This window comes from Calonectris borealis, chromosome 11, assembly GCF_964195595.1.
Source record: "Calonectris borealis chromosome 11, bCalBor7.hap1.2, whole genome shotgun sequence".
Taxonomy (NCBI): Eukaryota; Metazoa; Chordata; class Aves; order Procellariiformes; family Procellariidae; genus Calonectris; species Calonectris borealis.
This window is the reverse complement of record NC_134322.1, coordinates 9,882,840-10,171,197: the sequence shown is the minus strand read 5'-3', so window position 1 is coordinate 10,171,197 and position 288,358 is coordinate 9,882,840. Positions and strand designations below refer to the sequence as shown.

Sequence of the window (288,358 nt, the reverse complement as noted above, 5' to 3'; positions counted from 1 at the left end):
TTTTCCTGTACCACAAACAGAAATGTAAAACCTCAGACTTTCCTTTTGGACTTTTACTGACTTGTGTCTGTTGTAAGAAAGCAAAACACAACTAGTCCAAGGGCTAATATATGGAAAATGTGTTAAAATGTTTTAGGTCATCTCATTGCTTCTCATTCCTGCAATTCATTGGTTAACTGGCTCGTTCTGTGTTTATGTAGTTCCATGGTACAAATACAACACCTAAACTTCTTGCCCAAAGTTGAAATGATTCATTTATTACTTTTTACACACACACACACACACCCCAAAAAAAAGAAGAAAGAAAACACACAGTGCTCATTTAACCCAAGTGAGTGAAAACGCCTTTCATAAGGTCTGCAAGGGTTGCGAGGTTTTTCTCTGGTGAATAAAGTCTGTGTAGTGGAGGGAAGAGTTTTGTCTGAGGATGGCAGAAATCAAGCTAAAGCAAACAGACACAAACTAGGATCCTTTTGCTGTGTGAAAATAAGATAATAGTAAAGGAGGTGCAAATGTTATTCATATCAGATCACTTGAGAGGGATTCATTGTTTTGGGGAAGTGAGTGGAGGAGAGAGGAGGTATTTTTGTGAGGGTTTGTAAGACTCTGCTAGTGCTTTGCTCTCTGAAATTACATCATTGGTCAACGTTTATTTATGTCTTTTTGTGAGGTAATTACTCACCCTAAATAGATAATATGTAGGCTTTTCATCTTCTGGGTACTTATAAATATTAGTTAATTAAATGTTATAGCCACAGTGGAGAAAGCACAAGAGAAATCATGAGTGAGTGCCATACTAAGAAGTAGAAAACAGGACTGAGTAAAGACATTTCCCCTGCTCCTTTTTCTATACTGGAGAGAAGAGGGCTATGTGATAAGTCACTATTCCGTAGGATGTACCACCCTGATTTCTGACACTGGCTGTGGATCCAGTCACTGTCAGAAAGAGGGGACTACAATAGGCAACCCTTGTTCTCCTGTCTGTGTCCCAGCCATAATATAAGTACCTCTAGCACAGCTCTGATGGGACAGTGTTATTCTGCCTTTGTTCATCATCCTCTCCAGATGGGTATTAGACTTAATCAAATACTAGCCCTAACAGCTTGTTTCAGGACCACAGCTGGAATCAGCATGTCTAGACTAGCACTGATTTATTCCTGGCTCTCAGACCTGTGTGCATGCTACTATTCCATATGCTTCCTGTTAGAGAGGTAATAATGCCATTTCACAGCACAACTTTAATTTTTCTTTTTTCGTACCCTTTTTATTGTAATTAGAATTTATTTTGCTTATGTGGGAAAGTGTCCTGCCCCTGCTCTGGACAAGACTACTGCCAGTTCTGCTGGAACAGAGCAAACTTCCAGACAAACAAAATAAAGTTCACAAAGGAAACAGTTAAATTTTCTGACTGCCTTCACTGTCACAGAAAATGCTAAACACATTTCTAAGTTATATAAAACTGCATTGGTTCATATTTTCCCCTCCTGGTTTCACAGCCCAGAACAGCAATAGGACCTTGTGACATCTCTAGGCTCTCAAGAGTTTAGTAATAAAAATAAAAATCCTCAGCAGAAAACAACACTCCACACCCTCCCACTGCTGGGCAAATGAGTTTCCCATTTTCCTCACTTATCCTCAGACTAAACAATGTTAAATTTACAAATCTGACATCTACTTATAGCAAGCACACTATCCTAGGAACCACAGAGGTTGGTGTATATCATTGTCCGTAATCCACAGGACCGCTTTCAACCTGGCATGTCAAGTAATTAGGAGAAAAACCTCCTGCCTTAATTAATATCTAAGCAATATATGCACTGAGGCATGCTATAGCCCTAAGCTGGGTGGTGTGCGGGGGTGTTCCTCTGCTGTAAATTAACCTCTGATTTTAGTTTTTCTCGTTTACTGTGAATAGTAATTGATAGTGTCAACAGCATGATGCGCTTCTATCAGTGGTCTGCAGAACATGGGGAAGTGGCCTGCTGAGTAGGTACTGCAGGGGAGGCAAATTAATGGATGTCCAACAGCGCTGATAATCCTGACAGCAGACACTGAAGGAACTAAGCTGGTGAGCTGAGCCTGCCGTGAGGGAAAAGTGGGCTAAAAAGCCATGTGGGGAGCAGTGGGGTAACTGGTGTGAGACTGTGGAAGCAGCAGAGGGTAGTTCAGATATGTAAGTGCAGGGCGTGAGGGAAAGGAAGGGATTAAAGGAGGAAAGGTCTCAAGTTAGGGTACTAGGCTGGATTCAAGGAAGTGGGTAAAGATTGAATAGAAGGTGCTGTGTACAGGCATCAGCTGAGCCTAAGCTGGATAAGACGTGGTGCTGGATTGGGCCCTGCAGAGAGCAGAGAAGAGGTTCGATGAGGAACTGATCCTTTCCCTTTTTCTCTGGAGCAGCAGGGAAATGACATTCAGGCCTTGTGCTTGAAAAAATCTTATCCACAGTTTGTATGCCACTTTTCATCCATTCATCTCCCGCTATCCTTGTTTACAAACTGAAGAACTGAGGAGCAGAGAAGTTGTTTAGAGAAAAAAAAACTTAATTTGAAGGATGTCACAATTCTGACACCCTTTAAAAATCTTTCACTTTATAGAAGTTTATCTATGCCCCTAAATCCCTTTTAATTCCCTTTTCCAGGTGATTCCTATTTCTTTTCAGATAATGAAAGCAAAATAAGCTAATCTTAAAATGAATAATACTTTATTGATGTATTTGATGGTATTGTTATTATTTCCATATTATTCTCCAATCCATCTTTAATATAGCCTGACATCTTGTTTGCTTTTTTGACCACTACTGTGCACTGAGTAGAAGTTTCCGTTAAGCTGTCCACAGTAACGCCTAGATCTTTTTCTTGAGTGATTTTGCAAACCAGCCATGTATATGAATAGTTCAAATTGTTCCTTTCAGTACACATTACCTCACACTTACCTACACTAAATTTCAGCTGCCATCTTGTCCTGTCCCTTCCTTTAGGGTTGGGTTTTTTTTAAAAGTCGTGGCTTTTCTAAAAAATCACATATAATTTCCCAATTATGCTGTCTCTGCTATTGCATGCTTGCTTTCCAGATGAGTAGTAAATATATTAAATTACCCCCAGTTTTGGTGTAGGTCTAGGGATCTCCCCTTGTTAATAACCTTCCCAGCTGAAAATAACCATTAACTTGTATTTTTTATTCGGTCTTCACTACTTTCTGAGTCATAATATTTTTCTTAGTCCTCAGCTATTCTTTACCTTTAAACACCTTATGCCATTTAAAATATACAGCTAGGTTATACCTCTAAAATTACACTTTTATCCATTATTCTAATGTCTTTATTAAATAATTTAATGGCAATTGGCTGTTAAAACTCTGTACGGACAAGTACAGCCAGAGTAGCTATAGACAAAGCTAGCATTTACCTACAGCAGCAGAATGGTGGGAGAGAGAAAAATCATAATCTCAATGCACAAGAGTCCCTTCCAGTCTCCCAAGAGCAGCATGGAGTAATTAACTAACAGCTGAATTCAGGAAAGCAGCTCCCAGGTGTTCTCAGCCTAACTACTGAGCCCAAGCACGTTCTTTTGTGCATCCAATCTCACTTCTCCATCTTCCCCTCTCTGCTTTCTTGACTCTGGGGGAACAGCTTGTGCTGGTCTCAGAGTGCTCAGGCAAAGAGAAATGAGAATAGGAGGGGGGTTGGAGGACGCAACTCTTTTCTCCAGCTAGCCCCAGGCCACCCACCTTCACTGTGGCCTTGGAAGGAGCCTTGAAAATGGATGCATGTGCCAAAAAGCATCAAGGAGGAACAGCATCCTTACTACTGAATAAAGCATTAAATGAGCCACTCTATGTCCAATTCTGGCATCCACTCTTTTTAGCACAGATGTTAACAAGGTGGGAAGAGAAAACAATTATAAGAAGTCTGAGGAGCATGTTTTGCAGTAAGAGACTGCAAAGAGTAAGAGACACTTTTATTTTCTTCCAGCAGATTGTTCCAACATGATTTCTTTGCTGTCTGTGTACATGCCTTCATGAGACAGAATTCAGAGGACTGGGATGTGAAGGCAGATGCATTTGAATCAGAAATTTGGGTAAATGAAAGTTCATCATTAAGGTAATTAGAACTTCCTGGAATGTTTATTCTGCTCTATGCAATTTACTACAGCAGCGGTGTGTTGTTTTGGGTATAGTGGCTAATCTCATTTCAACAGTTAATACTCTCATAACCAATTTTGGGAACTGTTTCTGTTTGCTTCTTTTTTCAAAAGCCTGTCCAGCCATTCATATTTTGCATTAATGTTCTTCTGGATTGGAAGAATGTAATGTAGTAATTGGCAAAATCAGGTAAAACAGATTCACCTCACTAATGGTTTGTTTTCTTTACCTATTAATTATGACTTATTAGGTGTTGCCCTGATTGTAGTCAACATGCAAACATTACATAGACTAATGAATTTTGAGATGTAAACCTAATACACTTTTTATTCCATAACCAGAGGCTTTATCATACCAGGATCTTTTTGCAGTAACAGGAACTGTATGAGGCAAACTATTTTTAACTGTAGCAAGGGTTTTTTTTTTTGGTCTCTAAAACACTCTCAAGTGAACTTTTTAAACTTCAATCAACAAGGGAGAAAAGTATCAAAACAAAACTTTATAGACTGTTATCAAAGAATATAACTATGGCTATATTTGGCTACTAAATTGGAAAGATGATCATTGTTTATTTCTGTGGGGAAAATAACCTATGTTCACCTGCAGAAGCTTAATATCATATTGGATTCTCCCCAGGGACAGATAGCTCTGCAAGTTTAAATATATTTTGAACAGCTTTAGTTTGTGTTCTTCTTTTTCTCTGTAATTTTGTTTTCACGGATGTGTTTTCCTTTCATTGCCTATCAGTTCAGTTTCAACTTCGTTGTCCCACCCTCAGGAAGCCTGTCTTAGCCAACGATGCTGTTGTGTTGCAGGCATAAGAACTCTAGGTAATGAATACTCTCTTCATGACAGTTACACAGGACAATTGTGCTCACTTAATTACACTGTTCATTTGGAAAAATTGTTGTCCTACCCCAGCATGGGGGTATAATGCCCTACCCCAGCATGGGGGTAATAAATTCTCTTCCATAGAATAGCTTCAAATACGTTTGAAAAATCATTATTGTGCATTTATACCAATTCTGACAACATCTTTCTTTACAATATGAACCTTGTGTTATTGCAGAAAACCTAAAATTGCTATAGATTACATAGGCTGACCAAAAAAACTTCACCATTTGCTGGCATATATGTAACACTTAACTTCTAAAACCAAACAGCGAATGATTGTGTCGTGTAACAGGCCAAATATGTGGTATAAATCAACGTTGCCTCAATTCTTTCTGTGATGAATGAATGTTCTGTTCTCAGAAATAATTGCTTAGATGAAAAGGTTGCACACATCAACCGTATAGTGTAAATGGTTACTCCCCAAATCCTTGTTAAGCTAATTTCATAGGAAGCAGGAATTTGTGTTGGTGTTTCTGAATGCTGTATAAAGCCTAGTGTTCAGTAGAAACCATTCACTACTCCCGAAGTGTGATACTGTTTAAAATCAGTTAGCACTTTAGAACAAAATTCCATAACCGCCTAACATGGCACAATCAGTTGATATATAGTTAGATATTAATTAGCATGGGACAGAGGAAAATGTTGAGTTACAAGTACTTCTGGAAGCATCAAAATTTTCAATAAGCAGTGAGAACACTAAGCTATGTTGTATGAAAGGTCGTACATTGTAATTATTGAGATAGCTACATGGATCCCTTTTAAACAAATTGTCATTTGTGTCTGAAAAAGAAATGTGGGGAAAAGAGAATAGATCTACAGAATTTTTGTCTGCATAAATTGATAACTTAATCATGAAAGTGCATAAAAGTGATAACTTTATTAATTCAGCCTGTGAAATTTGGTGCCATTTGAGACCAAATACATGCAGACAAATTTTATTGTAAATTTTAGAATGCCAAGATACTTAAGAACAATAATAACATTTTCTTTGTAATATTTCTGTGTTGTTCTTATGAGCATATAATAAACATCCACCATCCACTAAAATACCTTACTATCTTCCTTTAGGAAAGAGTTATGCCCATTTAACAGGGAGGGATGCTGATGCACAAATATGGTAAATGAGGGATGAAAAGGCACATGATACATGTATGACAAAGCGCAGAATTACCATTACCATTATCTGTATTAGCTAGGGAAATGGAAGGAGTTTTGTCTTTGTTTGAAACAGTGAACGGAGATACAAAGCTCAAACATAGGGGATTTTTGGCCTGGGTAGTCTCTTTGCTCTTTACCTCTATCTACTGTGATCACCGATCTACAATGTTGCCATAAAAACAAAAGACAGAGTTAGTTACTGCCCCTCACCTGAGCTGCATCAGTTTACCATGTATCTAAGAAATTAGTCCACCCCCATTTTTGTCATTATGATCTATTATGTCTTTTACTTCACAATAGGAATAAGCATGAATTTGTAATGGCATGCAGCTATGTGACCACCTAATCGCTGGGTGACTGCGTCTTCCTCTGATACTTGTCTCAGTGCTTACCATAGCTGACCACTTTCTTCAAGAGCTTGCTAGGCCAGAGTTAACTGCACTAAGTCTATAAGGCCTGCAGTTTCATACTCAGACCTTCTCCTTTATCCTGTCTGGCTTCCCCTCTCTAGGCAATAAGGCGGGAGGCACTCTTTAGTTACTTTTCAAGCTTCCCATTCTGTTAAAGAGTTTGAATGCTGATGGATTCAAGTATGCCTGCTTGGGACTCCCAAAAAACGTTTTATCAATACCACAGCATCCTGCTCCAATTATTGTTTGTTCGATTTAAGGTCTAAAAATGTTTTATCAATCATAAATATTTCTGTACAATATGGTGACTTCTGCCAGAATTCCTGGTTTGATCCAAAGCTGGTGTTTCAATAAGAAAGTTTTGAAGAGCAAATTTCAACTGCCTTTTTGGCAGCAAATTCAGAAAACACAGTAAAATAAATTAGGACCTTATCACAGAACTTATGCCACCAAGGTTAAAAGTTGCTTTTGTTGTAATTATGAATTATAGACTACACAGGAAAGTGATCTAGGTCCTCTACTCAACATGTTTTAGAAAGAATTATCATACTGACTGATATGAATGACATACTGATCATTCCTCTTTTGTTCAGGAGGAACAAAGAGCACGGCTTTTAAGTTGGCCCATCTCTAGGCAACTTTTCAGTTTCTCTGTGAGACTACAAGTAGAACCTGAGGTCAGCTGGATTTGAGGACACAACTGTGCAGCAAGCAGAAAGGGGAATGATGATAAATAAGAAAGAAAGGGGCATGGTGAAGCAGTAAGTGTAGCTAGAGTGTTATTCTGGATTACGACGTGATGCCTTGGAGCCATTTATAATCAGACCAGAATATGTCCCCGACCACTTAAGATTACACTGGAAGAATTAATTAGTTCAGGGAGTTTCAAAAGAAACCAATTAATATTTTTAGATGAGGAAAGATTGTTCTCCTGCATACACTGAACTACATGTTATTTCTGTGTCAGCATTAAAGTACTTAGTGTCTGTATGTGTATATAGTGCCAATTCATTTTTATTTTTATTTCTATATATATGCATATACATACATATATATGTATGGCAAAATATGCCTCTTTTCATGGTCAGTTAAATTCACTGGTTATTTGCGAGACTATAATACATCTTGGGTGTTCTGGCTAAACTAATGCTGCCAAAATTGTCAGCAAAAAGACCGGAAAAGCTGATGAACCTTAAACTTTTCCCCAAACAACTGCTCAGTTGTTTCTTCAGGATATAGAAAAGACAGAAAGCCCAAGCAAGAGGAGTGGTAGGAAACCAGGGAGGAAGGATAGAAATTGCTGGCTGATGTGGATTTCACAGACTGCTGTGTTTAATCTTTTAGAGACCCGATAACAATAATCCACGGTAATTAGCATTTTAGGAGTTTTAAGAGGTTTTGCCCATAAAGAAAAGATAACTCACACTTTAATTCAGTGTTTTGCTTATTCACTAGTTTCTTGCTTTCATTTTGCTTAGGGATTTAATGTTTTTGTAAATTCTACAGGTACAGAAACAGCTAAGTGCCATTTTTGAAAGTGATTTTCTTAGTCACACTAAGATCTCCAAAGGTATGTACAACCTAATTCCTAACAGTTTTAATGTGAATAAGCTGCAGAAACAGCTCTTCAATTTCTCAGGACCGGTGTCACTTTTGCAAATGGCACTTACGCTAACAGTTGGTTAGGTATTTTTAACTAGTATGCCATATAATTAAATAACTAAATATATATATAAAAATAAATACTGCCATGTATAATTCTTATTCCCCTCTGTGGGCTTGTCAGACCCACAGGGACAACTCTGTGGTTTGTGGGCTCTTCTCCTAGCAACTCCTATTAACGTCAGAATTACTTGGGCAGCTGCATCTTCATACCCCACACCAAGAGTTTACTATTTGGCACTGTTTTATGTGTAGATTTCATATGCCTGTATCTCTGGTTATTTGCACCAGGCCTGCTTCAATTTGTTGTCATCTCACTTTTAATAACAGTTTTATGCTATTACTTACTGAACTTCTCTGCTGTATTTGTTCATATTTTGAAAAAAAGATGAAGATATGGTCCCTGCCCCAAGGAGCCTATAATTAAAACAAGACCAGCATTATAGAAACATATATACTAAGTGGCTTGTAACTGGATGGTCTGTTTAGTTTTGTTTTGACGTACTGTACAAAGCAGCATTTAACAGATGTTGGGAAATTAGCTCTCTGAGCTTCTCATATAAACATACAGCAGAGATGCATGTGTATGAATTAATTTCATCATCGAATGTGGGTATTAATGTCATCAGGCATTTTTTAATGTTTATGCCTATTCTACTGCACTTTGAGTCCTCCTTGCCAAAAAATATAAACTTCTTGAGAGAAAGGTAAGTGACTCTGTTGTGGCAATGCTTTCTAGTGCAGTACTGATGATTCTGTTCTCTTGCATAAAAGACGTTGCCTTGTACAAGTCCAACAGTGAAAAAAAATGAAAAGTATCAATTGTTTCATTACATACTCTCCATACACAGTGTTGACAAAAAACCCAAAACCAAACAAACCAAAACAGGTGGGTCTCCCTTGGTCTTTATGGCAAGTTGTCCGTCTCATTGTAATTAATGCTAACCTATCCTGCAAATCATGGAGTTGACATTATTATGGATGCTCATATCCCTGCTGAAATAGCACACATCCAGCAAAGTGACAGGTCTTTCCACTCCTTCTCTTACCCAGGGGAATGCAGTACTGAGGATTAGATTCCCTTTTATGGCTTCCAGGATGAAGTCAAACCAGGATGAAGAGGGGAGCTAGCAAACTGTGGCTTGCCCCTCTCTATACTGTATACAGGCAGGGAAATAAGGCAGGTCAGGCAGAGAATGGAGGCAAGACCTGGGACAAAGCCTAAACCAGAACAGAATTAGAAGAGAGGTGTAGCTGACAAAATGACATAGAGATTTCCTAATTTCCACTTGTATTTAATGTATTTTGCATTTCACATTTGTATTTTTATTTTGTGGCCCCCTTAGTTTAGTTTTCATGCATTAAAAAGTCTTAAGTGTTTATAAAGCAACAACTATGTTTTTAAAGGAACATTCCCCCTCTCCCCTCCCAAATCACAACAGACATGCAACATTAATTTAGGGTGAGTGGGCACAGATGTTATCAAAATCACCCTCTTACCTGCCAACTCCACCAAATTTTCCAGTGCTTGGATATTTTCTTCCACTGCAGTGGAATTTCTTATTGTAATGTTCTTTGTGCTTTTTTTTTTTTGCCTTTTTTTTTTCTCCTCAGATGTTTTATCCAGTTACTAAACCTGTATAGGCCCTCCTCCTCTGATCAGCTGTCTGAGCTAAAACAATACTTCATGACAATCACTGAAAAGAAAAGTAGCCTCTGAAGATACTGATGTGATTAGGGTGAGAGGCCAGGGACTTGTTCTGAGTGCTAGAAGAGCACTTTATAACCACGGCAAATCAGTAAGTTTGGGCTAGATGACGTGGCAGAGGAGAAGTGATGTGATGTGAAATACGAGTTGGGGAAGCATGCAAAAGAGAGGGAAAGTGAAAAGGGAGGTTTAAAACTGGATTTTCATTTTCCAGTGTTACCAATGTGTGAGTTTACTAGGAGGATGACGCTTTTCTTTGCTGACTCTTTGAATTCTCTGTACCTCTTCTTTACTTCAATATTGTGCTGCTAACACACATCTGCACAGCAGAACGTGTGCAAATGTGAGCTCTCTCTGTGCCTATGAAAAGCTATATTAGCACAACACTAAATCTGAACTAATGCATCCTGTCCCTCAGCAAGGACTAATAGCTCAGGAGCAGCTTCATGCTAACAGCTTTTGAGCTGCCTGGAATGGAGGCAAAGTGAGTTTTATCTTCCCACAACGTACTTTGTAGAGCTATCCATATTGGGTCTAATTTGGAAGAAGCATTAAAAGCTTTCTCAATACATGATTTTGCTTTTCATTGGTATATGTCAAAGTGCTTTGCAAACGAGGCAAGCATCACTGTCCATATTTCATGATATGCAATACTAGGACAAGCAAAATACAGTGCCTGCCCTTAGCTACACAATGGTCAGGTCTGGAGCATGGTTCAGATCTCCATTACCCTATCCACTAGACCATATTGTGTCTCTGACTGGCAGTTGCAGGATTGTTCAGATTCTGCGCTAATATTCAATCCCATAATTCTTTATATTAATCCTGTGTTTATCAATAAATGTCCACAATGGCCAAATTAGAAACACTGCAGCCTAAATTTTTCTAGTTTAATACCTACAAAATCAAAGCAGAATTATGTCAATCTATTGTGAAAACGTGCAGAATGTTATTCTCTATAAACTGGAGTAAGTAATAACAGTGCCCCTAGAAAAACATGCACGGGAGGTCACACGTCAGGTTTCATATCTTTACATAGAAAGTGAAAGAAAAAGCTCCTAAAGATAATTTCCTCTAAGTATGTTTTGGTTACAAATTAATTAATATTCCAATTAGCTTTAAGAAGTTGATTGTATGCAATACACAATGTTCTACGTTCTTCTATCTACCTTTGTTGCTTAACTTTATTTTCCAAAAACATGATAAAACATTAATGACATCTCCTAGCCCAGAATTCAAGCCTGATTTAACTGGGTTAGCTTTTGTGGCATTGTATCAGGGACTCATTTGGATTTAAACATTTCAGGTTGTTTTACATATATAGCAATAACTGTGCTGTTTAGAAATATGTGGTGCCATCATGTGGACAGTATTAGGAAGTGTAAAAAACAGCTTTTAAAAGAAAAAGTAGGTAACAGATAAATATCTGTATTCAGTATCACAAATCAGCTGAATTATAAATATGTATTATATGATATAAGAAGCTATGCACAAATCTGTGGTTTTAAAACTGTATTAGGCAAGAAGAAAAACTGATAATGGAATCAGGAATTGTTGATTCAATCCTGTTTATTTTCCAACAGCTCGGGAAGTCCTTTCCCATGAGCACAGACTGATCAAAATACACACAAGAGTCTCCAAGCCACTTTTAATCAGCACCTAATTCCAACATTACCTACTTCTGTACTCATTTCTGTGTCTGTTTATCTCTTTGGTTTTCCTCTAAGACCTTACAAAACTTGTTTTTGTACAGCCTGCGTTGCTTCTCTCCCACACAAATGCACACACATTCACACAAACACTCCTATCCATAACATTAGTTGGCCAAGGCACTCTGCCCACACAGTTCTCATTCCTGCATGAGTTCACACGAACCTTTGTTTCACCAATGGTTTTGGCTTAAGGCCTCTTCTTGTTTCTTACATTTAACCAAGAGGAAAGAAACTTTCTCAGATTCAAAATAGCTGTCCCTAATACCAATAAATGTCCACAATGGTCAAACCAGAAATACTGCAGTGCACTCACACAGTCTAAGTTCTTCTAGTTTAATACCTATAAAATCAAAGCAGAATTATGTCAACCTATCGTGAAATTGTGCAGAATTTTCATCTCTGTAAGTTGGAGTAATAACAGTGCCTCTATAAAAACATGCATCATTTGCCACATGTCAGGTTTCATATCTTTACATAGAAAGTGAAAGAAAAAGTGAAAGAAAAAGTTCCTAAAGATAATTTCCTCTATGATACCCCATCTATAACAGACCTGTGAAGGTTTGCACACGAGGAGTGTGATTCAAAAACTGTCCTCTGTGATGCACTCCCCCAGAACAAACCTGCAAGTCACGGAACCGTAATCTGTCTCCTGCTCTGAGACCCTGTATACCAAGTGCTAGTTAGCCTATTCTGCAGTCTGCTGATTTAATTTATATTGAATAAAGGCAAGAACTTTTAAAGCCTTGTCAGTGGGTTTGATATAGATAGTTTATCTGGGATAGAGCTTGAAGACATAAGATGTTTGGATCAGTTCCTTCTTCTGTGAAAGTTTAGTGGGTTTGTTTTGGTAAAACTTAAAAAGTTTTATTTGACCTTTCTGTATATTGAAGATCTTTGGAATCCTCTTTGAGAATGGAGATTTATGTAGTATTTTACTCAGAAATTCACTTACTTTGTGCAGAAAGAGCCCACTCTTGTGGTACAGTAAGAAATGGAATATGCATACCTGTAGCTTTACTAAACGGATAGAACGGAATGTCATACATTAAGAAGATTCTCTGTAGTGCTGTTTCAGCTTCCCTATAAAGACAGGTAACTCTATGAAGTAATGACATCTGTTTTCCATGTCTTTGCATTTCATGCTTGGTTGATTTTGTTGTATAAGAAAATGTGAGTTCCAGCTGAAATGTCTACCATTCTTGGACCATTTTTTTCATGCGGGTTGTCTGGTGTCTAATTAGGTATGAAGATAGACTACAATCTTTTTCTTGTTGGATAAACTTACAGTGTCTTTTATTCTTTTTCTACTTTGGCATTTATTTTCATGAAATTTGTGGGGCTTAATTTTCTTTGACAATTTTACCTTGCTGTCAAACTTGGTAGAGATGATTATGGATTGAAAAATTCTGAGAGTAGGAGGCAAATGGAAAATAGTGGCGCATGGATAAGGCTGTCGGAGGTCTCTAGTCTGTATCACTGTGATCAAGTTCTTGATTACTTGGCATTTAAATGTTTAGAATACATGGACAAAGGTAAAAAAATCAATTTATACCTTTTAAAATTAATTCGCATAAATCTGAAGCCAATGTCTAGGTAAAGAGACCTCTCATGATTTTTTTAATAATTGGCAACATTGTGCTAGACAGAGCATGGAACAAGCTCAACAACCAACTTTCTTTCAGATGAACTTTAAATGTCAAAGTATCCCATGATAGCTTGCATGAGTTTGGTTTTCAGTGTTTTGGAAACTGTACGCTCATTCTTTTTAAAAGTGTGACACTTTTGGTTTTGGAAGAATTGGTTAAATATACTCTGAAGGCCAGTAAGGTAGTGAAAATATATTAGATTTCCTGGATTCTGACATCTTTTGCCATCAGTGAACAATGAAAATGGGAAAATGAACCCTTCCTGATTCATGAATTTTTCATGTGCATCACTGATATGCATGGTTCATCAAATTTTATTAGTTTTTGCCCACTGTATAACCTTGATGAGTTAATGAGATTATGCAATATTACTAATGGTAGAATTTCATTTCCGTTTTTAAAACAAACATCTCTAAAACTAAAATCTGAACAGAAAAAACAAGAATCAGAATCTCATCAACCTCTGTGGGCTATAGTCTGGGATTTTTATATTCTATGTCTTTTCACGAAACTCATTCTTTCTGATCCCACCTGGGTGAGGGTTGGGCCTATCAATCATTGTACCGTCCTCATCGCTGGGATTTCCTGTAACAATTACCCAGTAATTCTTTTCTTCTTCAGCTTTATGGGAGTCTAGATAAGTGTGACAAATTACTTCATATTCTTTTCCAAAATAAGACCTGCAAAGTCAAAGAAAAGGGGATGGGCAGGGGGGATTAATATATACACAAATTCAGCAAATCTGCATTATCTGTAAATTGTTCAAGGTTTTCTCATGTTTTTCTTGGCTTATTCAGAAATATCACCATGTGCTTTCAAATATCAGACCCTTACAAGAAACACAATAGCCCACTTTGTTTCCTATGAATAATTTAGTAATTTGAAATCAAAGGGAAATGCCACCTTTCTAGCTTCAGAGCTAAAGCAGCCCCATCAGTATAAGACACTGATGCACCGATTCAGTATGTACAAGCTGGTTAGGTTCTCATCACCATTTCTCTCTGACTGAGGAAGACTCTGGCTACTTAATAACTGTTTCAGCCTCAAACTTTCAGACCTTGTTTCATCCTCAAAAACCTGATACAGAGTCTCAGTCAGATCTTGCTCAGAATTTAATGGGAAACAATTGGTATACTCCCTAACAATGCTTAATCAATATTAATTTAATGCATGCATAGTAACTTGAATTGTTGGATTAACTTCAATTTGTTGAGAGATTGATTCATATGGACATAAGCAATATACAGTTTTATGCAGTGTGTTTTTATTTAGTTCTCTTACTCCTTACGTTTCTTAGTATACTATTTTTTTCTTCAAAAAAAACCCAAACAACTGTAATTGCTCAAGATATTCAAAGGGAGAACGACCAAGAAACTAGAGAAGGCTAGAAGCATGATATGATATGAGTTACAGAGAAAAAAAAACAAATAAGACTGAACCGATTGCAGCAACACAATGGCACACATTACAGCCCAGAAATAAAACAAGGGAAAGGAGAATGTGCATTCTGTGTTCTTTTCCATTTCATCAGTGCGTTCCTAAAGCAACTATCTTGCTTCTTACAGTAATTCTTGATGTTGGCACACCATTGTGCACATCCCTGCCAGTATTCTTACCTTGTCCAAAAGTTCCTTGGAACAGCTAAGCTCCGATTAGTATGGCAATGAGTAATAATCATTTTAGAGTTTGCCTGGAAAAAAACACGGGAAGACACTTGACAAACATTTTTACATTAATTTTAAGTATTCTTATTCAAATTAAATGCTTTGATTTACTGCTTAGTGTAAGCCTGCATTGCTCTGTATCACTCTGAGACTGCTGTACATTGATAGTGAGATATTTCACAACCTATCAGTTCTCAACACAATTGTCTTAACAGCTCAGACCAGCCAAATGCTTAGCCCTCAGGTCAGACACACTCTCCTGTCCAATACATTCCATTTCACTCCCTTGTGCTGGGTACTTCGGGGGGGGGGGGGGGGGGGGGGGGGGGGGGCGGGAAAAGTCAAGCAACTAGTAGAGAGTCATTCCAGTGGCCTGTACCATCAGGGTAATTCCACTTACAGATGGTTTGAAGGCACAGCCTAGAAATGGACCTTTATATTTTACAAATTTGCAACTTTTTAAATATGGCAGAATTAATTTTTAGTCACCCCCATTTACCAATACTGTGAAGAAAGAATGTTGTCTTTGACAATTACATAATTTTGACTGTGTTTATTAGTGAGCTGATTCATGTAAATGAGTCACAGTTCAAGGCTGTAGAGGAACAGTTACATTTATGATATTTTGCTATACACCCAGCACTTCAGGAAACCTAGCAGTTATGTGGAACACGAAAATACTGCATCTGTTTTATGTATTTACAAAAGGTTAAAAACCACATTTGGAAAAGCATCCACTTATTCAGATGCCTTAGGGTTTTTTTTAATGCTTTTTAAATTTAAGGTACAGGAGTTCTTAATTAATCACAGCTCCTAATATTGGAAATGGAATTTAGTGCTCGGAAGTCCTGAAAAGCAGATTCCAAGTACTGCATCCTCACAACATGATAGTGTCAACCTTTAAAAAATTCTGATGAGAAAAACTGAGCAAGTCAACCTCAAAATGAACACCAGAACCTAGTTAGTTGTATATGCAGATTCCCTGGTTAGAGAGAGTGTTTCTTCCCTGTCCCCCTTCCTAAAATTACAGGTCAGAACTTACATAAGGAAAATATATGAATAAAGTGGACATAACTTTTTTCTAAGTACTCCATCTACTGTTTCAATTAAATCTTCATAACATTTTCTACAGTTTTAATTTCTTACAGGAACTGGAAATCCTTCATATTCAAGACGCAGCTGTGGATCCAAGAAGGTAGCTTGCCAGCAAGTCAAATAGGAAAGCTCATCTGTCAAAAATACTTGCTGAAGGTAAGATTTTTTAGCAAATCTTATAAATGATTTATGGTCACTTGCTAGATATAACTGTAAATAAAAATATATATTAAGGACAGTATAAATATAAAAGAAACAAGATATGTAATTTTAAAAAAATATTTTTCAACAGAAAAAATTTTCTCTCAGCTCCTGAAAAATCAGTCTGCCAAGCTAAAGCTACACATACAAAACCCATAACATAGATTCTATATTGTTGATAAACTCATTAAGTAGCTGTTCTATATGCAGACCGGTGAATACTCATTTAAAATTGAATTTACATTCGAAAGATTCTCTCTCACCAAAGTAGTTGTCAAGAGGAAAAATTTTTCCAAAGTTGTGGTGATTTATTTTGAGTGCATATGTAACATGTAATGTCTTATTTGCTTCTAACTTGCAGAGGGAAACAACACTAACATTTAATACAAATCTGCTCCCTCAGAATAATAAATAGTGTGTTACTTCATATACTCACTGTAGATTTATCTTCACAAGGAATGAAATCTTCTCATTTTGGATTTATTTAAAGAAGAAGTAAAAAAAAATCTCCCTCTAATGATGAATTCTTTCATGATTCACAAGCTAATTTTAATTTCCTTTTTTCTTTTCTTTTTTAAAATCTCTTTTATCCAGTCATTCTGGCTGACAGCCCCCTTGGCCTACACACCTGATCTCAGGCAAGTTACATAAACTTTCTAAATAGGTATTGCTTATCTTGATTTATGTATGATTCTGAATCTGTTCTGTAAAGTTAAGATGTTGAACTACTGTACAGCTTTTAATATATACATAGAGTAATTAAATGCACACAATCAGTATACGCTACCATTGCCATTTGCAACTCTATTGCCTTACCATTTGGTTAGAAAAACCTCCTGTTGTCCCAAGACCAAAGTTTTGCCCAAATCTAATCGGTTCATCCACTGCACTTCCATCAACACTGTTAAAATTTTAAAAAGGAAGAGAGAGACATTCAAATAAACAGCTTCACTATTATTTTTTGCTTTGGTTTTAACTGAAAAGACATTTCATACTTGACTTACTGGTTAAAATATTTAACAGAATAGAAACAGGCTGTATCGATTACTTCTTATGATGTATTCATTAACATGCAAGGTGGAAAGATAACATCCAATGAAAAACCAATGGGAATTCAGCACTGAGGCCCCCTTTAAAATATACTTAATACAAGCATCTGAAAAAGCACAGACTAAAAGCGGAACAGTGTGTGTTTGTGTTTGTCTGTAACTTAACATAATATATGTAACTGCTAATAATATATGTAACTGCTAGTCAATAATTACATCAATATACATGCTGGTATATCCCTATTTCCAGAATGATTTCTGTATTTTACATGGAAGAATCACTAAATCAAGTGCTAGGCTTTCTAAGTATATTCAGTGTGAAAAACTTATATAGCTGATGAACTTAGTAGTCAGTGAGGGGCTTCATAGCATTCAGTGCCAACAACTCTAAGATCAGACAGCAGCTAAGCAAAAATATTTTAGTTGCAGTTCTAGAAGGCCTAAATTATGCTCTTGGCATCAGAATGCTTTCTTAGGTCTAACCTGAAGTGTTTTGCTCTATCAGGATTATATGGGTTAATTTGTACTCTTATGCACTATTATTACGGTTAAATACATGCACTCAGGCAGAGCCTTCCACTATTGAGTGGGACCCTGCTCTTCTGTTTCTTCTCCCACAAACAGCTGGAATTAAATGTCTTTGAGAGAGAGGATATGCTGTTTGGTTAGGGGTTTTTTTAGGACAACAGAAACACTGTCCACTTCATGTACAGCAAAAGCATTGACCCAAATTTCTGCTTCAGAGACCTTATTTGCAGGAGAATGAATAATAAAACTAAGTGCTTTTTGGACATGTTTTGTATGCTACAGCTGAAATATGACCACATTAAAAACAGCTGCAGAGTTTACCAAATGATACAGTGAACTCGATTCTGTTTTCACACTAGTTCTAAGCTGATTTAAACTTCCTTGGAATTATTCACAGTAATATGCGGAGCAGAATCAAGCTTAATGCATGACCGAAGTTAGAGACTCTTTCTTAAATAAATTAACCTTACACAAATTCATTTGCATATTAGCAAACTTAATTGCATATTTCTCAAAACAAGATACTGAAAGCTAACATAATAATTGAAAACAACTCAGAATATAAGTACCAAACCTTAAAATACAAAAAGTATTTCGACCCACAGGGTCCACGCTCTCGACTGCGCTAACTCCACAAGGGGCTTGCAGTGATTCGGCCAAATACATGGATATTTCATCCAGATTAATTGCCAAAGTCAGACTGCTGCACACTCCAGGGTAATTCTCCACTGAGGATCTGTTGTCTGGGTTCAAAAGCATCACAGTGTCTCCAAAACGAACAAATCCATCCTTAGATACCGACAGCTGTATCTAAATTAAAATATACATACTTTTTACAGAATTATCTGAACCTAATATCAGAATTATTTTAGCATACAAAAATGTTAATCCATATCATTCTTAAGGCATAAAGAACACTAATAGCAGCTATGCCATTCTATGTGGAGTCATAGAGGATTGACATAATCTGCTTAAAAAATTACCTTCTTTAAAAGATTATCTTGAAGTTTGTTTATTTTCTGTATTAAAAGTTCACCTCGTTCTCTTTTATGCATAAAATCCCTCATGCGGTCCTGCTTGCAAAGGAGAGAGGGGGCAGACGTTATCCAGCACTCACAACCTCAGTTTAAACGGAATTCAAAGAATTAGGGGGAAACACCGCGAGGTGAAGAGACAGGCGAGGCTCCCCGGGAGCCAGAGAGGAGGGAAGGGCCCGGCTCCACCACTACCTCCTCCAAACACGCGTCCTCCTTCCAGTTGCCGATGAGCACCCCGCGTCTGTAGGCGGCCATGGCTGGCGCCTAGGCCGCACGGCGTTCATGTCGCCATGGCGATCATTCTAGCTAGCGATTGGGCGCTGGAGAGGCAGAGCCCACCAATGAGCGGGAGCGAGCGTGAGGGAGGGGGCGGGCTCTTTCTGCCCAGCGGCGGCGCGGCCCAAAAACGGAGGGAGGGAGCGCGGCGGGGCGTGGGGGGGAGGAGGTGTCTTCGGGGGATCCCGAGCCGGGGGGGAAAATGCAATAAATGTTAAAACCGGTTCAGATAAGCCGACTGCCCCTCCTTGGGCGTGCTCAGCGCGGGTGGGGTTAGTGCAAATGGTACACTGCCAGACAGGGGTAAGCCTCTCGAATTTGTGCCCTCTTAGGAGTACCCGCCAGACCATGATCTAGCAGGGAAAGGCCTCGGCAAGTAAAAAAAAAAAAAAAAAAATTTGGATTCCCTTGTGTTTTTGCCCAGTCTGACAGGAGCTCTGAAAGCAGGAGGCCTGCATTCCCCTGGAGTGGTTTGGCTGAGCCCCTTGTCTTCCTGCAGGGATGTGCTGAGAGGGCAGCGATGCTGCTGGGCCCGAAGCGGCTTTTCATCTCCTCACGCCTGCCTGAGGGGTTTCTGATCGCCTGCCTTAATGCTTACACCTTTTCAGGCGTCATTGTACATGAAAGTACTTCTGTTCCTGGTTCAGTCGTGTGATGGTATAGTTGCACAAATGGAAGATGCTGAAATTCAGGAATTTGAGCTGAGCTATAGTCTTTACAATCAAGTAGCCTTTTACACTCTGTATTGGTCAAGGAGGTGCATCAGCTTAACACAACAAACAAGTTTATGACTTTAACACTACAGTATTGGTGAATATTGTGAATGCATTAGGTGAATATTTTGATTACAAATGTTCCAGTTTGTACTTATTTTAGTTTTGAAATCTACTATAGCAAGATAGGCTAAGTGAATATGCTATGTGTTTACTTTCCAGATAGTTTAAGGCAGTGATTTTCAATGATGGTGTAGATCCTTGCGCAGGACATTTAATCCCTTTACAACTGTCATGGGTTTCTTGCAAGCTTACTATTGTAAGGTTTCAATGCTGGACAACTTACAGAAGCTTAAAAGAAAACGGTTTTTTGTATGGACAGCTGGGCTACATGTTATGATCAGCCAGTTTTGACAACAAGCCACATGGAACCCGGCTTTTCTGTGGGTTGTTTTTTAAACCAAAGGTTATTACACAAAAAGTATTCAGCACAACCCAAACCTTTTAAGGATGAAATAAAATCCATTTTTATTCAAATAGCACCACTGTGTGGCCAGGTTTGGTAAATTACGCTTTCCTACATCTAGCTGTGTTAAGAAGCAATGCTGAAATTGTTTAATTGAAATAGGGAGGAAACTTTGTTCATCTTGGCCGAATATAAAATACTTTTGGAAGTATCAGATGTGATTTGAAATCTGAAGTGTTTTCAGAAAAAGAGATTTAATTAATTTCCTGTGTTGCTAGTAATTTCTACTTAGCACTTAAAATTACATTGATGCTTTTCACAGAGCTAAGCTTTTGATTAGGGTGACTGGTTAATCACACTGGTAAGCAAACGGTGAAGTGGATTTATCACACTTTTGTTCAAAGCTGCATAATATATTTGAACTTAATATACTTTTGTTTATCTCAATGTGCAATGTCTAAGAAGTTTCAAATCTTTTTGATTTTTTTGTTTCAGAATTAAGCCACTTTTAAATCAATATTTAGTAATAAATCATTGTTATAAAACTATGTATTATACTTAGCTGTATTATTAAGAAGAACACATGCACTCTGTGTCGCTGTGTGTGTAGCTGATACAGAGAGTCCACAGAAAACTTCCATAGTTTTGTAGCCTTATACACCATCTGTGCTTAGTTACTTATAGATGCAAATATTACATAGAAAGAGGTGATTGTACTCAAAATGTAATTGTGTACAGAAATATCTCAATGCATCTCTTAATAGCATTATGCTGTGACTGTCCTTGTCACCTGGAAGACTTTCATTTCTGATTGCATAGTGTTCCATGAAAACAAACAAAAAGAGCTCTTTATAAACGTGTTTGTAAATTGAACATCTTTTCTGCAGGAAAGAATACAGGTCTATTCAACTCATCTCAGTTTCCTTTTAAGCAGATAAAATCTATGTTTACTCCTAACAGTGGTTTGCATTATTAAATGGTGTGAAGAAAAGCTGTACTTGTGAAAGAATTGGTCCATGTTTTGTGTGTTAACTTATGCCAGCATACAATTTGACCAGACTTAAAGGTATATTTGGTTTATTGGAAGCATTAGTATTTCCCTTTTTTTCTTTAAGTCTTTGTTAAATAAAATTATAGTTAGCGTACTTTCAGAGACTCTTCCCCTACTGTTCTAGAGTTACAGATCTTTTCCCCTTTCTCTTTTCTTTTTTTCTTTTTTTAATGAAAGAGAACTAGATGGTTGAGAAGACCCAAAATAGCATATACAGCTGTTTAAGCCATTAATTTACATAAAAGGCTGGGCTTATTAGGCTTTTAATTGCCTTAAGATTGTCAGTAATGTGTGAGATAGAGCATGTTTTAAATATTTTAATATATAAATGCATTGGTATGTATCAGTAGTACAAATTATCATCGTTTAGTCAAATCTGGCAAAAAGAGCAAGGTCTGAATGGATATGAACATAAATTAAGTCCAAGAAAGAGGTATGCCATCTTTATTCAGAGGAAGTAGCAGAGCATTAAGTTTTTCTGTGAGCTCTTCCACTCATATACCTTCATATTTCATTGTGGAAAACAGGATTTTTTACTTGTATCTGCTGTTTGGCAATTTATTTATTATTCTATTCATACTGAAAAAATACTAAACCAATGTTTAATCATATGCAGGTTGGATGAGAATATTTTTAATACCTGCCTTTGCTGCCTTGGGAGAGTATCTATGCTTTTTTCCTCTTTTCCTTTGTTTTTCCTGTTGAAAATTATGAATGTGCCAAATTTGATTAACAACACAGACTAAATAATACTGCACAGGAGTAAAACATATGTTCTTCGGGATGATTTGTCTCCTTTCATTTTATTATTTCACACTAGCATTATTCTGACACGTGCTATGAATCAGAGCACAGCTATCATTTTTCTTTGCTGTTATTAGGTTTCTGGCTATTAAAATGATTAATCTGCTTGTTAATAGTATAAATCCAGTTTCTTATTCTAAGCTATTCCCCAAACACTCATCTGTTCACAGCACAAAAAGAATTAATTAGTTTATGTGATAGGATTTAAGGATTGTTGTTTTGCCAGACGGTTGTACTGATGTCTCCCATTTTGGCTGTGAATTTCATTGTGGAGTTTTCCTGTAATGCTTGTTGCTGAGGAGCAATCAACCTGTTCATGGTATAGTAATTTCTGAAATGTACTAATCCATTAAACAGGCCTCTCAGTTACCTTTTACAAGAAAGAGGAGCAGGATGCTTGTGTGTTGTATTGGCAGTAAGTTTGCTAATGCAGGTACACAAGTGGAAAGTTTCCCAATATTAGATCTGGTTGAAGACATGCAAACCTGCTATGATTTCTCATTTGGTGTTTTATAACCAAAAGATTCTGCTAGAGAGAGAGGGAAGGGGGAAGGAATCATTTGCAATGCATCTAAGACCGCCAAACACTTGCCAATTAAAGTTTGGATTGAGTTATCCACATCTCCATGGTATTTTCATTCTACTGGTCTCTAATTTAGACTTGTACAGAGCATGCCCTTTTGAGAAATTGTTGTATAATGGAATATTTTCTCTTCAAATTGAGCTGTTTCATCATGACGGATCATGCTAGCTATTTGAAGATTTTCTCCTCTGCCTGGCTGAATCTTATTCAGGAGGTGGGCTTGAAAAACCACTAGAGCTCGAATCTCTCAGAAAAATATTGTCATTTCAGGAGCAGTAACTTATGAAAAGAATGTCGAAATATTAAAGTATGTGTCCAAGGAATAACATTGTATTTTGCAAAGAGATCTGTATTAACTCTGAAGAAGCTAGAATACTTTCATCAGCAAGAAATAGCTCAGCTGAGAACTACTGTGTGTATTAGCACAAGCAGAAACACCATTAACAAAGCTATATTGTTTGTTATGTTTATCTCTTCACAGGACTGTGGACTATGTATGTCTACCCTCAGGCAATTTAAAAAATCTTATTTTTCAAGCTATGGAGTATTTTTCCAAGGTATCATGACCAGAACAATGAGACTGGCCATGTCATTGGCTAGGCAAAAGGTTTATATTTAATTTGCAGTATTTAATGTACATGATATGATCTCATCTGACTTCTTTAAGTACTACTTGCCAGGGACCTACTTGAAGAGACTTTTGTTAAGTGATGTTCCACCCTACTTCCAATATATTGAGTGCATTGCATTTAGTGAACTACAAAGTTCTGTCATCACCCACAGGCACTGACACAAAATCATTGTGGGTGAGGCGTGGTCCTATTTATAACGGGTGGAAATCAGGTCATTGTCTCTCTTGTTTACTGATCTGTTTAAACTTTGGTTTCCATGAATACTCATACTTGAGATTTTGAAATTTGCTTTTTGTTAGCAATTTTTGCATATAAAAAGTAATAGCATGATTGTCTGTAGGGAAAAAAAGCCCTAAACTCCATGACTTTAGCTAACTTTGACTATGGGGGTTGTTCAAGCATGCAGTCTTGCCAATGTGAACCTACTGCTCCTGAAACTGAAAAGCAACATTTTGGCATGACCTCTTGTGAACCCAGATCACTGTTTCTTCCCACTTTAGGGCTAACTATAGATAGTGCTTAGGGCTGCCTTTGCTTCCCTGTTTAGCCTTGCCTGCAGCACGATCCTTATCTTCCATTGAGAATTGCCTACGTGCATCAATCATGGCCCGGTTATGTCACTTCTCTCCTTTTGGATTTTACTTCCCTGTGATGATAGTGTTAAGATAGAAAACAGTCTGTTCCCTTAGTTTTCCGTAGTGGAAATATCTGCTTCAGACTCTTGAAGCAAAGTAATGATGTTTACAAATAACAGGAGAGATGCATGTCAGTCCATCTTCAAACCTTTGCTAAATTTGCTTGTTAGAAGCTATATTCCACTGAGCCCACATCAGAAGTTTATTTTTGGTAGTCAAGGTTTAGAGATAAAGAAATGTTAGAGATCAGAATACTTTACTTTGGTATGTTACATAAAATGAACTGTTAAGAAAGAGGAACAGAAACTGACTTATGTATTTATACCACAAAACATGAATCAGTTAAATATTTCTGGCATAACAAAAAGGAACATGATGAGAATCTTTTGTCCTAAGGGGAAAAGAACATGTGTATTGTAATTGTTTTTAATATTTTCTGCCACCATTCCGCTATTTATGGTTTTGATTTGGATGACCTTACTCTGGCAGTGTATTTATGTCAGACATCACGGCCTACAGAAAATATTTTATATGTCTGAAGACCCTGGCAACTGTTCTAATTTGAAACTCTGAACATTTTGGTATTTCTTTGTCGCTATTGGTTAGTAAATTAGCACTTCTTAGTTGGTAGCTTTTCTTTGAGCTGTGGGAGAGAAATGGTATTTCAATATAATGCTGAGGACTCAAGGAACAGACAGCACAAATAATGTAATAAATAACAAAATTACTAAAATGGTCATTTTAGTATGTACAGTGTATTTGCTAGTCTAAAATGAAAAGCTAGACCATTCATTCTTTGAACACCTCTTCTGGGCATAAATAACTTGCTGAAATAACTTTTAAGTATTTGTAAGTGTCCTCCTGTTTGCTCTTTTCAGTGGAATGGAATGATACAGAATTGGCCATTTTTCTCCAAGTTTTACCTGAATCCCTCTGAAAAAAAGGGGATTAGTATAAAAGCAAGGGTTGGGGCTCTTTAGAAAGGAGGCAGAATATGTGTCGGCAGGAATAATGTTTTATGCTCCGAGATGAGAGTGCTGCTTTATTGCTCACATGGAACACTGGGCAGCTTCCACAAGAGGGTGTCTGTACTCCCTTCTTAGTAAAGGGAGCCCCTGAAAGCGCCACTGAATTTCATTTCTGTTTCATTAGATATAGGCAACTCTTGACTAAGGTTCACTTCAGAATAAAAGATGTTTAAAATGTGTTATTTATGTTCATTGAGAAAATTAAAGCGCAGCTTTCCTGCTTCCTTCAACAATGTCTTCTATAGCAGAAAGCTATTTTCATTAATATATGCAGAACTAATTAGAAGGATACATTATGAAGATCACCAGGCCATATGCATTGCCATTATTTAAACTTTTGGGAATCCATCTAGGAGAGAGGAAGCGGAAATACAAAAGAATGCACAGAGTCATCCTAATCCATAGTCTGTTCATATCTTACATGGTCCCTAAGAGAATTTGTTTAATCTTGGTAGGAGTTACTGAGGAGTAGGTAATATCAAATAAATGCAGAAGTTTCAAGGCTATTTAGCTTTTTAACTAGTACTTTCACATGGAAAGTGAAACCACCCCAATTATTTTTGAGTAACCTTAAGCAGTAGTAGCTATAGGAAACAAGAAATGAAAGAACAAAATTAATGATATAAAAACTAATGGACCATATTCAATAAGAGAAAAGCTGATAGATTTTTCTTCTTGTTGCAAGGTACACCACTGATGTAAATGGACTTATATTTGCATAAGATGATAATCAAAGAGGGAATACATTTGCATTTAGCTCCATTTTACGTAGTCTTTTAACATTAAAAACTGTTTTTTCTTTTACAGAAGTCATGTGAGGATGGAGTTCTCTATGGAGAACAATCACTAAATCCACAAAGCACTTTTAGTCTCTGTTGATCCTGGCAGCAGTCTTTGGCAAAACTTAAAGCAGCAATGGTGTCTCACAGAAGACTGGCATGATTTCCCATGATGTAACAAGGTACGTAAATAATTCAGTAAAGTCAACGTCGAGATAAAAAATTTCTGAATAGAGATGGTCATGCAGGAATGCAAATTCCAAGGCTTAAGAGTACAAATATGCAATTAGGGTGACGATGCAGGTTTTTATGTCAAAATATTAGCGAATGTGCAAAATAAGAAGCATCAAAGAACTGGTTAAGTTAACGAAAAAGTTTCATGTGGTAATCTAGGCCACTTGCATATGATATGACTTTGGGAAACTGGGAATAAATTCAGAAAGGAGAAAGGTGAATTAATCTTGGGAGACCAGCTGGCAGTAAGGAGAGAGAAAAGTTTGCCTCTTAGTGGCTGGATGGAGGAATAAGTGGCATTCTTCTGATTCTTTCAGACTCAGGGCATGAAGGAAAAATCAAATCTGACCATGTGGTTCTGGCTGATAAGGAATGCAATAGTGTTATCATGGCAGAGAAGGAAGCTTTAGAATAAACATTTCCCCCCCCCTCCTGTTCTCTTTTCTTCTATTGTTCTGCTCCTCTCAAATTCCATTTTATTTACTTTTGCTATCTCTCAAGTTGTTTTCTTCATTCATTTTGTTTCTTTTTCCTAATCCTCTATGTCATAGAATCTATCAAGGCTGCTTAGTCCCTTGAGAGTTATAGGCACTTCAGATGAGACTCTACTATGACAGGTATTTTTGCTGATATGAATTCCTGCAGGTAGTTACTGAGTATCATACATATTCTCATTATTTTATCCTTTTTTTTTGTAACCACTACTCTCTTTTCCTCTCCTCTTGTGCTTATTTGTTATACCCTGTCTGAAATGTAGACCACAATAAAATTCAAGGGCAGTGCCTTAATCTGTTCTGAAAGGTATATTGAAAATCCTGTGGTTTCTTACATTTTTATAAATATATCTCATTTGGGAGTGTATTTATAACATTATTTCTGTAGCAAGTGTCTTCTGCTGGCTGCATCTTACATATTATGAAGTATGAAAGTGACTAAAAGTGACAATGAGCTGTGGAAATTAGGTGTGGCCTTTCACAAGTTGCAGGTACATCCTATGGTCGGGTGAAGTTTGGCTAGTTTTTTTCATAACAAGATTACATACTTTCCTACTTTCAGTAAGTGTCTTTCTATTATACAGTCTGCACTGACTTATAATAATGATTTTTAAATCTATTTTTCTTCCCCAAAAATGTTTGTGAAGTCTTGCCAAAAAAAAAGAAGAAAGCAAACAAACCAAATAAACATGTCTCTGAAAGAAGAAATGGTTGCAACATAGAATGTGTCTGATTCTTCTTTCTGTTTATACCTAGGAAATACAAAACCAACACCTGCAAAAGAAGTTGTTAGGAATAGCCCTGGCCATTGTAAGCTTCTAGCAGAAGCTGATCAAAGTAATGAGCTTCAGTCTGTAAAATCATGAGGGATGATTCTGTTCCCATCAGCAGGAAAATATTCTGGAAGCCTGGCAGCATCTGTTACTTCTTAATTTTTTTTGCATGTCGTATTTTGTGTTGTTAGGAATCCTGCACGATTCTAGTTAAACTAGGAAAGCTGGGGGACAGCTTTGTTGCTTTAATAACTTCTGCTGCTCCTGTAAAAGGTTTATATTTGCATGTAACTTGGCATGCTTAATTTACTACTAAGGTTCACTATTCTCATTTTTTCACGTATCCTGGTATGGACCAGTCACTCATTTATTTATTCCTTTGTTAGCCTATGTCCAGCTGGTGAACTGGTAATCCTAGAAAAGGCTATCAAATGTGCCAAAAATTAAACTAGATTTTTCTTCAAGAAGTAGTAAAGAAGATATTTAACTACTTTATAATATCATTTAATGACAGATAAATCTAATAATAATCTGCTTATAGTGCATAGCTGTGTTTACTTGAAAGCATGCTCAAGATAAGCTAGAGGACCTTCAACAGCTCAGGAAGGCAGCTATTTGTCTCTGTTCTTTACAGGTAAAGAAACTGAAAATAGGGCGTCTGTGCTTTATAGGTAGAGAAATTGAGGTAGGGTGAGCAGCTACCTGATATAAGTTGATCATGAACTTTGAACTTCTATGCTCAAGAATACAGAGTACTAATAAGTTTTGAAGGGTCTCCAGCTAATAGAAATTCTCTACCTTCCCAGTATGTTAAGTGATAAGAGCAGTCAATAATAACTCTCCAGCAATGCCTCACATCATTCTATTACACTTAGCTGCAGTTATAAACAAATTTTCAGTTGCCTATGGAAATATAAGTATGTAAATAATATTTTAATCATTCCCTCATTCCCATTCCTTTCTCACTAATAAATACTTCACTTTAGTTCTGTGCTCACTGTTCTTTTCCTTTTCCATCTCTACCCAACCTTTTCCCCTACGTATTTTATAATATGTCCTCCTTTATTGTGTCTTCCTCTAACAATAGCATACCAGTGAGTTGTGTAATCTTTCAGAGTGGGGAAATAGTTTTTATAGCCCAAAAATTACAAGTTGGAAAATAGGGAGGAAATGTTATGCATATTGAAAACTCCAGGAGTTTGGGGACCACAGACCAAGCTAACAAACTCCAGTGAGTGTTCTCTTAGCATTCATCCACTTTGATGTTTTCAAACTGAGGTCATCGGGCAGCATAGAGGACCAACTCTGAATTGTCATCTTTACATTATTAGGTCAGCTCTTATAGCTGTAAAAACTTCCAGCTGGAGCTTCAGCCTTGCTCACATCTGAGACAAAACCAGGGTATTGGGTACACTGGATAATACATATTATCCCTGGGAGGCACGTGAAAACATGGATTTTGCTGATTTTGTTAGCAATTATTACAATGATTGTTGAGACAGGCTGAAAAATTTTGCATTTTTTGGTCAGGTATAATAACTTGAATTAACTTCTTCTATGTTACCATTTTCATTGTTAAGATTACTTGCAGGCTTGGAAAAAGAAGTGAAGTTCTGAGAAAAAAGGTTTTAAGGGCAGTTTTCTTCCAGTATAGTTCATAATTGCTTAATGACTTAAGATAGGCATTTCAGTACAGGATGGCTAAGAGGTACCTGGAGCTGTCCAGATTTTTTGTGTTATAGCTGGAGTAACATTGCTTATATGCTTATACTAGTCATTACTGCAAAAAGGAAAAAAGGCAATTCAAAGCATTGAAATTTAAAAAAATTTTTAAAAAAACCATCATCCTTACAGTAATTTTTGTTGTCCAAACTGTTATCCCTAGAGTTTTCATGCTTGTTGCTAGAAGCAGCTTGCTGGTCTGGTAGCAGATGGAATCTTGTAGTGGTCTTACCATTCTTTTCAGCAACATGTTATTCTCATGTATTCCTAATCCCCAGGCTTTGACATGGTAGTATCCTGAATAATGTATTTGTATATTTTCTGAAAAAAGTACTGAGGTGCATTTTTTACCTCAGCTGTCTAGACAGCACAAAGGTCTAGAGACAAAGCAGGCACTGGAGGCAATGACAGAGATGTTGTACGGACATGAAGGGTAAAGACAGGAAGTTTGGAAAGGGGAGTTGAAACCTGTGAATGAAATTCAAAGAGGAGATGAAATATGATGAGTGTGAGGCAAAGCAAATGATAATTCCAGCAACCTTGTGGACGCACTGGAGAACAAGGGAAGGATTTCAGGAAGGAAGAGGAGGCAGTGAGACAGAATGATTTTTCTCAATGTGGTCAAGAGCAAATAATCCCTCGGTGCTTTTTTATAACAGTAGATATTCCAAAGCACACTGCTCCTTGGAAATTGATTTTTGCTGCAGGTTACACTGATTATTTCTAGAGATTTTCTGAAGGTAGGAGTAGGAAAATATTTTTTAGTGGCAGTCACCGCAAATAAGTGTTATAGCACCACTATGTAATTAATGCCAAATGTGTCATCATGCCTTAGTCACTGAAAGGAATTTAGGATGGATGCCTGTTTTCTCAGTGAATAAAATACCATTTCACCCTAATTAGACTCATTTTTACTGAGGACAGCGGTGAAATTATATTAACAATACCTCCCCCTTCAATATTGTGACAAAGGGAACAGAACATATAATAAATTCTACACAAAAAAGAGGAAGCATCCATCTGCGGTGGTTTTAATTCTTTGTTGTATGGTCAAATGAAAAACAAGTTCTGTTGAGTAGCTAGCATTGTCTTCAATGGATAACTGGTAGTTTTGTTCAGCGATCGTTACAGGCAAATGTTTCCCATCATTGTTAATACCACGGCAGTTCCCGGTAGGAGGTCCACTGTAGATAAAGCTTCTCTGCCTGTGAATATTTTTACTCTGTCTTTTAGATCCCCTGTAAGCTAGTGAAGCATGTGCAGTTGCACTATCTCCTCTCAGTTTGCACCAGCTTTGGCTTCATTGAGGTTGGCAAGGCGGGTAATGAAAAAGGTCTGAGGTATGTGGAAGTTTTTGTTTCATATCTGAAATCAGTCTGATGTGGTAACACCTTCTTTAGAATAAAAAAGTAAGCCTATTTATTAATCCTGCATCCCTCCACCTTTTTCTCCCTCAAAAGTGATAACTCATTCATTGCATTCAATGATTCTTAGAAATTGGGGCTATGGGTAATCAATATGTTATGTTTTCTTTATTGTGTACATTGCTTTAAATGTGACTTTTTATTTTGTGAAAGTACCTAGAGTCTTAGGCTGTGTTGAAGTAGTCAGTAAGCTCACAAGCAGTGAAGGTATACTAGCCAAATAAGAAGTGAGCATAAATATCTTTAAAGCTTTTAGCCTTGCAAATTTATGGAACAAACATTTGTTTCAAGTCTCCAAAAAGCAGAACTGAGCTCGTTCATGCAATTTCTATGTGTACTTTTCAGTTCATTCATTTATCTTTATATCTGGTGACAATGAATTCATATATTACTGTTACATTAAGTCAATTTTTATGTAGAGTTTGGTTTCTTGTACTCACAGTACTCAGTGAGACCTGAGTAGACCTGAGCATTCAGAAAAGAACAAAAACAGAAGACTTGCAGACTCTGAATTATATTACGCCTTTCTGTTTTTCTATTTGAATTTTCACTTGTAATGTCAAAATCATACATTCTCAAAGTTGCAGAGGAAGGGAATATAAATAATTTCATTTGCTTGTTTTTTAAATTCGTTTGAAAATGCTGTCAGTGACCCTTTGATATGCATGAGCACTGAACAAACTAAGATTTTTAAAACTCATGATCTTGTTAAGTTTTGGTAAAACTTCTGTAAGCCGCTGAGCTTTCCCGGGAGTGATTCACTAACAGGCCTCTCCATTTTGCAGATCATTTTACTCTTGAGCATTCTCAGTTGTTTTTAGTGATAATAAACTAAGTTTAGTGCAAGCAATATCTTCTGTTAAATCCTCCAGATACATTATTGTAGGTATTTTGTCCATTGCTTTTTTCATATAGGGGAATGAAATATAGTTCCTCCGCTAGTTGTATATCTATCAACCAGTTCCAGTCCTACGTGTACATTCTGTATTTTTCTTACAGCTTTTGAAATAAAGTTGCTGTACACTAAGTAATTTATGAGCTAGACAGTAGGCCTATTATCCTGCTAGTGTTTGTAATTGCACAAGATCCAGTTGACACAGGTGTAAGGGTGATAGTTGGGCCAGCAAATTGTACTATGCGGCCATATCTAAAACCAAAGTGATATATAGGATTGACAGCAGACTACATGGTTCAAATATCAATTCCATGTGCCATTCAGTTCCTTGTGATTGTTTCGTAGTCTTTGCATGGTCATTAGTTTAGATTTGGGACCAGTTGAAAGATAGTATTCATGCTGATAGCATGTTAACTTCTGCGCTTTGTAAAACAAGTTGCTGTGAACAGTCCACAGAAGAACATTGCAACAAACACTATCCGTTCCTGCATTCTTGATGATAATCTCAGTGAAGAGGGAGAGAATGGATTGGGAGGTACAATCCCATCAGGCTAGGACAGGAGTCTCATGGAACAATGTTGTTGAAGAAACTTTCATTGCTTTTTCTGCTTGTGTTAAAAGAGGACTTGGCTTCTAATGTAACAGTGCCATGGACTTAAAGCAGCTGCTAATTCATTTGGAAAGGTGAAACCACAGACAGTTCTGAATAAACGAATTTAAAGAAATGACTGTTTACCTTCTGTCTTCCATCATATTATAAGGGCACAGATTTGATAAAGCTGCACAGCAATTTATTTTTTATATTTAAAAAAATGAATGCTAGTTTAGATTGAAAAAGTACAAGCAAGTGCTCATCCTCTGACCTGGAACTCTTGAAGGGAGCCTCTTGCAAGGGTTGGGAAGGTCTAGCCAATTTATAACAGGAGACCTGTCAAGCAAGAACGCCCATTCCTGGGGTTTTCTGCTGCCCAGGAGGAGGGTTACTGGAGAAGATGGAGGTGCCAGCTGTGAGAGTGCCTTGTGGGAGAGGATGTGATAAGAGATGAACTGATACAGGTTTTTGAATGAAAATCAAATGTCTGGAAATGGCCATTAGATGATGATACAGTGTGTGAGAACAAAGTGGTCTAAGAAGAGAGTTATCTACATTAGCATTTTGGTTTGAAGACATAGCATTTTGGGGGGCAAATTCCAGTGTATTGGATTGGTTTGCAGAATAGTTTGGCGCATGTGAGCTAATCTGTTCTTGGAGAAAATTAAACAAGAAACTTCACTCTAGGCTTGCACCTCATTTGCTCCAAGACCTGATGGGGACATTGCAGTCTGTAGCAATGACTGATCCTTTGGCTGATGTAAAACCATATGTGTGGGAGACATTTAATCTGGAGACCAGACTAAATCTAGTCCAAAGTGAAACCCTAGAAAAGTAGATTGTGTAAGTGTAAAGGCCTGAGAACAAATTGTTTTGGTGTACTGATCCATTCCTGTTGTGCCCAAATTACTTGCTAATGTAGACATAACGTATGTTGATGAACTGGCAATTATTCAATTCTATTTTTATCTTTTATTCTGAGAATTACTCCAAATCTCTGCTTTAGTGTTTACTGGTAGAAAAGCAACAGCTACATCTGTTTCTGCAAACCGGTTTGGCCGTGCATTTCGTCTTTAACAGAAAGTCTGCAATAGAAAGATTTCTGAGTCTTCCACCCAATCATAGGTTCAGGAAAGGACATACCGAACCTGCCCTAAAATCCTGGACTTAAGTGTTCTGTAATTTTACAGCTGGAAAGATTAACACTGCAAAAACACAATGGAACTGTGTCATCCTCAAGATTCCCATACATATCACTCATTCCCCTACTCATCATTCCATTTTCTCTCACATTTTATGGTGTAAAGGTGATTCGTTTAAACAGGCAGAAGAGAACAAAATACCACTACGCAGAAATCAATCTGTCTGCACAGAAGCTATTTTTAAAGCTGTTTAGAATAGCACACACTTTTTCCTGAAATGTGTTCAAAGATCATCATTCATATGACAGACTGGTGTATGCGCTCATGTAATTTCTGTTGAATATTTTGGATTTCAAAGAAAACAGGAGCTGCTTGAGAGCTAAGAATTGTTAAAATGATCAACATGCTGTCATTTGAACTCTTGAAAATGCCCATAAAAATGACATGTCAGTAGTGGATTAACATTAAAACTCTGGTATATAACAGGAAATTATGCTTAAATCTGGGAAAAACAATAGGCAGTAAGAGCTTTTGTATCTGAGAAGGATTTCCTCATTTTATATTTGCTTGTAAACATGGCATGAATTCTGCTGAAATATGTGGGGCAGTTTTAGTGATTTACATGTCTGAGAACTTTCCCTGGTAACAAGAATAGCAGGAATTTTATTTTTAAAAGTTAAATAAAATGTTACCTAATCTGATTGCAGGGGCTACAGAAACTTCTGTTTTACCCACTGCATTCAGATCTATTAAACAGTAATATTCCCCAATCAGATGTGTAACAATGCTTCTGGTTTTCAAAGCCAAGTGAATCATACAGAGATGGCATACCAACCAGGTCCAAGGGCATTCTTTCTTACTTCTAAAGAAAATTAATGATTATTTTAAATCTTATTCCCAAAATTAATCTGGGTGTGTAATCTGTTTGTGTCAGAACAGCAGCAGTGGCGTGAGCAGAAGTTCTAATTGTTAAATCTTAATTCCCTCTGTCTATGGGTACTAATTGAAATATTTAGGATATGCCATCTATTTTCGTTAAAATTATTAATCTGAAATCTGCTTACAGTTCTTTTCTAGTATAGCCTTGAATTCACCGTTCATGACTATTTCCTGGCAGTGCTATATTGTTATTAACACTCTGCCTTTTCTGTTTGGCTACTGCAGAAATAACTGAACTGGCCAAACCCCTCTGGGTGACAGATGACAGCAACACGAAAAAAAAAACCAAAATTCTGAAATTAATATCCTGGAATGGGGAAATCAACAGATTGCCCAGAATCACACCTGAGCCATGCATGGGTCAACCAAAGGTCTGAAAACTCCAGTGTGATTGAGTTTTACTTGGGGGATCATTTTTAAAAATTCAGTTTTCACATACATATTGTTATAAATTTATGTTAATGAGAATTACTGTGGAGAAACCAAGGCCTCCAGGACTCTCTGTATTTTTCTGTTTGCCATCTTTGTAAAAAAGAAAATTGAACTTATCTTTTTAATTTTTCAGAATTCATGTTTTGTTACCCAGTGGCACAAGTACTTCTAGCCTTTTAAACCTGCTTTGGGGTTTTAACTTAGTTTCAAGAAGAAACTGATTTATTTATTAATGATTGAAGACATTTAATAATGCAGGATGTCTTTGAGTTTTGCTAGCTTGGATCCTACCACGTCATATAGCAAGATGTTATATCATCTGAAAAATAATGCTTGCAACAAGTACTGGAAGTGAATTAGTAATCTGAATTTCAGGGTCAATAGTACTTTTTGTGCCTAGACACCTATTGGTGCTTGGCACTGCTGCTCTCTGCAGGCCAGAAGATGGGTTTAAAAAGACAGCAAGCTAAGAAACCTAACTGTTACTTAATGGTCACACATGATGACTGAAGACATGGTGCTACTGGGAAATTAATCAATTCTTTTAGTCCTCTCATAATTAGGTTTGCAGCCTTCAGGGAAGAGCTATGGTTAGGAAGATAGAGAACAAGTGCTTCTAGAAGGAGGGAAAAAAAACCAACCTTGAAACTCTTTCAAAAATATGGACAAAGGGAAAATAGCTATTAATTTATCAGCTTAATTAATATCTAAATAAAAATGCCAACCTGGCCTCTCTCTGCAGTCTAAATACACACTTTACTGTATTTGGTCTGCTGATAAGAACTGGAGGCCATTTAGGCAGCTGCTCGACAGGCATTTTCATGCCACTATTTCCTAGTGAGTGCTAGCTTGCCTAATGGAACCTGAAAGCTCCAAAAAATGCTACGCCCACTTCCATGTTATACTTTCACATGGAAGCAAAAAAAATCTCAGAAAAAAGTCACGTCAGAACGTCCAATGTGTATGCCTAAAGCTGGGCATAGAATGAGAAGATGCGGTGGATATGTTACACAGGTTCCTCTTCACACAGACCAGTTTCAAAGGATTTGTGCGAGCTAAGAAAAGACCAATTAGCTCAGGATGCAGTGCAGAGCAGTATGATTTGCGTTGTTCCAGCAGACCAGAGTCAGCAGCCTTTCAGGCTTGCCAGACTGTATTTTCTTTTCCCAAATTAGAAGTTGAATATGCCAACAGTAGGTTTCCTGGTTAATTCTGAACTGTAAATTGAGGGAGAGCCAGGTGCCCTGGCCTCATCCAGAGTCAAGATAGAGCTAGTCAGTGAGTTCATAGTATCTCACTGCCGTCAAATTCAGCAGGAGCTGCAAACCCCTGGTTGCCATAGAAAGGGTATGTCGGCCAGTCATTGGTGAGAGTACCCTAGAAGTCAACCCCTCTATTACGGCATCTGAGTTTAAAAAGAAAGCTTTGCTTTTCAAAAATCTATCTGGATTAAAAAAAAAAAAAAAAAAAAAGGAAAAAACGCCCGCACTGTGGGTGTGTGCAATATCAAGAAGGGAAAATATATGCCATAGTTCAAAGTACTTTCTTACTTTGAGACCTCCTTCAATTATGAAAAAAGAAGCAAATTAATTCTGATACTCCTCTACTATTGGATTGAAACATCAGCAAAGTTTCTTTTTCAGTTCTTAGTAGTCCTTGAGTACTCATGTGACAGATTTCCTCAGCCCAATCACTATCAGACACTTGTTTGTTTTGTATGTGCATAAAATGATGGCTCACGACGTTTGGGTGTATGGAATGAATATTACATGTTGCATTGCTGTAGTCTGCTGCTAATATTAGAACAGAATGAACAGCTCACTTCCTGGAGGCATCAGCAAGCTTTATTTGCAAATTTTTTCAGTGGTATCAGACATGTGGAATAAATTATCATAAATTGCTTGTGATTAAATGTAAAGTACCAGGAGGATTTGCAATAGTTAATCTCTTTAATTCTGGGGTCTGTGAAGAACAAATTAAGCTGAAGACTGATACATAACTGGTTTTCATTAAAACTAATGCTCTTATATTATGGTATTGTTTTGTTTAATTATGGAACATAATTTTAGAAATTATAAGCTTTAGGAATAAAGCAGTTATTTGTGTGCTGGCCTATAATTGCTGTTATTCTGTATAAACTGCAAGTAGCAAAAGTGATATTAGAAACATTAAGACTTCCTCCAACTTTTCATAATAAACTAAATCTTTCTTTGTACTAATAAATTACATGGCTATGGCCAAAAGCAGAATTTCCTCCTAAATTCTGCTGAAAGGTAATCTTCTATTTCCATATATTTTGATTTCAATAAAGTTTTGAGAGACAGTTTTGCTTTCCATTTAACTAAAATAGATTAATTTCTGACATCTGAAAGGATTTCCTGAGGTAAATGTGAGTCTATGTTAAAAAAAAACACTCAAACAAAACAAAGTGAGATTTTGTTAGCATGCAAAAGAAATTACTCTCTTTTCTGGGAAGCTGTGCTCCTTAATACTTTTTAAAGGCACATTTGTTTGGAAATCAGTCCTTCTGCAATGTTATATACTACACATTAACATGACTTTATCTGAAAATGGCTCACTGGAATTACTATGGGTTGTGTGCCTAGCGTATGGCATAGAGTGAGACAAACATGAAAGAGACCAACAGAACGAGTATAGTGTGGAGATTATGTGCTATGGTGTTCTTGGGTGTGCACTGATTCACCCAGATGTCAGGAGAACATCTATTTCCTGATTTTTAATTATGACTTCAGCTATTATTTAGTTCCAAAGATCATGAAATAGCAATAGTTTCGCTATGGCCATCTCTGTATATTTTAGTTATTGCCTGTTTTGAGGAGAGACAGTTGAATGGAGTGGGAGAACCAGAGAATAGCTATTCAGCGATGTATTACTCTAAACTGGCCCTGTTTTACAAAATAGGGCTATTTTTTGTTTTGTTCTTGCTATTCAGAAGTGAAATCCTGAAGTAATCCTTTCACAATTTATTTAAAGTAAATTTGCTTCATTGTTACCACTTACAATGCTGAAATGTGAATTAAAGATGAACAAACAGAGAAAGCAAGCAGAGAGAAGTAGATACACTTAGTTTCTCATTTGGTTCCTTCTTTCTTTCTACGTCTTCTCCTTTTAGGTATCTACCAAAGGAGCAGTCCCCTCTGATGTTTGGAATGTAAATGCAGCCATGTCTCGAGATCTGGACAAGAAGTGCTATCAAGATGTTGTTCTCCTCCTTCAGTGGCAGAGAAGGGAGTTCTGAATTGCTGCTAAGTTCTCTGAGTCCATACAGCAGTCCGATCCTGTTGGCTAAGCATGTTCTTTCCCCGTAGTCCCTGTAAAGATGCTGGGTTAAGTGGATTATCTACATGGCCACGAGAGTTTAGAGGTAAACCTTTAAGCTTGCGGTTCCATGAGGCAAGGTGAGCTGATCTAGTAGTTTACCACTGCTGAAAGGATAATCTTGTTCCTTTGCTCTCAGCTAACCGCACCCAGCCCTTACTCTGTGTCTGGTCTAGCCCTTGACAGACTCCTCTGTGAGCCACTTCAACCTGTTCACCCAACAAGAAAAGGTCAGGATTTTCTTGAGTTGATAAGCTGAATTGTTCCATGCAAATATTTGATTAGTGCCATGGTTGGTGCAAGGGGCAAGGGTGGGACCACGGCAGAGAAGGGAGGAATGGCATAAGAGAGAATGGAAACAGAATCTTTCCCCTTTTTTTTGTTTTGCTCAGATTCTTGTGAAACTGCACCAGGAGATACAGCTCTTATTTATTTGTTTTTTTTGATTGAGGAGGAAAATAGAAGGGTTAATTTAGATAACTGGAAAATGCTCTGTTGTTAAAGGGAAAGCAAAAGGTAGTGGAAGAGCCCACATCCTTCTTGAAAAAGGAGAGCACTGGGATTGCGAGGAATCTCTGAATTAGGGTCCGATTGGTTTGATTTTCCTGTGTATGTCTTCTTTTTCCATCTGAAAATTTGTTTGCTGGAGGAATTTGAGCCTTTTCTACATTTGTCCAGGATTTATGGGTGTTCAGTAGATTAGGCAGAGACACTGTGCAGCTTGGAGATTCCAGATACGTTCATGTTACATGTTCAGAACAAACACAGAGCGCATTTGCAGTAAGTCAGATGGCTTTGGGGCAGCTGTGGAGCTAATATGAGTATTCTCAATAATTCCAACATGATCCAGAAGCACTGGGCTTAAGTATTTTATAATAAGCTTGTAGTTTTCACTGTCCGTGAAATCTTGTGAAGTATGACAGCCAAATTCTGCTGTAGAGAATTGTAGGAGTGTGGCACACAGGAATATGAGAGAGTGGAAACAAAACTCATGGTGATTAGATGTGCAGTGAGCCTGGCCAAAACACAGAACATGCCACTTTTTGTAAATAGAACTTGCCAGGGGTATGTTGAAGGCTGTGAAAATCAATTCAACAGAAAGCAACTTTTCCTGGAAGGTAGGATTTTTTTCTGCTTTTCCACAAATTTTGCCCAATTGGCTGTCCCTCCTTTTCAGCAGGTGCACCACACTCTCAAGCACTGGTACGCGGTTCAGTGTGTCCAAACTCCAGGGAACAATATTACGTAAAGTTTTTGCCGCACAGTTTCTGTTCCATGGCACTTCACACATCCTTCCCCCCAGGACCCACCCTGTCTTACTGTTGAAGGTGGTACATAATCAGTAGCAGTCTCCTTCAGTCAGATGGGTGTGCTAATAAGCTAAAGACAACAGGCAAAGGAAATACTATTCAGAGGCCTTGAGGTCCCTAGGGCTATGACTCAGATTTGGGACAGGGTGCAAGGAATTGCTTTATTTGGTATCTGTTGCCTTCTCAAGTGCAGTGTCATTGTTAAAAGTGCAAGACTGATGTACTCAATCCTTTTCTCCTTGTTTTTAAGGGTGAGTTATGTGGATCATACTCCTGTTAAACACACAGTCATACAAGGTTTTCCATGTTCTAGATGTAACTTGGCAAAGGCTGAGGAATTCAGAGTTAAGACTGCTGTTGCACACATAATTAACTCCAGTGCCATTATGTGTAATACAGCTACACAGTTCCATATGGGTTACCCAGTTCTGTGTAACGGGTTCAGAATACTAGTTCAAGTGTCCTGATTTAGCATGGGGCTATATAAATACCTCATGACATCTGAAAAATTTCTAAGAATGTGACGTTTACAACATAGCAAAGTAGAAGTGCGTGCCCTAACTGCAACTGTAGCAGAAATTACCAGTGTAGTGTGGCATGCGAAGAATAATCATAGTAAAATGATAATTATAATCCTCTGACCTGGCACTGATTTGCAGAAGTATTGTGGCTGTTGTTTCTGAATTCTTGGCAGAGAATTCTGTGCATCCTAAAACCATTCTTTCAATCAGATACCACATGCTTTGGGTTTTAGGTTATTTAAAACACTTCTTTATTTGATTCAGTCTTGGGTTAATTTTGTAATGAAGGAGAAAAGAGCTCATTAACAAACAAAGCAATGTTTTTATACTCTGTGGTTTTCCAGCTAGTGGCTCTTATGAGAGGTAAATCACTTACATGAATGCACTAATATCCACTGTAGAGCTTGTAACCCACAGCGAGTTTTTGCAATAAATAAATTTTAGCTTTCTTCCGACTACAGTCAGGACTGAGGTTTGCTAGTATCAGCACACCACATGTGTTGCTGTACTGTTATTAATTGTGAGCAGGAGTTACTGAACAAACTCAAGGCAGGGACTGTGCATTCATTTTCTTATACTGCTCGCCTGCAATAATGATCAAAATGGAATACTGGGAATGCTGCATTTAAACCGAGTCTGACAGGAAGGATTGACAGGACAAGTGGGGCAAGCACTGAATTGCACTTGACCTTGAATGTTTCTGAAATATACAAGTAAGAGAAGGTAAATATTGAACGTGGGGGACATCCTGATCCTTTTATCTGAGCCCACTATATCGCAGGAAGGGGGGGAAGTTACTTTTACTTTTTGTGAATGCCTAAGGATCTGAGCATGCTCTGTCGAGCAGGATACAGAGCAGACTGCAGCTCTGTTCTGTGTCTGTTAAGGAAATGAGCCCCACCTCAGCTAAAATGGGCAAAACATCCTTGGTAAACAGAGCATTGGGCAGAGCTTACACAATTAGCAATTACTCCATGAAACCCAGGCTGGCCACTGGCCAACTTTAACTGAACTTTTATCCTCCCACAACATTTTGTTTAGAAACTATTTTTATTTTTAAACAATAATACGCACTAGCAACACCCATCCTGGAGGACATCAACTGCTCTGACAGCCATCCCAACTCCTGCTTAAATTGGCAACAGCAGATACCATCTCTTCTAACAGAAACGATGAAAAGTCAGTGACTAGTACTTAATGTCCTATACATCTTCATTAATGAAAGGGAAACAAATTGCTCCTATAATGCTGTATTGTTAAACTCACTCCTGCACAAAGAGTTCCTTACAGTCGTTGTGACAATACGTTCTTCATGATGGAAAGTGAATATGTTGGAAAGCTGTCAATCAGGCAACAGGCTGAAGCCCCTAAAATCGTCTCTGTCCTCAGATTGGATTCAAACTGTGTGCCAGAGACAAAAAGTATTTTGCTGATTCCAGTTTATGTGAGCAAGATTATGCCTTAATTTCCTTTCAACAATCAATCTCATTTTGTAGTTTGACAAAAAAATTTAACCTTTAGTCCTCTGCTACTTCCAATAATGGCTTAGAGCAGCTCCTGGGGGTGGCCAGTGAGTGTTAGCAAAATAACTGTGTAACAGTTCTGGAGTTCAGAGCAGCTAGGTACTTGCCCAGAGTTACTTGAAAGAATATTAACCACTGATGGTTCCCCAAATCAAGTACCTCCTACCTTTCGTACCAGCATATTCAGCTCTTCACAGTCCACAGGCTTCCCAGCACTATTATACTGGTTACACTCTAAGTCTAGTTATATTGCAGCCATGGCCTCCTCTTTTTGAAAATAGAATCAAAAGCACCACATATCAATAGGAAGTGATGTAGAGAAAACATGAGGATAGAGTTTACTTTTGTTTCATAATCCAATTACTTTGGATACATTGAATCAATGGGGCTATTCCAGGTCTGAGAATAAGGCCTGCTCATGTGAATACGTGCTTGGAATCCCAAGTTCTGCCAATTCATGCTGGCATGACTAAAGAGATTCCTGCTTCCAGCTCTCTGCCTATTCTCCTGCTAGATGCTATCGGGCCAGTGGGAGGGTGGCGAGCTAGAGAATGTTCCTGTCCTGAGAAGACGCAGTCTGGTGTAGCAGAGCAAGCTGCCATAAAGTTCAGTTTTTGCTTTCCTGTGAGCGGCAGTTGCTGAGGGCTCTAATTCACAGTCCTTGATGGATTTTTACTTCAGCAGCTGAAAAGGTTACTATCCCATTATCACTCATAACTCCAACAAAAATTGTAATCAGAGCCTCCAATCTAATCACAGGGGGTTAAACTCTGTTCTTCAAAGCTGTGAGCAGTATGGATCTGTCAAAATCATTGCTTATGTCCAAGGTCAGTAAAGTCAACTAGCCAATGTGTATTTATATGCATATATACACATGCTCTTAAATACACTGCTGCCAGATAACTATGATCTCCCAGTGAGTGTTTGATGGTTCTAAAATCAAGTTGGTTTTGTCAGCAGTTTGTCAAATCATATACTGACAGTTTTTCACACCAAGAGGAGTAGTAGCAGAGCAGCATTGTGGGAAAAGTGATTTATTGCACACATGTTATAAAGGAAGTTACTCTGAAGCATATTTTTATTTATGATTTAAATGAGATTATCTGATTTTTTTTTTCTCAGGAATGGAATAATAAAATTTTGAATGGATGCAGTTCTGTGTTGGTGTGAGGAGAGATCTTGATTTTTTTTGTGGGAATGTATAAAAAAAATTAACTATTGGTCTGATTGAGAAAAATAATTTAAGAGCTATTTTGGGAGTATAGTCTCCAAATTCCTACCCTTTGAGTGTAAAGCAGGCAAATGTCTGGATTTGCTAAATAAAAAATGATGCCAGTAGATAACTGTTTGGAATTATTTTGACTGCAGCCAGCAAATATATCTCATCACTATGGCTGCAAAAACAAACACCCACCAAAGAACTGTATCTGACACAGAGAAAATAATGAAGGGAAATGGAACAATTTGCAACCTGTATTAAATTCTTCACATTCCCTCACACAAATCAGTAGTTAGAGGGGTGAACTCTGACCTTGATGTGGATATTCTGTTTGAGTTCTTGCCACCCTGACAGTAGCCAGTAGGGTGAACATTACTTAAAAATAGAAAGGAACTTGAGATGTATCTTCCTACTCAGAACCATTCCATCCCACATTTTTGATGATGGATGAGAGGAGATTAGAATCACAGCTCTGAATTTGAATTCAAGAGTATCGTTTTGCTTTTGAGTCCAAATTGAAAATAATTTGGTTTTTACCTCTGGTTTGGATGCGATTAAAAATAACAGAACTTCCCAAAAGTGCCTTACTCTTAAGAGTTCTGCCAGTTCAAGGTGAATGGGATCAATCCATAGTTAAGCAAGTAATGCAGTTCTATACCACTAACATAAATAATTTCCTATAAAATGTATTCATATGTTTTTAACCCCAAATATTTTTAATTAAAAATAACAACATTAAAAGGAAGAAAAGAAAGGATTATATATCCAGGGCTAGATATCCATAAAAGAAACATAAAAGTCAGCACAGGTTTTAGTATGAACGGCACAGCTCATATTGGAATGGCTGCTGTCCTTCCTTGTTGATGTGTGGGGCAGCTGCTGAACCATCAGCAATTAGAGCCAGACTGAACATGAAATTGATGCTACTTTTTCTGAGTATGGTTGGTTGTAAATAGCCATTCAGCATCATCTCTTCCAGGACCTGAGGTGACCCTTCTTAGCAGGGCAATCTTGGAGAGAGAAGCCAGAGTTAAGAAATAGTGCAGCTGCCCAAAATAAGACACTAGCTTTCATAGAATCCAAGCTCTAAGATGAAGATGACCCCCCTCTGCCCCCCAAAAAAACCCAACAAACAAACAAACAAACCCCAAACACATCCAAATAAACAGCTCTGTGGATAAGAACCTCAATCCCCCAATCTCTAATCTATAATTTTCTGCTCAAGACTGAGCTCAGTGAATCGTTGTTCACTTTGCCATGAGTGAGTCTATGAAGACAAGCTATAGCAGCAATTGTAATGTCCTTCCTCCTCCTCCTCCTCTCCCTCTAGAAGGATCCAGTTTCTCTTAATAGTTCTGAAAGATGGTGCACATCCATGGGACATGCATCCCATTCTCTGCTAAGAAGATGCAATGATGAAATAATACATATAAAAATTCAAAATACTGTATAAATTCTTCCTTCAGAAAAATGTGAGTATTCCTTCCCCACACCCCATCATTTATTTGGAGAAATTGAATCAGGAAGGCTGAAAGACATGTGAATCCATATCAGTAGAAGAGTTGACTGTAATAAATTCCTGATAATATACTTATTATTCCAGACTATTCCATCCAAAGAAAAACACTATCTTACTTAACAGAGCTTATGCTGAAACCAAATGATATCTGCATACTTACAAAGGTACTGTAGAATTAGGTAATACAATGATGCACTTCCAAAATCTTTTTGGCATCAGCTTATTTAAAATTAAAGGTAGAGTTCCATATTTAAATTGCAGTTCAGGGATAGCCACAAACTTTACAGCAAACATTTCCTAGCTGGGAAAGGAGTGAGGATGTAGTTCTACCTTACCTCTTCTAATGTATTTTGCACCAGAAAATATGTTGAAATATACTGAAATTAACAATTTTCAAGTAGTTTCTGTACTTTGCCTATATTTTAGAAAAGTAAATCATATAAATGCATTTCCCCCACAGTCAGCAGTAAGAGTGACATCATATAAAGGGAATGTACACAATGCCGAAAGTGTCCTGCTGGTTTGTATTAGCTTCCCTGGTCAGGCACATCCTGTGTAGCACTAGTTAAGCTTTACCAGTTTGAAAATAGACAGATAGTCTATTTGAACAAAGAGTTCACTGTGGAGAGAAGCTTCCCTGCACCCAGCAAAGAGAAAGCGAAGCTGTTAGGAACATTTCAAAGGTGAATGCATAGTCATTCCTCTTCAGACGCAAATTGGTCAGTGCTCTTTTGGTACAAATTTAACCCCTCCTCCTCCTCCAAAGTAGTAACACAGTAAAGAGCAGAATGAGAGATAAAAGAGGTGAAAGTTATTACAAATAGTCTTTCTAAATGAACTCACTTCATCCAGACAAATGTTGACATATTTCCCAAAACAGATGGAGAAACTGACCTGGGAACTAAGGAGAAAGTGGGTCCTTAGGCAATGAGGGGAAAATAAATGCTATTGTGTGTTTAGAACAAATGGTGGGCCATGTTCAAGCCTGATAACGGAGACTTCTCACAAGGTTTGTTTCTGTGGGACTTTGCTGGGGGTTCTGTGCAGCTGCTGTTCTCTGCAGCAATAAAAACACGTATTTTTTGTTATTAGCTGGAAAAAGTTCATTTTGTGAGGATGGATTTGAAAACTTCTGTGCTGAGAAGGGAGCATGGGGTGGCATTTCTTCCCTGGGTACAAATTCAGCTTCTTGTTAGTAACAGCTGCATGTGTAACCGTGGAGCTGCTTTAGATGAGATGAAAGGCAACTTCAACATGTTTTCCTTTCCCTTCTTGAAATCCAGCAGCTATACAATCCCTCCTGAGATATATGTATGCTACAATAGTAGCTAACCTACTTTTATTTTCATTTCATGAGGTACTCTTTGACTTAATGCTGGACACAGCCAAAAGAGCTTTCTATTAAGTACCTTACAGAATCCCTTCTTGAATCCTTTGAAAGATTAACTTTTTGAAAACATAATCTTATCCTAAATTTCAAATTCTTTTGGCAAAAGTTCGAGCAACACAGTGTTTGTGCATCTATGGGTGATGAATGTGACAGCAGTTTAATGGTAACTTATTTAGTGTGTGTGTTACTTATATCTCTACAGTAGCCAATTAAAATTGAGCTGATGTCCAGCTGCTGGTGATAATAAATGTAGTAGTATCATTGTAGTTAATCAGTGGGTGCTTTGAAAATTGAGGTCCTAAGGAAGATTAGAGAACAAGGAAAAAGAAACCAATCTTGTATTTGAACTGTATTTACTGAAAGATCTCAACCCCCTAGTAGGAGGTATATTAAGCAGATGGGTTGGCAGAGACACATAGACAGCTGGTTTTGTCTGGCATACAGGTGTTTAACTTGGCTGCTTGCAGATTAGCTACTAGATGCCAGGTTTTTTGAGGGGATCACCTTGTTTAAGAAAAAGTGGCTCTTGTCCATTCCTATAGCAAGTTCAGTGAATGAGCCAGAGCAGCTATTTTCACTTCCTCCTTACTCACCTCTTTGACACAGTCCAAAAACCCCATTCACCTTCTGCCAGAGTTGGATTTAGATGGGAGAGAAAACAGTATTTGCTGTTATGGTAGTGTGGTTTTGCCTTTTCTTGTGGTAGAAACAAAGATGGAACAAAACCAGACGTTGCTGGCATTCAATATTCTAACTACTAATGTTTTGTCATTCTTCAGAGAATTCGTTTTGGTTTGTTTTTGATAGACTGACAAACATTAGCTGAGCTATTTGAAAGAATGTTTTTCACTAGTTCCAAGATGAGTTAGTACTTGATTGTAAGTATATTGGGATTCAGTGCTGTGAAATTTTTGGGGTTTGTCCAGAAGTTAGACTGTAGAAATAGCTGTATAACATCAGTGAAGCCAGTTTGCTGTTTTCCAAGTTGTAGTGAGCCATAAAGTAAATTCAGTACTTCATGCACTGGTGATAGCTGTCATCTCAGAATCTTCAACGATGGTGTCAGATACACATGATTAATGACATGCTGTCTACTAGAACGCTGAGTGTCAAATGCAGACTTGGTATAAGTGGGTTAAATAAATTTGCCCTGAGCATGATATTGTCATTGGTGTACTTTTCTTCTGATGCTAAGTGTGATTGCAGCTAGAATGATCTGAGACTGCTGTTGAAGCCAAAGTTCTCCTGTTGCATTTTTGTCTGATATTCCAACCTGACTGCCCTGTCAAAAGCAATCACTTGATTCCCTTTGCAATATCTGTCTTTCCTGTATGGAATCAGATCTGTAAGAGGCTGGGCAACCTGTTAAATTCAGACATAAATTTCTGACTATTGTAAAAGGACAGTAGTCAAATGTTAATCTGACTTTGTTATCTTTAATCAAGAAATATGAATATATGTAGGATGTAATATTTTGTTCTTGCGCCACAACAAAGGCTTTCATTAAGGGTTTCATTAAGTTATAAACACTCAAAATGCTATTAAAATGCTCTTTCTAATACTGTGCTTTATGAATGCAAGTTGTGCAGTCAACTTCCTGAACAGTGCATTGAAGATGTAATTCCTATCATCAGGATGCACTTGGTCTGAAGATCTTGTGGCAAGCATCTGTATTTAGCATTAAAGAAACCCGTGTGAAGACTCTGAGCTTGTCAACTTAATTTTTTAGCAATAATTTTTGTTGGCACGAGATTGTAGCAGCAGCTATATTCAGTGAACAGGTAGCTCCTAATACATATGTGTGTGTTTGTGTGTGTATATGATTAAATAAACAAACACATAAATGAACATTCAGTATATACATAGAAAGTTAATTCTGCAGTAAATGTCTGCAGTCTGTCAGACATTACAATTTAAAATAAAGCTACTGGACCACAGTGACAGCCACTCTTAAGAATTCTATTTCTATGTGTATGCTTGGTTTTTTTTTAGAAGGAATTCTTATTTTTTTAGAAAAGAGGAGGTGTCAGATAACTGTATAAAAACGAATGGGCTTTTATTTGGGATGAGCAATCCTGTTATGCTATTTCCAAGTCTGCTTTAATGCAGCATGTTTTCATTGTATTTCAGAGAGATGGCAAAAAAAGGAAAAAAAAATCAATGAAAGCGCAGAGAGCCAAGTAAGAGTGAAATAAAAAATGAATCAAGAGAAGCCTGTGTGTAAAGAATCAAAGTGGGAAAATGAAAATTTTAATGCAAATAAGTATCTGTGCCAGTCTACTTTGTAGAGACTGCTCTGTTTCAATGGAAGTTCAGTTAGTAGAAAACCAGGGTTATTAAAGCTAAGAAAAGGGAGTCATTCTTTGAAAGTAATATGACTTTAACTGATGGAAGAAACAGGTCCATGAACTGTAGCAAGTTTTATGAACACTAAATAGAGTTTAAGAAGTTTGAACTGCTCTTTTAACTCTTAAATGGTTGGTTTCTACTGTACACTTGTAAATCATGACAGTTCTCCAGTTATGAAATGTGTAACTTAGTGGATTTCTCCTAAAACTGCAATGCTGATTTTTTTTAAAGTGTTCTCCATATTCATATTCCTTCCCATGTGATATGATTGATTAAAACTTTACCACTCAATGATGTGTCTCAAGAAATGTTGTGGCATCTCTTGACCTATTATGCAACAGTCCAGTAGTGTTAACATATTTAGCTATGACATATCTGAGGTATTTCAGCATCTGCCTTTAGAACAGGCACATAGCTGTAAACGAAATATGGTGTTTGGGTTGCATTTTGAACATCCACAGTGCTTTGTCTGAATTAATCAACCTGCTTATATGACATGCTTAGTTATAGCCATGTTACTGTTTTTTATAGGTGTAGTAGGCATGAAGCTATTAAGTAGTAGCCAGACCAGTCATTGGAATACCATATGGAATCTGGATGGAGTGGTAAAGGTATTATATAAATATATTGGGTATTTTTGTGTGGATGTATTGATTTTTGTTTAGTGGGTGGCTATTAGAAATAAAATTTGGAAAATAATACTGTGGGTCTGGACAAATGATCTTCCGAGTGAGCAGTGCTGTTGTTAGGACAATGGCCTGCCTCCAGCCTGAATCTGTACGGGTGCCAGGATTCAGCAAGCCAGGGGCTCAAGAGAATCAAAGGGTAATTGTCATTTGAAAGGCAAAATGTAAAACGATTGGCACCTTCTTTTCATAGCTGGCCCTGGAGACTTATGCCAGTGAAGTGCCTCAGAAGACCAGCATGCTGGAAAATGTACAGCTCTGGGAGAGGGTAGGGAGAAACAGCTTCTCACCACAGTCCAGCTCCTTGGAGGAGTTTGCAAGAGTCTTTCACAGCCCGAGGTTGTACTCTTAGCCTGAGGTAAATCATGAAAGTTTGCTCCTGAACAGTCATTTTGCTAAGTGCCTCTAAATCAGTTTTTGCAGTCATTCCAGTTGACAAGTTGACAGTCAGTCAGCTTAACTTAAAACAGAGAGTGCAATCTTCACTGTCCTCAATCCTGTGAGGCTGTTCTGGAAGAGATGCTGTCTGCCCCACCCTCCCTCCCTGGGGTACTGTAGCTCCCCATAGACCCCTAACTGATGGCTGAACGCCACAAGTTACACTTCTGAATGTGTTCATTACTGCTGTTTTACTGCAGTGACTGATTTATTATGCAAGTCTGTGGTTGCACTGTAATCAAAAATCCATATGGCTTGAGGGAGACAGAATAGGGTAACCAACATTAGGGTGGATTTGAACCCTTAGGTGTTGAGTTGTCACTAAAAATATTTGGCTTCCCTTTAATATACTACACAGTAGATTGCCTTCTTATTCTAAGCAAAAAACTGATATTGAATTAAAAGACCTTGTTGTATATTAAAGAAACTCAAATGACTTAAAAGAGGGGAACAAAAGGGCAGTCATATAGAATGTGATATCTGAAACAAGAGCCAAATCAAAAAATGATTAGCTGTTTACTGGCCAAAGAAAACAAGTCTCTGTTAGACCTAACCTGCCTACTCCTCTCCTAACGCTCATATACCAACACATGGGAGCTCTATGGTGGAAATTTACATTTAATTCTGTTTTGGTTTACTTGGTGATTGTATTCCTCCAAACTTATTGATTTCAGCATTCAATATTTTAATGCTGCATCTCAATAAGACATACCTAAGAGCACAGTCAATCAGTCCTGCAAAATAATACTAAGAGCACTTCCACTTAATGACATGTGGCATTATTCCTAGTAATTGGACCAGAAGAAAAGGTCCCTTTGCAATATACTTGACCCATGAAGATCTAATTTCATGTCTCCACAATAGACACATCAAAAGTATACCAAATATCAGTCATTAACTGTCTGTTACAACTATAATCTTAATTCTTGATTTGGAATCCATTCAGTAATGAACTCGTGCTAATACAGCATTTTTGTGTTTGTACTTTTTTTGGGTAAAGTGACACATGATTTAGTTTTCTTAGAAATGGTCCATGGGTCCATCTGTTCCAACATCCTGTCTCCAAAAGTGGAGCATTACAGACAAATCTGTCATGATTCCTGGATGTGTAAAACAGCAATATCAAAAGCTGGTATAAAATCATTTTGCCATCCAAGGTTGTGGGCCAATGTTAGACACATATGGTACTGAGGAAAAAAGATTGACCTTACCAAGAGGGCAGGGGAGCTGACAGAGGATAAGGAGGGGCATGTTTTCACCAGTAGGCAGAACTCCCAGCAGCACAGGATCCCTAGTTTGTGCCTCCTTAGGCAGAAGGATGGCAAGGATGGCAGAAACAGCAAGATCATGGCCAATGGGGTAGACAATAAATTGCATGAAGAGTTGAAGGAGCTGGAGAAAATCCAGGAGTGTTGAGAACATTACTACTTCATATCACTGAACATCAGTGTGTCCACTGTTGGCAACAGAGACCTGTTGGAAAAAAGTATCGGGGAAGAATAAGAACAGAGCAAGAATATATGATACTTCTGCCATGTACTCTCCTGTGTTTCACCTATTTTTAGTTCAGGGGATTTCCTGAACCTGTGGTGGTTTTTCTTTAAAGAAACCCTAAAGGATTTATTTTCCATGATATCCTTTAAAAATGAGTTTCACTATTGCCTGTTGCATGAAGAAAATCTACAGTTTTGAACCTGGCTCTTTGTATCTTCATTTGTTTATGCCTGGTTCTTGTGTTGAAAGAGACAGCAAACAGTCATTCTTTATCTAACTCCTTTATGCCATTAATGATTTTGCAGCCTTCTCCTCTTTATCCATTCTGAAGATTCCCAGCCTGCCTAGTAATTTTTTATATGAAAGCTCTTACAAATCTTTAATCATCCTTGTTACCTTTCTCAGAATATTTGCCAGTTCTAGCATATCTTTCTTCAGATGGGGGGACCAGAACTGCACATAGTATTTAGCCTGTGGATGAGTCATGTATTTATATGGTGGCAAAAAGATATTTCTTGTTTTGTTCTCTGTTCATTCCTGATTTCTCTTTCTTAGGCTTTTCTATGCGAATTTCTTCTAAAAGATATGTTATTTGAGTTATTTGCAAAGAAAAAAATGAGAAAACTGGTGATTATTTTGGGCCTACTTTGAAAAGCTTGGTGCATAATAAGACTTAGATACCCTTATTATCCATGTATTTTTCAGAAACCTCATAGCTTTCTTTCTGGAGTATATAATTTACTTGGAATCGTAGGTCCAATTTTCAAACAGGCATCTGTACTTGAATATGTCTATTTCCAAGGTCTGTTCATTGATACATACAAACCTTTTAACAAAATGCTTTTCATGGAATCATAGAATAGTTTGGGTTGGAAGAGACCTTTAAAGGCCATCTAGTCCAACCCCCCCTGCCACAGGCAGGGACATCTTCAACTCGATCAGGTTGCTCAGAGCCCCGTCCAGCCTGACCTTGAATGTTTCCAGGGATGGGGCATCTACAACATCTCTGGGCAACCCGTTCCAGTGTTTCACCACCCTCATCGTAAAAAATTTCTTCCATATCTAGTCTAAATCTACCCTTTTCTCATTTAGAATCATCCCCCCTTGTCGCAACAGACCCTGCTAAAAAGTTTGTCCTCATCTTTCTTATAAGCCCTCTTTAAGTACTGGTAGGCCACAATAAGGTCTCCCTGAAGCCTTCTCTTCTCCAGGCTGAATAACCCCAACTCTCTCAGCCTTTCTTCGTAGGGAGACATGTTCCATCCCACGAGCATTTTTGTGGCCCTCCTCTGGACCTGTTCCAAGAGGTCCGTGTCTTTCTTGTGCTGAGGGTTCCAGAGCTGGATGCAGTACTGCAGGTGAGGTCTCACCAGAGCAGAGTAGAGGGGCAGAATCACCTCCCTCCACCTGCTGGCCACGCTTCTTTTGATGCAGCCTAGGATATGGTTGGCCTTCTGGGCTGTGAGCACATGTTGTTGGCTCATGTCCAGCTTTTCATCCACCAGTACCCCCAAGTCCTTCTCGGCAGGGCTTCTCTCAGTCCTTTCATCCCCCAGCCTGTATTGATACCAGGGATTGCCCTGACCCAGCTGCAGGACACTGCACTTGGCCTTGCGGGCCCATTTCTTGAGCTTGTCCAGGCCCCTCTGGATGGCATCCCGTCCCTCAGGCTTGTCGACCACACCACTCAGCTTGGTGTCATCTGCAAACTTGCTGAGGGTGCACTCGATCCCACTGTCTGTGTCATTGATGAAGATATCAAACAGTACCGGTCCCAATACAGACCCCTGTGGGACACCACTCGTCACCGATCTCCATCTGGAAATTGAGCCGTTGACCACTACCCTCTGGATGCGTCCATCCAACCAATTCCTCATCCACTGGACAGTCCACCTATCAAATCCATACCTCTCCAGTTTAGAGAGAAGGATGTTGTGGGGGACCACGTCAAAGGCCTTACAGAGGTCCAGATAGATGACATCTGTAGCCCTTCCCATGTTCACTAATGTAGTCAGTCCATCATAGAAGGCCACTAGGTTGGTCAGGCAGGACTTGCCCTTGGTGAAGCCATGCTGGCTGTCTCGAATCACCTCCCTGTCCTCCTTTTCACTTTCAGCTTAATTGGTTTCTCCCTTAAAGAAATGTCATATACGTTTTAAACCTCTAGCATTAAATAGAAATGTAATGTAGACTGTAGACATTGTGCTTGGGAAATCTGTGTACTTAATATCGGCTAATGTGTGGCTTATGCAGCTCTTTTAACTCCTTCATGTAATGGAAAAAAAAAAAAAGGTAAAATTTTCTTTTAACATGTTCATTACATTCCACAGGATGTTTGGGAATAGGAAAACAATATATTATTCTAATCAATTCTATAGGTTTTAGTGCATAATCTCTTTGCCGCTACTGGGCCCTCTTGGTGAAATCATGTCTATTACCACTTCCCATGCTTTTTATGTTCTTTATTCTTGTCCCTGTTTCTCTCAGACAAACCTAATTTTATCATGTTATTTGCTTAAATTAGATTATGTTCACTGCAGTCATTTCTTCAGAGCATAAACATTCAAGCTAGGTTTACCTAGTTAGCTTATTCAAGAGTAATAGTTTAGAGATGGAGTAAGGAGTTTATCAGGCTAATTTAGAATCATTAAGGTTGGAAAAGACCTCTAAGATCATCGAGTCCAATTTCCACAGCAAATCACAGCTTTGACTAGACCTTGACCAACCCTTAGCAAGCGAATTTAGGGCTGGTTTGGGGTATGTCTACATTACGGTATGAATGTATACTTGGATAGATTTTCTGTAGGTCTTTGAAAGTCTGGCCTCTGTTTTATAGAGTACACGTTTTTTCAGTTGTGAAAACAGAAGAAAATGATCTAGTATTTACCTTGCTCCTTCACATGCCAAACTTCTCAAATTGAAATAATTTCTATATTGTAGTGACTCAGTCAGAGAAACTTAATGTACTTTACTCACATGAATGTTTTAACCATCATAATACTTTTGTGAACTAGTTAAGTGTTATTAACCCCATTTTACAGCTGAAAAACACAGAGATAAAAGAAACTAGAAAACCACGCTTTCAAAAATAACCTTTAAAAAATTCACAAGCCACTTTTCGAATTTGGATGTTAGTCATTTTGCCAGTGTCACCTAGGAAATTTAGTAATTTTGGCAACGCATCTTCTGAATCTTGCTTTTCAATTCTATTTGCACCTTAAACATATTGTTTCAAAATGAAAATAAATGTATACTTTACTTCACTAACAGTCAGATCTACCAAGAATAAATAATACAATACTGACTTCATCGTGCTAGTAAGTGCTATGCTCCAGCCGTTTATTTAATAATGATGTTATTTATAGAAAGTTCCTTCATGTGATGTTATTGCCAGTAACACAGATGTCCCTTGAATGCACTCTATTTTAAATAAAGGTGAAAGGCTAAGGAAAATATAAAAGAACCCACCTTTAATATTTGAATTCAACAATAACAAGCAGGGTGTGGCCACTCTGAAACCGTGGCTTGTCAGATGCTTGGGAGAAGGGAAGGGTGGGAAAGCTCTCTGCTTACCAGTTCCACAGTCTCGTTAGTAAAAACACATCTGACACCAGCGATTGTGGCCTGAAAGATACAGTGAGAATGGGTGGTGTTTCAGTTACTGCAATGAATAAAGTGTCTTGCTAGTACTTGGAATGCAGCCATGAATAAGCAGTTTTACAGGCGTTAATGTACTTAATGTTTGAGAAGTTGTGAATGAAAACTCAAGAATTGTTGCCCGCATGTTTTTAAAAAAAAAAGGAAAAAAAAAAAAGGTTCCCTTCCTTAGACTGCTTTTTTCCCCCCGAGAAGCCTGTGAGGCTCTTCACATAAAGCTTATCCTGAAAGCTTCTTCTTAATGTTCAATTTGCTGTACTTAAACCGGACACTGTGATATTTTCAGTGTTTGAAATGAGATTTACAGGCTGCTATTTACAGAAAATGCTGTCTCTCCCATTTGACAGTGGTTTGATAGTAAATGAAATTCACTGGAATGTGGGTAAGTCAGAGACAGAAAAATGTACATTTTACACATGGATAATCCTCCCTGGAATAACATGATGTTCTTGTGGTTTGTTTTTTGTTTTTGTTGTTTTGGGGTTTTGTTTGTTTAATTGTTTTGGTTTGGTTTTTGGGGGTTTTTTTGTGTTGTGGTTTTTTTTTTTAAATTAGAAAGTAACAATCTGAAGTTTCTGTGAACAGAAACTTTAAAGCTTAAATAATATGTATTTACCTGAAATCAATTTAGTAGAAGCTATAGGCATCCTAGCCCTGGAAAAAAAATCACATATACTTCCACCCAGAATAGATTTCCAGTAACCCACAATCACCCAGAACTCGCTTTCCAACATATGAGGTCACCTGGAACACGCACTTGATTTATTGAATTCTCTTTTTATTGGGGTTTATTCATTTAGTTCTGATTCAGGAGGAGTTAGAACCTAAGAAAAAAATATGAGTGCTGCATAAAATCACAGCCAATGTGCTTTGCTATTCTAGAAGACTGTACCAAGTAACTTCCACTCTGTCTTATCTAGCTATGAAGAATTTTATTCTGAGAAAAGGGAGTATTTTTCAGTGTGTGTAGCATGGTTCAGTGTCTGCCATAAACAGACTGTTCACTCCTCCAAAAATGAGGTTGTAGTGAGGCTAGTATCTAGACAGACTTTGTCTGGGCTCATTCAGCACATGGAAAAAATATTTCGTCTCATTTCTTCACAAGCTGACACCACAAAGCTATTTCATTTATTTTTCCTGATGTGTTGTTGTGTTGTTCGATACTGCAGGTAGTCTCCCCTGACTTTGGAACAAGCTGGTAGGATTGAGCAAAACTCTTTCATTTTCACAGTTACAAGGAAAAATGAGATCATAAAAGAGAAAGTTAACTACCAAATAATGATTGGGCTCCCTGTACAGCAACATCAAGCACACCTGAACTAAATGACTTTGTTAAGGCTTGCTGGCCAGATACTATGCAGCTATTTCTGTGGCTTTCTATACCTTGCACAGGTACTATAAAAAAAAAAAAAGGCCTCCTACAATAAATTCTCACCTAGTCTTGGGCTGTCAACTTGAGAAAATTAGCAATGCTGCTAATGGCACAAATAACACTACTTCCTCATCTGTGTTGTCTTCTAATCAAAGCAGGAAAAGATCAAGCCCCTTTCCAGAGATAAGCAACACTAAGAAATTTACAGGGAAACTAAATATTACAGCTTTTTTTGTTCCTGCAGCTCCCAATAAGGTAAAAAAAATCTCTGCAGCCAGCTTAGAAAAGTTTATAGCAGTTCTGGACTGAATGGTAAGTGCAGGGGTATAAAACCTATGGAGCATATTGCCATCTTAGACTGGAGCCAGGCTTTACTTGAACAAGAAGAGCCCTGTTTCAGAGTTCGATATTAGTTGAACTACGAAGGTGAAAGGAGAACAAGTTGCATTTTGAAGACGTTCAAAAAGTGCAAAAAGCTTGATTTACCACTATTTTTTTGTCTCTGTGGTTGTCTTCAATCTGGCACCCATGTTAGCAGCTAGGAATCAAGCAAACCTTTTTTTACACTGATCCAGCAAATGTTTGCTTATCAGTTTGTTCAAATTGCTGCATAAGCAGCACCGGAGAAGAGAAGTAGAGACGCATCTGAACAAAAAAGTAAATCAATGATAGGAAAGTTCAGGAAATGCGATGATGACAGAGGATCCTAATAAAATGAGAGCAGAAAACCTGCAAGCAGAAGTGAGTCTGTCATAAATGTGGGACCAGCGGGGTTCCGCCTTCCAATGCAGTCTACTTTGAAGGTGTTAGCAAATAATTTATTTTAAGACCATAGGTCTTATTCTTGTCAAGGACTAACTGCACAGTTCCCCTGAATTTACAGCTACAAAATCAAAGGTCTTTTCAGATGTATCTTATCAGAACTGGGATTGCTGCTTGCCTATGACTGACTCAGATGAGTGGCATGGAATTACAGATTTTCTCTTATGTCTTTATCATCTTTTGTGAACCCAGATGTCTGCAGATGCTTAGGTATCTGGGCCTCAAAATTAATTTCTACAAACAAGAGTGCCAGTAAAATGTGACCACTTAAATGATCCTAGAAACTTAATGCAAAGGGGAGAGGAGATGGGTAATCTCTGATGACTAAAATCTGAACTATTGTTAATCAACAATGAGTTAGCTGTGAGTCACAGCATATCAGGAGTGCAACCATGGGCCTCAGGAGATCTGAGCTTAGTTTCCTGCTCTACCACAGGTTTCGCTCTCTCTGAAGCTGGGCAAGTAATTTAATCACTTTTGGCCATCTCCAACGTGGGGTTGATAATCTCTGACCTTTTGCTTCTGTTGTCTCTCCAAACTAAAGGCTCCTAAAAGGTGGCAGTCTGTCACTATAATCCCTAAGCTCCGTACAGCCTGATTAGACATGGGGCCCCTTGCACGCTGTCATCTGGCAAAGACCATAACACAGTTCATAAATAATTATGTTTTACAATAGCCCTTTTCTTCAGTTCCCAAGGAGAGGACATAACAGGTTGTGTTAAAGGAACAACTCTCATCTGGTAATATTAAAAATGTTCTGAACTGCTCTCTAGTCACCCCAGAAGTCAGACAAAGTTGTAAAATCCCTTTCAGCAAGTTCGTGTGATTTTAACATGAGTTCAGGTCTGAGCTTGGAAACGCTTCCTCTGAAGAGAGTTCATTTGAACAACTATGGTGTGAAATGAGCTTCTCAAAATGATTGTGGGTCTTTAAGGGTTTCAGGTTTTGTTCCAGTATTTATCAATGCCTTTTGGCTTGCTAGAGCCTTTCTAGCTTGAATTCGTAACTTAGGAGGGGAGAAAAAATTCTTCTATTGCAAGTACATTAATGCGAGGTGATTTATTGCATATGCACTGCAAAATGACAGCAATGACTCTGAGCTGTCCAAGCACGGGGAGCTGTTTCTGTCCAACACTTATGGTATGACTGGACACATGCTCAAACTAAGATCTTTGTTTAGTAAATATTGAATATTCCCTAGTCCTTTATATCCTGTCGTCATTTCCTTTGTACAGCTTGCAGCTGTAGTTTCAAGCCAATGTACAAAGGTTGTTAGTTAGGCAGAGTTTCATAAGTGTGTTTAGCCATGTAACAGAGATATTTTCTGATAGTTTTTCCTCTCAACAAAGTTCTTGGAGTTTTGTAGCCTGCATCCAAACTAACCTACACCAATATCTTCTGTGTGTAAGCCGTAATCAGTAGATTCATTCATTATCCATTTAAGATGTATGAATATACTGCAATACACATATAAATTTATAAATATAAATATAGACATATATGTATAAATACATACAAAAAAAGTAGGCAACTTGGCTGCCATGTAGTCAGTTTGTGGTTTTGGAAAACAAAAGGCTCTAGGGTGGAGATTGTTGTATTACATTAGCTATTTTCTCACAGTTCAAGATGCAGCAGCTCAAAACACTGTGGTCCAGACAGCAAAATACCCAACAGTAAAGTAGTTCCTCCATGTAGGCCCATGTGTCTCACCAGGCCTCTGAAAAGAGGTGGGTGGAAGGGGATGTTGGCCAGTTCATGAGTGGTCACAGGCCCTGTGTGTTGGGCAGAAATGGGAATGGGAAAAGGGGGAAATGGTGTAGTGGTGAAGCCTTGTGATAAGGGACGTACACTGAGCTGTGTGAAACAAGTGGAGGGTAGGAGGATTGTTTACCCTGGGTCTTCACAGTAATGCTCCACGGTGATGCCTAAGTATGTGTTGGTTTTCAGTGGAAAGAGGGAAACCAGTAATATTGCAGAGTGTTTTTGTCAGTTTTGAGTTGTGGGCAGAACACACAGGTTTTGGATTGAAATTTTTCTTTTTTTTTTTGTCCCAATTAATATTGAAATGGATTTTTTTGGGGTGGATTTTTTTCTGTTATATTGTTTCTGCTCTCTGAGTTGAATGTGCAAGTGAATAACACCAAGCCAGAGTTAATTAATTGAATAGTAAACATCTGTGTTAGGGCTGCTGCCCCTCTCAATTCTCACTCTCTTTTTAAGCTCTGCTAGAGGGCTTTGGCTGTGTAGGGCTAGACAGGAGAGGAGTTTGGATGTTAAAGTCTCTAAGTTAGGAAATGCATTGAAACTTGGAGCACCACTCAAGTATGCCACTGAACAACTCTTACAAGGTAGCATGATTCAGGTCAGTGGCCTAGAGGTGGAAGGCAAGCCATTTTTTTTCACTTTTTCTGCCTTGTAGAATTTATATGTGCTTCAAAGTCACAGGGTGAAACCTGCAAATTTTGGAAATATTCAAACTCAGCACTTCCCGGGAGTTGTTCTATAAATGATGCCAGAAAGGCCACAGAAAAAAAAAAAAAACAACACCAACAAAACCCCCAAAACTTAGATGAGGTAGAATTCATGCTCGATTCTCTGGAAAGACTCCCAGCCTAAGCGTAGCAATCCTTAACGGGTAATGTTCAGCAGGAAGCATCCTATTTTCCACCCTTACCAACTCAGACTGTTGTGACCCTTCCAGAGATGGTTTTTCCAGTGCTAAGACAGTGGAGCAGGACAAGCTTTCACAAATATGGAAGTCTGAAATTGAAATGATTCTTTTGACAGGCTAGCAGAAGAAAGTTGATAAATAACATTATCACACTAAGGGAAGCAATACATTTGCAGCGTCCAGGGTATCAAACCAATGATTAGCTCATTCAGTTTCAAATTAACCTCATTAGATTTTGTAAATGTAAAACCTCTTTTGAAAAATGAATTCAAAACTGCACCTTACTCTAGAGAAATGGCTGGAATTTGACCTCTTTCTAATAGCTTTAATTTTTTCCCTTTTACTTTAATTCATTACGATGTCGCCAATAAATACAATAATCTGTGTCTTTTGCCAAAATACTTCACAAAATGTTATCTATCTTCCAGGGAGAGTGGGGAGGTGAGTTCTGTTTGCTTAAAAATGAAGTGAATTAAAAAATAAAATAAAGATTATATAGAATATGTATTTTATGATTAGACAATCTTAGAGGCCATGTTAAGAATTAAGAATTGTTTTATTGGTCTTTCATGCAAAATGGTTCTTGCCAATTCATTTACACTGCTAATTATCTTGCAGAACTAAAACTATTTCGTGAAGTCTCAGATCCTGGATCACAGCCTGCAGCTTCACAGTCATATGTGCTCGTGGGAATTTTAGCACGATATTCCCCCAGGTGCTAGAATTGGGCCAGCAGCTCTCCTGGGAGCTCGAGCAAAGACGTGGCTCTCTGGGAGTTGGACAGCTTTAGCACTGCTCACAGCAGACGCCATCCAGGGTACAGGAAGGGAATATCTATTTATTTTCTCCAGGCAGATTATGGAGTAGGAGCAGATCCATATAATGGCTTTTCTGCTCCGTAGTTCCCCAAGGCTGTTGCTTAGCTGGAAGCAAGGGCATGTGAGTCAGCAATCTGTCTCTGTCCTTAAGGTGTCAGTATCCTGTACACTATTTGGGCAATAAAACTGTAAGATTTTTGCATTCAGCTTCATGATATGTGGTGGTGAACATACTTCACTGGCATTTCCAGAATAAAATGTCGTCAGTGTAGCCAGAAGGGTAGCTCTAACAGCACAGATTTTGGGGAGTATTTTTTTCTTTCATTTCTTAAGATGCTGTAGATTGAGCTCTTTCTGTGTTATCTGACTTTCCCACCTGTCCCAGCTGCATTAGCAGGGCTGTATTTACTTTCCAAGATTCAAGGTTAGCCTGAGGTTGGGCTCAGACCGTGATCAAGAAATGTAAACATGTAAAACGCATGTGATATGAACACACTTGGGAAATGCCATATGGTGTTCTTCCCCCACCCCATCCTTGCTAGTGAAAGCCCACTGATATCTTTGCAGTGAATCCTCTAGGAGAGAACAGATAAGCACCTAGACAAAACTGCATTATAGCAAGGCTCAAGCTCGGATGAGAGTTTATGCCTCATCTGAAAGCCTTAACTGGGCAAAGCTTACATGGGACGGGTGTTTGCAGACTTATTGTTTCTGCTTGTCTTATGTGAGTCATGAAAAGAAACATCATCTCGTTTCCCTCAGAGGTGCATCCAGGCTGCTTTAACCTGTTTATAGTGGCTTTGGGGGTATGTCTGCATTGCATAGTAGAGATACCTGTTCTGGCTCCAAGCAAGCTTTCTCCAGAGCCAGAAGCAATACAGCTGTGTCAGTGGTGCTTTGCATAAGACTAATTATCATGTGCTGATATGTCTGTATGGCCATGCTCTGGGCTGCACAGCCCTACTGCCTTGTTCAGGCACATGGGGGTAACTCTCAAACAGTTTGCCTTGTGGAGCACAAAGCTTTGCTGTCCTCATGCATTCTTAGGATTTCTCCTAACTTCAGTTTCTGCAAATGCTTCAGCTAATTGATGCCTTTCATTTCAACAGGAGACAAACTCACACCCTTCCCACCAGAGAAATCAGCCCTCACTGTTGAACTATTGCTGAACTATGGTCACGCAGTAGAAGAGTTGGGGATCTCCCAATAACTGAGTTTCCAAAAAAAGAGGCTGACGTCAGGTATGGTGCAATGCTCATGTTCTTGCTCTAGAGGTCCTATTCCAAAAGCCCAAAAAGCCCAGCATCATGCAGGATTGCCCCAGCATTTACTGGGAATGGCTGCTCTCAGTCTTTTTCTCCCCAGGTACCCAACTAACCCAGAACTTTCTCCTTTCTACCTTACCACTCTCCAGACAGCACCTGCTCTCTGCCAAGAGTGTGTTGCAGGGGCTCTAAAAAGGGCAAGAGATAGAAGTTTCAAACCTAATAGAAGTACAAATTCATAGAAGGCCTTTTTTTTTTGTACATTTTCCACTGAATTCAGCTAGAGTTGTATTGCAGTGCCCTATTTCCATAGCTGATTGGCTTATTTAAGTGACGCAGTTCCACAACCAGGTCTCCTATGCAGTATGTGACTGGCTGGAAGGTACCCCACACATATAAATTATCCTTTGAAGAACTGGGCACCCATCTGTAAATTCTAAAAGTTTAAATTTAGTTTGCTATTTTTGATTTGGTTTCCCTTGCCTGAAAATTCCCCTGGTAAAAACAGTGCTTGCTCTTATCTCCTTTCCTGCTTCCTCAAGTGTAGTGGGAACACACAGGCCATTCATTGCTCCTAGCTTTCCCCAGTCCATTTGTGTTGTACCTCTTGCCACCCTGGTGCACGTGGGTAAGTCGCAGAGATGACCTATAGCCACCTAAGTCAAGGTTAAAATTTCTGTTTGTAGTTAGACAGTGTCCAGACAGCTCACCTATCTTTTTTCCTTCATTCCTCTCCCTGGTTCTTTTCTTTTCACACTTTCCGGTACAGCTCTGTGAGAAGCTGGTTTCAGTGTTGATGTAGATTTAAACAGTCGCATTTGGTCTCACTCCCACTCTGCATTTCTCTGTTTCCTTAACTGTGATCATACAACTGTGCGTTAGAAACTGAATCACTGACATGATGCACAGCTATACAGGTGGGGATGGGGGAAGGAAGAGGGCAGAAAATTGTTAAGTTGGCTTCACCGAGTTCTTTTGGAGGATACACCTTTCTTCTCTCTATGCATGGCTTCCTCTCCCTCTTTCTCTATCTTTGCCTACCTGAGCAGTCCCACTTGTCACTTGTACGTCACGTTTCTTGTAATCAGCTCTTCACATCCCGTGTGTACAGATATATGTCGTATTAACAGAGTAAACTCTTCAGTCTTTGTCTTGTACACCTTTTCACCAGTACAGAGAAAAGAAAAGTGCACTTGTACTGTTGGAGCATGCTGGACACAGAAAATGAGCAGCACATCAGGTTAAACCAATTACAGTTCTGAGTTGTCAGGATGATGTGTTAATGGGGCTTTTCAGGCAAGTGACTTGGCCTCTGACTGCTCATGGGGATGCTGGGTGGTATAATGATAGAATTTTCACATGGCCACAATTTCATTACATCATTTGTTAGTATATAGAATATCACAAGGGAGTTCTACTTTATTTAACATAGTAACAATGAACAGCTGGCTGCATTACAGTCCTCTGTGTCAGTAAGGATAGAGTCAAAATATATTAGTCTAGTTTTAAAACATTCAAATTACATTTTTGTAGGTTGGCCAGTATGCACGGTGAATGAGCAAAACAATTCAAAAGTGGAAAAGACAATTCAATAGTGGAAATAAAATGTCAAACATAATGACAGCCTGAGCACTATGCAGAAGAAATGTTGGCATGAAAGGTGTTAGAGGGATTTAACCTATTTAAGGGGCATAGTTTATAAAGGTATCTAGTTTCTAAGACTGCTCTGTTGCCTAACAGGACTCTAAGCCAAGAGTTATATATGATACAATGTTTATATCACTATTCTGATAAAATTATTATTCTACTTGCCTGAAAATTCCAGTGTTAAAAATGTCAGCTATTAGCTCCTTTTGTGCCTCTGTGATTTTAATAGGGTCATTTGATCATTCTCAGCTACTGTTATTGCCTGGTCTATTAGGGTTGTTCTCTACCACCTCTCCTCCTTTCCCCTCCAGCCGTATCAGAGAGCATCATTGCTGCTGCAGTGAGGACACTAGACTTCTCTGCCACTTTTGATATGTATAACATGGAGAAGTCTAGAACCATCTACACAGTAGCACTGTGTGATCTGTCACAGAAGCTGGTACGTGCAGTTACGGCATCTGTCATGGGTAACAGACTATGCTACGTTAGCCTCTCTTTCTCATTCATTCCTGTGTGGTCTTCATCAAGTTTCCTAACTTTTCTGAGTCTCAGTTCCCCAACTAGAGAATTGTGTTTAAGCATGATTTATTCGTGTGTTTTGACAGATGGACAGAGTTCTCTGTTCTATTCCATAGCAAAATATAAATACTCTGCACAAACTCCCATTTTCATGGGATTTCTAGTGAAGTTTACTGAAGTATATACAGTGTTATACAAGTTAACAATAGGAAGAAGGGGACTTACATGTCACTTCTTGCCAGTTTGTGGTATTACCCACAGACCTTTTTGGAGTGCTTTACAAATGTAGTTTTACAAGCTGAAAAGGACATTGTGTTCCCACATATGCTATAAAACATCTTTCTGTGATATTAAAACATGGGATCGACAGGAAGCTTTCTCTGATGATTGGCCTGATTTTTTTTTTCTTAAGCATGCATGTTTATACCTTGGCATTTTGATTTGTCTAATAGCCAATAGAGTAACACTGTCATTAGCTTTTCTTGCCGTTAGGCACAACTAGACGTATTCAGCGTGTCCAGTCTTACAGTAGATTATTTCTTTGGGCATCAGCTGTTTGCATTGCTTTTCTCAGAGCATCCTCCAGCTCACCTGTTATTCTGCTTTGGAGACAGATGGCCAGAACGAAGTAAGGGTTTCCAGATTTGGCTTACAAACTATTGAATGAACAACCAGTTGGGGTTTTGTAAGACAATTAAATGTAGCTTAGCCATACTCAAATGCCCAGATGAAAGGGGGTTCAAAATTGGGAAGGGAAAAAAAGAAAAGCAAGATGCAACAATAGCCTTGGGGTATCGCCTTCAAAGAAGCTTTTCAACAAGATGTCCCAGTTTAAGGTTGAACAATTAGAAAAAGGACTGAATGATATTTTACAGATTTTTTTTTCTTCAGAAACAGTTTTTTGATCTGTGAAAGACACTGAGGGGGAAACGCTCTCTTCAGCCCCAACTGAAGTGAAACAAAATTCATTTTTCCAGTTTCTCTGAAACAAATATAAAGAGACTGACATTGTCTGACAGTCATTGATGGGGAAAGTGAGGACTGAAGGTGGTAAGGGTGGGTGAAATCTGCCTAGTGCAGAGACTCTGCTGCTTGGTTCCATAACTGACAAATGGACTTCTGGAAATGGACTGGAAAACACAAAATCCAAAGGTCCTGCTGACTTTCAGCAAGAAAACCACATTCCTGCCTTTCAAGCATGAGATGTTGAAACACAAAGCTACTATTCTTAAACACAGCTCCTAGTGGAGAGGTGTTAAAATGGTTTATTTAGCTAGCACAAACCTGACTAGAGCCTGTGTGAAGGAAGGTGCCTACTACCTGCGGCATCCCAGCTGAGGAGGCAGACAGCAGGAAATGCACGCGATGCCTGTTATAGGAGGGAAGAGAATGCTAAGTTGACTCTGCTGGGCCTCTTGATTGGAACAAATGAATTAAATAAGAGATGTAGTATTTCATGTTGGCTCGAACATTTCAAATTACAAACACACAGAGGACACAAATGTAATAACAATTTTATTGTCTTCAGAATAATGGAGAGAGAGATTTATTATGGTTTTTGTGTGACAGCAAATGATGTAATTAAGACTGCACTATAACAACAATTGTGACAAGAGCTATTTTTAAGGTCCTCAAACTCTTTGACAAATTCTCCTTTTAAGCTTTCTTGCTTCCTGCAACAGATGATTAAAAAACAAACATATTCACAAGCTTCATTAAGCTTGTTAAAAAAAAAATGTAGAAAATTAAATAAAACACATATCCTGATTCCAGGTTGCATCATTTAACAAAAATAGGTTAAGAAACATCACAGTAGGGTTCAATGGAAAAAAGTAGCTCATACGTAGCAATTTCTATGCCTACTTTGTTTGGATAAAGGATAGCTTAACAAATTTTTTGCCTAAAATTATGCATCCTAACTATCCCTAAATATTCCAGCACTGAAGAGCTAACATATGCATTGCTTGCTAATTCCCTTTTTAACAATTTAGCATTGCCATTATATTAAGGCTTTGATGTAGCATATCACTTTAAAAAGTCAGTCACTCTTCAGTATTTGCTTAAGTGAATGTTTTGCTCTGGAGGGATGAAGTTAAGCATGTGCTTAATTGATGTGTTGAGTCACGGGCCTGAGTGTATCTATCTGCAGTACTCCTGTAAAATGCAGTGCCACAATGGACATTTCAGTCTGGGGCATTCTGGTGCTCAGCAAGAGTTGATACCAGGTAGGCTCTCATATCTGCTGGGAGGATATGCAGTGGTTAGAGCTGTAGTGCTAAATAGCCTGCAAGTAAAACATTTAATAAACCAGACTGCCTTTAGCCTTCATGTTTTCACTGTAGTTATTTTCCAGACACCAAAAGTTTAGTTTATTTTTTTGAAAGAGACACCACAAGTATAAACTACAGCATAACTTTTTATTATTTGTAAATGTTACATGTTTCATTGCTGAAGAGCAGTATCAAAGCTTTACACAGGGTATCGAATTTAGTGCTGTTAAGGGAAAATGATCCATCTTCCCTATGCAGAAAGCATTACGTCATGAAGGGATGGAAACAAAGAGCTCTGAGGGACTGGGATAGGCAAACTTCCCTCCTTTCACAGGAAATGGGTGAAGCCTTGCTTGAAATTATTATTCAGACGTTTTGTGCTGTGAAGGAAACGTCTCCTGATAGCACAAGCTATTGGTTTCCTGTTGTGAACTAACAGTTTTGGCATAACCAAGAATGGACAGGAAGAGCAAATGATTGGGGGTCATTTGAAGAACTTGTTTTAATGAAAAGACCAGCCCAAGTAAGCGGGAAGAAATTTGGCCTGAAAAAAAAATGAAATTAAAAGGGGGAGGGAGGAAGAAAGGGGATCAGTTGCTGATTGCTACAGTATCTTTGTAGAAATAAATAACAACAAAAAAAATCCCACATCAAACTTTAGCAGGGTTAGCAGAAATCGGGGGGGGACTGTTGTTGAGCAGGAAGTATCGTGGGGGGAGAAAGCCCTTTGTATCCTACCTAATTAAGAGCCTGATTCAACAAATATATATCCGGCTTCTACACTGAGGAAAGCCATTTTTGGAAGTTTTCACAGATGCAGAATTGTTTTTTATCAACCAGGACCTTAAAACAGAGGCACTTTCAAGTGCTATTTTTCAACCACGGTGTATAAATAGCACTGCCAGCAGGTCCCTGAAACTGCCTTAGCGTTGGGCCATCTGACTGCTTGCTTCTATTCGAAGCAAAAGAAGCAAAGGGAAAGGCACACAGGACATTTTCCTACCTCAGGCCTTCTTCCCAGCCTATTGTCAGAGCAGAAAGGAGGGGGCTTCCCCTCGTCTTTTCCTGAGGTCTCTGGGGATCTGTGCCACCTTCACGGGCTTGCTAACGCAGTGCCAGGACTGCCCTCACATTTGCATCGTTGTCTCAGTCATTTTGGCTCTTGCTCTTGAGGCGACTGTGCCTTATGCCTGGTTATAGCTCCAGAGGCCATTTGGACCCTTTCTCCTGAACCGTGTGACGATGGCTGCATTGCAGGGGCCTGTGCCCTCCTTTGCTGGAGGTTGGCGAGGCATGGCAGGGAGCACTCGCTGAAGCTATCTGTCCTGCTGCAATGCAGGTGCAGAGCTTCTTGCAGGATTTCATTTTCAGGAGGAAAAAAGTAAATTTAAAAATCTCTCTTTAGTGTTGCAGACTTCTTTTTAAGATGGCAGTGTAAGTTTCATTTTAAGCATTCAAAATGTTTAGAGGCTATTTCTAAAATAAATGAAACCTGCTTGGATTTTTGTGTTATGTTCTTTTGGCAGCAACCATTTTCACCCTTGCAAAGATTATTTTGGTTGTATGGAAATTCAAGTTGTAGAAAATGGCTGCCTATTTCAGAAAACAAAACATGAAAGGAGTCACTTCTTACAAGGCCTTCCTTAAAGTGTTTTTTATGATGCCAAACCCACAACAGTTTGTAAAAATGTGCCTGAATTTATCTTTGGATTTAATTTTGATAGAATTTTTAAAACCATATACAACAATATTTCTGCTTTCTACTCTTAAAAAAATACACCCTTCAGTCACATTTGAATCACGCTTTTTTTTAACATCTCCTTTTAAATATTTTTGTTTCCATTTAGGACTGCCAACATTACCATGGAAACCCCCAAAAATAAAGACTTTCCCAGCCTTGCGAGAGCACACCTGCAAGAGCAAGAATTGCCTGTCAAAAGCGACTTTCCTTCATTATTGGTGTTACCTAAGGACATTTTTTGTGGTCAGTATGATTTGTTATCTCAACATTTATTGAAACTATATTCTTAAAATTGATACAATTTGGAATCTTGCCATGGACCCGTAACAAACGTCTGTTGCTGTCCAATGGTGCTCTCTTTAATATACTATCTCAGTTTCAAGAAAAAAACCAACTCTTTACAGACAGTATTGTTGAGATTGGAAGCCCTGAAATAACAAGATGAAATAAGCACTCATCTCAGTGAGACAAACACATGTAAAATGAAGTCCTAATAAACTGATTTAATAGAAATCTTTCCACTGGCTTCAGAAGGTCTTGGATCAGAAATACAGAGAGAATTGCAAGAATTCATCTGCTGCTTCCTAGTAGAGAGGTGGAGCATATTTACTAGTAAGCATGAAAACTAATCTGTTTAGACTTTTCAACATTGCTAATTTTATACATATATATTTTTAGTTACAGAATTAAATTTTAAGCAGTTTGATCTGAAATTTCATAACTGCAACCAATTCTGTGCAGTTTTCCAATTAAAAAAAAAAAGTTTAAATAATAACAATGGTTTAACATGTATTTTTTCCAAGCAGAAGGCAGCTATGGTGGTAGTACTGAATTCAGATAATCTGGCAGTATATAAGAATAATATTCAAGACAGTGTTCTTAAATTTCTTCAATTATATTAAAAAAACTCAAACTGACAAAGTATTTCCTTTTTTTTTGTGCTTACTCTCTGTTCTTAGCTATATGAATTGTATATTCTGCTTGCTAAATTGTTAAATTTCCAGTATATGAAGGCTTTTGATTTGTATATCTTCCTGCAGTGTAGCGGCAATTTGACAGCAAGTCTGCATCAGTAATGATCACCACTGGGAAAACAGATATTGTTTGTTTGTTTGTTTGTTTGTTTTTACTAAGGAAAGACTTTCCATAGATCCCAAACCCAATGAAAAACAGAACTTTAAATAATGTTAGAAATACACCTTTGTGCTATTAACAATAGTACAGGAAAATCTTCTACTTCTAAGTACCAAAAAACTTATTCATTCAGGTCTCCCCTAGATTTGCTTTTCACAGCTGTTTTAATGAGCAAACTCCTTGGCAGAATTGTTTGTCAGCACAGACAAACCTCAGAAATGCTAACTGTAACATCTGCACGGTATGTGTAATACCAAATGATCCTCTTCGAATCAATAGGCCATTTTGGGAAATTAGATGCTATTCCACATGAACAGGAGTATCAGACCTCACCTCTTCAGGAATATTAAAGAACAAAAGGAAAGAACAAATTCAACAAAGTATTTGCACTACAGACCTGAGTCTAAAGAGAGAGAGAGATTCATTCAGGCAGAACACAGAAACTGTATGTGACAAATTAGTGTCGTGACTGTTGCAGCATCCCAGACTACAATCTCATCAGAATATATATGTTTTGCAGGACCAGAGCTTCCTGTTGTACACATGAAAAATTTTCACAGAGAAGTAGTCTGGTGTTTATGAGAAAAAATCTTCCCAGAAGTGCACTGGGAACTTCCCAGCAGGAACAACGGCCATTCTCATGTGGCCAGCTCACTCCAGCTATTAACAAAATCTCTGTCCTAATCACAGTGTTGAAGTACTTCTTGCTGAATTTACCAGCTTTAAGTACGGTACTATCAAAGTTCTGGATATTTGCAGTCCATAATGTTTCTATGTCACAAGAGAAACGTTTTCCTAACAAAAACTGATTCAAATGTTGTACATTCCCACTGCTTCAATTTTTGCTTTAAGTAGATGATTATTTAGTGTTGCCACAAGCTGTCATATTACTTATGCTGCTCACCAAAGAGGTGGTTGTGTTTCAGCGTTAGGTGGAGAGTATTCCTATGCATGCCTTTGTGCTCCAAATGACCGTTTAAAAAGTTTTGTTGCATATATTCATTGATACCCTTTAAGATGGATTGGTGTTGCGGATGAGAATGAAAGTTGAATTTCCCTGTGAAGGTGGGTAGGAGCCCTAGTGGCAATCAGATTAAACTGGAGAAGGGTTATACATGTTTTGAGTCCTTTAGTGGCAAATACCGTGGAAACTGCAGATAGATGAAATGCATGGGGGTTATCATGTGGGGTTAATTTTTCAGGAATGAAGTGGAGAAATGAAATTAATTGTAGTGGAAGTTGTAAACTGGCATAGATTTGAGCTCACTGATTGTAAAATTATTTCTTTGGCTGGATGCTCTGTGCAAGCTGCAGTTCCCCCTCCTAAAGTGTTAAAATCACCTCTTTTCATTTGTGCGTGCTTTCTGGAACTAGTGAGATTAAAACAGCATAATACCACTTCAACTCAATAGGGAGTGATTGCAACTCAAAAGCCTGTATTTATTTGGTGTGAATCATTCTGTAGTACATTTCAGTTCCATACTGAAGGGGAGGTTTGTTTGTCTTTTAAAGGTTTACTTAAATAGGAGAGGAAGTGAGAACTAGTCCCTGGCACCTTTACTTTGCTAATGCAGCTGACACACACCTCACTTTATAGTGCTGATGTATTGCAAAAGGACATCTAGGACAGTTTTGATTATTCCAGTATTTATTGTTACCACATCAAGGTTTTGTCATTGGTTATCAGGATGCTGGTCAGTGTGAATAAGAAATAATATTGCAGTATTAGTATCATAGAAAAGGTTACAAATAAAGAAAAATAGTAGGTTTTGCTGTAATGTCAGTGTCTATTGGGTCTACCTTGCTAGTAGGTTTTTTAAATGAGCTAGACACTGAATAGCCACAGTTTTGTCTAAAAATAAAGCAGATGCTTTATGGAGAAAGTTGTCTCTTTAAGAGGACTGGTGAATTGTGGAGAGCATAACTTAATATTATGGTAACCACCTGGATTTGACTTTTAACTGTATTAATAAATAGTGCCACATTAATGGCAACTTTCAGAAAAAGAACTCAAAAATTGTAGTTGTTACAAAAGTAAAAAAAAAAATTAACAGGAGCAACATTTTCACTATTAATTTCCATCTCTGCCTTTTTAAGCTTAAACTCTGCTTCTTAATCTCAACCTAAAAAGACACATTGCGAAGTAGAAGCTTCATTTTTCTATGTTTATTGCACTTCTTTCGCCTGCTTCTTACTCTGAATTTCCTCCATCAAACTGGCTTATGTCAGCGTGAACTAGTGATAACCTGCGATCCCATAACAAACAGCTGCTTCTAGTGTTTTTAGTATTAAGAGTCAGGACCACTTTCAATCTCTTTGAGTTCTACCTGGAAAGTTGGTTGTTTCCATGTCAGCTGGGAAGAGTCTCCTCACCCAGGTTTGCTTTCACCCCACAGGAGTCAGGCACTGTTCCTAATGCTGGTCTGAGGAGCAGAGCTGGTCACAAAAAGCTGCAAATTCCATTACAGTTGTAGCCATGGATTGACCTATGAGAAAGGATTCGTGCTCTGTGTGCTCCCATATCCTCTGCGTGACAGTGACTTCAGGCTCTCAACCCTAATGCTCAGTTATGGGGAGAGGGTGTCTTCCTCAGTCAACTGGCTAAGGGCACTTAGGCTAATGTGCAAGCAGCTTTGGCTTTTTTTTTAAACTTAGTTAACAGTTCAGGTCAGATCCCTTTATTCCAATTTACATACATGCCAATCATTCCCGGATGGAACTAATAACTGTATTGTAGCAAGAGAGAAGCAGAGTTTGTAGGAAGAGAACATGCACAAAATTTTTATTAGGCCAATTAACATAATTGGAAAGAACAGGCAGGCTTTCGGGCTCAAAGTCCTTTCTCTGGGTCTGAAAAGGGGTGGCAAAATCCAAGCTAGAGACAAGGTTAGGCCCAATTCCTCTTAGTTTAATCTAATTATGTTAGTCAGGCCACTTGAGAGATAAGGATACTTAGCATGTGTAGAGCAAAGCTCCCTTCCATATTATAGCAATCATATTCTGCTGGGAAAAGTTATGTTGCAAGGCAAGCTACACAAGCCTGTACATCAGTTTTCAGAGAGACCTCCTGGGGTCCTTAATTGCTGACATGCATTTAGCCATACTGGCAGCATACATAGCGCTTAAGCCCAGCCACATGGAATACAGGATCTGCAGTGTTCAAAAATAACCTGTTTTAACATCACAATGCGATGTTTGCACATAGGGCTCCACTGAGCCTGTGGCTTCATTGGTGGTTGTCTAACTGCTGAGGAGGCTGAGTCCTTCTCAGAGACCAAGAGGAGCTCAGTGCCTGTGATTTTGTGAGCCCCTTTGGGACTACTCTGGAGTCTCTCCCTGAGCTAGTGGGTGGACGAGATTCCAATCAGGCAAATGGATGGATTACCAATAAGTCTTGTTTGGCCATCTGGATGTACTGCTGCTGCCAGGCTCATTTTTCAGCTTGATGACCGTAATGATTTTGGCAATGGCTGTGGCTGCTCCCATTCATTCTTTTAACAATTTCCATTACCCTGGCCAATTATTTTCAGGGTCCTGGCCTTTTCTTTCAGAGCTATGTGTTTTTATGTTTCAAGATCTCTGAATAGTGATTTGTACGAGTATGTCCCTTTGTGGCTGCTCCTCATCTTCTTGGAGCAGTTTTACATAAAGCATATGCGTTTTGAACTAGCTTGTGACAAAGTGACTCAGACAACGCTGCTCTAAATAACCTTCCCACAGACAGTGAATAAAAAGGAGACAAGTCTCAGCTCTCCATTTTGCTGGACAGGGCATGCACACTAAGCATATAGTCAGACGGAAAAAACTGTGGGTTTAGTAGTGTTGTCAGTAGCAGATCCCAGCTGTTCCCTCTTATATAGCACACATAGGGACTCCCTGTACAGGACTGGTTTCAGCTGCATTTTATTCTATGATTTTGTCTATCTTTAGTATTTTGTCAGCCCCAACAGGCCGAAACAGGCATCTTCTTGTGTATTTTAAGCTGAAAGAAAAGTCAGCAAACAAATACTGAGAGTGTCTATACAGGCACCCAGAAACAAAGCTAACTTTATAGGATATGCAATTACTTTTTCTGAAGCATTGTTAAGTCTTATTCTCTTAGATCCATACATGTCCAGCTAAGATCTTAGCCCAAGCTCACTGGGGGGAAAAAAAAAGTTCCCAAACGTGCTTGAAATACTAAACTAGTCCCACGAGGGAAAACCTAAACAAACACTATCCCTCTCGCTGAACACACACCCGATCCTTCCCTAATCTAAACAGCCACTGACACTCTTATCACTTTCTGCCAGCAACTCTGTATTGTTAGGAAGGAAGGCTTATACTGCTTGTATAGGTTTTTGCCACATCTGTACATTGCATGCCTCAGATACTCCCCCAGCTGTGTGCTGCTGATTCTTCGAAGGGCGCTCACACACAGAAAGGGATTCTGTATAAAAACGCTGCTGCACTAAGACCAGGTGGTGACTAGTGGTGACTGGTCATTAGGTCACCACCGGTGACTTGTGGTGACTGGTGCCATCCGTCACATAATGGGCCAAACAGCAGACAGATTTTGACAGAATGGCTTCTGAATGACATGCTTCCTATTATTTACGTATACTGGTGGTGTACGTATGTATCACAATAAAATAGACCAGGCATCTCTAATTACCATTGCTAACTCACAAAAGTAGAGTTGGCTAGTCTTAGACTCTTGATACAGGAGTCTATAATAAGAATCAAAGCTGTACTTGGTGAAAATCACCAGTTACCACCAGAAATAAAAGCATTTCAGATGCTGTTTCCTTGAATATATGCTTAATAGTTTCAAATCTTTGAAAGCATGTACCGGCTCCTCCCCATCACACAGCTGCACTGACTCCACAGTCTTTGGATTCAGCTCAAATCTTGTTTTCAGTATGACAAGAACTTTTGTCGACACTGTAGTTAAGCAACAAAAAGCATGCCAGTAACAAGACAGACAAACAGAAATACCTTAGCAACTAGGTAAGGATCTAAAGCGTTAGGAAAGGCTGGGTAAGTTTTCAGCGCAAACAGCCCCATAGCTATAGCCCTGGAGGTTTGCTTAAATTGTACCTGAGACAGCCACTCCTCGAAACAGGTTTTGTGACACAACCCAACATCTCCTTTCCAGGTGGCCCTTGCAGACAACCTGAATCCGGACTATCTAAAATGCTATGTCAGCCTTTATCAGAAAGGCCACAGGATGTCTTGTCTGTCTAGCCTCAAACATATGGTCTCATCACAAGGGCAGATGGGACGTAGGGAGGTGACAGGAACAGGTCATGCTCAGAGCCTGCTAGCGCTGCAGGATAAGGGTCAGATGCTTGGACCAAACTGGAGTTTTCTCTGAGTATGCCAGATAGCTCAGCAGTCCCAAATTTGATCCTGGGACCTGATTGGGAGTTTAGTTCAAAGCAGTCATGAAGTTGTTCTTTAGGCTGTACTCATCTCACCGAGCTTCCCTATCCACTGGATCATGGAAACTCCAAAAAAATTACACATCAGGTATGCACAATTTCATAGCAAAGGCAAATACACACTTTAAATGTCATGCCAATACAGTGGATTGCATTCATAGCATGCTGGTGGCCTACTTAAATACTAGCATTTTCTTTTCTTAAATGCATATGTAATTTATAATGGCCAGCTTTACTTCATTAAGTTTTTCATGCTCCAAGGCTGAAACACTTGTATGTACATCACTACCCCCAAAGACTAATAGTAAAAGAAAATAGGAAAATCCACTCCCTATAGAGAAGACTCCTCTAGACTTTAAGGACATATAACTTCCAGTTAAAGCTTTACAAAAGGGCTGATACGTGCAATGTGACTAAGGCTCAGTACTACCACAATGTATGTCTGTCTGATGAGGTGCCTACGGCACTGCTGTAGCATTACAAACATCTATCAGTAAATCCACCTCTGAATGCAGTTCATCTGTCTTGGGAATGAAGTTCATCTTTCACAGTACAACACGGTCTTCTAGACAGAAGGAGAAAGAAAAAAACATTTCTCATTCCTGTGCCAGGCAGATTCAACTTGAAAGAAACCGGATGAAATGTGTATCATTCATCTAAGGAACAAATCCACACTACAGATTTGTCTGAGAAACAAGTGAATGCAATCCAAAAAAGCTATCCATTTCAGAATGGGAGGCTTGAATTCAGTCCAACCAGAAAATGCGTGCTGAGTAGCATCCATTTATTCAGGGTAGGAATGGCTTCTTTTAAAGCACGTTGCCTTGATCATTTGTGTTAAACATGGCATACATACCAACAAAAATTCCCATCTTTGAGAATGCAGGCTATCTGCCAGCTCCACAAAGGGAATTTTTTTTTTAAATAGCTACTGCACTAGGGCTGTTGCCTGCAGAGCAGGTTTTATATGTTCAGCCTACTGCGATCATCAGGTCTGAGTGCACAGTAAATGGAATTCACAAGCGTTTCCAAGTCACCTCCTGTGTAAAGCCCTGAACAGACAGTCCCAGAAGTGAAGTAAGGAACAACTTCTCTCTCCGCCCCTTTGGGCAGCTCACATACATGCTTTTAGCAGTACTTAAAACAAGAAAAACACCTAGATCCGCTTCACTGGGATTGACGGAAACAGAACGGAAACGAGAAACTGATTAAGTGGTGAGCCAGCTTCACATGCAGAGAAACTTCCAACTTTCTTTCCTAATGACTTTTTTTAAAGCGCTTCATTTTTTCTTGTATTCCATTTAAAAAAAAAGAAAAAAAAAATCTTGGCTCATGGGTTCTCAGTGCCTACACAGATGAAAGCTGTGAGAGGCCTTAAATGACTTCAGCAGGAAACTACTGGGAAGGGGAGTGGTCTGTTTTCTGACAGTCCCATTACACATTTCTAGGAAAAAATCTTTTCAAGTTCTGCATACGAAAATGAAACAGGATTACAGCACTGCCTCTCTCTTGGAGACAATCGCAACAACGCTTTTCCTGCTCCCATGCTGGAGTGGTGCAAAGTAACTCTGTTCTTTTTCCTCTCGCCTATCTTTCTCAGGATCTTGGGCTCAGGAATAGCACTTTAGATTGAAAAAATTTTTAGAATCAATGCATTTAAAGTCTGCTCAAATAGGACCCATGTTTATTTCAGGTAACCTTGACGAGTACTTTGTTCTGCAGTTGCATTCATAAATCCATCCGCCATTACCCAAACCCCTCACAAACTGTTTAGTGAGCTCAGGAGTTTTCCACTTAGTAGCGATGACAAAGCACTAGACTACTGCAAAACCCATGACGGAGAAGCTGAGCAATAACAGACGCCAGCCAAATAGATCACTGGGGTGGAAGGTCACCCTTGAACTGTATTTCCATTTTTCCCCTCTTGGTAAATTGCTCTGGGAATAATCCTCTTTTCTAGCATAATGTAATCAAGAATTAGAAAGTCACCACCACTTACACAGAGCTGCAATTCCTGGCCTGACTGGCTGTGTTGGGAATTTTAACTGATGTCTCCACCCAAGCATCATGTGGAACCAATGTAATGGCTAACACAATTCAGTGCTTAAAATGGAGTGATGTTGCAGTTCCAGCTGTTTTTGTAAGTCAGTACAAGAGATTTTTGGAAGCATTAGAGGAGAAATAGAAACAGAGGTGAGGAATGACTCCTAGTCTGATGATGTACACTAAGGAAAATGTGAGTGACAATGCAAAAAGCAAGACAAAAGTAAGGCATCACTAGACAGTATTACATAGCACCATGCTCAGGACCAAAACAGCAACAAGAAAGTGATGACTGGCAGGACATACTTTATGGGAAAAAGGTGGATTATTTTTTATCTGTTTTTAGAAAAGGCACAGCCCTCTACATAACAGCCTAGGGGTAGACAATAAAGCTTTCATTCTGAAGAAGAAGAAAGGGTCACTGTAACTAGACTTGGCTCAAGTGCCCTTAACAGGTACTGTGACTCACGATGCTCTACAAACCCCTTAATTATCAGTGAGCTGCATCTCCCCGTGTATCAGCTTCATCCAAGCTAACTCTGGAAGGGCCTTTTTCTTTCCTGAGACCTGATCTATACTTTTTGACCAAACAAGTTTCCACATTCTTCCCTAGTCCTAACATGCAGAGACCCAAAACCACTGGCAAGGCATGATGACGACAAGCATTTACCTTATTACCAAATATATTTGCATGTAGGTCCCTGCTTATAAGCAGAAGTTCTCTGCTAACTGCTAATCCTGATGCAGATTTTTAGCAATTTAGTAAGTACTTAGTATTTGATAAGTATTTAGTAGTAATTTGGTAGATCTGCTGCCTATCCAGGGCCCCTGTTTAATGGTTAACTGCCTTACCAGCAGACTCTGTCTTCCCAACAGTACTTAGTATTCTTTGAAGGCAAGAAACACACTATTTTGTAGAGAAGCGTGTGGGGAAGAAAGGTCAAGTCTTGGGAAGGAGTCCCCTTTGTGTGTGTGTGTTTATACCTGTATACCTCATACCTGCATCTACCACACCTGATCCTTACCTGTCTGAAAGAATCCCTATGGCTACACCATTTATTGAGGTCAAGGCAAAGTTCATTGTTTTCAGAGTTCATCTATCAAGACTAACAGTAGAGGTAGGATGCTAGAGACAAAGAATTTATCCAGTGAAGAGAACCATGATATAAACTCTATCCCCACTGAAAACAGGAGCTGATTTGCTACCAACATCAATGGGTCATATTTGCACAGGGCACTTGCTGTGTATTTAGAAAATACAAAAAAAAAAAAAGTAATGGAAGTATTTGAGAAGAACTAAAGAGAGGCGAGATCACCATAAAAAGCTTCTGGGGCTTTCACCCACAAAAACAAATTTAAAAGGCCACTTATAAAAAATAACTGAAAAAACCCAGATACCCCAACCTCAGGTAATGCAGTTCTTAACTAGCATTACAACAACCCCCCTTACAACATGCTAAACCTGTACATCCCAGTTTCATATCTGCAGGTAGGACTCACCCTGCAAACTAGATCTAACTGGGATCACTTTTTTTAAGCGTATTCTAAAAGGCTTTAATTCCCAAATAACCTGGTCTGGAAGAGATGATTCTGTACTCTCTGGAATGGTGATAAAATTAAACAGTTTGAAAATAATAGGCTTCAGGCTTGCAAGAGTCTTCAAACACACTACTACAAATGCAACAGCCTTTAAAATTACTAGGTTGAACTTATCATTAATCTGACTTATGCAAAGCGCTAGCTTTTCCCCTTATAAAGAAATCTAATATTGTTTCACTCTATCATTAACCAGGATTATTTAGTTCCGAGGAAGAATTTATATACAGTCGATATGACTGAAGCACATAAACAAGCTGAGGGCTTTTCAGAAATAAAACTGTAGGATGTCAATGCAAATCAACAGTAAAAAGGTATTTTAGAGTGCAATAAGCAGTGGAATAACTTAGTTACACAGCATTTAATGAGCAAAAGGGATATGGATTGTTTTGCAGTCCACTTCTGAAAACCAAAACAGAGACTTTCACTTTGTTTTCTGCCCACTGATAAAAAAAAACCTGCTATGTTTTGGCATAAAAATACATTTGAACTGTTGGATAGGTAGACTATGAACAGAACCAAAACATGAAGGAAGGCTTTCACGCATCATGTAGATTATCAATTTTTTTGGCAGCTGAAATTCTTTAAATACTCTTATTAATTTTAAATTAATATTCTTGAGGAAGAGGGGCTAGTTCCAACAGGGAGTTACTGAGAGTTGTCCATCTTACAAAATTTTCCTATAGATGTGCTCTGAACATCCTTTATGCTTTACTCTCTTGACAGGAGTGATTTTCCCTGGACATTAGTGATTCGTGTGAACTCCAGATCACTTCAGTGAAACGCAGTCTTACAAGGAAGGACATGCAACATCTCATAGATCACAGCCTTAAAAAGGATCCAAAACCAGTCAGCAACTGCATCTTCCATAAGTGAAATCAGTTCATCTTATAAAATCATCTCACAGGGGAAGAAATGTCCAACAGTAATATTAAATGAATGTAACAACAAAACCAGGTAAAACTAAGGCTAAAACAAGACTTTGGGGAAAAGGTTTGAAAAAGTACTTTGACTTTTTTTTATCATGTTTCTATCAGATAGATTTACTAGTTTTTAAAAGTGTGTTTTACTCAAGCTTCTGAGCACCACTGTACATTTGCAAAGCATATTTATCATCCAGGGAAAGTCTTCTATGGCCCACCATTATTTTCAAAGGAAAAGGGGAAAATACAGCAAAGGCTTCAAAGATGTGAGTGAATTATTTCATCCCCTTACAAGTGCACCATGTGCTCTCTCTTCTGTAATGACACAGTACAGAAAACAGATTTAATTAATGCAATTCCTTTGCCAAATGAGTAGGATCTTATAAAGATTTGGCACATAATTCTGATTTGAGCTTTCTTGTCTTAAACAAAACCGAACTAATTCAGAACGTTACAATGTACTAACAGGGTCCTTCAACAGATTTTTTTTTTTTCCAATACAAGTGACTGCAAAGTGCTGGGCCTGTAATCAAAAGGATACTTAGTGTCCAAAACAGCAATATTGATGCAGCCAGGCATTTTTGTGTACTGTGGTACAATCATGTAAGTGAACCAAAGAAGAACATTTGGCCTTTTGTTATTTTATGTACCAAGACAGAAAAGTATGCCTTTTCCTCTGTTCTACCCCAGTGAACAGATGTGGTTTTAATCACATACAAAACAAAACGCTCACAAGTTTCAGACTATGACTTTGAAATTTAGGAGTAAAATTGTTTTTCGAAGAAAGTGATTTTCATCTAATTATCTTGAAACTGTCCATAAAAGGCAGATAGGCAGGGAATTGGATAAATAGACCAGGTAGGGTTTTGGTTTTTTGTTTGTTTTTCTTTTCCCAGTTGGAGAGAAGATTAAGGTAATTTTGATAAACAAAAAACCTGTGGCAAGACAAGACATTTTAAAAGGAGCCTCAGGGTCCAGTATAGAAAAGTTATAGGAGATTCATCAATAAATAGATTTTACAGAGCAGTGTAAATCCAGATGCTACCTCTCTGTTACTGAACTCAAAGTTGCAGATTAACTCAATACGCAATGTTACCAGAACAGTATAACTAAAAGACAGACAGAAAATGCCACACAAAGCCCAAATGCTACTCTCTTGGGAAACTGGCACCCAGAGCTGCTACAACTTTAAGCTAGCCACTAACCTACATCTCGTGGTATCCAGCTCACCCGCCACACCACAACTAAAAAACACCTCATAAATACCTGAAGTCAGATTACCCTTTCTTCTGAATAGTATTACAGCTCTTTGACAAACTGTGTGTGAAACACTGTTCCAGGGAATATGGATTACAGGCAACTCTTCAAAACCTATTTTTAAAGGATGTATGTGGTATTGAGGAGGTTGGAATTTGCATACAGAGAGAACAGGTATGTTTCTAATGCAATCTGGACCTCAATTAGGATGAACTATCTTTAAGCATATGGCCTGTATGAGGATAACATGCACAGAGTACAAAGGGATCTCTGTTCCACATCTGGGTGTTGTACCAGGAGCAGAGGGTGGAGGGAGGGAGGTGAAATCTGTGATTCTGATGCGAAGGTAAGATGCACGATGCTGGCATCTGGCAACCATAAGAAACAAATGAGGTAGAGTTAGGTCTCTGGCTGCTTGCCAGCCAGGGCGTACGCAAGGATAACAAGAGCTTTTAACCGACACGGAAAGGTCAGGATGGTAGGAACAGAATTATGGCCCGTGTTTATACTTCAACTGCAAATTTCGTAGCTTTATAGAGTTTTGGTAGAACTCTACCACAACATCCTATAATTAATTTTAAAACCACATGCAATCAAACTTCATCACAAATGACCAGGTCCGCAAAACATCTAGACATATAGCTCCCACTGAAAATCAATGGGAGTTAAGCCCCTAAATACTCTCACAGTTCTGACCAAATATTTTAATTTTTTTTTTCCTTAAAAACTATAAATTGCGCCCTCACTTTGAAACAAATCTCTCTTGCTCATAGCTTTTTTCAGCCCTATATTTCACTGTAACTCTTCATGAGTATTACAACCTGCAGTGCCCTAGCCAGCAGCACGTATCTCTGAAGTTTCAAAGATAGTATTCGTGTCTCTGGAGCTTGTACCACTCACTTCAACAACTGCTCTTCAGCCTGTTCAGATGCTATCAGCTCCATTTACAGGCTGTTGGGACAAACTCCTCTAATATGACAGTCACAAGAGAGAAGACAAGATTACCGATTCTGAATGCCTTCATGCCTGAAGTCAGTATTAAGGAAATTTCATGCAGATAGTTTTGCTCACAGATTTTCTCGCAATGCCTAGGACCAATCTGAGTTTCTAAAAAGCGAGTTTTTAATTATAAGCAGAGAAACAATAGCTTACTTCAACATGAAAAAGAATACACCCACTGTTTTTCCATGCTCTGTAATTTAAAAATAGCTCGACCCATTAGCTTTAAAGCTTTTAAAAATATTAAAACTGAAATATAGGGCTCAATTTCCTTTTTGTTTTTTAAACCAGACCCAGAGATTGAAAAGTTTCAGACTAATGGCTACTTTAAGATGATAAAAGGTGGTAAAGTTTTTGAACTATGAATCTAACATTGCCAGAACAGATTGATTCCATAGTAAATATTTAAACAGAAAGTAAATTTTTAAACATCGACTAAATTTGAAGCATTTAAATAAGACCAGAGCATTAACTGCATGCCAATTCAGAAGTGCTACAGGGCAGATAATTTGTCACATTGCACATATAGAACTACCTGACTTTTCTCACTTTTTTCCATAGTGTGCATGTTCAGAATGCTAACAGGGGCCAAAATACACCTGACCAGCATGCCTACCAATTCAAGAGACCTCCTATAATTAATGTGAACCGGACAGAATCAATACATACTGACAAAATTGACTTGGAAATGGCATTTTTTTTTACTCTGTACTTTAAAAACATAATCCTGGAGGCCAAAATTACTGTCTTGACTGTTTGGCAATTGATGACAACAGAATTATGATTAGTGGGACATTGACTCTCAGTGTTTCCCAAGCAAGGGAACTTGCTTGAACTGGAGGAACACCTCATATACATTGAGTATGAAACAGAAGGTCCCTCAGTTCATCAACGCCACCGTGCCCAACAGGCACTGCTCTTTTGAGAAACATTCCTAGACTCAGCAGTTTGCCTGAATTTCAACCAAATGAAGCCTCACAATTACTAAAATCCAGACAAAGGCCAACCAGACCTGGCCTGGCTCTGCTGCTGATGCTCTGCGCACTAATGCAGACCTGTGAACTCAACTACCTGAATGGGCTGAAGAGTGAAGCACCCCAAAGGTCAGGGGAATAAAATCAGTTTCAAACCACCCCGTTATGAGTCCACTCTGGCATCTGAAGGGGCTCCTGGTGCCAATGGAACGATTTGTAAACAACCTCAAGGCTCCATGCTGGCGATCGAGAACCTGATGGCAAATCTTTCCTCCCCAGTGGCTCCCCTAAATGTTCAGAGCAGGGAGGCAAGATACCACAGAGACTCTCGGTCATCCGAAGGCTGGTTAAACTAATTCAGGGATACAAGCGGCTCGCAGCAGCCTAGCATACCACTGAACCACACCCTTCGAGTTATTTCCAGCAATCCTAACAGCCACTGCAGCCTAAGACCATCTTGGGGTTTCCATCTGAAGTCCAGATCCTGTAAGAAACGCCTCTGCAGGATTCAGGGCCGTGTTCTATGCTTTTCAGGATTCCCTATCCTTAGACTAAAGTTCAGGTTCCTGCTGCCCAAACAACCCTGGAAAAAAACTGTTGGCCTAAAATCTTGGTAGGTAAGTCAAACCCCGCCAAAACCTGACCACTCTGAGGTATCTCATACTTGCCGTCACTTCACCTCAAACTAATTTGATTTTAAAACTGAAGTTAAGCAACTTGTTAGTAATCACTTTTCAAGTATTTATTTATTTTGTTGGGGGAGGAAGGGAGGGAGGAGAGAAAAATCAAGCTATTTAGCTTTCCAAGTATTTAACATAAAACCCAAAAGAGCTCCATCTGGCAACCAGCAGGATTTCTAAATAATCTAAATAGTATCTACATAAGAACCAGGCTGTCTATGGAGTAAGACAACTTCAACTTTTACAGCCACAAGAAGCCTTTATTAACATAAAAGGAAATTTAAAAAATTAAGTTAGAACAGGAACAAGAGTCTGGCAAGCGGACAAAAGACCCCAGGAATCTCTCCATTAATCTTGAAATGCTGCCTTTGACTTTGTCGGAATATAGCATCATACACTGTGTGGTTTTAAAAAAAAACAAAACAAAACAAAAAACCCCTTAGGTTCAAAAGACTTCAGTACAATAAAACCAGTTCTAGGAAAAGATTCAGATTAATGAAAATCAATATATAATTCCTTGCTTTGCAACACAAAATAACCCCTAACACTTTAACATAGTTTGTAGAAAATATTAATATTTAATTACACAGACTTCGTTGAGCCATGGGTGAGGCCCTTCATGTCCATAGATGTCCGTCTTCATTAAGAAAATGGTTCAGAATACTGCTGCTAATTATGTTAATTAAATATACCTTTGAACTACTCTTATATAAAAATGTTGATCATTCATAATTCCCAAGTAAATAAACACCTCTCAGAGTACACAGTATTTAATTTTCCAAGTTACTCATATTAAGGATCTGGCCTTGCACGTCATACCTAGCCTGTGTATTTTTTGGCCCGTTTGTGAATGATCCAAACCTGGTGGTGGTTTAGTGTCCTATGTGAAATATTTTAATGGTCTTGACGCCCCTGTCAAGTTGCCACTGGGATTTTCTGTCAGCTTCTTGGCAAGAAGTCAAAGAGTGAAACCAGTGGGCCCAAAAAAACTATGTTACGGTGATCCTGTGAGGATAGGGCAGCCATGAAGCTCTGCATTTTCGCTATCCCTACAGGGCTACAGGAAGAGAATTTCTATCTTTATGATTGCCCATCTGGCACCTTTCACAGGCAGCAAGAACAAAGAAGTAAAATGTACTGGTCCCTACCATCTGCTTCTGCTTGTAAAGTCTAGAGAGAGCCTGATAGGGAAGACAGGGGAAAAAAACCCAAACCAAAACAAAACAAAAAAACCCAACCCCTTCATTTCCCACCAAACTGTTCTGGCAGGTACACATTTTTGCCTGTACTTCTTACATATCTTAGGGCAACCCCAGAGGCCCTTGGTTCCCTACAGCAATGCAGCTGCTCGACGCAGAGCATCCCGAACGCTCCTAGCCCCACGTCTTCATTCACAAGCATCTAACAGCCTGGAAAGAAAGGTTGCGTTGTTTGAGATTTGCTTTATTGGATCAGCCTCTGTTTTATCTAGAATAGGAAAATTCCTGTGGGTTTAATAGGAGGTATTACCCTACAGATTTTCTCTGGTTCCACCTCCTTTCCCATCAGCCACATCCCCTCTTGCTGCAAGGCTGCATACACCATGTGTTGGCTCGACCCCTTCTGTCTCTGACAGAAGTTTGGCCAAAAAGAGCAGATTTTCTGCTACTTTGATCATTTCCTGTGGTAAAAAGTGAAGGGAATTATCTGACCCATGGTCTTTTTTTTTTTTCTTAGTTTTGAAAAATAACATGAATTTACATTTGCAAGTTCCCTTAAATAGTGTACTTGCTTTTCAATAGCATTTTGCTGCTAGTATACTGGTTGTCTTACAGAACTTATTTTTTTTTTAGAATCGGAAAACACATTGCTCCAATCTCAAATTCTGAGACTCAGCTGCTGTATTAAATCAATAATGAACTTCACTGTGATGAAGCAGCAACCAAAAGGTAACCAAATTCACAGACAATACAAAAGTGACGACTTCTTCCCTGTTAAAAAATTCTTACACTTAAAAAATAAGCTTAATTCTCTTTTGGTGGGGATAGTGTTATTTTTGGCTACAAATGCGCATTGCATAATGTGTTTAGAAATAAGTTAACCCTTTTATTAAATGCACTATTAGAGTAAATCTATGACATATGTGATATAAGCACCCTGAAATACTAAGTTTTCTTCTGTCAAAATCACCAAGGTTCCAGATCAGAAATCACATCTCATGCTTGTCTAAGCCTATGTTGAAATAGTGATGCTACCTGTTGACCTAAATGGTGTAAGCACTTGGGCAACAAGGGCCTAAAGTATGACGCCAAGAGATAATCAGTGACCTCGATATGGCCTGCAATCGCACCCTGAAAACTAGTCCATTATGTGTTTTTTCGTCCCAGAGAGTACAAAGTAAACGAACAACATGAATATACCTACTGAAATAATGTCTTATATCAGAATTAATATTCTATAGGAATACATTCCAAATAAATTATCACAATATACATTAAGTCTTCACAAATGTGGCACTACAGCATTTAAAATATATGTATGTTCGTGCTTAGTAGTGGAACCACACTTTCAGCTTAGAAAATGCCACAATGTGCATATGTATATATAGACTTTTCCCTGTTAATCATTTACTCAGAGTGCATAAAAACAGTTGTACTTGTTTGCATAAAAAGCCTTTTTTTTAAAAAAAAAACAAACAACTTTGCTGTGCTAATTATATGAATAGCACAGATTTTGACAGATACTGTCTGGAGCTGAGGCCAGGGGGCACATGGCTCCCTTTGTGCGAGTTCTACTCTGGAAAGAAATGATTGAACGTTTTGAGTGTTAAAATTACTGTTATTTTAAAATGTTACAGTAAGTTACTTTGGTGAATTTACTATTTGTGTTGTTTTTTTTTTTTAATCAGCCTATTAACTAAAATCACAGCCTGGCTACATTTCATGTTTTATTTTATAAACCTGAATCCCCCCAAAACCCACAAACCTTAAAAGCAAAGGGAGATCTAGAGCAGTTTGTTCTTCTTCAGTGTTAAAAAAGAAAAAAGAAGGTACGAACTTAATTATATATGTATGCAAGTACTTCACTTCAAAATATAATCAGAAAGGGGGAAAGAATCTGCAGTATCGTTGTTAAAACAAAAATTGCACTAAATCACTTAAAACAGAATCTTACCACAACAAAAATCAGCACTGTCATCATTAATAATATATTGCCTTTCATATGCAGAGGTAATAAGGAGGCTACACTGTGATCCGTATAACCTCAATAATGTATAAATGAATCAAAAAGAATCTAATTAGTTCAGCAGCACCCAAAATTATTAAGTAGAAACATCAAAAGAGCCAGTGGGACATTACTTTTTTTTTGTCAGACATGCTGCAGAGCTGCCCTTCAGAATCCTCTGGTTTGTATCTGGAAGCAGGCCTCACAAATGTAGGTCACGGAAACTTAAAAGAACGGGAGCTGAAGGATGCCGCTCTAGGGCCTGTACCCTTCCCCAGCCGCGCTGCCCTGCAGCCTCTCTGCACCATCCCCGCACGTCCCACACCAAGTTCTGCACCACCTAGGATCTATGCAAAGGAAGGGTGGAGCCAGTTCCTCACCTCCTGTCTGCAGCCACAGAAGATAGTACATCCTGAAAGCATTGCGTTTGCTACAATCCCTTTTTCCTCCTTCCCCTCAGCAACTGCGGAAAAGAAGGAAGGGTAGATTGGGACGGTATCTCGGCTTCCACGGAGACATGCTACAAGGGAGGGAGATACAAAGGATAGTTGAGCAGACAACTCAACACTACAGAGGCACAGGACCTCCCTGTAGATGGCCTTGGCCTCCTATGAATCCCTCTGGAGTCCTACAGCTGTTCCTGCCATCCAGATGGGAAAACGTGTGTGCATGCACATGCGAGAGAGCCTCCGAGGAAATACCTGTGGAGGCGTGTAAGTCAAAGTTAGAACAGCGTGCGTATATATTTATTTATTTATGAAAAAATAGTGAGAGAACTTTTATACTATACCGCATAGATGCAGACATCCATGCCTCTGCAGCGTGTACTGCTAGGGTTATATTGCATCTGAGGTACCGTTGTGAGAAAATCATACCCCAGAGGAATGCAGCTTGGACTGATTTTTCACAAAGAAAAGTCCTAATCATACAATTCACTGAAGTCAGAAAAGTTTCATTTAAAAATAAACAAAACCTAATACTGGTGTCCACTGTACTTAAGTCAAGGAATTATTTTTTTCTAACCCTGAAGATGTGAATATCTAAGCTTAGCTTGTATCTCCTTTGACAGGATGTATTTGTCCACTACCCAGTAATGTTTCACTCCCCTTTGAAATTAAGTAAAAGCATCACGTGCAAGAGAAACAATAATGCTATAAAAGGAAGACCTTTCACCACTCCAGGACTGTTCCATATCCAAACCCAATAGGTTTACTTCTTCAAAGGAATAAATAGGACAGTACTTGTACAGTAAAGGTTTAAACCATGGTAACAACATTTTTAAGGTACATTCTCCAATAGCTTTCAACATTGTTCAATTTGCAGACCTATAAAAAAAAAAAAAAAACAAAACGGTTATGCAATGGAGCTGGGCAGACAAACAAAGCCTCCTTGCCAGAAGTCCTGCTCTTCTATTTACCTCTCATGGAATATATAGGAGGCAACAGACTCCACAGGTCCACAAAGACCAAGCTGAAAATCATCATCATTGCAACGATGATACCCTCCGGTCCACTCACAGTTCCCAAGGAATTCAACTGGAGGTGGACTGGGCCTCAAAAGTTAGCGACTCTTCCCGTTATCTGCAACATCACACTAGAACTACCTTCTTTGACAGACATCTGTACTGAAGAGCTCCGACACAAACCTCCGAGGGATCAAAGGGCCCACTCCGGCAAACTTCCACACTCCTAAGCAGACACACGGAACAAGCAGGGCTATCCAGCAGGGTAAAGTTTTTCAAGAAATCCTTAATAAATGAATATGGAAACTCACAAATTTAACACAGATGGCCCACAACATCTGCAAGAGTTAAAATACACAAACATCTCAAAGATAACACAGAATGCTGATAAAGACAAACAAAGCCAGCCTATGCCGCTGCAGCAACCGCCAGCACCCTGCATCTAGAGCAATCCCAACGCACGCAGCACTGTCCAGCTTTCCATAAATACAACTACAGAGTATCTCTGTCAGAGGCGTCCTGAGGAGGAGGGGTGGTATTGCGGGAGGGACAGTATTTACGAAAATAAAAGAACTGAATTGCAGCCTGTATGCTGCTGTCTAGAACTACAGTTACATTTGTACCACCCATTCCCTGGGGAAAATGACATACAATGCAAACAGGCCTAGTTGTTCAATTATTCAAGTATTAAGAGATTCACAGAAAGACATCTGAGAAACATAACATTTTAATAGATGAAATAAATACTCCAGTACATGCAAGATAAAAACTGACATTGGAAAAAAAATTAAAAATCACTTTTGTTATAGTGTAATTTTTTGTTTGTTTGTTTAAACACTCACAGTAGCTTTTCCCCCAGTTTGGAAATCAACACATGGAAAACATAATCACAACCTCCAGTCCTTCCACTCCTACACACCAAATGCACTTCTAACCTAACACTTGATGCAAAATAAAAAAAAGTCATACAAAACAAAAACAAACAAAATAGTAGCTACATCCATCATCTATGTGTTGTTGGGTTTTTTTTCATTTTTTTAAATGAGTGAGAACTGAGGTAACCTTTTTCCTGCACAACCGAACAGTAAAATTTAGAAGGGAAATTTCGGAAGACAAGACAAGACAAACTTTAAAAACCGCACCCAGCGCGATTAAAGCTTTTTTTTTTCCTTTTTTTTTTTAAGATACCCCCACCTCCCCAAATATAAAAAACTTTTGAACAGTTGTTATTACCATTTGTGTGAAGACCTTGCTGAATAAAGGAAAATTTATCTACAGATAACTTTCTTGACTTTAAAGTAAAATAAAAAGAAGCCAAAACTGGCTACCTTTATTAGTACGTATAGTTTGAAAATGCTGTTCTGCTTCTTCACCACATGAAATCAAAGGATTGGGCTCATCCAAGCAAATTCTTTGGTATACAAAAAAGGGGTGAGGAGGTGGGATATTATTTTCCTTTAGCAATGACTGGGATCTAAACAGAAGATGTGGGGGTTAATTCACAGAATTGGAGTTCACTGGCGGTAAAGTCCTGGGTGAAGATCTTTCTCTTAGTGCCTGAGATAACAGGTTGCAACCATCCGAGACGGCGCAAGCTGAGTTCCTCAACCTTTCCCTGTAATCGCTCATTTTGGTGCTACTTTCGGGGTGTTGGGCTATATCCCTGAGGCATTGAGTCAGGAGCACACAAGCAGATACCACACTCATGGCTCCTCCTAGGATGGCAGTTTGCACAGCTTTGCCCTCTGGATTAATGGTGGCAGCTTTACCCAAAAACTGGGGCTCAGTGGCAAAGCCCACCAGAGCATAGACAGACTGCACCAAAGGTCCACTGAACAAGACGCATCGGTTCCTGGTCAGCTCGCTGGGTGAAGTCTTGACCTCCTTGACACACGCCAAGAGGGCAGAGGCGCTGGTGCTCATACATTTGACACTGAGTTTGAACTGCTCCTTAGCAAATTTATCCTTGGATTTCTCACTGGCCAACACGCAGGCATCTGTCAGGAATTTCAAGTTCTTGGACATGTTCTGAGAAACCTCCAGCAGGAGCTGAGGGCTCATATCTGCCAAAGGGGTGGTCTTCAAGACCCCGCAGCCGTGCTCCACCTCATGCCTACATCGGGTCACCTTGTAGCGATCCACCAAGCCAGGCATAGCAGGCTGGGCCCCCGGAGTCTCCACTGCAGCCAGGTAGGCAGCGTGGGCAGAGCATTCGGTCAGGGAGACCACCAGCTCCCCCATCTCCATCAGGCTTTCCCCCACCTCCCCAAAGCGTCCCATATTGAGCTGGCTCTGGACGTCATGGGTCAAGATGGAGAGTCCTTTGGTCCTGGCAATGATCGTGTCCCTGCACTTCTCAAAGGACTCACCAAAGACAGACAGGCTCTCAGTGTTCACCGGCCTGGTCTCGCTCGACAGCAGAAGCAGATCAGCCACCAGTTGCATCTTGATCTTGCAGTGGTCGCAGATAGAGATGAGCTTCTTCCTCTGCAGGGAACTGCTGCTGGGGATGCCGCCGCCAGACACCTCGCTGCTGGACTTGCCAGAGCCACCGCTAGCCATAGCGCCGGGGGGGCACTCGCATGCCGCTCGCTACCCCGCTGCCACCGCCTCTGCCACCGCCGCCCGAGCAGTCCCGACTGAGCCCGGCAGGATCGCTCTGCCTTTTCCGCAACATCATTCCATTAATCGCCGGGAGGCAAGAAAAGGTTCTGGGCGCCGGGGCTGCCGCTGCTGCGGGGAGCGAGCTCCGCCGGGGCGCCCGCCCCGCTCCGGCGCCAGGCTTCGCTCCTACGGCGCTCCCGCGGCGGGTCGGCGCTCGCCGGGAGCCCCCGGGCCCCGCTCCGGCATCGTTTAGCTAAAAATATATTTCTTTTTTTTTTTCTTTTTTTTTTTTTTTCCTTTTCGCACGTTGGCTTCCCTCCCTTCCACCACCTCCTCCGGCTTCCCGGCTGCGGGATCCTGCGCAAAGTTCCCTTTACGAGACGGAATACCTCAGGGACGCCCAGCAGTCGCACGGAGTTGGGGCAGGGGCGCAGCCCTCCGAGTTGCTACCGTGCCCCCGGCTCCTCCGGTCGGCGAGCGCCAGCCGGGCGCAGCTCGCAAGGGCCGGAGGGGCGGCGGCTGCGCACCATGTGCCGCCCCCGGCGCGCCCGCCGCGGCCCCGCGCCGCCGGCTCGCAGGAAGCGCCGCGGAGGGTGTGGCCCGCCCGCCGCCCCAGCCCCGCCGCGCACCCGCCGCCGGGCCGGGGAGGGGAGAGGGGGCACCGCGGGGAACCGGGACGGGGGGGACCGCGGGAGGGGAAGGGAGGAAAAAAAAAGAAAGCGGGTGGGGGGGAAAAAAAAAGATCCACCGGATCCGGGTGCTGGGGGCGGGCGGGCGGGATCCGTTCCCCTTCCTTCTGCCGCTGCCTCACTCCTTCCTGCCTCGATCATTCACGCGGCCGCTGCGAGCTCGCTCCCCGCCGCCGCGGTCCATGCCCCTTCGCCCAGGGCCCCGCAGACTGGGCGCCGCCGGCCCCTCCTCGCCCGGCTCCCGCTGTGGCCGCCGCCGCACCAACTTAGGCTCTTCCCGCAAACAAGGGTGGTGGCTCCGGGCTACAGCCGCGGATGCTGCGACCCGCCCGGCCTTGCGCTCCTCCTGCCATGTTTTCTGGCTGAGTCGCCAACTCCCAGGGAAAAAAAAAAAAAAAAAAAAAGGAAAAAAAAAAAGAAGGGGGGAGGAAATCTTCTTTTAAATTCCCTTTCTCAGGCTTTCAGACAAACTATTGGGAAGAGGCGGCTGCGGCGGATCTGCCAGCCAGACGCTGCATGGCTCTGAGGGAGGCTCCCCCCTCCCCGTTGCCTTTGCTGTAACCTCACTTAAGCCTATCGAAATCTTTTGTGCGGTGTCACCGCCCTTCGTTTAAATCCTGCCCTCCCCCCGCCGCCCCGCTCCACGCCCGCCGCCTCACGCTCCTCCCAGGCGGAGGGGGCAGCAGCGCCGTGCCGCGGCCGGCACCGCCCGACCGACCGACCCACAGCCCGACCGGCGGCCGCGGGCCCGCACCGGGCACCGGCCAACGGCACCAACAACGGCACCAGCGGCCGCCGCGCCCCCTCACAGGCGCGCTGCCCCGCCGGCGTGAGGCGAACCCCGTCCCCGCCGGGCGGGGGATTAAAGAGGGCCGAATGAATAAATAAATGACGGCGCGGGGGTGAGCGCGGGGAGGGCTGGAGGGAGGAAAGTGAAACGGAGCCGGAGAGCGGCAGCCGGATGAGCTCAGCCCGGTGGGCTGGTGCGGCCGCCGATTGGGCGGGAGCGCGTCGTGCAGTCGGATATCGGAGGCGGAGGAGATGCCGAGGGGGGAACCGAGAAGCCGCCCTCCGCCCCAGCCCGCCGCGGCACGGGCGTCCCGGGTGCGGCGCTCGGCCCGCCAGGCCTGCTGCCCCGGGCAGCCCGCCAGGTAAGTTTGACGCTCCGGTGAAAACTCCCGTCCCTGTCACCGCTCGGCGGGGTCCGAGGGAAGCGCGGCGGCGGCTGGCAGCGCCGGGGCTGCGGCACCGAGCGCCCTTGGCGGGGTGCCGGGCTGCAGGTGGGTGAACCCGCTCCCAATTTCAGCCGGTGCGGCAGCGCATCAAAGGCAGTTTCACTGTGGTGAAGCCAGCGGGCTTTCCTTACATCAGCGCGGGCTTGGGCTGGCTTTGCTTTGAGTTAGTTAAAAATCTCTTGCTAGCCAGAATTGGTGCTGTAAATATGGTATGGGGTATTACTACCTCTTTATTTACATAGAAATATTTTCCTCAGCACTGGTCTTGACCCATTTTTTAAACCAGTGAAAATTTGGTGTGTTTCACTCGTGTTTCTGTCAATGTTTTTGAAGACCGGTTGCCATTGGTTAGACTTTAGCAGGGAAAATGTAAACCTACTGACACTGACTTTGTGTTCGGAAAGCCTCTGCAAAGAAGACTTTCTCCTCTGGCCTGTTTCCATTCTGCAGCACGCCAAGAACTTTATTAGACGATTCTTGTCAAAAGCAAGATGTTACGCTCAGTAAATCTGAGGCATTCAAGTAAATGCCATTAAATAATAATACAATTAAAATTAGTAATTGGGCTGGAACAAGTTATACGAGGATGGGTTTAATGCTGCCTGGGATGCTTCCAAAGGGACTATATAGTTTGGTAAATGGTGGTGATGAGAATATCGATGTCCTGCACATCAGATTCACTGCTGTTACGCAGTATCTCCATCAACATAATCCTAAATAATGAGAGTCCATGTTGAAACCACATCTTACATTTGTTACATATTTTGCTGCAGCTTAAGCTGCAGCTAAATAATAACATTCTTTTGCTCCCTTCAACCAGACTTTCCTTTTTAAGTTAGCCTCTTCATTCTAGGCATTTACAGTGCGTTTAGCAGGCTACAGAAATCAGAAATACATTTGTCCCAATTCACAGTTAACGTCCTGCTACATTCACACTACTGCAGGGCTGTAAGTGACCTTGATATAAATGAAAATTGGACCAGGCCGCTCACTTGCAGGCCAGCTCCGACAATGTCCTGGCACAAACAGAGCCCATCTAATGGACTGCATACATTTAAAGAGCTTCAGATAAGTTTATTTGTACATATTCTCACCCATTAGCTAGAGGAACTTTTGGCCTTCTTTACTGACTTGTAGGGGGGGACGTGAGCTGGATGAATACAGATGTGAAAGTGGAGGGTTAAGAGGATCTTGGGGGGCAGGGGGAAACGCTTGCTGCAGAGCCAGGCTTGAGGACAGGGGCAGATACTGGTCTTTGGGTGTGTCAAAAATAATAGCAGTTCTCCACCCATCCCTTCTCACAGAAACAGTGTGAGGGAAATTCTGTTTCCTTGAGTCAGATTATAGCAGTTTAAAGGAAGTTCATGATTTGGGCCTAAACAATTTTGGCTTACTGCCAGCAACTCGTTTTCAAAACTATAAATAGGAATGATTTCAGAATACTCTGAAAAATAAAAAACAATGGGCAACAGAAGCCAGCTGAATTGTATTTCAAAATATTTCCAGGTATGTCCTTAAATGAGGCAGTGAGATATTATGTAGCACGAGGAATGCCTCTCATAAATATTAACCTAGTTTATTTTTAATGAGGATTGACTACATTTAATTAGGATTTGAAAGATTTCATTTCAGAAAACGTTGGTCTCACCCCTGGCTAGAAGAGGTGTTACATGACCTAATAATCTTTTCCATTTTTAGATGCTGCTGCCATGATGCTCCATATGATTTGTGCCATTCCCCAAGGACAATGCAGAGAGATCCTTTGTTTGGACAGTTCCTGCTGTGGCTCCTCCACCACCCTTCCTCCCAGCTGCCCACACCAGGAACACAGCGAAGCCGTCACCCACGGCAGTTCCTGGCAGCTGACAGGGCCACCAAAGCTCTTAGTAACTGCTATAATATAAAGCAAATATTCACTCCGTTAACCCATCCACAAGACTGTTCCAGCGCTTATCAGTCTCAGTATTAGCAAGGGGCAAAACCCGTAATTGTTGCCATGTAGTAGGTGTTGCCTGCGGACAGCCTGTCTCCGAGGCAGTCATTGCCAAATGTCATTTTCCTCCAGCAGGAGCCCTGGGTGTTCAGTGCTTCTACATATGACATGTGTGATAAAGAGTGACCTGACCATCACTTTTGGTTTGCTGTTTGGAAAACAAAAAAAAGTAGAACATACCACCTGAATTGGTCGTTTTCACCATTGAAGAGGCATTTCTTGGAGCAGCAGCCTGTTAGATCCTTCCCACACACTGCGTTGTTGCTTCCTAAGTACACCTGGCCTGGCTAGGTTCAAGATCACTCACAGTCTGGGTTTACCGTGGTTATTATTTGACCATCAACGCATGGTCTTGCTGTAAAAGGGAGCCTTGATGACAGATTCTCTTGGGTCCGGTAACTTGAGTAGAATTGAGGATGAGCTAGTTACATGCTTTAAAGGTCCAGTAGATGTATCTGTCTCATTTAGGAGGAAACTTGGTGATATTTGGGGTGGGTATTTCTGTCCCGAGTCTTTTGCACGTCTCTTTCAAGGAGAATGTGTGCATACCCATTTATTTCATGGCTGCTGAGTCCAAAGGTGACCCGCAGGACTCGGGCAGCTCTGTGAATTGGTGTACAGACTTAGAAGACATGAAAATCAGGTGGCCATGCTTGGCTTTAAAAAGATTTCACTGACAGAGTCTGAATGAAATAACTCTCTGGGGCTCAAAACAGCAGGCATTGTCAGATAGAAGGGATTAAAAGGCTTTTTAGTGTGGCTTAGTAGTGTACAGAAGATTGGCTTACTTGTATGAGCTCTTCTTTTGTCACATTGATCTTTATTTTGCATTGTGCTTAGTACAACAGAAACGGGAGGCTGAAGTCTTCTTTCCCGAATCATCTGACAGGACTTGCCCCTTTTATTGCTTAGTAAAATCTTTTTTTGTGAAGGAGGAATTGATTTTTGCCAGTGTAGCCAGTGTTGAGTAATAGCTGAAGAACACTAAGTTGTAATAATTTTATGAACGCTGTATGTGGCCAGGTTGGTGAAAGGAAGTTACTATACAACGGTTTATACTACTTTATATTACTTTCCTGTATAGATGTATCAATCTAACCTAATAGGAAGCTAGCTGATGAAGGAATAAAAGGCAGTTCAGTGGTTCCCCTGTCAGCTGTATGTGACTAAACCCATGACGTGGTACTTAGAAGACGATAGCTCCAATTCCGAGGGATGCAGCTGCATTGTCAGGCTGAGAACTAAAAATCAGAGGAGGATAAAGCTGGCAGAGACTGATGGAAGAAATAATTTAACGCAGAGGCAGACTTTGCAGAAGAGGCTGGAAGAAGCTGGGCCTTCCTCTCCGCAGCAATGGGCTGGTAAGTCATACAGAAGGAAAGGCAAGTGTGTTGACTGGTTTATTGTTTTTAAGATCTATTTGGTCTTAAATGGTTTGGTGCTAAGTAAGTGTTTTGTGGTCAGTACTTAGAGTCATTTACTTCATGAGAGACTAAAACTGCGAGGTCTGGGTCTGTCTCAGGTCTGCAGAGGTAATCATGGTTGGTACGCTGGGGATGCAACCTGAGAACTGGTCTGTGTGTAGCAAAAAAAGACAGCTAGAGATCTGGAGGAACAGTTAACTCGTCACTTGCGACAGCAAAGTGCAAACGCAGGCACAAGTTTTGTTTTTTCTTCTTTGAAAATGATTTTGTGTATAAATAATTAGCTTTTAGAATAATAGGTGGGCTTTTGCAGACAGGCTTAACCTTGGTGTTTTGATACAGGGTTTTTTTATTAAATATGGCATAGTTAAAAACACAATATCAAAGGTAAGAGAAATTTATTACATAGATACATGTAAATATCTCAGTTATGTCTAAAATACTGGTTAGCTCCTGTTGCTCAACTGAAAGATAATACAGCAAAAGTGGGTTTTATTTTGTTGTCCTTTTATTCACAATGTATTGTACTGTTGTTTTTACCACTTACCATGTATAATCGATTGGTTGTCCCCTGCTGTTACCATGGATATTTAATACACTGACATGGAAAAGAGACATTTTTATGAAAAGGAAAATGCAGCTACAAAACTCCTCTTGCATGGAATGGAAGGCTGTGCCCTATTTTAAGTTGATATAGCCAATAATGGCTTTCTGCTCCATGTTCATACCTGCCATCTACACATACGGATACCCATGCCGCACCTCGTGTTTTATGAGGCTGGCGCCCAGGAGAGCGTTAGGTGCAACGTAGCTCCTTGTGCCCGTTGTCCCTCCCTGGAGCAGGCAAGAAGGGCCAGGCTTGTAGGTCGGTTGGCTTGAAACTCGGAAGCACTTCATGGAAGAGTGATAAGAATGGTCCATCATAAACAGGAATCCAAGACCCTCTCTTCAGACTCTTTCATTTGGTTTTGTTTTGGGGTTTTTTTTTTAAGATCAAAGGAGAACACAGTATTTTGAACAAAATGTGCAAGGGCCCACCCTTCCTGAATTGCACTTTTGATAGTGTGTTCTGTCCTGCAGCTGTAAAACTCTACAGAAGGTTTTGGGTTCCCCCCACCCCGCCCTTTTTTAATTCATATCATGACAGAAATTTAATAGATGTTTTCATAGGAGTCTCTGATCCGGCACTTTTCTCAGTGTGCCTGTGTGTTCTATGAGGAGAGCTGTTGATCATTACGGGTTTAAGTCTAGCACCTTTAATTCATCAGAAATTCATGTAATGTATTACTTACATTAGATGTAGGTGCCAAAACTGACCTGTAAACCTAGAATTAAATTGGGGCTACAAAACTAATTTCACTTAGATTGTGGAAATTAGACTATAAATGGAATTCCTGTGGGAACTGTGTAAACCTTCTTTGACATTGATTGAATATAATTCTTTTCTTAATAGGGAACTTTAAATTGTGTAACCAGTACATAGTTTTAACCAGCACAGATTTGTAGCAAATTTTGCAGTAAGATGAGTATTAACAGGAACATTCTATGGTGTTGCTGAATTTAAGGATAGCTGTGTATAGCTTTACGGCAGCTGAGCAGACAGTCAGGCGTCATACCCCCTCGCCAAACCTGATCAGATAGGTTATGATACAAAGCTAACATGTCATTTGTCAAACATTTCCATTCAGTCAATAAGTTTTAATTTATAAAATGCACAGGCACAGGATAACATAAATTTGGGATAAAGATTTATTTTGTGGTCGAAACTGAATTCAGAATCTGAATTTCAAGGTTAGTACCTGAATCGGTATTTCATGTCCAAATCACAATAATTAACCCCTAATTTGGGAGAATTTTTAATTAAAGACTTAATTTTTCAAATTGGACCCAGGAATTGAAGGTCTGACTAGCTCTGTAACAAAAATCTGCATTCTCTTAATAGATGGCAAGTGAGTGTGCTCGTTTTATGCATGAAATTAATTTGAGGACTGAAATTATTCTGAAACATTCAAATGTTTATGCTTTAGATGACAGCATATTTTGCTTGCTTTGCTGCTAGTAACAATATTAAAAAGCATATTTTGCTTCTTGAGATTTAGAAATATTCTTGGTTTTAAAGATAACATGTTCAGGTCTGATTCTTTAAGTTTTTCTCTGAATGTGACTGCATTCAGAGGTCTGAATTAACACATGCACTGTCTTTGCATGAGAGCTCATGCATTAGATTAGATTGTCTCTGCAGGGGAACATTTAGGGTACTTAAGATAATTTGACCAATGAAAACATTAATTTTGAACGTTTTACTGAAAGTAACTCAGAATATTCTGACATTCTGTAAAATGTATGACAATGCTTTTAAACAGGGTAAGAATACTCTGAATGCTGGGGCATCTCAAAACTTCCTTCAAGTTTTTCTGGGATCTGTTACTCAGCAAGTCTTCTGTATTATTTAACACCATATTGTCCTGGCCCTTTACTAAGCTGGTAGGTGCAAAACCAGTTCTCATGCCTATCAGGCTGTAGCACAGCTGTACACCAGACCTCAATCATTGTAGATATTCAGAGTAATCACTAAAAGGCTGCCTTCTGCAACACTTCATTCATCTGAGCCAGTATTAAACATTCTTTTGTATTAGTGGAGTTCTTAAAATGAATTAATTCTTCCAGACACGGCATGTGTTGATAGCAGGTAGCCCTTGTATGTTCCTTCTCCCTTCTGCATGCTTAGGGCTGATCTTCTGATCCTGTTAGTTTAATCTCTTAATTGTCTATATGTCCTTCCAAGAAAGCGCTGCCCGTTCCTTGACGAAGTCAAGTTCTTTGTTCTTTCCAAGGTTTCATTCCAAGGAATGTCAAGGGACAGGCTTTAAGACCCTACTGTACTGTATTTGCAAAGAAAAGTAAAATGTGACGAATGAGAATCCACTTTAAAATAGAAAACTGCACACAAAAACCCACCACCAGCAAAGACTTCAGAGAGCGTTTGGCAGCTAAAAATACATGCACATTCTTCTCCTAACTCCTAAGAAATTATGGTATGGGGAGCGTGTTTTGCACAAATATAGTTCCAAAAATGCAGGTTATATTTAAAAAAACAATAGAGAATCCCAAACTTCTTTAACAGAAATTTAGAACACCCTGAATCCTCTCATATTACAGCTTGACCCAACCCTACTCAATGATGAAAAGTTTACATCAACAGGGGGAGGCAGATTTGCCTTTCTGATAAGGCGTAACTTTGTAATTGAATGTACTACTAATAAAATTTGCATGTTGCAGAAGGAAAAATGACAGCCTCAGCTTGAGACATCCCCTGGCACGACTAGATGGGACTTTAAGCTACAAGATAAAGCCTTAAACACCTTACTTTTGCAATCTATAATGAAAGTAGCCATGTATTATCGGATATGTTCTGTGTTGTAATCATAATAGTGTTAGCTGCTAGGACTATAAAAACTGTTAGGGGATATGAAAATGCTTAAGCTATAAAAGCATATTTGTATGATTCTGTAGATAGTCTGAACAAAACACAGTGTACTTCAATAAAAAGAAAATGCAATTTAATGTGTCCCTGTCAGTGATATGTATTTCTAGCCGCATTGCTTTTGTTTCTTGCATGGGAAAGAAGAACAGCAGAGTACAGATTGAGGCTGAATAGGTGTTTGTCCTGCAGCTGATTCCACGAAGAGCACACTTTGAACACATTCTTCCTGGACACAGAATTCTCCCTGAACAGAGATAGTTGCAAGGCCAGAGCCAAGCATGAAAAAGCTCTCCCTTTCAAATTAAAGCTTTTATATGGATGACAAGGAAATGCATAGTGCTGTTTGGTGCAGTGCTGGATATACTGAACGACTTGTTCACTTACCAAAGGGAATTGGATTACTTTTGAGATCCACATCTGAATGTAGCACCAGATATTAAAGAAAGTCAAAGTTGGCTTGGTTTGTTCTAAGAAGAGAAAACAGAATTGAAGGAAATATTTCCCAGTAGAAATTCAGTGAAAATATTTTATGCTGCAAGTCCAGCCTTCCAAAATTGAATCTTTAGTCTTTATTTTTTTTTCCAGTGAATGTACGCATGATCCAGTAATAACAAAAGTTACCAGAAACATATTTTAGTAAAACCTCATTAATCAGAGCAATCTGATATAGTATACCTGATGTTCATTATATTTAATGAGAAATCACTGAGCAAATGTGCTCATTAGTGACTTATTGGACAGCTTTGTGAAAGGACTTGACTAAAACCCCGTTTCAGTTACTGTACGTTTAACAAGCTCCATGAATAGCCATGAATAGCTATGGTCTAACTGCTTCCGTTTCTCGGGCGCACTGGCAGTATGTCTGAAATGTTATAAAACGATAACCCTCAGCATGGAGGTTGCAGACCAGGCTGGTTGTTTATCAGGGTGCTGAAATCTTGGATCCCACATCCTCCTCTGCTGTTTCTCATGCTGTGCGTGCACTTGGCAAGCTGCTGCTTCATGTGGCACGTCTCCCTGGCATTCACAAGCTACGCAGCCCTTCAGTGTCTTATCATTTCAAGGGTTAGTCTGGGCTTCGGAAAGCCTCCCGAGCCCACCGGCTGCTTTTGGTTTGTATTTGCACGCTGTGCCTGTAAGGGCAGTGGGCTCCTGGTTCATTATAGGACTATATACAGTAACAGAATTGGGGTTGAAGTGTTCACTGTATAGAATTAGTTCCTCTGCTTTGAACCTGCTCTCCCTTCAGTGCTTTCACTAGAATGGAAAAGCACCCTGTTCACTCATCAGCCCGACCACAATTAGTATCCACCAGCAGCAGCTACTGTGATGCTTCCTTGAAGTCCCAAGTTTAAACTTCTTGGTGCCCAAGTCCAAAAGGCAAAAGAGAAGACAGTGCTATTTATAATTAAAACGGCTTCCATGAGGAAAAAAATGAAGACTGAGGAGTGAAATAAGGCTATGCAGACATCAGTCTGTATAATTTGGTTTGTTTTGGGTAACAGAAGAGTAGTCTGTACAAAGAAAAAGCCATCTCTCTCAATTTTTTGTGGTGTTCAGATGTTCTGGAGCTGTATTTTAGTAACAAAACAGCTTTACTTTTAAAAGTCTTCTTTTAAAAACCTAGTATTGCTGAGATACTAGTTAAAATCAGAAGACGCAGTGCAGTGGGCCCAGTTCCTATCACCTAGGTTGGTGAACGCAGATACTTGTCATCCTGCTTTAAAAAAAGGCAACAAAAAGAAATCGCGTGGCTTGTATCCCAGGAGCGGGTCCATCATAGGTTTTTTAAAAAAAAAAACCACCATGTCCATCTTTCATTCAATAAACTGGGCCAAGCGCTGCAGGGACTACACCCAGAGCGGCCCCCGACCGCAGGCCAGGCTGGGCGGGAGCCTCCTGAAACGGCCCATTGTGTGGGGACAGCGTCACACGCCGGGGCGCGACATCGCGGAGGAGGAGGAGGAGGAGGAGGAGGGTGCCCGCGCCCCCTGCTCGCTCCCGCCGCTCGGGCTCGCTCCGGGCAGCAGCACGACCTCCCCTCGGCCCCGAGCAGCCGCACACGGGCCGAGCCGGCGGGTGTTGCCCTTCTCCCCCCCCGCCATCCCCTAGTCCCTGCCCCCAGCGACGCCCAGCCCGCCTCGCCGCCTCCGTCGCTGCCCTCTCGCCCCTTTCCCCCTCCAGCTCCTCCTCCCCGCGGCCCGAGCCGCCGCTGCCTCCGCCCCTAAAGGCGGCCGGGGCCGCCTTCCCGCGGCGGCGAGGTCCGGGGGAAGATGGCGGCGGCCGCTGGCTGGGCCCTGCTGGGCCTGGCGCTGTGGCTGTGCGCGGCAGCCGGGGCCGGCGAGCCGGAGGGGAAGCGGCGGGCGGGGCCGGCCAAGAAGAAGGACATTCGGGACTACAACGACGCGGACATGGCTCGGCTGCTGGAGCAGTGGGAGGTGCGGGGAGGGGCCGGGGACCCGCGGCGGGGCTGCGCTTCCCAGAGCCCGCAGAGGGGACCCCGCGGCTGCCGCCGGCGCGGGGAGCGGGCGGGCCGCGCTCCCGGCTCGGAGCAGCCCTGCCCGCCGGGCGGCCGCTGTGCCCGGCCCCGCGGCGCCTCCGCCGGGGGAAGGCGGGAGGTTTGTCGCCCGCGGCCCGGCCGTCCTTCCCGCGGGCCTAGCTGGGGCCCTGGGCTGGCGCGGGCGGGAGGGATCCCTGAGGCCAGGTGGCGTTAGGGTGCCTGGTGCCGGTTTCCTTCCTCTGAGGCTCCGGCTGCGTTTGGGGGGTGGTGACAAAATCGGGGCGAGCGGGCACAGAAGGGGCTCCTGGGGGAGCTGCCCTCACCCCCGGTGCCCCCAGCCTGCCCTGCTGCCCCCCTCCCTCCTCCCAGCGCAGGAGCCCCAAACAGGTGCTGTGGATGCGTGCCAACAGCCTGGTTTGACTTAAATGTCTGCAGTTTTGGGGTATTAAGGACTATACGTTTTGTGGCGGAAGGATGGATAGCAGGAGAAATACTCATTTCACGTTTGCAGAGTAGATATGTAGTTGTTTTTTTGGTTCAGAGTGTCCTTCCTTGCCACTCCTCGTGGTAATGACTTCTTCTAATTCCAGCTCGCTCTCGTCCCCCTTCGTCCCCATCAACCTGCTGCCCAAACTTTCTTTTGACAGTTCCCCATCACTGTTTTCTCCATGTGATTGTCGTGCCACTGTTAGTTCTTTTCACTATTTTTGTCTTCCATCATTTTCTGATAAATGCCAGAGCACTCATCAGTGTTTCTTACGCTTTCCCATGAGGCAGTTCCCCAGAATGTTTTTCACAAAAACTGGAGGAAATAATAGGGTGAAAACTTCTGTCTCCTGTAACACCAGTTACAGCTGTAAGTCAAGGTGGAGGAGTAGGTTTTGTATGTGTGTAATATAGATAAAGTAACTTCTGTGAGAAGTAGAGATGTCTGCCTTGGACCTGGTTGGCACTTGTTCATCCCATGGACTGTTACAGAGTCTCTCCCTTTAGGAAGGGAGATTCTTAGAAAATTGAGTTAAAATTTTAAATAAAATTACTTAAAAAGCTCAAAGTTCACCTTTCTATTAGTGATATCAGCCAAGGACCAGGTAGTCCCAGCTGCTAAAAAATCAAGGCTTAAATTATAATATTGGCCGACTTCAACCAAATTTGGCATTGTAGGAAAAATCTTAAAGGTGAGCATCTCTGAGTTTGTGAATTAGATGCCTGGATGAAAGGGAGACTCAAGTTAATGCTGTCCTGACTCTTTGGCTGTATGTTCTGTTCCGGCCCTGTGGCGGGCAGGGTCAGGATGCTGTTCAGGTTTTTCCTCTTTAGCTGGAGCAGGTCTCTGATCCAGTTCACCATGTGCTGCGCAAATGCTTGTAGCCACGTTGCCTGCAGATGTGGCTGAGCAGCTGGGGAGTTGCTCGGGTTGGCATTGCCACTGAGGAAATGCGCATACAGCCAGAGCCCTAGAAGAAAAAAGTTACTGAAGCAGGGGCTTAACAATTAACAGTTGTTTGGTCTTCGGGATGGTCAGCTGTATGGCATTGTGCCTGATGGTAGTTAGGACACATATAAGGAGCATGAAAGACTTGAGGGGGTGGTGGCTGGAGGATAGAGGAGAAGAAAGGGCATGAGTGGACTTGATGGGGTGGGATGAGAAACAAAGGGGCCATTATGAATTTGGATAAGAGCAGGAATTATGCTTGGGAGTGAGGGGCACGGGGCACAGATCTGTACAGAATCAAGCATCATTACTTTCAACTGAGTGAGATGACTCCTAGTATTTTTTATGTCCCTGGCAGCTAGCCAAAAAGCATTAGAGGATGGTGTCTATAACATCCTCGGGTTCAGTCACAGGCCTGGCGAGGCTGAGGCTGTGGCTCCAGCAGCCTTCCCAGAACGAGCAGCCACCTCTGTTCAGGCTCCTGTGCTGCCCCTTGCACCGTGCTGGTGCAACCGTGTGCATGACTGCCCGGTGAACTGGGAGAGTGATCTAGTGGAAAATGAGGGTGGGGAACGGGGGGAAGAGATAGAGGTTGCTTCAGCAGCTCAGTTGCACAACGAGAGCTTGAAGGAAGCTGCTTAGGGATTTCCCCCGTGGAAAGGGACTCTCCAGCAGCCTTGAGTCCAGAGGAGCTGGAAACAGAACTGAGAATCTGGTCTGGAGGTCTTTCTGTTACTGAAATGTCATATTCTTTAAATAGTTCATTATTGTTACAAGCTCAGAGATTCTCAGGCTTGACTCTGAGCCAAGATTATTGAATAGGCTAAGGAATTAGGTGACATATGTTGCTAATATTTTTAAAACTAAAAAACCAGGGCATTGATGAGAAATGCATGAGAATGGGAGCTGAGAGGAGGAGAAAGAGAAGGAATATATAGTTATTACTGTGTCTATGTAATGCTTTCCCTCTGAAGTCCAATGTTCCTGTTTAAATGAATGAATCTGCTAGACATTTCAAAGCAAAAGCTTACACTTCCAGTCTTTGACTTTGTAGATAGCTTTATAAATGCAAAACTGCATGATAGTTTGTACATGATCAAGAAAAGAAGTGTTGTGTAGGGGAGCTTTTGACTGCTTCTTATGATATTTCTATTTAAACTGTAACAATACAGCTTTATGAACATTTAGTTGAATAGTTAAGGGAAGACTAGGTAATATATGTTACTAGATTGTGTTGTCACTAAATCCAAAGTCAATTTCTGTATTGTGTAAGGCGTATTTGGAAACATTTGTTTCTGCCCTTCTCTTTCAAAACTGTGAAATAAGTTGGTTTTGCGCTAGCCAAACTGGTCTAAAATTAGAATTGATTTGCTTTTACTTCTGAAGAATGTTTTTCATTCAATCATGTAAGATCGTGTATTTTCACAGTACTTCACCAATATAAGCATTTTCGAGCTTCCTCTAAAATAAGTATTGTTCCCACTTAGTGAAGGCAGTGGGACTTTCCTGGGGCTCTCCTTTGTTCCCAGTTCCCTTAATGTGGAGTTTTCAAATGTGAACTATTTGGAAAGCATGCTTCAAACTTGCAAAATTGAAACAGATATGTAATTAGTAAGGGAAGAAAGGATCAAATCTAAGGCTTCTACAACTTTTGTTCTGCGGTAACTAAATTTTAAACTCCCTTGTCAGAAAGACAGCAAGTTCTACATAATTGAGATGTGAAAAGAAGGTCACTTGTATGAAACCTTAACCTTTAAAGGGTGTGGGATGATCCTGTAGTGGGATGTTGTAAGAGGATGTTGTTGAGTTTGTATATATGCATGTGCAGAGATGAGAAGGTAATGCATACTTAGATCTAAAAATCAAGCTTGGCTCCTGAAGGGAATATCTTTAGATATTGCTACAGCTGATGTTCCTAATGGAGTGATGCATATTTTCGCTAAATGTTTGAAGTGAAAACAACACCTAAAATAGCTGCCTTAATTCCTGCTGATTTACTAGTGCTTGGGTGGATGCCAGTATAAGACTTCTGTGTTTTTCTGTTCTTTTTTTTTTCCTTTTTAATTCTGTAATACAAATACTGTTTAAGAAATCAAGTTCTAGCTCAATGTAAGTTGTCACTGTATTCTCTCCTCTCTGTCGGGAGCTGTTTTAAGGGGCAGCAGTTTGAATTCTGCCTTTCCAAATATTTAAATGCCTGTCAACCTCAGCAGAGGCATCGAGTGTTTTTTCTGTTTTCTAACAGCGATTTACTCTTGGTAATTACATTGTCAGAATGTGAGCTACTCTTCAGCTCTGCATTAGAAAAGTCATGAAACCCTTAATAAAAGTTTTCCCGTGGCATGAGCATTGAAATACTGAATTCTTGCCTTTTTATTTATTTAATTAATTAAATAAATAAAAATAAAATAAATTATTTTCTCAAGTGATCGTGTGATTCCCAGAAGTGAGTTTTGACCTCTGAAAGCAATATGCAGATGGACAACTTTTTTATTTATGTGTGTAAGAGGCTTTTTAGTGCAACTTTGTCAGTCCCTCTTGTATACTTAATAAATTTCTGTGAAACTGTGAAGAAAAAAAAGTGTTATTTTATGAAGTGCCTAGATGGAGTTGTATTGAATTAGCCTTGTGGCTGAAATATTTCTCAGTACATGGTAAAATGAGATTCTACCTGTTGGTATCATTTTGAGGGGAGGGTTATAAATGGGAAGAGCACTCTTGGTGAAGTATCTTGAGACAAAACTCACTATTTCTTTTGATTTGAGAATCTCCATCATTAAACTACACAATGCTTTTGCTTTATCAGAGCAGAGTTATTCTCTAAACAATGGGAAGTTTGAAAAAAGAACAGCTTTGTGGAACAGTTGAGTTTAAAGCCTCCTTTTCCTTTTCAAAACAGAAAGATGATGACATTGAAGAGGGGGATCTTCCCGAACACAAGAGGCCTCCAGCACCAATAGATTTCTCAAAAATTGATCCAGGCAAGCCTGAAAGTATCCTGAAGCTGACGAAAAAGGGGAAGACCTTGATGATGTTTGTCACAGTGTCGGGAAATCCCACAGAAAAGGAGACGGAAGAAATTACTAGCTTGTGGCAGGGCAGTCTCTTCAATGCAAACTATGATGTGCAAAGGTAAACTGTTGTACACAAGGGTAAAGTTCTTGCTTTTACAGAACCCTTGTTTCTTTCTTCCTGAAAATCTTTTCAATTGTTCATCCTGTGCCCTTCCCCACCTCCATTGTCTGCCACTATTCCTTTGTTTCTGTATCAGTTTGAATACCAATTTGTTTTAAGTCACGCTACAAAAATTCTGGTGTGGTGCAAAACTCTTTTTAACACTTATGCATGATGTCTGTATAGCCTAGTTTCTTTTTATCTCATTACGTTTCAGCTATTTATCAGTTTTAGCTGCAGTAGTTTGCCTTTATGTGCTTGATGGAAAACATCACACTTGGAAGACTTGTCACCACAAAAGGCTTTTTGTTCCCCTCGCTAAAAAATGGTTTTTCTCTCAGAGAGAGAGGATTATTTTGAAACAGAGGAATGTTGCGCTCTTGAATCGAGGCTGAGATGGGCTGCAGCAAGTGTATAAAGCAAATTTAATGCCCATTAGTGGATTTTACATAGTGCTGAATTAGTTCTTAAGTTTTCTTCGTATTCTTACTCCTCCTTGGTTATTTGTAAACTTACAACATTTTATTATTATTTGTGCTAGAAAACTGTGCTCTTGTCCCCATCCCCAGGCAACAACAAGAAGAGCAACTTCTTGCTCTTAAATGTATCCCTCAGTTGTGGAGGTGCTCTGAATTAAGCAAAATGTTGTAGCGCTTAAAAGGCATGGAGCTAACTGAAAAAATACATATCTTTCTTCTAGGTTTATTGTTGGCTCAAATCGTGCCATCTTCATGCTACGTGATGGTGGTTATGCCTGGGAGATCAAAGACTTTCTGATAAACCAAGAAAGGTGTGCGGATGTTACTCTGGAAGGTCAGGTTTATCCTGGCAAAGGAGCAGAAGAAAGTGAGAAAGTGAAAAACAAAACAAAACCTGAAAAAGCAAAGAAGAAAAAAGACGGAGACAAGAAATCTAATAGCATCAAAGAGGACAACCGAGCAACCAAACAGAGAGAGGATCTATGACGGACGTGTTAACCAGACTGAATACTGCTCTGCTGTTCCTTGAGGGGAAACTAAATTTCCACACAATTCCTGACTTTACTGGGGGGGAAGGAAGGAAGGAAGCAGAGATTACTGAGGTTAAAAGACTTCTGTGTTGAAATTCACCAGTTTACTTATTAATGTTGGCCATTTGTTTAGTTACAGGAAAGGTAATGTTTAATACCAGCGATTGACTAGTTTGTAATTTTTTATGCTTTTGTTGTTGTTTAAAATTAACATACAAATCTGTGTGTCTAACATCGCAAACTTAATTAAAGTGGAAGAGAAGAAATACAGTCTCAGAATACACCGATGTTCATCTGTAGTAGCTGTGTCCATCTTGGGTACGCAAGTTGGTCATTGATTCATAGCTGCTGTTAGATACCAGAGTACAGTGCTGAAAGATTCTTTTGGAAGCCAGTTTGCTAGACTTAGTTGGCAAAACTGCCTAAAATTGCAAAGAATAGTGTTACAGTGGCCAAAGATGCCTGAAATTACAAGGTTTAGGACATGTCTGGTTAGACTGCCTGTTTCTTTAAAATAAATAAAACCCCAGATGTATTGTTTATTTCTGTATGTCCCAGAAATCCATGGAAGTGTTTAGAAGCATGATAGAAGCTAGGCAGATATTTGGCTAATGCACTCCAAATCAGTGCAGGAAGGAGATTCTGTACCCATCAGAAGTGGTGCTGGGATGTTAATGGAGTTACAGTACCTGCATGAGCAGTGTCGGGGTGGAAGGAGAAGTCAGATTCATGGCATTCAGGTTGCTACTGCTGCCAAAGAACTGTGCCTGTGGAAGCAGATGTTATGTATACCCCGTTATCTAGACAGTGAGCTACAAGAAATAGCTGAAATTAATTTGTTTTACTGGTTTAAGGGTTTGTTTAAATCTTTGAAAAAGCACTAGCTGCAGCACAGAGTTAAACTTGGAGTTAGACATATCACTTGCTGATGTTAAATAACCAGATTATATTTTTTTTTTGGGTACAGATTCCTGACTGACGTGGTTGATTGTAAATGAACATTTGATTTAAATACTATGAAGCTTGATGTATGGGAGCAAATTTGATTTCTGCTTGAAAGACTTTGTAAAATTAGGAAGGTTTTATTATTATTCAGATTGTATTCAGTCAAATGCATCGCTTAGCATTGTTTCCCTTCTGCCTTACTATGTGTTAAGGACTAAATGCACCCAGTATGTATGGTCCGCATCATTTTCCAGAGGATGAGCACAGTATTAACTGTCTTCATTCGATACTACTAAGGTGTTAGTCTGACTCTTTATTTAAGGTGCTAAAATCCAATTGGTTTGGATAAAAGATCCTAGTTGAACCATAATGGTTGATCTTGTGGAATACTTCCGTATCAAAAGTGGGAAACTGTGGGACTTACTGAGTGCTTGTTCTAAAATAAAAGTTGTCACTAAACTTACTGTTTCACTGAGTAGTAAAACCTTTTAAATAATTATCCATTTAGTTAGGTATTCGGGAGACAGACTAACTCGTCTTTGGTTTCTGTACATAAGGATTGAATGATGTTGATGAAGGTTTTCTAGGTGATCGGTTTTATTTAATTTTAATTATATTTGTATGAATTTAGGATTAAAGAAACCTTTCCGGCCACACTTCATTAAACAGGTCTGTGCCTGTTTGAGTGGAAAAACAAAAATCATGTATTTCTTCAGGTTTAGCTGTATTACTTTTATATTTTACTTTTAATCCAAATGTGTAGCGGAGTTGAGAAGAGTCTCTGTAGATACTTGGATATCGCATTGCATTGAGGAGAGATGTGCAGTCCATTTCTTGTTCATAACTAATTTATCATTTTGCCAAGTGTTCTGGGTTTGCATCTCCCTTTTTTTAAAGAATATTGCTTCTCGTCTTAAGAGATGAACAGAAGTCAGATGAAACTATAAATCTAAAATATTAAGGAGTTTTTTCTTTTTACGACTTAAATCTATGGTATAGAGATGACAAGTCAGATTATGATCAGAAATGTGTGGAAATGCAGTTTCTGTAGTTTTCCTAATGTTATGAAACACAAATATGATTTCTTTTTTGATCAATTTGGGTTCTTCCTGAGCTAAATAATCAAGCAATGCAAAACAGTATACAAATAATACAAAAGCGAATTAGCCAAGGAGGGGAGACAATTACTACACTATAGCTATAGCCCAACTTCTGAGAACAGATAGTTGGTTTAGTCATTCATAAATCTACATTTACAGTAGGCTGGGTCTTCTCCCTGTATAGTTAAAAGGAGGGGGCAGCTTTGTTGAAATTCATCCAGCTGATTGACTGGGTTTTTTGTTTGGTTGGTTTGAGTCACCAAGTTGCCTATGCCAAATGCAGGCATGTTTTGTGCCACAAGGCGTATTTAAATTTTAAAGTGTTTGGGGTTTTTTTTAGGTTTTTAATAGGAGTAATGACTTGAGGGTTGCTTTTTGATATAAAATACAAAATCCTGCCTTCAAGTAGCTTTTTCGTCTTCCATTTTTCTTCTCCCTTTTTCATGCTTTACACTCAACAAATAATTAAACATGCTAGTAAGTATAATGTGGCAGTCTGGCAGGAACTTCTTTACCAGCCAGTCTTTCTCTGGTATCGCAGTTCATAACTCTACTTCAAAACCACTTCACTTACGTTCCTTTTTAAAGCTAGTAAATCCTTGAGACCCTAGCACTTGTCCTGGTGCAGTGTTACACAAGCAGGTGTTATTTTGTAATGATTTAAGAGGCCCAAACACAATATCACTTCGTTTATATATATACATAAATAGCTTCAAAAAGTTACTTAAGGTCATGAATGTTCTGTAAGTACCCCGGCAGATGTTGGATTCCACTTTCTAGGTGTTGCGCATTTGAGTCTCATCAGATTTCCAATAACAGATTTTTGGGCTCAACATACAAGCAATTCAGATACAGTTTTTAAAAGTAATTTCAACAAGTAGGGTGGTGATTATATCTCTTACTATTTCCTTATTTTTTCAGTACTACACAGAGGTACGTGGAAAAACATCTGCTTTCATGACAGCTAAATGTCTGCTGCCTGTCTCCACTCAGCTTAGTGGTTTCTCTGTTCTAGTGCCATAACTAAGTTTTCTAAGTTACCATAAATTTTTAACCCAGCTGTCCTTCCCAGAAAAAACAGTTTGTCAAGGATACTACAGAAGATGTGGTTGCACTTTGCGAAAAATTTCCAATGACAATCAACTTTTATGTAATAAAATACTGGAACAAGTATCTTGGGTTGTTTTGTTTGGTTTTTTTAAAGACAATCCTAATGTATACTGTGTGCCTTATCCATTTTACTGAAAAAAAAAAAAAATCAGTTGAAATTCCTACGTAGAAGCGTACAAGTGCATCCCCTGCTCTTGAGGGCTTAACTTCATCAAGCAAACAAGTAGGAGAGTTGACAAATTGCTAGGACCGGGGCTCAGAAAACCTGAGAGAAGTACCATGTGCAATAAATGAATGAATTCTGGCGGTTGAATTTGTAACAAAACATCCTCACCAACTACTAAATCTCACTAATTAGAGATGCAAGCAGTCCATATTAATTTAAAAAAGATGAGGATTGCAGGTGCCGTCATTATTACATTGCTAAGATTTATACGTGATGGTGCAATGAAGTTTCCTGTAACACCACGCCTATTACCAGTTTCTCTTTGCCTGCTGCATGGTCTTTCTCTTCGTACGCATCATTTGCTAGCAGGGAAGTTCATGGTTCCCATTTCTTTTGCACCTTCTCTTAGTTTGTCTTTAGTTTTGTTGCTGCACTTACTACTAGGTGAAGTATCCATTTTTTAAATTCTATCTTTTAAGTCTGTTACGACACACAAACTACAACAGGGTTTCTGATCTTTACTTGGGTGGTCAAAGCATTTCTCTTCTCTGAACAGTCAGGTCGCTCTTGACTTCAGAAAGACTCTTCGTTCCTGTCATTGTTTCTGAACTCTTTCAATTTGCTTGCGAAAAGGAAATAGTAAATTAAAATACCATTTTGTTAAGATACAGAACAGCCTACTTTTGTCTGATATTTGGCCACTGTTCTCGTGGGGTTTATGGTAAGGCTTGGAAATTATTTCCAGTCTTTATCTGTGGTTCATTTCCTTTTCTATTCAGGGAGTAACAGTGTTTGCCTTTTCCAGAGGTTTTTTTTTATTTTAATTGTATTGGACGTTTATAGAAATTCAAAGAGCCCGTGCCTGAATAATGGGCATGTCCCTGTTTTTACAAATGCCTGTTTCACTGGTACTCTCAGGTTTCTCATTCTTAAGATTGCCATCCTACTATGTTGATGATACACTTTTATTTGATAATTCTTACTCTGGGATAAAATTAACTATTTTTGCATATCACTATTTTCTGTCTTTCATACTATGCCATTTTAACAGGGACAAAACCCACTGGATCCAGGTAATATTAAACTGCCAAAAGGTTAGAGCTGCTTGGATTTATGAAGGAAAAACACTCCACTTGAATTTTGTGGTGGTGGTGTTTCTTCTCCTCCAAGTAGAGAAGTCAGGTAGTGTGAGGGGCTTGGACACACCATCCAGCTCCAGCAGAAGAGGTCTGTGCAGGGTAGTTTCTGATGAGTATTTAAAGGTTGATGTAACACATCGCAATCAGGCATTATATGGCACACCAGCCTTTATCCAAAGACAGCTGGTAAATGCTTTGTTTCTTTCCTGTGTGATGCCACTTAATAGACCAGGATTTTCACTGTTGATACTGGTGTCAGCTGGGGATCAGTTATCAGTGGCATTGTATCAATGGATTTCTGTAATACCAAAAGCAGATCTGTTAACCATCACTGAAATTAACAGTAATTACTGTAATAAAGATTTTTTTTTTAAAATTGGGGATTTTATTTTTTTTTAATTATTACACAGACATTGGTATTTTGGGAGGGAGAAATGGACAGCTAAAGGAGCTTCAGCCTCTTCCCCATCTTACTGACAAAGCCCAGCAAATACGTGTTCCTGCAGCACATGGTCTTACTATGCAGCCTCTCTGTTAAGAGGAGGACAGTGCTAATAGCAGTGTCTTCCCATCTTGTCAGGAGCTATAATGCATCCCGCTAGGATGCCTTCGGATACCGCCACTCTGAAACAGCAGCACAGAGGTGACCTGTGTTAGGTTCAGGTGACTCGGTGCCTGCTGAGGCTGCAATAACAATCCTATTGGCAACGTCCTTGGCCTGAGCATGGAATGAAATGGGGAAAGAGAGTGCATTACTTTTTGGTAATTCTCGGAAACAGGAACTTTTGTTCTTTCCAAAATCGTTGTGCCTCTGCTGTGTTGCAGCTGGACAGAATAGACCCTAATTTTTACAGAACAGGCACTAGAATGCTCTAATCCATGAGGTTTATAACCGAAACCTGTTGTTTTTTTTTTTTTAGCTTACAATTTCTTTTGTAATTTAGTTGTACTTCCAAAAAAAGTGGAAGTGGGCTTGTCTCTACTGCCTATAACAACTAACTTTTAAAGATAATTTTCAGTATTGTCTGCAATTGGCTGGATTTCTGTGTTGGTGAAAGGCCAACTAATTCTGTGGAAACCAGTGACCAGAGCACTGAGCACTCATGAAATCATTAATACTTAAATCGGTGCAGGTGCCTTCGTTGACGGCAGTGTTACTTGTCGGCAGGCCTCCGTGTGCTTTGGAAAGAGCTGAGCAGCAAGGACCCAGCATTTGCTTGCAAGGTGCAAGGCCATTAGCAATGAGACGTAGCTGTTTCCTGAACAGCACCACGAAGTAACCTGGATCTTGCTGTAAGGTAAATTCTTCTTTGTAATGAGAAAGGCTCAGTTATACATGAATAATTGTATTGCAAGGTTGTATGGAAAAAAAAAATCATGGTTGAGCACTTGCTGAGTCAATAAACAAATAAATAAAATAAAGGTTTAATATGTATTCATGTGACCATTGCTTATTATTTCCCAGACTCATGGCTGCAATCCATCCTGTATGTGTTTTTTTTTTTTAACTTGTCCTCAGTGCAGTTTTATTTCACTCAACTTCTTCTGCAAAAAATAAGTCAGTTTTCATCCCTTCACCTAAAATGAAATCTCACGAGTATCCAAAATAGTGCATACTTTAAATTACACAAGACTTTTGTATGGATATTTTATTATTCATCCTGCCAAATGTATCCACAGCCATACCCTACGACTTCTCAACCCTTGATAGTCAGCTGTTGTCTTTCTGGTGCTGTAAAACATGTTAATAACTGTGTGAACTTTAGATAATTGCAGTTATAATAGGATGGAGTTGCCAGGGAGCTTAATGGAAGCATAGACATATAAGTGTTTTGGCACTTAAGACAGCAGTTGAGTAGAAGATTTTGAAAAAACTGACTTTCATTTTATCTATAAGCATTTAATGTGGGAGCCAGGTATTTTGTTGTGATCTAACGAGCTGTGTAACCTAACCCAGGGAACGGACACTTTCCATCCTAGCACCACTCCTCCCCACCCCCTGTTCCCACCATTTAAGCCATATCATTGCTCCATTCTCAGATAACCCTATTAAGGCCTGAAATGTTTCAGCCATATTATTATTTCCGTCAGTAGCAATAAGCCAAGACAGTCTCACTTCCTGGGATGAGAAAATCAACTTTAGATTTGTAACAGGGAAGACCATGCCCAAGAAATACCCAAATTACATAGCAGTACCAGTTGAATACTGGAGATGGAATACAGAAAAGCAGAAATAAAAGTCAAATCAGCTGCATTAATTTCCTAAGTGTCGCTATCAACTGACAGACCCTTGGGTTTTAGGTGAGGCATCTGTGCTTCAAGAAACATTATCCTGTACTGCTCACTCAACACTAACACGATAGAAGATGAGATGAGGTAACGGTTGTGCTGGGAATTTCGTCACGATCTCACATTACACTCTTTGCCAAAGGAGGGAAGACACTTATTTGTAAGGGGCTTTCTCCAGAACAATTTCCTGTTGAGCCCTGTCGCTCCTTCCTTATCGCGGGCCCCTTACCGTGTCCTGGCACTGCTCCTGACTGCTGAGGTACTCCAGCTGAGAAATCACAAATTATCCTGTTTCCAAAGTGGTGGAGCTCTCCCTTGGGTTTTGTTTTTAAAGAGAGCTTACACGCTGCATTCAGCTCCATGGCTAAGGGATCACCGCAGGGAGGAGCTTCCGAAGGTGTGTTTTGTGAAGAAGACATGCAAGAGGAAGGAAGGGTGTAGCTGCAGTGGTGGTTTCTACACATCCCTCCTCCATCCTTTGGTCAGAAAGAAGATGAGGTGACAAAACAGCCTCTGAGCCAGCTGCTGGAGTGGCCCTTTGGAGCTGAAAAAGCCTGGAGACATCACAGCAGCTTCAGCTTCTGGTGGAGGTGACCAACTGGCTGGTCTGAAGATCTGCAAGGGTTGCATAAAAAGCACTTCATTTGGGGAATGGGACAAACAGTGTTTTTTACTGTCCAGCAGATTTGGGAGCATCGAAGCTCTGTGAAGCAGAGGAGGGAGCATCCCTACATCTTGTAGCTCTGAGCAGAAGCTGTGACAGCTCAGTTACTTGCTTGCTGCTCAGAAGAAACTAAATATGAGTGTGACACTCAGCTGGGAATATTGCTGTCATGCTGGGATAAGAAGGCGTTTATGTAAGAGCCAAACTCTCTGGGTTTTTCTTGGTTTGTGATTCAACCCATACCCTCTTTTTCCATTGTCCAAAGCAGCATATAAAAGAAAAGAAAAAAAACCACACAACCAACACCAAAAACCAACAAAACCCTGCCCGAAAGCTCTCGCAGCACTTCCCTTTAAAAGGCAGAAGCTGCAGCTAGAAGTGCAAGACTACTTTCTAAAATTTTACCAGGTAATACACCGACTCATGTATTTGCAATTAAGTTTTGCCAAAAGTGTTTGATGTATAAAAAGCTGCACTAAATGGGGCTGAAGCCCTGCTGGCTGGTGGAATGCTGCGAGGCCGCCCGCGCCCCGTTTCCCCAGCAGCATCGCTGGAGGTTCCCTCTGTCACCTTCGGGTGCTGGCGATGCCCTGGTGAAGGTAGCAGGGGCAGACGGGCGCTGTGTGACCAGCCCGACCTTTCACAGCTTCGTGGAGGCACGGGAACAAAACCGCCCGTTCGCCAAGGCCTCTGCGCTGGGCAGAGCCTCGAGAGGACGCCCTGCAAGGAAGCCGAGAGTCCTCCTACCCGCGGGGCCACCGCGGGCCTTCACAGGCGGCCGCCCAGGCCTGAGGGGAGCGGGGGCGCTGCGCCCGGCGCGGCCACTAGAGGGCGGGCGCGGACCGGCAACGGCCGCTCCCGCCCTGAGGGCGGCTTACCCTTACCTCGCGGAGTGGCGTGGCGCGCCGATTAAAATACAGAAACACTTCATTTTGGTATATTTTTAATGCTTTTAATCTTTAGTAACAAATTAAGCATATTGTCGTACAGAAGATAATACATTTAATGTACAGCGTATTCTATATACTCATGGATAGAATGTACCAGGGCTATATTTAAATATATACATATAACTAAAAATTATGTGGTAATTTCAGAACTAATGTAATGAATTGTATATAGTATGTATAGTTTGTCGTTAAGTTGGTTCTAATGGCTGTATGTACATAGACATTGTATATGGTATGTATAGTTTGTCGTTAAGTTGGTTCTAATGGCTGTATGTACATAGACATTGTATATGGTATGTATAGTTTGTCGTTAAGTTGGTTCTAATGGCTGTATGTACATAGACATCTGCACACACCGTCACACACAAATACACGCGCACACACACACATACATATCCACACACATCTTACACACACACACACACGCACACAAATATTTATACAGGCACACACAAAAACACTCACATAAATATCCACACACAGACACACACACAAATACATATCCACACACACATCCATACAGACACATACACAAACCCTTTATACACACACACACAGAGAAATACACAAGCATAAATATCCACACACACAGAACCCCCCTTATACATGCACATACACATGCGTACATATCCACACACACCCTCCTTATACCAAATATACATACACACACGCGAATACACACGCACGTGCGCGCACAGAGCAACACCGGCGCAGGGGCAACGTCTTCCTGTGGGCTGGGGGGGGGGGTGAGGGGGACCCTCTTCACACCTCCCTTTGACTCCCTCAAAAAAAAATCAATAATGTAATAATGTAAAAGAGTGTGTGTATAAGGGGCGTGTGTAAGGTATGTGTGTGGGGGGGTCTGTGTGTGTGTATTTATATATACACACACATATATGAGAGGTGTGTGTGCGCATGTACGTGCATGTGTATATATGTGTACACGTGTATAATAAAAGAATGTGTGTGTGTGTATAAGATGTGTGTGTGTGTATATGCGTATGTGTGCACATACATAAAAGCTGTGTGTACGTGTGTATGAGCTGTGTGTACGTGTGTATGTAAGGTATGCGTATGAATGTGTGTGCCATGACTCCCGGCCTGCCCACCCCGGCGGCCCCTGCGGAGCCTGCCCGGTGAGCAGGCCCTGCACGCTGTGATCGGCCTTTCGGAGGTGCCCGGGACCTCCCGGTGCCACCCCCCACGTCACCGTTTGCAATCAGAGGCTAAAGCCCAGCCCTGCCCGGCGCCCCGGGACAGCCTCTCTAGCTCTCAACATGGAAGGCTTTGATCTTATCACACTATTAAATAGATGTTTCATTTTTTTCACTATGCTGGTATTGTGGAGTGAGATTTCTGCCTTGACTTTCAGCTTTTTTCTTTTTTTTTTCCCCATGGAATTAATCTGCACAAGTCCAATCTATCAGTAATTTCAATCTGACACGACTAGGCAGGGTGCGTTTTTGGTTTCCTGGCCCGGAGGCATTACGTGGGCGATCTCCTCTAACGCACTAACTACTATTTTGATTCTTGATTAAAAAATACGTGCTTGGATGTTAGAAATACTGATTGCTGCCACCAAAAAAATCCCATTCCAGTTTTGGAGCCTCCAAGAAGTTTTATAGCAAAGTCTGCCCAGCTGGCACCATCCCAGAGTGGAAAATTTACAGTCAAAGTCATACTTGACCCGATAGTGAGATTCTCATAAGCCTTAATAGCTGCCCACTACAAAAACTTTATACGTTTTACATATTATTTCCATATATATTTTTATTCCATGTTCACCCTATTCAATGAAAAAAAGTTTTGTGAACAGGGGAACAAGATTTTTCTTTTAATCTACTAATAGTCCCCCACCTGCCCCAAATATGGCCCTTTCCCATGTCTGCCCCCTGTAATACCCCCTTTCCCGCTCCCGTCTCCTTCCCTTCCCCTCTCCCTGTCTCAGCCCCTGCACGTGTGGCTGGGCAGGCAGTGAAACCTGCAGCCGTCTGTGCAGACCGGCCAGCAAATGCACCCAGGGGTGGTTCGGCCCCTTGGGTTTTGTCTTTTGAAATAAGCAGGGAGCTGGGTGCCTTTCTCGCAGATGATGTGTTACAGAGAGACACTGAAGAGCCAAGAGACAAAAATAAAATAAGAAATTTGCATGGAATATTTATTTTGATAAACATTGTGTACTCCAAACAACTACATGTTATTTCAGTTGTAAGCCACAATCTGTTGGAACCAACGTCCCAAGAGCTCTTGTCATCATAAACCAGACAGTCAATGCATTACCACGGTCTGCGGACATAGAGACCTTTCAAGTGCAAAGCAGATTATCAGAAAAGACATATTGCTGACCTCCTTAACAACCTGGACAATGCTAAACTCCAGTAAAAATGCTTCATGTGTCTGCAATTTAGTTGTCTTAGTGCCATTGTAATAAATTAATAGAAAATATATCTTTTTTCATTGGAAAGTCTATAAGAAAATGTACAAACATCTAACTCCGAAAAAGGACCAGCTATTTCGGCGACAGGTAAAACAAGCATTTGAACAGAGGCAAAAAACCCAAACATCCAAACAAACAAAGAGACAAACAAACAAAATGCAATCAAAAAACCCCACTCTACCAATGGCAGCTGCGTAGGCAAACATGGAAACATTTGCAGTAATAAAACCTTACAAAGAGGATAACTGCAGCTTGTGCAGGGACTGTTAAAAGGATGTACAAAGAACAAGCAGTCAGGTAATTCACTAGTCAAAATGTGCACGTGCAATTTCTAGAACAGTCAAAGATTAAAAAGTAATCATATGGCACAAAACTATTGCTGACTGGCGATGGTATTAGGCTTCCTCCTGTCTGCAGAGCAACACACCGGCTTCATCCCGTAAAGGTCCGTGGGAGCCCTCGCATTTCCCAGGCGTGTCTGCCCTGCTACGCTCTGCTGCGATGCTCTCTTATCCCTCAGGCTTACAGACTGCAGTGATCCCGTACTCCGTATTCACAGCGTGAGACCCACCCTAGCTCCAAACAGGCCCCATGTGACAAGCTTTGCATGAGAGAACAAGCTACTTAAAAGTTTTCTTCTCTTCATAAGATGAGATTTTTTAGGAAAGAAAAAAAAGTTTTTCCTAGAGCCTTATGATTTCACCCTGAGAATTCCCAAAATAGTAAAATCAGAAGCTACACTTTAGCACAAAGGCAGCGTGCTCGTAGAAGCTGAACGAACCAGTCTAGAGGATGGACCCACCTGGCATGGTCCTCCCGGGCGTTTGCAGAGAGCAGGAGAAGGGAAATCACTGGTGACCCAATGACTCAGTGCACTCAGAGGGCAACCCCCGTCCCGGGGGGTCATACAAAGCCAAATCCCAAACCAGGTACCCTCTGAGCCCGGCTTTCCTGCCCACCGTTTGTCAAGTGCTCATGAAAGAAATACTCCTGCTTTGGTCCATCTCTTGGAAGCAAGTGTGTTCCACTAACACCAGTGCAATGATATCAACAGAATTGCCTCAGGACAGTGAAGTGGTTTAGATAACCCAGACTACGGTACTCAAGGGACTTTTTTTTTTAGTCTGGGATCTGGCTCTGGTTTGGCTATCAGAGAACGTCAGATAAATGACTTTTGGATAACCATGGTTGAACCACAAGTGAGACTGACTTTTTCAAGGAATAGTTTGTGAAATCCCCAAACCATCATAAGCTATTGGGGGAAAAAACAGCCCACCTTACTTGCCTTTTACAAGTGTTGCCCATTTGATCTGGAAACGGCACAAATGCCTAAAGAGCATTCATTAACAGACTCCTGGTGAGAAGCACGGGAGGGAAAGCTTGGCTCTTCTCTTTTCTTTTCTTTTTTTAAATACAATACACATGACATTCAGCAAGTTCAAAACAACTATATAGTAAGACTGAAAAGAACATTTCCAGTTTCAAAACCCAGGAGAGGCTTGAGGGGAATGAAACCTACACTACTATCTAAATTTTGCTCATGGTTGCTTTGACTTTCAGAGCAATTGATCTAAACTAGGCTTATGGAGAGGAACACCTGCCCAGCCTTTGGAATGACACACAAAATGGTTTTTCTTTCATTCTAGTTGCAAGATAGCATTTCGGATACTGTGGGAAAAAGCAACTTAATTACATGAGCTTTAATTAAAACAGATCAAAACGAAGTACCCATCAGCAACTAGAATAATTTCTGTAGCAATGGGGGCAGGCAGAGACAAAGTGGGGAAACAAACCCAGATATTATTGGCAAAACTGACATCCTATGTGCTTTGAGAAGCTCTATCTTTCATCCTATCTTTTATCCCCTCTTAGATTTCTTAGAACAGCCACAGGCTCCGGAGGCGCCTTCATGGCATTTCTGAGCAACAGACAGAAATATCACTGAACACTGGAAGTGCTTACAGTGTTTTACAAGATAATGTTTAATTTCCCAGCTTCAAGAGATGTCCCCACAGGAGTCCTGATTCACACCAATCTGCCTTCATTACCCAGATATTGCTTTGAAGAAGGGGGAAAGGAGGTACAAGACATCCAACTAGCGTATGGGGAGTCCTACTCTAATTCTTCGACTACCTGGTATGACCTCTGTCACCTTCTATCCAGGTCTCATGTAACTCTCCCAGGAGGACCAAGACATCCATGCTCTTAAGCCTGAGGTCACGATCAGAAAGCAACACACAGCAGAGCAGTCTGATCCCGTTCCCTCTGACCTCCCTGGAAAGGCAAGGGCTGTTCATCCTATCTGAGGCTGAATAAGGTGAGTCCCAGTATTCCCAGTTAAAAACTGGAAGCCTTGAACAGGATGCTGTCTTTGACTGGCTACCATAAATCCTCCAGACTGATCCTGAAGGTTATTATACGGAGGGACGGTACGGGAAGGGCTGAGAAAATATATGTGCTGATTGACATTGCTTTCCTTCTAGCCTGCAGCTGCTTGTTGAAGGAAAACTTCCTTTTGAACAACCACTATTAAAAAACCTTGATCCATAGGAGAAAGGCAGTTTTCTGAGCAAGCAGAAAGATGTGGTTTCATCAGTCTCTGTTTTATCTTCTCCTTCTCTCATCTCTTCCCCAACTATGTGCCACGGGTTAGCATGTACAACACAGATCCCAAAAAGCTTGATCAAATGCCATGGAAGCGTTAGGATAAATTCTTACTGTCCAGTTATGTTTCCCAGCATCTAGGTAATCATTCAAATATACTCTATCTTAGATTTTCAGCCAGCCTTTGAATTGGCATTCCATGTTTATGTGAGCAGCTAGTTACACTATGGAAAAAAAAAGTGTTTGGACAACTTAGAGGCTGGTTAAACCAATAATCCTCGATGGCCTTCAGATCTAGAACTCTCCCTTGGAGAGGCAGCAGACAAGTTAGTCTGTCACAGGGGTGCTGATAAAACCAGCACCTTGTAAAACAGGTCAAACCTTGCTTAGTAACACGAGAGTCAACATGGCATCAGTGAGCAGGTCAACCGGTGCGGGGCTGGTGATCACAGAACACGCTGATCACAGAGGAAGGCTTTTCTGTCACATGTGGCCACTCTAGCTACTTACAGTAAGATTTCTTTTTGAACAACAACAACAACAACAAAATGCTACACTTCTGGAGCTGGCGAGGTGCCTGCGGTGAGCAGTCAGTAGTCCGTCCCACAGGGGCAGTGCTGGCAGCCAGAAGGCAGAGCAGTGTGTCCTCATAATTTCATTTTCTTCACCACAGGAATTGGCAGTGCTTGATAGATTTTAGCTGAGTCCTCATTAGTGATCAGCTTCACCCAGACAGGGTGGAAGCTGCCTTTGAAGCCGACAAAAGCCATTTTTTCTGCAAATCAGAGCAAATATATGAATGTGTTGGGGCTGCACCAGGAAAACACCCATGTGCAGAGCTACACCCGATGGCTGGATGGATGCAGGTGGGCAAGAGCACACACACAAGAGCACAAATTTTGCCAACTATGCATTCTCCATGCATTAAAGAAATACTTTCCTAATGAAGCTTAATTAAAATTTTATTTACATGTTGTCTGCTTCCATTAATCAACAATGCGTGATACATAGCAGAGGAGAAAGAGAGAAGGAAAAACCCTTCCTAGCAGGCAGGTTCAGCTATCTGTTGAAGCTGTCATTATTTGCATGGTGGTTATACTCAAAACCCTTTCCTGCTTGGGGAAGGTGGGGGGGATGATGAGGGACAGGACAACAGACAAGACCTACGTTAGCAAGTATAACGCACGCACAAAAGAGGAAAGTATGCCAAAAGCTCACAGTTAGAGCTGATCAGAGCAACGCGCACAATAGAGCAATATTCTAGTGCAATATGTGATACTTTGAAATCGATACGCTTTGTGCCATCAAGTCGGAATTTTGTTTCAAGAGAAAACCTGCTAAAAATAAGTTCAGACAAGTAAACAATCCTGTTTTGGGGCATTTAGTGGGAAAAAAGTCCAACATTCCTATTGTTAAAATGCTTTTTTTATTTAAAATGAATATGGAAAATCAAACCCCCTGAATTCTTTACTTCTAAGAACAACTGCCAGAGCACTTTTTCCATCTACAGTATTAAACTGAGTGCTGTTATCCAAAGCTGCAGCGGATACAACCTCACTGAATAAATAAATGACTGGTCCCAGGATGTTTGAGCATATGCTGATAGAAACAAGCAAGGCAAAGTTTAGAAGAAGGAAAAAAGGTCCCTTTACTGGAACCACGGCAGGGGAATAGATCAAAGGGATTTAGAATTGCATTTTTAAAAAGTGGTTACCTTTTAACCTAAACCCCTCTTCTGCTCCAAGTTTCTCCAGTACTTTAGTCCATGGACCTCTTGAAATGAATCTTCCTTTAGATGTCACCAGCACTATGGAGCTGACGGAAACAAAACCATTTATGAACAGATGAAGAGTCAGAACACGTTCCTTGCTTGTCTGTCTTGAGCAATGGTAACTCCTGCCAGTGTGACTCAAAGACACCCATGAACTACAGTGGTTTCTGCTTTAATGGCTTTTGTCAATGCTTTCCAACAGCTTAGTCATATATTCACTTTTCCAATCATGCAAAACCCATTAGGAAGCTGACAGAAGTTGGGGTTTTTTTTAAACACTGTTTTCTAGAATGATTTAAATGTTTCCAACCAGCAGTTCCATCCTGCTTTGCTCAGAAAGGAACATGCTCTCCCTGGGATGCTCTGAGCAAGTCTCAAATAATTTATAGTTCTTACATCATTAGCAGGATAAAGACTGAAGAAATTCACTTTGAGATTTTTGCTGGCCTGATGCTTTTCCTTCATCTTCAGTGTGCTTTTGCTTAAAAAGTGTGGTGGTGGTGGTGGTGGTATTATTATTATTATTATTATTATTATTAATTATTATTATTATTATTACTACTACTACTATTATTATTATTGACTTACTTGCATGTATTGTATTTCACCTCAAAATTCTCAGGGTCTTCTACAAATGCCAAGCGATAAACAAAAGACGTGAGGTAAGTGCATTAAGCTATTGCAAATCTGTAAATGCTTAGGTAAAAGTTGGTAACTGCCTAGGCTTAATTCTAAAAGGGTAGAATAAAAATGCAAATTAAACGTGAGGGGATAATCTTATAGTGAGAATTGTCCATAGAGAAGCACGGGCCACTCAGTGACATCAGCCTCCTCACTTCCTACCAGCTGCACAAACACCTCCATGGTTATCTCAAAGCGTATGGAGGAAGAGCTATGCTCCAGTGAGTGCAATGGAAGTCTTACTATTAAGCTCAGTGGGGCTGGGATATCATCCTCGTTCAGCTCCTAATTAAAGCTGCATCACAGAGTAATTGAGCAAATGCTTACTTGAAATTATTTCGTTCCACCTTGCAGGGTTTCCCTGCCTCAAATGGCATTTTCACTCTTGCAGAATGAGTGCCTTACTGGGTCTGCTTTCCTGCAGCACGGGGGACACAAGTCGCTAAAATTAATTAGGCAAAGCTCCTGCAGAGCTCAAGCCCTGAGCTACTGAGTGCAGCAGTTACATCTTAACACCTCAGCTGGAACTGGAACTGTTCAGGGGAAAATAGCAACGGGTGGTGGCAGAGGAACAAGAGAAGCAAAAGAGTTAAGAGTCATCAGGACTTTCCCTAGAATAAACCTGAGGTGTTAAAATACTCCAGTGCTTACGAGAGTGGATTGAGCTGGCAGGCTGGTTTTGAGTACTTTGCGAATGCTGAATCACCTCTTTTTTCTTTCTTCAGTTCACTAAAATCATTACTTTCTATTAAGCCTTTCCTGCTATGGAAGTTTAAAATAAATTCACCAGATGTTTTGTTTTCTTATCCCTGGGAAACTCATCAGAAAAGTGGATTTATTTTAAAAAAAAGGAATTTGGCCTGAAGAGAGTTGCTTAAATGAACAAAGAGGCTTGTCCTTGCTAGAAACACCTCTTCTCGCATCCCCAAATCCATAAACTTAAAAGCTTTTCCAGCAGTCTCTTCACGAGAGGCTGGCGAGGCTGGCGGGGCCCCTTCCCCCCCGTTAGCACCATACCTCGGTACAGCCCGTGCTCTGCATCGCGGCGGGGAGAGGTGACAAGAAGCTGCTGGCTGCACAGCCCCACCGCCTGCATGGTGTCCACATCTGAATCTGAACAACGCTTTCATCCAGCAAATGGATGAAAGATGTCTCATGGCGATAGCTGAAGCCCTTGCCTGATCAGATTGGAAAGGCTTGCAGGGGATGGGCTGGGAAAGCTTTTGGTGAAAGAGGGACAATGATTTGGGGGTTCAATCCTTGCAAAGACACAGCTGAGTGAGACCTGAGAGGTGCTGACCACGTTGGGTCAACTTCCAGTCCTAATCCTAATCCTAAACCTAATCTGGTTCCAACACTAATCCAGAGAAGATAGTGAGGCTCAGAAAGACTTAAATACACCTAAAGTCTAATTACGATTCAATCCTCTGAAGTAAGAAAGACTCCAGGAGCTGGATTTAACCAGGATTGAGATTGGATTTTTTGCAAAGGAGGATGATGGCCGCTCTGAAAAGCTCTGGGTTTTTTTTATGAAAGAAAAGTGAGCAACTACCATGCTTCTCTGCAGTAACTACTCGATGTACTTTTTGCAGCCTTCAGAATTATTTAAGACAGTAGAAACACATCTGTGTCCACCTGCATGGCACCCTGCTGAAACTTCCCCCAAGTCTCTAGAATAAATGCCAGAACAATATCCTGTTGATCTGCCCACAGTTATTTCAGATGATTCATCAACAAAGCAATCATATTTGTATGAAATGTTACATACCAGATTTCAAATCAAAACAGATTTAATAACAATGCAATATGTTCATTTCCCAATAGCACTCTACAAACTAATATGAGAACAACCCCTTTGGTTAAAGGGTTTCTGATGTTGTTCCCAATCCTATTCCAGCAGATGAATCCACTGTCCTCCAGGATGCAGGAACACGTGTTGGCTACTTACCACCCACTTGCAAAACTCCGCTTTTCTGGCTGCCCATACTTAAAAAATAAAAGCATCCAGCCTTTAGGTCTGGGCAGTGAACGTGTGCAAAGAAGAATGTGTTTTATTAGTGGAATTTTCTGCGATTTGAGAGATTATGCAGGCAATAGAAAAATGTAAACTGTGCACATCTGTACCGATAAGTGCTGAGAGTTTATTTGTGAATTTAAGTCTGCAGTTTGTCTGTAACCCACATAACATAAATGTAGATCTGCAGTTTATTAATCAAATGTAGCTCTGCAGTTTATCTGGGACTCGATCAGTTCCTAAATCACAGAGCCTGCATCCTTCTGCTGCCTGCACAATCTGCTCACATTTGGACTCTATCGGAGTCGGCAGGTACAAAAGCACATTGTTAGCAGGGTCATGGCCCATGCTGGGTGACAAAAACCAGGAAAAAGATGAGTGTTGTACAGCATTTTTGTACATTGCACCTTAGTAACACCAGATTATTTACTCACTGATCTTTGATGTTGTTGACATAATTTTCTATCTGTGCTGGGATTCCTTGTAGAATTGAGTTTTTGAATGTTACTCGATCAACAACTTTTCCATGATGTCCATCAATCACAACCAGTTGGATGCCCTCATCAGTGAGGAAAAACCTGACACCGTCAACCTGTGCATGGAGAAAAACATTCCTGACCTATCACAGTCACACAATTGCAAACAACCACCTGTAAGAAGCAGTGATAGTGCTGAGTCACGGGACTATTCTTTCTATCAAAGGGCAGAATTCCAGATCTCTGAGGTCAAGCTGTCCTGCATTTTTGCTCATATGGGGAAGTTACAGCCTTTTTTTTTTTTTTGCAAAATACAAAGCAAAAGTGACCTGAATCTAACTATCCATCGTAATTTTGTAAGCAAGTTTTCCATAAAAATGAAGCAAGTATCTTAGAATTTTGTCCCATAAAGTTCACTGAGAAGAGCTGCTCACCTCAATGTATGCAAAGTCATCCTTTAGGTGGAAGTACTGTTTCTTATAAGTTTCTATTTTCACTTCTAGCAGGTGGTCCTTAGTCTTCTGTTTACAAAACAACAAACAAAAAAAGGAGAGAAAGATTTTTTCCAGTGAGGATGTCCATTACCTGAACCCTGCTTTTTCAGAAAGCATTTTAAACCTTGAAATTCAATCAACAAGGAAGCTACATAATAAGCACTGACTTGCCAAATTACATTGCTAATGAGACCGGGCACAATGGTAACCTCTCTGCTCATCCTGTCAGCATTTAAATTGTTTCACCGAATGGCAGAGTATACGTGATTCTCACTTTGCAGAGCTGACACATAATTCTCTGAGGCTTTGCTTTTGCTGTGCATTCCTGCTTCAAGGGTGATGAGTGAAAAAAACCCAAAACCAGATAAATATCCCCCTCCCTCCCCCAGAACCAGACTGGATTGGATACAGGAGACAGTGTTGTACAAAAATCCCTTATATGAATGAGACACTCAGCTATGCAGTCCCTTCTCTGCCACTGCTGTTCTTATAGCCTGGAGGAGCTGGAGGCCAGGCAAGAAACCCTGTGTCTCTCCGGAATCACGTTCCCTGGACCAACCTGTCTTCCAGCTCATCACTTTTCACCCTGTGCTTTTAAGCACAGCACTTCACACCAGAGCCCCAAAAGACTAAGTATCCAACTTCAGCCAAAGTCTTGGGTGGCTCTGTCCTTCGAGGTCCTGTGCTCTCTACACGTGCAAGAATCTGTTTCATACTGTTTCACATGCCTGGACCGCTTCAGAAAATCAGGCACAGGATATACTGAACCTGGTACAAAGTCTTTCTCTGTGCGTGGGCACAGTATGTGCCAGAACTACAGATTTACACTGGAAATAATTCTGATAAGAAATCAACTACTTTACCAGTTGTGCACTAGAGAGCTTCTTAGGCATTGGCACTTCTACTATCGGCGTCTCGATGTACTTGGGATAGGCCATGGCTTCACAGTCGCTGACGCCAGCCGTCTTTGGGATCACAGCTTTGATCCTTATTCGTTCACAGCCTTTGACAGAGCAGAAAGCAAATTTCTCCTTCTCATTTTGAGCTTTGAGTTTCAGAAACAGCAGCCTGCAGGTGGGAGAAGAGTGAACAGCATCCTTGAGACTTCTGTGCAAAAGATGGCTAACTCCCAGTTTCGGTGGACTCCTCCCTAATGCTTTGCAATAATGTGCGTTGCAAACCCTCCGTGCCGACGTCTCCCTTTTATAGAGCTCAACATACCCCGTGTAAATAAAAGGGGACACACATCTCGGAAATGGTTTGGGGAGGTCAGGGAACTTAAGGCAGAAAAATTAGATGACACCTGAACTCCCTTTGAGTTCTGTTTTATAATGATACATTTATGTAGAAATACATGGTTTGTATTTTAGGTCTCTCTTTCTTTCCCATTATTTTAATTCTTTAAAAGAAAATAACAGGTTTTACACTCTTAGTTCCCGTGCATCCCTCTCGTGGTGTTGCTGTTCAAAACAAAAAAGGTTGGGTGTGTCTCCGGTTCAGTTTCATGGCCTGCACTTTGCTTTTGTCTTTTTTTTCTAATTTGTATTCACTTGGCAAAGCATTTCCCAGAGTAATTGGCAGTGCAGAAGAGGCTATGAATGACTGGCAGCCGTGGGAGTCCCAGGAAAATTAAACGCTGGTCACATTCCCAGAAAGACTTTCTGGTTTTGTTGTGATCCCCGCTAATGGCATTAGCCAAACAGCTCACGACTCCAGCAGCTTTCTCAAAGCCATGTCCAAATAGGCGAGGCCTGCTTCCTTACCCAGTGTGCTCATCCCAGTAGTAATATCCTTTGCTAGGATATCTGTGCTCCAATTTCTCCATCTGAGAGGTTCTATAGAAGGTTCCAGTTTTGTACGTTTTCTTCAAGAGACGATTGTGGATGTCTGAGAGAATGGAAAATGTCGTCCCTTTAGGATAGCAAAACCCTACTTGGATCCAGTCGTTCCTAAAAATAGCAAAGACCCACATTATAACAAGTCAATACATGACTATTATTTTCCTGGGCATGCTAGAAGCCAAACTAAATAATTCACTCTGAAATGTAACTTAATTTTTTCCTGGCCGGTTAAAATTTTAACGGTTTGGGATGAATCAGTGCAACGTAAATTAGACATAACAACCATAGGTTAGTTAAGCAATGTGGGTCAGATCTGCTCCTGACTTCTACACCTGTGACCTCCATGCACCAGGAATGAACTAGCTCTAGGCTTCTAAAAATGAACTGCGTTATCTTGCAGGGCTTCCCGCGGGAGGAAACAGGAACCTGAGATGTCAAATGGAAAGATGGTGAACTCGATGGACTTCCTGGAACAAGCATGTTCATTCTGGAAGAGCTCACGGGGTAATGACCTCACCCATTAAAAATGTGCAGTTACATTATTGGGTTGGAATGTTGGAATTCTGTTGGATCACTCACTTGTTGAAGTTGATGAGCCATATGGCCAGCTCTTCAGGGGCTGTCTTGTCCCAGTGGATGGTGTAGCCTTTCCTCAGAGTTATAACTGGCTGATACTGCTGGTAATGAGTGCTTTTGCTCAAAGCCCCTTCCAAGTAGAGTGGGTGATTGTGGTAGTCATTTTTTATTATTTTCATTTTCAGGTTGGCTGGCTTGTAGGCTTGTATGTATATCTAGATGAAAAAAAAGACCACCAAGGGTTTAATGAATGACAGTAAAACATTAAAGGTGCAGCTATTCAATAGATGTGAACTGGTGCGAGGCCTGTGACTTCAGCAGTGACCTGTATGCCGTACACTTATATTTAATTTCTGAGGCTTCCTTTTCAGCAAAGTAAACTGTTTCCAAAAAAAAGAAGGATCATTTCCTCATCCACTGAGTTCAAGAGTATGTGCCAGTCAAGGCTTCAAACAGGCTTGCAGTAGGGCTGAAGTATTTCACAGTGTTAGTGGCAACCCTCAGCAGTGGAACAGTATCTACCTCAGACATCTGACTTCTACTGAACAAGGATCCTTCTGTCTGGATTTCAGAAGCATGAAAACCAGCTCAGCGGTTAGAAATTGGCATTAGTGGCACTACAGAGAAAAAACCCAACAGTTGCAACACCCAAGACAAAAACAGGCGCTACTCATCAAAGGAAAGTGAGGACTCTCTTAAGGCAGCAGCACTCGGAGCTCGTGTGGTAGGAAGAATGGTTTGGTGGTTACACAACAGGATGAAAGATCATGAGAACCGAAGTCTAATTTCGACTGCTCAGCACATTTCCCATAACACTGTGGGCAACACTTCCCTCCATAAATCAAGGAAAAATAACTAGCCGACAGCCTGTAGATTTATGAATATTAATCTGTTAATGCTCATGGAGCTTTTAGGGGACTTCAGGCAGAAGTTGGTAGAGCCGTTTGCAGTTAAGGCCAAAGTTTCTGAAGATGTACCACAGTATCCTCATGTTCAAAACGACCTGTGCAGACATGCAGATAAATAAACCCTGAGCACCCTGAAGAAAGTCCATTTCTAAAGGTCAAGCTTTACAGTGCCAAGAAATTTAAAATAAAATAAAACGATAACGATCCTGCAAGGTAAGCAGCTTTACCTGTGCAAAGTGTCCACTGCAGATGGAACCTCTCCAGTCGGGCACATCAATGCAGTCAGGGTGCTTGATTAACCAGTTATCTTCTTTTATCAGGTATGAGCCTGGATATTCTGACACAGAACCATCTACATCATGAAAAACTGATGTTTTATCACCATCCATATCCAGATCATTGAACCAGGGGCCAGGTTCTCCAAAGAAGACCCTTGAGGTAATCTAAACAAAACAGTGAAACACATTTACATCTCCAGAAAAGAGTTCACCACTTAGAGTACAGAGCAAAGGATGACTATGATCACTAGAGTGGCTCAAAGACCCATTTTCTGACTTTATTTGGCATTGGGAAGTAGCTTGGACAAGAAATAGTGTTGGGTTTGTGGGTCGACTTGTGCGTGAAGAAATCTGTTATGCACTAACACCACCATTCTTTAAATGGCCACAGATTTTGGCTGCTCAGCTTGAGACATTGCAGGCTTGATGTTCAACAGCTCTGAGGCCCCATGACTCCAGATGAAGTCTGGGGTTGCAGGTCCTCTGAGATAGCACTGATGTGGTAATAAAACTATGAGCTTCTGAAACTGACCATCCAAAGATGGAAGCATCAAAATAATTTTCAGCTGAGCTGGTCTTGTTAGTCGGCAGGAACATCAGTGCCATTTGGTACAGGTATATTAGGATTGTCTCTGCCTCTTTGTTAAGCCTGAAGTCAGTGTAGAGCTGGGTCACGCACTTAAAAAGTGTGTTTGATTTGTCAGACAGAGCAGACACAGATTTCCCTGCTGACCATGGGGGAAAGGCTAAAACAACCAGAATTTCAGCGTCAGCTGTGAGAAGGTTTGTTTTAAAATTCTGGAGGAAGGTTCAGGAGACAGGGCGATTCCACTAGAGCCACTTCACTCATTGTCTGCTAATATATTTTTAAGGTTCCAAAGCCACATAAAGTCAGACTGATGCTGGGAATAATCAGTGACCTCCCCTGGGAAACGGCTGCTCGGGCAACTTCTGACTGATATTTTCATCCAGCATAAATAAACGTCGTGTCACCAGCCTGCCTGGTGCAATGTGAGAGAGTGACCGACCAAAACTTTTAGGGGAATTTTGCCTTTCCCATCCCATTTGGTGCAAAGATCACTAGTCAGCACTTTTCCTGACATTACGAGCAAGTCTGTTAATTTTTTGAAAGTTAAACAGCCCAAATAATTTCAGTCCCAACCACTTTATTTATTTGCTTGTTTGTAATGTTCAGCTGTTGGATTTAACAGCCGCTAGAGGCGAACCTCAGCAAACCAGTTAGCACATAGTTGTGCAAGCAAATACAAAAATAACTCAAAAGCATGGACCCCAGTATGGGTTCAGACTAGCACCCAAAAGTTCATACTGTAATTCAAAGTTTGGCAGACCCTTTTTGGCTGGGCTCTGCTCTCATTTACGTCTGCAGAACTGGAGTCCATGGAATTACCCTGTTGGGCAGGGCTGCAGAATTACCCTGCATCGGCTCAGTTTCACTGGCTGTTTCCCAAAATCAGTATTTTCTGCTTCTAGGTGAGTTAGACCTTCCACACCAGACTTCCTTCTACTGTTGCTTTAATATTATACCGCTGTTAAAAATGAAGGGGTGGATTCTTCTCCCTATTTCACAGTTTCTGAGCATACAGAAATGGAAATTATTTTCACTTGAACGTCACTATTTTTGTTTGAAACTGATGCCTGCTTCTGATTTGCTGCAAACCTGTCAGAGAATTGGATTTTCTTGTTATTTCACCCATCCAATTTTCTCTTTCTTAGCTGCCGCCCTCTTTGTTAAACTTTTGGCAAAGAAAATGGGCAACCTCCTGAAGATCTCATGTTTTCTCCTAACGGCTGCTACACCCTTTTTGCCCACAACCCCATTTCCAAGCCAACTGGAAAAGCCCTTTCTGAGAAGGACAACTCACAGGGACATCTTCAAAATGAATGTCGGTGACGTTGTTGTTGGGGCAGCTCTGCCAGGCGTTATTGAGCCGGAAGGCCAGGGCACTCGTGTGCCGGCCGTCCAGGGCGGCGAATTTGCGGAAGGTGCAGTTCTGGACGTTGATCGGTCCGTCGTAGAACTGAATCCCTCGAATGGGAAAATCCCTAAAACACATTTGGACGAGACAGAGAGACTTGGTCATGACACATTAGCATGCGGATGAGAATGTATTCTAGACATGTACAGTCCCACAGCGCTTGTTTCTCAGCTGCTTTCATTTTTCACAGCCCTTAGGATGACTCCTGAGTTCATGTTTTGGAAGAGAAGGGATTTCCCTCCTTTTTAGTTCTGCGAAGTCCTCTTATCCTTGCAAGTTCAGCTCAAGTTCTCTCATGTCTGAACAGATCATCTTTATTTGGTCTGTGCTCCTCCAGGGAAGGAACTTACAGCAATGCCAAAGCACTGACCTAAAAATGAATAAATCCGCATTTGCCATCAAAAATGAGTTCTGCAGCAGTGAAACCTGAAACTCATCAGAGCCGTGCAGACTCCTTGGGCTGAGTAACAGCAGGGCTAAAAGAAGTCCCACCACATCTTTCAAAGGAACTTGGAGAGAAACGGTGCAACTCAACTGCAATAAAAAATGGATTTGAAAACAAGGAGAGGTCTTACAATCTGTAGGGTTGAAAAGAGCTGAAGGGGCAGACTAATGAACCTTTGTTAACAGCCTTTTCTGATATCATCTGCAGGGTAAAGACAACACCATTTTTCACACTGATTAAGTGAACAAGATGCTTAAACTCCTTAAGAGGCTAAGATAAGATGTTTCAAATTTCACTTACGATAAATAAATTCGATCCCTTCCTCATATGAATAGTTTCCCTTAGACAAGACTTGCCTGTTCCTGTGCATTTGTTCTGCCCCTCTGAGTTTCTGCACACAACACCCAAGATGAGATAGCCCACATATATACACAAAAAGGATATTAGAAGGAGAGTGGTAGCAGATTGGGTTTTCATTATGACTATAGTTAATAATAAGCCTCCTGTATTGCTACCAACAAGCAAAGTTGAGGCGTATAATATGGCAGAAAAAAAACAGCTGAGCTGTTTGTTCACTGTAGGGCTACTGTTAGGATAACTATGTTTTTAGGAATAACAACAAAACGTTATTGCACTTGCAAACCAATCTGTAGGACTAAGGTCTAGGAAGAGGCCACACATGAAGTTCACTGGTTCAAAGCTTTTAACAAAGGCATCGAATTCCTGTAGCACAGCAGCAATAGTAACAGCCGCTCTGAGGACATCTACGACCACATCTGGGCCTGTTCAAGCCCAGGGAAGGGCTTCTAAGAGCTTTCCTGGCAGTTGACCTGGATGGAGACTGCCACATTGCTCAACCCCTGCTGACCACATATAGAGAAGTGCCCAGCCAGCACACAGTCCTCTTGCTGTCTTCTCAACTCTGCAAAGGGGAGGGGGGAGGAAAGAGGAGTTTGATGCTGTCTTGGCAGCCTGCAAGTACGTACCTGCCAGCAGCAGCTGCACAGTGAGGACTTGGGATCAGAAGACATGAAACCAAATCCTTTCTGTGTAATGGTTATTAAACTGAACAGCGCTGAAGAAACCACTCTGGGCTGGAGTTTGCACTGAGTGGGAACAGTGAGTGCTTTGATGTGCGGAGCTGAACTTACGGGCCGATGGGCAGGGTCCTTCCTCTGTGATCCAGACCTCCGGGTCCCCAGATCTCGTTGTCCATCGTCTCGGTGCCCAGGTTTCCACTCTCGCCAACAAACAGGCTGTTCTTGATTTCTTGCTTTGAGCCGTCATCGTGAGGGAACGTCCCGCCACTAGGAGGGAAGGGCGGGAGGTGAAGGGGTGCTCACAGCCGTCCCCCCAGCTGCGCCCAGGCTGCAGCACAACCTGCGCCACACTCACCTTGCCAAGGTCAGGCCAATGCCGTTGTCAGCAAACCTGCAAAGAGGAGAGAGATGCTTCAGAAGAGCTTTGGTGTTGCTTTGTTTTACCACGTCAAACTAAAATAGCCAAACCCATGAAGTGGAGGGCAGCAGGGCTTAATTACTGAACAGTGCTCATGGGGAGGCTCAGGCTTTTCCAGGTTTGTTCCCTGTCCAGTTGTGGAAGATGTTTTTGGGCACGTCTTGCAGCATATGCAGTTCATATGAAGCAGCAGACATGCACCTGATTGCTCCAAGCTGAGCTTAAGCTGGTGGTTACTGGGCATGGTTTACTTTGATAAAGCTTTTTCTCTGTGTCTAATGACCACGCTCTTTTCACTGTTAGGTAAAAAGTTCATGCTTTTATTATCTAATAATAATCTAATTATATCTAATAATTAACTAGCTTTTATTATTTAATAGTCCTTTGCCTTACGCACACCTCTGTGCTGCCCTGTGTTCATGTATCACATACTGCTTCCATGAAATAACTTTACAAGAGGAAATGTTATAAGAGCAGAGGAGCTTTGCTTCAGGAAGATCAACAGGAAGATAGAGATCAGATCTTCCTTATTAAAAAAAAAAAAAAAAGATTAAACTGTCCACCCATTTTGCTGAAATTCCAAAGCTTTTAGATGAGATAAATCACAACTGTGCTACTGCTTGTAGCAAGGCTACAAATAATATGATAGTATGAGCAAGTCTTGATGGTATCTTCACATCGGTGTCACTCCTAACACGTCTGTCACTGATCTCAGCAAAACCACCAGTGGCGATCCCGCAGCAGAGTAAACCCCAGCTTTGTCCTGCTTCTGTCTGTAGGTGGCAGCCCTTTACACGCTATCGCCTCTCCTTGCCTTTCTCCAGCCCCATAAACATACACGATAGTTTATATACTGCATGCCACATTAACATTTGTTTTGTTAATGTAATACATAAGTCTTTTTGTAGCAGTAGAAATGGAAATTACTGTGGCTATAAGGACAATTACGGTTTGATGGCTGCTTCCTCGAATTCACATACACTCATAGGTTTGCTGCTGGAAATTGATAAAGTACTCAGTCTTTTAGCAACCTCCATAGACTGCACTTGCTCCATAAGCAATGCAAATGTCTAAATTACATGAGTAAATGTAAATTACATGAGTGTGGTCTGAGAAGACAACTCTTGCTGGCCATGGAGTGCGCTAGATACTTCTGGTTCCTAAGTTCATAAGAAGCACAAACTGTATTACTCAATATTATGTTTCTGACCGTTCTGCTACAGTCTCATTCTCGCCAACCTGACCAGTCACTAGAGCCAGTTCATACCCCCGGTTGCTTTAAGAGGTTTGGGTCACTCAAAGGTAAGGCAGCTCTGCCCGGGAATTGGACACCAGGTAATGGTGTGACAGCTATTCCTGCTAGGGTTATCACAATATGTCTTGCAAAGTAGCTTTTTCTTTTTTCTCTCCTTTCTTCATTGAGGTGGATATCAAGAACCTGGCTCAGCAAAAGAAACTGTAGAAGATCATCTGTTTTCAAGTGCAAAACAAATATCTCTTCTGACCAGCACAGGAAACGGCCTTCAAAGAGCACAACACGCACTTGCCCAGTCTCTCTCCCTTGCTGCTCTGATGCAGAGTTTTATGTCTGCTTCGTCAGTACTCGCTTATTCAGCATAACAGTGAACCACATAAAACTGATCTGTGACCAGGCTTAGCCAGGGAAGGTGATGGATTTTGCTGCTTTCTTTTCAAAGCACCTCATTTTTCATGTAAAAAATTAGTTTTTATTTTTAGTTATTTGCATCTGTGTGTGTCTGTGTGTGTATGTGACCATTTTTGAATGCTGGTCAGCATCACACAGAGAAACAATCTGAAGGATCTTTAGTTCAGACAAAGCAGGTTTTATTTGTGTAAAATAATGCCTATGTTTACTTAACGTTTCATCTTTATTTCAATCTTGGCCATACGAAAGGTGCAAAGCAATATAAATAGTCTGAACCACAGCTATGCTCGCCATAAACACCAGGCTGAACTCCGAGAGTTGAAATAAGGCAAAACTCACTGGCAGTTGTCCAGCCACACATCTCCACCCCGCAGCCAGGCCCCATGATCCTGATTCTTGTAGGCAATAAAGCGCTCAATTATTGCAGGTTCCCTGGGCTTCAAAGGATCAGCATCTTTGTGTGGGCTGTATCTGTAACCAGAAGGAGAGAAGAAAGGTTGGCGAGGGAAGGTAGCCCTGCTTGGTGCACGGTCCTGCTAAACATCTGGTTTCTGCTAATTCAGGAACTGCTTTGGGACAACAGTCCATCCAAGTAGCGTGTCTAGTCAAGCAGCGATGGCCAGACCCAACTGCCAAGGGAAGGACGGTCCAGGCGAGGCAGTTGTAAAGACCCGCTCCAAGTTTCCTTTCACCTTTCCGTTATGTAAGTGCTGATATATTGCTGAAAGCATGGAAAGTTTATTATTGCTCCCAAAAGCTTGAGATATTTTTTAATCCCTTATGTTATCCTTTAGCATATTCCTGTTATTTAGATAAATAGCCTTTTGTTTTCCCTTTTGAGCATTCTTATCTCCTAACCTTGGCTATACTGTGGCAATAAGTACCACTGCCAAATTTTCCTTGCTGTGGAAAGGAATTAAAACATCTTGGAGAGGGGCTGGGATTATATCCCTCACTATTCCTACTATATATTACACAGGACACACATACAAGATTTATTAACTCTGAAGTTCTCAAGGATGATGAAATATTGGCCTGACATAGGAAAAAACCAGACACAAGTGGAAACTGCAGCAATGCGTGCCCTCAGCTGCCTGTTGGCCACCGCTTGGGCCATAGGATCTGAGCAAGGATCTGGCTCACTATGGTGATGCTGAGCTTGGCTGTCATTTACCCGGTCCTGAGGCACAGCTCTCCCTTTTGCTTCTGAAAGAGCATCTTCCATCATTCTACACAGCTTAGAAAACCTGACAGATGAGTATCCAACTCAGTGCCAGCAGCGGATGGTCCAGAGATTAAAATTCATGCCGCACGAATGGGTAGTGAGGCCAAGCTGTCAAATTGCTAACAGATATTCAATAGCGCTTTGCTTTACTTAATAAGCCATCATATCAATCTAAAACTGAGCATCAGGCTGATAGGGTTCCAGTAAATGAATATTGCTTTGGCAGCTTCATCATTGTGAATGTGAGTTTGCTTTCAGAGAGAGATTTAGTATCAGCCCTTGTGAATTCCCCAGACATTGTTAAATACAGATATTTTGAGATGGATTCCGGTTTCATTCACATCCATGTGTAACTGGAGGAACACAACAGAGTACAGAATTTGGCCCAGATATTTAATGCTGTAACAGAATGCAGAATAACCTCTCCAACTCTGTAACTGCCCAGCCTACCTCAAAGTTTGCCCCAGCCAGTCCAGCTATAATCACTTATTCGGTCTTTCTGTCTTGACACATGAAAAGTGGAAAATGGTATAAATAACCTGGGCTGCAGCCTGTGCTGGTGGGCAATCCCCGAGCATAAACATGACTGCATTATGAATTGCTCGGCTTCCAGGGGTCATTCCTGCCGTTGTATGGCAAGGGACAAATTGCCTTTTGTAATCACTTGCTGCGCCTGTGGCAGCAGGCAGTTTCCCAAGGCACATGTTCAGCTATATGGAAAAGCAGTATCAGGCTCCCAAGAGAATTTGGAGATACTTGCAGAGCAGGTGGCTCTTAATAAGTTATTTTTTTAGAAGTTACTTTTATCATTGAATTAATCATTTCAATTAATTGAGCATTAAAATAATGTAAATAATATTCACTTTTGAAAATCTTTTAGCATCAGCTGCTAGGCAGGGCACTGGGGTGATGTGGATCCCAGGGTAACTGATATCTGGGCTGCTGGCTGGGTTCCCTTGGGGAGGAGGACTGATCCCACCCCTGCAATGCTTGCCCAGTGCGTGACTACAGCAATCTGTGCAACCCACGCCCCAGAGATGGAAAGGAGAAAAGGAAAAAATTGTCATTCTCCCCTGCTGAGCAGAGGTTTTCAGCGGGTTTCTCTTCCCTACATGGTTTCTTCTGTCAAGAAACCCAGTTGTGGGGGAATGCAGGTTGGGTGCAACTGGAGGCAATCATCTGTCAGGAAAGAAAACTATGAAACTTGAGAATATCTAAGCCTTTTTCTCTCCCTGGGCTTGATAACTAAGTTAAGAGCCAGACTCAACCTCTAATGAGATAAAAGGGTGCAAGTGTGGTCCTTATGCTATTACACTTTGCCCGCAAGAAGCCCTCTGCTTCCATCAGCCTCCTCGCTGGGGTCAGCTCTGGGGAAAGAGTGGGGATTCTCAGAAGCCGCCAGACTATGGTAGGTCTGCCAATATGATATGGTCTATGGAGAGGCTTCCAGTATTTCTAAATTACTCCATTATGCTACACAGAGGCTGTGCAAGCAGCAGAGATGAAGGGTTGCGCTGTGTATTTAATTGTAATTATTATTGCAGTGTCAGGTTTGGAACTAGACAGAAATTTGAAATCAAAGTGTGAGCTCCACCGCATAAGCACTCGCTGTTAAAGCAGGTCCTAAAGGAATGAAGAAAATCAACAACATTCCCAGGAAATACTTTAATTTCTTATTCCTGGGAAACTCTTGCAGCACGTTCTGCCCAGCGGGGCTGTTGACCAAACAGCATTTAATTTTCTTGCTTATCTAAAAACAAAAAAAGTCAATAAACACCCTAGAGCAGATGTAACATCCTTGCCAGCTCAGCTGAGAGCTAAAGAGCAAGGACAAAACCAGAAGGGTGTGGGTGCTGGGGGTCCCTTAGGAAGGGGAATGGAGAAGATGAAGTTAGAAAGTGGTAAATCTAAGCGAAGACCTTTCCTCAATAAAAGCCACCCCAAAGGCATAGCAATGATTCTTGTCAGCTTCCTCAGGGGCACTTTCATAGCTTTCAGTCAGTGCTATTGAGAAGTCTTTTCCAAACCAAACTGTGCAAAACACTTTACCTCCCAGAAATCAGTGTCAGGATAGGTCTTTTGTCCTTGGCGGAGGCTGGAGTGGTTTTAACGCCGTTATCGATGATCATTCCAGCCTAAAAGAAAAGAGAAATGCAATATTACAGTATATTTATATATTCTATAGTTCTTTCCATCTCCAGGCTTTACCTCCAATTGTTCTAAGCCAAAGCACGATCCTAATTAACTGCTTCTGTTAGTAGCATGTGAAACCGAGGGCTGCCAGGACTATCCAGACTTGCATATACCCCCCAAAATTGCCGCAAATTTCCAGAAACGGCACCTCCCTTGTAAATACACATAAACACCCTGCTGCAGTCTAAAGCGCTCAGTAACAGTAACGCACAGCCCCACAACATGGCATGCTAAGGGTAAATAAGTAAAGAGAAGGCGATTAGACACAGTGGCCTGTATTTATCCCTCTAGAAGCTGTTCAGTTAATTGCTAACATTGGCACTTGAGGTCTATAATTAGACAAGCTGCCAATAGATGCTCCTGGAGGCACTATTTTAGGAGTGCAGAAGCAGAGAAGCAGCCTGAGCAGAGGGAAGAGCCTCTCTGAATGCCCAAGAGCCAAGCGAAGCGGGTGCTGGCTGACTCTGAGAGCTCCCATGCCGGCACGCAAGCTGCTTTATCTGCAGACACAAACAAGCTTGCAGTAACTTTTAGCGAAACAGAAAGCACAGGCATTAATAGCTTGCAGACCCAAAGAGCTGGAGCAAGAAGATGGTGTTTTTTTCAAGGGCAGCGTTCCCGTTGCGTGCAGACTCACCCGGTAGTTGGAATGCGCGCGGTTGTTGGAGAATTTCCCCATCGGCATGTGCTCCGAGTAGCCGGGGGAATACATGCCTGCTGAGGGCCCCGTCGGCACGTGGTGCAGAACAAACCAAAAGCCTGTTTCCTGAGAAAGAGAACGGACATCTGAGACTTTGCTTGAACTTCTTTGCTGGTCTACATTAGCCCAAGGATTTATCAGTAAAGCCATAAGACGTAAGCCAGAAGATTTCAGAACAAATCACAGCTAGCAGCATTGACCTGTATAACTACATGCAGCAAAGAGTTTAACACACACATACATTCACATTAACACTCCTGCATCTTCAAGGTGCCCTAAGTTAAGCTTTGACATCTATATTGAAGCTATAAGTGAGACTTTCAAAATCCATAACACACGCACACACACATACACTCATGTCCTCCTATCACTGCATGCGCAGATCTTAAAAATCAGATCATTTTAATTTAGTTGCCTAAAAGTGTATCTAGGAGCCCCAACCTAGGTACTCAGATCTGGAAGCTTTGGAAAGACCACATCTCTTTGTTTAAGGCTTGGTTTGCTTGTTTATTTGTCTTAGTAGGAAAATAAAGGCTCCTGATGTGACCAAGAATTCCTGTGGAATTAGCATTAGTGCTGATTGAAATTTCAGAGCACCATTACTGTACTGCAATCAACAGAATCATTGCCAAAGACTTCACTGGGACTCCGCAGCCATATTTATTTAATTTATTCAGGCTGCACACTGTGCAAAGGCTGGGAATTTTTGTTAAAGCCATCCAGCCCTAGAAACAGCAAGCGGCAAGAAGTGTGGAGCAAAAGGAAAAGCGTTATTTTTTATTGGCAGCACCAGCCACATTAATATATGTCTCGATCTAGCAGTTTCAAAAATGCCTGAGTAACAGAAGCAGGTTTTATTCCAGCAAGAGCCTCAGCCTTGCAGGGCTGTAACCGGTCTGAGTCGTTACCAGATAAGAAACTTCTGCACTCACTTCAGATCCCGCAGCTGCACAGTTTATAAGGTTGTTGTGTGGGTTGGCTATCCAGAAGGTGGATACGGCGCTGCAGGTCAGGAAAACAAAGAATAACATGAAAATGACACTTGGAGCACACACCAGAGTCACCGACCAACTCCCCCAGTACAGGCAGGGCCGATAGCTCCCCAGATAAGGGGTCCTGCCTAGGGGGCAAAGGGAATGGGTTTTTTTTCTTTCTCTTCTCATGGCACACGTGTCCTCTGCGGTTTGACAGAGAGCATGGCCTTATCTTTTAAAACCCCAAGTATTAAATGAGGAATTTTGACTGCAATTCCAAGCCTGCTATGAAGCTGTCAGATGTCAATCATGTTTTATGATAAGGTAAATACATTGTTGCACAAGTCACAGAAAAGAACTTTGCCCCCAAATAAGCCCTCAGGTTCATTAGGGACTTGTTTAATCAAGGGACCCAACGAATTGCCTCTTAAGGGCTTTCCAAGTGTGCCCCGGTACCTGCCTTTTCCAAGAGCTGCTGTGATTCATTAACTTTATTTGCTCCCACCCTCCTATGCATTTCTTTTGGGACAAAAGGACTCCATTTGTCCAATGCACATAAAAGACTTAATTGAAAGATTCCCATCAAGGAGGAAAGATCAATCCATTGCTGTCCATCCTGTGACACACGGCATTCATTAACCTACAGGCACATGAACACTGGGAGGAAAACATCCAGCACTTACAACCAGCAGACTGGCTCCCTAAATTTGCTGGGTGAGATTCACCCTCCTGCAGGGGATGAACCTACGGAACCCTTATGTCTCTTTTAATCTTGCTATGAAGGACTTCACGGGGGCTTTAGGCCAACTGATTTTGCTGGCCTAAGATGAAGTTCCGTTTGTGCAGCTTTATCATGAAAACATAGCAAAATTTTTCTATTTTGGGCATGGGACTGGCCTAGAAAGAAACAATTTGAGATTATTTATAGACTACCTCCTGCTGCGTAGGCAAGGGCAAGGACATTATATTTCCACAGTGACCTGTCTTTCAGCCCGATCCTGTTCCTCAGAGCCATGTGGATTGGGCAGGTTACTGTGTCATTTGGCACAACCCTATTGTCTTAATTTCTGGCAGCGGCTGCCCGCCTACCTCTTCCAAGCCGATGGAGCCTCAGCCAGTGCTCGTCCCTCGTCCCTGTGCTGGGTGCCTTGGCCGCTGCCCCAGGGGTAGCATTACTGTACTCAGGCACTTGCAGGCTGGATGAGCCCCGTGCAAAACAAGCTATTTTTATGATCAGACCTTGAATTCTTTTACAAAGGAAGACATCGCAGATCAAAGTACCGTAGGACCTTTTCATTAGATCTCCGCCTATCCTTCCTAGTGCTTTTTCATGTAAGAGTCTTCTAAACGACACAAAATATGTACCTCTGACTATTAAACGGAATATCAGTGGAAAATGAGCACAATGGCTGATTAACTCTTATTTTATGAATGGAGACATTAAGTGTAATTTATAAACAAACACAGATGTGAAAAAGAGCATTGCATGAATTCATCTCTTTCCCTTGCCAAAGTAAAAAGCTAAAAATATGTTTCTTTGGACAAAACCCCAGTTTGTTCTGAGGACAGAATGGGTGATACTGATACAGTCTCAGCAGATTCAGAGTATTTCCAAATAAAAGAAATCCCCCAAAGATTTTTAGCTGTTAGGCATCAATCAGCTTCTAACTGTCTCATTTTCAGGATGGAAGTCTGGCTCCAGAGATTCTCTCATTGGCTTTTTGTGGGTCAGAAATTTAGCTTTTTTTTAGCGTAGATTTTTTCGCCCCCTCCAACTACAGCAGAATAAAATCCTGGAGAAAAATCTGGACTACGGGCAGAAGTGTTCCTGTCTCTCAGCAGCCTCAACACAGCACCAATGCTCTGTGGTCTCAAGACAAATCTTCACCGTGGAAGACCTCCCATTCTGTGGCACAGGGGTCTTGTCCTCAAGATGATCCACCATCAATTTTAAACTCTTAAAGGCAAGCTTGACATCCAGCTTTTAATGGAAAACACTCTGAAAACAACATGGTTCCATAGATCTTCTCCAGATCACTTGCTATGCTTCCTGGACTACAGCTGGGGATCTGCTTGCCGAGCTGCTATGCACACAGGTTTTACTTTAAGGGTTTAGTACTCTCTCAAGAAGAGTTGGAGGGATGGGGGAAGAAAAGGAAAGATAATTAGCTGCCTGATATGCATCAAAATGAGTAGGTTCCCTGAACAGCCAGTAATTAGCTATGAAATCATATTCCTAGGTTGTGCACCTTGATTTTTGGGCAGAAAAACAGCTAGAAAATCATGGAAAGGAGGGCGAGAATGGCCTTCAGGAGCTCAGCGAGTCCATACCCTGCCTTATGACAGGGTCAACTACAACTACGCTATTTGTGACTGGCATTTCTCTAACCTGTGCTTAAAATTACTGCTAATGAAAACCCCATGAATTCCAGAGGAGGGCCACAAAAATGATCAGGGGGACGGAACACCTCTCGTATAAAGAAAGGCTGAGAGAGTTGGGGCTATTCAGCCTGGAGAAGAGAAGGCTTCGGGGAGACCTTATTGCAGCCTTTCAGGACTTAAAGGGGGCTTATAAGAAAGATGGGGACAGACTTTTTAGCAGCGCCTGTTGCGACAGGACAAGGGGGAATGGTTTTAAACTGAAAGAGGGTAGACTTAGACTAGATATAAGGAAGAAATTTTTTACAATGAGGGTGGTGAAACACTGGCACAGGTTGCCCAGAGAGGTGGTAGATGCCCCATCCCTGGGAACATTCAAGGTCAGGTTGGACGGGGCTCTGAGCAACCTGATCTAGTTGAAGATGTCCCTGCTCACGGCAGGGGGGTTGGACTAGATGGCCTTTAAAGGTCCTTTCCAAACCCAAACTATTCTATGATTCTATGATTCTATAATTCCTCTAAGAAAAAATTCTAATGCTTAACTGTGCGGCTGAGCTGGTTGTGTTTCTTCTATACTTCACCTGAACTTTTTTCTGCAAGGCAAAAGAACTTGTAAAATCCCTTCTTATTGCAAATGCTTCTATAATCCTCATCTAAACCTCAGTTGGCAGATCTGCAAGGACACTTAGAGGAAAGGATCTTACAAAAAGGGAGATGAAAGGCATTCAGCATTTTTCAAGTTTAATACAGTGTTTGTGGCAAACAGAAGTTTTGAGAAGTTCTCATGGAAACGTTTTCATGAGCTCTCATGTATAGACAGTCTATTAGAGATCCAATGGGCATATACAGTCTTTAATCTTCTATTGTCAAGTTCCAATTCTATGCTAAACTGCATTTATTATATTATTTTGGTTTCACTCCACAGTATCTGTTCTTCACAAATAATGACTTCTGAATTAATGGGAGTATTTTCAAAATCAGCTACCATTTGACATGAGCACCAATGTCAGAACCCAGCCCATTCTGAACTCAGCAACTTTTTGGGGTCAAGATTCCAAAAGAAAGAGAGTTTTTCAATATCTGAGGTAGCAACCATCTCAATTAACTTTATGCTCAAAATGAAAACTACACTGTAGGTGTGTAGGCATCTGAATAGCACAAGTACAAAGGTCCCAAGGAGACTGCTCTCCCAACCTTTGGGGCATGCAGCACAGACCTCTAGAGATAACCATATACACGTAATGCTATCTTTTATGGCTACGTCCTGCAAAGAAAAGAAAGAAGAAAAGGAAGGCTCCCACTCACCTACAGTCCTGCCTGGGTTTAGGGATGTACCCCGGGTAAGCGCCCTCCGTGATCAGCTTGCACATCCTGCTGTCTCGGTCGGAGGGGAGCAGAGTGCTAGGTTTAACAAGCAGTCCAAGGCAGTGATCAAACGTGTTGCGCTCTTCTGGTCCATCCTCCGTAAAGAAGCAATGGCCCAGTGCATTATAACCCACAACATCCTTCACCTGCATGTACAAAACAAAGGTCAGTGTTCACGTTTCATGCTTCAGCCACTGCATAAGAAGAAGAAATTTTACAGCAATGGCACATAGGAACCTCAGTACCCTCTTGAACTCAGGGTGTATAAGCAAAAGCAAAAGCAAGATCACTCTCTGCTCTTAAGAGCTTATAGTCTAAGCAATAACTCCAACACTTAAATTTAATTAGAATTTGTCATCCCCTAGGAAATGCTCATTCCATTCTTTTGTCTGCCTGTGAAATCAGAGACTGTCTTAGCATCAGGCTGGAAAAAACACAGGATGGGGTATGAATGGAGGATGTTAGATGGTCAAATCACATCTGGGCTCATTCATCTTCATGTGGAGTTACATGAGCAGCTACATAAAATGCATCTGAAAAATGCAGCTGAGCTGAAAAAATATTTTTTCAGGCTATCAGAGAGGTGGCAAGTTGTTTTCCAGACAGGCTGGCTTGTTTTAGGTTTGACCTGATCATTTTTTCCAAGTTGTTGACAGAAGCTTTACTTGACCCTGAGACAAATCAGCTGGTGTTAATCAGTGCTGTTCTGGTTTTGGTTTGAATGTTGTTAACATCGGGACACCGTTGTGTTGGACAGAACAATACCCATCACCCCACTGAAAGATCTGAGAAAACAATTTCAGGAGTAGATATGTGAATTTGAAGCCTAAGGCTAGGACTGGCTGGGAAACAACCCTCAGACACACCGTGTCCAACAAGTCCGTTGTTAGTGGCTGTGTCTGGGATATGGAAAATTAATTTCAGGTCTCCGTTGGCCAGGCGAAGTGCTGGCGCTCCTGGGCTCTCTCCTTGCTCTGCACATCAACCATCACCCATCAACCACCTTCAACTTAGGAAACCTTCCTGGCAAAGCTCCGCTTGACACCAGTGTGTTCCTACAAATGCATCTGATGAAGCAGCAATTGCCAAGGGGCAAAAGACAATATTGAATTGGATAGACGACCTATTCTTTATGGTGTCATTGAAAGATCTGGGTGCTCAAGCGCCTGAATTACTTTTGTAAACAGGCCTGAGACTCCTCTTCATCTTCATGCCTCATTCTCAAGGCAAGGAGCATCAATTTCAAATAAAATCCCAGGACTGGTGTTGAAATGATTACAGATATGTTTTCACATAAGAAAGAACACTTTGCTTGCCAAATCTATTACAAGCTTACATCTGCACACACATTTATTATGTATTATCCATGCTCCAGTGTAAATACTCTAATCTCTGAACAGGAGTCATCACAGTAAATTAAACACAGCTAAAATGACCTGCAAAGCGGTGCATTCCTTTAAGCTACCTCACTGAAATTTACCGCTAACTTTCTAATCAGATGATAGCTTTTGCAAGGTCGAGGCTTCTTTGTTTAGGTGTAAAATGTATGCACTAGACTGAACTGTTCCTCCTTGGAAGAATGAGCTGTCCCAGCCTTGTAATCTTAAAGGTTTACAGGATAGAAGAACATTCCAGGAGAGTGTGTTATCTTCAGAAGACGTTTTCCAAAATGTAGAGGAAGTCTTTTAACCACAGAGATGTCAGAATTGCACAGAAACTGCCACCGAAACCTATTAGCTCTCTCTCACACAACAGTAATATTGGAAAGACACGTAAGTAATGGTGCTGCAACATCTAGATGATGGAAAAGGTTTCCTTAGAGAAATGTTAGCCACTTTGTATGACCATATATCTTTCCAGCCAGCACAGCACAGCACAGCACGAGGACTGGGCCATGAAAACCTGTAGTGACCAGACCATAGCTGGGGCAAAGCCCACCTCTGTGCCTGGGGAGTAACACTGCAAGGGAACGCATCTCCCGGTACGGCGAGAGGAGTGAAGCAGAGAGAGGAGCGCACTGGCAGAGGGGCTCAGAGCCAGCCCGTTGTTCTCCTAATTCATCCCTGAAAGCCCACAGAACAACAAGGAGTTATCAGCCACAGACCTGGTCTCTAATGTATTTGTCACCCTCTGTCTGATTAATTACTTTCCCCATAGCTCATCTCTCGGTGAGCTCTGACTTAGTTTCCTGTGCATGTTTTCATGCACAAGCCCAGTATTGAAATGCTTGGATAGCAAACGAGATGCTTGTTCCAAAATCACTTTTCCAATGGATTTAATTTTTTATTTGATTAAAACCTTCCTAATAGGCTATAATCTTACTTTAACCATGAGTAATTTATGGCCAGATAATGCCCTTCACAGTAAAACAACTGCTGTGTAGTATAACTGGATTACTAAAAGCAGATACCACTGCAGCAGTTAGATAGCACAACCTGTTATTCCATGAAGTGCAGCTCTCCCCTGGATTCTGCCAGACTGTTTATTGACCTCCATTTAATTTCCCTCCCCAATGGCTGTTTCTATTTTAGCTTGCACACTGGGATCCAGTGGAGAGGGTGGGAATCAGAGCAAAGTTTCATCCCTGGGATTGCAGTGGCATAACTACGTGGTTTTATGGCCAATGTATTAAAGAAAACATTGGGTAATTATTGCATTTTCAAACAATAATTATGGTGAGAAAAGGATTTCTACAGATTTCTTTCCAGAAGGACCCTCTGTGCCTTCCAGTGAATATGAATTTGTAGACAAGTGCAGAACAGCCCAGCAATGGAAGTGAGCTACTGTTGAGATAGTGACTTTTAGCACACTGTACAGATCCACAGAAAAACATTTCTGTCATCAGGAATAACTGGACACTCTTTTCTCCTAGTGTTTTCCATACGAGCATCTTTGAAGTGACATTAGAAAAGTGGTAGCAAAGCAAGCAGGGAAGTCTGTACGTAAATTACCAGCCTGCTTTAATGACAGTTAAAAATAACTGATGCCCCCCTCCCACTTGTTAAAGCATTTGCACAGATACTCAACCACAGTCATGCAAGAGCCCCTTTGAAAGCAACGGCCTAACGTTAAGGACATCATTAAGTGCTGTGCTATGCTGAGGTGTAATAGCCCAGCTAGATTTTTTGTATGGCTATTTCCGAAGTGTGGTTTGTGCACATCATCAAGGCAAATTTTCCCTCAGCAAAGTATGCGTTGGATCTACCTGATCTCAGAGGGAATGAATGTTACCTGGGGAAAGATGGAGCTCATTGCTGTTTGCAGAAAGGGTGTTCATGCATGTAGAAACAGGTAGTGTTGCCCAAGAAGATAACAGGCAACTAGGAAATGTATAGAATAACCACTGTACTCATCAGAGACCCATGTGGGTGTTTGTGAATATATCTGGGGAAGAAGGAAGAGGAAAGGAAGGAAAATAGAGTCAGAAAGCAGATGAGGAGATTGTGGTGGGATGACCTGACAAATCAAGGCATGGAGCTGCTTGACTACAGATGTCTATCACAGAGCAACGAAACAACATTTAAGTGATGCAACCTTTGGAGCATGTCTTCCATGACGCAACTGAACAAACTTGGTCAGATTGCTTTATTTCACTGGGGCTTTCTTTTCAGCTGTCAGCAATAATTACACAGTTAAAATAAAAAACAGGTTAAGTATTATGAGTAGAGCTTAGCATTCACACATTTTGATAAACTATAGTCAACAGAGACTAAATTCTTGACTAATGTTTCAGATTGTATGTCCTAAATTCTAAGATTGCTCTTGGGTGCCTTGTCATGGAGGCAAAGCATGGTCATTTAGGGAATTGTGGCTGTTGAATAACAGTAAGAGAATCAAACTGCTTTCATCAGCTACATCAGCCTGTCTAAATTTCATCATGCCATCTTCGCTGGAAAACCCTGAGCACGTGGATACCCCATGGTACAGCTGTGACTTGGAGAAAGCACAAGAGACAGAACCATTTCCAAATGCTCTATATGAACCCATCCGTTTGACCAATAAGAAAAATGCCAGGCTCTGGGTATTTGGTTTGGCAAGTATTAATCAAGAGGGAATGAAGATCTCGCATTAGATCCAGAAGCAGAGCTTCAGCTGACCTGCAACCCATCAACAGCTGTGCAACCTCTGTGCAGCATTTATGGTGCCACTGGTAACAGCCCATGATGTGTGACAAATGAACCCCGCAACGCTGCCCTTCCACTCCGCACGTTAATCATATACTGAGCCCCTGTACTGATGACTTCGAATTGGGAAGATGCCATATGACCCCAAATGCCTTATATAATTTATATAGTAGAATGTCTTTTTTCTTCAGAAGCCGTGTTCACTTGGTAGGTTTTTAGAATCATGTTATAAACTTAGAAGGATAGAGGTCAAAAACCAAAACCTCAGATTCATAAATAGCAGATAAAAGCTGCTCTGCTTCTGCAGCTACAATTTCAATGCCTTCTCTTCATCTTCTGTGCATTTTAATTATGCCTGTGACTTCCCCTTCCAAGTTGCCACTTTCAGAGGTTGCAGCCTGCAGTCCTTGGCAAAGGGAAGACTGTAAGATGAAGCCCTCCATGTGCTGGAGTCAGTAAAGGAGGAAGCATTCATCAGCAAGTAAAAGGCAAAAATCATCTTAGCTAGGTATTGAAAGCAAATGCTATTCCCCAAATAAGTTCAAGGAAAATAGATTCTTACAGGCTTCTACTATGAGATGGTACGATAACTTTAAAACAGTGGTATGGATGTGAATTCCTAATGCACAATGACCATCCAGGCTACAACTGCCTATGATGTATCTTCTCTTAAAACTCTGTTACAGATTGTAGCAGGGCTCTCGACTGTACAAATGCTCCTCTTCAGGACCCTCATATGCTTTTTTCCTTTTAGAATACACTGCCGTCTCACTGAATGGGTGGGAGTCCTTTGCCTACAGAAATCTTGGCATTTAAGACTTCATATTTGAGCTGATATTTGGGGAAAAGTTGTCTAGTCAAACCTGGTGTTTATTTAACACCTTTAGCAGCTCTGCTTTTGGGATAGATTTCTGCCCGTTTCCTGAATATGGGTAAGAAGAAGCCATCAGAAGTGGGATAACCATGAGGAAAGCCTTTTGGGGTTATGTGCCAGTCTCCAGGATGCTCAGTAAGGTAGCGTTGTTTTCCCTCTGCATCCTTACCCCAAAGAAGGCGGCACCTGGAGAGAATCTGAAAGTGTTCTTACCATCGCTGGTGTGCTGGAGCTTGTCTGGTAAGCATAGGCCATTTTATAGATTTATCCTAAAGGATTTCTTCTTTTGGAGAGCAACTCTGACAAATCAGAGCTCCATGAGTGCTTAATGTGGCGAATGGCATTGCAAACCCAAACCTTTATTACAGGAAAGATGAAGCACACTTAAACCTTCTGATTATCCTCTTTAAATAGCAAGCTCTCTGTCTATAGATAGATCCAACTACTCATTAGAGATGGGCTGGTCTGCAGACATCACTGCACACAGACAAAAGCTCTGCCCGCTCCGAGTCACGCACAGCCTACAGTGCCACATTGGCTGCTTCCTTTTTAATGCAGGTTGAAATATGCCTGGAATATATATCCACATAATCAGGACGGGGAGAGGAGTCAGACACTAGCTCTAACAATAAAACACGTTGCCTCACAATAATTAAGCTGTATTCATGCTATGAGGAAATATTTTGACTGGTGCCTTGATCTCTAAGATAGAGATTGGGGCTTCTTACCAGTAAACCATTGGATCCATGGACTGTGACACAGCGGGAGAAGGTATGGTGGATGGAGACATCCTTCACGTACGTTGGAGGGTTGTAGCCTCCTTTCTCATCCACATCTCCAGCCATATGGAAGTGAATTGGGTAATGTCCCATTGTCTGCTGGCCCATATATTTCAATTCTAGACCTTCAATATGGGTAGCCTTAAAATCAAGACCAATCTGGAGAACAACAGAACATCAGTCAAGAAACATAGAAGACCGTTAAGGGTAAGAAGGAGGGGGAATACAGGGATAGGAAGGGTTGTACTGTATCTGCTAGAGATTTACTGTGTGGAAGAGAGTCTATGGCTGCAGGGTGAAGGTAAGAGGGTCATGGCGGCTAAGGGGACCATAGTTGCTTTGTGATACCACCACTGCTGCCATGGCTACATTTGACTTAATTTTAGAAGGAAAACCATTTGCATTTAACGTTTTCCATGAGTTTCAGTCAGCTGGGCTCAAATCAAAGTCCCGTGGCTGAGCACCACCAGAATCTGGGGAAAACTGGGATCGGGACGTGGAGACTGTATCCTTGATGGGTTAAGCATCAGCCTGGCTGGCTGAGCAACGTCTGCAGGGGTGTGAGGTGCACTTCAAAGCCAAGGAACAGGCAGCAGCAGCGGGGTGGATCTCCTGCATTGTGGGGAGAGGCTGTTTGCTCAGCGGCTGACACGACGGATTTTTCCCTTTCTGCATCCTGGCTTCCTTGGTATGTGAAGGTGTGGCTGGGAGGAGGGAAGTGCAAGGAGAGGGCTCCAGCCTTACCTTGATGTGTCCCCCAAAGGTGTCGAAATCAAAGAAGGAGCATAACTTGCTGCTGTACTCATAGCACCGACTCTCCATCTCGCCCATCACCACGACGTTGCGGCTCAGCAGCCCCACTTCTGCCCGCATGTCAATGCCATCAATGACTTCGCCAATGTGGAGGTATGTTGCTTTCCCTAAAGGAACAAGATCCAGTTTCAGGGTTACTCTGCCAAGGCTGCTGGTTTCCCCTTGTGCTTCCTGTGGTGGGGTTGGCGTGATAATGAAAGGAGTAACTGAGTCAGCAAAAACTGTTGGCCCACTCCTCAAAGGAGGGAAGGCTGGAGCCCAGGTGTCACCCAAGGTCTTGCTGAGATATTTGCAACAGAGGAAGTGGGATTTTTGGTCTTAAGTTGCTTCATTTAGCCAGGGAGTTAAACTGACGGTCTGTTAGACAAAACACATTTCCCACCTTGAAAAGGGACTGAGATCACTCAAGAACTTTTTACTTTGGATAACAATCAGCTGTGTATGAACATCCAGTGCAAAGAAAATTGATGATGTAGCTACTGAAGAGTCTAAATCCCCAAAGTTAGCACAGCACTTCCTATAGTGAGACACTGGGAGCTGCTCAGATCCTACAGCATTGCTCACAGGCAAGCATCAGTCTGATCCTGCTAACGCCATGGCTGTTAATCTAAGCCAGGAGAGGACTGGGCAGAAAGCCTTGTGGAAATTGTGGCTTGGGACAATTGCAACCCCTCATACAGCTTGTGGGCTGCAAAACCTCCCGCTGCATGCCCTCCCAAACCTCTCAATTTTAGATCCGCCTGCATGTCTCCAACTTGCTCTCAATGCTTCCCTCTGCCCTGGTGTAGTCGGAGTTGATGGGATCTTCCATTTACCCCATGCCACATCTCCCTTTGCCAAGCCAGGTTGCTCATAACCTCCTCCACACACACACTTGGCTCCACGGAGGGGTTAAAAGCACAGAAAGCTTTTTAAGGTCCTGGCCGGACCAGAAAGGGGTGAAGTCCAGGCAGTGCGGATGTCTAGAAAGCAAAATAATCTCTTTGCTGTAATTTCATTCAAACACATTCATTCTCCCTCCTTCCTTCCGCGGCTTTTTGCAGAGAATGCATTTGGGAAAAGGTTCATCTTACTGACTACATTCTCTATTATTCCAGTAAAAATAAGTAATAAACTCTTTAAGTAAACACTGAACTTTAAGGAATGCTACACTTGCATGTATTTAATTTCAGTGGAATCGTTCAAAGCAGTAATTAGAAACAAATGGCAAGCCTGAAGCCTGGCTATCGCTGCGAAGCACTTTATGCTTAAGCAGAGGTGCCAAGTCGAGGGGAGGATTTTGAACATTGAAACAGTCTTGTTTTTAACAAAAACATGATGCTCTGACTTTAAAACAAAGATAAGCAAACACCATTCACTCCCTCTTTCTCTTGGAGCTGGGAGCAGTGTAGTTTGATGGTTATATTGGGATTTGGGAAGGGTGAGTGCTCCGCCTTGCTCCAAGACTGCTGTGTTGCGGGACGGGGTTCACACCGCTACGTGTGCCCTCTGCCTCGGCACCTCCGCCTTCAAAATAGTGTGACCAGGTGAAAAACCACTCTCCGTTAACTAGTGGACAGCAGGACAGGTGGACGCTTTTACCTGGGGCTGCCGTGGGAAGACAAGACTGCTCCGAGCTCCGGCCTCAGCCCCAGAAACAAGGGGCTGCAAGGGGCTGCGGGTTCGCACCTCGCCCACGTTTGCAATTGCCTCCCTCGAAAAGTCCTGGGCTTCCCCGTGTTGTTGCCCTGAAGCCAGCGAGCCTCATCAGGTGTGTGGCCAAAACCAGACCCAGCCCGTCCAAAAAGCAGCTTCGCTTTCCTTATTCACATACATTAAAAAAGCCGCTGCTGTGCGTGTCCTCCACACAAGGATACTCTGTGCTGGACCCCTGAGTGAATCTGCTAAGCAACACAGCCTCTCGTTACGAAACTGTTTTTAAGCTGTTATTTTTCAGTTTCCCCTGGAGCTGACCTTTCCTTGATTTACTGAAATGCAGGAAGAAGTCAGATAATCATAAGAACATCCTATTTCAAGCCACATCTCCAGGATTTGTGGCAATGAAATTAGATAGGCAGTTTTGTTATTCATGTGCTGAGCTCTAGAATAATAAATGTCATGCTTGCATGTATTTAATTTAATTTAACACCAGTCCAGACATGCAAAATAGCGTAAGCACTGACAGGAATGTTAAATACGGACTAACCAGTTTCTAAATATAACTTCTTGGGTGCATGTTTTTCACTTTGTGCTTTTGCTGACTTGACTTGTTTGGAGATAAAAGCAGAGAGAGAAAGCAACTCCCTTCCAACGTAAGAATGGATTTTGAATAACAGCTCCTTTAACAGAGTTTTGAAAAACAAACCTCTCCTCGAGGCAGCCAGAAATTCAAGCTCCCCATGGCAATGGGGCCGTGCTCCTGAAACGGCTCGTGGGGCACAGACCCCGGTGCTGTAAATGCCTGCTGCAAACCAGCACCAGGCACCTCCCACGGGGCCAGAAGCACCATGATGGGCATTTATAGATGCATGGCACTTCCACGTTGCCTCTGAGGCATGTTTAGTGATGGCCATGAAAACAAAAAAACAACAAAAGAGGCTGCTCCGTGGCAAGTTCAGGGAGTTCACATGGGGATGGGAGCGTCAAATTTGCTGCAAATTTGAAGTTAGGCTGCTGCTCACAGCCAGCACACGGAGCCTTCCCAGGGAGCAGCCACAATATCTGAGACGCTGGGCAAACCCAAGCAGGGATTTGCAAATCAGCACTGAAGTGGTTTGATACTAAGAAAGGCAACACTGTACTTTGAACGTGGGAGGAATGTGTCTGCTGCTTCAGCACCAAAGCCGATGCCCGTGATTGCCCAACCGCTAACAAACCCAGGGGTCGCTGATTCACCATCTCCTCCTTTGGGCTCCGTCTTGCTGCATCCCTCACGGACAGATGTTGCCTCGCCAACAAGCCAGGCTTGTGCCATGTTATAATCTAAACCAAACAAAGCCTTGCAGTGACACAGATGACGTCTTCCCACAACAGGCCTATGTGATGGACTAGGAAAAAATCCCTGGGTTTGCTGCTCTATTTGTCATACCGGTGCCTCCAGTTACTCCAAAATGTAAATTCACAGGGAACAACTTCTTTAATGTGCGGGCTTGCCTGGTAGAAGTTTGATTCAGCAAAATATGAGCACATTTCCATGCTTATTACTCAAGACAGTGACTATTAAAGTCACCAGTTGTTGCTAAGGACAAGGTAATTATTAAAAGAGAGTATGCATTAAGATAAACATAGATGATCCTCTAATCAAGTGCATGCTTACGTCAACATAGCAATCCAAAGCAGAGTCTCTCCAAACTGTACAAAGCTCCAGGAAAACCTGCTATACTTGAACCTAGCCATAAAACCTGTGTCTCAGGCCTTATCAAACCTAGGAAGGGTGGAATTTTAAAACTATTTCAGCTGCTACAGGTGTGGAAGAGTGCTCAGCTCTGGCGAGTTACACAGATGTCTCTGAAAACCTTCCCAGGTACACTCATGCATTCCTAAATGCCTTGGCTTTAAATGACACGAACTGCTAAGTCTCCCTTTCAGAAGTGAAACAGGCACTTGAAGGTCTGGGTTTGGTGAAGATAAAGTGGAGCTAAAATGCTCCTGGATTTTTTTTTCTCTAAAGGGTCTTTTCCCTTTAGAACCCTCCCTGTTCTCCTTTGGGCTCTCTAAGACTAAGACCTTCTCTTAGTCTTTTAACGTTTCCTAAACAAGAGTTTTTAAAGGAAATGCTAAACACAAACTTGTCTGTTCAACCCACGTAATCCAGTGACAGTGAATCCCTCAGGATGTCTTTAAAAATCAGTGCAACTCATTGTAGATGCCAGCCCAGGCCTCGGTCAGATTTAGCATTTTTGTCAAACATTTGTCATCACTGGTGGTAATGCCCCTATTGCTTATATTTAATAACCAACAAATGTTCACACAGGCAACCTGTCAAATCCTCATTATTCTGAATTATCTTGATGGGGTTTGCTATTGCATCCCTAAGCCACAAGCTTGTAACGCAGTGCAGCATGGTTTGGGTGAGCTGACCAGCTTCCTGAGTCATGCAGCACAACCTGATGTCTTAATGAATAAATATTCCTCGGATTCATAAGTTTCACATGGAAAATTAAGTTTCCAGTAAAAAGACATGCAGCAGAAAAGATGAAACTTTATAAGGAGTTCAGAGCTAACTAAGCCTTCTTGGGACAGTTTCCTGCTGGGTAACTCATCCTATTACAGTCCTTAATCCCCTTTCTCCTTCATGGTCCTGCATGGTGTCCTGCAAAAGTCAGAAATACACGCTCTGTTGTGGGAGTGTGAGGAGCCTTGAGTTCATGTGGATATTATTAAGCATATACTTCAATGCTGTATTGGCTCAAAGCCTCTGTAGCCGTTTGGTTTCAAGGCTGAAATGAGTGGATCTTACTGCTGCAGATAGGTGTGACAGGAGGATTGATGAGGACTGAGGGCAGTGCATCTGCTCGTGCTGGCTTTAACCGAGAGGTCTCTGTGAAGTCTGTTAGTGTTTTATCCCAATGGCAGTGTCACACTCTTTCCTAAGCCCGCTCCTGTCCCACCTCATGCCCTCTTTGTGCAGCAGCTACTGGGCAATCTCCTGACATACTTCAGTAAATGCCAGGTTCTCCCTCTCTGACCTTCCAGGTTTTTCCTCTCCTTACCCTGACATTTAAGTTTTGCAGCTGGGATGGGAAGATTAGGCAGCTCTGGTGGACAAACAGATCAAATCCTGACTTAAATCAGGCCCAAACTCAACCCTTCCTAACTACTATGTAAACTTGAGAATGTTTCTTTCAACTCTGCTTCTAGGCAATGCCCAAAGGTAGAAGAAAGAGCTCGGAAAGACTGTTAGGGCCATTTCATGACATTTCCTGCCCAGCCCTCAAGCACCAGGGTTGCCTTGAAAAAAAAGCTTCTGGTAATTTCCAGACAAAATGATGCCAACTTCTAAACAGAACCCCCTAAATCTCTAAAAGTATCTGAATTCTGATAGTGGAGTAACTTCTCCCATCCTTACAGCACAAGATGAATGCCGACACAGGCTGTGAAGTTGTTAGACAACTATGTATTTACATTTGTAATTCAAAGTTCTCTGCATGAACAATATCTCTCTCCAGTATTCGCAACCCAATAAGCAGGATTTAAGATATGCGTGCTTGTAATCACAGATTCACCAGTATGTGGGATAATTGGAGTAATTATGCCAGGCACAAATAGTTTTTTCATGCTTTATCAAGAGCATATAGGAGCACAAAAGAGCATTTAATCATTTTTGTTCCATGGTGAAACTTATCAGCATTAGTAGTAACTTCATACAGAGCAACCAAGATGCAGATAAGACTTGTTTCCCAGGGAAACTAGACAAAATACTTTATCTTTCCTACTACCCAGTTCTATCATAACAACACAACCCTTCCTTCCTTCCTTCCTTCCTTCCTCCTCCCTCCCTCTGCCCTGTACCATCGTCCCTCCCCAAACCTTGTGAAGTTGGAAGATCAAACAGTTTTAATCTGTTCCCACAGAAAAAATAATCTAGGCACAAAAATGACAAGCGAAGAAAAGTTAAACAAAGGAGGCAAGTGAAGAAAAAAGTTCCATTTAAGTAAGCGACCATTTGACTGGGAGTAGGACCTGCAGAGCCAAGTCCTCCTGGGAGCCGGAGTTTTGTCATTAATGTAATTACTCCAATAAAGGAGTGCACAAGGTCAGTACCTGGGTGCCCTCCCTCACTTTCTACACTGAGATTTGCAGAAGTCCACAGTAAGACATCTAAATCCTGCTAAAACCTGATGGCAATTGAGTATTAACGCTCTTAAGCTGTTTTGAAAAGACCAGCCTCTAATCAATCCCTTTCTAGCAAGTAAAGCAAGTATGAGTTTTCAGCAGGAAGTATCAAATATAAATAGGACATGAGCTAACTAATGAGTTTGAATTATTTGGCACAATACGCTAAACCATGTCTATTAAAATATTATTAAACGATGAGAGCATCAATTATAATTAAACCTTGGTATGCCAAGTGGCTACCACACCGAATTGTCTGTCCACAAAGCAGAGGTTTTCTGCCTTTTTTTAAACAAAGAGACACTTAAGTAGTTCAGACCTGACATTTAGGTTTTGTTTAAAAAAAAAAGAAAGGAAAGAAAAAAAAAAAGATTAAAATGGAAATAAACCATCATGGGTAGGAATGGTTTTATCATTCATCTTTCAAAGGGCAGACTTTCGGAGTTCTCAGCTGCTAAACTAAACCTCTTAGGAAAATTAGGCCATTCCACTTACTACAAATGACATCCCTCTGAGACCCCGTATATAGATGTATCTGTGTGGAAGTCTTTTTTCAGAAGGAGCAAAGCAATCTTGAATATCTCACATAGGGAAAGGCAGGCAGACATTTACGACAAATGTCTTCTGCACGCAACTGAGAACCTGACGCAGCCACGCAAGCAGCGGCTGCGCAGGGGCTGCTCACCTGCGCTGAGGCCAGAGGCCAGCCCGCTGCTTGCCACAATGTTTGAGCCGCTGGGACAAATAAAGCCCTATTTAACGGTGGGGCGGAAGTCTCACAGGTAATGAATTGAATCCCAACAAGTTTCATCAAAGTCCGCGCTTGATCATGGGAGATTTATACAGGCACGGGCTGTGTGAGCCAAGGGCTCAGCGCACCTGAAAACCCTGCACCGAGGTGCTGCCGCCCCGGCAGGCAGAGCTGTGCAGGCTGCAGGCAGCTGCCGGCATCACGGAGGGGAGCAGGCATGGAGAGCACCCACCCCCTGGCTCATCAGCGCTCCTTATTCTGGCTAATTGTGTGTCATGGCACGGGGCAATGGATGAAGTTACACCATGGCCGGGCATAGAGCAGCTCAGGGACCTCCTGGCTCCTAAAGACAGGGGAGATCTCAGCCTTGCCCAGGTTTTATTTCATCTAGACCAAACGTAAAATCAGGCAGATTATTTTATTTTCTAGTGTGAATGTGCTTTTGTTACAAGAAAGTTGGATGTGATTTTTATGACTGGACCAGATTTTGCCTTGATTTATATAATCAGTGAAATCCCATTGACGTCAATGGAGTTGCCTGGATATAAGTAAGGGCAGACTTTGGCCCTGGTGTTCATGTCATTTGTGGTAATAAAAGGAATGTCCTAATTCTCCTAAAGGGTAATCAGAGACCAAGAGCACGATTACTTTAACAAGTGTTTCCACTGCTTCTTTACTTGATATTCCCATGAACTTTTTTGTTGTTTTTAACTCTTTATTCATTACCTTAAACTAATTTAGTTGCCATTGTTGTAGAAGATAAATGTAATTACATGAATTTCACAGATCCATTAGATTATGGGAAGCCTAAGAGAAATATTCCTATGTCGTCTTTATTTTTACTGACGATCTTCCAAGATCATCTTCATGATGTGACTTGTATCATACTAGTCTGGTACAGTTTTTCCAATAGCTCAAAAGTTGCTCAAGAAAAATATTCAACTTGGATATGTGTCTTTTTTGAAAGTACTAGTCATTTTAAGTCATAAGACTATGATACATTCAAACTGTGAATAACATTTTTCTTGGCTTGATGAACATCTCTCTTTCAGGGCATCCAACAATGAATGGCTAGAGCTCTGTGGGGAGGCAGTTGCCAAAGGAAGTATATTCGTACCGTCCAGAAGATGTTGCATCAGAGATAATGGTGAAGTAGTTCATTTCACAGAACTGAGCAAACTCCCTGGTGCATTGGATGTTCCAAGAGCTCTCATGGTTTCTCAGAAAGATCTTACTGTAAATGCAGACAAAACCTCTGCCTCGAGCAATTGCCACTGTATAAGCAAAAGATAACGTAACATGCGTGATTTGCCACCAGGCAGATGCTGCCTTTGAAATACGGCCTCAGCTGTTACATACTTTTATATTGTAAAATAACTTTTGCTTTTGTAAAGTATAGCAATTAAAAGTTCTTGATCTATTCACAGAAGAGGCAGTTCATGTGGTATTTCCATGCTGTGTTTATCAGTGTGCCAAAATCTAGTTCTAGAAGGAAAGACCACTTCACAGACTCAAGAGGAGATATGAATCTCCCACCCTGGATTTCACTTTTATGCTCATATCGGTAATAGTCTGTGCTTCATCATGGTTACGCTACTTAGTCGGACTTAGTATCCGAAGGTCACTTTACAATCATTAGTCTGCAATGTCTTTTCATCAAAAGCAATTTGTTCTGGATTTGAGCTTGTCACCTTCAAGAGAAAAATGCTGTGGCTCTGCAAAGCTTCCTGCTCTCCCGCTCAGCCTAACTCGGGCAGCACTCTGCCGACTGCATCTCCCCCAGGGCTGTGGCTCAGGACAACTCGCTTGCCACGTGACGCCAGAAATGTTTGGTTAATACATCACCTCTAAGCAATGCCGTCTAGAGACACAGTAAAAAAGAAACAGTAGCTTCAGTAGTACAAAACAGTATTTCTAAAATGTAAGATTACAGTTCTTGTTAAATATAACTTTCTTCGGAAGATAGCCAGCTGCACATTACTTCATAGCCTTACAGTCTCTCACGGTCTGCTCCTGCCCTAGCTCACTCTTCAGATCAGCTGGGCTCATCTCCTGCTTTCTAGGAAGTGATACTTTTTCAAATGCAGTTATGTAAAATTGAATATTTCAAATACATGACCTGTATTTGTTTCTCTTAAATAAATACATCTATTCTATAGTGTGCTTGGGGACAAAAAAATGGAGTCAACTATGAAAAGGGAAGGCAGAAAGGAACCAGGCTCAAGATAGATGGCTTTCAAGCACGAAAGGCGTTACGTTTCCCAAAAGCATCTAAAAACTAGCCATCAAATTCAGGTGCCTTTCAAATCTTTGCAATTCTTAACGGAGTTATCTCAGTGCAAATGACAGGATTTGTGTCCTGCAACACCAGCATGACAAGATGAAGCACCTTACCTGCTACCTTGACCTGGGTGGGTCTGCAGGCTCTGCAGGGCAGCACTTGGAACTCCTCCGCCTGGTACATGGAGTAGTCGGTGCTTGCAACCACCAGCCTGTCTCCGGGTTTCCATGAGCTCACGTCATCCACCAGATTCAGGACCGTGCTGTTCACATTGGTGTCAATGGTTACCGTAAGCTTTGGTTTCACTGAAACGCCAAAATGGATGGGTGGAGAATTCAGTTAATCTTATCAGAAAATGCTTGCTCTTTTTCTTTTTTTTTGCCTGGAACACCACCAAAAATGATGTTTTCCTCATGCAACAAAAAATAGTTAACTCTTCCAAACATGCTTTTTACTAGCTTTGGCTTGGAAAGCAAGCAAACAAGAAAGTGTTTTCCTTTAGTTGCAGGCAGGTGAATTTTCCACTAACCCCAGGACTAAATTTAAATGTAGCTCTTAGTGGCTCATTTTCACCACACCCACTTAGCAGCAGCACTTGTGGGCACTGGGCACTGTTATTTACAGCAGCCAAGTGGTCTTTAATGTAATGACTGTTTTTTCCAGCAAAACAACTGTCTTCTACCCTCCTTTTCCCGCCAGCTGAGCACTGAAGAACCCTAATGACCTGTCTAATGACCAGGTTAGGGACAGCGGTGTCGGAATTAATAACTACAAAACAAAGTATTACTTTCAAAACCTGTTGTCTCCGTACACTCTGATTGACTAATCCTACCTCATCCCAAAATGCTGTAGCAAAAGACAAGATATTTACAGGAAGGGACTTGCCAAGTATTTGCCATAGCCTTGCTGGGTTTTTGAGACACCACCCTGTTGCCTCTGTTAGCGCTCAGGAATTTTTCCTGACATAAATCTTCAGCCGTTTTATCTGTGTTCATGTCAGTAGCCCAGCCGAAGTTTTAGCCTGGGAAATTACTCAAGTTGTTCTTACACCGAACAAGAGCCAGCCATCAGAAGACAGTATTTCTGCTTCTCCCTGGTCTGGCTTTCAAACATGGGGCACATACCAGATCTGCCACACAGGAACCGTACTCTATAGTTCTGGCAGCCCTCGCCCGTCTGGTCCTTGCCGTGGCACAGAAACCTGTAATCATGGCCACTCTTGTAGAAAACCTCCGTTGTTAAATTAGTTCCATCAAGCGTCATTGCCTGGAATGAGAACGGAAATATAAAACAGGTGATACCTCGAGGTGAAGAGATTTCACCAAAACAGCGATGCTGTCAGAAGAGGCTTTTGCTTTGTTTTGGGTGATGCACAACAGTTGTATAACAAAACAGGGTGACTGTTATGTGTACTATCCAGCAGGCACTCCAGCTGGTGCTCAAACACAGCTATTTTATCCGCAAGCTGCATAGATTATTGCTAGGTGCATGCCTTTCTCCTGTATCTATATTAAGACCATGTGCTTTTTTGGAAGGAGTATGCTGAGCTTCACTAACATCTGCCTTGGTGCCCTAGATTTTCTCGTGCTGTCGGTTGGAGGGCAGATGAAAACACTGAACACAGATGCTTGCACCCAAATGAACTCATGGTTTCAAGCCTCTTCACTGCACTCATTTCATTGCTTGTGGCTAGACTATGTCTGAAGCTGGCAGAAGAAAGAGGTGGGGGTCTTACTTCTGCTTTGCATAGATCAGTCTCTGTAAGAAAAAAACAAAGCTGCTCCAATACCCATTGCTCCAAAAGGAAGACAAAGAGGTGGCCTTTTCTCACATGCAAGTACCAGCCTGTAGAGCTGCCTTGAGAAAAAAGGCTGTACCATACCAAGCAGCAGTGTGATATGTAGCTCGGCACTGTCACCCCCCAGGGTCATGCAAAATTTCACAGTCTGGCTCTATAGCTTGCAATTCTCTTGACCCTTTCACAAAAACGTGATGCATTGCATTGGGCAATCCAAATCACACGTCATTTTAACAAGACACCCGGAGATAAGCCATCTTTCAATGAAGGGTCTGATCCTGATTCTCTCACGCAGGCCTTCCTTATTAATGCATACACCCTGCTGCCATGTATAGGATTAGCACCGTCAGCTGAAGGAATGTGCCTCTGGCTGTGCCGTGCTTCTGTTATTATCATTATATCTTCAATTTTCTTGTACGTAGCATAGCTGGAGCAGGCCAGCTGCTATAAATCAGTGTAACTTTATGAAGGCAATGAGCAACACCAGATTACACTACCTGAGGATTTGTTCTAAGATCTGCAGGATAAACTGAAAAATGTTTCTTTTTTAATATACATGGGAAAAAAAATAACTGTCATTTAACAGAAGGTTAAAAAAGTTTGTTTCTTGAACAGAAGAATATCTTTCTTGTTTCTCTTTTAATATGGGTGCTAGAAGGGGCTGTATCATAACAAACATCTGACCCCTGTTTTGAACTAAGTTGTCACTTCTAATATATGTATATGGAAGCAGAAATTAATGTGGATTTGCTAAGACCTGGCAGAAAATTATAGGGCAGTTTTTTCCTCTCTGTTCAAGAGGAGATTCTTTATACCATCTAGCCTGGAAACTTTCACTCATACTGTCAGCATTCCCATTTACTTCAATAGCCGCATTCTTGTGAATAAGGACAACTCCACTGGTTCAGAGTACGCAGGAACCTTAGGTTCAGCCTCTCACATATATGAAGTATTTTATTGTCTTTTGCTAGGCGATGCTTCTACTGTAGTTGTTTTACCAGGTAGACAGATAAAGTATACGGTGAACATATGCAAAAAAAAAGCTTGGTTTTTTGCCCTTCTTTTTCTTGTCCTTAAAGAGGCTTTTGCAGTCTCAGAAAAGGTATATGATTTCTCCTCAGCATGCTGGCCCGATGGCATAATTATAATGTTTAGCCCCAAATAGAATTCACATTTCTTTCCACAGAGAAAAAACAATTGATTCCAAGAAATAGCGGCAAGCTCACCGATATTTTTTCGTACTACAGCTGGTAGCTTTACCATCTCGTTACATTTTGTGATTAATTTTTTAGGTAGGGTCCATTCTGGGACCATCTAAAAACTTTGAAATTCTCATGTGTTTTTTCGTTTTAGTCTTCCAGCAGGGAACCACATATTTCATGACAGCATCTGTGCTGTCCATGACCCCATCTGTACTCCTTTTCATGCCAGAAGCCAGAATTTACTGAAAGGAGCTCAATTCTATAAACTTTTGTCTCAGAATGATACAAGGCTGGATACCAGATCTTGTTGGTTACATATTAGAGCAGTAAAATAATTAGTGTCTTTTATTTAGAAACAAAAATTACTGACAAGCACAATTATTTTGGGATTCAGTGTCAGTCCGAAGAGGACTTGCCCCTCTAAAGCGAGTGGTAAGCTAGCCTACCTGGATGTCAATGGGTTGCCTACAGATTTTATCAGGATGAGCAGCTTTGAAGTCAGAAAGCTTCTCCATGTCCTTAGATCTCGCTTTATCAGGCTTCTCAAACCACTCTGTCCATTCTACATCTGAAGACAAGTGCAAACAAGAAAAGTCATTTGAAAGTCAAGCTTAATGAATGCAGCAAAAATGCATGAAACATAATATGATCTCAGATATCATTCACAAGTTTCTTCACTGATGATCTGATTCCTGCCTCTTCCTGCCAGTCTGTCAGCCACTTTTAATGATGCCGTGAAGTGTAACCAGCCAAGGGAGAGCAGAGTTATTAAAAGCTACATAATTGGAGTATGCAGTATGAGCATTATTAATAGGTATGGATTTTGGATCTGCGTCCTCCTTAGCTGCCTTTTCTGATCTTCAGATCAAGTTACGACCAGTTACTGTATGTTGTCTGAAACATGGACATGATGACTATGCAATCAAAAGAAGAGGTTGTGTGTGATCTCTTAGATCATAAGAGATGGAATTTCATACCCAGTGCAGTAAAGGAAAGAGGATCCCAGTTATTCAGAGTCCTGGAGACAATTGGGGAAAGAATCTGTGCGTGTTCTTCACTTGGGTTAGCAGCGACGTAAATAGCAGCTAGCAAGTCCACTCTTCCCAAATGGAAAAGTATTGCAATAAAAAGGATGATTCACCCTATTTGTCGACTGTCTAAAGGGCACGCAGACCTCTTACCTTGAACCCACTCACTAGTCGAAGAGATGTTAAAATGTTCTCCATTCTCAGCTTTGAATAGTTTGAATACTTTGGCCACAGCTGACCCTTTGTGACCTGTAAAAACCAAACATTGGTAAATTCACTGAACGCAATCGATAGAAGTCAGAACTGAAAAGGTAATGGTCCGTGTGTGTGTTTGCATATTTTGGCCACATTATCCAGAATTAGCCCTGCACAGCTTCCAGAAAAATTTACTGATCTGGGAATGAGGCTTCAGACACTTTTATAACTGCCTGGACAATCACAAGGAAAAATCTTCAAAAATCAAGAGAGGATAAAAAAAAAAAAAGATTTGTAATATATTGCTATTTTTATTTGCTGTTGTAGCAAGCCATGTTGTTAGCTGCTCTTGAAAATATCATGGAAAGACACAGCCTCAAAAGTCTTCAGCTTGCAAGAAAATGGTTTTGCAGGAGTATTTGAGGCTACCAATGCAGGATACACTGATTAAATTTTCAGCTGGTGTGAACGGGGTTTCTTCCATAGCTTTGTGTCAAAGAGAGGTAGAGACTGAGCTCAACAGAGTTACATGAATTTACATTGGTGCAGGAACTCACCTTTTATCTCAGGGTTTGGATAACCTAGGTTATCCGCACTCAGCTGCTTCAGCTGCGTTAATGGGAGGAAACAATATATACAGGGAGCATTCAATTAAATATGTCCAACCATCAATTGCTCGCAGCTTTGATGTAATGCAGTGTCAAGTGAAAACACCATTGACCAAATTAATCTCAGCCGTAACTCCAATAACTTCCAGAGATAATGTCAAGCCAGCATTTTGTGCATTAATTACCTTGATATTCAATGTGGTCTTCAACAGAAGAGGAGGGATTTCCTTTAACAGTAATAAAACTCCATGGGTGCCTGGAAAATGAAAATGAGAAATTATCAAGCTATGTCATGTATGAGATGCATATTTTTTATAGCACAATGTTCTTGCATTTCTCAGGAGCATCATATTCAAAACAGTCTGATTAGTGTGACAGGCAGCTTAGGTAATATTAAAAATACCTTCACACTATATTTCTTCAGTAAATTTATCAAAAGAGGAAGAAGTCTGAAGACAAATCCCCACTTAATACACTCCTCTAACAAGTGTGTTTCTCTTTTAAATGCGTGTTTAAAGAGGCTTGTGTATGACAAACCGAAGGGACACCGGCAACTCCTTGGGAAGCCTGAAAATCTTTCTTGTGTGTGTGTGCACTAAAGAATATGAAAAGAGGCCACTTCTGCTTAAACAAATTTAGCTCATGCTGAAACCTTGTGCATTATAATTGTCTTTGGAATGACCCATGAGAATTTCTAATAGACAGACCGGCTGGCAAAGGGCAATAAAAAATACCTAGATAGTCTCTGGATATCTAGTTTCCTCATTTTGAACATTGAGCAGGGATAAAGGTTTATGAGTCTGAATTGTCTGTTCAAACCTGATCCTATGTCAGAAGTAAGTTCATTACCGCCTGATGGTTATTGGTTGGGTAGGTTCAATAGCTATCAGCAACACTGAAAAATGACCACACGGATGAGTAAGCGCAATGGAGACGGAGACTAAAGTGCCTCCAACCTTGGAGGTGAACCCAATTAGTGGGGGTCAGGAGGGAGTTTTATCTTCGAAATAGGAGTAGTTCAGGCATATCTGCTCTTAATGACTAACAGAATAACAAATATGCTTTTAGGGTGGTAGGGAGACGGTCACCCTTACCCTGAATTTAGCAAACAGTCCCACAGATTAAATCATGTCTCTATAGGTATAAATACCCAGGGATTTCAATTGCATCAAGGTTCACCCTTGAGTCTTGCAGGTCACCTTACATTTACCATCTGCTGGTATAAGTGAAGTTATAAACCACTCTGGGACTTCAGAAGAAAACATATGCAGACATTGACAGATAGCCACTAAAACATGCACAAATCACCACTGGCGTGAGCTGGGCTTTGCTGGGATTCACAGCCCCGGGCTTTGGGGTCGGCAGGAGCAGGCTCTGGGGAGCACCGGTGCACCCTGTGCCGTGCCAGGGCCCCAGGCACGCACCGGGCAGGGCTCCTCAAGGGGCGGCAGTCCCAGCGGCGTGTCCTCGGCCCCAGCACAGGACACGCTCAGCGGAAGCTGCCAGCACAACTGCCTCGGGAGCCTGCCAGCGAGCCAGATGCTCCTGCTGGAAAAATTGCCTGTGCGCCAACTGCCGAAGGCACTGCCGGGCTGTGATCTCCATCCAGGGAGAGAAGGGGGATGGGGCAGGAAGGACACTTTATCACTCAGCAGGCAAGATACATTTTCTTTTAAATTATTATTATTTTTTTGGTCATCAAATTTGAAACAAATGACAAAAAAGATGATGGCCCCAAAATAATCTGAATAATAATCTAAAGAATAAGAAGCTAGCTAGTTCTGCAACTCAAGGTTTGGCCCAATTTCGTATGTTAAAATACTCATTTCTCCCAGTTATTTTATCACTAAAAACAGTTTTAGTCATTCAACCCTAATACATAAGGACACATGCAATCTGTTTGAGCTATATGAAATGTAGGGATCAGTAAATCCAGAGCCAAATCAGTGATATTTGGGTGGGATTCCAAAGAGAACAACTGTGTCATCAAGCACTGAAAGGCTTTCTTTTAATTTATGAGTAGAAGGGTAAAAAAAAAAGCTCATGCTTAAAAGAGCAAACTCACTTTTCAAAAAGACTACAATAGAGAAGGAATGCAAGATTTTCCTTTCATTCCTAATGTTCTGGACTCAGCAAATAGGCAACTGAAAGAGATGCCAGGAGCACAGAAACATTTTGGATAGATCAACATTGCTCTTTGGCTCTTCTACAGCAAGAGGGAGTTGCACAACTTTACAATCTGGCTGAATATGGAGCAATTGGAGATAGACAGGAATTTGTCCATATAAGCTCTTCTGGTGGTCACCACCCCAGCCAGAAAACAACCCAGTCTGTGGCTGAATAGCCTGACTCAAGTGGCACCTCACAAAAATGTGAAATAGAAATTTCCTAAGCCAAATTACTACCTGGGGCTTACACCGTGATTGTCTCAGGGATGCCCATGGTCAGCCCCAGCCATCAGCAGGGAGCTGAGAAGATCTGACAACCAGGATTCAGCGGGACCGGCCAGCAAACCCCAAGAGCCGGGCAGTGAGCGGTGAGAGCGTGTACATGGGCATGATGGAATGAAAAATCCATCCACTCTCCTCTGTCAGAGCCTTCCTTTGCCATATGGGTTAAAGTATGTACACATGTGGGTAATTTTCTCATCGCCAAAATTTTTTTTAAGATCTTCCAAAAATTTCTGAAAAGCACCTGTCAGGTATATGCATCCGTATTCATAGTTATAGATGTGTCTGAAACACAAACCAATATGTCTAAATCTTGCTACACTAAAGTGAAGTGGAAGTTCAATTTGTATAAGGAGAAAACCTTGGATACATCTGACAAAGTTGTCTGTCTTCCACTCTGCCATCTAACTGCCTTTGTAAATCTGGATCCAGCTGCCATCCAGACAATGTTTGTTTTGGAAGCTGAAGTTGATGAACTCAAACGCTGAGAACACTCCTAAAAATACAGTCTTTTAAATAATGCACCAAGATGCAGGTATTTTTCCACATACCAGTAGGTGGGTGGGAGATAATATTTACCAATTACTACCACATTATGGTACCCACAATGTCCCTATTATTTATATAAGGAAATATTGTGGTATTTCAGATAACAGCATGGCAAGGATTAGCTTTTTGACTGCAAACAATAGCAATGTTGAAAGTCACACATCCATGCATGAATTTCTATGGTATTTCCATTATAAGCACAAGGCAAAGAAGTGAGAAACTAGCATTAAAACACCACAGCAGCCTAAAAACATCAAGTGCAATTTACTTTTATAAACATATGCAAAACCCATCAATTTCTTCCTGTTGCACAACTGGAAAAAAAAAGTATAATATTCAAAAATCTTTCTCTGTTTCAGTCTTTGAAAAGAAACCCAGCAGGCTACTGGGCTTTAATATGGGGTCTGCATATTTGAGAGCAAGCATTGCACTGATGGAAATAGCCTGGTTTTGGAGACTATTTCTCCAGCCTTGGTTGATTCTTTGAAATGTGTTATCTGGTGCACGAGAGCCCCTGTAATATTTGACACAACCTCTTAATCAACCACCCCAAATCTTACTCCATCTGCACGTGCCCAGCTGACACTTGTCTGTTCCCACAGACTGCTGTATTGGCTCATTTCTCCCTACAAGGCAGAGTTTTTTTCGTGTTCTGCAGTGACCCTCTTAGTGCCTGCACAGACTGTAGTCCCCAGAGGGACAAACATCCTCTTAAAGAAAAAAGCCTCCATAAATTCAGATAAACACAAAAAATATAATGGCTACAGTTGGGTAAATAACAAATATTCTCAACAGTGTGTGTGCCAACATAGACACTGTATTGGCCACAGAAGTATTTACAGTCCACAGCATAAATTCATGCATGCTAAATTTCTGTGCTGCATGAGTCCCCGAATATGTATTGGACAAGCTGAAGAATATGCTGTATGCATGTCTACATGTACCTAACCAGGGTTACATGGCTATTATTCTACCCTCCTTAATGTTCAGCCCATCCAATCCACTGTGTGTATGTAAAAATGCTTCTTTAATCTTTGGGGGATGGCTTAAAAATAAATTGGAATAAGTAACTTGTGGGAACAATATCTTGGAAAAACATATTTTTTAATGTGAATCATATGCTATTCCTCAATCTGCTAATAAAAATACCCAATATAGACACTGAGTGCATCTTAAACTATCTAATTAACTGCTAAAACTTCACATTGAGAAGTTTCCCTCTTTTTTTTTTCCATGTGAAAGAACTTTGTGCCTTTGAGAGAGTGGAATTATTTGGACATCTCAGGAACATAATAAAGCCTCTGTGCTGGGAGAACTGGCAGGACTGGCACATACCTAAACCCAAGGTGGAGGAAATGCTTGCTGCCCAGTTTGGTCATTGCTTTCCTGGCTGAGTCGTCCAAGTTTCTAGATCCTTCATCGTTCACAGCAACTGACAGGATCATGCCATTCGCAACTCTGCCCAAGTACTGGGCAAGACGTATGCTTTCCTCTTTCGCTCTGTAGGTATCAAACCTGAAGTGATAAAAACACCCGAAAACATTTACTTCACTGAGCATCGCAGCTTTACATACTGAAAAGCAAGTGCTATAAAGAAATAGCTCTTGTATTGTTTACAGTAATTGTTTTCCCGTTGCAAAAGCACATGTCTGACAGGGTGTATTAGGGGTTTCTGTTAAGCCGAATTCATTAAACTCTAGTTGACAGAATAGCAAGGTGGTAACACTGCTCACTCTTTGGTTTTGGAGATTACTGATCTAGAAAGAATTGTATATACATGCAATAACACCCATTTGAACAAGATGCTAAAATGTGTGTTTCTGAGCTTGCTGAGATGCTGTCCCCAACCATCTTCACATCTAGACAGTTGAAAAGTCACTCACCGATCTGAATGGACAACTGCTCCTGTCTTTGGGTCAATAACATGGACAATGACACCCCGATGGCCCCAGCTCCTTTCAAAGTAATATCCACCTTCTTCCATGCCACCAGGATGAAGAGTTTTGTTTAAGAAAGTCCAGGACAGCTTTTTCTTGCCATGGATCTCAAGAGTGCCACCCTTACTTACTCCAAGATACTTCTGCCCAAAGTAGGGATTCGGCTGGCTGCCGTCATCCGCTCTGCAGCAGGAAGGAAGGAAACGAACCAGTTTGGGGTTTGTATCTGACAGTCAAGGAGCCTCTCCCCTTGTCCTTCTATGGCCCGAGGAGAGAAGTGTCATGATTTGCAACGCATTTCTTTCAACTTTAAGAATCAGCAACTGCCCACATTGTACAGAAAATAAATTATTTGAAATAATACTAGCAACTACTGAAGACCAGCAGCAATCTGGAACTCAGATTATATATGTTAGATTCATTACCTCCAGGCCAGAGGAGACCTGAAGCCCAGGCTGAACGACATGTTTGTGTTTTTAAATTCTGGAGAAAGTTAGGACCCTAAACAGGAGCTAGGATGTCTAGTGGTTGTTAAATATGAGTTTAACATCCTTGAAAACCTAAGAGATCCTGTAGCAATCTGCAGGACATACATGTATTATCCTTTGGCTCACCACTCTCATGCAGAAAGAAAGGACCTTTAGGGAGGAGAATTTTCAGAATAAAAGAACGCTTCAGGCTTTAAGTCTATTCTAGAAAATCAGCTTGAGTGGTGGCAAGTGGCAAGGTGCATGCTGATTTTCTGGCATGCCCAAATATGTTCATCTCCAGCAGTATTTGAAACCAGACCCAAAACTGCATCAATTTTTTACAGGGCATTTAAATTTTTTAAGAAGCTACTGAACTTTCCACAGGGCACTGATGATGAGTATATCTGAGAAAATGTAATTTTAAGGTATATTTTGTTCCCAGTTGTGGAAGAGAGATCCTAGAAAGTTCTAAGATAATATTTCATTGTGCATACGTACCGCCCATATAAGATGATAACCACATTGCTTTGGTAAGGGCACATCTCACTGCCGATATGTAACTCTCCATCATTTTCAATAAGTATATGTCTAGTACGCAAAATTATAGGCTGCACGTTGTCTTTAATGACCAGTTTTCCTATGTAGAAAAGGTTATGAAATTTGCTTTAACACAGAGCAGCTCATCAGAGGTTGTGATACCATTGTGCTAAACCCAGTGCTGGGCTCTCATCTCAATTTTTGAAAAATTCTGCCCATCCTCCCCAAAACAGCTGTCAATACAAATCCTAAAAACATTACATGTTTTTTATTCAGTCCAATTCTTGAAGAATGCAATTAAGATTTGTGTGGAAGAGGACTTATTCGAAACTGAGACAGAAATTTAGAGTTAGGATGAATAAAAGCTATTCATGCTAGCAGCCACCAGCAACACTATGACTCTGTCCTTAGAGACAAAGAGGCACATATGTGTCTGCCCTGTCCTGAGACCCTGAGAAAACAACTATTGCAGAATGATGTTATCAGGACAATGACTTAGTAAAAAAATGTTTTTGAAGCAAATCACAGAAGTAGAACTAATGAGTATACTGAGGCACTTTTGTAAATTCTCCAGAAAGGACATCAAATATGTTGATTATAATGGCTAAGGAACTGATAGCATCTCAGCTACCATCCACCCTTGCACCGAATTAAAGCTGGGTTTGTCCGGTAGCCACCCAGTTCTCAGCAAGAAGCAGAAAGCTCTCCCAGTGTGAGACAGAGTGATTTAAATAGCCACAGTGGAAAGCACACCTCTCCCAGCCTCGCCACCAGCAGGTTTTACCTCCATCGGTGATGTGGATAGAGTGGACAGTCGCAGAAGAAGCGAGAAGGAGCTTCCTGCCATTACGGATTTCAATGCGGTTTTCTTCGTTGTGACCTGGGTTCCAGTTTTCTAACTCAGGATCCTTATCAGGACATGAGACAGCTGCTTCTGCTGGGTAGAGATGGAGAGGGAAGACAATTACCATTTGTTCAGTGCAAGACAGAAAGTTCCATATCTGGGCGTCATTCTTGGTATCCCCCTTTCCTGACTCCCTGGAACACGGTAATATCTCAGTGCAGCAGAGTACATGTGGGTCACGGCCAAAGGAAAACAAACAACAGCTTAAGCTGTATGGTTTTCTGTTTTCTGGAAGCATGGAAAAAGCCGCTACCTGATGCAAAGGAGCCTTGCGAGGGACGCAGTTTCCAGAAAACTATCGAGAAGATGCTGTAACTGAGCCCTTCCTGCAGTGACACTCAGCTCCGTTCATACCATCCAGACACAAAGGCCAGGGAAGATGTTGATGAAGGGATAAAACAACTACTACCTTTAAAAATGCCCGCAAAATACCGGTAGGCTTTGAAAAGCTTTGTTTAATGTAAAGATGTTAATATATGTTTGCATACTGTGTTTTCACTGGAGATGGAAAGTAAAAGTGCTCAAACTAACATGAAAACACCAAGCACCAAGGAATTACCAGTCCACCCAATAACAGAGAGCAACAGGAATCTCACAGGAGAGAGACTCTGGGTTTGTGAACTTTTCCAGGCAGAAGCAACAAGGATTCATTCGCTTTGGGTTCACACATCACCAGTCCCCACACACAAATTTGATTACGGACTGCCATGACGTGTTAGTCTAAATGGCTCTCACACCAAATCCAAGAGTCTCATGTTGTAAGTATTTACTTAAGATAAAATATTTCCCTGATATAATCTCACTCGACATGTGAGCCTCACATCTTACTCTAATCAACAAAACCGCGAGTGCGAGAGTCCCATGTGTGATGCATATTTTCTGAGGGTAGAAACCTTTCTAATCCTAGGAAGCTGAGGTCAGTGGAAGTTTGAACAATGAGCCCTTTGCCATGAGAAAGGGTTGGGAGTTCTCATCAACTCTCCAGTTTTTATCCTTTGAAACAAAAACACCATAGGAAACCTACAGGATCCACAAATCAATGATAATAGACATGGGATAAAGACCTTGACTTCAGCAGGGTTATGTCTCTAGCACCTAGTATAGTAAAGTTGGGTGGTTTTTGCCCCACAGATACTAATGCATTCAGTTAATGGAAAGGACAACGGTGTGAATCCATGCAAGGAAACAAGTCCCGGTGCTGGTGTCGTTGACAGCGAGCTGTTGTGTGCTGCCACTGTGAAACTTGAGAGACATCTGTAATTCCACAGCAACAGAAACAAAATCTGTCCATCTGCATTCAGTTTCCTCTCAGATTCCTCCACCAGCTTCATGTCTTAAGAAAACAATAGAATTGGACCAGCCACTGCCTTCATGTCTCCAGAGACCCATTAAATACCAGCTATGCAAGGTAAGCAAGGGACATTTCATGTGGGCAACATATGCCTTGGCTCTCTGCAAACTTTTTCCATATACATGAAGTGATCAAATCAGAGAGGGCTAATAACCTACCAGGTAGCAAGTCAAATACTGATAAACATCCAGGGCCTGATTTTGACTTGTGCCAGCTGAAAACTGCAAGGTATCAGTAATGTCAGAGGCACTTTTCCCAATTTACAGTAATTGAGGAAAATAAGAAGGAGTTTCTGGATTCCTACCAGAAGACACACAGAATTAATAAGAGTTGGAAAAGAAAAATACTTCAGGCAGGAAATGGGACTTGCATTGTAAATAGATGTTCAAATATAATTGTAATAAACACTGACAACAAATTAAAAAAATGAGCTGTTATTCCCATAGGAATAAGGATAATAGAAAAATTTGCTCATGATGAGAAGCTAAATAAACCAAAAGAATTGATTCAAATATAGAGGTATAATTTGTCAATGAGATTAAGTGGATAGGATAAAAGCTTGTTCATTTTTCCATTTACTTGGCTATGCTAGCGTCCAAAAGAGCTTCCTGCAGTCTCAAAAGATGACTTGTGCCCTCAAAATTCATTATTTAGAAACAGAGGTAGACAGTGAAGCCTAAGGGGAAATCAAGAGGAATTTACACTGGTGTTTGGGATGACAATCGGCAAAAGTCAACACAATTCAGAACAAAGGACCCAAATTCCCAATTTCAGTAACTAATTCCTACCAGAGAGCAGTAACCGTGCACAGCACCCGCATCCGCTGCGCCAAGGACACCGGAGGGCTGAGCATCTTCTGCCAGCTGGTCCAGCTACCTTGCCAGCTTGTACTATTACTCTCATTGTCATTTTTTAAATAAGAGCGCAACTTCCACCCAGCACAAGAATTGACTGAATGTTTTGCTTCTTGACCAAAAGGGCCTGAACATGTCAATGAAACGTCGCTTCATGCAGCTGCAGCGTTAGGGGCAAGACATACGGTCTCTTTGTTTTAAACAAATACAAACCCTCAGATTAGCTCTATTTAGAATATGTATATGCAGCTTCCGTTTTCCCCCCTCCCTAACCACTTAGGAAGAGGACTGCTAGGAAGAGACAAAACCCAAGGGGCAGGGATGTCCCAGCCCAGAGCTTTTTGCTCTCCACATCTGGGCTTGGGCAACGCAGCAAAATGCTCGGCTCCATCTCCCACAGCCACAGCTATTAGGACCTGAGGTTTCTTTTGTTATTTCTTTGTGGCAGTTTGTTGGATTTGGGTTTGTTTTTAAGAACGCGTGGCAGAGTCTGAGAGATTCCTGAGGGTACTTTCACCTGCTCAGAAATTTCAGCCTTTGCCACTCCAGCTGCCCTCGATCGCGAGTATTGGCACATCAGAAAACTGCTTTTCTCCCAAGTTTTCTCACTCTGTCCTTGACTCTTCTTATATGAAGAAGAGTGAAAAGCTGCTCAATCTAAACCAGCAATGTCTTTATTTAAAAATAGTGTTACAAACAATGCCCTTTTTCTGCATGGCAGGAAAACTTACCTGTACTTACAGAAGAGATTACAAACAGAAGAAAAATGAAGTTTTTGGCCAGATACTTGGAGGTAGGTAGAGCCATTCTTCAGGATTTTTAATTCTCTGGCTGGATACCTGTGAAGAAAGAATATCAAGCAAATGTCACTTTTTTTTTTTCCAGCTCATGCAAAAACCATTCACTGCACAAAAAAGGTTATATCCAGCTTTATGCCAGCCCACACCCGCTCCCATTCAGCTCTATGACCGAGAACACCTTCACGCTGCTTCGGGACCAGCCCAAACAGAGCAAGAAACCAAGGGTAGCTGCTCACCCTTCATTTGGTTTAGGATAAACCCTCTTGGGAATCCAAATAGACACTCAGAAAGCAACCACCTGATGTAACCAAAAACGCCTTAGGAATGCAGTATGAACACATCCAGTGTCAAGACTCTCTAGGGCTGAATATTCACATGGGCAAAAAAGTAATGAAACACAACAGAGGCGGCATTTGCGGAGTGACAAATTTCCATGACGTAACCTCTCGATGGCATCTCTCTCCCCCCATAATACCCACACATGTTTAGCAATGGTGTTTTGTGCCCCCCCAAGATAAACCATACTCGCACTTCCAGTCTGAAGCATGCAGTTTCTTAGATTTCAGATCCAAGAAAACATTGTCTATTTAATGTGTCAGCCCAGAATTTTCTTGCAAAACCAAAAGCTGCTTTTGAAACCGGTCTACCTAACATTGTTTTCGTTTCTTCAGTAGCCAACCCCCAGCAAAAACAAACAAGCAGTGTCATGAAAATCCAAGTTAGAATTAATGTGATTCTCTCCAGTGATTGATTCTGCAGCTCTGCCCCGTGCTCACGACAATTTATTGACGTGCATATTCACGCTGAAGCAAGGACACCCACTTCTGTAAGTGTCAATGCTCTGTATTCATAAGGCACTGTTTAAAATTCGCGTGTAGTCCTTGGAGCCGTTAGGTTTTATCATGTAAGCCAGTATCTCAGGAATATCGAAGACATTTATTTGTAGCTGTCATGTCACATCACAGTGATGAAATAGGATAAACGTATGCATCACACAGCTTAGTTAGACGCAAAAAAAGCAATTGAAAAAAACTCCAGGGTACCCCAATTTCTTTAGGGCAAAACCCACATGTTATTTTTCATGTCACTTGTTAATACAAACCAAACAAAAAACACGAGAAAAAGATATGCAAGAAGCCAGGATTTAGTCTGGAGCAAATTTTGCAGTGTATATATGCAAAACACATGTCTGTACTTTTCATAAAGGTGATATAGCTTGAAGTGCAACAATATGTTCAACCCACATGTAATCCAATGATTGTATTAAAAATAGCATTAGAACCAGATTTGTCAGGAAATATTCCAACAGGAAAATGTTTGCTTGTTTTGGTGTAGTGTATTTGACAGCCATGAGCTCTGGAAACAGCATAGACTCGGGGCTCGGTACAGTCTATCAGGTGCTGAAATGCTGTTACAGAACAGTAGAATAGAGGAATGCACTTAGTAACGCTATAACTTTGAATGATATACATTATCAGAGAGCAATACCGTCGCCATGGAATTTGTGCCAGAACCAGGCTGCACGTGTCTGACATTTTAACAGCATTAACCATCAACGTTTGATAAGCCAGGGCTCTCTTAAAGGAACATTATTAGATGTACGCCCAAAGTACAGCAGTCACCATTAAAATGTCAAGATTTATTAACAATTATTACACAGCCTAATCTGCGAACCCCATCACTAGATTCTGCTTTAACGATAGAGGAAAAACTAAACGAGTGGTAATAGTAACAGGATGGTCATTACAGATAAACAGAGTTTCTTACAGCGTGGACACAGCTGTATGTTACTGTTGCATAAAGCCAGATTCCAACTGGTAAGGTATTGGTCATAAAATACAATCAGATGATACGAGAATTCACAAAAATAAAAAGAAGGGACTGAATTTTTGACAGTGATGGCATGCATTTGCTCTCCTATTGCTTCATAGGTAGCAAAGACATTTCTTTGCTCTGGCCCATTAAAAACTCAGAGGGGCATCTCTGCTCCATCCAGCTCATGATCTTGTTTCTGCCAGTGACCTGTAGCAAACTGGTAGGAAATTAGTGTAAGAAATTTCACAGCCTTTGCTTTCTTTAGAGCCAAGAACTGCACAGTACTTACCATCAGGTTGTGCAAAATGGCTTCTGCTATTATACCCCCAGCTGCTCACCGGGGACTGCTTCCCTGATTACATCCATCTTCATCAGCAGAGATCAAAACAAGCAATCAGAGACTGGAAAGTCCTGTCATTTTTGGAGGCGTCAGCTGTGTGCCAGGCTCCAGTGTTTTTGTGGTGTCTGATCTGCCACAGTCCAAAGAATATCCTGCTTATTTTGTGACTGAGGTAGGGTGTTTGATTCGGCTCGCAGCGAGCCCGAGTTCATTGCAGTGTTAGTATTAACTGGCACTCGGGTTGGAAAGGCTGAGAGCCCAGAGGGCCAAGAGGATCCAACTCCTCTGATTCAGCTCTGACTAACACACTGCCAGAAAAATGCTGCTCGGAGGATAATCTCAGGAATTTTCCTTCAACGGCTCTCAGTTAAGCGTCTCTCCCAAATACTAGACACAAACAGTGACATGTTTGATTTTACTGTTAAATATAAGAGGAGGACGAGATAGCGACTCTTTTCATTAATGACTCCTGCTGAAGACTCAGGAGCGGTTACCTCCTGCCAGGCAGCCGTGTCATCAGCCCAGCGCTCAGCGCCCAGCGCCGCGTGGGGATGCAGCGGTACGCTACGGCTCACTTGAACAGGCGCCACGTGGCCGAGTTCAGCTCTGACATAACCAGCTATGTCAACAAAGCTCCCTGCAGATTCGGGCACTCTGAGAGCGTAAGGGCCATACAAGTGTCCTCCTGAGTCTATCATCTCCAACGTTTCTCAAATACCATCTGTGACTCCTCTCTTGGGTGAGAAAAGCTTTTTCATCTAGCCATTAAAAGCTGCCTGGCGATGGCAAGCGGGACTCATATTCCTGGATCTGGCAAGGCAGACTTTCTGAAATGATTCCCAGCTGCTGGATCTTTCCAAAAAGTGAACAATAGCAGCAGACAATGCTAAAAGTGGATGCAGGAAACCATTAGTCCTCAGCTGGCTGCTACCGCAGGTGTCGGCAGCGATACTGTACTAGAAAGCGCACGGCATGGACAGGAATCCTGATCCACCGCCCTCCATGCAGTTTTGATGCTGGAGGCAACACAGAGCAGACAATCCCGAGAGCAAAATGGCAAAGAAATGATCTGAGGAAGCTGGATTGTCACAGGCATCGTGGTGGGGTCACACGGACACCCCGAATCAGAGCTCTCCGGAGCGGCACAGCCAGCCGTTCAGAAACACACGCCAGGCTCCGACCTCGACTCGCCACCTTGCACAGCTCTGGGCCAACCACCCAAGCCTGGCACCAAAATTTTTAAAAAGCAACTCATGATATTGGGTATCTTAACATGCTTTTTAAGACGGGCTTGACACACTTTGGAGTATCATCATCTGCTGAAGATGAGGCTCCTTTCTGGTACGTCAAGCAGGGCATAACGGGAGCATTAACCATCCATTACAAACATGGCAAGGACGGGAGAAGAGCAGCAGCTACCTGATGTCCCCTGGAAAAGATGTCAAACAGGAGCAAGGAACCTGCCCACAACCTGATGGATGCTACTGCTGCTACTGCAAGAGAGGCCACAGACCTGTGTGGGGGCAGAGCGGGGATCTGGAGCCATCCCCAGGGAAAAGCAGGAAAAGCTCACATGGAAAAAGTGCCTTTTAGCCTGGCGGAGAGTGAACTGTCAGCAGACATCAGTTTGCACAGATACTTGAGAGGACCTGTGAGTAAAATCTGTGTTCCCCAGGGACCATCTCTGCAAGGTGAGATGCTCCAGGGGACCCTGATGGGTCAGGGCCATGGTGCACCCCTCGTGCTCCGGCTGGCCAAACCTGGACCTTCCCACTGCCACAGCTGATGCTGGGGTGTTAGTGGTTTGATGGCTAGGTCTGAAGCCTTGCTGCATGCTTCCTCATTCATATGCAAAGAAGCCAACATCGATTTGGAAGCTGATTCCTGAGAGAGTGAGGAGCTGTTTAATTAGCGCCTCTGCTATCTTCTTGCTGACATTGCACAGCAGCGACTGTCCTCCCACCCCACTCGGGGAATTTTGCATTTTAGCCCCAGTTGAGAAGATGGATTTGAGGAGCACATTTGCCTTTCTGACCCGAGGATGTGCCAGCTCTTGCTACAGTGACATCCCTGTGCCAGGGGAGCCTTTGCACACCCAGCTAAAGCCTTCGGACGGCCTTACAAACAAACACATTTCCAGGGATTGCTAATGAAAATGCTTTCCCAGTCCCAGTGCACGACAGCAGCAGAGCTGCCTCTGCTCTTCATCTTGATCTTCTGCTTGCCACCCCACCATGGCCTACTCTTCTTTACTGGCAAGTAGAGGAGGATTAAACTCAGGAACGGACTTTACTTCTCAAGGAAATCGATACTGGAATCAAGAGCAGCACTCTGACTTTTTTCCCAGCGAACCTTGGTTTCTTATAAATTTATCTAATATCTTTCCCTACAAGGAAGAAGGTTCTGCTCACGTATTCCGTATATAAACATCACTGCAAGTTCCTTGATTCCTGTTGTTCATAAAAACAGATTCTGAACAAGGAGCAGGAGTTAGAGGAAATTTTTACAATGAATAAACTAAAGGAAACTAAGGTGTTTGCAAATTTGTTATAATATTGGCGAACTATTTTGAGACAGAAATAAAAGGGAAAAAAAGAGTTATTTTAAAGCTATGCTTTTTTTCAGAATTAACTTTTTTTTGCAGAGGCTTACAGACCTTGAAAAGGAAAGGAAGCAATTTTTGGCTCAGCTAAAACAAAATCATTTGCAATTCATATCACTCCACCCATCCGAGGCTGACTGACTCCCAGTTTCACATGCTTTCGAAGTGCTCAGCGTTTCACTGAATTAAACCCTCATCCACCGCATGAAGTTTTCAAAGCATCAAAGTGATGGGAAGCTGAACCCCATTTTCAGAGGCTCAGGGTACACTGACGTTGCTGTGCCTGCTGACAGTAACTCAGCGTGCAGCCAGGCTAATGCTTTCAGGGAGCGCCAGAGCTACTGTCTTCCCACTGCAGAAATGCTCTGGGGATACCCAGGACGGCCGTATGTCCTGGCTGCATTAGGTGTACTGAACATGCCCGGATTAGCTGCAGGTCCATGTGGACATGCACAATCCATATGGACTCCAGCATGCGGGTGGAGATCCTCCTGCTCAGGAAATCCCCGGGAGGAATACCACAGCTTTCCACAAATGCACGCCAACGCGACACTTACCCCCACAGCTTCACACACACAGACTTTTGGTGCATGCCAAGTTAGCAGTAGTCTTTGAAAACATTGTCTTGAATGTCCCAAGGGTCCATGGAGGAACTGTACCCTCTGCAGAGCGTCCCTGGTTTTGAAGCCTTTTTTCCCTCCCAAGGTAAGGAAAGTGTGTGCAGTGGCTGAAGAGGATCACAGCATCCTGGACCTCTTCAAACTGCTGCTTTTAACTACCCAAATAACTGCATCAGGATGTAAATATTTTTCTTTTTGCTTTTGTGGTACTTCACTGTTTGCATCTGGCTCGCCACGGCTCCACGCCTTCCTCTCCAGGACATTTGCCATTTGCTCTCCTTCTAGGGCGGGAGGAGGAATAGAGATTTTTCAGAGGTTTAGGCACATTCCTCTCCTTCCTTCACCAGGCCCCTCCTTTGCCAATTGTTTAGTCTCAGCCTGGGGTTAGAGCTCAGCAGAGTTTTATTGGGATCCAGGGTCTGGACCTGTCACAGATTATCAAATAAATCTGCAAGAAGCTAAAAGCTTGCTCTGTAAGTAGTTGTTCCAACATTGGGCTTACGCTCACAAGTCAAAAACATCTTTTTTTTTTTCCCATGCACAGCCTCAGAAATCATAACAATTAGGTACTAATAGGAGTTCAAAAGGACTTCAGGGAGCTCCTTGGAGGGTCAGTGCCAGCCACTCAGGCTCTTGTACCACTCCTCATCTCCACCAAGGATGTCAGCCTCCATCGCTCCCCGCGGGGGCCAGCCCAGGCCCACGATGTCCTGTGCATCACTCTTTATCTTACCTTTACCGAGCAGCATCAGTGATTTCTTCACACTTTCTAGCAAGCCAGGACGTCTCCCCTGGCCAAACCCGACCCCCACCTACTGCGTCCTACCTGCTGTGGGGATGGAGCCACAGTCTCCCCCTCTGCCTGTAAACCTTCCAGGTGTCCTCTCACCCCACGTCCAAGGACCACCAGGTGGTACGAGTCTGATGGAGGCAAGCGTCCCAGCCAAGGACTTCAGTCCCTGCCCAGAGACACAATATCAGCTGGCCGGTGTGCGGATGCCAGAGCGACTAACTCACCAGGGAGCAAAAGTCTGGCCAACAAAACACTAACCTTTCCCCGTAGCAACTTGTTTGGCCATTTCCGAGAATTTCAAAGAAACGACAGGACATTAGTAACAAAGCCTTCACCTACCTGTTTGAGTAACCTGTGTGACAAAGACACGGATAGTCTGAAATCGTCCGCCCCTTCCCTGCTGTCACCAAGTAACATCATGTTCAAACCAAAATGAGTCTGTCATCATTTCAGGGTAATTTGTACTTAAACTGTAGTCAGTGAGGTCATCAGTTGTTTCTGAGTTCGCATACAAAGCTCTATTTTGGTCTTTACTTCAAAAAGCAGCATCATAAACAAAAAATCAAAGAGAATTAGCCACTAATACTGGCAGTATTTCAGCCCCCAATGGGAGCAGAAAGTCAATTCGAGCATTGCCTGAAAGGAACGCAAGACTTAACCCAACACAGCACATACTTTATCCTGAGTTTTATTCCTGTAGGTCTTTAATTAAATGTTCACATCAGTTGGACAAACATCACTTCATCAGTCATTAGCTAGAGACAGACACACATTTATAACTCCTTGTTGCACCCTATATAATCAGTTCGATTAAAAGTTATTATTGTAAGATCACTGCATGCTTACCCATTGATGCAAGCAGATGTTACTGAGTTCACCCGAGATGCCGTGGCAGATGGACACTTAGGTTTTTTAAAAGCAGACGTTAATGGAGGCAAAACAGGACGGAAGGGAGAATTCCCTACCTCTGCTGAAGTTCATCCGTTTCCCTGGATGTTGCTAAAGTTTCCACGCCAAATTTCATTTCCAGTCTCTGTGATACCAGAGAGCAGTTTTTTGCCTTTGAAACTTACCTTTTGATCCCAAATCATGGATACTTTGAAACACTTCTCCTTGGGAAGGGCAGCCCACAGGCTTTTCCCATCCTGCCTTGTGAGGCACTGCTTGAAAAATAAAGCTCTACCACAGTGGATAAGATGAGAATATATTTATTAGTTATAAAATATACAGGTGAACACCATCGGTTTGGTACAATCCCGTAAAAACAAGAGTAGGTTTTGGTGACAGCGGTGGGCTTTGCCTGGCTGGTGTTACCCCGCGGGCTCTGCAGAGATGTGCTCCAAGTGGTTCTCAGAAAACGCGAATTTTAGCGACTCATCGGCATTAGCTGGACATTGATACTCTTTCAGCTCCAAGGGAATATAATGCTGTAGAGAAGCAGCTTTCTGATAACCTGCATGATTAAGGACTTTAATCCAGGAGGGTTTGGCTTGTCCTTTATAGCCAAGCATGGCAAAACTCCCTGAAAAACAGACACAAAGAGAGTGACCCTCTGGATGGGTCGGTTCCCTTATTAGCAGCACAGCGTGGACTCCCTCCACGCATCACAGAAACTTCTCAGCCTTTCTTTTTTTCCTTGGATTAAAATAACAGAACAATTAGGAGAGAAAAAGGGTGATGAAAGAGAGGATGAGCCTCACTGAAGCCATAACCTCACCGCATCCCAGATCTGCAGGTATTTCAATAAGCTAAGATAGGTTCCCGGATGTCAGTTAGCAGGAATATTGTTCTACTCTATTTTTAAGCATTGGTACTTTTTCATATTTGACTACATGAAAATGGTTAGGCAGTCTGAATCCTTCTTTTATTAGTTTACATCAGTTTCTTCCTGTTATGCCTAAACTATTCCCCATGTCGACTCTGCTCTGGTCCTCTGTTGTCACAAAGTACAAAGGCATTATGTATTCTTCCATTTTAATAATAATGTCTTGTGTTTATATTATGCTTTTCATTGCAAAGACTCCCAAGGCTATTTGCAGCTGGTTGGATCGAGACTATTCCTGTAAACACTTCTAATTTAAATAAGGTTTTGCAAAACCAGGCAACAAGACCCTAAATCCTGATCCTGCTGGGGTTAAGGGATCAGGGTTTTTTTGCATTATCCCTGGCAAAAGCAATATGCGCTTGGGAGAAATGCTCCAGCCTGCCCTGAAACGCAGCCCCCCAGCATGGACCAGTCCCGCGTGCAATCACTTCTGGAGCTGTGAAGTCAAACAGTGCGCATACCTGAATCAGCGGGAGAAAACTCATGAAGCAGAACATAATTACCCAGACTGGAAATCAGGGCAGACACGTGGGTGAACACCCTTGCCCTTAGAAAAGCAAAACAGGGGTGGCAGGTGATCGGCCAGCAGCGTCTCAGTCCCACCGCCAGACACCAGCATCCCACCGAAGTGGCAGGACAAGGAGATGGCCACCAGCCAGCATGTCCCCAGGACGGCGGTGGCCCTGCTTGCTGCTTTTTGTGCCCCGGGAGCAGTGGGGGCTGGAGGCTGAACCGAGCTCCCAAAATGACCTGGAAGTGCTGCGCCCAAGCGAGCGGCACAGGTGGTTCAGGGAACAAAGTTTGACAAAACAAACAAAAAAGATTGCTTTTTAATCAAAAAATGCCTTTCAAAAGTATTCAGGGCTTTGATGAAAGGATGAAGCAATGAAGTTGCAGGACAAAAACAAAAAAGAAAACCTCGAATTTTTGCTTTTAAAAGGATGAAAGAAAAAACAGCTTCTTGGGAATCAAGCAGGCACTGAAGTGAAATCGCTGTCTCTGCTGTAAAGACTATGCTGTCCTCCCCTGGAACAGCCACAGCAACGAGCTTTGAAACTTGAACCAGAAATTGATATAAATTTCAGTAAAGCAGTAGGGGGAAAAAATCCCCAAACCCCCAAGAAAAAAAAAAGAAGCTGGAAATACAGCCAGTTCTCCATCTGATCTCTGCTTGAGAGATTGCAAATGAAATCTTAATCAAACTGGCTGGTTGTTTTCCTGATTTCCGTATCACCCAAATCCAAACCTGGACTCAATAGCCCCTCGTTTTCCAGTAGGAAACCCAGCATGGATTTCCTGGACTAATGATACCAATGGATTTCTTGCAGCAATCCAAGGTAAAACTGTAATAAGAACTTTCCAAAACTGGTGATTTCACCTTCCTTAAATTAAAAAAAAAAAAAAAAAAGCTCCTATTTCACTTCAGGCTATTTTCTTTTTCATCAACCCTTCATAATGATTGGGGTTTGATTGTTTTTCCTTGCAAAGCAGTTGAATTTTAGAGATGGAATCTTTATCAAATTATTCTTTTTTTTGTTGTTGTTAGAAAAACAAGCTCCCTTTAGGATGAAAAATTTGCAGCATGCAGCTTCTCACTGGTGTAGTAGGGTCAAAACCCTGAAATAGCTCTCGTATTTCTCACCATCCCTAAGCCAAGAGATTTTTACTAGGTTACACTGGCATATTGTGGTAGGAAATATATTGATAAGCACTATGTAAGTATGTGGACATTTTTGGTAGGGAAACACACCAGTAATTCTTAAGCAAAAGAAAGATGGTAGAATAAATACATTTACCTTCCTTGTGGAAGACAATAGGCTTTGCTGAACCTAACCTGGTAAAAACAGACATTTCAGAGCTCCCCGCCACGTCTGCAATATCTCTAGAGCACACGAGAACAAGCGATCTGAAGAGAAGGAGAGAGATTACTGCATGATTGCAAAATATTATTTCATTAAGAATCTGCAAGACCTTTAAGCTCCAATTCAGAAAAGTACTTAAGAGCTTGCTTAACTTTAAGAACACGCTTAAATCCCTTTGATTTCAATCACACGTAAGCTTTCCTAAGTTTAAACCTCTGTTTAAATGTTCCTAAATTAAACCTGTGCTTCACACGGAATCAAAACAAGCACAAATGACTGTTTGCAAGTGCATCCTTTATGGGAACATGACACTCAGCCGCAGAAGAAATTCAGTTGCTGTACAATCTTGAGACTCTGAAACCATCTATATGCTGGGTCTGATTTCCAGTCAAGCCTCAGTCTGGCTTTGGCCCTCACAGATGTGCTTTCAGCCCCCAGTGAATTGCACCTGCAATGAATTACAGGTTGCACAATCGGTTGCATTTAGCTGAATGCCTAGACCGGCAAAATACACATCCTACCTGAAAATCAAACCGAATGTACAGGCATCACATGGATATATGTCACTTCATGCATGTTTGATACATGTACGTACTCATGCGCATAAATACAGATGTAATAACTCAGGAGTTTTCAAATCTTTGGTCATGAACTGCTCAGAAATGTCTTGGACTGAAAGTCTGTTTTCTGGTTATTTGACCTGCTTCTGCCAGCAGCCAAGAATTTATCCATAAATGTCTGCTGTTCCATGTTTATGTGGCGACACATAAAACCACAAGGAATGTGGGACAGACACAAACAGAGATGATCCAGACCATTGCCAGGACACATGCAAGGCAACAGAGCCCGTGCAGGCAGGCAGGTCTATTTATTGGCTCACCCAAGAAAAGTCCTATTGGAAAATCTGGCACACCTACGATTTTCATCTGTCACAAGAGGCAAAAACAATCAGTAAGAGTAAACAGAAACCAACTCATTTCAGAAACACAAAACTGAATCATCGGCTGCCAGGAAATTGCTGGACACCAGCATAGGTCCGCAGGATTGCAAATGTCATTGCAAGGACTTTATCTACTCCATGCTGGAAAATGAACGGTTAATTTAGAAGGAATTGACAGTTTTCCAGAAAACCTGTCTCTGTCTGCTTTAATCTGTGCAATCCTGGGAGAGAGACGCTGCTTCTCTTATTATCTGGGTGATATTTGGGATTTGTACATATTTAATCTGTGCCAGATTTCTTCAGAGCACAGGTTTGATTATGAAAGTAGGTCATTTTCCTTTCTTTGTCTATCAGCCACGGGTTGCTACATGAACTGGGCTCTCAGCAGTTTTCTTACCTCTCTTTTATAAATGTTTGAACATAATCAGTTATTGCACTGGCAGCGTTTTCACCAGTAACTGTGTCAAAGTGCCGCCTGCTCACGACTGCTCCTGAACATGCATCTAGCACCACGAAGAATATCCCACGGCTATTGAACAGGAAAACAGTGTCATTTATCTGCAACAAAAAACAGAGGTAGGTTTTATGGAGGCAGACTGGGGAGCTTCAGACTCTGATCCTGCTTTTCCATAAGAAGGGAGTTACAAGCAAGGAAAACATCAAGGGTGTACACCCTGTAATTTTAAATGTATAATTAGTACAGATGTAGTGACCTCACTGATAGATGGTCAGTGGCAGGAGGAAGCAAAACCCTTAGTTCTCAATGGGGTACAAAAACATGAGAAATTAGGTCATCAGCATCTTTTGTGTATTAGGAAGATACATTTGGGGAGCTGAGAATCCTGGGAGTAAAATGCTTAGTTCAGTCTTAATACAGTTTCTTTCCATGTGGGGGAAATTACTGTCATTTGGCAGAGCAGATCTGACCACGGAGCGAGGGAGAGGTGCTGAGACAGCAGATGGGGGAATAGAGGCAACACGTGGACTTCTTTTTGTTTTCCCTGGAAATGTAAATATCAAAACCAAAATATTCCTTCTTGCTAGGGCTGCCCCGGTGCCCCAGAGAAGTTGGAGCACAAGTGGCTCCTACTCTCCTCCTTTCCTACAGCAAGGGCTCCTTCCCCAGGTTACACCTCGCAGGATGTGCCACGATATTTGCTTTTAGAAAGGCAAAGGCTGTCGGAGGTGCCCAGCACTGGTGCATCTCCCCAGCATCCCGGGGGCAGCCCAGCCTGGGAGGACACAACCTCCACCAAGGAAAGCAACAGCATACCGAGGTCAGAACGCTGAGCCCAGGATACGCCACTGTAATCCACGTAGTCGTCCAAAGCCTGCAGGCACCAGGGAGCTCAGATACATCCCATCCATCTGTGAATGCCTCCAGGGAATATAGGGCCAGACTGAATGAGGGAGCCAAGCGTTAAAAAGTGGCTTCTGCAAGATGTCGGAGGATGCTGAATGCAATAGGGGGTCAAGGGTAAGGGAAACATGAATGTCTGGGCAGAGGGGAGCGAGGAGGAGCAAAGACAGACTGAATCTTTTGCCTGGTCCTGGCTGTCTCGCACTCCTAAGCCTGGGAAGTGTGTCAAAGTCCGGATGCACACGGAGCAGAGAGCAACCACCACTGCAAACCAACCTAAACGGGAGCCGGTGGCGAAACAGCCCTGCTGCGCGTCTTGCCCCTGCCCGCATGCCGCAGACCCGCCGAGGAGCCAGCCCAAGGGCTCACGCAGCCCCACGGGAGCTGGAGCTGGGCACTGCTGCACCCAGTTCCCTCAGTTCTTGGGGAGCTTGGATGATAAATCTAAAACATTTCTAACTTTCGCATTTCATTCAGCAAAACAAGAACAAAACATGCGCTTTGGGAGTGAAGTGAAGCAGAGGAGCCCCCATTATTTCCAGATTTCCTGCATCTTTTAAAATTTAGGGTAAGAATCCTCCTTTAGAGATTAATCTTTACCATTTGCCTAGCCCAGCTTTTACTTCAGCTAGGAGTACATGTGTCGGAAATAAAACTTCCTTTGAAAAACAATACTCTGCATTAAAGCTTTAGAAAAGGCAAAGCAGCTTTGCGGATACTACACCTGTCTTACGAGTGCTGCACACACGCGGGTCTCTGCGCTTCACCGCAGGTGAGGATGCTGCCTCCGGTAACACCTGCTTGCTAATGGTTTTGAATAAATTTTTGATGATGCAGCCAGTGCATGTGGCAAGAAATCTTGGCTGCTCAGACTCCTTAAGGATGCTGTACCAGCTTTGCTTGGCATTTGTTAGCATTAATTATAATTCAGCAGCACACAGGTATGTAAGCCTGGATAGTGTCCTTGCAAGCATGATTTCAGTCACCCTTCACCATCTAGACAGACATATAAGGCATGTGCAGGGACAACCTGACAGCTCCAAACCCCTTCAGTAGTGAACTATAGTTATTTTTATCTTCTAGTGCAATGCCAGCAGAGAAAATCAGAAAAACAAACTTGTTTTTTTTCCCTACATCCTTTGTAAACAATGACTTCTGGTGTCCTTTTTTCCCCCCTTCCTCTACATTAGAGTGGTGGTGTTAATTCTTCTTCTGAGGTGATAAAAGGCCTTTTTTTCCCTTAAGGGCTCAAATCCTCATCTGAATAGAATACGAACTCCCAGTGACTTTAATGGAGCTAATTGTAGCAGAGAACAATGCATTTGCCTTTTCCAGGGGAACTTCCCATTTCTTTCTGCCAAGGCTCAGCAGGATTTTGCAGTAACTTTCCTTGGAGATAAAGCTTCCCCTGTTTAATCAGCATTCCAAATGTGATAAAACACAACCTACCTTAATGAATGCGGATGTCAAGTGGTTTTGTGTGTCCGCCCTGTGGAGAGACTGGATCTGGATCCTTATATACTTGACCGAGGGTGTGCTAGTGATAGCAAGCTGCAATTACACCAGAGACAGAAACTTAAAAACTGGCTTGCTAACTGGTTTTCATCAACAAAATGACACCAGGTACCAATGCTCGTATATATGATCGCAAAATTTTAAGAATTCTTTTTTCAAACTATGGTCCTGGTTCACAAGTAAGTGCTCATCATTAAGACATCATTTATCAAAGGATTGTGGCAATGCTGGATGGAAGGGACCTCTGATGGTCGCTCTGCCACTAAGTAAGTTTAAAAGTTGAATATTAATTTCATATATTTTGCCTGTCTATAAACTCAAGTGCAGATTTGTATGAGCCTGAAACAATTCTACAGGATTTAGAGTGGGGTGAATTTACAGTAAATGAGAGGAGAACCTGGCTCTAATTTTCCAGTCATTCCTATCAACCAGAATTTCTTCCCAGTTTGAAATTTAGCAGCAATGTTGTACTTTGGAATTCAAAGCTAATCCAATCTGAGCCTTCTCAAGAGTCCTTTTTTTCTTGTTTAAAAGAAAGAAATTGGGAAAAAAGGTGCCATGAATATGCATTCACATGCTTCCAGTGGGGCAATTTCTTTGAGGCTATCTTTGAGGAATTGTACAAAAAGCTACAGAAATTCAGGGCAAAACCCTTCCCTCTACACAGGTTACATGGGCAGATGCCCCAGATGCTGGGCAGATTCACGAGTGGGAATTCCCTACGGCTTTTCCGTACGCGCTGTGAAAACAAATTGCTCTCGTGTGGATGCACACACGCTGCATAACCTCAGATGCTGTTTCATGCGGCGGGTACCTGCGGGGCCCCACACGCCCTGCACGGCCCAGCTGGGTGCTGGGACACGGGGCGCTGGGCAGCTGCTGGCCTCTGCGGGAAGGGGTTTGGGGCACAGCTCCAGGAGTCCCCTGGGTGCATGTGTGCCATGATTTTAATACGTTCGCAGCCTTGCTGAGAGCAATAACTGTGTCCTCTCCGAGCTTCATGGGCTTGCAGGTGAACAAAGAGGTACCTACAAATGAGAGCAGAGGGATCAGAGCCACCGCGTGCTTAGAGGAGAAGCTGAGTAGAGGCAGGGTCTGCACTTGCTAAATTGCATTATCCCTCCCGTTTCCCAACATCACAAACCAACTCTTAGACCAGTGTAATACAGCGCAGCCATTGCAAAATGGGACCTGCAAGGACGCAGGTCGAGCTCCCCTCTCGTCCTGGCATGACGAGACCTGCAGCACTTGCAGCCCGTACGCCCAAGCCAGCTGCCTTCACCAGGCGAGCGTCCTGTCGGGCAGGCACCCTCTCCAGCCCCAGGCACCCCAGGCTGCCCCCAGGCGTGGTGGCATCCCACCAGAGAGAGAGCAGCAGTGGTGCTCAGGCTGTTGTGCAGATGGAGACAGGCTTGCCTGGAAATATCAGCATCTCCCCTTCGGCTCTCCTCGTTGCACGGTCCTGGCCCGCCGGCAGAGCTTAGCCCCAGGCATGCATGCCAAAAGCTCAAAGGCAGCCAGGTCTTCTGGCCTTTGGAGTTCAATTTTTTCCTAGCTGTTCTAAGTATGTTTTCAATCGTGTCCATTCTGCAATTCAGGCTGAGGAAGCTACATAAACAGCTCAGTTCAGCTCCAGGATCAAAAAGATACACGAGCTTTAAAGGGATATTTTTTTTCTATTTCTTTTAAAACTAAATATTTGTTTCTATTTGTCTGGAAGAAAGAATGAGTAAGCTTCCTCTCCAAGAATCCAGCATGTGGGGTTAAAAAAAGAAGGGGAAACATCCCACTCATTATGAAATAAAGTTTAAAAAACAACAACAGGAAAAGAAAAAAGCCAATCCCTTACCTTCTGTACCCTGAAAGGCTAAAAAAATCACTGCTGAATTGAACAGAGAACCAAAAGGCTGATACTGCCAGAATTAAGTTAGGTTAGACCCATCAATCTGCATGTACCAGGTCCAGATGGCTGCCGGCAGTAGTGGCTCTTCCCCCACAGACGCACACCTGTAACCATTTTCCCCACTATTCAGTAGTAAACAACCTGTTTACAGAATTTGGGCAACTTTTTTTTTTTCCCCAAAAAAAGAAAAGGAGGATTAATTAGGAAATTGTTATTTCACAATTCCTATCATGAGAGAGACCTGGCCATCAGCAAGGAGCCCGGTTAGCAGGGAAGGCATTCCGGGATTCGATTGCTCATGTGTTATGGTTGAATGAATAAATATATCCCATCTCGTTTTCAAATCTGGCACTTGTGGATTGATTCCTGAAGTAGCTACTTAGTCAGGTGAAGCGTCATGGGACCCATGGTTAGACCACAAAACACTTTTTTCCTCCCTAACTATTTTAGCTAACTGAGAAACACGGTTTCGTAATATGTTTTTTTAACCAAAGGTGTCCTAGAGTCTTATAAAGATAGTGCAAGATCTCTAGGACTCTTTTCATGCCTTCAAAATAAGAGATGTACTATGGTGCTCTCCTTTTTTCACAAAATCTAATTTTTACAGTGTGATGATTTTAGAAATCTCTCTTTATGGGAATATGAAGAAGTTGAAACTTCCCAAACTATTTCAGTGTTGGAGCTGCAGCAGTCCCGAGAGGGCTCCTTTTCATGGCCTTTTGGGGTCCAGTGGATTTTAACAAATATTTACACTGCACCCAAACCTGCAGCAATCTGAGTAGCAGGGATGCCTCAAAGCACCTAAGCCCAGGCAAGAAATCAGCCATTTTCTTAACGGCAATGCAAATCGCCGCTCAGTGATACAGAGAGAGACCTAACCCAGGTACTCCAGCCTGTAACTCCATTTTGATCTGAAATCAGTGAAAAGACCATGCAAGATGGATGGGCCTGAAGTTTAACTATGAGAAAGGGAAAGGAGGTGCTGGGGCTGCTAAGAGAAAGACCCCAAGGGTTTGCTGCCCGTTCAGGGGCAATGCAGGGCTCACCCCGACGCTCTGTCGAAATAGAAGAGCCGCTCGCCGGTGCTGTTGAGAGCGCTGGCCCGGGAAGGAGCGGCAAGGTAGTGCTTTACGCTGTGCACCGTCCCTGTCCGACGCCGGTAGATATCCGCCACCACCTGGAAAACGGCTTCCCTGGGATAGCAGAGGGCAACACGCAGCCAGTCTCCTCTGTCAGCAAAAAGGGGAGGCAGGGGGAAAGGGAGAAAAAGCACTTAAGGGCTTGAGTACAGGAGAGATGGTCTGCAGCCAAGAGTACAGTCTTCAGGGGAAAACAAAGAAATGTCCTTTGAGGTTCTCTTCCTCCTTTAAAAAAATACAACAAATCCTCAAAGCCAAAGAAAATCAGATTTTTTTGCTTTGTCTGGAAACAACGGCTGCTTATTGCAAAGGTCTGATCCAGGGACCCCGGCTGACCTCAGAGGACTTTGAGTCAGGTGCCAGGATGGCTTAAAACCAGAGATTTTCTCTTCCTTGCCCCATAGGGCTGCGGTACAACCAGTCACATACCCACTCGCGTCTCCTGAGGCAGCCGGGGCTTGTTTTAGTTCATCCGGAGCTGCTGCGGGAGAGGGAACCGGCATCCAGCAGACGTTTCACCGGGGGCACAGATTCAGGAATTAGAAAGTAATCTCTGACTTGAACCAGAGCCACGGTCTAAAGGGACCTGCTTCCTCCACTTTACAGCAAAGTTTATTATTACGGTTTCCATTAAAATCTCCCTCTCCCCTGCTCTTTCTTCAACGTCAGTTTAGAATAACTAAGGGTAAAGTGAAATCATCTCTCAACTCTTGTGTATCACGATTTCAGCATGCACAAATTTACAAAAAATTGCCCCCATAGCTTTTCTTTATCCTGCGATTTGCATCACCACCCTCATGGAGGAAAAAACTGGCTCCAAACTAGAAACCTTTGTTACACGACTCGGAGCCAAAAGATGCAGCTACGGTGCGCTTCGGATACTGATGGGAAGGATCTTCCACAAAACCCGACACCCTTTCCTGTCTGCGGGATGCACTTGTACGGTACAAAGCAGAAAGCCACAAGAAGTTTACACTTGAAAAGAAAAACTGAATACCAAGATAATTAGCTTAATTATTTTTTTTCTTTCCACCCTCTGAAGTGGCTCAGTGTACCACACCAAAGTGCCTGAACCAGTACCATGGTTAGCTTTCTTTATATTACCAAAACCATCCAGGCTTTAAAGGTATTATTTTAATTACCTGGCTTCCTGGTTACAATGTGAGAATATAAATTTGACTTAGAGAAAGACAAATACCACCTTCATCGGCTGTCTTTCTGGGCCCTGAGGAAGACAAAGTTTCTCCAAAGCTCCCCTGAAATGATGCGCCACCCATCCCTGCCTGCAGAGCGATAAATGGGGGGAAACCACTTCGATTTGGAGAAATCTGGGAATCTGCATGCCTAGACCTCTACTTTGCATTACACATGGAGAGCACAAAAGCAAAGCTATTTCAGTCTTTTTCTGGTTTTCTCATTAAAACAAAGCAAAACTATCTACAGGATGGAAGAGGGGACAGGCTGTTCTAGGATAATAAATCAAAGCCACACAAAGACCCATCAGCTTAAGCCAGATACTGCCCTCTAGATTTTAACCAACTCCAGCTGTGTCATAACACAGGACAGCTAGAAAACGGATATATTTTCAGATGATTTGGCCTCCGACTAGAGGAAATGAAAGAAATGCACCAGAGCCATGTTTGTGGAATATTTTTAGGATGGAGTCCCAAGACATTTGGCCGTTTCATAAGGGTGATTTGCATTGCGTTAGCACATTTCATCCCCTGAAGACACCATCAAAAAAAGGGCTTGTCATCTCCCTCAGATGCTGGGAACCGGCTTTGGTGCCATGCTACACTGACTGCCACCTCCCTGGGGAACAAGAAAGGCACTAGAAAAGGCAATTGGAGGGTGAAAGAAAAAAAAAGCATGAAAAAACCCACAGCTGCGACCCTCTTGAGCCACCGGGGCATTTGGGAATATGAGTGCTAGAGCCTAGTGTGCACGTGAGCAGGTTGAGTGAAACGCTGAAATAAATTATACTGAGATTGAAGAGATCAAATGAAAAGCACCTACTTTGGAGTTTGTGGAGGAAGAGATGGAAATAAGTGCATTCCCACAACAAAGGGCTTGGGAGGAGATGTGGGAAGGGAAGGCATTAGAAGTTATCCTTTATGTAAATATAGGAAAGAATAAGGTGGTTATTTTCTCCTTAATTTAGTGGTATTTTAACAGCTTCCTATTTACTTCTTTACTTCAGTTCTGTTTCTTCAGCTTGTACAAAATCCGCCGTAAACCCTCCCAAATACCTGGCTGTGTGGCTGAACTGGGCTCCACCATCTCCAGGAAAAGCAAAGCAAGAAGCAGCAGCGCTGCTGCGGGACGGTCCACAGGACTCTGCCTTGCAGCTGGCCAGCGGATGGGGGTTAGATGCCCAGTCTCCATTGCCAAAACTGAGGGAGAAATGCAACCTCGGGCAACAAGCAGTGATCAGGCATGGGACGTCTTGGGCATTGCCTTCAAAGTAAAACAGATGTGCGTGTGCCATCCTCAGCCACTGCACTGGCCACCAAGGACCTCCTGGCTGGGTCTCAAGTGCAGGAAGCCTTCATCTTTTTCAGGGTGGTCAATAAACTGTGGCTTCTGCTTTATTTCTCTGCTTAAACCTCTCCATTCTGTCTTACTTACCAGCTGCTACTCTGGGGTGAATATTTGCAGACAGAATAAGAAAAATAAGTCCTTGTTCTGCCGCTCTCAGTACCGGCACGTCAGCTGGGGTCTTTGCAGATGCCCCAGAGGCTTGGGGACACACGCAGCACTAGCAAGAAGAGAAAACACTGAATTCATAGTAGATCCCAAATTACGAATTCAGAGTCATTTCAGACCCCTGCCTGAATGCTGTGGGAACATCTGTAACTTTAGATGCTCTCATGCTTACAGACCAGCACAAACAAAGGGAAAAAAATCATTTAAAAACCAAAGGGGTAGAAGTCAGACTATCGATACACAAAATGCTGTCCAATGTAGCAATACACAGGACTTTTTTTTTTTTAAACCTTCATTCTTAGGAGTTTCTTGCAAGAGAAACAAATAAAAATATTCTCAGGTGGAAAGTCTGACTTTGGAATTAGCTGTCAGTTTAAGTGAAAGCCATATTAACATGTGCAGGAAACTAACTTGAGCTATTTAAGATATTTTCGCCCCAAAACTAAGTAACTGTGTTCACAATCTTTTCTAGTGATAAAGTTCAGTTCATTTGAGAAGTAAGAAACATTATTCTTTCTTTTTTTCGTTCTTGTTCTTAATCAGGCCAACATTTTCCTAGGTGTTTTTACAAAAAAAAATTGGCATTTGAAGGAGAAAAGCTAAATATGCACTAGCAAAAAGTCAGTGTTTAGTGGGTTCTAACAGTTTCAGACACCACTTGGAAAATTTTTGAGAGTCCGCCGACACCAGCCTGTATAAAACCTGATACTTCTGCCCCTCTGTTACTGTCATTCAACAATCCCCACAGTGTGTTTCATGCATTTTTATGAATGTATTTAGCCTGTTTATTTCCTTTTGGAAATGGCTGGGTGAAACAAACCCAAGGAGCCTTTCTTTTTTCACCAGGATATTGGCATTTGCAGTTCTGGCTCTTTCAGGTGAAGCAAAAACATCAGGCAAAGTGTTAAAAAAGTATTCTTATGTTTTGGCAATGAGCAGGCTTCCTGGGATAAGCAAAAGCAAAGAAGGACGAGGGAAAGGCAAAAAAAGCAGGCAAGAGGTTTCCTGTTCTTGGACATGTGGTAGATACAGATCTGCACGTACACACACACATACCTCATTTACAACCCTCAGAACAACCTCCCCAGCTCAACCCCAAACTCCCAAAGGCAAAGCCACTCAGAAACGTGATCAAGCAGGCAAAGGAGGGGAGACTTTTGTGAGTGGTGGGATGTGAAGCGAGTCATGTAACTTGGAGGTGAGATTTGGCTGGAGTAAACATAGAAAGAGTGCATGTCTAGGACTCTCACCGCCTGGGAGAGGACAAATAACACTTGTTCAATATTGTGAACGTGCCCCTTGACTACATCAGATGGAGTATCAGTCCTGGGCAAATGGGTATCTAGTGCTGGGGTTGCTGGTAATGCTGGACATCAATCCTGGCTGTATTTTAGCTAAGGGAGCTTCTAAACTGGTGAATATTACTCTAGAAAACATCTCCACCATGTTTATTGACATGGTGTGTCACGTAGCTGATGACCATGGAAGTGCACAGTCCAAATCTTGATCTCACTGATGAAAATCTGGGGTAAGCTAATGAGGGAATGCTGTAGAACATAACTAAAAATTACTTTTTTTTTCCTTGGGCTTGAAAAAACAAGAGACTTTCATCCAGTGAGTCAGTCTCCCCCAACTGTTATTACTCCTATTTAAAAACAACCCCTCTGACATTTTGGTCAACATCTACGTGAGCTGAACTTTCAAAGGGAGTGAGACAACTGGGCATTTGAAACTTTTCTGTTCATAATACGGGAACTAAGCAGAAATCCCCACGTGCTGCTTTGGTAAGTTTGTCTCTCACAGGCTGAATTTTGAACTTCAAAAGCCAAAAAAAGCAAAGCCACCATTCAGCCTCCAATCCATCCCAAGAACAAATCACAGGAGGTCAATGCTCCTTGCTCCCAGTCAGGATACAGGCTGGTTTTTCTCTCCAAAAGTGTCTCCCAACCTCACAACAACCTGCTCAGCACCAGGCTGAATCTCCTCTGGCATAAAAGCTGCTTTCAGGACAAGCCACCTCCTCTCCAATCAGCATCACTGGTGGGCAAAATGGAGCGAGAAATACCCACACATCTCACAGGTGCTGAGAACAGTGGAGAAAGGGCTGCAAGGAACCTGTCCAGGTCCTCACCATTTTCTTTCAGTTCAAGCTCTTTCCCTTGAATCCACGTTTCCCACCGGCTCCCTGCAGCTGTCATTCGCTCCTTCTCTTTTTTCTAGATTTCTTTTTAATTTTCTGCCTTCAACTCAAGTCCATTAAACAAATCCAAACCCCCCACGATGACAAACACAGCTACTGGGCAAACATCCAGCAATTTTTTTCAAGACCTTGTTATTAAGGATAGACTTTTCTGGAAGACCGCTTGCTGCAGGGATAGTAACAAGTTAGGTATGTGTTTAGCTAACTAGAGTTGTGTGTGTTGGGATTTAAATGCCTTTCCTAAATGTTGCCATTTAGGAAATGCCATTAAAAATTCAAAAGCATAGGCCATCTCTTGATATAAATTAAAATTTTTGGTTTTACCCATGTGCCTCCTTAGGCAACAAGAATGATTTTTGCTTTTGCGAAGCTCAACAAATTATAGAAGGGATCCTGCCCTGAGGTACACTTCTGCTGATACTCATGAAACCTGGGTCTGACTCAGACAGCATTTGGCTCACAGACAATTGTATTCAAGCAAAAAAAAAGAACTTCCTGCATTTAAATACAGTACATCATCTTCTCATCTTTTTTCCCACCCTACATGCTTTCATGGAAGAACCACATCCCAATTCAATTTGTATCTTTTTTAATGCGTTCCCAAGAACTCTATCGCTGACTATTGTGTGTTTTGTATTTTCCTGCTGTGCCTCGGATGCACATCAGGTCAGGAGAGGCTGGTGGCCCTGAGGAGCCCCAAGCCCCACTCCATGGGCTAGGAGAAGGGTGAAAGCAAGGAAAAACCTTCAGGTTTCACGTGCCAGGCTTCAAAGTGACAAGCAGCCTGGTTTGCCACAGCCATCTGGGGACTGTCTGATCTCAGAATGCTCTAATTCATGCTGTAAAATGACCAGCTCAGGAAGGACGTCTCTCCTCAGAGTCACCTTGTTAATCCCGGCCGCTGCCACCGGCCAGTTGCAAGCGCAAGCCGCGGAGGGCAGAGAGCAGCAAGGGCTGCAGGCGGGGAGGCAAAGACGGGGCTTTAGGATCAGTCGAACCTGGCGATGTCAGCACCCGCTTTGGCCCAGCGGTACTAAAACAGTGCAATCTGCAACCTGGTGTTTTGGCAAATGTTTTAGCTTCTCTCCAATTAAAAAAAAATATCTTGTGGCTTTCATCCACTGGTTGACCCGTGGGTAATTTAAGGGATTTAAATAGACAGAAGGGAATTCAAATATATCTGCTGACTTCTGTGTTGTGTGGATGATTAACTTCGAATTACAGATGTTATCAGGAGGGGCAGGCTATGAAACCCAAGTAGCACTTTACTTATTATTATTGGAAATAGTGGTGGTGTTACTTGTATTACATCCAGATCTGGGGGATCGAGGTCAGAACTCATGTACGTACAAGAACAAGAAAGCAGTCACAGCCTTAAACTGTTAGCTCCACTTTGAAATACTAATTTTGCCTTCCTGTGCATTTATCAATCTGGGAAGCAAAAGGAAGTAAAAGCTCATTTAGAACTAATTTGAAAAAGAAACAGTTTAGGAAATATCCATAAACTGGGCAAGTCTGCAGCAAGCGCATTCTAGCCTTGTCTCATTATCTTTGTTTTCCTCCAGACCTTATCACCGCTAAGGAATTTAATCGCAAAAATGACAAGTAGCTGAAAGTATGAATCAGACTGGCGTTGAATAAGAAGCCGTAGGAAAAACACCAACCTACACAACCCTGACAAATACAAATATAACAAGTCCCCCAGAGTCTCAGAGCAGACATGGGCTGCATCAGTTTGCTTGCACTGAAATCTCCACCTTTGGATGGGTTGCAGCATCCTGGAGGCTTCATAACACCCAGCGTCCAAAGGCTCCACTATTTTTAACGAAGAATTTAGACACAAACTCATTCCAGGCTCTTGAATTTTCAGATAATTTAGATTATTCACCGGTGAATATGATAACAAGCCCTAGCGCAGGAGTCCAGCCTAGCAAATACAGGAGTGAGCAGTGCACCTGTGCCCATCCCTGCACAAACAGGGGAAAGGCTGAGCACGTGCCCAGGCACACACGCGGACATCTGCGCTTTTGCTTGCTGTTGACAAGAAATTTGGCCCTCCCCTGCCAATTTTTTTTTTTAAAGACTCTCATAAGGATCCAACTCCTGCAACAAGGCACCAACGAACATCAGTATTATGAGCCTCGCTGTACCCTCCAGGTGAAGCTATGAGGGTGCCGATGAAGAGAGCCTGGGGAAGGCTGCCCTGCACGTCCTTGGAGCATCTCTCGGGAGAGGTGCAGTACAAATGAAAGCCCCTGCTCGCAGGACTGTGGCCATCTACCTACAAAAAATACCCTTTATCCTATTAGCTGCTCACATTTCCCTGAATTCTCTCTGTCGAACCACAGCAGAGAGCCCTAATAAGGGAAAACCCTTCCCTCTGAGCCTTAACAGACCAAGTATAGAGATATTTGCCTGTGCTCATTAAAAACAAGGAATGTTTAATCTAATTGCCACTGCTTTTCAGGCTGCTTCAACAACACAACTCATTACACTATACTTCAGATATGTGCTTTGAGGAGATTTAATTCTTATCTTTAGATCTGCTGATAGCACAAAGAAGCCTGGCTGATTTACTGAACAGCACTGTGCCTTTGATAATAGTATTTGCCTTAGCTTCTTCTGCGATTAGAAAATTTGCACAGGCATAAAGCCTAGGTCATTAAATTGAAGGACTTCATTTCTGACTTTGCTTACTCTATGAAGTGCCAATCTTTGTACTGTTTTCCAGCACCTGAAAGGAGGCACTTACTTGCAACCAAATAATGTTTTCCATCCTCTCCTCCCGGCTTACCAGCCTCTCCCCCCTCTCGTAACAAGCTTGATGCTCTCTGCGGGCCTTTGGGCTTCAGGATAGTAATTTTGAGGAAAGCCCTTAACTCAGTCTTAGAGATAATGCACATACTTCTGTGAAGCAGAAAAAAAACCCTGAGAAAACATACAAACGGCTCTGAGGGGGCGAAAACCGCTCCAACGAAGAGATGGAGCCCATGAAGAAGGGGTCTAAGGCCTCTGTTCATGAAGGTGTCGCACACACTTTACGCCCGATGAGAGCAATCCTCAGCAGATCTGGACTGGTTCTGGAGCACACCTCATTCCCGGTCATTAAAATTCCAGCCGGAGCTCTCCTTCTGTTCACTTGCCAAAACATTCAGAAGTTACTTGTCCTGCATTACCTCTTTCCAGACGCATCAATACCCAGCTGCCTTCTCATCCTCTCAGGGAAACTCCCAGCCGTTAGACAGACAACCCTACCGATAGCTTAAAAAGGCATTTCTGCCGAGACAGCTATGTTCCCCAGCAGCCTGAAAACACAGCCTGCGGGTCTCCGCCATGGCTTTACATTTGCCCATCAGTCAGCTGGTGACACAGCTACCCTGACGAATGCAAACAAGTACATCTCTCCTTGGAAGGGAAGTTGCACCACATGGGCGCAGATGGCAGCACGTGGAGACACAGCAACTTTGTTTGGTTTAGCTGCATATTTTGATGGAAGTGAAGACATCGAAGACTTACTCTAAACAGAGTTTGAATCAGTGCGAGGAAGATACAAGTACTGCAGCAACCCTTCAGGTGCCCACGGTAGAAAGAAGAAGATCTGCCCAGTGACTGTGCTCTAACCGGTGTCCTCCTCCGCTCAGAACATCCACCCGAGCGGTACCTCTGAACTCACTGGACAAGACTCGCAGCTCGCAGAAAGCAGCGCTGCCAGTTTCAGCTGAGTCATCTGAATTCATCCCGACCAGCTCCTGCCCACCCCAGGAATCCAGGCGTTCCAGTCTTTTAATAGACGTCTGAACTGGCGTGACTTCTATTGGGTCTTTCTACAGTGCTTCAGAGGCAAGGAAAGCGTTAATCATGCAAGTATTCAACATCAGTGCTATGCCTGACCTCCACAGAAATCCAAATCCTGGTACACATCTCCCTGTCAAATTCCTTATTTCCCCTCTGACCTTCCTTTAGCCAGCACAGAGCAAATCGCTCCGGAAGCATGAGGGCTGTCTAGCAGCAAAGGCAGCATCCCGGATACATCTATCCATCATTTTGCAATGACAAGACTAAAAATAGTTTAATTGTTCACTCAGGTTATGTCTGAAATTATTAATCCTAGAATATTGCTATTAAAGTTCATCAAATGTTTTTTGGTTTGCATCACATATTCTGCACAGATGTTACTATGTTAAGAGCTCATTTTTTGGCAGACTATTCAGTATTTTGGACTAAAAAAGAACAAACAAAACATAAAGCCACTTGAGACAGGTAAAAGTCTTCCCTGATTTTTTAACTCTGATTACTCTGGCCTCCACAATCTGAGATTTCTTCCATTCCAGAAATGATTGGAATACAACCTTTAATAAAGGTCATACATGGAACTGCTTAGGCAGGCATTTGTTTTCCTTCAAACTCCTCTTTTTCACCTCAATTCCTTTACCCTTCCACAGGAATCTCATTTCTCCATGTTTTTGCATGCAGTCTGGGCATTTCACTATTGCCATTGCATCAGCCTTAAGTCTCGCATTACAGAATCATAGAATCATAGAATCACTAAGGTTGGAAAAGACCTCTAAGATCATCGAGTCCAACCGTCAACCCAACACACCATGCCCACTACACCATGTCCCTAAGCGCCTCATCTACACGTCTTTTAAATACCTCCAGGGATGGGGACTCCACCACTTCCCTGGGCAGCCTGTTCCAAGGCCTGACCACTCTTTCAGTAAAGAAATTTCTCCTAATGTCCAATCTAAACCTCCCTTGGCGCAACTTGAGGCCATTTCCTCTCGTCCTATCAGTTAGCATCCAGCATGCTTGAGGTGTACACAGAGCAGCCACATTTCATTCCCAATTATTTCTTAGCAAGATGCTCTAAATGAAGTAAAGTGAAATTGTGGTTTTCCTTCGTTACAGTACATTTCTTGTTTATAGTTCTTCAAAACACATACCTTGCCAACTGTTTCTGGATCAGAAAGATCTACAAACCTTTGCCGTGTTCACATAACTGGGTTCACACAAGACAAAGAGAACCACAACCACATTGTGGTTTTCAATAGTAAAATGTAGTTAAGTTGCTGCTTGAAGAAGAACTGAACTTCAAGCTGAGTTTTACCAAAGACCCAGTGCTGCCTTCAAATTTGAATCTGTGCTTGAAGACCGTGGGCCAAAGCTTTGGCAAGTATTAATTGGCACAGTGACAGAGTAACCACCAGTTACCCGGCAGAAGACTTAGCTCTGCAATTGCAAGGAAATAGCTAATCATTTTAAGACAGATAATAATTGCAAAGCTCAGCTTGAATAACTAATGGGTTTTCCTCTTCCTTAAAGTGCACAAAGATATATTAATACAGCCAACAGTGATTTAATTCTAATAATTCTTCTGTGACACGAGTGTCCCAACACTGATCCTCCAGCAACTCGGTCATGGCCCTACAGCTACTACATCTTTAAATCAAGAAGACCAGGTATATGTCACTCGCTATAATGGGCATGTATAAAGATGAAACAGTGACCTTCTCAGCTACATTCCCACGGGGCTTCATAATGGCAACTAGGCGCAGTATTTTTCCCCAAATTTCTTCAGCTCCAAAGTTCAGAGAAACCAAATAGAGCTCAAGCTTTTGCCAAAACTATCCTAAGCTGAAACCACAGCAGTGACACCCTGCTGGAGGGGCAGAAGATGGCTGTGGGGTTTGGTGGATAATACTGGATGGACTGGGGAACCCGCCAGTTTTACCAGCGGTTCGTGCTGCTTCACGTCCTCCGTGCCTCTGACTTCTTTCATGTCAGCTATCTAAAACCTGCTTTGCAAATCTGAGCCTGTGTGTGGCCGGGCTGTGTGTAATCATGGAAGATTTCATTTGCATACCTCTGTCCTTTTATTGTATTGTGTTTTCATCAATACTGAGGAGTCACATAAACTGCAGAACCCAAGGTGATGGACAGGTTTTTTAGTGGTGCTCATCTCTTGCAGCATCTCCTCTGTGCAAACCATGGCAATGCCTGTCACAGCTGAGCTGGCTGGATTGCAGGACTCTCTCCTAACAGTTGTACCAGTGCAAAACGCAAGTAATTTCACTAAAGTAAGAACAACAGTACTAAAAACCATAAATGAAATTACCAAAATGAAACAGATTGCAAGGGAAAAAGGTATTATCTAAAATGGATACACCCTGCTGTTATATAACACCAGAAGAAAACATGGGAAATAAATACAGCACAGCCTACAATTTCGCTGCAACTGAGTCCTAACGTTTTACAACTTTATGTAAAAAGAAACAGTGACTGCAGCGCTGTTTGGATTACAGAAGATGTGAAGCTCTGTGCGCATTCTGATGTATTTCTGCACTTTATATATATGGGAGATAAATTATGTGTGCAGCAACTAGTACAAACAAACGAACAAGAGCCAGAGCTTTTCTGGAGGGATTTCAGGGACAGCAGGCCAGGACTTACTTGGATTCTGTTTCAAAACTTTCTGGAAAGAGAAACGTCTCTGCACAGCAAAAAAGCTGGAATAAAGTGAAAGCAGAGGCATCTCTTTGCATCAGTAAGTGCCAGCCATTAACACCTTGCTTCCACGCTCTCAGAAATTGCTGAGACATTTGAAAGGTCACTTGTGAATAACCTGGGAAATTGTTAAAGCTCCAGACCTTTTGAAAACAGAACATTTTCTAACAACATAGGGCAGTACCTGTTGAAGTTGATCGGGTACAGGATAATATCCTCAGGTGCTCTGCCGTCCCACTGGATGATATAATCCTGCTCGAGCATGACGACAGGCTGGTACTGCTGGTATGGTGCTCCTCTGTTCACGCCTTGCAACCGCAAGGGATGGGAATGGTATGCTGCTCTGGCAATGGATAAGGTCAGATTCTCAGGGCGTCTGGCCTGAATATAAAGCTGAGGGTGAAAGGAAAATGACAAACATATCCATTAAACCAGCCAGGCTCAGCCATAACATGTGCGTTTGATCATCCTTGCCTGTAAATGGTTTTTGCCAATGAAGAGCTCAGAACGTTTGGAAAGTCACTGAAACATTTCCAGTTCAAGTAAAAAGGTAAAACAGAAATAGCATCTGCAGCCACTCGTGGGGACACCATGAAGTGAGACTCTATGGTTCTATGATATGAATTGTACAGCGCCATAAAAATGTCCGCTATTCAAAATCTTAAGGGAGAAGTGTAACTAAGGAAATATCACAAAGTAACTTTTTTATTAATTCAAATAGCTGCACTTTAAAAACAGGCTTATTCCATTGAAAATACAGCAAACTCTTAAGTTATTTCAACAGGCTTTGGATTAGGTCCAGTTATCTAATGGAATCCACATCTTTGCTCTCAAGCAGCAGACTAGGCTGAAATTTTGGGGGCTAAAACTCTATGGCCTGACTATGACCTCAGCTGAGGTCAGAGCAGGTGATCAGTAAGGTCCCTTTGGACCTGAAATCCCATCAATGTATTAATTGTTCTCAATCAAAACAGCATTTTCTGATAAAGAACAGTTGGAATGAACTCTGATACTGCAAAATAATAGCCTGCTTTTGTCTTTCTGGATAAGAGGCAAGAGTTTCTGTCCTATCACTGCAAACTTTGACATTATTTCCTTCCGATATGTGTCTCCAGCAAGCAGAGAATATTAAGGTGGCAGCTGCTGTGCACTTACTACAAAATTAAATGCACCAATGATAAAATAAGCCAAGAAAGGAAGGAAATGCATTCAATGATGAGCCCCCACAAGTTCCTAAACTACAGACTACCAAGAACAAAAGATTCCTATATACTTTAAGCTATTTGTGTAAAAAGAAAAAAAGAGAGAGAGCCCTATGCACGGCCTAAGCTGCTCACAACAACGACTGTTAATGAGTTCAAGAACAGGCAGGAAGAGTTTGCAGTATGCTTCAATAAGATGATGAGGAAAGCATGTCAGAGATTTGCTGGTAACATTTTGCCCCAAGTGCCTAAGGACCACGTCACAGGTCTGACATTAAGGATAATGGTGACAGCTGTTTTGAGAATGAAACAGTAATTACTAGAACAAGGAAAAATGCCACTTCTGTGTTGATAGAAATATTTGTAAACTGACTTTGTCTCCTGCAGTGACCAACAGTGGCCACTCAGTGAATGCCTTCCAGAACTGCAAGCCACCAAGGATGCGATTTTCAGTCCTACAGAAATACAGTAGTATATCTGGTGGACCTTGCAAAATGTTTATCACTAAAGGAGGTCACAGTAGGTAAATGCCCTGATCAAGCAATCTAGATGCTACACAAAGAGACTCTTTTGCCCAGATGGAGCATCACTAGGTCAACAGGACTCTGACTGGGAGCAGGGACTAGCTGAGATGTTTCCTGCAGCAACTGGGCTCAGCTGTGGAACAACAGTCCCGGTGGCTTGGTCCTTCTTGAACACACCAAGCTACACAGAAAGCAGCACCCCACATTTTCCCCATTCATCCCTTTCTGCCTCCCCCTCATTTGAGGGAGCAAGGGACAAGAGGGGAATCAAATCCCTGTCCATGAAATCCCTGACCACCCTTCTGTGACGCCGATTCATGTCAGTCCTAGTACTTGTTTTTTGTTACTCCTTCAGGACTGCAATCAAGACCAACAGACTACTTTAGAAAAATCCCAGAAGAGTCATCCACCAAAAGGCTGCTTTTAATTCCCAATGAGATGAATGAAGTAAAAAGAACCCTTTGAGCTCCACCGGCCCCAGGTAGGTGAAACATCAGCCACTGTCCCGGCATAGTGCTCTTGGGATGTCACAGCGCGGTCTCTTTCTTCCTCAGCCTTTACTCTGTGACACCTTTACTCACTTGAACGGAACTGGGAAAACTTTATCACTTTTCTTCCTTCTGTTTACCTTTGGAGAGGCAAAACACTTGTGAATAGGAGTGAAAAGGAGAGTAACAAGAGAATATTTTTCTAGAATGAAAAATCCATCTTCCTTAGCACCACCTCCATAATTTTTGGTTAGATCTATCGAAATATTTAAGAGAAGAGAGTGGGTCATAAAGATACTTTAAAATATGAGAAGTGGTGGCAGCTTAATGTAGTAGGAGAAGAAGAGCTAGTTAAAATGTTATAAAATGTGAGCCTTCTACTTGCCTGGATGGTTTAATGAACATAGTTGTCATTTTAGCTGCTTAACACTTCATGCTAAAAAGATGTGTCAGATCTCCCTGTGCTTACATGGCAGTTTTCCCAAGTAGATTGTGAAACTGAGAAGATAAGTTCTTTTACAATTCATGGGGGATCTGCTATTCAGCTGGATAACCAGGATGAAGATAAGCAACATTGAAAGTATTGGAACAGAAAATCTTGGTTTCTGAGAAAAGGTTTCCTTGCTTTCTAGTTTCTTTAACATTGCTTTTGTCCTACTGTGCTGTCAGCTGTCATGCTGGGGCAAAATGAGAAGTTCAAAACACACCTTCTCCTATTCTGGTTGTTTGACTGTTCAAAAAAGATTAATTTCCCAGAGCAAAACATTTTCTCTATAAAGTTTCCAAGTGAAGACCTTAAAATTCTTTCAGAAGGAAAAAATGTATCTTTCTTTCTATAAGATATGCTAGGACCAATTTTGGCCCTAAAATTGAGAGCAGCTTCATCGACATCAGCAAAACTACTTTGATTTTCCATTGGTGCACATCAGAGATCAAAATTGGACCTCTTTGTCCAAATACGGAGACCATTAGCTGAAAAATATCTTGCAGGCTTTTCCTTCTTCCCAGTCTGTGAGGTGCTGACAATCCTCAAGCATCGCAGATACCCTGGGACTGTACGGTTTCGCCTGTGCTTAGAAAAGTGCCGTTCACTACCTACTGCATCTCTTGCTTGCTTTACTTTTAGAAGCATCAGTACCAAAAACAGCTACATAGGCACTGAATACACAAGCGGATCCCAGTTGAAGGTATATAACTTGGAGATGGAGGATCAGTTTGCAAATGTTCACTGCAAGGACAGAGTTAACAGAAGTGGAAGAATTTCTATTTCAGTAGCCTGCAGTAGAGTAGTGATTAAGTGAACTGGTGAAAAATCAACAGCATTGCCTAAAGTATTCTATAATAGCAAGGCATCAATTTTTCAGTAATTCAAAACTGACACTAATTTAGCTAGGTAGCAGTCTCTCATGACTGTCTAACACCTTTTTAAGCTTATAAAAGAAAAAAAGAAAATAGCACATACTGCCAAAAACTCTGCTTATTTTAATAAAGAAGAGAAGTTTCACAGCCTCTCCTGATGAGCTGCTGTGAAGCCTGCGAGGAAGCAGTAAGTCCACAGCTTCAGCTGCCCCGTGGGAGCCAAGGCACTTGTCTTACAACTTATATAAAAATTAGAAATGGTTTAGGAATCTCATCTACATTTTAACAAGTAATACAGGTGTTGAGGAGTCTCCAGTTCAGTGCCTTTGGAAATCTCACCCACCTACATGGAGGGAACTTGTGAGATGAGCCCCTCCCTACATTTTTCTTTTATTACTGGCCCTTGCAACAGCTGAAAGTCAGATTGACGGGACACTGAAGACCTCAGCGCCCTGCTGACGGAGTCTGAGTGACTCACGGAGATTGCCAGAAGATGTGGTGCTGCCAACTCTTGCGATTTCCCTGTGAGTCTCCCTCTACTTGGTGTTCTTCCTCAAAGCCTCGCTTTATTTACATTACAACATGAGAGTTTCAGCTGTCATTAAAACGCAAAGAGGTTGGTCTTGTTTGGACAAGACCAACCCTACAGGCTCCAGAATCAAAAGGGGAGGACAAAAAGACCTGACAGTTCTTGCTTGTGTAAATTGCGTGATTTTAAGCTGGTCCCAGAACCCTTTTTTGGTAGAGAAAGGCAACGTTGGAGCCAAAGCATGAGGCATTTCTTAGTGCTCCCTGCTGAAGGAAGGTCTCGGACACCATGTGGGGAAGGTGGCATGATGCTTCTTGGAGACAGTGAGGAGGAAGGACTATGAACCAACTGTAGGAAGGTGGGAATGTCAACCTGAGTTGCCAGATTAAAACACCCTCAGGAAAGTCTGTCCCCAGGATTTTGTGGAGCTAGAAATGCTGCCAGAGGAATAGGTTTTCACCAGGCATTTCCTTTCCTGGGCAAATTACATCCAGGAGAAGATGAGCATGAAAAGTGAATGAAACAAACCCAGCAGAAAGGAATTAGCTGAACTCTAGGCACTTTGCTCAGAAAGGATTTGGCTGCAATGTTAGCTGAAGGACTTGGATCTCATTTTTCCACGCCAAGTAGCCCATCCCTAGGCTGACTATCTTGGGCCCAGTTCAGCAGTAATATAAGAGTCACTATTTCCTTGAACTGAAAGGACATTTTCACCTGCTTGCGCTAGGGAAGAATAAAAGTTCTTGTCTACCAGAGCTACGTGAAAAGGAAAAGAAAAACAGATTTTGTAATAGAGTTGCTAAGATCAAAGCAAACCATCTTTCTCCATAATTGGATTCACTATTTTAGGCTTTTGATCTAAAATATGACACGCAGAATTTAGCACACAAACAAATCATCTGTTTGCCAAGGTGCTGAGAACCAGGGTTAAGCTGAAATACACCAACAGGTACACCCTCCAAATGAAACCAAACCCTGCTGCACGGGACCAATTTCTTCTACCCTGCACACATATATATTTCCCTACCCAAAAACCATAAAGTGAAGCATTTAATATGAGCTTTACTCATCCTGCTGGATGCTGATTAGTTGAAAAATGCTGGTAAGTAACAGATCCCAGAGAAGCAAATGTTTATGCTTGCCTAAACCTAGCCAAGGAAATTTTCTATGGTGGAAAAATTGCCTCACCACGTAGAGTGCCATAACCGGGAGGGTATTAATAGAAATAAAAATATAAATGCCTACTTGTTTACAGTTCTGAATTTAACTGTTAGGTTGCCAGAGCAGAGAATATCATTTCTCTAGAGACACAGAGCAAAACGTAAGTGCCAAGCACAAAACCCCAATGCAATGGGAGTGTTTCACAGGAGCCCAATCCTGTTGCTGCCTAGTCAATAGCAAACCATGGGGCGTAAGTCCAGTGTCGAGACACTTAAATAGCAACTCCTGCTCTCTGCTGTGCAACTAAAGCAAACGCATACAAATTTCTGTAGTTTAAGGAGACATGCATAATCTGGATTTGACTGTGCACGTATTATGTGGGCATAGAGGTCTCAAAGATAATTGCATTCCTAAAAGTTTCATGCATCTCTCCTTGGAGAAAAGGGAGCAGAGTGCTGTGTCTGACTACCCAAAGTGCCAGCCCACACATTACTACACATCAGAGAAGCCACAGAGAAAGCACTTTCAGAAATCTCCCAATGTGGAAAATCCATAAATCCAGGTTTGAAACCCATCCCGAGGTGCAACTGTAGGAAATCAGACTCTGCCAATCCCCACGCTCACACAACTGATGTTACAACGAGAAACCTGAAGCCTGCTCCTCTGGAGGCAATGTTAATGCTGCCCGGTCTTCAATGACTTCAGGCAGAGTTTCATCCTGTGCCACACCTGATGTCTGGGCACCGTCTACGGACTCCCAATGAGACAAGAGTTTGCAGCATGCTCCCAAGTGCACAGAAGACTCTTAATAAATAAATAAATAAATAAATAACACCTGCTGTATCTCATGAACTCTGATCTTATTTTAAGACCACTTCATATTCCATCCCTGCCTTTCATATCTAGCAGTGCACCCCACCGCAGTCTTTATCTGACAGTGCAGGGCTGTTCTCAGGGGTAGGGAGAACATAATGGTCCTTCCAAAAGCCACATCTTGTGTGAGGGATCCCAATACCCCCTTTCCAACCTCAAACCACGTGGTGCTGTCTGCACCCACCACACACAGTCTTAATATTTGGCTTGTTCAACACAAGGAGAGAGGAGACCTGGCAAGATGTCCAAGTAACAGGAGTTTTAAAACACGCCTGGCTACCTTTTTTGTAAATACATTAATATCCTTTAGAAGTGGAGGAGCAAGGAGAGCCATCTGCTATCTCTTACAGGTGACTGTGAAAGCTGTGGTGAGTCACGTACTTACAGTATGCTCTATCCACACACAAAGGTCTTGTCGAAATTTGAGCAACATACAATGAACCACAATCTGATTTTGAGGTCACATTTCCCTCCATTTACTATTCTCCTCTTTCTTTCTTTCCCTACTGAAAGGCTACCTGGGATTTGCAGCCCTTTCTACCAAGGTGTTGACATCTCAGCTAAGGTCTCTAACTCGAGTGTGCTGAAGAAAACTGCTGTGAAGGTTTAAGACCACCCTGACCTAAGACTGATCATCCCTCAGCCAGTGATTTCTGGGTGGGAAATAAGTGTGAGTTTGTGTCTCAACCACCCGTTTCACCATCCTGAACACAGTGTATCAGAGGAGTATCATCTTCCATTACTGAGACTTGATTCACCAGACTTATCCACCAGAGCCCCATGATAGAGTGAACAAATGCCTGGAAGCAAGAACTAGAAAACTCCAAACTTTCCCCCAACTCAATTTCAACTTGCAGCTTCTTGTGGGCGATGGGAAGACACAGGGCTCCTTACAGCCATGGGTTGCAGGCAGCGGCACAGAAGGAGCTTTACTGAGCCTTGGCATTAGGCAGATAACGCTGAGAGGAGTAAAATTACACCCAATTTATTATTCACCTCTTATCTTATGGAGTGTTGAGTAGGTTTCGCTCCATCACCCCTCAGCAGAGTATCCGAGGACACCCACCCAAGATGCCCAGCGACGTTGCCTGCAGCCGCCCCCCGTTACCTGTGCGAATTTCCCGGTAGACATCACCGCGTTCCAGCGCGGGACAGTGAGACACCCGGGATGACGCAGCAAGTAGTTATCTGCTCTGCCTACGAAAGTGTCCGGATAACCTGTCACCGAGCCGTCCAGATCATGGAAGATAGACATTTTGTCACCGTCATTATCGTTGTTTCCAAACCACTGGCCTGATCTGCCAAAAAAAACTTTCAGTCCAACCTAGCAGGAGAAAATAAGAAGAAAAATTACTGGTTAGCTCTAAGTAAGGACTTGGGTTTGCAGTGTTTTAACAGCCAAAACAGTGATACAGCTAGAACTAGAAAGCTCTATTGTTTGAGTAAGAGTTCTGTTTTGTCTCTTCTATTTAGAAAAATTTCTGACTGTATTGGTTTTCCCCCGCATTTCTTAATCCCAGGAGACAGTTTCACAAAAATTAGACTTTTGGTTCTTTGAAATGCACCCGCACAACCACGTATTCCTTGAAATCACGCAGCAATAAATTATGCAGTGGCAAAAGGAAGAGGATGACTCAAAGGATAGTGAAGTACTGGAAGATTATGAAATTTACTGAGGAATATCACAGCTGCGATCAAAGAAACAAAAATTACTAGATATTTGGTGAATTTTCTCATATACTTTCAATGGCTGTTCTAAGCAGTTCAGTGAGTGCCATTTTTTTCTAATTGTTCCCCTAAAACCTTATAAAACTCATAAAAGTGATAGCAATTCTCAGAATTGGCTCTTGTGCACATTCTAATATATCCCCTGAAGAATTTTTTTTAGGAAAGAGAAGTAACAGGAAGCAGCATTATCCTCATTAGGCATAGCTCTGGTTTCAAGATTTTTCAGTAGCTAAGTAAAAGAATCTGTCCTGATATGAAAAGCCAACAAAACAAGGAAACTGCAGATGTTCACCAAAAAGGCATGGAATATTTTAATGCCTGCAGAGAAAATTATTACAGTGTGCGACGATTAAGTTCTGAAGTAATCAAGAAAATAATTACTCCAGGTCAAGCACTCTGAATGAATCCTGCAGCAACGTGTATAAAAGCAGACGGCATAAATAGCGACTGGATCACGCTGACCCAAAGGACTGTAATTTGTTCCATTTAGCCCAACTAATTTTAATTGGACTGTGCACATGAGTAAGAATTAGGGTCAGCAGGATTAGGCTGCAAGTTTACTAAGGGCTTTAAAGGCTTTATTTTAACAATAATAAATGGAACACTTTAGGAGAATAGGAGGGTCATTGTGATTCTGAGTTAGATGGAAAGTCCCTTTGGCTTAAAAAGAATGACCACTGCAGCAAGAACTACTTGCAGAATAAAAGTCTTTAGTCCTTTAAAATTAAATTAGAGCCTAGAACCATTTTTCTGCCACCTTCTTGTCTGAGTCTCATAAACAAACACCTGAAGCGGTCTCATTTAAAGGAGGTTCAAACACATGGAAATTTAATCTGTATTTTTGAGTGTTTTAAAACTTTTCCTTACTGCACCGCAGGAAATTTTTGCCCAAAGGGCTACTTGGCAAAGTAGGAGGATCCCAAAAGTTGGGTTTGTTCTTTCACTTTAATTTATAAAAGAGGAGATATTAAAAAAATGTAAACACTGTGCTGCAGCTCAAAGCTCCATTATAAATACTTTGTGACAGCGAACTTCTGGAGTTGAATATGAAAATGGGCACTTCACTGGGGAGGAGAACAAAGTCAGCTGTACTTCAAAACAAACTAAGGCACAGCCAGTACAGCTTACATTTGATTAACGCTCCCAGTGTTTCCATCCAGCAGCAGGCAGTTTTGGTGCTAATGCTAATCTGATCGCTAACATTCTCCTCTAAAAAGTCTGAAAGTCAGAAACGAAATGGAAATGTTAATGAGCAGTGTCACTTCTTTTATAAGTCTCAAGGTTACCTTCCTTATGTACCTGAGGGATAGGGGTGCACTGAGTTTGCAATTACAGCTATGGCAACATATATTTTTTTCTAAGTGAACAAACATGAGCAGAGAAAAGACTCGGCTTGTCAGGTATGTCCATGTGGAGCTAGGAATGAGCTAGAAGAGGTGCAGAGACAGGTCATGTCTAGCTACCACGCTACTATTCAGACACCTAATTTTCATTAGGTGTGGACTACCTGGGAGTGATATGGTATAAAAGTTACTTGAATTACCTGTCAGAAGCCTGACAGGGAGTTCTGACAGATGATGGTTATGTGAGTACGTAATCTCTTAGGAATATGCTAACTCAACCTGTCCAAAGGCAGCACACCTAACACAGCTGCAGACAAGTCCTGAGGACTCCAGTGGAAAACACTTTCTATATTAAAATTTAATAATGTACTGGAAAATAGCATAATAACTTGCAACTTTTTCTAAAATTCAAGTATTGGCACAAGCTGCCAAAAAAAGCCATATCACCGTAACGCTGTTATCATTTTAAGGAAACCACTTTCAGCCAGTGTGAATCTTCCTCTGTTTTACCACCCAGAGACTCTGCTCTCGTTAGCATGGCTTCTCCTCTGCTGGAGTCATGCAAGCCCTCACCCTGCAAGTTCCCTTTGGTCAGGAGTCTCTTTAGGGTTTGGGGGTTTTTGTGCTGCCCTCTTTTTCGGGGGATGACAGACTTGCACTTTAACTCCGTGTCTGCTTTTCTTTTTCCCATCATGAACTGTTTGCAAGCTTCTGCTTTGACGCAGAAACCCAGCACTAAGACAACACAGGCTAAACATAGTAAAGGCAACATTAGGAAGCGCCAAGCTCTTAGCCAGGCAGGACTGCAATCCCATGGGAGTCACTAGCCAGTGCTGGCCCCTCTGAGCTCTTCTGGGGACCGCAAACCCACCCGACACAGACTGCTGGGATTTCTTTGGCACAAGTAATTTCAGAGATGCCGTAGTGTTGGCACAGCTAGGAGTAGAATAGGCTTGAATCCACCCTAAGCTCCTGGCTGCAGGGAAAAAATAACCAGAGGGACCGTTAGCAATGGATCTGAATTGGGACAGTTTGTGAGTCTTCTGCACCTGCTGGAGGTGGCCTTGTTCATGGGAGCCCAAAAGGGCATGTACAATCTCTTGCTCCTCACCTCACTCTACAGGAGCTGTGCAGAAAAAGGACAGAGGGATGAACAGGTTGCTATTTTATGACTAAAAAGAGATATGTCAGGTCTTCTTAAAAAATGATGCACAAGTGTCCTGTTTGGGCACGGCTCTGTTCTGGGCTGGGGCCATCTCTTTTGAGCTCTCCAAAAGTTACTGACAGTAACCAGATCTACAGGACACCACAACCATCAGTCATGCCCTCAGCTGGGTTAAGACCACCTGCTGCTTCCACTGCTTTGAAATAACTTTTAAAAAGCACCCTTTTTAAAACAAACAAACAAACAAACAAACAAGCCTAGCAATAATTTTTCTATTGATAAATGCACAGATATCTTAATATGTAGGATTTCGGTTTGTCAATGGAAAGGCAACTAGAATACTTCTTGTGGAGCGTAATGTTTAGGTCTTCTGTTCTACCTGACTGTTATTTTTATGCTGGAATTAAACAAGTCCTGACTGGCTTTATTATTTTGTTGTCTAACCAATCTGCTGATTAGTTTGATTAATTATACAATTATTCCTTCAGCATGACTAATGGTTTTGTCATCACTATACAACTTGCAGTAATGTTTAATTTCTTCTTAAAAAACAACTGTAAAATGATTGTCCTTTAGGGAATTAGTACTTAGCTACCCTTTAAAAAGTAATAAAATGAAGCCTGGAGATGGAAAATTAATTAAAACAGCCTACAGGCTCTATCTCAACTAGTCAAAGACATATTGTCCCATATAGCAGTTAGCAACAAAACAACAAACTAACTGTGGTCCTTCAAGTCTGAAATCAGATTTAGCACATCTGGGTTCAATCCAGATAAAAGAGAATCAAAGTGAAAAGTGCTGGGATGTAGGTGGTTACAAACATAAATGGTTTTTAAGTTGGCAAAATACCAACTTCAGAAATGGATATTTCTTGGAAATGTACATACAATAAATAATTATTGGGATAATGTCATTAGTTTTTTTGTAATAGGCTGACACTGTACTATTTTAATTTGCTTTGCAGCAGCAATTAGTACGTCTTCTGACTATTTTTACATTGAAAACCTTAGATCTTAAAGGCATTGCAGTACCAAACTGCCTCCCAGACAAAAAATGCTGGGATATTTAACAGGCTCATTGGTCTTAGACAGTGCAACTGTATTAAAGAGCTGTATTTTCAGCCATTCAAGAGGTAATCATCCCCTTTGCTAAGATGCACAGATATCATCTGTCTGCAACCATTCTGTTGGACAGAGTCCTACATCCATCACTGGAGGAAAATTTCCACTCTCTTCCAGTCCACTGATCAAACTTTTTCATCATACATTTTTCTCTAAGCTCCCCTCCCCGGTTCCAGGTTGATTTTCTCATTCATGTTCCCCATGATCATCTTATAACCATTTCCCCAAGGGAGGACGTAAAGAAGATATGGCAAATTAGCCCTTATTCTTGTTCCAAAGCTCCCTAAAGCATTTAAGGTAACTAAGATCTCTTTACTGAAATGCACAGGAACTGTGTTTTCTTTAGAGGAGCAGTCAAGTGACTGCAATCAACATCATCCTTTCATAAAATACCCTCCTGTGTTGGTCTAAAGTATACCAGAAAGGGGACAGACAAACTAACTGCTTGCCAGAGGGAGCGATATTGGTCAGTCCCAGAGCAATGGAAATTTTCCTCAAGATAAAGCCAAACCTCAAGCCAAAGTTACTACAGTTCATGGACATCCTAACAAGCATGGACCTTGTTTGAAAAAAGCTCAGGAGGGGTTGCGATCCCTGGGAGTGGGGCCGGTGGAATCTGTCATTTCCCAAGCCAAGCGTGCAGGGCCACGATCCCTGCAGGACTCCAGGACAAGGACAGGAATTGCTTAGCGTCCTATGGTTCCGGCCCCATTCTGCTGTCCCTGCCCAAGGGAAGTCCCTGTTGTGCTCAACAGGAATTTCACTGCTGACCCCAGAAATTCTAAGTGCATTTGCTTATTTCTGCATAAGGATTGTATTGCAGCTTGCTGCCTCCTGACATCTCATTTGTGTTTCCCTCAACCTTTGAGGCCAGGTCCTCACCAGCTCCTCAGCATATATAAGCTGGTAATGCTGCACCAGCTAAGAGTGATCTTCTGGATTTTCTGGTTACAAGGTGAAATCTTCCTCTAATGCAGATTTTTTAATGTATGGCTGCCCAGGCATTTTATTTTACTGGCTTATAAATAAACTTCATTAAAAAAAAAAAAAAGCAGAATGAATCAATGGTATGCACCAATGTAACATGCACCACTGCCTGGAAATTCCAGCTCTAGGATAAATCTCTCACCGCTTCTAAAAACTTCAAAAACTTGCACATGTAGCAGCATGCATTCCTGCTTTTCTTACTCACGCTTTTCTCCATCAGGATCTGTGACACATTATTCTGGGGGCTTATCTGCCAGGAGTTTTTCATGAAGAACCCGATGGCACTTGAGTATCTGTCAACAGTTGGGGTGAACTTCTTGAAAGTGCATTTTGCCATCCTGACAGGCCCATCATAAATCTGGAATCCACGAATAGGGAACGTCCTGTGAGATTTTAAAACAAACACAATCCTGTGTTAAAAGCTTGGGCAAACTCTGAGTTTTCTCCTGCAGACACAGAAAGATATTAACAAGTAGCTAAACCACCTTTCCCTTCCCAAAACTGGGATCTGGAGGTTCATCACACAGTTAATGAACAATGAAACTCTCCTGAACATCCTCTACAGGATAAGGCTCGAGGGCCAAAAAAAAATGACTCATACAGCTTGCCTAAGTCTTGTAAGCTGGGGTAAAGCAGTTTAAAACCCTTGTCCCCAGCCACCCAAGGGCATATCACCACGAGGAAGACCCAAAGAGCTGTGTGGCACATTGCCATCAGGTCCCCTGTTCCAGGGTAGACGGGTTTCTCAGGAAAACATCAGCATGATTGAAAAAATGATATCAGTCAGGCTCCCTGGAGGCAACAGTGTCTCCTTGGAAGCAAATACCAAGTGGTGCAGCACAGCTTCTCCTCTCCATACAAACCACTTCACACGAGATCCTTAGGACCCAGCCCACAGCATCTCATACAGAAAAGCGATTTCTGCAGTATCAGTCCATGGACATGTTGTCAAGACATCAGCGTTGAAGAAGACACCTCTAGAGTCACAGGTAAGGACCTGCCCCTTCCATGGTTTGTTTTGAGAAGGTGCCAAGTTTTGCTTGGCCCTGGTTGTGTTTGATTAAAGGGTGGCCTGCATCAGCCTTGCAGACAGTAATGAAGCAGGCTAGTAGTGGCATGGAAGGGTAGGTCAATGCCTACCGAGTCCAGAAAGAGTTGCTGAGACAGGAAAGCCACAAAGCGGACATCACATGGGCACACAGACTCTCTCCAGCCTGGGGGTCACCGAGGCCCAGATTCCGCCCCCAGCCCTGATGTTTTTTCTTACTGGTTGGCTCCAGAGATCCAGAAACACTTTGCCAATTGGAAACACCAGGCACAAAGAGTGTTTCTTGACCAAATCTTCAATTTCCAGAGCTGTAATCCCAGGAGTTGGGTCTGGTACAACCCCACATCCCATTTTGCACTATGGCGTAATGAAAGGACAGATATCAGACGTTTTGGCATACTCCTTTCCAAGAGTACATTGCTTAACAATATCACAGATGATTAGAGCTTGTTTGAATTGCAAAGGAGCTTTTTTGCAATTGCAATTAAAATAACACCACCGATAATAACTGAGGATAGCTCTGATTATTCTTGCTGTCCTACACAGATCCCATCCCTCTGTCACTTATGGTTGAGACACGTATAGTCAGGGCTGTGTGCATGGCATGTCTGCTGAGTGCTGCTTATTCCTTAATTTTATATTCCTCGTAGAGGGATTAATGATTGGTGAGCATCACCAAAAACATACATTAGGGTAGAATTTAGGCTCGGGGAAGCACACCTTGCTATGGGGATGTGGGTAGGCACCACAGTTGCTAGACAGGAGGCTGTGCTGCTATCAAAATAGAAAATAACATACAGCTATTGAAAGAGAAATAAGATGCAATAATGAAAAATGGTTTCTCCTTTGTCAAACCAGCCATGTTTGCCCAGCTACGCTGGCAGGAGGGACGGTGGCACGGTGGACAGGAGCCATGCCGTCAGCTTGGCGCTGTGCTGCTGAAGTACTACACAAAAGCCATTTGGTATCTTTCAGATTCTCTAATCCATTCTCCAGTGACTAATAAATTAAGCAGAAAATTAAATCAAACACATTCAGTCAAGAATGCTTTCAAGCTGTTGGCCTGAAGAGTGAGTTTATTCAGATGCTTATTATTTCTGGCCTGTACAATAATTTAAACACCCGGTATAAATTACTCGTTGGTAGTCACAGTCATTCCTGAGGCTTTTCTTCTAGCTTATGCTAATGCCAAGAAGAAATGGCAGAAGAATAACTCACTTGTTTCTGGGCAGTGTTCTGTATTCTCCATTTGCCCCTTTTCCCCAGTAGCTGTTTTGGCCTCCCTGCGAGCCAAAGTTGCTGCTTTCTCCAACAAAAATGGAGCGTGTAACCTCCAGGCTGGAGCCTTCGTCTGTCGGGAAAGTCCCATCACTACAAGCAGGCAAAGAAACACCAGGTAACTATGCAACACACCACAACCAATTAATTAACACTTTTAATTACACCACAGACACAGTAGAATTTCTTTCTTAGTTTAGGAAAAAGCGCATCCACCGATATAACAGCCTGCTTTAAAATCTCTTTAGAAACCAGCAAGTTAGTGCAGAGGTAGCCTAGTGCTCTGGCATCAGTAATACAAGTAACTTCATCTGGGTAAAACTAGCTCTACCCTATATATATATATATATAAAAAAAATTGCTCTATACTGAATTGCTTTATAAATTTTTACCTACATCCCTAAAGCGAGAGCTTCACTGATTCTCATTGCCTGCAGTGAGCTTTGGACATGGTTTATTTTTGTAGGTCTTTTGCAAGAGGGGTGAAGACGAGAGCAGCAGGAGCAGGGTAGACACCAGCGGAGGAGGCAGGAGACCTGCTGTGCCACCACGTGGGACCATCCCAGCCACCCTGCCCCGGCAGCACACGAGCTATGGGTGATGCTGCTCCACCAGGCTAGAGCAGAAGAAAAGTCTCCCCGAACGCAGAGCCAGATGTTTAGTCTACTGGTTCAGGACCTACCGTCCAAAAGGAAATATTCAGCAATTATGATGTATTCCCCAGACATGCTGAGGCAAAGAGAATGAAAGGCTAAATTGCCCCTTGTATTAACGGCTGTGCAGGGAAGACTTGATGTGGTCTGGGAGGGAAATGTGAGGTTTTTTCGTGTCTTACAGGAATCACCAGAGCAGTGTCTCAGCTTCCATTCTTGAGCCTCTTACATTGGGGGAAAAACTGGAAGAAGGTCGATTTTAAGAAATTACCTTGCCAGAGTGAGTCCAATTCCATTGTCTGAAAACCTGGGACAGAAGAAACACAACGGTGTAAATGAGGAGGAATGTCTGCAGTGAATTTGGCCTACAGACCTATTTATGTCTGCTGCGAGGGGAATGATATAACACGTAATTACAGTAACCTACCCCGAGTTGCGGAAAATAATGTCGCCGCCCCTGGCCCAGGCCCCATGGTCATTATTTTTAAAAGCAATAAGACCATCAATCACAGCAGGAACTCGCGGCTTTTCAGGATCAGCATCTTGATGTGGGCGAAACCTGAAGCAAGGAGCTTAGTTAACGTGGCACAGGAGACATAGGAACCAACCTCAGACAGAGGAGGTTGTGCCTGGCAGACCTCGTTTGGCTTCCAAATATCAGTATGATGGGCCTAAAGAGGTGATATGCCCTGGATCAGAGTCAGGCTATCAGCCTGATTTCATCTCTGTGCTTTGGTACAAAGCAGAAAACAAGAAGCATTCATAGGAGTGAAATTCTGGCCCCAGTGAAATCAACAGGAGATTTCTTGTTAGACTTCAGTGGGCCCACGGTTACTCCTTAATTTGATTCCGTGTGATTTAGAGGCATAGAAAACATTTTTCCCAAGTCACTTGGGTCCTTTTGTAATTGTCCTTAGAAGGCCCATTGAGAATCCCTGGATTGATGCTACGAAATGAATTAGGCACTTTCAAGAATCTCATTCAGCAAAGATAACGGAGTAATTGGCGCTGCTTTCCTTGCATGTACAGACCAGACCTCCATTTGCCTCTGTCTCTGCTGAAAGAGAAGCTGTCATACGAAAAAAGAATTCGCCCTGGAAATCGGGCGCTTCTCAATTACTTTCAGGCTATTTCTTGCCACACCGGCTGTTAATGGTAGACTTGTGCCGTTTGGAAGAAAATCACCATTGCTTTTTCCGAGTCTACCCTCACCTCCGACTTCTTCCAGCTGACGTCCCGAGGGACGTGGCATCTCAGTGCCCGAGGGGGTGGCCCGGGGAGGGAAGTCTCACAAAGGGAGGCAAAGTCGCCCTTTCCTTTCAGCCATACGGGAGCATTGAGAGGGTGTGATGGAGGAGGAAAAAAGCCAAGGCTTGACCAGAAGCAGTGGCTGATTCCTGCCACGTCCTCCGCACACAGACCCATAGGGCTGCAGCGAGTGAGAAAATGGCCTTAATTTCCCTGCTTCCACTCTGCGAAAGGAAGCTCAGAGATTTTAAAGCAGCTGACAAAAAGCTTTGAGGCTACTTTATTTTCCTCATTAATCCTGGACCAGTCTCAGCAGTGTCTTACATCATCTGTCAGATGTAAGTTCTTTTAAGCAATTAATAAGAAATGTTGGAGTTTACAAACCCACTAAGGAAATAATGGGATCTGGATCCCCTTTGACGTGCTTCACTGCTCAGTCCTCATAACCCCAAGTGCACGTGTATCATTTTTGGTCAGCAATAACACAAACAATTCAGTGCATAGCTATGAAGTATTTGCCTCTGCACATCAGAGATAGCTTGTGTGTTTTTTTCGGAAGCTCCAGCCATAATGAGGCATTAACGATCTGCTAAATACAATGCAGAAGCCAAGCAGCACTACAACTATCCAAAACACTTAGCCATACAGCATGTGCTTACCTGGCATTATCGACAGTGAGATACTCTCTGGGATCTTCAGCGCTGGCTCTCGTTGTCTTTACTCCTTTTCCAATAAACAAACCAGCCTGAAAATGCACACGACTCCAATTATATTAACAGACCGCCCAAGAGAGACCAGAGATCCCAGATTTTTATCAATGAACGTGGGCAGCCAGCGCGTGCAGGCACAGCCAGCGCCTGCAGCCTGGGCTTTCTCTTCCCTTTCGTGGTCACTTGGCACGGCTCAGCACGACATCAGCACAGGACGTAGCACGCTGAAGTCAGGAGAGAGCCTGCCCTGCCGTGCGTCATGCATCAGCATCTTGGGCTGCCTTCTGACCCAAAGCAAGGCACTGCACTCCCGCTCGCTCTCTCCCTCGCAGAAAGCCGTAAGGGACTCTGCCAAGCTCTTGACAACTTTTTGGAAAAAGAGTGTTGTTAAGAAGTAAGGCTTCAAATAAAGAGTGAAGAGTCCCCCGACAGTCAGAAGAGAAGATGAGCCGCTGTAGCTAAGTTAAAGACTTTGGGCTAGAGCAGCAGCTGTCACGGACCAAGATGTAAAATATACAAGGCACAGAGAACAGCACTGATTGCAATCTAGAATCCTGAGAAATAAGTTAAAAATGCTTTTTACAGCTTACAGGTTACGTTTTCATGTCAACAGTGTATTTTAGAGAAAGTGTTTTTCTTTAATTACCCTTGAATTTTTGGTCTCATTTTTCAAAGGTGATGAGCAGGCCTTGGCACAAATTACTTTTGCTCATCCCCCTATATCCTTCCACCACTGGGGCCAACAGCAGTGTCGGTGTCCTGCCTGTCATTCCTTAAATCTCACTTAGTAGTAGGTGTACCTATGGCCTGGGCACATCCCCTCTAACACAGGCACCCAGCTCAAGCACCTGAAATGGGAGCCCCATTCTGCTCAGCTCCCTCTTTGATCACTAGAAAGAACATCATCCCCAAAAGTTGATTGTCTCTTGATATGGTGTTAAAAGACCACTATCAAAATGTAAGACACCCATGATCATCTGATTTCAGAGCACCACACATGGTCAGCCCTATACCATACTATTTTATTGATAGTAACATACAAAAATCATCCACTTGCCTTGAAATTGGAGTGGACTCTGTTGTTGTAAAACACTCCCAAGGGGGTATGTTCAGCCTGTCCCTCTGGATATTGCCCCTCAGACTGTCCAGTTGGAACCCGGTGGAAGATGTACCATATCCCGACATCCTAAAAGACAAAGAGAGGTCTGAGAAATGGGACACTACAATTAATGATACAGTTATCCTGGGGACTTAGGGTTTCCCACTGTGCTGGCCAGATTTCTAACCTGAGCCTGCCAAACAAGTGCACGTCCCAGGGGACACACACCGGCCCATGCTCTTACACCTCCCAACTTATCTTTGGTATGGACAGTGGGCCCCTGGGGCACACACACGTGGGTTTTAAAAATGCATATATTGTGGGTGAAGTTCAGGTGGTTTATTGGAAAACATAGCCTTCTCTATACAGGCACATTAAACACAAACATGCTTTGGGTAAACATCAGAGATTATAACAAGGAGAGAGTATATATTTATATATTCAAATATAAAATTTTATTGGGCATTTAACTATTAACTACTAATAAAAATCAACATTTGCTAAGAGATATCACACACCATTTCCAGCCACAGCTGTGAGAGAAACCAGTGTGACAACTGTAGGCAAATACTTGTTCTTAACAGAGACAAAGGTTGCAGAAATACATATGCAAATTTTATGATGGCTTACTAAAAATTCATTGCCCTCACGCTAATGACATCAATAAGAGTAGAATATATGGGAACTGGAGGCAAAGCATAGCTCTTGCCGTTGAACGATTTTACCTGAGCACCAGCTGCTGCATTCTCTATTAAGTTGTTGTTTGGATTTGCAATCCAGAATGTGCTGACAGCCCTGAAAAATCCAAATCAAAATGATCCTAAGCAGTTACCAAAAGGGAAGGAATACATTTTCATAGCACTGCACTAGACTTGAGCCACAACTCTCCTATTGACTTTAAAACTCCACACAACCTTTTAATGATACTCTTTAAGGAAAGGAAACCATCTAGTAATGTCAAACATGTTCATTTATGGAGCCGCATGCTGAAACTATTGTAAATTATATGAGACCGTTAACACGAAATCCATGCTCTGTTAAATGCAGCTTAAGGAAACCCAAAGTCTTTTTTTTTTTTTTTTTTTTTTTAAGTTAAGCAGCTTTGGAAAATGTCTGAAAAGTGAAATTCTGGTTTGTTTTTTGGAACTTCAGGGCCAATGGCAGGAGTTAGGGAATTCTCTATGGATTTATGAAGCTTCTACATGGAAAACAAAACAAATGTCCTTGCAAGCAACAAATGGCTTGCTAAGCAGGAGATGAAGAAGATATTATTTTGACATCTGTTCAAATAAGGAGTTTTTGCTTCAGAGTGAAGATCAGCAGTGGCACAAACAGAAGTCCAATATAGCTATGAAAATATTGTCATCTGTTATCTTACTGCATTTGATAATGTCTTTTGCAGTAATAAAGACCACATGTAAAAACACTGTAAACCTTTTCTCATGACCGTACCAATTAATTTGATCATTCTAAGCAGAAAATCTCAATCATTTTTTATCCACCTTAACTATTACACAATCAAGAATCCACACTCCTTTGGATTAACAGAACCACTAAATAGGTGCAAAATAAATTTGTATTAATCATACAAGCAACCTTAGCATTTCAGCAACAATAATTGTAATTCAGTTGGATTATTTACACAAATTAAAATAAGTAGAGTTTGGCCATGGCATCCTTTTCCAGAAAACATGAAAATACAAATTTCCTTGGCTAAACTGTGCTCTTGCTTGCAAACACCAGCCAGACCAATACCTGGGTTCCCGAGCACCCATGTTACAGCTCATCAGTCTCCAAAATAGAACCTAACTTTGGTCAGCTATACCGGGATATCGTTTATTGTTAAATGATGCTCGCTGTAGTTTATGCTAATCTCTGCATTCTCATTAAATCTCCTGATGTATTCACGCACTCATGTACTATTGACCAATTTACTCTAGATGCTCCAGCCCCAATTCAGCCCTGGTGAAAAACGGCAAGAACTCCCTTTGTAGTAAGGGATATTTTTGCCTGCCTATACCAGGGCTGAAGCAACTTGCATTTATCAGACAGATTTCACGGAGCCTTCAACATCCTACTTAAAAAGAATTGAAAAGGGTTTAGAAACGAGCAAAGTGCTCTAACATATTTATGATTCTCAGGAAACAGGGACAGGAATAACCAGCAGCAAATACTGCTTGTGTAGGATTCATGCAGGTGTTAACAGATCTCTTCACAAGCAAAAGATGGTCAAGCAGCTAAATTATTTTAAAATGAGAAATTGTAGAAAAAGCTACGATTTTTCATTTAATATCAAAACTTTCGAAGTTTCACCACAGCATTCTTTGGGACCCAGCTATAAAGCACAACGTAAGTGCAAAACCTGACCACAGCTCCCGGAGCACTTACATGCAGTCGGTGCTCGGCACAGGAACGTAATTCCCATAGACGTGGCTGCGGATGGCAAGGCACATAGCTTCATTGCGATCTGAAGGCAAGATTGTCCCCGACCTCGTCAGGAGGCCCAAGTTGTGATAAAATGTATTGCGTTGCTCCGTCCCGTCCTCAAGGAAGAAACAGTGCCCCAGAGTGTCATAGCCAATGGTGTCTTTTACCTGGAAAAAAGTATACAGGCCGTAGATCGCAATGCTAACAGCAGTGGGAACTATAACTGATGTGCTTTGCTTATCAATAAATTCCCGAAATCCTCACGGAGTGGTTTTGCCACCCCTCTGCACAGCGAGCGGTGCCTCTGGAGGCATCAGTCCTGGAGCCAACTCGAACTACGTGCAGTTTGCATAACTGTGGACTGATCTTCCTATACAGCGAAACTGCTATTAAAATTACTCTGAGGAAGATCACATGCATAATTAAAGGAAAATTGCAAAATACTGGATTTAAAACTGCCCTCAGCTCTAAGAGAGAATATTTGATTCAGTGTCATTCAGTGTCACCAAGTAAATATCACACTTAAAGATAAGTGTGCCTCGCATGATAAACCAACAAGTTAGAATGTTAATCCAGAAATTTTCATGACTGCAACACTTCCAAAATAAAATAAGAAATTCTTTAAAATGCACCATGTGAAGTAATTTATTAACGAGGTTTCTGTTCTTTCTCCTCCACTCTCAGAAGGTGCAGGGCCACTTCATTCCTGTAATGATCAACTTGGGCAGAGATGGTATTTTACTGTTTCAATCTATTTAATATTAACTGACATGCACAGGGATATTGCATTAAACCCTAATTTGACCAAGAGGACTTAGCACAAGCCTCCTTTGATGTACAGTCTTACGAAGCTAAATTCAGAAATCCTTCTTTTAAATGTAAATATTAAATCAGACTAGTTAAAATGCCAGCTATTTGTTACTAAATCTTACTGAAACCTTAACTTGTACTCAAATGATCCCTGTCAGCATATTTATTCACTCTTCAGGCATAAAAAATTCCTGTTGACGTCAGAGTTATGTCTGTGTAAGACTGCAAGATTAACTAATATTAACGTACTTGGTGATTTCTGTATACAGAGGGATAGTTGAACTAAATCCGTTTCAGACTCATATCCTGTGATTTCCCTTTAATGGGCTGCAACTGTACATAATATCTGGAGTCACAAACGCTATAGTCCCCATAGGTATATCTCTACTGGATTTCATTGTTTTCCTGGCAGTCACCCCTCAAACTTGTCATCTGCTGCTCTTGTTTCTGCCCTAATGAGGTGTTCAAGAGAGAGTTAAAAATAAGGCACAACACAACCAGGTACCCCGCTCCTAACTGACACAGCTTTGGAAATCCACCGAGACCCCGCACGCAGGTGCAGCAGCTCGGTGTGAGCTGCAAGGAGGGGAACAGAACCTACATGCAGCGACGCTGAACGTGTCCCTGCCGGCTGAGCCTTGGAAATACAGGCAGGAAACGGATTTAGATAAAAATGCAAGTGTCCTTGCCAACCTGCTAAGAACAAAGCCTGGCTACTTCTACCCTTCCAAACGATGGGCAGAAGCTGCGCTGAGGAGGCCATGGAAGACTGTTTTTGGAAAGAAACTGTAACAACAAACCGCTCGCTGTTTTAAACAGCATTTCAATTGTAGAGTTTCATTCTTCTGAGTTTAGTTGAAGTTTGGCTAATCTGTGCTTCAGACAGCTGCATTAAAAACCAGCCTTGTATCCGAAACCAGATTTTAGCTTTAATTAATATGATTAGTCACAGCTTCAGAATCGCATGGCAGCCCTGAAAACTCACATACCTGAAACTATATTGATCACTCCCCTAACCAGAAATAACATAACTTAAAGACATTTGCACTGAAAGATAAGGGCCCATGCCATTAAATCAAAACCCCGATAACTGATCAGTTCTGGCATATCACAGATAGAAACTAAAAGCTTGGAAATGAGAGCCCGCCTGCGGCACTCTGACATATAACTGTAGCATAGTAGCACATTACTGTACATGTCAGCATGAAACACCGTCCGCAGGCTACAGCCCCGCTGGTGTGTCCAACGCCAAATGATTAAGATGCCTCTAAACACTGAATTATATATAGTTCAGCAACACAATATGAGTGACCTTTATGCACCGACACGTTAGACACGAAAGACTACGGTAGTCTGTGTACGCCTGACGCGTGCCAGGGCAGCGAGAGGCATGTCGCAGCCTGCTTCCCAGCCACGGCGAGCAAGCCAGGCGGTGTGCGCCGCTGCCGCCGGCTTGCAAAGCAGCACAAGCCTGGCACACGGGAGCAGCAGATGGGAGAAGGGTCTCGCAGACAGCACCACATGGCCGGTACACAGCAAAGCACAAACCACAGCACTCCGGCAACGTACTTCTACAATTACATCCTCTAAACCCTCAAAACAGGAGGGGGAAAAATCACCTATCTGGTTTATTCTGCCTCAAGGGCTGAAGTTTCATAATCTGATGCTAAAATGGGTACATATCTATGTTATTTAACTGCCTTGCTCTGATATGCATGCTCTTCTCTGGAACTGCATATTTTAATTTATTTTAAAGCAAGGCTTTTTATTACATTTTAATTACTCTTTATCTTAATGACTGTATTGAAACCACACAATTCTTCCACAGAATCACATATTTAACCTTTGCTATAAAATCTGTTCACTGATTCATGGACTCAAAGCCCTCAGCAGTCAGATGCAAGGGTGCTGGATCTCACACTTGGATTCTTGATTTCACAACTATTGCATCCCATGCATCCAGATAAACCCTTGACAACCTCACTTCTGATGAAGAGCAAGAGCATACACCATTCTTCTCAGAACCTTATTAACACAAGGCTTAATTTTTCATCCCAGGCAGGTTCCTTCAATTCCAGAGACTTAATACTGACGAGAAGAGAGAGCAAGTTAAACCATACCCACACATACTGGGCAAGTCTCCTGCCACCTAAGGGCTCTGTACGCAAAAGCAGGCTCTACAGCCAGAGCACATCATATATATGAGAAGGCAATCAATATTTTGAGTGATCTGGACAATGCAAATCCAGTTTAGGATACATGAAAAGTGCTCCCAGTTGTACAAATCCAGCATCACATTTTCGTGAATGCATCCTTTTGGGGGGACCCTTTCACACAAGGGTCCCACCAGTGTGCATCTATGTCATGTCTTACCCAGCTTTATGTCCAGGGTTGAGAAAAAATTGTCAGGAAAAACACGGGAGGTCATGGGTAGTTCAGGGAGTGTCTCTGCCTGAGCACACATCAGGTGAATGAGGAAATGCCCACGGACACCAGAACACCGTTCAGGGTCCTGCAGAGCACACAGCAACTGGACGTGTCGGGACTGGAGCAGGAATCTGTATCTTCCAGCTGGGACACGTATGGCTTTTTTGTGGGTTTTTTTAAGTTCCTCTCCACAATACCCTTGTGAAGACGTAGGTCAAAGCCAAGTTCCTGAGGCCTTTTCTGGCACTGAAGCGGCCGTTTGGGTCTGTCCCTCTCATATTTCATTCCCTTTGTCATGTGAATATTTTTGGATATATTTCACACTGCCCTGACTTGAACAACCCCTGTCTTTTTTATCCCCTTTGTAAAGTAAAGGTCCATTGCTTTCATTTTAAATGAAAGTTCCTATTATCACAAACTGTCCAGAATAACCATGGCAAAATTTTCACTATGTCTGATCACACCATTAATAATATTAATTAGGAACCTGAAATTCATTTCAAAGAGCTGCACTACCAAAGCAACAGTCCTAACCTGAATACGGGTCAAATGAAGTTGACAAGTCAGGACATTTCTTGGGGAAAAAATGCCTTGTTTCAATATTCTGATTTCTCTTTGTATCACAAATGGCTGCTACTGTTTAGCAGTGCCTAAGCAAAGAAATTAACTTGGTACTAATAAAATATGTCTCCTACCAGAAGGCCATGAGTTCCATGTATGGCAACACACCTAGAGAAGCAGTGGTGGATAGCCAGGTTATCAAGGTACGTCGGGCGTTCGTATCCTCCTCTCTCATCCACATCCTCAGCCAAGTGAAAATGCACAGGGTAACTGCCCAGGATTTGCTGCCCCATGTTTTTTAATTCCACTCCTGACATGTGAACAGAGCTAAAATTCCTTAGGATCTGTTGAGACAAATGTAGATCCAAGTAAGGCATTACAATATGAACTCACGCAAAAAGGAAAACACATGGTTTTTTTCTTTCTTATTAGGCAATATGTTTGCAGAGTAGAACAGGCCTGATCCCAGGAGGAGGTGTCAGCTCCCTGCTCTGACTCACAGCGGTGTGCCAGCGGCTGCACACCTACGGGCCCGGGGCTGCCGAGGAACAGCTGCCAAACGCCACGGGCAGTATTTAGCAATAGCAGTGTGTGACGCGGCTACGGACAAGGTACTCTTGCCAGCTACTGAAGGGGGTAGCATTTACCACCAGGCTCTATTTCCTGGCAACTTTATCTCTGTCAAGTGATTTTAGGCAAGACCTGCACAGCTCCCCAGTTTCCACCAACTGGGTGGTGGAGTAATTTTACACAAAGCCCCTGCAACAGCAAGACTTTGCACCTCCACACATGGGACAAGCAAGAGGAGGCAAAGCACAACAGGGTGAGACCCAGCACTTCTCTGAGCCGTGAAGGGAGCGGTTTTGCTCTGCAGGAAGCACAACTTCTTCAGTGACATCTCGTGAACTATGTAACTTCGCACTGACCCTACTGACAGCGATGCTGCTGAAGAATTCCCTCTAGCCCGGAGAAGGGTATGTTTTTGCACACGCAGTGAAGAAAATGGCACAGCCTCGTTGCAAGTCTAGTTTCGCAAAAGAGGCCAACAAACTTTTCCCTTCTTCATAGACAGTATATTTTTTTCCCCAGATACAACAGTAGTTTCATGCATTATATTGCTTGTTTACAAACCAGGAAAGGAACGATCTGAAACCACCTACAGGCGTACGTGTTAAAAATGACTCACTTTAATATGTCCTCCGAACGTGTCAAAGGAGAAAAACTGACATTGATTTTGTCCATAACAGGAGTCTTCCATTTCTCCTTGAATAAGTATATTTCTAGTCAGAAGACCAACCTCTGCCCTCATATCAACGCCATCAATGACTTCTCCAATGTGACGATAAAGTGGGCTGCCTGTGAAAATCAGAAACCTTTTATTCAGGGTAAGCACAGAGTCTTTCTTCATTATCGCATTGTTCTAAGCAAGTGCACGCCTTTCATTTAAGCAATCACCAAGTCTGGGGATGTACCCAGTTGTTAGCATTTGATCCCAGAGGAGATTAGCACTTCCCCTGACTTCTACAAGGGACTGCTGCCCCTGGTCAAACTTTAAAGTTCCAGTATCGGGGCCTTCAGCTTTCATATGACAAGTGTCCATGTGTTTATGGAACAAAAACTAGCTAAAAAGACTAAAGCTAAAAAGTAAATGTAAATGTAGAACGTTAAAGACAAGACAATGTAAGTATTTGCCACAAAGGAGTAGCTTGCTAAAAATATTTCGTACCATCAATTTTCACTTGATTACTTTTACATTCAGGGCAAGGAAGGAGATTAAACTCTTCAGCCTGATGCATAGAATAATCTGTACTGGCAACGACGATCCGGTCGCCAGGTAACCAACTTGTGACCTCATCCACCAAATGAAGAATTATTCCTTTGGACACTTCCACTTTAAATCCATTATGAGGCACCCCTGAAGAATGAAGCAATCAATTATTTTTACAGTTACACACGACAGAATCATGCAATTAGCCAAAGAGCATACCAATTTAATTTTTATCTAGATAACTCTGCGTGCGATAGAAGTGCTCTAGCCATTAAATATGTCAGTGTCATCTCTTTGTAGGCAGCTAAAACATTACTTTGTGAGAGTAGCGCTCTTAGTTTGGTCACCGTGCACGTGATCAAAAGTCTACAGTATTATTATCACTGCACTGTTCAGATTCGCAGCAGCCAGAAAAAATCAGAGCAAAGCAACAGAAGACAAGCAATTGTCAGGGAAGACTAAACCTTTTATCCATCCACTGAAAGCAGTAACAGTAAAACGGGTGCCATCATAGGTGAGGAAATCTCTTTGGGCTACGGCTAGCCCCGTTGTTCCATTCCCGTGATACTCCCGCTTATCTTCTGCCGTGGAAAGCTGATCCCCTCCGAGGATCCCCACCAGCGCCCAGGGCTGCCTGAAGGAGGCCGGTAAGGAGCAAAGCGAGTGACATCCCGAACCCTCCATCCCAAAGACCTTGGGCAGGAGGGGAGGGTGCAGCGCGGCATGCCCCCCCTCCCGCCATCCCTCCCTCCCCCGCCCGGGGGGCCCGCCGGATCCGGGCCCGCGGGGCCCGGCCGAGCCCCCGGTCGCGCCCCTCCGTCGGGGCGAGCCCCGGGCGGGCGCGGCGGCCCCGGCGCGGAGCTGTCCATGGTGGCGCCGCGGGCCCGCCCGCCCCCCCGCCCGCCGCCCGCCTCACCTGTAGCCCAGGCGGGCGATGTACCCGCTGCCGAGGCGGTCCCGCAGCAGCAGCCGCGTCTCCAGCGTGAGGCTGCGGGCGGCCGAGTCCCCCACGGCGGCCGCCACCACCCTGCCGGGGGCCTGGAGGGCCAGGAAGGCGCGCAGCCGCCGGCACTCGCCGGGCCGCAGGTGGGTGTCGAAGCGCCCCGCCGCCAGCACCCGCGCCGTGCCGGCATCCAGGATGCGGAGGTTGAGCCCGCGGCTGCCCCACCGCTTCTCGGAGGAGTAGGGGCCGTGGCGGAGCCCGCCGGGGTGCAGGGTTTTGTCCAGGAGGGTCCAGGAGCGGGGCCGCCGGCCGTGCAGCTCCAGGACGCCGCCGCGACCCACGCCCACGAACTTCTGGCCGAAGCCCTCCACGGCCGCCCCCTCGGCGGCTCGCCCGTATAGCGAGATGGTGGCCCGCGAGCCGTAGGGGCAGCGCTCCGAGCCGATGTGCAGCTCCCCGCCGTCGTGGATGAGGACGTAGCGGGCCCGCAGGGTGATGGGCGGCCCGTGGGGGCGGTCGGCGAACACCAGCCTCCCTGGCGGGCGAGGGGAGAGGAGCGGGGTGGGGGTCGCGCACCGCCGGGGGCGGGAGGCGCCTCCCGCCGCAGGCACAGCCGGGCCGCCCCCCGCGGCGCCCGGGCTCCGGGAGCAGCCGGCGGCCCCGCTTACCTCCGTCGCGGATGACGAGGGAGTGGAAGGCGGCGGAGCTCTCGAGGCGCAGGGCCGCCCCCCGGCCCACCACGGCGGCGCGGCGGGTGTCGGAGCCGGGTCGCCACGGGGCGAGGTGCGGGGCGGCCTCCGGGCAGGGCCCTGCAAGAGAGGGATGGCGGCGGCAGCGACGGCGGGGCGCGGCGGGGCGCGAAAGGGCGCGGAGGGGCGCGGTACCGACCTGATGCGCTGCCGCCGCTCGCTGCTCCCCGGCGCGTCCCGCGGCGGCGCCGGGACCGGCTCCAGCTCCGGCTCCGGCGCGAAGGGCAGGAGGAGCCGCGGCCCCCCGGGGGGCTCCCCGCGGTCGGCGCGTCCCGGGCGCCGCCGCAGCCGCTACCTGCTGCCCGCAGCCGCGGAGCCGCGGGGCAGCCCCCGCCCGCAACACGTGCGCCGCGCCGGCCCCTCCGCCGCGGCTTTGCACGGAGCCGGCGCAAAGACACATACTGCTTTTGATGGGTTTGGGGTTTTGTTTGTTTTTTTTTTTACCTTTTTTTTCTTCCCTCCACTTAACCCAGCAAGACCGAAAACAGAAATTCCCCCCCCGGCTCCACACAACCCCGGACACGGCGAGGCAACCACAACAGCAGGACGAACAGAGCGCCGGCGAGGAGAAAACCCCAGCGGCAGATCGACGAGAAGCACCGGCGGGTTTCAAACTTCGGCTGCAAAGACCGCTTACCTATCCGTGGCAGCGCCGAGCCGCAAACTTTGTACGCCGCCTCTCGGGAGCTCCCGACCCGGGCTGCTGGGCACCCCGGCTGCAGGCAGCAGAGGCAGGGGCAGGCAGGCGCAGGCAGTTCCCGCTCCTCCGCTCCGGCTGCCTCCCCTCCGCCTCCCTTTTTATATCCATCTCCCAACCGCTGGCGGTGCCCGCACTGTTTACAGCAGCGGAGCTGCTGGCTCCTCCCAGCCGGGGACGATCCCTCCAGCCTGGACGTATATCTGCGACCGGCGCCCAGATGCTCGGGGCCGGGGAGAGCCCCGCTGCCCGTACGCAAAGTCCTCACCGGCTCCGAGCCCCTGGGGGCTGCGGGCTCCACGCCGGACTCCCCGGGGTCACGGGAAGCGGGGCAAGCCTCAGCCTGGGGAGGGCCCGGGGGGCTCCGTGCAGAGCTGGGCTCAAACACTCCACACAAAGTGTGCAGCTGGGGGCCAGCTGCCTCCCCAAGAAGGGCAGTGGGCTGAGGCACGCCAGCCCCCAGACCCCGATGTGGTCAGCGGGGCTTGGGACGCCTTGGCCCTTCTAGGGAGGCAGCTGGCCCCTCCGGCACCTTCCCGCCGGGGTGTTTTGCCCTGTGCTGTCCTGCGTCTGGCAGATCCACGGAGAACACTGCAAAAGTTCCCCTGACTGGGTGAGCAGAGAGGTATCTGCCACTTCACCTCCCATCACCAAACCAAACCAACCTGCAGTCAGAGCCTGCGGTGAAAGAGAGGAAAAGCCTCAGAAGGTGCTCTGACAAGACACAGCCTCAAGGAAAACCATGTGCTTTTATCCCCATGGCCTGGGACTGCGTTCCTGGCTTTTGCAGGTTCCTGCCTGCACTCCAGTCTCAGTGGACCTGGCACTGCCTACAGAAGGACCATCACACACTGGTCTGTTTTCCATGAACCAGAATATCACGTTTTTTATAGGCTCTAAAATATAGCATAACTGAGCTTCCTGGGGACACATAAAGACAGGTAACAGGTTACTGTGGCCACTGCCTTCTCCCTCCCAGAGTCTACACACAATCCCTCGTCTCTGCTCCGGAGCCCGACATCCAGAGAGGATAAGCCAGAAGCGGGCAGGTGACAGTGCCAACCACTGCTCCCGCCCAGGGCCAAAGCCAAAGAAGTGCAAAGCCACAGGTGCTGCCGATCTCAGAGACATTTGTGTGCCATCATCTGGTCAAACTGTTCCAATCTGTCACCTCTGAAATTTATTCTGGTGCAGGATTTCTTCTGACGGAGGGCACAAAGAGGCTATAGTTATGTTAATAAGGAGCAAGTGCTGTCAGACAAAATATGGGAACAGACTGGAAGCAGGGGGGCGGGCGAGGGGCACGGCCATGCCCCACGCTCCAGACAACAGCTCTAGAGCCGGAGCAACACTCACTTGTGCTAAGCAGAACCCATCCGCTCTCTTACACCTTGTCCTGGGACCCAGAGTATTGCTGAATCTGAAGATAGGCATCCAGCCTAGAGAAACAAATCCAGGTAACACTCCCTCCTTTCAATACTCATAAATAAAGGGAAACGTTAGAGCTGCCACCTTTGCTACCGGCTGTTCATCTATCATTTAGTGCTGGCACTTCTATTCCTGTCTCAAATAGCTTTTGTCATTTTCCTTCCAAAAAAAGCGGCATTAGTCAGCGTTGTGCCTCCTTCTTAACTGAATAGGACATATATGAATGCAGGTCATGGGAAAGCAGAGCTGCTATCAGAGGTATAGGAGGCTGTGTTCAAGTTTTTTGCAGAAAGATTTATCTACTAGCGGAAGTTTCAGGCAAGATAAGACAAATAGGATTATTTTGTCTTAAAACACACTAACTAAATTCTCTGAATTCAATGGTTCTAGAAGTGCAAAATTTGAGGTAGAAGTGGGCTTAAACTTTTATTTCACACCTGTCGGGGCCCTAGAAATCTCATATATCTTTGTTTAAAATATTTACTCTGTACAAAAGATTTCATAGATTTGCAATCTAAATAAAAGGCAACAATAATTAATCTAACATAGTAATAGTGGAAGCAAATGTAGCACAAGTTTGGTTCACGCTGAACATTGTGCAGGCCTTATGAAATGATCATCAAAGCCAAAGCCACTCTGGTTTACATGGGACTTTTTCTGAACAAGAACACAAAAGTTTTAAGCTGTGAGCACTGTTTAAATTCTTTAAAGCCCTTTTCCTTCTGTAGCCTCAAAATCCACACAAATACACTGGTCTGATTCTTTTTCTGAGGAAAAAGCTACTTTCAGGTGAATTATTTCAGTGCCATTTTTCCCTGTATTAAGTATTCACTGGTCTGAGGAGTAAAATTTCAGAGCAAATGAGACTGGATATATCATCCTGTTTTTCTAAAGATTCCCATCTGGTTTTAAGGAAAACACAGAAGCCCTTATTGCTATCTGTAGTTTGGTGCTCAGGAGCTAAACTCTTTTCCTTTCACTCTTTTCCAAATTTCATTTCTGTTTTGCAGCAGCACCGCTTTGAAGCTCACACCACAGCGCTCGGTTACAGGGCACATCCTCAGCGCAAGAACGTTCCCAAACATCCTCACACCTGCAAGTGGGAAATCATGACTAACACTCACTGCCTCAAACATATGGCTGGCGTAACTCTTCCTTGCAAAAAAAAAAAAACCACCACCCAAAACCTCCTTCGAGTGTTACTGTAGGTTATAAACTGAAGTTTACCTTTCTAACAAACAAAACCGGGTCATTTTCTGTAATGGGCTACCAGGTATGAGGCAACCTCGACCCTCTCGCGTCTCGGCGTGTCGCAATGACTGTGCCGCTTTGCCGACAGACACGACCGTAACATTCAATAACAAATATCAATGACTGGCGAGGTTTCATTTTAAGGCAACGGCAGAAAACAAAGCTGCTCTAAATGAGTCAGCGGTGGATGAACCGACTCCCGGAGCACCAACACCTCTTCCCAGAGATACAGATCTCGCACACGAATGCAGAGAGGATGGCCCCTGCTCTGTAAGTGGTTTTCCCGGGCACACTCCCTCGCTGGACGGTTTCCTGTTTCCTTCTCACTTGGAGAAAGGAAGGAGAAGCGGAGTCAGCATCCCCTGAGCAACCCCGTTCCCACGGGGCCGGCAATTGGCGGCATCACGGGATAACTCCGGCTGTGCGGGGCCCGGGGCGCCTGCGGGCGACCACCGGCAGCGACCGGCGGGGCGCGCCCCGCCCCTGCGGCGCCGCGCGCGGCCGGGGGGTGTCGCCCTCGCACAGCGGCTGCCGCCCCGCGCCGGCCCCCCCCCGGCCTGGGCAAACCCGCCTGCGCACCCCGGCAGCGGGGGCTCCTGCGTGATACTAATTAAGATTTTTTTTTTTCCTTTTTTTTTCCCTCCTCTTCCCAGCCGCATTTCCTGCAATTTTCCACTTTTCTTATTTTTTTTTTTTTTTTTAAATTCAGTTTACGTTTGCTGTATTTCCACAGGCAAGCCCCAGCCCGGAGCAGGGGAGGGGAGCACATCAGCTTCTGGCGGGAGCTGGAGGCCCTGGCACGGCCGGGCCCCCGGGGAGCGGTGAGCAACACACCGCTAATGCTCGCATTAGGGCTGCACTCCGGGGCCGCCGTGGGCCTGGCAGCCCCACCGAGCCGGGCACCGCCTTACCACAACGTGGCTTTTAGTGCCTGTATTGACTCCCAGAGACTGTCTCCTTATAATGGCCCATCTGCGGCGACTGCCCCCCGCACGCCGTACCAGCCTTCCTCTAGCGTCTCCTCTACTGCAGACAGCGACTGCTTCCTACCCGCCTCATCACAGACCTCCTGCTTAGGGCTGAGCACTCTGAGCCCTGGCTCTGGCTCAGCCTGAACACTGACTGCCGGGTCCTGGCACGACACAGGACCACCGCGTACCGGATTGCACCCAGTGACGTCCACCCCTCGCCGGCACCCCTCGCCCTGGCAGCAGAGCCTGGCCCCACGGCTCCACTCAGCCAGCACCAGAAAGCATTTGAGATACTAAAACCACGTCTCCTCCTTATATACCTACCACTTTGTTCCACTTCGGGCTTTAAAGGTGTTTTCCTTGGTTTAAGCATTTGCTTCTTGAGCAGAGAGAAGGCCTTGGACTGCTGAGCGTCAGACAACACTCCCATATTCCTGAGGAGCTGAAGCACCCTGCGTAGCAAGAACGGCTTCACCTTCTGCTGGGCCACCTTGAGAGGACTGATACGAATTTTGGGCAGGTTGACTTCTCGATCACAGTTATAAAACCGAAAGAGATTCCAGGCCAAGCTAGGTCCAAAGGTATCCATTAAAATGTATCTGGAAAGTTTAAGGAGCATGTCACAGGACAACTGCTTTTCTTGCGGTTTCTGGCCCAGGTTCTGACTCGGCAAACTTCTTCCCTGGTGACTCAGGAGAGAGCTGCTCCTGAACAGGCTGGAGGGTTTGTACGAGCCCACGGTCCCAGGAAGGGTTTTCTTACTGTGCAACAGTCCTTCATAATCCATATCCCACAAAGAACCGTTGGGATTCAGGCTATGTTCTGAAATAATTGTAAATACAGTAAAGTCTATTAAACATAAACAGCGAAAAATCCCGGTGGGTTTGTTTCTTTAAAATATATATCCCTCTATCTCTCTACATTTATCAATGTTCTGCTGTAGCCCTGGATACAGTGCAGAGTGCCACACTACTTTGTCAAAGTTACTGAATGTTTCAACAGGCCAAATCAATAGATTTGCAATAGATAGTTTTTTAGGTACTAGACTCTAGTAACGATAATTTGTAATTTTTTATTTAAACTAGTGTTTTCTGTAATGCTCAGGAAAACTATCTTTGTTATACATACATACATACACTCCAGAGTACACAGATTCCTAAAAAAAACCCCAATCGCCAAAAGAGAATGTACTATTCCGTATAGATTTTCTAAAAAACATTAAGAAAAATAATGATTCCTACTAAACACTGTAAAGGCCTTTTTCATACATGACTAAGAAAGGAAACTTCTGCACTCCTGCTGGGCTGTTTGCATGTTGGGTCCAGGCCCAGGGCCCAGCACGGCCTCTAGGTTTCCGATAGATATAGGTTGGGTTTAAATGAAAGGCTCAGTTTTGCTTCCTAGGTGATGTCTCTGGTCTCCGCCTGCTGATTAAAGCCATTAGCCTGGTTTACCAGGCTAAGCTGCAGCTGCTCGAAGGCCACGGTACTTCAGCCTGCAGACAAGAAGGTACTGGCATGGGAAAATCTGGACTCTCTGGAACTTACATTTGCTTCTAAGGCAGTGCCCCCACCCAGCTCTCCTTCATTCAGGCTGAGCCTGAAGGTTCAATTTACACCCTGCGAATTGATCAATAGAACAATTAAATGCAACATAAGCAGGCTAGGACTTCATGATAAGTAGGGCTGCAAACACACAAGAAAGCTCTCATAATTCAACGGGACAAGGAACCCAAAACTTAATTGCATCTTGCCAGAAGTGTTTGAAATAGTTAATGTTTTAACATAACGGCATACTGCTAAAGGCTGGAGGTCACGTCCTGGGAGCCCTGGAATGTGCCTGCAGCCTTCCCTTCATTTCTAAGTGGAGGACAAGATTTTTAAGAATGTTCTTCTGTTTCCTAGAGGTGGATCCCAGTCCAGCATGTTTGAGAAGCTTCAGGTATTTTTTAATTTGATTTCAAGATCAAGAAGATCAGCTTCAAGTAGTCGTGACTTACAGTCCAGGGGATTGCTTGCATACTGTAATCGTATTAGTTAAGTATTCTACTATTACATTGGAATTTTACATATGAAAATGCACATTTACGGCTGTAATTCATCCCTGCAATATAACCCTGTATCACTCAGAAACGTCAAAATATGATTGCTAGGACTAGATGGCAGCGGATAACTCAGGAATATGTCATAATGAAAGCAGCATTTTGCATTTTTACTGCGTCTTTCATTCAGAGCAATCAATAGCCATTGCAAGAACCCTATTCATAAGACCCCCGAGAGATCAATGAGCTCTTCCACTGGCTTACTGATGGGCTGACACGGAGGGGAGCAAACCGCTTGTGCGAGATTCCCAGGAGGAACAAGGAGAGAGGAAGGAGGACCAAGCTCCAGGAGGACCCCAGTAATATGGGGTCCATATTACCCCCTGCTCCTGCACAGATGTGTTGGGGGGCAGGTGGTCCCTGCAGAGGAGGACTGCACACATCGCTGCCATTTGACTGGCGCCGATCTGAGCCGAAGGGAAAGGGCCTTGGGGCAGACCCAAAGCGTCCCTAAGTGCACCTAATGGCACCGCTGCAGCGGAGTGACTTGAAACGTAAGCAACGTTAAATCTTTAAGTAGGTCTGCAAGCTTTCTAGAATAAACTGCTGTGTAAAACGTTATTTAGAATAAACAAAACTTTGGATCAATGTCTTGTCTTCAAAGGCAGCCCTTAAACTAAAAAGGCTTGAGGAACTAAAGGAGAAAATAAATTAAGGGCCCATTGCACGCAGTCACCTCCAAACCACAGTCAAATCATGCCATCTATCTGTGTCTTGAAGTCAAACTGGAAACCAGAGGCGTGCTTCCCTTCCGTTCTCCCTTCAGACCAAAGTAAGGGTTAGCCCTGCCAGCCACGCTCCTCCTCCTCTCCGGCTCAGCCACCGCCTGGGCAGCCCCGCGGGCAGCCCGCGGCCGCAGCCTCGCCGAGCGGCCCCAGCCCGCGCTGGCCTATGAAGAGCAGCGGCCGAGGCCGCGGAGGGCAGCCCGCTCCCGGCCCGCACCGACGGGCTCGGCCCCGGGACGGCTGCAGCACCGCCTTCCCCTCTCCTCCTCCTCCGCGCCAGCACTCCCACCCCACCGCCGGACACTCGCGGGGGGACGGTCACCGTGTCGCTGCTGGCTCTTGACGCTCGTCGCCTGCGCCCCGGGCCGGGCGCCCACCAGCAGCAGCAGCGGGAGCAGCGGCGGCAGCAGCCGGGCGGCGGCGGGGCTCCTCGGGGGGCCCGGGGCGGCGGCGGCGGGGCTCCTCGGGGGGCCCGGGGCGGCCCGCGGCCGGCCCCGCCCGGGGGGGGCACCTGCAACACAGACACAGGGGTTGGCCCCGCAGAGCCCCCCCTCGCCCGGCGCCCCCCGCCCGCTTCCCCGCTTGCGGCAGCTCCTTACCCGGCTGCGCCCGGCGGAGCGGCATCGCTGGCGGCGCTCCCTCGGCTGCCGGCCCGGCCGTGCCCGGGAGCCCCGGCGGAGCGCAGCCCGGCCTCGCTGCAAGCCCGGCTCCCCCTCGGCGCGGAGCCCAGGCGGCTGGGAGGCTGCCCGGGCTGCGGCAGGAGGGATTTCCCCCCACCTGGACACAAGGGCTGGTTATGTCGAGAGCTGCCGCCAGCCGGCACTTACCAGCGCTGCCCCGCGGCACAGCGGGGAGCAGAGATGCTCTGGTCTCTGCCGAGTGGAAAAACTTCAGCCGCGTCCCACGCAGAGCAGAAGAGCGAGCACACCTTTGTGTTCGGCAGACCCCAGGTAAAGCTACAAGCACAGGGGACAGAGTGGCCCAGAGCAGAACTTGCCTACTCCTCGCAGCCCACCACAGCGCTGGGTCGTAAGGAAATCCAGAACAAAGCATGTTCACCTTTACAGGAACCAGAAGACAATTTACTGTTAACATGCTGAAGGTATAAGGATCTTCTTGGGTTTTCTTCTTTCTTTCCTGTTTGGTGGTTTGTTTTGGGTTTGTTTTTTTTTTTTTTTTTTTAAAGACAGCAGGCATGTTACTCTTAAGACTTTCTCACTTTCTGCAAAATTAGTTTGGTTACTGCAGGAACCCAGCTTCAAAACCAGACATTGCCAGAGGCAAAGTGTCAAAGGAGTAGTGCTCACTCTCCTGATGTAAGGACCAGCTTGTTCTTTTTACTGTTACAGCAAAGTTATGAGACCCAAATATTGCACAGTTGAAATACAACCTCCCACTTTGAAATTCACACCCATCTAAGAATTACTGCCGGATTTTGAAAGCAATAAATACTAAGCAGGTAGTTTCTGTGCTTGACCTCATTCCCAATAGCGGAGTGCCCGCCACCAAAGAGCCACCTTACCCTTATCCACTGCTGGGAGTACGAACGACTGCATTTGCAACACAAGACATTTCAGAGCTAAAACGGCTCGTGAATTCCACAAAGGAGGACATAGAGAAATAAGTTAAATGGACTTAAACGAGAACATTAATTTACATTCATGAGAATAGACCTAGGGAAGAAAACATTTTCCAAATGAGAACAATCAAGGTTTACTGCTGAACGAATAACCAGAGGAAGACAGTGCATTGGTTCTCTACTTCTATGTTTAGCATCATTTAGAAAAAGCAAATACGATGCAGAGTTTATAAAAGATGTGTACAATACTAAGTGTAAATACATGTTTGGGCATTTAGAAAGCTAAAGGGTCAGCGACCAGAGCAGAGTTGCCACAGGTTACAGGAATGACATGGAAGAACAAGGAAGAAAAATGCAGCAGAGGCAACACAGGTAACGGGTCTCCATGTGAATACAAGTTAAATTTATCTCAGTTACATAAATCTAAAAAGGACGCATATCAAACTCCTTGGAAAACGCTACCTTTAAAGTTGTAACAAATATTTTCCTCTGGCTTTTTCAAAGTACAAACACTAGACAACTACTGACAGAAAAACAGATGTGCCACATCTTACCTTCCGGAAAAAAAGCTGTACATCATATATGGCTGTACTATATGAACAAGGATGGTAAGTCACACAGGAAAAACGGATAGAGCATCCACATCAAGAAAAAAAATGTTGGTGATCACTTACACTCTTGGAGGACCCGTTGCATAATTTATCTGAGCACAGACAGCCATTTTTACAGTGACACCTTGGTAGCTCTAAAATATGCATAACAAGTTCTTGTAAAGGCCCACATTATACATTTAAATGAGATAATGTTAGCAGTTTGCTGGAACAGACTATTTTTTAGCCCAAAATTTCTCTTTCATAAGCTCACATCATCCCCTTTCCCATCATGTAAAAATTCTGTTCTAACCTTCTTTCTTTAAATAAATGGGGACCTGAAATCCACTGTCTTATAAGTAGTTTCATGAGTTTCAACTAATAATTCCAATGTTGACCAGCAGTAGTGTTTTGAAATGCCTGAAAAAGTGATGCTTTGATACAAATTTACAATATAAAGAAACTCACTATTTGTTTTGTGTAAAGGAATGTAAAAAAATTATAAAAATGTCAGAATTAATTTAAGAATGAAGGGATGGGAATAGGGCTACAAGGAAAATTATTTAAGGGACCAAACAGGTAAACAAATTATTGAATTAAGAGAGGGAAGAAGATCCATACCAGTGGATCACTGATAGGTCAATTAACATTTTAATTAACAGCAAAACATTTGTGGTAGTTAAATGTAGATGAACTTCACAAAGCAAAACAGACAACACAGAACGTAGAACAGCAAGGCACCTCTGAGAATCAGTTAGGCAGAAATTTGGACAAATAAAAGGTAGTACAAGCAGAAATTCGTGTTCAGCCAGAATACTGTCAACTCAGGCTGCACGTGCCGAGACCATGGGACATACTGAACTCAGATTTGGGGTTCTCATTAACAGAGGAATACTGACAAAAAGCAAAGCAAATGCAAAAACAAGTCACAAAATGACTGCAGGAGTTCGAAAAGTAGTAATGAAAAAAAAATTAATTTATAGGCAAAAGGTTGAAAGTACCAGTTTGTTGAAGTAAAAGGGTAGCTACAAGGGGTCATGAGGAGAAGAAACATTGTGGGCTGAAGTTTTCAGAGCAACACGAAGTTCAATGTGGGTATCAAAAAACATTGCCTAATTGAGTAAAAATTCCCCAAGTCACTACATGGACAGGCTTACACTTTCAAACGTTATCTTGAATACTTATACCACAGACATTAGCTTCGTTTCTACAGGGCTATAGTGTTAGGAAGAACATGTGTAGAATTGGAAGAAAATCCACTGCGGATTTATGAAGATGCAAAATAAAAAAAAAAAAAAAAAAGAAGAGAGAGACAGGTATCTGAATGCTTACTTAAATTAGAGGAGGGAAGCGGCAAGCTTGAGGTGATGATTAGGCAAAACCTGCCAATTTTGGGTGGAATAGTCACCAAGAGAACAGCTGGCGGCCCCGCTGCTCGGGACATTCAAAACTCAAGCCTGGACAACACAGATGCACAGATCCAAATTCTAAGGATCCAGATGACGTGGAGCAGGACAGTTGTCCTCATTTCCCCCCACTGTAAGTGAAAATACCAGTTTTTCTCCTTTTACAGTAATAGGGCCAAGTCAATAATCAAAGACAACAGACACACTTGCAGTGCTGAAAATTAACTGCAGGCCTGTTATAAGGACTCATGACAACCACGTTCAAACATTTCTTCTAGGCAATGAATCATGATTTTTCATTGCTTAAAACCAGCTGACACCATTTAAAAATAATCTCTTTTACATTTGATTTACATACCAAGCTTCATGGAAATGTGGCTTTGTACTTTAGGAGAGTTTTCCTTGAAAGGAAGGAATTAAATAATGAAATTCAAGTTACTCTATCAAGTAATCTGTACTTTCCACTTTCCTTGTGTATGAAAATTATACACCAAATAAGATTCAAAAATTCAGCAAGCTCTAATCCATGCATCCTTTATTCCATTACAATCACTGTGTTGCATTCTAGCAACAGGACACAAACTGCAATCAATCGCAATCAATTTATACAACAATCTGAGGCTTACAGTACATTTAAGGCCTTTAAATTTGGAAAAATTAGACCTATGCTAGTAGTGTAACAATTTTTAAGTGTCTTGCATTTCTGATGCATAATCTGTGCGATTCCAGTGTCAAAGAATCAAATTACTTCTAAACTAAAAAGATCAGCTCAATGAAAATTTAGTTACATAAATTCATCAAAACATAAATGTGTAAATTTTTTTTTGTCCTGGAAACTTTATAAAACTTTAATAGCAAAATAATATAGGGATAAAAACATATTTTAACAAAATGTATTCAATCATATACAAACCAGAATTTTGCAGTTTATTGTAACTAGACTTAAATTAAAACTACCAATTAAGAATCTATGCACAATGTAAATTCAAATATGTACAGTACTTTTAAAAAGTCTACAGGAATGCTTTACAGAAGGAAATGTCTGTTATGGCTATTATTCAGACCATCTGAATATTAAAATGAGTTTTCTAGTAGTAAATTTACACATTTATTTTTAAACAAAAGCAATTTTGTCCCTAGTTCCTTTAAGAATATTCCAGTTATGTTTATACAGGTAATGGAGAGGTCGTTACAGAGATTAGCCCCATATAGTAGTTTGTTTATTTTCAGGAAAAAGTATATTTAAATAATTTACTTGGGAAGATCAGTAAGTTAGCAAAAGAACACTAGAAGGGAGGAGGGGGAACTTCATCACAATAACTTTCCAGTTACAATACCACAGCTAGAAACTTCACAGAGAAAGTACTCCCTTAGATTGAACCCATGACTGATTGTTTAGAACAAGCTGTAGCTCATAACAGTTGTGTTCTCCACACCGAGAACACTGGAAAGAAAAGTCTTTGTAGGACAGAATTATAAACGATCTGAAGTGACACAGAGAAAACTGATCTTTGATTAATACAGCACTAGGTAAAAAGTGTCCCCATAAGCAGCCAGTATTCCCACTTCCTTCAGGGCAACGAAGCTAAAAATTGTTGGAATTACAGTAGTTGACCATATTTGTGTGCATTAGTAGAATAATTTCCAGATATAAAAGACAAATTTCATCAGATGTTTGATTAGAACACCCTAAAGACAGGGTATTTCTTCATAGTATAAAGCTATTACAGCTATCCAGTTAAAGCATGTGCAAAAACAGGTAATTTCTTCCATTCACAGTAACTGAGGTAAAATCAGGTAGGCTTCTTCAGGAGTTGGGAAGTTCATGAGATATGAACTGTTTTAGTCTTTCTAAGTATTGTGCATAAAGCTCTATGTCATTATGCCCAGCCCCTTCCACCCAGAGGGGCTCTACCGCTCGTGGGCATCGCTCGTACATGGCCAGGCCGTGGGAGAAATCGATGACCTCATCTTCGGTACCATGGATTACCAACACAGGAGAGGTTACTTTAGATATCTTGTCAATGCTGGGAAAAGGAAAAGAAAAACATAGCTCAGTTTGGGACTTTCGTACCATTAAAGAAAGCAAGCTAACTATCGATACATGATCCAGTTACCATTGCATGTTTTTAAATAGCTGCAAAACATTGGAATTGTGCCCAAGGGATATGGAACACGGCTTACTCCCAAAATGCACGTAAACAGGCGCCTGCACTGCCATCCACCATCATCCCACCAGTTCTAACAACAAGAAGCTCGAATGAGCAGCACGCAAATAAAGCTTGGCACAAAAAAACCTCCAAAACACTGAGTATATCTATCAAAAACCACTGAGAGGCAAGTAAGATTCCATGGGACATCCTGCCAATGTGGACTCTTCACATTACACATTGTCACCTTCCAATTTAACAGATTAGGAACTAATTAACCACATTGCAGTCATAAGACTTCATTAAAAAAAAAGCCTCAGCTCATGAGGTTTGAACCTGTCTTTAAACCCCCAAATTAGGCAGATTCAGCTAAAGAAAAACAATCTGTTCTTTGTACTGATTGTTTAAGTTCAAATGACGAAAGAGAAAACTGTGGGAGAAGAGCGTTACACAAGGATATTTAACTGCAAACCAAAAGAAACTCACACAGGATTTTACTTCATGCAGCCAACTTCTTCGCCAGCTCCTGACTGCAAAGTGGCCTTGAAGTAAACTTTTTTCCGTTTGTTCCAGCTACACTTAGCAGACCTATATAGCTAGTGACTACCTCTCTCAGGAAAATGGGTTCAGAGGAAAGGGAAGAGTGACAAAGGCACCTTCACACCTAAGAGTTCAGGCCAGAAAACCCCAATTATGAAGCATACTGGTAGCAGGTGAACTTCAAAGTGGTAAACAGCAGCTTTCTCTGCCTTCATGCAGGCACCAGCTCTTACTTCCAGACAGCCATTCATGTTGGTAGTTACCAATAATTCCAAATCAGTGTATAGACACCACATGCTAATGAACTCTCAGCTTCCTACCAGCTCCACTTACATCAACAAATGGAGGAATTGGCTCAGGACGTTATGCAGAGTATGGGATGAAGTGGGTGGAAAAATGAGCATCAGTAATATTTGATTTGACAGAAGGACAAGTCTATTTCTTTACACTATCTAATAAAAGCGGCTTGGATTTTCCTGCTCCTGCAGAACAAGAAAGCATGCAATTTTGGTAAGACTAGAGATTTCACAAAGTGATCTAGACTGCTTAAAATGATTAAAAAAATACAGATGCCAACATACACTGACTTAAAAACAGGTTTAAAGAAGCTTTATGAAAATATAAAGTTAATTAAAAATTAAGATGTAGACTGAAGCACTAAACCTCATGCATATAAATCTCACCATTGGTATTCCAGTAAACAGATGAGTGTAAACACATTTCTGTCTCTGTCTCAATACTTCTCCAAAAAAACAGGCTTCATGTCATTTAAAGAGGAAAAGTGTTATTTAAAATTAAAATGCAGCCTATTTCACTTTTCCTGTCTGGAACTTGAGTTGTGTGCAGCTATGCTGAATACAGAAAAATATCCCAAGAACACAAGAGAAACATTAGAATAATGCAGATTTTTTTTTTTCCCATAATTTTCATCCCCGAATTAATATCATAGCCAAATGTAAATATTTTATTATCAACATGCTATATAAACTGAAGTCTTAAGCCCATGAAGGGTCTGTCCCCGAGTTCCATGATGTGACAGACATGTCAGCTACATACAGCTACAGAGATGTTTATACATCATTTTAGTGGCTAGATACTAAGTTCTCATTTATTGTAGGAAAGCCCTTTCACTTCAGTATTTAGATAATGAAACTATTTTTTCACATATATTCACAGACCATTAAGCTAGATAATATTTGTATTTTGCAGAAAATTGGAAAGCGTCCCATTGCCAACTCAGCAACTCATAAGGCAGTATTTAAACTGCACGTTTGACTGACTTAGTATTCTTAGCCATACTGCTCTGCAGCTAGAAAAATCTACAGAGACCAAATTTCACGGAGTCCCAACATAAAATGCACATAATAGCAAATCACTGTAGGTGCACACAGAACTATTTTGTTTCCCACTGTGAAGACAGACAGTTGAGCTGCACACATTCATAAAAGTACCGTAAGCAGTGAAAATAAACAGCAGTGCACAAGTGAAGTCAGACTGACAGCAATGAATAGCTCAGTAGGGCAAGAACAAAATACTCCAGTGCTACAGTGCATCTGTTGTCACTGTTCCCTCCTCCCACTTTTTCTTTTTTAAACTGTTACTTGATTTGGCTGATACCAGCTAATCACTGTTGCGTTTGTAATCAGAGCTATTTTTAAGGCTTTGTTTTTTCCCCTCTCGCAGAAGCATTTGTAAATATTGGATTTCAGGTTTGAGGATGATGAATGAGTTGGAGTACAAGTGTTTCAAATTCTGACTGCACCTTCAACAATTTAATTACTTATTTAATTAATAACCTCTTTGGAAGAATTCTAAGCATGGGGACTGGACACAGATACTGTGAGAGCCACTATTACTTCTGGCTGTTTTGGCATACGGATTTAATCTACAGCCTTCTCCACCTTCTAATTTTAATCTGTTGTAACCAAAATAAAACAAACATAACAAATGCTATGAATATCCCCTTCTACACTTACTGCAAACATGACCTTCTGAAGCAAAATCAAGCTTTGCACAAGACTTCAGTGAGTCTCTGCTTTGTCTTCTCCCTTCCACGGACCACTTAGCTTTTTATCTGTGCTTCCCCTCAACCCCCCACTAGGTCTATATACACCGCTACAAAGAGACTGGCTTCCCCTCTCATGTTCTCCCATAATTTAAACTGGGTCAAATGAGAAGTTTTAAAAGATTCCTAGAACATGTGCTATTCCCAGGACCTCTACCATTCCCAAATATTTGGAAACTCTAGTTTAGGTCTATTGCAATTGTTTTTCAAATGAAACACTAGGCTATAAAGGCAACTGTTTTATCTTGAAACCAGTTGTATATAGCTTTCTGTATGTGAAATATTTTAGAGCTTCTTAAAACAGGCTCAAAATCTTCCAAGAGAGGGACAGTAACTTACTTTATTTTGGCCACAGACATTAGGATCTTACATGATCTCCCTCAGGGAGGAACAAATACAAGTCTCAGTATCTTTAGTGATTTTATATGGACAGTGTACCAAAGATGCAGAAGTGTTTTTACTTACAAAGACCAAAATGCATTCCCTCAAGATTATACATGAAATGCAGAACCAAGCTGAAAAGTGAACCACACCAGTCTAACACTCTAGCCTCTGACCCTCTCTTTTCTCCCTTTAAAAGCAGCAATTATCTATACCTTTTTCTCTGCTGATCTGGTGAAACTACAGCAATATTTTAACAAGCAGCTTGAAAACAGCACATCCATTTCATGACATCATATTCCCTTCTAAATCAAAGTTGACTGAGATGTTAAGAGTGTACAATTACTCATTTGTTAGTCATTAGCCTGAAGGACTTAATAGTATATTATCAGTTGTTAAGCTACTACTCCAAACTTCACAGCATAAAAATTCTGATATTAACAACCCATAAAATAAAAACCAGGAGAAAAATTAGTTGTAAACACTAAGACTTGATTTGTTCATTGAGCTGACTATCATGTCAGTTGGAGACTGACATCAGCCTCTTTCTTACATGGTGAATCTCTGCTTGGATTTAGGAGGTGTGCATATCTGAAGTTTAAAATGCAGGTGACAATTCAATAGAATTCCCTGGAAAGTTACACAACTAGTCCCTTTTAAACACCTAAAGAGCATGTTGAGTACAGAACAACTCTTTGCAGCGTTTATACATACCTTGGAAAAGCATCAAAGCAATAGGTTTTCCTAGTGTCAGGAAAAGCTACCCGTAATCCAGACATCAAGGGAGAATGAAGGATTACTGCTGCGCACTCGTACCGAGATGCCAGGTCTACTGTAGGGACAGTACCAATACTCTGACCATACAGAATAATGTTCTCAGGACTAACACCATACCTGTAGAGAAAAGAAACATCCCTTCAAAAAAACCAAACAAACAAAAAAAACAAACCACACAAAACATTTCGCATCACAAAGGCAAAAAAACAGACAAAACAAACAAAAGGAGAGGGGGATAAAAACGAAAGCATCCCTCCTACCATTATAGCTCTTTAAAATCTATTCCTAGGAGACATGAATTTACAAGTCTAAACTTTAAAACAGTCCGGTAAAGTAAATAATCAAAATATTACACAGGCTGAAGAGAGCTATCCTCAAAGAAGGAATGTCAGTTTGTTCGTTAATCTTCACCATCTTCATGAACACCTCTTATCTTTCACTCCACAGCACAGCAGGTTATAAATTAGACTTCCCCCTGCCCAGAGTCACTCTCAGGAATTTCAATTAGATATTCTGGAGGCTAACAACCTTTCCACCATTAAACAAGATACTTACTCCTCTGCCCACCTTTCCTTCCACGCAGCTGGAACAAAAAGACCAAACTGCCTTGTTAGTGTAGCCAAAGACACCAAAGAGGATAAAAAATTGAGAGGATAGTTCTGTTCATTTTTTCAATTTCTGATCAGTGTAAATTATTCCTCATTTTTCTTTTCCAGTTTAAAATATGTCAAGCTTATTTTGTAACTATAAAGATACATCATTCCATAAAATTCAGGGTTCACGGGGAGTCCTGGATGGCTCCCCAATATTCCTATCCAGTCTATAAAACTGTCCTAGCTTGTGTGCTGTTTCACAGCTGCAAAAAATTTGAGGATGATACTAATTCAGTTTTTACTTCAAGTATGCAAAATATAAAGGAATTTGGAAGGGGCACAGGAGGAGGTGACAGTGGCTAGGAAGAAGTGAAGAGTACAATAGTATTTGGCCACCACAACTTGTTAGGAAAGCTGCAAATCAAAGCTGTTACTCAGTTAATTATAAAATATTTACCCAGAAGATTTCTATGTATAACTCCACTTCCTATTGCAAGCCGTATAAAAAAAAAAATCAAGTGCAGAAGAGAACACATTTCTAGTAGAAAATAATTTGTGCAGAACATGTCTTTTTGTCAGTCTACACTGTCTACAGTCCTGCTGTCACTATGACAATGAAAATCAAAACCTACAGTTTAGGCTATAGCCAATGTACACCTGGAAGGTTTCAACTTCCTTGCCAAGCTGATAACGAGGTGTATGGCAGGCCTGGATAGTACTTGACTTTCAAGCAGCTAAATGATTGGGTATGTGCAAAAGAGAGAATATTACAGTGGAAAAATAATCAATTAATAATTAAAATTACAATAGAACAATAATCCAGTACTAATCGTCCAACTACAGGCTGTCAAGATTGCCTGGCTTTACGATGAAGTAAAACTAGACTGGATTGTAGCCTCTCTGAAACTGGAATTTTCTTAATTTCTATACTGCTGAGCATAAGGGTGCTTTTGGCATCTACTGTAATATGAATAAGCAACTGTATAAAAATATCTCCCTGGAGTAAAATTTTATCCTCTGGGTAACCAAGCAGCAGCTCACATTGGTGGTCTATCACCACAGCCATGGCCTGATGTTTTTAAAGAGATGTTGTGAAGCTCTTTTAGGAGAATTTTTTCTCCCTTACTGTTAGAAATAGTCCAGCACACAGTAGATCCTAGCTGATTTTGGTATGTATTTTAACAGGATCTTGTCCTCATGGACTTCATTCCGGTTGTTGGGTGGGGAGGGCTAGAGGCATCTACCTTTGAAGGCAGCACATGCATCCAATCTGCTGATCTACCAGCTGTTGCATCATATTAAAGACAGGCAGAAATGCATCAACATCAGGGAATACAAGAAAACGGGACTGGAACAAGATCCTCTACGTGACACTGAAGTAGGGATGGAAGGAATGATATTAATGCTGGTAGCTTTTGCAATACCATCCTGTACTCCAGCATCAGGATAAATGTGAAGTCCCCTTTCTAAAAGGTTTACAATCTAAGCAGAATATGGAAACAGATGTTTGAATGAGAATCACAGGGTAACAGGACAGAATAGGGTAGCAAGAGAATTCCTTCAATACATACAATTGCCCTTAGTATGGCAATTTTCTTCAACATTGATCTGCTTTGGATGCACGCCTTTTGATGTTATTTTGTTTCTGGAACAGCTCATATTGTAAGTGGAGCACCTTGCTGCTGTGGCAATAGATACTCTAGAAAAAAAATCTCAATTTCATAGTATGCCAGTTGAAGTCAGATACAGTCTATAACATCATTAAAAAAACCCAGAGATCTCTAAATTTAAAGTAGCCCTTCATCACTAAATAAATGCTACTACTATCCAGTATCTAACTCTGCAGAAAGGCAACATAAAATTTTGACAAAAAAAAAGGAAAATCATAAAAGGGTATTAGGACACTGAGTTAGTGCACTTGTAGCCGGTCATTAGGTCAAATGTCTTTTCTACTTTGTATTCCTACTGACTGACAACTAAAAGAATCTCTGGGACTGTTTTAGTTAGGCACAGTCCAACTTTCCAAGACAGAGGAGTTACTGTAACAGATTTATCTTTTTAAGCCCTTTACCATTAGGCCGTCAATCAGAAGGTGAGACATCAAGCTTACCGCAAACATCAGCAGAAACAGCTACATGTAAAATTTATTTACTGCGAGGCCAAAGGACATATGACAACTCATAAGCAAGGGCCATGAATAATTGACACGCGCCAGGTTCTTGGAGCTGAAGGCCAGGGCTTGGCTCCCTGATCTCTGCGTCTTCACAGGCGCTGCCCAGCGGTGACTCAGCAAGCACCGTTCAGCTGAGGTACAAAATGACCTGGGGATTTCATCTTTAAAATACGGTATCCTTTAAGCAAAGGCCAGGTCCCTTCCCCACTCTCTGCAAACTTCCTTGTGGTATTAAATGCTTGTGCAACAGGAATAGCGATACAGAAAGTGAAACAGAAGAGAGGAAGAGCAGACATGGATAAGAAGGAGACAATGAAGGGAAACTAAGTGATATATAAAAAAGGAAACAATGTGATAGAAAAAGGCAAAAGACATTCTGAGAAAAGAGGAATCCTGTTACAATCTGCTCTCCTATTAAGGAAGCAAGTCCTTCCACCAGCTAAACAGCAGGTCCTAAAAATATCTTCCTTGAAACACACAAGCTTTGGTCTCTGTGGAAACGGAGCTCCATCCGACGGAGCGGGAGACCCAAGTTAAATTTATGGGTATGCTCCTGCACTTCTTCTATGGAGCCCATCAGAGAGTTCAAAAAAGGCAAGGCAACATTGCCATGCGGAAACCGGCCTTCAGCAAAAGCAAAGTAGGAAGCAATTCAAAAGTTACCGTGGGCGTATGTAAAACACTGGTTTTACAAGGGGGAAAAAAATAAAGAAAAAAAGGCAGGCATGCTTTTTTCCCCAAGGGAAGTAAATTACTGAGAAGTGCAAAGCTACTGCTGTTTAAAATGATGCAAACACTTCTGCTCCCCCTTACCCACAAACACGTATCAGGTGGCGAAGTTCTCCATCCTAGTCTACTCTCAATAACCCATGAGTGGATTACGGGTTACATTTCTTACCTGTGCAGAAAAAACCCCAGCTATCTTCACAAGCAGTACAGCTATCTGCACCTACAACTTCCCAATTCAGGCCAGTGCCTAGCTAAGGCTCCAACACACTCCACAGTTAATAGTAACACAGTATTTTCTTTTTTGCCCTGTGTTACTGCCTCAATTTATACAAATTAGGTTTACCAGAATTCTGGCCTCCTTATGCTAGCATGAGCTACGTGCACAGAAGCTGGCTGTTAAGAATCCACACCCCAGACTCTTCTACTTACTCCTGCGCAGAGTAGTAAGAGAGCCCAGTCACACCAGCAGGCCAGTGGGACAGAGGAGACGGGAGTATGGCTGACAGCGAGTACAGCGAAGGAGGAGGGGACACAATTACTTCTAGTTCAGTCTGCTTAGCTGTACGGTTGTGGCTTGGGCCATGTCCCCCCTCACAGATGATGGTATCAATTGCCTTTGTAAAGTACTTAATGCTTTCTGGCTGACAGCAGTATGTACAAACTATGTATTATCATAAAGCTTCTTTAATGATGAGCATAAGATACTGATTCCCTCCCCACCCCCAGGGCTTCAGCTTTGAGTGATACAGATGGAAAGTTTACCATTGCTATTTTTACTCTCTCCTTGCTCAGTTGAAAGCGCTAGTGGAATGCTGCTTCAGGGATTACAGACGTGTCATACAACTGAAGCCCTGCAATGTTCACGGCCAGAGTTACAGCATCTGTGCCAATCCTCAAAGGTGCTAAATACATATTCATTAATGAGGCCAGTTCTTTTTTCAGGCATACTGTATCAGTGAAGTTAACCACACCTTATATTTTCAGTTTTGAAGTTTTATGGTATTTGCTGTCCCGATATCCCTTACCTAAACTGGAAAGCATAGAAAGCAGCATGGATATAGCAACAGCAACAAACCAGTTTTCAAAAACAGTCACAATAACTATCCAGGCAGAGCATTACACAAACTCCATTTCATAATGCTGTCGAGACCTACTGTTTAACCGCTACTAAACTAAGGCAGCTACTGGTGGTCAAGTGCTTCCTTACAACACAGCATATAAAGATAAAAGGCCGGGAAAACAAGGTAACTAGCTCGCGCGTTCCTGCAAGAAGACTGAGTTTGAAACTGTGCACTCCCCTCTCAAGGGAAACACCACAACGAAATAATTCATTTTCAAGACACAAAGAAAATGCAGCATACATCAGGAACAACACAAATCATGCCACATTTGGAGGAAAGAGTGACTTCTACATACATGTGCTCAGTTACAATAAGATCTTCATAGGCTTTTCTTCAAGTCTGTTTCTTCCTGCTTACACAAACCCATTTGTCACAACATACTATTTGTTCTCTTTTCAATATGCATTACCTCTGAACTTTATAATCTAGAGAAATTTAGATCGCTTGTTAAGAAACACAGATAGGTTTTTCTATAGCATCATTATATGCTTCCATAAGATATGCATCTACATTTTCAAAAATAAGTGGCTATTTAATCTGGTATGAATCTAAGAATCTAATTTTGGGGGTAGAAAGGAAAAATAGAAATCCTCAATTAAGTAAAAATCCCACATGCAAGTTGCATACCTTGAAGAAGAGTTTACGTTGTAGGACCTTTATGTTAAAAAAACCTCAACACATGAAGTTTGGTCAATAAATATTATTGCAAGTAATTTACAATATCAGAACAAAACACTGAATTTCACATTGTGCTTCAGCAAGTACCACTCCAGCATGTCAGCCAAAACAGTACAGAAATCACAGCAGATTTTCAGCCTAAATACCAATACTAAATTGAGAGCAAGGGATTAGAGTAAGGATTTTGGTGTTAACCATAACAACAACTGCCAAATGAGAAAAATCAGAATTATTTCAAGATTCACAGGAAACCCTGGCACACAGCAAGAGTCCCTGTGCCAGTTTCTCACTCCAGTTTCCTTGAATTCACACAAACATAGGTCTAAAATTCTTCACTGTTTTACTGAGCACAATAGACACCGATATTGATTCTTTAAATTATGCGATGTCTTCTTCCTCCTCTACCTCCTTCCTGTCCAAGTCTACAAGTACTATGAGATTCAAGTTCAGGTACAGCAGACTCTCTGACTTCAGATTTTCATTGTAGCAAGAGCCAAAAACGGTTTGTATAGTATGCTGGCTTATGAAGCTGCAAAAAAAGAGACAATTTTTTTTGGCATATATCCCAGCACACTGTCACAGGAGCAGACAAGTAATTCCACAAATGTGTTCACACTCAAAATAATTTCAATGGCTGCCAGAGAAATTTAATCAAGGAATCTGCCACAGTTTTATATCACTATTATTTTACTGCTACACCAGACAGTTATTTGGTTATGCTATGGAGAAACCCCAGTGCTAATCAATATAGGCTAACTAATACTGGAGTTACAGAATGAACCTATAACTCTTGAAAATGCCCTCTTAAAAGCTATTTTGGAAGTTCATTATTTGCAAATATCACACTACCACAGGCTTCCTAGACTACATGACTGAGGTGCTAATCCAGTGATGTACCAGATCTTCTTTTCACATAAATAAATGGATCAAGTGGAAGCAAGTTCTAGGCACTTCTTAGGATGATCATTTGCACTGCAGTAACTTAATCATACTGAAGCACAAATCACTACAACTGCTTCTTGATTACTGTCTTGTGATAACCAGCGATCTGTTATCAAATATTGAGAGCTGTGCTCAAAGTTCAACCGAGTCCTAACAAGGATATTAAATATCACTGGTGAGCAACCATGACAGAAGCAGGTGATCTACACACTGCTGAGTAGGGAGGCCACTGCAAGTTTGCCCTGAGCAACCAGGGTAGGTAACGAAAGGCTACTTCATGGCATTCTCTGGTGCAAACTGTAATGAAATTACATTTTAAATTAACTGAATTATGCTAATCTACACTGAGTACCTTTGGGATGAGGGTTGGGTGTCTGTCTTTCTTTTTTAAATAAAATCCAAATAATACTGGTTCCTCTAAAAATTGCTCCTTTTTCAAATACAACCTTAAATTACCTTGTGTTCATCTGCCTTGAACACAGGCTCCTGAAGATGTCATGTTTCAAAGTGGGAAACACCTCCCCTAACTAAAGTAAAGGACTCGGAGCAAAACCAAGCACTCTCGAACAGTAAATCCATTCCCCTCTTTTTTCCCCCCCAGCTTCACCATTACGAGTTCCTTCTCCCCCTTCAATACCCATTTTGTCGGAGGATTTCATGCCACACCATGGCAGCACTCCCACGTGCTCGTCTGGCACCACACGTTTTTGAGCCAACCCACCACCACCCTACCACCAGCCCAGCTGTGCCACAGCCAAGCAGCCCCGCAGGCAGCAGGTCCTGCCTGCCGCCTGTCTTCTGTTACCCCTAAGTCAGGCTCTATCCTCACCTCCGTTTATAGTCAATGATCTACAGCAGAGATTGTTTGACAAATGCAATCAGACTGCACCTACCCGTTCTAATTTTTCAAGCATTTTTCAGAAATAAGAGTCAAAAGAGAAGTGAACCGTAAGAGCATAAAAAAAAATTAATAGATAGTACACATCATCAGGCAGGAAAGAAGACTTCTGCAAACTTGCGTTATGGAAGAAATCTCTTCAAGCTTGCTGAACAGTAGCAAAGTGTTGTGATACAAAAGACAGAATGGGCAGAAAACATGCAATCTATGCTTGCAGATCAATTTTTAATTTTTTTTAAGGAGCTACAAAGTAAAACCTCCTTTGTTTTCTCTTGTACTGAGAACTCAGCTGTATTTACAACATGACCACAAGAACCCAGAATACTAAATTTTGGTGTTTGGTTTATGTTAAGTTGCTCATTTGTCTACCACATGAACTAGCAGTTGTATGTATAAACAGCAAACAGATTTGGAACAGTTGCTTCTGCCTGACTGAGGGTTTGAGGGTTTTTTTTTTCCCCTAGATAGCAGGGAATGAGGAAGCAGAGTTTTCATTAAATGTGCATTGAAATTTAAGCAGGAACTTGTGCCATGAGCACGCTGATATAAGAGAACAGAATTACTTTGCCTCTACAACCTTTAATTCTTTCACATCAAGCGAAAGTTAGCAAGAAGGCCACTGACAAGCAAAACCAGACTCTTGTAGGACATCCAACAAAAATGAGCAATGATGTGGCTGAGCCTTCTGTTTGAACTCCTACCTTTATCATTCCACTACTTCATGACAAAAGGTGATTAACACTCCAATACTCAGTGTGCATTCATGCAATGAGAGCAAGGGAGCACTTTCCTAAATGAACTCCTAAATAAATCCCCCTAAATGTTGGGGGTTTATTTTATCTCCCTAATCACAGGAGCAAATGCATTCCAAAACCACCGTAAATCGAAAGACAAGAAGCTAGTAACAGTGGAAATAGGAGTTAAACACAGATATATTAAAATGTAATTCCCACGCCCCCCAACTTTCTTTGCTTTTGCAACCTTAGAAATCAACCAGAGTCCTGAAGCCTGCCCTGTGTCACCAGGTTATGGTTTTGAAGATACACGTAGCTCTCTATTCTTCACAGTTTCTTGCTTCTCCCAAAGTGCTTTCTTAGAGCAATTTTGATTTACACCATTTAGTCCCAAGACACAACGGGTAGATGGCATACTAAAATGAATCTCTCACTCCAGAATTTTAAAAATAGAGCACTGGAGTTAACTTTAACAAAGTATTTTGCATTTAATTAAGATGCTCTGTAGCAAATAAACGTGGAATACAGAAGTCTTAAGCTTTATTTATCAAAGACAGGAAACCTTTACTGGCCACTAAGAACTATCTTCATTGACCACAGCATCAATAATTCACAAAAACTCAGTCAGCTACATTCTATTATATACTCTTTACTGTAACCGGTGTACAAAATCTATATAGTCAGTCTCTGAGGTACATTTAAATAACCTGAGACAGCAGAGAAAATTCTGTTACTTTCACAGAGAAGCTCAGTCTATAGTATCTTCTGGAGTGAGGAATTCATTATCTTCACCCCCAGCTTATATCTCATCTCTATCCTGCTGTGGTATTTTTATTTCAGCTGCACACATCGTACTCTCTGTTTTAAAATACAGCAGAGCTAAGACAGCTGAGCATACTCCTCACAACTTTTAACAACATGACATTACAACTTTGACAATCCTTTTACTGTTGCAAAAAGCCTGCACTTTCACTTTGGATATCCTACACTCAAAACCTGAAAGAACAAATAAACTACTCCCTAAAATTGTACTACTATAAGGGTTGTTATGAAGAATAAGAAAGATTTAATGATATCCATGTACCTAAACACAGTATCTTTTTATATAAAGACTTCAGGTAAAACAAGGATGTGTCAACTAACACAGAAACTCTGCTTGGAAAAAAGTCTCCTCTGAATCCCTAGGAAACTTTAAAAAAGCCCGAGTGCAAATATTACCACTGGTTATGCAGTCCCACAAGTTTTGTGCTTTCATAGCTGTTTCTTAGATTTCAGTTACTTCCAAACTGGAGAGCCTTGCCTTATTCCTGAGGCTGAAAATTCAGAGTGAGCCAATGCATGCTGGCTCACCTCCCAAGCCCATCACATAACCCTCCTCACCACCCTTGGCTCAGCACTGGGAGATTGAGGGTTTACAAGCCTGGAGGAAGCAATCTTCCCGCTCTCCCACAGTTCTCAAAGCTTTTTTGTTCAGGAGCACTGTATTATTCTTTTAGTACTCCCATCTGTTTATTGGAGCACCTCTGACACCTCAAGCTTGAGCACTGCTCTTATCCTGACTCCTCTTCACATCAAACACTAAGTTAACTTTCTGATGTATTTCCCTTACCTCTACATACCTATGGCACCACGCAATAGTTTAAGGCCATCCTGCTGCAGCACTAATTGCCATGAGCTGCACCTATGCAAGACTTAAGCCTCTGACTCATGAGTTGGGATTACTTATCTGAGACGGAGCACAGTGGCTTTTGACCCACGCTGCCGCCTGCTCCACCCATCTCCGACATTTCTACCCTTTCACCAGGTACAGCTCAGCTGCTCAAAAGTAGGGAATAATTGCTCAAGCGCACAAACCAGAACAGTCAAGGCAAAAAGAAACCGCACCAGTTAAGTTTTCTTTAAATACATCAGGCTGTGGTTTCTGAAAATAAAGTTATCACTGTATAAGCACAAAATGAAACGACTAACCCTAAACTGTAATCAAACTGTAAAGCTCACCTAAAATTTCACACTTCTAGGTTTGCACAGCTGATTAGCTATACACAGTATAACTTAAAAAAAAGGCATTCCCAACCTAAGGATCTTAAAACAAAAGTATATGCGAATTCTGCTGAAGGCAATTGTCTAGATGCTCTAGAAGAATTAAATGTTTTGCTACACTGGAATTAATCCTTTGGAGACTAATATTAGGAAGGCTAGGAAAAAAAATTTCAAAGTAGACCACTCAAACTTTGATACCTATAGGGCTTAGCCCTGGAACTACTCAGGTAACTAGTCCCACCACTGAATTAAAAGCAAACTACTTAACTTTTTTTGTGGTGGTGGGGATTCTGTTTTGTGGTTTGTTTGGTTTTTTGGGTTTTTTTCCCATTCTTGTCTTCCTTTTGCATTCTCTTCCACCTCTTTATTGTAATTTTATTTATGTTTCCGTCTCTAAGTAAAAGCTATTTCATCTGCAGGTTTTACAAAGACCCTCACATTTTCAAAGATTAACAACATTAAATGACTAGTTTTGCTACGATTCTTTGATATAGCTTACAAGCCATTAAATGTGAAATATGTGGCACTGATACAGCATTTTCCTTATGTCGCTTACAGATAATCGTAACTGTATCCAGAAAACAAGCTGATAAAAAAAGATTCAAGTATTATCCCCATAATGCTAATGGAGGAGAACAAAGAAAAAGTTGAACAGTCTTAACAAACAGCAGGTGCTTGTATCCTAAATCCTCTTACAGCAGACAAAGTTAAAGCCATTTTCGCACTGTTCTTCAAAGATCCCTGGAAATCTGAATGCAGTCTCTCCCACAGAGCACCAGAGCCAGAGTCCAAGAGGATTACATGGGAGCTGGAATGGATAAGGCCTTGCAAATATGCAAGCAGACAAACTGGATGCATCATTTCTTCCCATCCAGAAGCACCAGTATAGCTCTGGCAGTGATTTGAGAGTCTCCGACAGAAAGGGGATGAGGGGGCAGAAAGGCAAGATGGAGGACAAGAATGGCAGAGAGGTCCCGATACAAAAGTGGTAACTACCAATGATCTGGTCTAATATTCCTAAAAAAGAACCGACTGCAGATGAATGCATTTGTCCCCAGTATATGAATATTTTATCAGCCAGCATTATATGAAGATGACTCAGCTGGCAGTAGGATTTCTCTTTCCCTTATATACTTACATTAATATGCTCAAGCACTGTAGAAGAGTAAACAAAGTTATTAAATAAGACTGGGCTTCTCTCAAAGATATCAATATCTCAAACACTGAAGGGCTCTATGCAGAAGCCAAGCGAAGAAGTGGCACGGCCTGTGTTATCCAGGAGACCACACATCCTACTTGGATAGTCCTCTAACTCTCTGGAAATATTTCATGTTTCTTGGAGTTACTCTAACCGTTTCCACAGATTTAAAGAAGAAAGGCAGTATTTTCTTTTGATTTAAAAATCAAAACAATCAGTGCTTCCTCTGCACTGACATGTCTTGTGAATCATAAATAGGAAGAACTCCTACTTGGATAAGTGACACTGTAACCTCTATTTTTCCCCCACCCCCAGATAAGTGGAGAAAACACATACCAATTTTGTAATTGCTCCAAACACTGCTTTACTACAGTGTGAATCTGTACCCACTTAATTCAAAGAAGTGGCAAATTCACAGCCTCACAAAGAAACACTACTCTCCTGATGAGTCTCTCCTGCCTTCTCTCAATTACCCATTTTCAGCTAGATTCATTAAATATTCTAACAAATACCAAGAGTGATAACTGCCAAATGGAAGACGACAGTCATTTCATGAAAGCAATCTATTACTAGAAAAGCTTTTTCCAGCATCTTTCTGAAACAAGAAAATATCAGTGTTCTTTGTTTCTCACCATTTTTATATTGGCACTCTGACTTCAGTCAGACTGATCAATTCCTTTTCTCCTAAGCATCCTCAAGTTCCTCCATTCCCGTCACTCAATTATGGGCTGACTTGACTCTACCAGGATTAAAGATCTGTTGCCTCACAGAACCTATACATTATCAAGCCAATATTTAAACCTGCACTGTTTTACACTTAATTTTCATCTTGCACATGTTCCTTTAATGAACTTTTAGCACAATGAACGTTCAGGCCCCAGTAACAGTGAATATAAAGCTAAGATGATTAAAAAAAATGTATAGCAACCACCAGGATTAACAGCACCAGATGTTCTAAAACAGCAGACCACAGATAACTAGTTCAGAGCTTAAAAATCAAATTTCCTAGCCAAAGCCTTTATCATCACAACCCAGAGCTAAATCCCTCCTCCCTTCTCCCAGTAAATACTACTTAGAATTGTGAACAATAACATTTAGCACTTCTCCTGTTTGGTTGAAGTGCTCATGAAACCTGCCTTGTTCTGTCCAGGTACTTGAAAAGATAGCATAAAAAAATTTATTACAGAAACAGGTATCTGCATTTAACTATATGCAAAAACATTAAGTATCAGTAAATTTTACCTATTTTAAAGTAACAAATGTTAATCTAAGAAATGGGAACAGTACTTCTGTGCATTTAGGAAAGTATTAACTTTCTTATAACTTTCCAAAACTCACATCAGAAAATTCAGTCCTGAAACCAGGCCATATATACTTGTTCAGCTTATCCAGCTGTCTTATCTAGCATCATCCAAGCTTCTATGGAGTAAAAGACATTTTGCCCAGATTGTATAAAACAAGAGGTTTTAACGATGATCAAAGAGCATGCTTGCATGCTTTGTTTTCTGCCAACATACCTAGTTAATGGGGCCAATTGCTTTTGCAGTCTTTTTGGTGAAAGATTTCTTGCTAGTCATCTTTTCCCCCCAAAAAAGGATGCTTACCAATTAACAGCTAGCTACTCCGCAAGTAGCAGAAGTACCTAGCAGTGGATCAAGGACAACTGTTAATGCAGTCAGTTAAGTGCATTATTCCAGCTGACGCTAAAGGTAGAAACTGACCTGCAGATACATCTTAGAAAATTTAAAAAAATAAAAATAAAAGGGAAAAGGGAAGCGGCTTCCTGATGTTATTCAGCATCCTATTTGCCTCTATCTGTGATGCAGTCCTTGGAAAGCAAGCAGGCTCCCTGCTTGATTGCAGTATCACCAGAGAACAACTGGTTATGCTGGAAAAAAATGTTAGCAATTCCAGTATGTGCCACACCGGCACGTAACTGCCTCACAATAAATCAGCATAGCATAAAGACGTCTTGTGCTGTTGGGAGTTTCTATTTTCGAAATAACAGATAACAGTGCAGTGCCTGGAAATGTAGGTGTATTAATGTCTACATTATGGCCAGATGCCAATCTGGATAGTAATGTTTTGGCTATGTAGGTTTTCTGCAGTTCACCATACCATGGCACATGCCCTTTTAGTTATAAGCTACTGCTGTGTTCTCCACCAACACACACTTCTCCTATTTAGCTCACCACACAGTTACATTTTACAAATTAATAGTGTTCCCCCTTTCTCCTAGTACTACAAAGCTTCGAAGACAGAGGCAAAATAGAAATATTTAATGAAAATTTTAAAAAAATACTTCAAGAGGAAGCCTGATCAGTTCTGCAGCAAAGAGCAGGAAAGAACATAGCTCATATTAGACTATTGCCCAAAAGCACTGGGAATAGTGGAACGAATAAAAACGGAGTAACAAGTGACAAAATGTCTGCTAAATTGAGTTCCTCCTCTCCCCCTCAAAATCCCAGTAATAAAATTAGCTAAGTTCAAGCTAACATTGCTTCCTTTATTCCAAATTAACACTCACTTCATAGTAAAAAAAGAAAAATAGAAAATTGCTGTGAATGTCCAACCAAAGAGACTAATAATCTTTGGTTCAGTTTCTCCTGCTGCTGAAATACAACAAGTTTAGAACATCCAGGTAAGAAACATCCAAGACCCTTAGGCTTAATGTTCCTCATTGCAAACATTATTGAAGTTGATTTTTGGATGAAAAGGGTAATTTCCTCACATAACTGGAAGGTGCCAGATCTTATTTATAATCAATAATGTCTGTTCAATGCTCTACACAAAATGGTCTACAGATCTTAGATGAGCTTTGACAGAAGGGCATCCAATTTGGAAGGTGGTATATTTGGCACCAGCTTGCTTAGTCTCAGGATAGAAAAGAACTCAATAAACCAAGGAAACTTCACAACCCTCTCATGCTCTACAAAACTGAGTGAACATTGAGGATTTATGACAATCTTATCTTTCACATCAAGAATTCAGATCCAAGTTATATTCAAGTACATTCTATCATCTTCATTCTTTGTTAATGCAAATACAAATTACAGTAATTTCTTTTTTTAAAAGACAACTATATTTGTGCCTGTATTCCTTCACAGATAATTCAGAAACTATCAGATTGATTTTTAATACAAATTTCAAAAACAGGGTAAAAAACTAATTGTACTGGGTTTATGCACAGGGGGCTGTAGAAGTGAACATAACATTACATGAATAATTAGCGAGAGCTCAGGGGAGAGGGCAAGGTTTTCTGTATGAGAGAACAGAAGTTTGGAAGCTGGCAGAGATACAGCAAAAGTCAAAAAACCTTTTAGGCATACTGGCCAGGCTTAAGGTTAAACCACTTAATATCTTAAACTACTGTACCAACTCCTGAAAGGGTGCTTCTTGCATCAGAAAGAGATGCCTGCAATGTATGCTAAGTCACAGCGTAATTATTAACCAGGCTGAGGCAAAGGTTACATGTTCATGAACTAGTATGCATAAAAATAGCAAAACTGTAGCTGAAACACTACCCTCCCTCTTCCTACAACCCCAGTACTTTTACGGTTGGTTAAACTTGATAAGATGCTCATACCCAGACTGAAACACTACCTTTTTCTGCAGTGTTATTAAGACACATTAAAAACCATGCTTTACTAGAAAAATAGACAAGCTTTTTACGGTAGGAAACAACAAAAAATATTATGAAGAAAATGTGTAATACAACTTAATATGCAAGGTGAGGTACATTCCAGTCTTAGGGGAAGGAGGAGACTGACTGGCTCTTGACCAGCTGCCTCAAGGTAAGAATTGTCCAGGGAACACCTCCAAAATAAATATTATACCGAATTAGCTACTTCAATTAAAAAAACCCAAAACAACACACCAGAACATACACACACTTCTGTGAGAAATGAAGCTATAAAGCACAAACAGTATGCAGCGGACGACTTTTGTAAATTTGCTCCAATGAACATGCTTCAAAAACAAGACCATTTTCTTGAAAGATGCCACTTTCCCCAGGCTGTCATACAGCCAACGTCCTACTTAAATAAATCCATCGGATGTTGGGGAAGACTATACAGAGATGGGAAAAGATTAAGATCTGTACAAACCAGTCCAATGCTTAAGGCGGCAAGTTAACTGCTCAAAATTTCCTTTAAAGTGTACATGGTTCCATACACTATTTTGGTTGCAAAATGCTTAACAGAAGTCTACCCTCGTATTACCGTCGGCTTCTCTTTTATTTTGCATATTATTAAGGCTTGGAATTTATTGTATAATGTAATAATTACGACAAAGTGTCTTGTTTAATTTATTATAAATAGCCATTAAGACTCATGGAATAGTGATAAAACAATCCAAACCTTATCTCAGTTTATCTGTACACTGGAAAAAATATATATAGCTATATATTTTGCTTCTTTGCTGATATTGAGCACTATTTTTCAAGTTCTATGAGAACATCCAAAGCAAAGCTAACTAAAAGTCAGCAGAGAGGAAGAATGTCCAGAAAGATCCTATAATCTGAGCAAAACCCTTTCTAAACAACCTTATTAGAAGAGAAACATTTCAAGCCATACTATTTAAAAGGTGCTTTCCTGAGAAACATGTTGAAGTTGGTCTCAGAATTTTCAGACTTGTTGGATCCCATTATCCATTACTCTGGAGTAGTTCATTTGCTGAACACAAGAAGAAGTGGCCATGCCACGTCACGAAGTTAAATTTAACTGGTCTAACATATTGGGATCTTAAGAAAGAAATTTGGCAGCGTCCTGTTAAAAAAAAAAAAAATCTTTGCGCTACTAGCTGACACTGCTTGCCTTGAGAAGGGTTATTTGCCAGACACTGATGTATGCAGCTTGTTTCGGCAGCATGCCTTGGCTGATAAACAAGGCTCACAAGAGTCAAAGTTCTTAAAGTAACATTTCTATATGTAAGCAGGATTTTTTAATCAGGCATGGTAACACAGATCTTCCTAAAAGCATACACAAAACTGTCTAAACCAACAATTAATTTCAAATTAACTGTTAAAAAAAGCATGTTCATCTTGAAAGGTTTACCTAGAAAGAATTTCAAGAGACTGTACCAATAAATATTACTGTCAGGAAATCATACATGAAGTTTTTCTAACAAATTTGCAATACAAAAAAAACAGAGGCAATACTTTGAGATTACCTACAATTTAAATTTTTCCCTCTGGACTTTGAGGCAAGTGTACTAACTTAAAACCTCATCTTCCACATCAACATCATTCTTCTTTGTGAACCCACATGGAATTCCCCTTTTTGAAAGTTGATATGTTAGACTTATTTCGTGATTGTAGGGATTTTCCCAAAGACGTGCATGTGCTCATCAGGAGACATGAAACCAAGGGAAGGTCAGTGGGCATTGAGCCAGATCCTACTGTTTAGCACAATTTTGTGCCTTTGTATTATTTGGTCTCATAGTCAGCAAATCTAAACACAATGTTTAACACCAACAGGAGAAGCTTTGATCTGTATAGGTAACATAGTGGTTAAAAAAATATAGAATAAAGATATGGATATAGATAATGCCAGTGTAACCCTGTCATTATACAACTGGCCTACATTTGCACCTTTCTGAGATTGTTTGCAGGCTGCATAGCTTCATGTGCAAACATGTTACAATAACCCATTTTTCTCACATTAGCCTTTGGAATACAGAATGCAAAGATGTTCCTCAGTCCTTAGGCTGACACTATGTAGTATTCATCCCATTCTACATTCTTAGCCTTCTATTAAAAACACCTTTATTCCTCTATTCATACAGAGTTTCCTGGGTTTACAATCACACACTTCCATTGCTGACAGAACCTGACACATTAAAAAACCCACACCAACAAAACACTCAGTTTGAGAGCAGGAATGAAATTCAGCTTCATCATCAGGTGTCAGGCTGAGCTTGCAAGACCAATGTAAGTCATTCATCTAAAAACTGGAAAGCAGGACAGTCAAGATGAAGCAGTAGCGAATGGGTCACTGAAACTGCTTATTCAATTCACAAGTACTGGCCTGTAGCAATCTCAGTTATCCACTATCCACCGACTCTTACAGATACAAGAGGTTTGCCCACCTATTGTATTTTAGCCCATACAAACCCAAGTTTTTAGAGTTAGACAAAAAACAACCCTTAATTATTTCTATTTCAGATCAATAAAAACAGTCAACATATACGCAAATTAACGTGAAGAGACACTTAAGAGCCACCAGCGTTCAAAAATTGTAAAGATGTGCCTTTCCTAGATTCAAGAAAATGCAAGGAACCCCTCATCTTGCACATGGGTAAGTACCTTCAACTTCTCTCAAGTGCAGTGGCAACTGAAACTACCTCCTAATCAACAAAGAAAGATTTCTGCCCTTTTTAGGGGCTAATTGGCAAAAGCAAGCCTGAATGTGCACAAGCATGTCAGGTACAACGTATCAACTCATTCCAACTGCTTCCAATGCAGCCTTGTAATTGATTTATATTTGTGAGGGAGGGCAGAAGGGAGTGTTAGTTAGTCTTTAAATTTATTACCGGCTTTGGGGAAAAAGAAAATTGGCTTATTTAATTTATTAGTGCTACATAATTTTGAGACTGTTGTCTTTAAAGCCAACAGAGAATGCAACTAAGGAACTGGTTTCTCGATATTTTGCTTAAAAGTTACTATAACCACATTGCCCTCTCCACCAGGCAAATGTGATATTAAATCGAAATATGAAATTCAGACATATGCTACAGCAGTTAGGCTCCAAACAGCTAATTGCTGGCACTACCTTTGTACCAGTCTATTTCCACGTGAGGAAGCATCATACCACCAAAAAAACCAGAAAACCGAAAAGAACCCGTTTTCTTCATTCAATATGGAAATATAAATATCCATTTGCTCAAGAAGCGTCAGTTTTTCCCACAAAACCAGTTGCTGGCAGATAATCCACTTTTGTAGCTTGAAATGTTTTCCACCTATACCCACAGGTATTTACAGTCCTAGATAGCATTGCTAATTGTTTTTTTTTTTCTTTGTTCGTTTTACTTATGTTCACAAGTAATGAGATAGTGTAAACTTAGCCCAGCACTTAGAAACACTCCAAAATAGCAGAGTATCAAAGGATAAAGGTTGAATTTTGGAGGGATTTTTTTGTTTTTGAGGTTGCGATAGTCTGGAGATTGACCCTGGCTTCAGAGCAAAACCACTGAGGTTTACCCAGTCCAGCTCATACTCCACTGTTAAGAACAAATTGAACAAATCTAAGTGCTACCAGCAACATGCACAGGTCAAACAGCCACCCTGTAACACCTATCCACTCAGTCTCAAAAGATGACACGCTTCTCTATCCAGAGCGAGAAAGGGAAAAAGCTTGCCTTCCTCTTTCTCATATACTTCATGTGATTTAGCAGCACTAAAAGCAGAGAGAAACCTTTAGTTACGTCAGCATGTAGGACTTAGCAACATGGTCCTCTAGAAAACCTGTGTATTCAATGCTCTGATGATGTTGAGAACCAGGTCCTACAACCTTTGTACGGCAGGGTAAACCAACACCTCCAGTTCAGGCAGCTGAATTTCAGAACTATCTACACCCAGGACAAGAAGTATTGTTAGCCAAAGGCTCTTTGGCAGCTTGTTTTTCTTCCCAAATAACACTAGTTGCAGAACATTCTTGACAGTGAAAAATCTCATTTTTTTAAACAAGCTTTGATCTTGCAGTCCTGACAGAAATAGGGAAATATTTAACACAACTACTTTTACTTCAGTGACTAAACTATGTAATACGACACCAAAGCTCAATAAACATTTTGAATAACTTTAAACATCAGAGCACCTGTTTTAAACAGTTGTTCGTATTTGTCCCTGGGACGCTCATCATCTCAGTTAATCTCTGCTCACTGCACAGACAACAACAGGAGATTATTCTGCACGTTTCTATTTTTGAGCAAAGTTGTATGCCGTTTTTCTTGAAGTACTGACCACGGCAGGTAGAATAAGTTCAGTTTTAGAGAAGAGTCTCTTCAAACAATCCTTTGCAGACAACAATCCTATCAACAGTATTAAAAAACTGGAAGTGGGAAATACCCTATCAAAGTCAATGACAGAAAAATCTACCAGGTGATGCACCATGAACAAGGGGAACCCTGCCAAGCGCTGCCTTTGGCCACCTCAGGAATTTAGTTGGTAACTTTTTATCAAAACCTCTAAGTATTCAATCTAAAGAACTCAGGTTAGATCATGCACAGAAACACAGTGCTAGTGAAAGAAGATTCTGTTGCAAAGAAAATTAAAGTAGAAATTAACTGTTTTGATAAATCAAGGCAAAAAAACCTGATGCTGCTATTCACCTAGAAAGCTGTAACCACTTCAGCAAATCATAATGGAGCCGAACTAAACTGACACAACCTCAGAAGATTAGTTATCACTCTAGTTCAATCCAATTAGGTGTGTTTCCTAATTTTACTCAAATGAAAACTGTAACACTTTTCCACCAACTCCTGCAAAGGAAACAGCAATAAGAGGACACTGATAATCAGCATCACAAATAAAATTTCCATATAATAAAAGGTTTGTTTTTTGGTTTTTTTTTTTTTTAAACACTAAATTTGAGGAAAAAGTGTAAAAAACTATTTAAACAGTCTGAACTATTTGCTATCCATTGATCAAAAGCCCTTACATTTTACTATACCATTTCACAATTCAATTCTTTTCATCATGCCACATTGACTAAGAAGCTTAATGAAAAATGGAAGTGAACCAACGCTCTCCTACAAAGTTAAAGACAAACTCAAATGTACATGTTTGGAGAATGAAGGATTTAAACATTACAGTAACATCTAGCATTTATCAAAAGCTTAAACAGAAACAGAAGATACTAGTTTACATTGCGCACCATGAAAAAACATCAAGCTATATTTTGTTACATGCAACAAGAACAGCTCTTCTAAGCTATTTATTAACTACATTTTCTTCACCTCCTTTCAATATCCAAAAGATGGACTAATAGGTTCTCCTCTTTGATACTCTACTACAGAAGCAGAGAGAGTGGGGAAGCAGTGCCTTCTTTCATTTGACTGGGATTTTAAAATCCTTCACAAGTCTCCAAATTTTTAGAGAACATACAATTTGATTTTAATATAAATAGCATGGAATCAACAAAGCAGTCATGGTTTAAGCACTGTACCCAAACCTTAAGTGTGTATCCTGTTTTTAAGTACTGTACATTGTCTTAATGTAAAAGTGTTAGAAAGTTCAACCTTTCCATGTGGAATTCAGGAAAGGGGGGAGGAGGACGACAATCAAGTCACTCTGTGCAAATGTTGTACTAAGTCAATCAGATATCAGGACAAGAGTTAATCACATCTCAATAAAAAGCAGCAACTTAAAACTATACAGATCATGAGAGAAGACCGAGTCTGATACAGCTTCTCTTCAATGTGGTTCTGGTTTTGGAACAAACAGAACAGAAACAGACCAACCTGCCGAAGATAAAACACTCAAAAAATGTCATCCGAAGCAACGAAACAGAAGATTCTTTTTGAGAAACATTTAGATACCAGATGAAAATTTGTTAATCAAGTGGAAATAAATATATATAAAAGCCCAAATTAATTACTCATTAATACTTGATATTGGAACTAGAGCAACAGATGTTACACTTAGACCTCTGAAGGAACATCTATAAAAACTCATTTTAAGGAAATAAAATTATATGTCAACACCTTTACCTGGGCTGAAAGACAGTTAGCATTCAAACTTAATAATTAGTAAAATTATCATTTAAGAGTATACTTTATTCATGAGGAGAGATAATTTAATTTGAATTAAGGAAAATAAGTTACTCTCTACACAGACTAAAAGAACAGAGAACAGTTGACCCTGATTCTCCAAAGACAGGCTGATAACTGAAACCAAACGAAACAAGACAGTTTTATAATCATTTGTTATATAAGGTTTAATATCTAAACGTGTATGTGGTAGCAAGATTCTCATTTGAGATTCTCATTTTGATATCTTGAAAAACATACAGTAAAAATTTGCAGCCATGTTTGCAAGCACAGTCAGCTCACCATCATTTCTAAAATTTGGCAGCAATCTCTTTTGTCCAAGTGTAGGGTTAATTCTCACCTTACTCAGAACAACTTTCAAAATACACTGATAAATTAATATTTGCTAAATATCAGTGGTACTTCACAGGCACAATTAAAAAAAAAAAAAGAATCTCAGACTTCCAACATTTTAACAATTCCTTTCTGCTGCCAGGTGGAACGTCTGGTGGATTCAGAAGAGCAACAGCTTCCCACAGAACTTCGCACAGATGACTAAATGCTTTCGATGGTATAAGTGAACCTCTCCTATTTTAAGATTTCACTTTTAACTTTGCATTACAGTTCACTACCATATGACTACAGGCCAAATGTTAGGAATTTGCATTAAGAATGAAAGCATACACAAACTCTTGGAAGCTACCAATGAACTGCTGCAGCAGAAATGGTATAATATGACATTTTACCTCAAGAAGCAGACTTGTATTTTTACAGTAGAATGTTTCACTTAATTGTGAGCCACTTGGACTTACTAAAAAGGGCTAAGAAATTATCAGTCTCAAAGTTCACACTACTGCTTATAGAATTCCTCAGCAGAAAGACTATTGTTTTGGCTCATACCTGTTACGAAAACAGGTATCTGTTAATAGACAGAGTCGATTAACTATTTGTACACTTACATTTTACAGTAACCAATTTCTTTACTGTGCACCTAAAATACTGTAATATTTCCTTTGGCTCCGAAAAATCTAACCAATGATAACACAACTACTCTAACAGTACTCTGAAGGTAGCGCTAAGATGTGGGATTTTCAAACATGGCAACATTAAGAGTCGGCAAATTTCAACCCCTCAATTTAAGGAGGAAAGCAGATCCTAGATCTTGTATAAACTAAAGAAAGGACTCCAATACAAAACTCCTCCAGTCACATTTTAATAGATGGAGCGCAATCCTCTCAGAGCAAGCTGGGCACATGTTGGCATCACCTACTGGGTCAGGCTTCTCAAAAGACTTAAGCGAAGGAACCCGTTGTTTCTGGATCTACATAGATCTTAAACACGTACTAAACGCCTGTCAAGACAGGAGCACTTCCAGGCAGATGTGAAAGCACTTTTTCAGAGCACTAGAAGGCTTTCATGAAAAAATATCATCAACTAAACATTAAGTGAAACAGAGAGAAAACACAGCAACTGAAGGACAAACATTAACTAGGTGTGGCTTAGACATAGCACCTTTCCTCCCTTAAACCTTATTTACATCATCCGTATGCATATTAGTGGCATTTAATAATTTATTCTAAACACAGCATATCAAAATTATTTATTTACATAAAACCATATGATTTATATTCAAGCAAAATTATTTTTTTTTTGAGGGTTCTGGAAAATGAACCCAGAATCTGGTTTACTCACCAAACAGACAGAACACATGCTACAAAAGGGCAACCTCCCTCTACACCTTTCTCCCGCGTGCTCTTAACCTGACTCGGGCAGACCACTGTCAAAAAGCCGTTTGGACTCCACAACTGACCAATCCCCGGATCCTTGAAAAGCCAATTATCTAAATTAGTAGCAACTCCTGCTACTATTTTTGAAGCTGGCACGTATCCCTAAGACATTAAACACTCATTTCACCTAAGCCAAGTTCATCTACATAACCCCAGAGCCAAGAACAGAAAACGTTCATCGTTCTTTTCTCTTGCCCTACTGCAACAACTTAAGCTTTTTAAAGCTCTCCCTTCCAGGATATGTTCTGCGAGGTCCTACTTTAAGAACCACTTACACAACAGCAAGAGGAGCTCATTGTTTCTGTGGACAGAAGAAGCAACAGAGGCCCAGGGATAGCAAGGAGCCAGAGGCAGCAGCTCAGCTCAGGATTTCCTAGAAGTCAAGGGCTCCGTGTTCTTACTGGCCACGCTGCCTTGCCAGTCTTCTCGTTGCTGCTCCATCCCTCTGGGTACCACCTACTACGGCATCTCCTCCTGGCAGAATCCCCAGCTCTACTTCCACCTGTCAGCACTTCTTCCTTCCACCCTGCTACCCTACCCAATTGGATAACAGTTGTTTGGTTGCTAAAAGACGTCTACGTCGCACGAGCTTGCATGAAACCCCAGACGCATCACAGAACACCAGCAGTTTCTTGGTAAGCACTAGCCTTAGGCTACCGCCAAATTCAAAGTTTTGGCTCAACTGGGTTACCTCTAAGCGCAGACAGTGGTAGGCAAGTCTCGAACAAAAGTGTTTTTTTTTTTTCCATCCTGAAAGCTCAAACTGCAACCAGTGCAATATGTCCTGCTCAAGATGGAGATTTGTAATGGTACAGTCGACTGAACCCCTAAATCTACAAAAAGCCCAAGGATGAAGGCTTGTGCATCCTTTTAACAAACGAAGCCATCCAGCAAATCGCATTGTAGCTGTTGATGGAACATGTGGTGAGGCCATTGAAATAACTCACATCATTTACAAACTCTTCCCCTCCACCTCTCAGCAGGTTAACTGTGCAGACACCGGACTTACTAGGTTTAAATGGAGATACGAAACACCTTGTCCCCAATATCCATTTACCTTGTCCTGAGGGCCTGCCAGGCTGCATCAATGTCTGCGTACAGGTTTTTCTCAGAGGGCTTGCCGGTGCTCACCCCGTAGCCAGAGTAGTCATAAGAGAAGACGTTGCAGTTGATGCGGGAGCCAAGGCCAATATAGAAGCTGCACATCTGGCCCAGGTCCACAGCATTACCATGTGAGAAGAGCAGCGTGTACCGGCCAGTGGGGGCACAACGTACGAACATGCAGCCCAGCCTGTTATCTCGAGCCGTGCGGGAGAAGAACACTTCCACAGCATCCAGTTCCCGCTGCGAATACTGCCAGTCCGCCCGCTCACTCAAGTGCAGACTGCAGGTGCCTGATCCCGTCGGGGTCCCTGCCCCGGCTGCCGCCCCAGCCTCCTGCTGCTGCTCAGGCTGCAGCACGGTGTAGGTGGGCTCCGGGGGCAGGAAGGCCAGCTTGGCAGCGATGCGGCTGGGGCAAGGCGGGCAGCAGAACAGCCAGCAGAGCTCGCCCAGAGAGAAACCGTTCATTCTGGGGCCTTGTTCTGGCATCAGAGACACTGGAGAAAAGCTAACCTACACTGGAAAGAAGTCAAACCAACAGACCCAGAGCCCTCCTCCAACGCAACCTGGGCACCTTCCTGCAAGGCTACCAGCTGCCCTCCCAAAATGCAAACGACAACCTTGGAGGAACTACAGTTCAGCAAAAATAGTGCAGCTCTTCAAAGCCTGAAGACGTGCTTATAAAAAAAAAAAAACAAAAACAAAAAACAACCCCACAAAATATAAATTAAGTAACCAGTCCTTAAAAATCCCACAACTAATGCTACAGTAAACGCAACCCTCTGAACCACCACCCTAGACCCCCTCAAAGGAAACAAATCACACCTACACACACATTTATGAAATGAATTCCCAGATCCTACGGCTCCGTGCGGCGCTCCAGAATTAAACGCGGACGCCCGCCGCGCCGGAGCCGGCCCGCAGCAGGGAACATGCAGCCACCCCAGGCACGGGCCCTTTCCCCCTCACAGCACCACGCGCGGCCCCCGGCGCCTGCCCGGCTCCACCCCGCCCCCGGCCCCAGCCCCAGGGACGCCCAGCCCCGCGGCCCCCGCAAGGCAGCAAGGGGCCCCCCTCAGCGCTACCGCCCCCGGCCCAGGCAGCGTCCGAGCGGCGGCGGGAAGAAGAGGAGGAGGAGGAGGAGGAGGAGGAGGAGAAGGAGGAGGAGGAGGAGGAGGGTCCGCCGGGGAGGGGAAGGGGAAGACAAGGTCGAGGCTCAGCCGCGCGTCGCCGCGGGCAGGGCCATGCCGGCTGCGGCGCGCAGGCAGGAGCAGGCAGCGGCCATGTCCCGGCGCTCTCCCCTCCTCGCAGCCGCACCGCTTCCGGGTTACGGGCGCGGAGCGGGGCCGCCCGCCGCAGGTGCCGGCGGGGACGAGGCGGGTGCCCGGCACTGCCCACAGCGCCGCCCGCCGCGGCTCGCGGCTGCCCCCTAGGCCTTGCGCCGGGGCGCCGAGCAGGTGCGCGGGAGGGGCGGGGCAGAGCGGGCGGGGCGGAGAGCGGGAGCCCGTAGACCGAGCCGGGACGCGGCCGCCCGCGCGGGGAGCGCGCCGCCTGGCCCTTTAAGGCAGCCCCCCGCCGCTGCCGCGGTCACGTGCAGCAGGAGCGCTGGCGCCCCCTCCTCCCCCCGGCCGCCCACCTCTCGCGCATGCGCGGCGGGGCCGGGGGCAGCGGCTGAGGGGCCGGCGGGGCGCGCGGGGCCATTTCGCGCCGCCCGTGGGGAGGGCGGCGGGCGTCCGGCGGCCTCCCGGTTTTCGCTTTCGGGGCCGCTCTGTCGTCCTCGGGGCGGCCCCTCTGACCTCCCGCAGCCTTCGGGATCCGCTGGCGCTGCTCCCGAGCCTTCCTGCTCCAGCGAGCTCGGGTCACCCTGAGGAAAGGGCCGTTTGCTGCTGAGGCCGCGTTCATCCCTCGCAGCGTGGCATGGCGGGCCCAGGGTGCCGGTGACGGGCGGCTCTCCTGGTCACGCCAGGCTGGCAGGCTGCTCTCCGGGCAGTCCGGATGAGGGGTGCCCGATGGCCTTGAGTCTCACTCCTAGAGAACTGCCGATCTAATCGTGCAGAAATGTGGCCAGAGCTGCTCCTCAGCTGTGGCACCCAGAGCTCCGCTCTCCTGGTGTCCAGCGTGCTGTGCATCCCAGACTTGACAGTTAGGGAGACCTCTGTATCTTTGTTAGGTTTGGCTGAAATTGGTCAGGAGTTTCAAGAGATCCCGCAGAGAACTTAACATGCTGTGGAATTGAGGAAGCCCAATTTCCTTAGAAAATCAGGCTAATAATCCATATACCAAATAATTGAATAAATGAACAAATCGTTTAGGGCATATGGCAGAACCCATGAATCACTGGTTGTGGTATTGTCTCTCCAAGACATTTGTCGATCCAGAGAGCATAAAGCAAAAGATTGCGGGCAAAAGACAACCGGACGTATTTATGTGTCACATTCTGTTACTAAAACTGGTTATAACTATATCCTTAAATTAATTAACCAGTGCTGTGTGCTTGCTGAAAAAAACCTGTAATGTAGTGTTAGCTATAAACAGCTCAAGTGAAAATATAAGGAAAATTACACCCATGCAGCTGTACTTCATGTACATCCAACCAGGGCCCTGACTTAAGGTACCCCACACGCATCCAGCCCTTTATGGTGCTCTGCTAATGTTGTCCATTACCCGACTTGCTATAAGGAACAAAGTTTCAAAACCTCAAGAAGAACATGGAGCTGAGGTCATTTCATTAGTGACAAGCCTGAGACAAACTTCTCTTTCAGTGCTAACGTTTGCCAACTCTAAGAACGTTCAAAACCTGTATACAAAAGAGTCAGTCATGCATGATATTCCTTTGTCTTTGGAATGTCAAAAGTAGAACCAACCCCCATCCACATCAATCTTTCATTTAATTTTGCTAACAATGGGAATTTTAGAAATCCTAAATTCAGCCAGCAATAATTGTGTCTACACTGACTGTTCAGGGAGAAAATGAAGGCTGTGTATCTCTGAACAGCTTGAAAGCGTGGCCTCTGGCATGGACGGACTGTTTCCTGCAGCGGACAGAGACTACCCCGTTTATTACGTGTCTCAGGCATGTCCCACTGGGAGGTGACATGGCCCAGGGATCGGGTAGGGTATGAAGCATGTCCCACCTGCTGACGCTGGGTTCCTTCAGGTGGCAGACAGAGCCAACGCGCCCCACGTACGGGCTGCTCGGACGTCTGATGAAATGTTGAAAGGGACTCCTACTCTAGAATGTGATAGAAAAATCTGGGTAAAGAAAATACGGAATAGATAAATGAGGAACCCTGTGAAATTCCTTGGGGATCACAAACAGCCTCAAGCTCCACCTACGCTGTTACAAGAGGTACTGTTGATATTCTGCGGGAAGACTGATACAACCCTGAGAAAACCCTGGATATACCCTGAGAAGTGATTTGGCTGATGAGATCTGAGAAAAGCCCGTCTAGTGCTGCCGCTATGCGTCCCTCTCACTGCACACACGCTGAAACCAAGATAAGAGCTGGAATTTGGGCATGTACTACCAACTGAAACCAACATTTCTCAGAACCCTCTCAAAGGCAGTATGACTCGCCTGGAGCCAGACAGCAGAGGCTGTTATATCATAAGTAGATTGCTACTCCAAAGAATAGACAATTGAAAGGACAGTATTTCCCATGTTCCACCCTGGTCCTTCCTTAGGTCATGTTTATAGTACTGAGATTAAAGTGTCCTCGTTGAATCCAAGGGGAAGTGTCACAAAATTTGCTCCTCGAGTGAACTGGGCTGTGCAAACCTTATTAGTTCTTAGAGTTTCTTCATTGTTCTCATCATATGCTCTCTGCAGCTTAATCTCAGTCCATCTCTCATACAATAAAAAGTTCCTGCACAGTGGGTGCCTCTTCAGGAAAGGTAACATTTGCCAAAGTCTTGGAGAACAAAATGAAGAAAGGAGCAAGAGGGAGTGACTGAAATGGAAATTATGCTGGATGAGAAGGATGGAGAAATAACACAAAGGAGTTCCTGAACACTGCTGCCGTCATGGCAAGCTGAAAACACGCTGTCCATGAGTTTGTAGCTCAAGAAAGTAAAGCAATCGGGACTTAAAATTAGCACTCATTTAGTGTGTATCCTGTACCCTGAGTTGTCGAAAGACACCTGTAATGCACAAGTGCTTAAGAGAGTGAAAGTTAAGAGAATTTTTATCCATCCATTTGTGTGCTGCTTCAGTGGCAGCCACATCTCTAACCTTCCAGGATCCACGGTACTCCTGGGGGGTTGTGTTGGAGCTTGCTGGGCTGAAAGGGTGGCTGTGGAAAGTTGGGCACAGACAGCTTCGTGCCTCTCACACACACTCTGTCCCTGGCGCTGCCCAGAGCTTGGATTGTTCTCCTAACATTTTAGACAAGTCTCAGAGCTGTCCTAATCACAGTAGCCCCCCAAACAACCGTGCTGGCTACTTCCACCACCACAGATAGCTTTGGTTCCTCATAGCTTGCTCCCTCCTTCCTTCCTGTCCCTCCTGTCCATCTCTTTGGCAAAAGATCTGACACTTCCCCTGGGATGAGGATGTTTCCAGGATGTGCAAATCTTTTGACATTATTATGTCCAGGTACTCAGTTACGGTGGGCACAGAAAGACAATGGATAGGGAGTGTGCCAATATTTCTCATGCTCAACATCTGAAATTGCTACTTGAAGAATGGCTGTTTTGTATCCTTCCTCCGTGTGTTCCCTTTGATACTACTGCTTCGGTCCAGCGGTCCCTCTTGTCTCATCTCTTTTTTCCCCCCAACCCCATACTTCTGTCTGCTCTTTCTTCTCCTTTTCATTTTGCAGCCAGCAGGCATCTGCATAGTTTTCACTTGACCAAATACTGTGAAAATGGTCAAGAAAAACAAGTATTTCTGCTTGTTCTGTTACCGTAGAACTCATCTTTTTAATGATCTGTAAATAAAAAAGTCCCTACTGCTGTGTCTTGTAACTAACATGACACTAAGACTCAATGAAGTACTCTGCTTCTTCACTAAATGTTAATATATGGCCTGCAAGGGTAGAATATGCAAGCATTTAATAATAAACAAATCGTCAACCCCACTAAGAGATGGAAAGTAACCCACAGGAAAATGCGTTATCTATCTATGAGACTTTTATTATCAGCCTTTAATTAACTGTTGATGGACCTAGACAGACGTTTCAGGTGAGCAGGGAAAATCTTCAAATAGCTACCAAAAAGGTAAATATAACACATAGAGCACACAGTGGTTGGTTATGTCTTGATTATTTCCACCATGTCCTGTAGCCTCACCATGCCTGTTACAAGGGCAGAGCACTTCGCACTCCGCTTCCTTTTCCTGAACACTAGATAGACAAAAGAATAGGCGAGAAGACAGTGAGATTGAAGCCTAAGAAGACACCTGGCAGCAGCACTGTGAAGATTATGTATCTTAAACATTAACCATGCCTGACTTCCTGCTGCCGCCTGCCAACTGTGTGACTGTTACAGCTGGATAAACATCCACATCTAATACCTGCACATGTGCAACCATCATCTGATTGCAGAACTGGTTACGAGCACCAAACTCAGAGTAGGAAGTTCCTCAATGCATTTTTGCTTATTTCCTTGACAAATAGTGCATGATGCGTGCAAGTACTATTTCTTACTGTTCATGTAAGTTAGTATCTGTGTATCCTAGGCCTGTTCTAGAATATGTTAAAGCAGTAGCAACACTGAAAGGCAATGTCTCCCCCAGCTGAAGCACAAGGCAAGAGATCCCACTGGAGTCTACCAAACTGAGGGGCTGGGACAATAATGAAGCACTATTAATCAGCATGCTTGGCTGTGTTCTCATCAGACAAGTCACCGTCAAGTTATTTACAGCATCCAGGCAAAGGTGTGCTTGAAGGAAGGATTTGAAAGAGAAAAATTAATTTGCTCTGGGGGTAGAAGAGGACCCTCCCAAATGCAAGAGAAGCAGATGTAGTGGGAAGGGGTGCGTCTGAAAAAGACAATGCACGGGCAACAGATGGTGGCACCGAGAACTTACTGGAGGCATATATCACTCTTGTGCTACCAAGAAGAAGAGTTGCATGAGGACACACTGTGAAAACCTTGTCAATTAAGTCAAGAATGCTGTATGGGATGTGCTACAGGCACAGCATTAGCCAGTGGAGTTAATAAAAAAAAGAGGGATCATACGATGGGAATGTATTAGAGAGGCCTTAAGAAAGAACCTGCGATGCAGCCAAAGCTGGTAGGGAATCAGGATTTGAAAGTGATACCTTCATTATGCACTTTGACCAGCAGTGTCTCATTGTTTCCAGTATTCTTCCATTCGCTTGTCTTTAGTTGTGTAATTAGATTTTACTTTTGGTCTTTTTCTTCTTAGCTTCACAGCTAAAACTCTAGGCACTAATAAGTAGTAATAAAAAGGTGTCAATAAATTAAAGCTTTTTAAGTGAGCAGCTCTTTAGAAACATAGAGCCAGTTTCCAGTTTCTCAGATAAATATGTAAAATTTACTGTTGCTGCCACCAGCAAACTGGTGCCAGGCTAATGCTAAACGACTGCTGCAGAGGAAGCAGAGGGTAGAGGGAAGGGATGGAGCAAGGAAGGAGAGCCAGACACCGAGCCCCCGAGGGCTGGCCTTGCTGCTCCTTCTGCTGCCAGGAGGAAGGGAGAGTCAGGGCAGTAACTGCTACTCCTAGGACATGACAGGTCCTCCACCCCACAGAGATCCGCCTCCCTCTTGGCAGCGGTGCACTGTGTTCCTTTCCAAGATGCTGCCATAAACAAAGCAGGCATTGGGGCCATGGCTCTTTGTCCACCCTCGGCAGCCCGACACAGCAGCCTCCTTTGCAGATAGCTTAAGCTGGTCCTCGTGCTTAGCGTGGCCTCGAAGCTCAAGAGAGCGCTGGATGCTTCTGATCACGCCAGCTGCCAGGGTGCCAGACCCCAGTCTCTATATGGTCAAGACTTTAAGATGTAACACCTAAATTAGTCACCCAGGGTAAGCAAACTAAATATAGCCTTCAGTAGATGGCCCATACTTATGTTTTTTCTGTTGGGTGTATCCTTCCCTACATTGTGCCAGTGGAAAGAACTTTCATTTCTTATTTCTCTTTTGCAGCCGAGCAAGACCGTAGCAATTTCCTGCCATGTAAACCCATGTAGCATTAAACTTGCAGGTCTATATGGACAAAAATGCATCAATTACTTTACCAGAGTGAATAAAAAAAGGAAAAATAGTAGAGAAAGCCCACAGAGCTTGAATGATCAATGTCTTCAGAAGTATGAGTCTAAGATAAATGACACTATTCAGGGTTTAAAAGAGCTTTCTCTAAGGTTTGCAGGAGTTTAATCAAGACCCAGCTATCCTCAGATTTGCTGCAAATACAGTGTGAGAAGAATGTGGAAAGGAAAACAAAGATGTACAAACATCAAAACTTACGGGAGGATAGTGGGGGGGAAGTGGCAGCTATGTGATATACAATGAGGGTTTAGAGTCGATTTGCAGTGACTGCATTTTGTGCTTGTCACTGGCAAATTGACATTTTAAAGATAGTTCTTGACTGCTTTTTCATGTCAGTATCTTTGTTCAGGCTGCATCTGGGCTGATGAAAGGAATTTCAATTAAGGATGAATCCTTTCCTTACTGTATTGAAATGCACAGGGTGGGAGCAGAGGGAAAATGGAGCAGTGAAAGCTCTCTATAGAGAGTTCTTAAGGCATCTTGCTGAGACAGGACAAGATAGTTTAGGAATGCCTGGGGCAGTGCACTCTGTAGCATGGTTTACTGTGCCGTTACAAAGAAGCAGTGTGCATTTGCCTTAGTGCCTACTGCCTGAGGCCATCTATCATTCAAACAGGGGGCTAAGGGTTTAATAAATCCCAATCTAGTTTAGGCCTCAAGGAAATGGCAGTCTAGAGTCATTCAGGAGTGGTGGGGAGGATGGCTGCACAACCTGGCAAGAAAAGGCTGATTTTTTGCCCTGTAAGCAGTGTCATGGGAAATGAAGAGGGTTGTAAATCTGCATAGCTATATTGGGAAGAACTGGGATGAAGCATAGTGAAAGCTTTAGGGAAAAGAAGTGTGAAAAATAGTAAGACATGGATATGAAGACAGTGCATAAGAGAGAGAGAAAAAAAGAGAAACCAATAGAAAACCCGTAGGAAAAAAAAAAAAGAAAGGAATACTAGTTGTAGAAAACCACATCAGAACCACTTAATCTATCTACCTTGCAGTCACCTAATATTTGGGGTGAAAGGCAAATTAGTTCCCGCTGAGCACATTCACGTAGATGTATTTCTCTTTGCATTGTCCACCATTTTTCCATCCTATCCCTTGCTGAGAATTTCTGTTCTGCTGATACATGCAGGATGCTCACTAGGAGCCCTGGCTTCCAGCTAGGCTCCCAGCAGCCGTGGTGACCTTCAGAGAGGAGCTGATTCACCCTCCACTCCCATCCGTGCATTCAGCATGGGCGTAACAAGCGCACTGCAAAGACTCTTTAGGACCTCTATATGGAGGCTATAACTAGTGCCTTCATTCAGGCCAGAAACTGGAGTAAGGGCTGAGCCATTGCTACCAAACAAAATCTGGACAGAGCCAGAGCTCTGTGTCGCTCTGGCTAGACCAATAATCAAGCAATCAATTAAAAGCTAGTTTGTGTATGTCTACACTGCTACAGAGTCATTAATGTGACTGAGGTGTATACATAAATTTCTTTCATTACAATAATTCATCTATTAAGGTGATCTGATTTATCAGCAAGAGTTGATAAATTACTGTTCATGTGGTTTACACTCGTGCAGATATTCAGGGGAGAGGCTGTCATGTATGAAATCCCAATCCGAGTATCTGCATACAACTGCCAAATCCCACGTATGTCACAGGAACTAAAGTGGAGAACTTCCAAATTCTCCTGCAATAATGTGGAAGCTCTGACGGTGTGTCACATTGTTTCCTGAAAAAATCAAAACTAGAACAAGTGTTTTTTCTGTTTCCTCATTTTCCAGAAATCACCAGAAAACATATGCTTCATTTCATCATAAACCTCCAGGGGATTTTCAAGGTCAGTGGAGATAAAGCTCAAGCTCCCATTCATGAGTAGTGGTCATGTAATTAAAATAGAAAAGTACATTTAGTCTTATGCATGCTACTGTCTGTCAGAAATCAGCAATGCTTTACTGAAGCATGTGTACTCTTCCAATTGTCTGTCAAATGAAGACAATCTTCACATCCAAACTCTGAACCATACTCTTCAATTGGAGTAAACCTACTATAATCAACTTGAATTTCATTTTTAAAAAGTACAAGCACAGTGGGGCCAAGGGAGGTTTTTATTTCTTATGGGAGGTGTATCAATTTTTTCTTCTCAGCATCTCAAATCTGTTTTCTCAAATCATACAAACCAAAAAATGGATTACTCTGAGACCATCCCTGGACTCACTGAAAGAGATGTAAATCTGAAAACCAGGTTACATGTTTTCACCTGGAGCGTGCATTTGAGGCTGGAAACCAGATAGCCCAACTCTCAAGCATTACCTACTCCTCCCTTCCTTCTCTTTAAGCTGTTACCTCCCCTATTCTCCCTAGAAAGCCAGGATAAAACCTGTTGTTCTCCTGTTGTTCTAGTAACATGCTTTTATCAGTGCATAAGGAAGCAGGGAACTGAACTGTGGAACGTATTCCCTCTTCACTGGAGGTGCTGCTGGGGGTTACTTTACCAGTCCCTAGATGCTGGTGGCACTCTTTTCCCTCCTATGGCAACAACAGCAAGACACCTAGAACTGCTGCGTGCCCCAAGCCTGCTCTTTGTTTTTGCGATACTCCTCTTGAATTCTCCACCCTGATGTTCTGGCAGCAAACAGGGGAAAACTTTGAGTGAACAGATACCCTGGCAAAATGAATCTGAGGGAGGAAGTGAAACTACCAAAAGTGCTGCGGTAAATCTGAGTATACTCTGTATGCAGCCCTGGCTGAACGGATTGGGCATGTGGGACCAATGGAAGATGCAACTGTTTAGAGTAGAAGCAGATGAGCAGAGATGCTCCTCTCTGTGAGAAGATCGATAGGAGGCAGCAGAAAAGACACATTCTGGCTTTGTTTCTCACCAACTCCCTACAAGTCTTGCCATTACTTAAAACAAATATGGCACCTTTTTAGCTTAAGGAGAAATTCTGAGGAACAGAGAGAAGAAGAAGAGGGGGCACTGAGCTGAGAGAGTCCCCTGCGCTGTCTGAGTCATTTTGCTGGCACACTGAATTCCCACACATTGCCTTTTAGTCATTGTGGTTTCCAAAAGATCAAACCCTCATGTTCATAGTCTGGGGGACGTTTCCTAGAAAAGTATTCTATATTTGGTCCCTAACGTCTAAAAAAGCAATACAATTACATCCATGCACAGAAGCATAAAAAAATAGAACCGAGTGACCTTTGAGGAGGCCTGCCAGTCCTGCTTGGAGGCAAACCCATGCCATGCCTAACTAACATGTTTTAACCTGTTCTTAAATACTTATAGTGAGGCAACCTCAGGCAACCTATTCCATTGTGTCTCCATTCTTCCCATTGGCAAATTTTTTTCTTAATTTCCAAGTTATGTGTTTCTACGATTTAAGCCCACCACTACCTTTCCTACAATTGACATTAAGAATAGTCTCTTTTCCTCTTCACAGCAGCTATTTACATATTTATCATTACCTCTAATCAGTCATTTTTTTAGATTAATGCAGTTCCTTCAACTTTTCTTTGTAACTTCCATTTCTGAGTCATTCCCGTTCTTTGCCTCTCTCAAGCTGACCCACAACTGTCCTCAAGTGCGTAGCCCCAGGCTGGATATGGTACCCCAGCTGGGGCCTTACTCATGCTGTAGAGCAGAATAGTAGGATGATCTCACAGCTCAGAGACTGCACTTTCACTGATCTATCCCGGTATGATGTTTGCCTTTTTTTCCTCTTTTTTTTAATTAAGAGCTGCATGACACTGATGGCTCCCATTGAGCCTGCAGTCCACTCTAACCCCCATACCTTTTCAGCCAACTGCTGCTCACTCTGCTGGCTCTTCACCCCATTTCTTTGCAATCAATTATTCCTACCAACACGCAGAACATCACAGTTGTCCTTATCGGGTTGCATTTATCCACTTCTAATACAATCAGCACACTCGGGCACCTGCAGAGTTGCAAACAAATACAGCGCTGAGTACAGGGGCCATGCTTAGGTCAGCCCTGCCTTTTTAGGAAGCACTTAATATTCTTATTGTCAGACCCCTTCTTTTTTATAGATAACACGCACTGCTACGGCTGTTGGCCAGCCAGGATGACTGAGGCGGTGTCTCTGAGAGCCCCTTATACTGGCCATGGGTGGGCAGCAAGTGCACTGCTGCGTGGCAAAAGGTCAACCCTACCCCAAGCCAGACCCCACGAGTCAGCCTGCTACACCTGAACATTGAAAAATGACCAGCAGAAGCAAACTCTCACGTTTCTCTAAACAGATGAAATATTTCTCTTCTCATCATCAGAGAAAAAAAAAAAAAAACAAACCAAGAAACATTATTTACCATCCTATGAAAAAATAACTTGTTTTCTCCTTTTTTTGCTGAACCTGCGTGCAACATCTGCTGTTATATATGAGGTACTTTAGGGGAAATATGCTTACTCAAAAGATAGTTTTTTCTGAAGTGCATAAAGCTTTCCACAGATTTGCCTCCAATCTTCCAAAAAACTCTGTTTTATATACAATTATCAGACTCTACACATGTGAACTCTCTAGCAATACAGAACTGAACAGAGGTAGCCTAGTCATTCTTCATACTTCTGTCTGACATGAGTGTTTGAAGAGGTGTGCTGCTAATCACTTTGCCTGCAGGAGGCTGGGTACGTAGGCAAAAAGACGCTCGTTATTTACTGGTGAGGTAGCAGTAATGAAATTCAATGACAGTGATGTGGAGGCTAAACCCAGAAACAAAATAATCCAAGTTACTGTGATAGCAGATTAATGTTAAGTATGCAATTAGATACGGCAAAATGAATGAAAAAGGAAACAGATGTAAACCAGCTTAATCGTTATTTTGTATCTTCCTGCCAAACATATCTTATTAAGGGTCTGTTATTGCTGCTTTTAAATCTCTGCTAACCAAAATGTATCAGATAAGGAGAGCAATGACATTTTCCTTACAATGCTGAGGTTCTGCCAAGCTAAGCTCATTGCAATAACCTGCCAGGATGCTAAATAGTTAATAAGGTAACAACAGCTATATTTATAAGAAAGAAAAACAGTAAATGGCCAGTTCCTTTTGGTTGAAGTCTTGAGGTTTTAAAAATTAACTGATAAACTACATGGTAATTTCCTGAGGAAAGATTACAGGCTTGTGCAGAAGATAAAACCCAAAGCATATGTTTGCCTGCCTGGGCTTTCACTTATTAACCGTATATGTAATGATGGAGTAATTGGAACAATTCTATGACGGTCACAATTTGCTGAGTGCCATACTAGAGCTAAGCACACATTCCTTATTCTCCCATGGCCACGAAAATCTGAGTATCTCACTACTTTCACTTCGTTCAATAATAAAAGGGAGTTTGGTGCTCATGTTTGTCAGCAGGTAATAAAGACTGAATCCTACAAATGCTCCATAGGAGATGATGCCTCACAACCCTTCAGAGTGGTGACCAGGCTGACAGATCTTCTCTGTGCTCTGGTTATTAAAAGAAGACACCCCCTTCCCACAGGTTATCGGTCTGATACACATCAGCAAGGCTGTCAGTGACCGCGTTAAATGCCAGAGCTGCATTTTAGACCAGGGGCTCACTAGCTTCATATTGACACCGATGTTACATTTGGCAGTGAAGGCACTGTTGAATAGGTGGACCAAGAATGGTACCTAGCTCTGTGTATCTCCTGGTCCACTTAGCCATCCCTTTTCAGTCTCAACATAGCCATTACCAGCTTGCAGTAAAAGTATTGCAGAGTTAGAAAGCAGAGGAGGAAGGTCTGACAAGTTCAGGAAGATACTGGAAAACTTCCCGTGTGAAACACATCATTTTCCTCTTCCTGCACATCAGTCACTCAGGGGGAACAGAGGAAAAAAACCTTTTGGGCTGAGTCACACCATACTAAGAAAAACACATGCAACTGTACTCTAGGGAGTAGCGTTACGCTGGAATATGGGAGTACAAGGGCAAAGTGGGGCTCCTTTGTTTTACAGTAAATGTCACTACCTGAATTCTGTTGTTCTTTTCCAAGCACCTTTGTGATTCAGCCTGGGAGGTGTCTGTGTTCACAAATCGCTATTACTCTTTATATTTCAAAAGGGAAACTGGTTAAAGTATAATGCACTTCTTTAGTTGTACTGAGATGGGATTGATTTTTTTTCTCACAGAAATTTGATGAATTTTGGCTCTGAACTGATTATGTACATAATCTGGTGCTTAACTTGAAATAGTCCAGTGCTTCCATTGAAATGAATAAAATTGTCCACATCCACTAAGTTACTTTCCTGTTTTTCTGGACTGGGTCTTTTTAGAGCTGATCACTTAGCTTAATAAACACAACTGTAAGCATAATTTTAGCCTGGTCTAAAAAGAGATCGGGTTTAAAGGGTAGATCCTGTGGCTTCTGTTCTTTTTTTTTTTTAAACAGAAAAGCTTTCTGCTTCCCAGTTTCGGCCAAAAGGCAGTTTTTTGAGGGATGGAAATTCCACTCTGTCACAGTTCAAATTTCAGCAGTGATGGCAACATTTGCAGTTTTGTTTGCAGTAATTTTTAACAGAAGGATTATTCCTCCCTCTTGGATACATTTGTTTCTTGTAATCGCTTGATGCGGTGCATCCATTTGGCAATAACCCCCTCGTCGGGGAGTTAGAATCTGCTGGGTTTGTTTTCTGTCTGAAGCTTTTAAAACAGAGTAAGTCCCAAGTTAAATTTATCTGAAGCAATGTACGCGTGGTTCACACAAATGTTGAGTCACCAGACCCTCCTTTTCCTCACACCACTTCCCAGGCGTTTCTCCTACAGAAGCCAGTAGGTTCTGGTAGCCAGTCTGGTGAAATAGCGGTGAAAATGCAGCTTCACGTGTCAGCAGAAATGCTCCTCACTTCAGAGAGGTTCAAGGCAACCTCCCAGCGAAGCCCTGGTGTAGGCGATGCATGGTGACCCACTTCTCCAGCTTGCGAGGCTTGGCCGATCTTCACGGAAATCAGCAAAGCCAGGTCAATTAACCGCAGTGAAAGATCTGGCCAAAGGAACAAACAGGAGGGAAAAGGGGTGTAAGTGATAAAGGAGCTAACCACGACATGAGCTGAAGTGTTCAGGGACCGTAATATCAAGAGGATAAAGGTGAAGTTCAATGACAAGGTTCCCCTTGAGCCTCTTTTTTCCCTTTACGCGCACTATTTAGTGTGACCCAGTTCCCCTTTCGACTGTCGGCACTGGGGAAAAAACACGGTCCATTCTGATCGTGATTTTATTTCTAACTCCACCGGACTGAAAGGAGGCTCCTGGTTTACACTAACAAGGAAACTTGGCCCTTGGGGTCAGATGGTGGCTTAACACCCCCTTCCTCTTCCCAGCAGTGGATCGCTTGGCAGGAACACGTTAAAACAATTGGCTGGGCTGGCAGATGTTCAGTCTGACTTCAGAGGATGAATGAAACCCTGGATCTGCAAATGTCGATAGTTCTCTGATTAAAAACCCTCCACTGACATATAGATAGATGGATTAAATATCTATTTCTATAAACAGATGGAGACCGCAGCACAGCCTTGATTTACATATGCACACCCAAAAGTTGTCACCGGCTTTGGTATGCGTTTCCTTCCCCAGCATCTCCCTAAATGTGCAGCGCAGAGATCCAGCCTGTCCGCTGCCATAAGGGAAGTTCTCGGGATCTCATTACGGCCTCTCAGTTCGGAGGCATGGGGCATTGCCTGTCAAGTCTTATTGCTCCGGCACTATGACAAGAACTGCATTGCTGAAATACAAAGATGATTGAAATGTTAATTGCTTCTAGGAGAATGTCAGCAGCAGCACTTGCCTGGCTGAAAGAAAAGCCCCAGGGCATTTACCTGAAGGCGGACAAGGATCCTCCTTACGCCGGGGTCAAAGCAGAGCAACTCCATTAATTTCAGCCGAGCTTGTGCTTTTTTCTCCTGGAAGAGAGCGAGCTCAGAATCTGTTCGTTAGGACAGCCTGACACGGAGAAACTAACTGGGCAAGATGGGAAGTCAGCCATGAAATAAACTGTTAATATAAGTGAGGAAGCAGTGACTGACATCAGAATTACTGCTACTGTGCTTATGTTTTGGGAGATGACAGAATCCCAGCAGATCATTAGCAGGGGGCAAATGCAGAAGTCCTTAGGCTAAATCTTGCCATTGCTCCCAGTAATTGCCTTCTAAGCAACTGGGAGTTTGTAGGTGAAAGGTCTTGTACAACCAGAATAAATGTTTTGTGGCAGTAAATTTTTCTGATCGTAAGTCAGAAGCATTGAGACCCTAAATATACAGGGCTTTGTTAATACTAACAAAGCAACGCAGGCTTTTAGAGGCTGCTTTCCTTAGTTTTGTTGTAGCTTGTACAGCCGATAAACAGATCACGCTAGTTCATTGCAAAAATATATTTTCTTTGCACACAGATGGTATTAGAAAACATCTCTGTATATAAAATCTGTAAATATGCAATGAATTAGTTATCTGATACGCAATGAATTAGTTTTCTGTGCAATATCCCCAACAGGAAGCGAAGCATGTGTAGTGACTAAAACCAATATTATTATTTGCTTAAATAGAGCAATGCATCCTGTTGTTGTGAAGGGTAAGCTTTGACTGGAAAGGACTGTTATTGCAGCTTCAAATCATTCAAAACACTTTTTTTTTTTAAATTTAAAAAAAAAAGTAAGCTTTATTCACTTTTAAGCAACAACTGTTGGCATATTTCCTTACAGAAGCCACTGTTGTGTCCGGCTATTACTCAATCAGTAACATTAGAGACATTAAAGTTGCAGGAAACACAGTTCATCTTTTGCGTAGTTAGAAAGGAGTTGGCTTCCCAATTACCCTGGAAACTGGACTTGCTGCTGGCTAGAAAACCACAATTCACAGCGGAAAATGATAGTTGATATATGAATATCTACCTAAAGACTAATCAGCAAACCAAACAACATATGAGGAAGATGACCTACATGATGTTGCTTGGAGGAAATTAGTCACCAGTATTCTCCTGCTTCCTTTTGTTTTAAAACATTAAATCACTGCCCCTCCCCAATTTAGTTGAGAATGGGTTAATACAATCTGTTGTGAATAAGAAATCAAGCTGTTTTCAACAGACAGGCCATATTTTACAAGCGCCTGATGTTGACCATGCGCCTGTCATGCTAGTTAGTGCCTGCTAGCTTCAGGCTAGCACTTAATTCCAGGTGTTATTGCATGTCATGCGGTGCTAAGGGTCCTAGCAAGCATCAGCACCAAGAAAAAAAAGACATGAGAAACCGGGGTAGAGGCAGGATCAAGTTTGCTTTGTGCATGGTCCCAACATACCTTTTGGGTTTCCTGTCATATTAATTGGGTCAATGAGCACACCTCTAAAAGTTTTCTTTCCTCCCGCCGTTGGCCTCATGGCATACCGTTTAGGGAGGTTAACAGGCTAAATACTGCAGTGCGATAAACCTCTCTGGATCTGAAGTAACTGCACTGGCTCTATTTGACTTCCAGCTTAATTATGCCAATGCTCAACCGAGAGCAATGGTCCCTCTCATGCCAACTGCGTGACGTACAAGCAGTAACCCTGAAAGTGTATGTTCTCTTCCTTCTCCATTGAGAAGCTATGCGTAAAACATTCTGGACGCCAAGTACTACAAGACATGCGTAACAAAGAAACAAAAAAGGCCACGAGATGAGTCCAGGACCCATTGAAGTCAATGGAAGTTTTGCTGTTCGTACCACAATGGCCAGTAGTTCACCTGTCCCCAACCCCCGGACAAGACAGGAGTGAAGTTGGTGCTTGGGAGCTTCGGGGGTGGTGTGGCTTCTCCTTCAGGGTGATTAACTGCTGTTTAATTTCAAAAAGTCAACGCATGCTGCTCTGTGCGTGCACTTAGCTCTGAGGCTGGCAGCCCCTTTGCTTCTTTGGTTTATAATTAGGCTCTAATCTCTAGCAAATTAGCTTGATTGCAGATGACCACTTTTATTAGTCAAAGATCTACCTAACGCATTTTACTTATAGCTTTCTGGCGATCCAGACTCACCCCTATTTCACACTAGGCTTCCCTAGACCTCTAGCATTTACTAACACATAAGCTTTGGGGACAATAGCCAGCTTTGCCCTACGTCCACTACAGTGCGAAGGCATGTGGCTTACTGAACTGGAAACCACTGCCAAAACAGTCCATTTTGATGTGTAAACCAGAAGAAAGGTCAGCATGCTGCAGAGCAGACAGGCACCAACACCAGTGACGTGTGTAGGAGCTGGAAAAAACATCAACCTCCGCGGATGAATATGACAAGGTGCTTGGCTGCTTTGGCAGGTCTCATCCTTCACCCTGCACGCTGCCTTGGGCTACCCGTTATGGACACCCATCTCTGTGAGCAAAGAGCAACTCTGCCAGAAGTTTAGGGGTTGTCAACCTCTGGCTTTTGTTTTCATGCTTTTTTAAACGTAGCTTATAAAGAAAGGAAAGAAACAAACAGACAAAGAATCCTCAACCCAAACCCCAAAACACTGTTTTGAAGCTTTGAGAAAAATGCTGTTTTCCTCCTGCGTCCCAGGAAATGACTCAGTATTAGAGAAACATCAAAAAAATAAATAGATCAGGTTAATTGTCTGTTAGTATAAAAATCAAATAAAAAAAAAAACCAACACGCCACAAGATCTGCAGCTGGCTTGGCTGAATGAGTCTCCTAGCAGTAGTCTTCCCTCGTCTTGCCTCTTTCTCCTTTGGCCTCCTACCCCACAGCTGTGTCTGCTCCGCTCCCTCTCCTCCCAACTGCTACTTCTTCAAACAAATCAGTGCTACTAAGAGTCACGAAAAGGCCAAGCTCCAGCTCTTTCACCTCATCTCCTGGTGTCAGAAGTTCCTGCAGAGCCGCCTCTCCGAGCTCACCTCCTCTTTCCTCGGCCATGGCCCCTGGGATCGGAGCCGCGGTCATCCCAGTCCTGCAGGAGTTCAGGACAGAGCCAGGGCTGCTGCCAGCAGACCTGTGGGGAACAGGATCTTCTCCCCTCTTGCCCTGAGGCTGTGATTTGGTTGTCCCAGCAGCAGGCTGCCTTAAGCAACTACTTACTGGTTGTACTTGTGGATATGTCCTTTAAACCCCATGACTCTTCACATCCTGATAAACAATGCAAATATTTTCTGTGATTGCT

The 288,358-nt window shown here is 42.1% G+C and overlaps 6 protein-coding genes and 2 long non-coding RNA genes across 8 annotated transcripts; 2 read left to right on the top strand and 6 right to left on the bottom strand.

Moving 5' to 3' along the window:
• Positions 1–10,850: 10,850 nt before the first annotated feature.
• Positions 10,851–19,233, bottom strand: CFAP161 (cilia and flagella associated protein 161). Its single transcript, XM_075159512.1, has 7 exons — positions 19,097–19,233; positions 18,851–18,940; positions 18,442–18,677; positions 17,107–17,191; positions 16,141–16,299; positions 14,947–15,020; positions 10,851–14,010 (listed from the first exon to the last, which is right to left on the bottom strand). Exons 1-7 carry the CDS (start codon positions 19,157–19,159, stop codon positions 13,824–13,826), a joined length of 894 nt encoding a protein of 297 aa, XP_075015613.1. The 5' UTR covers positions 19,160–19,233; the 3' UTR covers positions 10,851–13,823.
• Positions 19,234–42,881: 23,648 nt separating this feature from the next.
• On the bottom strand, positions 42,882–55,553 carry LOC142086447 (uncharacterized). Its single transcript, XR_012675126.1, has 3 exons — positions 53,775–55,553; positions 50,024–50,285; positions 42,882–43,440 (listed from the first exon to the last, which is right to left on the bottom strand). It is a non-coding gene; the product is annotated as an uncharacterized LOC142086447 (long non-coding RNA).
• Positions 55,554–61,501: 5,948 nt separating this feature from the next.
• On the top strand, positions 61,502–81,633 carry LOC142086664 (uncharacterized). The gene is made up of 4 exons (XR_012675209.1): positions 61,502–61,539; positions 67,195–67,331; positions 78,011–78,241; positions 81,025–81,633. It is a non-coding gene; the product is annotated as an uncharacterized LOC142086664 (long non-coding RNA).
• Positions 81,634–87,492: 5,859 nt separating this feature from the next.
• TLNRD1 (talin rod domain containing 1) lies at positions 87,493–90,719 on the bottom strand. Its single transcript, XM_075159937.1, has one exon. The coding sequence runs from the start codon at positions 89,343–89,345 to the stop codon at positions 88,278–88,280; it is 1,068 nt and encodes a 355-aa protein (XP_075016038.1). The 5' UTR covers positions 89,346–90,719; the 3' UTR covers positions 87,493–88,277.
• A 9,727-nt stretch (positions 90,720–100,446) lies between these two features.
• On the top strand, positions 100,447–109,548 carry MESD (mesoderm development LRP chaperone). The gene is made up of 3 exons (XM_075159936.1): positions 100,447–100,650; positions 105,047–105,279; positions 106,022–109,548. Exons 1-3 carry the CDS (start codon positions 100,486–100,488, stop codon positions 106,284–106,286), a joined length of 663 nt encoding a protein of 220 aa, XP_075016037.1. The 5' UTR covers positions 100,447–100,485; the 3' UTR covers positions 106,287–109,548.
• Positions 109,549–116,822: 7,274 nt separating this feature from the next.
• CEMIP (cell migration inducing hyaluronidase 1) lies at positions 116,823–230,656 on the bottom strand. The gene is made up of 29 exons (XM_075159935.1): positions 230,254–230,656; positions 173,223–173,330; positions 170,167–170,319; positions 169,344–169,482; positions 168,322–168,558; positions 167,774–167,953; positions 163,625–163,695; positions 162,790–162,885; positions 162,055–162,176; positions 159,733–159,874; positions 158,722–158,913; positions 149,694–149,869; positions 148,899–149,108; positions 143,113–143,318; positions 139,387–139,456; positions 138,392–138,520; positions 137,611–137,696; positions 134,676–134,807; positions 132,608–132,643; positions 132,364–132,519; positions 130,654–130,834; positions 128,720–128,935; positions 127,588–127,799; positions 126,931–127,116; positions 126,031–126,235; positions 125,108–125,194; positions 124,632–124,789; positions 121,446–121,546; positions 116,823–120,506 (listed from the first exon to the last, which is right to left on the bottom strand). Exons 2-29 carry the CDS (start codon positions 173,296–173,298, stop codon positions 120,379–120,381), a joined length of 4,083 nt encoding a protein of 1,360 aa, XP_075016036.1. The 5' UTR covers positions 173,299–173,330; positions 230,254–230,656; the 3' UTR covers positions 116,823–120,378.
• LOC142086660 (cell surface hyaluronidase CEMIP2-like) lies at positions 180,654–237,413 on the bottom strand. The gene is made up of 25 exons (XM_075159934.1): positions 237,389–237,413; positions 237,127–237,300; positions 234,288–234,785; positions 229,536–229,676; positions 228,841–229,402; positions 228,389–228,558; positions 227,883–228,071; positions 227,343–227,512; positions 226,291–226,500; positions 222,320–222,525; positions 220,657–220,726; positions 219,890–220,018; positions 218,782–218,867; positions 217,302–217,433; positions 217,146–217,181; positions 216,162–216,314; positions 214,101–214,278; positions 208,660–208,875; positions 201,600–201,808; positions 189,913–190,095; positions 187,778–187,991; positions 186,898–186,999; positions 184,486–184,646; positions 183,083–183,192; positions 180,654–181,013 (listed from the first exon to the last, which is right to left on the bottom strand). The coding sequence occupies exons 1-25, from the start codon at positions 237,411–237,413 to the stop codon at positions 180,772–180,774; spliced, it is 4,566 nt and encodes a 1,521-aa protein (XP_075016035.1). The 3' UTR covers positions 180,654–180,771.
• Positions 237,414–240,882: 3,469 nt separating this feature from the next.
• On the bottom strand, positions 240,883–271,154 carry ABHD17C (abhydrolase domain containing 17C, depalmitoylase). Its single transcript, XM_075159933.1, has 3 exons — positions 269,975–271,154; positions 246,215–246,394; positions 240,883–242,391 (listed from the first exon to the last, which is right to left on the bottom strand). Exons 1-3 carry the CDS (start codon positions 270,505–270,507, stop codon positions 242,172–242,174), a joined length of 933 nt encoding a protein of 310 aa, XP_075016034.1. The 5' UTR covers positions 270,508–271,154; the 3' UTR covers positions 240,883–242,171.
• Positions 271,155–288,358: the final 17,204 nt, after the last annotated feature.

Bases quoted from the DNA above. Each gene is read 5' to 3' on its own strand.
- MESD (XM_075159936.1), top strand. From the start codon at position 100,486: ATGGCGGCGGCCGCTGGCTGGGCCCTGCTGGGCCTGGCGCTGTGGCTG. The intron at 100,651-105,046 runs GTGCGGGGAGGG...TTTTCAAAACAG, and splicing joins GGCTGCTGGAGCAGTGGGAG to AAAGATGATGACATTGAAGA. The intron at 105,280-106,021 runs GTAAACTGTTGT...TCTTTCTTCTAG, and splicing joins GCAAACTATGATGTGCAAAG to GTTTATTGTTGGCTCAAATC.
- CEMIP (XM_075159935.1), bottom strand. From the start codon at position 173,298: ATGGCTCTACCTACCTCCAAGTATCTGGCCAAAAACTTCATTTTTCTT. The intron at 168,559-169,343 runs GTACGTATGCAC...TTCCTGCTGCAG, and splicing joins GTTATCATCTTATATGGGCG to AGCGGATGACGGCAGCCAGC. The intron at 124,790-125,107 runs GTGAGCAGCTCT...CTCCATGCACAG, and splicing joins ATGACTTTGCATACATTGAG to GTTGACGGTGTCAGGTTTTT.
- TLNRD1 (XM_075159937.1), bottom strand. From the start codon at position 89,345: ATGGCTAGCGGTGGCTCTGGCAAGTCCAGCAGCGAGGTGTCTGGCGGC.
- CFAP161 (XM_075159512.1), bottom strand. From the start codon at position 19,159: ATGGCCGCCTACAGACGCGGGGTGCTCATCGGCAACTGGAAGGAGGAC. The intron at 15,021-16,140 runs GTAAGAAATTAA...GTTTTTTTCCAG, and splicing joins ATGAAGGATTTCCAGTTCCT to GCAAACTCTAAAATGATTAT. The intron at 14,011-14,946 runs GTAAGAATACTG...TTGACTTTGCAG, and splicing joins CCAAGGAACTTTTGGACAAG to GTCTTATTTTGGAAAAGAAT.
- LOC142086660 (XM_075159934.1), bottom strand. From the start codon at position 237,413: ATGCCGCTCCGCCGGGCGCAGCCGG. The intron at 216,315-217,145 runs GTAATTTCTTAA...GCCTGCTTGTAG, and splicing joins ATTGGACTCACTCTGGCAAG to TGATGGGACTTTCCCGACAG. The intron at 181,014-183,082 runs GTAAATGTATTT...CGACCCATCCAG, and splicing joins TATTGTCTTCCACAAGGAAG to AGGGTCACTCTCTTTGTGTC.
- ABHD17C (XM_075159933.1), bottom strand. From the start codon at position 270,507: ATGCCAGAACAAGGCCCCAGAATGAACGGTTTCTCTCTGGGCGAGCTC. The intron at 246,395-269,974 runs GTAAATGGATAT...TTTTCTCTACAG, and splicing joins TGGCAGGCCCTCAGGACAAG to GTATGGTGTTAGTCCTGAGA. The intron at 242,392-246,214 runs GTATGTATAAAC...TCCTTTTCCCAG, and splicing joins TGCTTTGATGCTTTTCCAAG to CATTGACAAGATATCTAAAG.